The 253,817-nt window shown below is 39.6% G+C and overlaps 12 protein-coding genes and 1 long non-coding RNA gene across 16 annotated transcripts in view; 11 read left to right on the top strand and 2 right to left on the bottom strand.

Moving 5' to 3' along the window:
* Positions 1-4,773: 4,773 nt before the first annotated feature.
* Positions 4,774-197,701, bottom strand: caln1 (calneuron 1). Its single transcript, XM_044354044.1, has 6 exons — positions 197,099-197,701; positions 187,834-187,955; positions 177,941-178,084; positions 168,821-168,933; positions 13,689-13,845; positions 4,774-6,852 (listed from the first exon to the last, which is right to left on the bottom strand). Exons 2-6 carry the CDS (start codon positions 187,946-187,948, stop codon positions 6,725-6,727), a joined length of 657 nt encoding a protein of 218 aa, XP_044209979.1. The 5' UTR covers positions 187,949-187,955; positions 197,099-197,701; the 3' UTR covers positions 4,774-6,724.
* On the top strand, positions 27,090-29,852 carry LOC122983865 (serine/threonine-protein kinase pim-1-like). Its single transcript, XM_044354040.1, has 9 exons — positions 27,090-27,213; positions 27,437-27,796; positions 28,192-28,353; positions 28,444-28,538; positions 28,686-28,733; positions 28,845-29,042; positions 29,153-29,333; positions 29,446-29,616; positions 29,731-29,852. The coding sequence occupies exons 1-9, from the start codon at positions 27,162-27,164 to the stop codon at positions 29,820-29,822; spliced, it is 1,359 nt and encodes a 452-aa protein (XP_044209975.1). The 5' UTR covers positions 27,090-27,161; the 3' UTR covers positions 29,823-29,852.
* On the top strand, positions 36,453-39,648 carry LOC122983867 (serine/threonine-protein kinase pim-1-like). Its single transcript, XM_044354042.1, has 9 exons — positions 36,453-36,534; positions 36,762-37,121; positions 37,528-37,689; positions 37,779-37,873; positions 38,022-38,069; positions 38,181-38,375; positions 38,486-38,666; positions 38,776-38,946; positions 39,061-39,648. The coding sequence occupies exons 1-9, from the start codon at positions 36,483-36,485 to the stop codon at positions 39,150-39,152; spliced, it is 1,356 nt and encodes a 451-aa protein (XP_044209977.1). The 5' UTR covers positions 36,453-36,482; the 3' UTR covers positions 39,153-39,648.
* LOC122983870 lies at positions 51,358-55,442 on the top strand. Its single transcript, XR_006403779.1, has 4 exons — positions 51,358-51,455; positions 54,385-54,744; positions 55,152-55,313; positions 55,403-55,442. It is a non-coding gene; the product is annotated as an uncharacterized LOC122983870 (long non-coding RNA).
* On the top strand, positions 61,490-64,355 carry LOC122983866 (serine/threonine-protein kinase pim-1-like). Its single transcript, XM_044354041.1, has 9 exons — positions 61,490-61,729; positions 61,953-62,312; positions 62,724-62,885; positions 62,975-63,069; positions 63,218-63,265; positions 63,377-63,574; positions 63,685-63,865; positions 63,978-64,148; positions 64,263-64,355. The coding sequence occupies exons 1-9, from the start codon at positions 61,678-61,680 to the stop codon at positions 64,352-64,354; spliced, it is 1,359 nt and encodes a 452-aa protein (XP_044209976.1). The 5' UTR covers positions 61,490-61,677; the 3' UTR covers position 64,355.
* LOC122983860 (serine/threonine-protein kinase pim-1-like) lies at positions 71,036-92,627 on the top strand. 4 transcript variants are annotated; one of them, XM_044354033.1, is made up of 9 exons: positions 71,036-71,142; positions 71,366-71,725; positions 72,132-72,293; positions 72,383-72,477; positions 72,627-72,674; positions 72,786-72,983; positions 73,094-73,274; positions 73,384-73,554; positions 73,669-73,761. In XM_044354033.1, exons 1-9 carry the CDS (start codon positions 71,091-71,093, stop codon positions 73,758-73,760), a joined length of 1,359 nt encoding a protein of 452 aa, XP_044209968.1. In that variant the 5' UTR covers positions 71,036-71,090; the 3' UTR covers position 73,761. The 4 variants fall into 4 exon arrangements, with proteins under 4 accessions (XP_044209968.1, XP_044209969.1, XP_044209966.1 ...); XM_044354031.1 differs by lacking the exons at positions 71,366-71,725; positions 72,132-72,293; positions 72,383-72,477; ... (3 more) ...; positions 73,384-73,554; positions 73,669-73,761 and adding exons at positions 80,830-81,189; positions 81,596-81,775; positions 81,865-81,959; ... (3 more) ...; positions 82,853-83,023; positions 83,138-83,230 and having other exon boundaries at positions 71,074-71,142; XM_044354032.1 differs by lacking the exons at positions 71,036-71,142; positions 71,366-71,725; positions 72,132-72,293; ... (4 more) ...; positions 73,384-73,554; positions 73,669-73,761 and adding exons at positions 80,425-80,606; positions 80,830-81,189; positions 81,596-81,775; ... (4 more) ...; positions 82,853-83,023; positions 83,138-83,230.
* Positions 99,410-102,095, top strand: LOC122983863 (serine/threonine-protein kinase pim-1-like). Its single transcript, XM_044354037.1, has 9 exons — positions 99,410-99,476; positions 99,701-100,060; positions 100,467-100,628; positions 100,719-100,813; positions 100,961-101,008; positions 101,120-101,317; positions 101,428-101,608; positions 101,718-101,888; positions 102,003-102,095. The coding sequence occupies exons 1-9, from the start codon at positions 99,425-99,427 to the stop codon at positions 102,092-102,094; spliced, it is 1,359 nt and encodes a 452-aa protein (XP_044209972.1). The 5' UTR covers positions 99,410-99,424; the 3' UTR covers position 102,095.
* Positions 113,715-116,647, top strand: LOC122983859 (serine/threonine-protein kinase pim-1-like). The gene is made up of 9 exons (XM_044354030.1): positions 113,715-114,010; positions 114,235-114,594; positions 115,001-115,180; positions 115,270-115,364; positions 115,513-115,560; positions 115,672-115,869; positions 115,980-116,160; positions 116,270-116,440; positions 116,555-116,647. The coding sequence occupies exons 1-9, from the start codon at positions 113,959-113,961 to the stop codon at positions 116,644-116,646; spliced, it is 1,377 nt and encodes a 458-aa protein (XP_044209965.1). The 5' UTR covers positions 113,715-113,958; the 3' UTR covers position 116,647.
* Positions 123,284-126,014, top strand: LOC122983861 (serine/threonine-protein kinase pim-1-like). Its single transcript, XM_044354035.1, has 9 exons — positions 123,284-123,350; positions 123,574-123,933; positions 124,340-124,513; positions 124,604-124,698; positions 124,846-124,893; positions 125,005-125,199; positions 125,308-125,488; positions 125,598-125,768; positions 125,883-126,014. Exons 1-9 carry the CDS (start codon positions 123,299-123,301, stop codon positions 125,972-125,974), a joined length of 1,368 nt encoding a protein of 455 aa, XP_044209970.1. The 5' UTR covers positions 123,284-123,298; the 3' UTR covers positions 125,975-126,014.
* Positions 132,150-135,753, top strand: LOC122983864 (serine/threonine-protein kinase pim-1-like). Its single transcript, XM_044354039.1, has 9 exons — positions 132,150-132,257; positions 132,481-132,840; positions 133,248-133,409; positions 133,499-133,593; positions 133,743-133,790; positions 133,902-134,099; positions 134,210-134,390; positions 134,500-134,670; positions 134,782-135,753. Exons 1-9 carry the CDS (start codon positions 132,206-132,208, stop codon positions 134,871-134,873), a joined length of 1,359 nt encoding a protein of 452 aa, XP_044209974.1. The 5' UTR covers positions 132,150-132,205; the 3' UTR covers positions 134,874-135,753.
* On the top strand, positions 139,473-142,351 carry LOC122983868 (serine/threonine-protein kinase pim-1-like). The gene is made up of 9 exons (XM_044354043.1): positions 139,473-139,695; positions 139,918-140,277; positions 140,686-140,847; positions 140,937-141,031; positions 141,180-141,227; positions 141,339-141,533; positions 141,644-141,824; positions 141,934-142,104; positions 142,219-142,351. The coding sequence occupies exons 1-9, from the start codon at positions 139,644-139,646 to the stop codon at positions 142,308-142,310; spliced, it is 1,356 nt and encodes a 451-aa protein (XP_044209978.1). The 5' UTR covers positions 139,473-139,643; the 3' UTR covers positions 142,311-142,351.
* On the top strand, positions 147,550-150,237 carry LOC122983862 (serine/threonine-protein kinase pim-1-like). Its single transcript, XM_044354036.1, has 9 exons — positions 147,550-147,616; positions 147,840-148,199; positions 148,607-148,768; positions 148,858-148,952; positions 149,103-149,150; positions 149,262-149,459; positions 149,570-149,750; positions 149,860-150,030; positions 150,145-150,237. Exons 1-9 carry the CDS (start codon positions 147,565-147,567, stop codon positions 150,234-150,236), a joined length of 1,359 nt encoding a protein of 452 aa, XP_044209971.1. The 5' UTR covers positions 147,550-147,564; the 3' UTR covers position 150,237.
* A 21,300-nt stretch (positions 197,702-219,001) lies between the features above and the next one.
* tyw1 (tRNA-yW synthesizing protein 1 homolog (S. cerevisiae)) overlaps positions 219,002-253,817 on the bottom strand; it is a gene marked incomplete in the record, with an annotated part of 58,309 nt that continues 23,493 nt past the window's right edge. Inside the window, 5 exon segments of the mRNA XM_044354136.1 lie at positions 219,002-221,362; positions 228,604-228,771; positions 244,497-244,607; positions 250,467-250,602; positions 253,786-253,817. Coding sequence (XP_044210071.1) covers positions 221,141-221,362; positions 228,604-228,771; positions 244,497-244,607; positions 250,467-250,602; positions 253,786-253,817 — 669 coding nt within the window.

Here is a 253,817-nt window from a genome sequence, read left to right on the forward strand (position 1 = left end):
AATGAAACAGGAGGAGCCTGCTGCGAGCACAAGGGCCTGGTTTTTTTTTTTTTTCCGTAAAGCGCTGGAGAGCGTGGTGTGGCTCTGGAGGACAGAGCCTGCATGCTAACACAACACTGAATACTGATTAGAGTCTTGAACAACAGGCCCGCTCATCATCAAAAACATGAAATAGGATTAATATATGTTTGTTAAAATCCTGCTTAATGTCAGCCGGCAGTAAACAACACTAAGGAGAGGCTAAACAAGTCTGAACAATCAAAGAAATCTGAATAACTGTACTGTAATTTGCACATTTTAGAGGTGAGATTTTAATTTGGTGACATTATTGTGCCGTTGTTAGCTGGTGAAGTAATTAAAAATCACATAATAAGTCAGTTATAGTTTCCCATATTGACACTATGGTCCTAATCAGCAGTATTCTGTATGAAAGTTGGTTTAATTACAGGACAGAGAATCAGCGTTATCAAAAATAATCATGTCATCATTTGCACTATTTGACTCCATGTGTCCCTGCAGCATCATTATCACCTCTGCCTGCTCTCTAGATGAAGAGTTCAGCTATTTGTTTAAAATGGTAAAACAATTTGATATACAGTAACTCACAGGAGCTACTACAATATAAGTGAAATGAGACATTTGCTTTTTGAAAAAGGTGATTAAATGGTTAAAGACAAAATCAAACAAGTACGGTAGGAAATGTTGTCTTTAGTTTGCAAAATTATTAATTTAATTTAACCTATACTGGATCTTCTGTATGTGGAGATTATTGATGAATCTACATGTAAGTAGTGGTTTATTTATGAAGCTAATAAATGTAGTGGATGTGGATTCTTCAGAAGTACACTGCATCAGTGTTTTTATGCTACCCTCTTGTGGTCTCAGTGTGTTGATACATAGATTCATAGATCAAACTAAGGCTCCACATCTCACTGAACTAACATAATTCAGACCTCAGTGACTCACAGCGGGTCACCAGACAAGCTGTCAAGCACACGTCAGCGACTCCGCTGACGGCCGCAGCGGTAGTTTTGATTGAACTTGTGACTCGTGTCTCTGCAGCTGCATTTCTTCCCCTCATCATCTACCAGTGTTGTCATGATGATATCTGCTCTGTATCTCTTTTCTCCCTCTTTGGCTTTAGATCATCCAGACACTGCTGTTATTATTGAATTTTCAAGTTTAGAGCTTCCTCAAAGTTTTAAGAGTTACAAAGTTTAAAGTGCCAGTTTAAGAGTAAAACAGTTCTTTACTAAAGTGAGTAGCTCACTTCTACTTCAGATACTTTCATGAGAAAATATTACTCTATAAATGTACTTAGATTCTCTAATTCATGTTAAAATTATGCCTTGAATTCCTGTTTGCACTGCATACAGGAAAGCAATAAGGAAACAAATCCCTTCATTTTAAAACTTGAAAGTGGGACATTTACATGGAATAAGTAACTTGTATGTTTCTCAGTCTTTTACGCTGGAGGTATATTTGAGGAGTCTGTCCACAATGCTCACAAAGACAAAGACAAAAGTGAGCAGTAAAAAATGTGAGCCATTTAAGGCTCCATTAGTTCATAGCAGATTAAAGATCAATGGTCGATCTAATGATATAGCTACTCTGGATGGCGTTACCCTGACCTCCAGCTCCACCGTAAGGAACCTGGGAGTTATCTTTGATCAGGATATGTCCTTTAACTCCCAGATAAGTCAAATTTCAAAGACTGCCTTTTTTCACTTATGTAATATCACAAAAATCAGACACATCCTGTCCCTAAAAGATGCAGAAAAACTAGTCCACGCATTTGTTACTTCTAGGCTGGATTATTGTAACTCCTTATTATCAGGCTGCTCTAACAAGTCTCTAAAGACTCTCCAGCTGGTCCAGAATACAGCTGCACGTCTACTGACTAAAACTAGACAAAGAGATCACATTTCTCCCATTTTAGCTTCGCTACATCGGCTTCCTGTAAAATCCAGAATTTAAAATCCCTCTCCTCACTTACAAAGCCCTTAACAGTCAGGCACCATCATATCTTGAAGAGTTCATATTATCCCATTAGAACACTGCGCTCCCAGTATGCAGGCTTACTGGTGGTTCCTACAGTCTTTAAAAGTAGAATGGGAGGCAGAGCCTTCAGCTATCAGGCTCCTCTCCTGTGGAACCATCTACCAGATTCGGTCCGGGGTGCAGACACCCTCTCTATGTTTAAGAGTAGGAAAAAACTTTCCTTTTTGATAAAGCTTATAGTTAGGGGCCCACCAGGCTCGCCTAGTTATGCTGCTATAGGCCTAGACTGCTGGGGGACTTCCCATGATGCACTGAGCTCCTCTCTCCTCCTCCTCCTCCTCTCCATCTGTATGCATTCATGTAACATCAATGCATGTCACTAACTTTGCTTCTTCACCGGAGTTTTTTGTGCTTTCTCATCTCACAGGAAACCCTGGGTCGCAGGCCGAGCCTTCACGGTCCTTCACAGTCCTGTTGGCATCCTTCCATGGCTGTTGCTACTGTTATTGATATTGTTATGATTGTTGTTATTCTGCCCCTCTCTCTCAACCCAACCGGTCAAAGCAGATGGCCGCCCACCAAGAGCCGGGTTCTGCTTGAGGTTTCCACCTGTTAACGGGGAGTTTTTCATTACTGCTGTCGCCAAGTGCTGCTCTTGGGGGGAATTGTTGGGTCTCTGTAAATTAAAGAGTACAGTCTTGACCTGCTTTATGTGAAAAGTGTCCTGAGATGACTTTCATTGTGATTTGGCGCTATATAAATAAGAATTGATTGGTTGATTGATCCCTGTGACTGAGTGTCCTGGTGAACTTTAACCCACGATTCTTTAAAAAGGACTGTTTAGTTCAAATAAAGTGGCAAATATCTAAAACACACAATAAGTTATTAACTAGCATAAATCCAGTGTAAAATAAAAAAACGTAAAGCACCATTTTTTAAAAAAAACAATGTTTTATTGCATCAATGCTTCATCATTTAACTTTTGTACAGATTTCAGTATTTACAGATTCATAATTATTATACCTCTAATAAATAGTACAACTGAAAGTCTTTCTCTCTAGTCTACAAGTTTAAATGTTGCACATGCAAAGTATGTTTAGTATGTGCTTGTCTAATAGATATGCTGTCTTTATTAGCTATGTACAAAGTTACATAACAAAAACACATGGGGGTCTTAGCATAACATGCTACCGAAGAGACACTGTGCGTCTCCCCTCCAAAATAAAACTCTACTTCAAACGATTGAGACATGCGACCGTTCTGCAGGAGACAGTTCAATTACAGCGAGACTGCTGTAAAAAAAAAAAAAAAAAAAACATACAAAAATCTAATTTAAAAGACAAAGTTCTTCTCAAAGAACAAAGAAATGATACAACACTTTTCTAGCTAACCACTACATAACAGCAGTGACTAGCTGTGCAATTGGCGGAAAATTCCCACCAGTACAAGACAGATTAATTTAAAAAAAAAGAAAAGAAAAGAAAATAATAAGTGTGGCTTTTTCAGATAAAGAATAAAAACATAACCAGTGTGACCTACAAGGTTTTGTTTTCTGCACAAAGTGCTCTATTCAGTCTCCAAAATGTGATGTTGATAAATCATCTGTGTATGAAACCTTTTACAGGTTCAAAAGGTTTTTTTTTCTGCCATAGGCAAGAAATCTATTCCTATAAATATACTGTTTAAATATTATATGTTCACATACAAGTGCTGCTCTACCGGTAGTGTCGGTAGATCAAAGTCAATCTATACATTATAGATAAAAATCCTCATATTTTTAACATTAAAGATCAACATATGTCAGACATTGTGAATATAACGCTAAGAGAGTCCCAGTCTGACATCACATTCCCGTAGTGCTTACTTAGAGAGCGAGACATAAACACTGTGATGGGACGACAGCATGGATAACATGATCTCGTTTCACCTCAAGATGGCACTCTTGCACAAACCTACAGCCCTCCGTGTCATTTCATTGGAATGGATGGACTTGTACAGTGCAAAAAAAAAAAACCAAACAAACAACAGGAACAAACCAAATCCTACATGAGATTTCAGCCCAAAAAAATGCCCGTTTGATCTTGTGTTTCCGTGTGGGAACAGGGAAAAAGCATTTATATTGTGTTGTCTGGTTCACCTCTGCGGAGTTGTATGGCTTTGGCAAAGAGGGTTGAGAGGAAGCAGAAAGGAGGGGCCTTCGCCGCCGCCGCCGCCGCCGGCCTGCGTCTGGCGTGTTTGTGATGAAGCGGCCGCCTTTTCTGTCCGCTGAGCTCCTTCCCTGCACCTCTGAACCCGAGTGAGCAGAGAGCACCGATGGTCATGCACATACAGAGATACTGTACACCTTTAACAGACGATTGAGACACTTCAGACGCGGGTTACGTTATTTACAGACGACACTGACTCGACGTGATTGCATGCACTAGATAATATGGGTGTTTCTGACCCCCCCCACCGGCTGGGTTCAACATGTGGAGATGAGTGTAAGCGCAGGAGTTCAGAGCTCACCTCAGCTGGAGTCAACGTGTGAAGACGAGTCTTTAAATTATTTAGTGCTGTCAGGAAGTTTTTACAGGCCTCGAGTTTCTGCAGTTTATCAGGCTGCAGAATAATTTAAAGTGATTTCTATCACACTGATGTAATAGTTTCAAATAAAATACAATATAGGGAGTTGTGAAGAATGTATATTTCTTGCTTTATGAGGTCTTGATACTTGATTTTACCCCCTATGTTGCTCATATTCAGGTTGTAGCTACAGGTTGTTATTCTGTCAGCCAAAAGCTGCTAACAGCTGCGTCTTTATGATGGATGGACGGATTCAAATCACTGTGAGGGTCAAATACGTTTAATGATTAAGTTTTAGGATTAAATCAATAGATGTGAGGATATGAAATGTTGATAAAAAAATACTGAATAATTCAAAAGGGAACCTTAGTTTTATACACCTTTTGTTATTTAAAATGCCAAACTAATCAGAAATAATACATAAATAACTTTATGTAACGCAGGATGCACGATGCACAGACCACAACAATTTGTGCAGGAAACTTGAGGAGATCAAAACTTTTCACAGCACTAAGTTATAGTTCATCAATTTGATTATTGATGACAAAAAAAAAAATCCACCCTAAAAGACTCCAACACTGTTACAGAATCCTCTGTTAGTGGTTATATATCCTTTTACTTTTTTGAAAGCAGAGAAATATATGTATTGTAATGAAAAAAGTATTTAAAACATCAACAGTATGTTAGGTTTTTGCACACTGCCCGCAGGCCGAAACGTCATCCAAATAAAGGAGAAATACATATGAAGCCGGAGTGTGAGACACTTTTTTTTATGCTTTTGAGTCCCCTTGGTGTATGTGTTACTTTTCCACTATACGTTAGGTTTTTGTGTCAGTCCCTAACAATTAAAGAGCAAATCCTTCGTCTAATAAACAGACACGCAGGATGTCAAAACGCATCACAGCCGCAGCACACACTGCGTTTTTTGAGTAAAAGGTGCAATTCAAGTTCTCCCGACTGGAAAACCTCTCGCTATTTTGTTCCATAATTGTCCTCGCTCTTTCCACCTACACATTAACACACAGCTGAATGTGTCAAGTTCACACCTGTTCGCTGGGGGTCGTCCAAAGTCACGCTGGGAAACGTAGGAAATCATCAAAGTGAAGCAGGCGAGGCAGACGGAGAGAAAGTAGATGCATCAGAAAGTTGAAATAAATCACCTCACAATATAACTCCTGGAGTGCACTGAACACCACCAGATGACACATAACAGTGTGAGAGCATTGGAGGGTGGATTTTTTTTTTTTTCCTTTAATAATAATAATAATAAAAAAAAACTCTTTCCACTCTGAACAGTGTTCACCAAACAGGAGAAAGATCCAAAAACCAAAAGTAGAAACTTTCAGAGCTACTGTGTTCACAAGGCCAAAACTCAAGGCCTGGAGTTACCATTTAATATTTTACTCGCTTGACTGCTTGATGTGTAGGACTGATGAACCGATGCCAGCACCTCATACCAGCCCACAGACGCAGGAGTTGAAAATAGAAAGTTGGAGAACTGAAGTATCGTAGCACCACGAGATCTCCGGGAGCTGTGGCCTGACACGTACAGATCGTTCTTCTGACTTCGGTTGTCAGCGAGCTCTGCCATCATCCTTCCAGAAAGTATAATAGGAGGGCGATCGCTTCCTTTCTCTCGTTCCCTCTTGGGGGGAGGAGGAGGGGGGGGGGGGGGGGGGGGCCAAGACTGCAAGGCCCCCGGTAGCTCATCACACTCCCCGGTAGGTGACAGATCTGAAGACACACGTCACATTCTTGCCTGCTGGGAAAGCGAGCAGCTCTGAACTCCTGCACTCGACATGTTTTTTTTTTTTAACATTTTTTTTTTATTGCATCAGGGAAACAGAGACGACAGAGTATTATATGCGTAATGTCAGCCCTTGAGTGTCCCTGTCAGAGTAAAGGGGGGAGGAGTCCTGCATGACTCCTCATGCTGGCTTCACGGTTTCACTGGACGACAAGTGGAGAGGTGTCACCCGTTCAAAAAACAAACAAAAAAAAAAAACCCACTAAGAATAATTTTAAAAAACTCAATTTTGTTGATGGTTTATTCTGCGTGTCGTTCCTTTCAGTTCTTTTTCGTATCAACAGGAATATGACCTCACCCACTGGCATGCACATGCAGGCTGGCTTGTTTCCCTGCTCACAGTGGGCGCAGCTACTCCATGCCGTTCCTCAGCATCTGATTGGCTGCGATAAGCATGACGCTAATGATGAATGCCATGGCGAAGGCGCAGATGAGGCTCTTCCTCACACACGTCTGACGGTTTTTCTTTGAAGGGTGAACTAAAAAGAGAGAGAGAAATGGGGGAAAAAGACAAATAGAGAGATGAAGAATACAAATAGGAAAATTGCCAGTTTCTGCTTCTGACATGTCTTTGCATTGATCATTTTCTGGGGTAATGACACCGCACACATTAAGTGGTTTATTTAAACTGTGGAGTCTAGTGACCTGGTCTCCGCCAGGGGAGAGGGATGCTAAATACTGTTTCTCCTCTCAGAGATCTGTTTTGTGGTTTGTTAGGAGAACTTTAATTCAAACCAAGTACCAGAAAGGACGGCAGAGAAACGTGTGATATTAGGAGACGGATGTTGTATCTGATATTTGGAAAGCCTAACATCACAAAATGGACAAAATGAGAAGACACCAAAGTCTGGACTGATTAATTTGGACTTATTTTTTTCATATATTCCTATGATAGATGAATGCAAGCAGCTGCAAAACCTTTGCCAATACACAAGCTTTTCGTATGTTCAGGTGACTTTTATTCACAAATATAAACTTCTATTTTAGCCACAAAAATATACTGTGAAGGGAAATTTTCCACTTTGTTTCAGACAAAAAAAAATAACCTTGAGGTGTGATCTGACATCAGTGTTCTGCTCTGGATGAGCGGCGGGTTGCTGGGAGGTGACCAGCAGAGAGAGAGACACTGAGATGAGCATTACAATTCACCGGACCAGGCTGATTTAACAGCAGCAGACACATGATCAGCATAAAAAAAGACCCACAACAGACAGTTTACATTTAGATATCATAATCTACTGTGTTACATGTGTATTTAAAGTGACACCCCACCGATTTTACACATGGAGTTCAGTTTTACCTGTTATGAGAACTACTGCTGTGACTGTAAAGGGAGCTTTTTAATGTTGAAAAAATAACCTTGATGATGTCATCACGGTTACCTTGGCTTCGACTTTGACTCAAATTTTTAACAGAAAGCTTGTTTTAAGTTTGAAAGAAGTAGGCATTTAGGAGGCAGGGAAGATCTAATGAAAGATGCTATTGAGTTGCATTATGGGAAATGTAGGACTGAGATTGTTTGGAGCTTGACCAATTATTAAGGACTATAAATTAGAATATCACAGACTCTGCTGCTGCGATTTTGACCATTATTTTTTTTAAGTCTGTCTCTCGTTTGTCCCCCAACTTTATGGAAATGTGATCCTAAATTGGCGGATAATCATGGCTAATCATGGTCATCAGACGTTGACAAAATCCTTAAATTAAATACAGTACATAAACATGTACAGACAGTTGTCAGTTTCTTGGGTACATGTAGCTAAAACTAATCCTACCTTTACGAAGGTTTTAATGTTCATTTCTTTATTAAAGTGTTTTAGAGAGGTGTTAATTCGACGTCGTACAAGTGTAGTTTGTGCTGCTGTTAAATTGTATTGTTATACACCCATATACGTACATCATTGAGGGTAGACAAAAAAAGTTAGATATTGAATATCAAAACTTTCAGGACGGTTCAGTATGGCTTGTTCAGATGTTATAATTTCACTGAGAAAAAACAATGTTAAGGTGTGAAGAGTACCATTTTCATGCGTCTACACCTGCAAAAATTCAACACTTTTCCCCATAATATCATGAGAATGCAAATAAATTACAACCTAAGGCGTTGTTGAGCTTAAGAACATTATGCAGAAATCCAAGCTGACACACACACACATTCACACAACAGCAGCAGTCCAGGTTCTCTTCATGAGATCATTTTCTGGTTCGATCAACCTCCGGTGTCGAGGGTTAAGTCAGCTGTTCTTTCCTCCCCGCAGTGAAGCACACTGTGAGTGGCAGAGATGATTTTACCGGGCCGTGGTAATTAGGGGACCTGGGCCAATGACCCACAACAGCACGGCTCTCACTCTCTCACTCTCGCTCTATTTTTAACTCTCAGTTCAAAAAGCACTGAAGTCATCAAAAATGCTTCTCGCTGTTCCAAAGAAAATGCAAAGTGGAAAGTGGGACAGAAATTGCTACATCTTTCTTGGCTGAGACTTTGAGGCGGAGTCATTAGCTGGCAGCCTCCAGCTGAAAAATACTATTCCAGACACTCACGTACTATAAAAAGTGTTTTTTTTTATCCAAACAGATTATCTGAGAATGAGCTATTGGAGCCAGTTATGTAAATCAAACTCTGGATTAATGTTGAGTTTTAATCTTGCGTATAAAATCCAAAGCAGACTACATGTCTTTTAAAACCTTCATTTAATCTGATGTGTTGAGAACAATGCTGCTTACTCTCAAAAAGTTAATTATATTCACACCTGGAAGCTGCCAGTACGACCACAGTCTGATCTGTTGGCCACTGGCACCAGAGCAGTGGAAATGAGGACGTTTTAAGGCAACCTGTTGGGGATTTAAACCAGTGATCTTTCAGTCACAAGCTGCTTATTTAAGGTCTGGCTTTTTGTGACAAAAATCTTCACCTACTGCATAACTTACTTGGTTAATACGTCCTAAAATTGTATTTTCTTGACACAAGCCAAAAAAAACACCATCTGTGGTGGGATTATTTCACATATTGTCAGTATAAATCAAACTGTTTGAAGAATTTAATAGAATTTAGGCGAGGAAAGTTTATTTGTATAGCACATTTCAACAAGGCAATTCAAAGTGCTTTACATAGAGCATAAAAGGCATCAAGACAAAATATAAAAGCAACAAAAGGCAATATAAAAAGACATTTAAATACAATTAAAAAGTGTGTAAATTTGGAAAAAGAAGCTAAACTAGAATAAAACAAGATAAAACAGGAGAATAAAAGTTACGGTGCAGTGTAAGACATTAACCCTCAAATTTGGTTTAATTAAAGGCAGCAGCAAACAGAAAAGTCTTCACTGAGAGTTGCAGCAGACCTGCAGTTTTCTGGGAGTTTGTTCCAGATATGTGGAGCTTAAAAAATGAACGCTGCTCCTCCATGTTTAGTTTTGACTCTGGGGACAGAAAGCAGACCTGTCCCAGACCACCTGAGAGGTTGGTATTTCGGCCCTAAACCAATTAGAGCTTTATAAACCAACAGCAGTATTTTAAAACCAGTTCTTTGACAGACAGGAAGTCAGTGTAAAGATCTGAGAACTGGAGTGATGTGATCCACTTTCTTGGTCTTGGTGAGGACTCGAGATTCAGGCGTTCTGAATCAGCTGCAGCTGTCTGATCAGATTTTTTAGGGAGACCTGTGAAGACAGCGTTACAGCAGTCGAGTCCACTTAAGATAAATTTAGTGTTATTTCCTTCATGCTAATGCAGCAAAGTGCTTTAGTCCGTTTCAAGACACTGATAATCATTTCCAGAAAACCTCTGACAGACAGGGAAAACTGTCGACAAGTGAAATAATCCCTCTGATTTTTTTCTTGTTTGACGAAAATTCATCAATTTTCCCTTAAGCGCGAATTAAATTTATCAGACAGACCTGTCGTACGAGTCACGAACAGATAATCTCTGCCTTTCTTCACAAGGGGAGAAACACTTAATCTGAATGATTAAAGTATAAAACAAGCTAAATGCAAAATTAATATTCCGTTCACAAGTAGTTCAGGCAGTTAAGAGAGTTTGTTGAATGCGACCTGGTGACACTCGAATATGTAAATATCCTCGCATGAGTCGGTTTGAGTTGAACAGGGTGTCAATGGAAAGAACATGTGTTCGGCTGCTGCTTTGACTATGAAGATGGGAGAGTTGTGGTCCAGACGTTAGTTTTCGGTCCAGTCGCCTGAACTTGCTGTCAGCCTCATAAAACACCTCCTCAGTCGCCCCAAAGTAACTACAACACTGCCAAGTATCCACAATGATTTTCTTTAGTGGACCACTGCGCTCGTGAAGGTAATGAGGTGTGCGCTGGTCTCCAGGCTGCTGACCTACAGCTGTCTACATTCACACAGGCTTCAGATGCATTAATCCCCTTTTGTGGATATTCAGCCAACAATCATACTGTATCCGATTTTTTATTTTATTTTAATTTTTGCTATGAGTCATACCAAATAAAACCAAACATCCTGAGAAGGAACTCAAAGGCCAACTCAGTGCTCCAGAGGGTTTTCAGAACAGCAATAACAACTACATTTTATACAAAAAAGGTTGATAATTATAACTTCAAATGACGCAGGTGCACCTCACAAACATGTACAGTATAAACACGTTGGTAAAAAATGAGGGGCCCTTAATCTATACACCTGTATGGCAGCTGTGCTATTCATGGATAAAAGTTGATTTCCACGCTTGCGTCTGTCTGCCAGGCTGCTCCCTGGACAGCTGCTCCAGCTGTTTCTCTATGCTTTACGCTATTCATGCAATGAATCAGTGCTTTGTGAACTTCTATGGATCAGTGGTTTCATTCTTTATTCCGTTGTTTTTCAGCTCCACACCGTATTGATTCGAGAGTAAGGTGAAGCCAGAGGGAAATCAAGCGCCTCTTATACTACCTCATATATCTGTAAGCTGAAGCAATATGTACCAGAGTAGCATGATGAATTGTACTCTGTATAAATCTCACTGTGACACAATTTATTGATTTCTCCATGACCGAGCACATTTTGGTGTCCCTGTGTGGCAGGTGGTAGTCATGGACCTTTGGGAGCGAACGGATGTGATTGCTCTGTATGATCCTTGCTGTGGTCAGTCTTCATCATAAAATCAGTAGGAGCATCATGTTGTCATCACTCAACATCAGTTTTAAGACCCCGATAAACTCCTGGTGCAATCTGTGTCCATCCTCTTTGACACCAGTGTCGGCCCGGTACGTTCCCTCTGTGACAAGCTGGTGTTTGGTTAAGAGGGACATTAAAGGATAAGGCTATTTTTTTTATTGTAAACAAATCTCATGTGCAGAATCAAACCAAAGTTGTTGTGCTACATACCATAAGGTCATGATTTATTGCTGTTATTAGTCTTCGGAGCCGTTTCTCTACAAACTACCTTAACCGTAATCTTGGGGGTGAAGGAACATGTCACCCAGTGCACCAGTGTGGCTGACTGGCATGTTTTTAATAGCTTTTAGAGAACAACAGCGGTGTACGGCATAGAGGAATAAAATATATCAGGCTTTGGATGCACACACACAATACTTAGCGGGATCAGTTCATTGTTGTTTTGGCTCTGTACATGAGATTTGTTGATAATAAGAAAAAAAGTAGAAAATTGCCAGCCGTATCCTTTATAGGCTGTTTGGCCTCTGAGTGTCATTTTGGTCCACATAAGGAAATACAAGTGCACACAAGAGTGCAGATCTCCTCCAGGTGTGCACCGTTTTTGTTATCTGTGCAGGCAAAGATAACAAAAACAGGGATTTATTCATCTCCTATCGTGCCTAACTTTAGTGGATCATAACATATCGGGTGTGCAATTAATCTGCAGATGCTCCGGTTCAAGATGAGACCAAACTTTGCTATGGATGTCAGTTTTTGAGTCACGACAAAGGCCAAAATGTGGCCTGCAACAGCTGCGGACAGACACACACACACACACACACACGCACACAAACACACACACACACGATTCCCTCCAGGTTTATGGCTGGCAGAGATAACAAGATCTTGATCAGGAGGAAAAATCTCAACGAATTGCAACACTTCTGATGAGGACAGTCTCACTCCATCACAAAGTAGGCTGGGACCCTGCTCGAGAATGCTGCCTTCAGGTCATGTGGGAAATGAGAATGTTATGGCTCAGCATTTCCTAAACCCCATGTGCATGTGTGTCTCTTTCTGACTGACTCTTTCATAGCACATGTGGCAACATGTCAAGGTCAAAATGCAATTTATAATGTCACATAATACAGCTTAAAATGACTTACTTATAGATTTATCTGAATGCAGCATTAGTAAGTTCTGAAAATGCAACAACAGAGTCAGAGGTGAGTTCAAGGTCAGTGAAGTAAAGTTAGAAAATCTCAGACTGAAAAAAAGTTTTTTTTTGAGCAAATCATTTTTTAAATGTTCACATTTATATTGTTCAAGGTTTTAAATGATTAATATTTCAACTTTCAAATTCTAACTTTTCATTTATAATTTTGATTTCCACACTGACAAAACATTTGTCCCCCATTAAGAGATTTAACTTCTCCAGTGAAGGCTCACTCACACTCAGGAAAGGGTAAAAAGAAAGAGGACTAGTGGTAAACTAATTGAAGTAAAAATGTTTATTTCAGTGTATCTCTCGGCTGTAACAGCAACAAGCATCTGCTCACTAACAACCAAACAGACGCTTGTAAACTGTCCTGCACATTATGTTAGTTACTGCATACTGAGCACTGTGACACTACACTGTCTTTAAGTTTTATTCTCTATTCAACTCTTAATATTTTATGTACATTTAATTGCTTTTTCAGTCTGGTTCTCTAATCAAAATGTATTTCTTTTATGGCCCCAAAGCAGAAAGAACCGACTCACTGAATCTGCATCTAAACCAGGCGAATGAAAGCAAAAATATTTTAAAAAGGGTTTGAGATAAAAATTAGTTTGAAAGAAACAATTACATTTCCCGTTTTTATAACAGTTGAGTGGAAAAACCCCTGGAATACTTTCTGCTGTTCTGATATCGATAAATATTGGATAGCTGGTTTTGCAGAGCGAGGTCATGCATATTTCATCGCCGCCGCTTCCGAACAGGTGACCCGCTGACGCCCGTCCCTATGAATACCCCAATCAATAAATCAGCAGGTGTGCTGAGACTCTGTCGGCTGTAGATCCTGATGAGAAAGCTCAAATTCTTCCTGACAGCGTAGATTACTTTCTCTCTCACCACACACACACACACACACACACACACACACACACACACACACACACTTGTCTAAGTGCCTGTGTGTGAAGTTTGTTCAGGGACTTTCACTTACCTCCCTCAAATTCTGTCTGACAGTTCCCAGAGTTTTCTTTCAGACTCTCTTCCTCATTGATGATGATGTTCTCGATGTCCTTCATGGTCAGGTGGTCGCGGAAGGCGTAGAACAGGATGTGTTTCAGCTCCTCCAGGGTGATCCTCTGCATGTCAAACTGCAGGAGGAGACCGAACACAGGAGGAGATTTTCAGAAAGCGCAACAGTGTATAATAAACAGTGTGTTGTTCTACAATATGTCTGAACCAAACAAGTAGTAACGAACGTGTACTTGATGCAACTTTTCCACAATTTTAGGACTAATAAAGTTGTGCAGCATAATCATCTCTCATTGAGCTTTTGCAGCCAACAATAATGTGCATTGTAAGTACAGAAAAAAAACATCCGACACATAAATCAGCACGCATGTTCTAATAATTCTTTACCATGCACATCCCAGTACACGTCGCTTTAATGCATTCACTTTAATCAGTGTTGAACAAAGTCGATGCATTGATTAAATTGAATGTGCTGGAGTTATAGCCACAGAGTGATTGATTTATTGTTCAGTTTAAGCGTTTACACCGTTCAATACAAAAAGAGGTGAACACACACACTCACACACACACACACACACACACACTCATATACACAGAGACACACATGCACACACCACAACAAAGAGGTTTGAAGGTCTCTGCAAAGATTTCTTTTCAGAAGCTCAGAGGAACAGAAGACATTGCTGGCCATTGATCCACATCCTTTGCTTGAAAACAGCAATTCACTTAACACTTGAGAGCAGTAATTGAAAAAAAAAAAAAAAAGTATGTTTATTTTCTTCATATTGTTTCCCTAAAAGCTATACAATTAAGCCAAACAGGAATGAAAAGCTTAATTATAAGGACATGAGTGAATATGATACAAATGTTTGATGTCAACATACCCTCTCAAACAATTAATTTTTTCCAGGCTATTGATTAAATGCTGAAAAACACCTGATGACTTAGCTGATTATACGTATTGATTGTTAAATGCCCCTCTGTGATGGTGACACAACAGAATTAGCAAATGAGAAAATGCGTCACAGTCCCCTGGTCTAGAGATGTAGGCATGACATAACACAGTGGTAGGGAGAAAGAGGTCTGATAGGGAGAAAGATGGACTGGTAAACTGGGATGTCACCATCTATCACCTGAACTACCCATAACAAAGTATCACAAGTGGCTCAGTGCACCATCATCACTGGGTTACTGGGTTCCTGCAGTCCAAAGTGTCCGTCACAGTCCCAGTAAGCAGAGAAAGGGTCCAGCCTTTGCGGCCTTTTACCCTGAAGGAGCTGTAACCTAACTGGACAATAGATTTTTGTTCATTTAATAACAAAAATATACAGTGTCTTCCTTTTCTGTTGTGTTTATGAGCAGAGGTTAGTGAGGAGTTCTGCAATAAGTAGTCATACCAATTTGTCATCATCAATCATAAAAATAGAAAAACACCTCTTTTATAACACAATGTTACTGACAGCAATTACTTAAAGCTTGACTTTAACATCGCTGGGCAGACTCATGGTAAACAACAGCTAAATGAACGTGGAAATAGCTGATATTACAACTCTATGGTATTACAACTAATACCAATCTTAAGGACAGTCTGATGCACAATGTCACAGCCAAACAAAACATTGTTGTTGTTTTTTACTGTGATATTGCATTTCTCAGTCTGGACTGGACCACAGGAAGAAGTCTCTTCCAACCTTTAAAACAATGTTGTTGAATTTAATCTGTGATATCGAGTCAAATCTTTCAATACTGCTTAAAATGACGAGCCAAGGTGAAGTGAACTTGCAGTGGATAGAAGTACAGTAGGTGGATCTAACAGTGGATATAGAAGAATTTTATGGTTTTTATTCTATGTAATACTAATACATTAGTATTACATATGAAATAAGTTTTTTGGGAGGTGTAAAAGTCACGGACTGAAATGGATTGTCTGGCTTCGAGAGACAATTTGTGATTTACACATCCGCAAGTGTCAAGACAGGTAGAATAGATGTGAGAGACTCTCGAACGCTGCCAGTTCCTCACTGTAAAACTCCACTTTAACACATTTTGAACTCAATTTAGAAATCTCAAATCCCCGAGCGCATTTGCAGGACTCAGCGATATTGCTTTGAGTGATGCACATCCACACAGAGAGAGAAGGATAACATTCGCTGGACTCTCTGGCAAAACCCACTGGGTAGATAATTGCATAAATCACTGCATAAATCACACTCGGACATAAATCCTCCCTTTACCATCAATAGCGTTTGTTATCTCTCCACCTCAGAGCGAGCTAATGAACGCTCGTTCAATCACGCCTCAAATGTTAATCAGCCTCCATAAAGATTCATTATCAAAGCTAATTAAAAGTTGGGGTCAACGTTTCATCTTTTGTTTGCCAGGTCATTAATCTGAGGGGGAAAGTAAATGTAAATGTTGGCAAGATGAAGGTAAAATAAAAGCAACATAATAATAGAGTGATAAATCACATACTTTTTACTGAAATATAAATAATGAACAGCAGAAATGCTTATTCTGTATGTTGGCTGCACACATGTAAACATAAAATCAGGTGCAGAACACTCAGATAGGTTGAAACATGTAGGAAACATTAAAATAATAATTAAATATTAATGCAACTACTACTGCTGCTATGTTTACCGTATGCATGTATGTATTTACTGTCATTTAAATTATATAATTGTATTTTGAATTGGTCTATAAAGCAAATTGGAAAATGTATTATTAAAGGCTGCTACAACTACTAAATATATTTATCTTTTTAAAGAAGAGTAGCGAGGAAAAAAACATGCAGCACTGTACTGAGGTTATCAACAGCTGTGCTATAACATTAATTAGCTATAATATGGATAAGTCTTGCATTGCTGACTCCGCTAAAGCCCACAGGTCCTAAAAACATGTTATATAAAGTTTGGAAACTATGATGGATTTTGATTAACAGTCAAACACTGTAAAAGAACTTTGTGAAGACATCACACACACACACACACACGTCTTCCAGCAGAAGACTGTTCCAGTGAAAGCCGTCTGATGCTAACGAGCTGCAGCAGACACTTTTCAGAGAAACAATCATCAATGTGTCCCCAGACTTCAACGCAAACTCTCTCACAATCTCACAAAGTCTTTTCGTCTATAATTGCCTATAATCTATCTAATCTTCATCATCGTGCGCAACACATAAAACAGATGTTTTTCTTCTTCAGAAAACAGACGAGATGCCCCACAGACAGCGGAGCTCTGATTATTTCTCGTCTCCCCCCTGAGAAAGAACGATACGCTAATCTGTCCTAAACAGACAGATCCACCTAGAGCGATCCTGCAGCATCTGCCTCTTCCGAGTCGCAGCCAACTCACTGTGTCACTTCCTCTCCCCCTGGGGGTGACAGGTTGGCGGCCTAATTGTGTTTACCCGACATTCGCGCAACCTCGCTGCTCCTAACGACGCCATCGCTGGCGGACATCAAGAGACTGCCGGAGCTTCGTTTGCCTGGCAAGAAGAAGAAGAAGAAGAAGAAGAAGGAGACGGAGAGGATGGATTTATTCACTGAGCGCTCCTCTGGCAGATAAGAAAAAGCCATTTTATTTTCCCTTTCCACATCCCGCAGACTCGCTCAGACTATATTCACATTCAAGCGTGGAGTGACCTTTATGGGAGAATATGGTGAAAGAAAGGAGAGTAGAAAAGAATGACGCCCCTGGACTCCGACAGAAAAGATCTTTCGTAGGACACCCGGTGTTGTGTGACCTGCAGTTTTATACCGAACCCTTGTGCCTTTATCACACATTCTTCACAGAAGTTCAGTCTGAAGTACAAACACAAGCCTCAGGATGAAGGGCTTTTAACAGAGACTCTGGAAAAGTTGGAAATGTTACAAACTGTTAAGACTCGTGGTGGTTAAATTACAGAAGGAGCCTTGTAGTGAAATAAAACTGAATCCCAGACAGAATGACGTGAGTGGTGTGGTCATTACAGTCTCTCTCCTTTGACCTGCATGGAAATGTGTTACGAGATACAGAAGACTCTCTAATCTTTAACACCACAGGTTTGATTTTCAGGGAAGTGTATTTTGGCATTAAAAGCTGCAGTAGGTTAAGAACCATGCAGGTTCTGTGAAACCCTAAACAAACATTACAGAGGAGAAATATTATTACTTTAATATGAGTGTTCAGCATCATCAGCGTGGGACTAGAACAGGATATTTCATGTACTATGTCTTTAGGAATTATTGATCCTAGTTTTTTTGTTTTATTCATTTAAATGCATTTCTTCAAGTGAACAGAAAAATGTGGTAAACAAATCATTGCAAAGTGATGACATTATTGATAAAGAGGCTTGAGTCTAATGGGTAAAATACCAGAATTTTATGTTCTCTAAATCTTGGCAGGAGAGACGATCGGCCTACTTTATGCCTGAATAAACTGACTGGAAAGACAAAGTGATTGTTTCTGCTTGATTTTTAATGATAAAGTTGACAAATGGACAGTTTTGTTCACGATATGACTTCAGACTTTTGTAAAAGTATAATATTAATGCATTGGTTATAATTTAACACCTTATTACTTTACAGGAAGTGTAACAGGTCACGACAGCAACAAGATAACAAATGCTAATTGATGGCTGTTTTTTGCCATCAATATCTTATATTTTGCTTTTATACTGTATTTTTCTGTAAGTTGAGGATTATGGGAGCGAGACATGAGTCCATGAGTACACATTACAGAAGTATTATCTTGAAAAATTGCATCATCCACAAAAAAATCTCTTCACCTAGGTATTAAAAATACAATAAAAACTATAATTATCATAAGCATCATCAAGCTTAACCTACGGAGATGGATTGAGGTTTATCTTCTCACGCTGATAGGACAACTGTCCTTGGATTAAACCGTGAACTTTTTCGATCAATTCTGCTCATCGATTGCGTGCCCGTTCCTTCACACCGCAAAGTGGATTTTGGGGTTCGAGACACGGAAGGGGGGGGGGGAGTCACCGTGAAGAGAAAGCTGCGATCCTCTCTGCACTCTTAAACGAGGCGTGTTCAGCTGCTCGCACACGCTCAGGCTGTGACGAGGTGCCAAGAGCCAGCATCCATCCATCTGCTGAGTTCAGCCCTTTGCAGTAAAAGCCAAATTATACAGCTACAGATAATGCTCCGCACACACACACACACACTGTAGAATCCAATTATATGCATTTGCTAATCTACATTTCAACACAACGGGCTGGCAAGCGTTTTTGTTTTTAATGGCAGGAATATTACTGCTTTTGAAACATAGCTGGAGACAAGCTCATTGGATTTGAATGCTGGTGTAGCCACAGACACTCAATACTCTCTTTTATAAATACAATGTCTCTTTAAATCTGCCACTCACTTCATTGTTGGTGTCTGAAGCTTATTTTGGTAAATTGTGAGGTGGCAGGTATCTGATAGTACTTCTGTTTCTATCACTTTATGTGAGGCGTCCTACCAGTAACACACAACTGATTATATAATCAAAGGGTGTTGCCATGCAGCTGAATGAAAAAAAAAAACAACAATCAACCAAACAAAGGTCTGGAGTAGACGACAGAATTTTATATCAGCTCGACAACCAAGTGAGACGGAGCCACAAGTGCGTCTACAGACAGCGATCTTGTATTTTCACGAGGTAAACAAAGGATTTCAAATTAGCGACACGAACCTACAAACTTGCACAATGGAACAATGTGAACAATGAAGACAGACACCCGACAAAACCTCCGAAGCTGTTAGAAAGGTGTCAGATCCTGTGAGATCAGATGAGCCTCTTCCACAAAATCAGATCAAGTCTCAAGGCTACACGGTGTTGACAGAAACATCACGGACAAAATATTGAGATAAGATTAAGATGTGGATTACAGTACCTCAAAATACAATTATTTCTTTATGACAGCACTACACTGCCATTGTCTTTTCAATTGCAACTTGATTTGTCACCCGAGATAACTCGATCGCCTTGGAACAAATTCGCATCCTCTTGGGCTTCGGAAGTTGCAGCTGTCGATTTAACAAGAAACAATGCCACTAAAAAAAAAGATGATATTTTCGATAGACTGAACTCAATCCACTTATTGAATATGTTTACACGAACTGCAATGGGAGATTCTACCCACTGACACTGGTTTTGACAGCTATTAGCCAGTAAGCACTGACCTCAAACGCTGCTGTACGTCGTGTGAGAAGTCATACAGAAATCATTCGTCATTACATGACTCCCATCTACCGATCTCTGAGCTATCACTTGTCAGGACATCCCTCATTGGAAACCTTTCTACTGCTTATGGTCGGTAATATTTATTGCCTGGACATTTATTATTTACAAAGCATGTTACACACACTCTTGCATTATTCACAGTACGGTATCTGAATATGCTGCCATGACAACACCTCTCAGTCTCAAGACAATAAAGTAACCTTCATGTTTTACATTTCTTATATTTTGTAGCCTTAATGTTTTCCTGAACTGTCTATTGTCTGTGTGCAAATTTGTTCCTCTTCACCTGTCCTGGTGTTCTTACACCATGTTATCACAGTGAAGCTTATTATTTATCTGCATCAATATCAAAGACAAATCTCAGCATAAAGAATTCATCATTTCACAAAACCTGCATTAACCTGAGCGTGTATGAAACCCAGACATTCATTCAACAAGTATTAAAGGGTTCAGCAACCAACAACTGCAGTAAATGACTCCACATGATACATTTTAACTGTATTTCTAGGACACGCCACAGGTAACAATGCCAGACTAAGCTTAGTAGATTAATTATGTTCTCCTCTATCTGTGCTTAATGTCGAGATCTAACACGTGCACATTCTTTTTGCTGTTAAAATGAATGCTCAGCATCTTTATCGATCTCTGCTTTTAAAAACAGCCTATCCATCCGCCAGAAGGGGCTCCGGGGCCTTCAGGAGAAATGTATGTCTCCATTACCACTGTGTCACCCAGCTGTCAAAGGGCAGAAGATTAATTGAGAAAAAAAAAAGAAAACATAACGTGCGCCACGAGAGTCCCGGCAGGCGGGGAAAATAAATTGGAGCTCATATCTTGAACCAGTCACCGGAGTGCTGGAAGTGACAAAAACATTGGGCACATGGGACGTTGATGAAAATGGACTTGTACTTTGGATTTTATGGACAAAAACCTTCATGTATTCAGAACCAGAGGAAAAAAGCCAGACCCCTGTGTTGAGGTCTTTAACAGATGTGCATTCCAGTGACTGTATTAAACACTGATCAACAGCTGGTAGACAAAGAATCATGTAGTCACACAAAAGTTCATCTTAAAGGGGACATATTATTGCTTTTTTGTGGTTTTCTGTTATTCATATACTGTTATGATGTCATATATCAATTTTAAACATGATGTAAGTCCCAAAACTTGAGGTTAACATATGAAGAAATGTTCCCTGCAAGTCAAAAGTCAGGGCTCCAACCTGCTCTGAATGCTTCGAACGTCGGCTCGTGGCGTTTGCCCATTAACAGCCGTCCGTTACGTAGCCTTGATTGCTAAGGTTGTTCCACGGCTTGTTCTCATTTTTCGGATCAGATTCCGACTCGAACATGTACAGATGTGTTTGAGAAGTTGACATTTTGAGTAAAAGAACAAGTAAAAGAAGAGACTTGTGGCTGAGACACATCTTCTGGAAGCTGGCCAATCAGAGCAGAGGGGGCTCATCGGGAGAGACAGGAGCTAAAACTGCCTGTTTCAGACAGAGGCTGAACCGAGGGGCTGCATGAAAGGACCAGTATGAGATAAATAAGAAGTTTTTTTGAACTGCAAATCATGCAAAGATATTCCAGTAGAGCCCCAGAACATCAACATAAGTAGTTAATAGTTAAAGTAGTTTTTTTGGCTTCTTCAGACACAAGCAAGCGACAGAAAACTCTGATCAAAGAAGTTCAGATAAACGCTCACATCAGGTATTTAACAGTCTGCAGAAATTTATCTGAACTCCAGTAGCAGAGAGCAATACTCTCCCCTTCAGGAAGTCCCCTCATTTTACATTCACATTTGATTTGCTGTATAACACGATGTGCCAGCAGCGAATCAAAAGGACAGTAGACCTTTTAAAATGCTCCATTCAGAGGCAATCTGAGGAAAGTGAGCAAAGAAGTGGGACTACCTGAAGCAATGGAGCGAGCTATCAATAGCCAATTACTGTTAGTATGATTAATCAAGGTGAAATTACTCCCATTAACCCCTGGAGCAGAGCAGGCAAGGGAATCTGCCTTGAGGGTCACGGCCCTCATTAGTGGGATTCAGTGGATCTATACGCCCTGTCTCATGTAATTCATTGTCTTTACCGAAGAAAAACGAGGAACAAACGGAGGAATGGTTCGCGAACGGCAAGAGACACACACATGCCTGAAGATGGGGAAAAAACGGGAGAGCAAATTAATTCTAAGCACGTCACTCGGAGATTTAACATTCAATAGCACCTGAGAATATCCTGCACACGATTTCATTAAGCCCAAAGGGTAGCAGCTTTTGTCAACAGGAACCATCCAAAAAGCCTGAAACCTATGATACAATATACCACATTTCACATCTTAAAAAGTGGTTGAAACTTTTACCAATGTGACTGAAACCTAATTACAGTCCAATCCAAGCCAAGAGCAGCAGATCAGACCGGCTCGCAGAACCATATATCAACCACTAAGCTCTAAAAGTGTGCTTATTTCACTTTTGTACTTTTTTTCCACTTCTCATACTTTCAAAGAAGCAACACTGGAGTGAGAGGACGTACAGTAAAGATCTTAGACTTTGCCTACTTTGCAATTTTTTTCTTGTCTCTGTTAGCAAAAGACTTTAAAAAAAACAACATCCAACATGAGGTGCAGGGAGAAAAACAGAGTGCATCATCGTGTCGGCCCACCTGCCTACTCGTGTATCTGAAATTAAAATCCTCTCCACAGAAATGTCACATTAGCTGCTCTGTTTTAGTCACCGAGGACTCAAAGCCTGCACTTAAGAGCCAGGAAAATGTTAATTTGTGCAGCTTTTTTTTTTTTTTTAAAAGTTCAAATGGTAGAAAAACCTGAACTCCAACCATGTCAGGAAATGCTAACAAACTAAAACATTAAATGATGAATGATGAGCAAAAAGGCCTAAATCTTTTGAAGTCATATCCATATTCAACATTCAGCCTTGCTGTCTGCAGCCCTGATGGGACTTTGAAGTGTAGCTCGGAGGAAAAAGGTTAAGCTTCATCTCATGCAATGTTAGCGCGCCGAACTGTGCTGTGAAATGATGAACGACAAGAAACTAGTCTTGTCTTTTCAATTGCAGTTAACTGACAACTGATTTTCTCCATTCCAGCATGTCAGTATAATATAGTCAGGGGCATTTATTTTGATTGACAGATACATCATTAAAATTCTGGGCACACAAATGACCCTCCTCTGTGTGTGTGTGTGTGTGTGTTTTCAGTTAAGCGACTGTGCAGAAAACGCAGTAATGTGTTGCAGACACTTCTCAGAGCTGCGGTCTGCATGAGAAAGAGCTGTAATGAAGTGAATCATGGAGGTAGCCAAGCTGACTCATGTAATTAAAGCTACACGGAACATAAGGAGGAGGGGTCGCCATGAGGAGAAGGGAACAAAAATGTCACATACTGTTTCTGAAAAAAAAAAAAAAAGTCTCTTCTAAATCATGCAGAGAGACTTTATATGATACAGAGAGCAGGCAGAAGAAGAGGCAAAGTCAGATGAGCTTTCACTTCTTAGGAGGCCTGAGGGTGCTGCTGCTGCTTCTCCACAACCAGCAGAACTTCAAACAGCGCCATTCATGTCTCCTCAGCGCTGGTTAGAAGGAGGCTTATCAACCTGACTCAAGACTGATTGGTGGTACAGTTACTTTGTACTGCTCAGCACCGACTAACTACATTTACATCCACACAGTATTCTGGATAATAGCTAAAACTATTGAGGTTTTATTGTAAAATAAGCTGCTTACTGTGTTTATTCTGCTTTATTTTTGTCCACAAATTACAGAATTCCTACTACAGTAACCTCTAAGTTTCAACACCAACAGGTGACGTGTCCTGCAAGTCAGTGGCGGCTCAAAAAATTGGGGAGGACAGGAGGAAAACCAACATGGAATCTTACAACAAACTGCATCAAACTATATCATTGTCCCACCTGATGAAATCAGAGGGGTGGGGGTCAATTTTATATGCCAATAAAAATACTTGCTTGAGTGGTGAAAAGGCTGCTTCTTGAAAGACATTTAGCATATACATATTGTCTCTAAACAAAGAAGTGCTCATTTTAGCCATGGACTGGATCAAATGTGTAGGGCTGTAGTCTGCTGGTCGATTAGCTGGTCAATATGTTCTCGTCCAACTAAATTCTCATTGGCCGAATAATCTCTGTATTATTTTCATAAGGAGAAAAGTGCTACATCAACAGCTTTCCAGGATCAACCCATTATTTCCTGCAGCGGGAGGGACAGACTAACAAATAACCTGTGAAAACAACGGAGGTGTATTCAAAACACCCCCGTTGTTTTCACAACTTTGAACTCGCCCAACCTAACGGAGACTGCTGGGTCTAACGGTTCCCAACGTTTATTGAACGTTTACTGAATCTGTGTCTCTCCTGTAATATTATCAACGAACCTCCTCCAGGCCAAAACAAATTTTTAATGCCAAAAATAACGCTAAATATCGGTAGCGTAACTCCGTTTAGGAATATGACAGTGGTTAGTATGTTTGCGTAGCAAGTGGGGAAAGAGCGGCGGGAAAGTGACGGTGGATGCGAGCGGAGCAGAGGAAAAGGTTAACGGTAAGTTCTCAGTCTGGCAGTAAATGTACAGTACAGACTAAAGTGTAACAGTTAATAAATGCTAAAAAGTCACGTCTGTTGTTTCCCCAAGAGCTGCAAAAGTGAAGGGGGTTAGCTCCGAAGTTAGCAACAATAGGTTAGCCTAACCGGAAGAGGCAAAACGGAGAAATGTGAGTTCACTGTGCACTCTGTCCCGTTACACCCCCCAACCCACCTGCGACTAATCAATTAGTTGAAGATTATGTACGATTTCAGTCGACCAAGATTTTCTTTGGTTGACTACAGCCCTGCAAATGTGTCATTTTACCAACAAAGTGAGATTCAAATTTATAGTACTGTTCTATTGTGACAAAAAATGTATGTTCTCATCAAAAACAGACAACATATCACATGATTTACACGTGTTTCCAATATATTTTCTTAGTATACAGAAATATGTAACACAAAACTCATGGTTCGGATAATATCACGGATTTGAGTCACGGATCAGATCATTATTAGGATCAGCGGAAAAAAAGGGGAAGACAAATAAAACTTTGTTTTCTATTTATTTTGTAACACACTTACAGCCAGAAACAGCAAGAAACTGAAATGAAAACAACATTTAACATGTCCAATGTGTAAATAAAATAAAATATATAATATATTAAATGCTCAGTTATTGCAATATGAGGCATGAAACCTTCCTCTTTTAAACAGTGAATGAAACAGCCTCTGTCCACATCATCAAAACTTGATAACAAACATTCACCGCTAACGTCAGTTAGCAGCTAGATGCTAATTAGCTGCTCAGCTGCAGCACATTAAACAGCAGGTAAACATAACTCAAATGTCACTTCGGAACCCAATTAGATGCTGGTTTGATTGTTGCTCTTCGAAATCCCCGTTAACGTTAGCGACATGCTGTCTGCCCATGACTTGTACTTACAGCAGTTTGTTTACTTTGTCTCAAATGAGACATTAAATTTTGCAATTAATCCGCAGTTCATATGCCTGCCGAACCGTGGGGGGCGATCCGTACGGATCACGGATCAACTACAATCCGTTACACCAGTAGTTAACATTTGTTATTCTAGTTACTTTAAGCTTATTACTCAATATACGACTCAGCTTAAAACGAACTAAAGAAACTGTCAGAAGCAAGCAGCCAGACCTCCTGCACTCATTCACTAATCACACATCAACAGGTGACTGAACAACCACTCAATTAAAAACGAATGAATGAGTCCAGACAGCTCACTGTAACTTCAACTAGCAAACTAACGTTACCCACAACATATTATATGATATCTGCTGCATTCTTGTTAAGGAGATAAAAAACACAGAGACATTTAACCATCAGAGATGAAATTAGCAACCAAAGAGACAGAGAGAGAGAAGCTGTATCTGACTCACGTTATCTGACGTCTTCTTCTTTCTATCATGAAGATGAAGTATTCATGCCATAACGTCCATTTGTAGCTGTTGGTCATCTTGTTTGTTAGTTAACAGAACTTTGTGGCTGCTGCTTAACCAGTCTGATATCATTAGCAACAATGACAAACAAGCTAACTCTCCTGGTTGTTTCTCCGGTTGCTTCTCTCTCCAGCCTCCACGGCAGCGTCCTGCTGCACAGACCAGATAATTTCTCCCGTTAGCTTAACAACAGTCCTTAACAGTCCTTCCATGGATGTATAAAGAGGCCTTCAGGCTGCTACAACAAGCTAACCGTTGCGTTGGCTAACGCAAGGATCTATCTACTGCTGCTACTCTGCCTTACAGTGGAGAGAATTGAAGATGAAATCTTGAAACTATCATTGGATCAACTTGATGTCAACATTGCATTCTGGTTGTTGATTAGTAAGGGAGGAGCGTCATTTTATGTGTGATGGCCAATCACAGATTTGCATGGAAAAAAAAGAAATACATTGAGTCCAATGTAAGAGATCCCGTCCTGCGGAGGACAGCAGGCACCCGTCCTCCTCTGTCCCCCCACTCCACCTCCACCAATTGCGCCCCCCCACCACCACCACTTCACACACTGCTCTTTCTCCTCCTGCCCTGCAGGTGTCGCTGTTGAAGCATTTTAAACCGGATTTCAGCAATGGATTTTTTCCAGAGAGAAAAAATACTTGATAAATACTGAGATTTGGTAATGGTTTATTTCAACCAAATATTCTTTTTTATATTTTGATCTCCCTTTTGCCTCTCAAAAATAGAGGAGGATCAACCTTCTCTGCCTCTATGGACCAGCCTCCACTGATATCTATCTATCTATCTATATAAATGTATTTTTTTATGTGTATGTGTGTGTGTGTGTAATATGTGTATAATATGTATATAATGTTTTTAACTAAAACTTAAAGAATGTTAATCATCATTATAGTCTTATATATAAATAAATATTATGCATGATTAAATGCCTCACATACACAGTTTATCTCATTTAATATCCGGCAGCCATTTTGATCAAAGGCATTTTGTGTGATGTCACTGACGTGAGGTCACAACAGAACATGACACAACATTCTGTGTTCCGTTCATCAAAGCCTCAGAATTCAGGACAAACTGTCAGATACTGAATCGTTGGATCAACATTCGCTCGTTGTATTGAAGTTATCGTGTTAAACACTTGTTTAAACGCCGTCATGAACAAAGACTCCGCAAAACCTTGTCAATCTCCAACTGTTAGGAGAAGAAGTAAGTGAGAAAAACTAGCAATCACTTATTTATACTCATTTATATCATTTATCAGTTGGCAATAATTTCTCAGATTCCTGTTGCTGAGCACTTTTTCTCACCTTGACAATGTATCTGGGATCTGAGTCTGAACTGTGTCTTGACATTAAAAAAAAGATGATTTTATACAATTAGTGACAAAAATTCACAACTAATTAATGTTCCACTGTTTTCTCATTTGCAGAGATTAATAGCAGCCAGACACAACAAAGTCCACAGGCTGCAAAGGATGGCAGGACCAGGGCCAGGAAAAGAAAGGCCAGTCCTGACAAGGAGACCCCCAAGAAGAGGAAAAGGGTCTCTAAAGCCGAACCTTGTAACGGCTCAGAAGAAGGTGTCGGTGTGAAAAGAGGGAAGAGGAAAGTCGAGGAACATGGAGAGGGACCTTTAGAGAAGAAGAAGAAGAGCTTTCACCCTCACCTGGATGACAAGGAGTCCGCGTCCTCCTCAACGGAAACTCGAAGCTTATTGCAGATATTTTGGTCTTATTTGTCCAATTTATCTGTCACTAAGTTTTTTTTCCCTTCATCCCACAACAATGGAGGTGAGATATGAAATTCCACTTTTGGTGCTCACAGCATTAACAAATTATATTTAAAAATAGCAACATCTCTTTGCAAAAACAGCACCCTAAATGCAATGAATAATCCACAAAACACACACAAACTGTTGGCTTTTAAGTCAAAAATCTATAATATAAACAAAACTATGGATAGATGCCACTGGAGGGAAGAGAGAAATGTGTTTTTAAATGCGTCAACGTTAAAGGTGTTGGGAGGCATATTTTTTCCACTTTGGACAGAGCCAGGGTAACTCTTCCCCCTGCCTCAAATCTTTATGCTAAGCTAGGCTACCTAAATCTCAACTCCAACCCTGTACTTTTTTTTTTTAAATCATCATCAACAATCTAATATTACTCTGGGTGTTTCTCATCTGTAGAGAGCAGCAGCAGCAACCCATTAGAGGGGTGCAGTACATCTGTGGCCCCGAGAGGCGTTAAGAGGAGAGCCACTGCTGATGGAGAAGGACCAACCAGGAAGAAGAAGAGGAGCTTGGAAGAGACCAAGGAGGACTCCACCTGCTCAGTAGAGGCCCGCAGAGGTTAGTAGATAGATTATTGAAGGCTTTAAGTAACATGAAATGAATTAATGTTACAAACAACTGAACTAAATCAAAAATGTCACTGTTTAGCTGAGTTTGAGGCCAAATATGAAGAGGGGAACCAGCTTGGTGAAGGAGGATGTGGATCTGTGTTTGCCGGCTACCGCAAAGCAGATAATTTACCAGTGAGTGTTACATACACATTCTCATGTTTAACCTGCATTGTTTTGCTGCATTTTTTAATGCAGGGTTAATATTTCATGTTGGTCTGAACACAGCCCGACACAGTATGTTCAGAAAGTGTTAACCAAATACCTGTTTGTGTCTTGTAGGTAGCCATTAAACACGTCGCAAGCAACAAACTGTTCTGCAAAGAAGTGGTAAGTGAGCAACACCAACATTTCTTGGACTGAACTAAATGTATTATGGATGATTTATGAGTATTTACGGAGCTTCTTTCCCTTAACCTTCTATTTGTTTTGATGTTTCAGGATAAGAATGGGAAAAAGCTCTCTGTGGAGGTCGCCGTGATGTTAAAACTCGGTATGACTGGATCAGCTGTGTCCCTGCTGGACTGGTACGATCTGGACAAGGAGCTCATATTGGTCCTGGAGAGACCAGTCCCCTCTGTAGACCTCTTCGACTACAATGAGGCCAACGGAGGCTGCTTAAAAGAGGAGGAGGCCAAGGTAAGTAACTGGAGGATCCTGGTTAATATGTGTTTGTGTGCAAGTTAAGGCCATGTTGGCAGATCAAACACTCCCTCTCCCCTCATCTCCTCTCTCTATCTCTTCCTCAGATCATATTGAAACAGCTGCTGGACGCTACAATAGAACTCCAGGATAAAAACATCTTTCACAGAGACATCAAGACGGAAAACATCCTGATCGAGACCGGCGCTGACGTCCCACGTGTCCGTCTCATTGACTTTGGCTTGAGCTGCTTCTTTAAGAGAAGATCGTTGTGCCGCGTCTTTTACGGTATGATGTCTGGGTACTACTCCCGCTCTTCACCAATCGGTGACTTTTACATTTAAAGAAAGCCTCTCCGCCTCCTCATCCTCACAGTCTTTATTATGTCTGTGTATTTCAGGTACCTCATGTTTCGCCCCCCCGGAGTGGTACAGTCGTCATGCCTACAGTGCCAGCCCCACAACAGTTTGGCAGCTGGGAATAGTCCTGCATGAAATACTGCACAGGGAATCATTTAGGACCAGAGAGTTCAAGGACAACAAGCCAAAAATCAGCAACAAGCTGTCCAAAGGTATGAAAAACACGCTTATAGGCAAACATGACATAATTCTGTTTATTTTAGTTCATGTTTCGATGGATCGCTGAAGCTGTTGCCTTCATCTTTCTTCTCCTTCTTTCTCTCCAGAATGCCAGGATTTCTTGCAGAAATGTCTGAACAAAGTTCCCGAGCGGCGACCCACACTTGACCAACTACAGCACCACCCATGGCTCAGATAAACCGACACCACACACACACACACACACACACCTACACACATTTAAAATCATCCATCAATCCATCAATCAAGATTTATTTTCCACTTACGGCCGCTCATTACATGAATACCACTAGCACTGTTTTCTCTTCGACAGGAAGGCGGATGTGGACGAGTGCGGCTGGACCGTTTTTAATTGGAATCATCTAATTCGGCTGATTATTTTGGACATTTTACTTTAATACTTTTACTTTTTTCCCCACTTGTAGTTCCTGTAGCACCCCCAGTCATCCGAGGAGAGGGGATCTCTCTTTGAATTGCCTTTCCCGAGGTTTCTTCCCATTTTCCTCTTTCTGGCCGCAGGATTTTGGGGAGTTTTTCCTCGTCTTCTTAGAGAGCTTGGGCTGGGTCAGGAGCTGCTGCTGATGAGCAATTAGGAGCCAACGAGCCATTATGTCATAATAATGACAAACGTAATCAGAAAGACAACAATAACGATAATAATGTCCACAATAAGTCCATGAAAATAAACATTTAAAAAAAAGAAAATGAAAGAATCCTTTTTTTATGTTTAGACCACAGAGAATCATCATAATCTTTCTTATTGCTTTCTTTTAATTTTCAATAACATTTTACATTTATTTATTATAACTACATCAGGAGAAGCCATGTGAAATCTCATTGTACCTGAGTATAATGACAATAAATATCATTCATCTGTTCATTTGATGTCAGCCTGTTTTCTGCTTGTTGCAGGACTATCAAAAAGACAAGCCAGAAGTGATAAATTAGAAAAAGTTTGAATAATTAGGTGAAATAACTTCTTGTCAGACAGCTCTCTATTATCGATTAAATTCAACATTCACCGTGAATATCCACAAAAATGCTACAAGTGATTAGTTACGCTGGGGCTGCCTTAAAAGAAAATTGGTAGCACGAGTGGAAATCTTGAGAGAGTCACCAAAATTATTAGCAATCATTCTCTGGGGACCACAAGTGTCAATATTGGTAATTTGGCCAGTCAAGATATAGTATCTTGCTCTGGACTAAACTGTTGGGCCGAGTCAGCAGCCAACCCACTAACCAACTGTAGCCCAGTTAAAAATATGTTTATAAATAGTTGTCTGTGACAGATAAATAGATAAATAGGGTTTGTTAAAAGAGTATGGTTAAAATTCATATTTCTCATTGTGTTTAAAAAGGTCAAGTTCATGAGTAAACATGTTAAGGATGTTAAAAATGCATACAGGTATTTTATTTTATTTCTTTTTGATAAAAAAGCTGCTAATTAAATAGAGTGGTGTCTTTCTGGAGAGGTGAATGTGGTCAAATAGGTTTGTGTGTGTTACTTGGCTGACGTGTGTGTGTACGCAGACAGGGGGAGTAAGAAAGAGGAGAGAAACTGGAGGAGCGGAGAAGAAAGCAGCAGGCGGTGAACGAGCTAATGCGGGAGTTTTTCTGGGGGATATCCGAAGTTGTGCAGGAAAAAGTATAGATGTACCTGAGTCTTAGATTGTCAGCTCGATAATCTGTAAGAGGACAAGTTTTGGAAGTAACAGATAACTTCTATCCGAAGTCTGCTGCGCTGTAGTCAACTTGAAAGAGGCTGCTCGTTAATGAAGTGAGCGGTGAGTTAGCAATGTGAACGGACTGTAGGCTGCTGCTAGCTAACCCAGCTCGACAAAGTAGCTTCGTCTGGACTTATTCCGACCTGGAAACGAGGGACAACAACCAGATATCGCTCTGAGCCACCCGGGGATGCTCAGAGTTCCTCTGGCAACGCTGGATAACCACCAAACTCCGTGAATATGCCCGAGTGCTGCCATCCTGCTCATGGACAGAGACCTGTGGACTGTTAGCTTTCTCTGGAGGATCCCGTAACTCTTAAAAAGATACCGACCTGCTTTATTTGTTTCATACTCTAAACTTGAATGAAGCGACCACTAAGTTTTTGGTCCCTACGATCACAAGCACCGCATCAGGCCTGCAACGCTTTTATTTTATTTTGTTATATCCTTTTTGCCGGCTTAGCATAGAGTGATAATGTGTGCGTGTGTTTGGTCACTAAAATAATTCAGTGGACAAGTAAAAGCATATAATTTAAAGTTGGAAAGGTAAAAAGGGAAAACTACTGTGTGACTTGTGAAACAAAAGCAGTGAACACTCCTGGTATTTAATTTAATATTATTTTCATTTAATTTTGCTTTAGAATTAAAGGAGGAAATTATTACTTCTAATTTTAAATGGTTTCTGAGTGTGTTCACTATTTCAGAGGTTAAAAGCTATATAGCCTTCATACCCTATACCAACTTATATTAGAGTGTGGTATTGTACTGTGTTAAAGGTTTAGTACACTCAATTGTTTGTTACACTGTGGTCTCACAATAAGTTATATTCAAGAGATATAGGATTTCCAAAGTGACCCAAGCAAAGAACATTAAATAAATTGGAGATAATATAACAAAGAAAATTAGGATAAAGAACTCAGGGCCCCATCCACATAGTATAGAGGGTAGACAGGCTACACAACCAATCCAACATGACTATCCTAGACCCAGCTAGCCTTCTTCCCTTTTTAAAAACTGGACAAAAACACTCCTTACACAAGAGTATAATTCAACAGTACTAGTCAACAAACGTGTTGAGTATGTTTCCCTGACATTTCCTCTGCCATTTGAAAACTTTTGTTTTGACATTTTGAAACCTGTTTTGTTTAAATCTCTTTTACTTGCCAGCAATCTTCCTCCTTTGTTCGTGCATTACTGTGTTTCTTGGCACCTTACCACCTTGTAGATTTTGGAATAGTGTAAAACCACTGGTGGGATTCTGTATTGCCTCACCCGTATATGTGTCATTATATGCATGCACGAGGTAAATAAAGTGGGGACCCACTCATAAAAACATTGTTCCATAGCGTTACTAGTGGTCAGAAACATCAAAGGATACCTTTAAATGCGCTACTTCAGTCAGAACAGAACTACTTATGTGTCTTTGTAAATTGTTTGAGGGAGAAATATTCACACACATTTGCTGTTTTTTAATATTCTTAAGGACAATCATGTACCACATCATTTTAAAGTGATAATGAATTAGGTGGCGAGTCAGAACTCATGTTCTGTACCAATGCAGTAGTTTATCTCTTAGCCAGGGCTCGTCACCTAAATTTCAACTCACTGTATTTATTTTAGGTGCAGAATTTCTTTTTTTGTTTGTTTGTTTGTTTTTATCAGGTGAACTTTATAGTATCACTTAATTATCAAACATAAGTCAGTTTCCTGATGATGCCACACTGTTTCTGAAAAACAATACTATAATTTCAAACATTATAGGGAAACTTAACTTTTTTGAAAAGGCATCTGGACTGACAAGAAATTTAAAAGTCAGCTCCTTTCACTGATTAAGAGCGTGATATGTGGCTGAAAGCTCTGGAAAGGCTAGTAAGTGGACCTTGAGTTGCGATTATTTTGTCACACAATGTTTTAATTATTGTCTGCCTGCAGCATGGTTTGTAAAAATATACTACGTAAAATAAATAAAAATAACTTAAATAATCATTATGTATTCATTCTTGGGAGTTTAAGTGTTTGTTTAATATGAACACTTCATAAAACCAACCTGTGTGTGTATATGTTGGTCAATACGCTCTCGTCCGACTAAATTCTCATCGGTCGAATAATCTCCGTGTTATTTTCATAAGGAGAAAAGTGCTACATCAACAGCTTTCCAGGATTAACCCATTATTTCCTGTGGCGGGAGGGGCAGACTAACAAATAACCTGTGAAAACAACGGGGGTGTATTCAAAACACCCCCGTTAGTTTCACAACTTTGAACTCGCCCAACCTAACGGAGACTGCTGGGTCTAACGGTTCCCAACGTTTACTGAATCTGTGTTTCTCCTGTAATATTACCAACGAACCTCCTCCAGGCCAAAACATATTTTTTAATGCCAAAAATAACGCTAAATATCAGTAACGTAACTCAGTTTAGGAATAGGGCAGTGGTTAGTATGTTTGCGTAGCAAGTGGGGAAAGAGCGGCGGGAAAGTGACGGTGGATGCGAGCGGAGCAGAGGAAAAGGTTAGCGGTAAGTTCTCAGTCTGGCAGTAAATGTACAGTACAGACTAAAGTGTAACAGTTAATAAATGACAAAAAGTCACGTCTGTTGTTTCCCCAAGTGCTGCAAAAGTGAAGGGTGTTAGCTCTGAAGTTAGCAACAATAGGTTAGCCTAACCGGAAGAGGCAAAACGGAGAAATGTGAGTTCACTGTGCACTCTCTCCCGTTACACCCCCAACCCACCCACGACTAATCAATTAGTTGAAGGTTATGTACGATTTCAGTCGACTAAGATTTTCTTTGGTTGACTACAGCCCTGCAAATGTGTCATTTTACCAACAAAGTGAAATTCAAATTTATAGTACTGTTCTATTGTGACAACAAAATTATGTTCTCATCAAAAACAGAAAACATATCACATGATTTACACGTGTTTCCAATATATTTTCTTAGTATACAGAAATATATAACACAAAACTCACGGTTCGGATCGTATCACGGATTTGAGTCACGGATCAGATCATTATTAGGATCAGCGGAAAAAAAGGGGGAGACAAATAAAACTTTGTTTTCCATTTATTCTGTAACACACTTACAGCCAGAAACAGCAAGTAACTTTTGCCCATGGTCTTCAATGAAAACAACATTTAAGATGTCCAATATTTAAATAAATTAAAATAAAATATATAAAATATTCAATGCTCAGTTATTGCAATATGAGGCATGAAACCTTCCTCTTTTAAACAGTGAATGAAACAGCCTCTGTCCACATCATCAAAACTATGCTAACGTCAGTTAGCAGCTAGATGCTAATTAGCTGCTCAGCTGCAGCACATTAAACAGCAGGTAAACATAACTCAAATGTCACTTCGGAACCGAATTAGATGCTGGTTTGATCGTTGCTCTTCGAAATCCCTGTTAACGTTAGCGACACGCTGTCTGTCCGTGACTTGTACTTACAGCAGTTTGTTTACTTTGTCTCAAATGAGAAATTGAATTTTGCAATTAATCCGCAGTTCATATGCCTGTTACACCAGTAGTTAACACGTGTTATTCTAGTTACTTTAAGCTTATTACTCAATATACGGCTCAGCTTAAAACGAACTAAATGAACTGTCAGAAACAAGCAGCCAGACCTCCTGCACTCATTCACTAATCACACATCAACAGGTGACTGAACAACCACTCAATTAAAAACGAATGAATGAATGAGTCCAGACAGCTCACTGTAACTTCAACAAGCAAACTAACGTTACCCACAACACATTATATGATATCTGCTGCATTCTTGTTAAGGAGATAAAAAACACAAAAAAGCCACACAGAGACATTTAACCATCAGAGATGAAATTAGCGACCAAAGAGACAGAGAGAGAGAAGCTGTATCAGACTCACGTTATCTGATGTCTTCTTCTTTCTATCATGGAGATGAAGTATTCATGTCATAACGTCCATTTGTAGCTGTTGGTCATCTTGTTTGTTAGTTAACAGAACTTTGCGGCTGCTGCTTAACCAGTCTGATATCATTAGCAACAATGACAGACAAGCTAACTCTCCTGGTTGTTTTTCCGGTTGCTTCTCTCTCCAGCCTCCCCGACAGCGTACTGCTGCACAATCCAGATAATTTCTCCCGTTAGCTTAACAACAGTCCTTAACAGTCCTTCCATGGATGTATAAAGAGGCCTTCAGGCTGCTACAACAAGCTAACTGTTGTGTTAGCTAACACGAGGATCTATCTACTGCTGCTACTCTGCCTTACAGTGGAGAGAATTGAAGATGAAATCTGGAAACTATCATTGGACCAACTCGATGTCAATATTGCATTCTGTTGTTTAGTAAGGGAGGAGCGTCATTTTATGTGTCATGGCCAATCACAGATTAGCATGAAAAAAAATGAAATACATTGAGTCCAATGTAAGAGATCCCGCCCTGCGGAGGACAGCAGGCACCCGTCCTCCTCTGTCCCCCCACTCCACCTCCACCAATTGCGCCCCCCCCCCACCACCACCACTTCACACACTGCTCTTTCTCCTCCTGCCCTGCAGGTGTCGTTGTTGAAGCATTTTAAACAGAATTTCAGCAATGGATTTTTTCCAAAGAAGAGAGAAAAAAACACTTTATAAATACTGAGATTTGGTAATGGTTTATTTCAACCAAATATTCTTTTTTATATTTTGATCTCCCTTTTGCCTCTTAAAAATAGAGTATCAACCTCCTCTGCCTATATGGACCAGCCATTATATATGTACAATTTATTTATTTGTGTGTGTGTGTGTGTAATATGTGTATATATGTTAAACTGTATATAATGTTTTTGACTTTAGTATTTTTAACTAAAACTTAAAGAATGTTAATCATCATTATAGTCTTATATATAAATAAATATGATGCATGATTAAATGCCTCACATACACAGTTTATCTCATTTAATATTCGGCAGCCATTTTGATCAAAGGCATTTTGTGTGATGTCACTGACGTGAGGTCACAACAGAACATGACACAACATTCCGTGTTCCGTTCATCAAAGCCTCAGAATTCAGGACAAACTGTCAGATACTGAATAGTTGGATCGACATTCGCTCGTTGTATTGAAGTTATCGTGTTAAACACTTGTTTAAACGCCGTCATGAACAAAGACTCTGAAAAACCTTGTCAATCTCCAACTGTTAGGAGAAGAAGTAAGTGAGAAAAACTGGCAATCACTTATTTATACTCATTTATATCATTTATCAGTTGGCACTAATTTCTCAGATTCCTGTTGCTGAGCACTTTTTCTCACCTTGACAATGTATCTGGGATCTGAGTCTGAACTGTGTCTTGATATATATATAAAAAAAGATTATTTTATACAATTAGTGACAAAAAATCACAACTAATTAATGTTCCACTGTTTTCTCATTTGCAGAGATTAATAGCAGCCAGACACAACAAAGTCCACAGGCTGCAAAGGATGGCAGGACCAGGGCCAGGAAAAGAAAGGCCAGTCCTGACAAGGAGACCCCCAAGAAGAGGAAAAGGGTCTCTAAAGCCGAACCTTGTAACGGCTCAGAAGAAGGTGTCGGTGTGAAAAGAGGGAAGAGGAAAGTCGAGGAACATGGAGAGGGACCTTTAGAGAAGAAGAAGAAGAGCTTTGACCCTCACCTGGATGACAAGGAGTCCGCGTCCTCCTCAACGGACAATCAAAGCTTATTGCAGATATTTTGGTCTTATTTGTCCAATTTATCTGTCACTAAGTTTTTTTTCCCGTCATCCCACAACAATGGAGGTGAGATATGAAATTCCATTTTTGGTGCTCACAGCATTAACAAATTATATTTAAAAATTTAAGAAAAGCAACATCTCTTTGCAAAAACAGCACCCTAAATGCAACGAATAATCCACAAAACACACACAAACTGTTGGCTTTTAAGTCAAAAACCTATAATATATATATAAACAAAACTATGGATAGATGCCACTGGAGGGAAGAGAGAAATGTGTTTTTAAATGCGTCAACGTTAAAGGTGTTGGGAGGCATATTTTTTCCACTTTGGACAGAGCCAGGGTAACTCTTCCCCCTGCCTCAAATCTTTATGCTAAGCTAGGCTACCTAAATCTCAACTCCAACCCTGTACTTTTTTTTAAATCATCATCAACAATCTAATATTACTCTGGGTGTTTCTCATCTGTAGAGAGCAGCAGCAGCAACCCATTAGAGGGGTGCAGTACATCTGTGGCCCCGAGAGGCGTTAAGAGGAGAGCCACTGCTGATGGAGAAGGACCAACCAGGAAGAAGAAGAGGAGCTTGGAAGAGACCAAGGAGGACTCCACCTGCTCAGTAGAGGCCCGCAGAGGTTAGTAGATAGATTATTGAAGGCTTTAAGTAACATGAAATGAATTAATGTTCCTAACAACTGAACTAAAACAAAATGTCTCTGTTTAGCTGAGTTTGAGGCCAAATATGAAGAGGGGAACCAGCTTGGTGAAGGAGGATGTGGATCTGTGTTTGCCGGCTATCGCAAAGCAGATCATTTACCAGTGAGTGTTACATACACATTCTCATGTTTAACCTGCATTGTTTTGCTGCATTTTTTTTATGCAGGGTTAATATTTCATGTTGGTCTGAACACAGCCTGACACAGTATGTTCAGAAAGTGTTAACCAAATACCTGTTTGTGTCTTGTAGGTAGCCATTAAACACGTCGCAAACAACAAAGTGTTCTGCAAAGAAGTGGTAAGTGAGCAACACCAACATTTCCTGGACTGAACTAAATGCATTATGGATTATTTATGAGTATTTATGGAGCTTCTTTCCCTTAACCTTCTATTTGTTTTGATGTTTCAGGATAAGAATGGGAAACAGCTCTCTGTGGAGGTCGCCGTGATGTTAAAACTCGGTATGACTGAATCAGCTGTGTCCCTGCTGGACTGGTATGATCTCGACAAGGAGCTCATATTGGTCCTGGAGAGACCAGTCCCCTCTGTAGACCTCTTCGACTACAATGAGGCCAACGGATGCTTAAAAGAGGAGGAGGCCAAGGTAAGTAACTGGAGGATCCTGGTGAATATGTGTTTGTGTGCAAGTTAAGGCCATGTTGGCAGATCAAACACTCCCTCTCCCCTCATCTCCTCTCTCTATCTCTTCCTCAGATCATATTGAAACAGCTGCTGGACGCTACAATAGAACTTCAGGATAAAAACATCTTTCACAGAGACATCAAGTTGGAAAACATCCTGATTGAGACCGGCGCTGACGTCCCACGTGTCCGTCTCATTGACTTTGGCTTGAGCTGCTTCTTTAAGAGAAGATCGTTGTGCCGCGTCTTTTACGGTATGATGTCTGGGTACTACTCCCGCTCTTCACCAATCGGTGACTTTTACATTTAAAGAAAGCCTCTCCGCCTCATCCTCACAGTCTTTATTATGTCTGTGTATTTCAGGTACCTCATGTTTCGCCCCCCCGGAGTGGTACAGTCGTCATGCCTACAGTGCCGGCCCCACAACAGTTTGGCAGCTGGGAATAGTCCTGCATGAAATACTGCACAGGGAATCATTTAGGACCAGAGAGTTCAAGGACAACAAGCCAAAAATCAGCAACAAGCTGTCCAAAGGTATGAAAAACACGCTTATAGGCAAACATGACATAATTCTGTTTATTTTAGTTCAAGTTTCGATGGATCGCTGAAGCTGTTGCCTTCATCTTTCTTCTCCTTCTTTCTCTCCAGAATGCCAGGATTTCTTGCAGAAATGTCTGAACAAAGTTCCCGAGCGGCGACCCACACTTGACCAACTACAGCACCACCCATGGCTCAGATAAACCGACACCACACACACACACACCTACACACATTTAAAATCATCAGCCATCAATCAAGATTTATTTTCACTTACGGCCGCTCATTACATGAATACCACTAGCACTGTTTTCTCTTCGACAGGAAGGCGGATGTGGACGAGTGCGGCTGGACCGTTTTTAATTGGAATCATCTAATTCGGCTGATTATTTTGGACATTTTACTTTAATACTTTTACTTTTTTCCCCACTTGTAGTTCCTGTAGCACCCCCAGTCATCCGAGGAGAGGGGATCTCTCTTTGAATTGCCTTTCCCGAGGTTTCTTCCCATTTTCCTTCCGGTCTCAGGATTTTGGGGAGTTTTTCCTCGTCTTCTTAGAGAGCTTGGGCTGGGTCAGGAGCTGCTGCTGATGAGCAATTAGGAGCCAACGTGCCATTATGTCATAATAATGACAAACGTAATCAGAAAGACAACAATAACGATAATAATGTCCACAATAAGTCCATGAAAATAAACATTTAAAAAAAAGAAAATGAAAGAATCCTTTTTTTATGTTTAGACCACAGAGAATCATCATAATCTTTCTTATTGCTTTTTGAGTGATATAAATTTTCTTTTAATTTTCAATAACATTTTACATTTATTTATTATAACTACATCAGGAGAAGCCATGTGAAATCTCATTGTACCTGAGTATACTGACAATAAATATCATTCATCTGTTCATTTGATGTCAGCCTGTTTTCTGCTTGTTGCAGGATCATCAAAAAGACAAGCCAGAAGTGATAAATTAGAAAAAGTTTGAATAATTAGGTGAAATAACTTCTTGTCAGACAGCTCTCTATTATCCATTAAATTCAACATTCATCAGCTGAATGACTGCAGATAAACATAAATAATATTAGCACATTGAAATGTAAAATTAAACTCAGAGGATAAACCTGCTCATGAAATGAACGGTTGTGATTTTTACCTTGTGCAAAGTCAGAAGGGTCACCAAAACACATGGATTAATCCTCTGAGGACCATGAATATCCACAAAAATGCTACAAGTGATTAGTTACTGCTGGGGCTGCCTTAAAGGAAAATTGGTAGCACGAGTGGAAATCTTGAGGGAGTCACCAAAATTATTAGCAATCATTCTCTGGGGACCACAAGTGTCAATATTGATAATTTGGCCAGTCAAGATATAGTATCTTGCTCTGGACTAAACTGTTGGGCCGAGTCACCAGCCAAACCACTAACCAACCAATCCAACATGACTATCCTAGACCCAGCTAGCCTTCTTCCCTTTTTAAAACCTGGACAAAAACACTCCTTACACAAGAGTATAATTCAACAGTATTAGTCAACAAACGTGTTGAGTGTGTTTCCCTGACATTTCCTCTGCCATTTGAAAACTCTTTTATTTTGACATTTTGAAACCTGTATTGTTTAAATCTCTTTTACTTGCCAGCAATCAATCTTCCTCCTTTGTTCGTGCATTACTGTGTTTCTTGGCACCTTACCACCTTGTAGATTTTGGAATAGTGTAAAACCACTGGTGGGATTCTGTATTGCCTCACCCGTATATGTGTCATTATATGCATGCACGAGGTAAATAAAGTGGGGACCCACTCATAAAAACATTGTTCCATAGCGTTACTAGTGGTCAGAAACGTCAAAGGATACCTTTAAATGCTCTACTTCAGTCAGAACAGAACTACTTATATGTCTTTGTAAATTGTTTGAGGGAGAAATATTCACACACATTTGCTGTTTTTTAATATTCTTAAGGACAATCATGTACCACATAATTTTATAGTGATAATGAATTAGGTGGCAAGTCCTCCTTGAACTCATGTTCTGTACTAATATATTGCAGTAGTTTATCTCTTAACCAGGGCTCGTCACCTAAATTTCAACTCACTGTATTTATTTTAGGTGCAGAATTTCTTTTTTTCTTTGTTTTTTTTTTAATCAGGTGAACTTTATACTATCACTTAATTATCAAACATAAGTCAGTTTCCTGATGATGCCACACTGTTTCTGAAAAACAATACTATAATTTCAAACATTATAGGGAAACTTAACTTTTTTGAAAAGGCATCTGGACTGACAAGAAATTTAAAAGTCAGCTTCTTTCACTGATTAAGAGTGTGATATGTGGCTGAAAGCTCTGACAAAGCTAGTAAGTGGACCTTGAGTTGAGATTATTTGTCACACAATATTTTAATTACTGTCTGCCTGCAGCATGGTTTGTAAAAATATACTACTTAAAATAACAAATAAAAATAACTTAAATAATCATTATGTATTCATTTTTGGGAGTTTAAGTTTTTGTTTAATATGAACAGTTCATAAAACCAACCTGTGGGTGTGTGTGTGTGTGTATGTTGGTCAATACGCTCTCGTCCGACTAAATTCTCATTGGTCGAATAATCTCTGTGTTATTTTCATAAGGAGAAAAGTTCTACATCAACAGCTTTCCAGGATTAACCCATTATTTCCTGTGGCGGGAGGGACAGACTAACAAATAACCTGTGAAAACAACGGGGTGTATTCGAAACACCCCCGTTAGTTTCACAACTTTGAACTCGCCCAACCTAACGGAGACTGCTGGGTCTAACGGTTCCCAACGTTTACTGAATCTGTGTTTCTCCTTTAATATTATCAACGAACCTCCTCCAGGCCAAAACATATTTTTTAATGCCAAAAATAACGCTAAATATCAGTAACGTAACTCAGTTTAGGAATAGGGCAGTGGTTAGTATGTTTGCGTAGCAAGTGGGGAAAGAGCGGCGGGAAAGTGACGGTGGATGCGAGCGGAGCAGAGGAAAAGGTTAGCGGTAAGTTCTCAGTCTGGCAGTAAATGTACAATACAGACTAAAGTGTAACAGTTAATAAATGCTAAAAAGTCACGTCTGTTGTTTCCCCAAGTGCTGCAAAAGTGAAGGGTGTTAGCTCTGAAGTTAGCAACAATAGGTTAGCATAACCGGAAGAGGCGAAACGGAGAAATGTGAGTTCACTGTGCACTCTCTCCCGTTACACCCCCCAACCCACCCACGACTAATCAATTAGTTGAAGATTATGTACGATTTCAGTCGACTAAGATTTTCTTTGGTTGACTACAGCCCTGCAAATGTGTCATTTTACCAACAAAGTGAAATTCAAATTTATAGTACTGTTCTATTGTGACAACAATTGTGTTTCCAATATATTTTCTTAGTATACAGAAATATATAACACAAAACTCACGGTTCGGATCGTATCACGGATTTGAGTCACGGATCAGATCATTATTAGGATCAGCGGAAAAAAAGGGGGGAGACAAATAAAACTTTGTTTTCCATTTATTCTGTAACACTTACAGCCAGAAACAGCAAGAAACTTTTGCCCATGGTCTTAAATGAAGACAACATTTAAGATGTCCAATGTTTAAATAAAATAAAATAAAATAAAATATATAAAATATTAAATGCTCAGTTATTGCAATATGAGGCATGAAACCTTCCTCTTTTAAACAGTGAATGAAACAGCCTCTGTCCACATCATCAAAACTTGATGATAACAAACATTCACCGCTAACGTCAGTTAGCAGCCAGATGCTAATTAGCTGCTCAGCTGCAGCACATTAAACAGCAGGTAAACATAACTCAAATGTCACTTCGGAACCGAATTAGATGCTGGTTTGATCGTTGCTCTTCGAAATCCCTGTTAACGTTAGCGACACGCTGTCTGTCCGTGACTTGTACTTACAGCAGTTTGTTTACTTTGTCTCAAATGAGAAATTGAATTTTTCAATTAATCCGCAGTTCATATGCCTGTTACACCAGTAGTTAACACGTGTTATTCTAGTTACTTTAAGCTTATTACTCAATATACGGCTCAGCTTAAAACGAACTAAATGAACTGTCAGAAGCAAGCAGCCAGACCTCCTGCACTCATTCACTAATCACACATCAACAGGTGACTGAACAACCACTCAATTAAAAACGAATGAATGAGTGAGTCCAGACAGCTCACTGTAACTTCAACTAGCAAACTAACGTTACCCACAACACATTATATGATCTCTGCTGCATTCTTGTTAAGGAGATAAAAAACACAAAAAAGCCACACAGAGACATTTAACCATCAGAGATGAAATTAGCAACCAAAGAGACAGAGAGAGAGAAGCTGTATCTGACTCACGTTATCTGACGTCTTCTTCTTTCTATCATGGAGATGAAGTATTCATGTCATAACGTCCATTTGTAGCTGTTGGTCATCTTGTATGTTAGTTAACAGAACTTTGCGGCTGCTGCTTAACCAGTCTGATATCATTAGCAACAATGACAGACAAGCTAACTCTCCTGGTTGTTTTTCCGGTTGCTTCTCTCTCCAGCCTCCCCGACAGCGTACTGCTGCACAATCCAGATAATTTCTCCCGTTAGCTTAACAACAGTCCTTAACAGTCCTTCATGGATGTATAAAGAGTCCTTCAGGCTGCTACAACAAGCTAACTGTTGTGTTAGCTAACGCGAGGATCTATCTACTGCTGCTACTCTGCCTTACAGTGGAGAGAATTGAAGATGAAATCTGGAAACTATCATTGGACCAACTCGATGTCAATATTGCATTCTGGTTGTTGATTAGTAAGGGAAGAGCGTCATTTTATGTGTCATGGCCAATCACAGGTTAGCATGAAAAAAAAAAAGAAATACATTGAGTCCAATGTAAGAGATCCCGCCCTGCGGAGGACAGCAGGCACCTGTCCTCCTCTGTCCCCCACTCCACCTCCACCAATTGCGCCCCACCACCACCACCACTTCACACACTGCTCTTTCTCCTCCTGCCCTGCAGGTGTCGTTGTTGAAGCATTTTAAACAGAATTTCAGCAATGGATTTTTTCCAAAGAAGAGAGAAAAAACACTTTATAAATACTGAGATTTGGTAATGGTTTATTTCAACCAAATATTCTTTTTTATATTTTGATCTCCCTTTTGCCTCTCAAAAATAGAGGAGGATCAACCTCCTCTGCCTATATGGACCAGCCATTATATATGTATAATTTATTTATTTATTTATGTGTGTGTGTGTGTATATAATGTTTTTGACTTTAGTATTTTTAACTAAAACTTAAAGAATGTTAATCATCATTATAGTCTTATATATAAATAAATATTATGCATGATTAAATGCCTCGCATACACAGTTTATCTCATTTAATATTCGGCAGCCATTTTGATCAAAGGCATTTTGTGTGATGTCACTGACGTGAGGTCACAACAGAACATGACACAACATTCCGTGTTCCGTTCATTAAAGCCTCAGAATTCAGGACAAACTGTCAGATACTGAATCGTTGGATCGACATTCGCTCGTTGCATCGAAGTTATCGTGTTAAACACTGGTTTTAACGCCGTCATGAACAAAGACTCTGAAAAACCTTGTCAATCTCCAACTGTTAGGAGAAGAAGTAAGTGAGAAAAACTGGCAATCACTTATTTATACTCATTTATATCATTTATCAGTTGGCACTAATTTCTCAGATTCCTGTTGCTGAGCACTTTTTCTCACCTTGACAATGTATCTGGGATCTGAGTCTGAACTGTATCTTGATATTAAAAAAAAAAAAAGATTATTTTATACAATTAGTGACAAAAATTCACAACAAATTAATGCTCCACTGTTTTCTCATTTGCAGAGATTAATAGCAGCCAGACACAACAAAGTCCACAGACTGCAAAGGATGGCAGGACCAGGGCCAGGAAAAGAAAGGCCAGTCCTGACAAGGAGACCCCCAAGAAGAGGAAAAGGGTCTCTAAAGCCGAACCTTGTAACGGCTCAGAAGAAGGTGTCGGTGTGAAAAGAGGGAAGAGGAAAGTCGAGGAACACGGAGAGGGACCTTTAGAGAAGAAGAGGAAGAGCTTTCACCCTCACCTGGATGACAAGGAGTCCGCGTCCTCCTCAACGGAAACTCGAAGCTTATTGCAGATATTTTGGTCTTATTTGTCCAATTTATCTGTCACTAAGTTTTTTTTCCCTTCATCCCACAACAATGGAGGTGAGATATGAAATTCCATTTTTGGTGCTCACAGCATTAACAAATTATATTTAAAAATTTAAGAAAAGCAACATCTCTTTGCAAAAACAGCACCCTAAATGCAATGAATAATCCACAAAACACACACAAACTGTTGGCTTTTAAGTCAAAAATCTATAATATATATATAAACAAAACTATGGATAGATGCCACTGGAGGGAAGAGAGAAATGTGTTTTCAAATGTGTCAACGTTAAAGGGGTTGGGAGGCATATTTTTTCCACTTTGGACAGAGCCAGGGTAACTCTTCCCCCTGCCTCAAATCTTTATGCTAAGCTAGGCTACCTAAATCTCAACTCCAACCCTGTACTTTTTTTTAAATCATCATCAACAATCTAATATTACTCTGGGTGTTTCTCATCTGTAGAGAGCAGCAGCAGCAACCCATTAGAGGGGTGCAGTACATCTGTGGCCCCGAGAGGCGTTAAGAGGAGAGCCACTGCTGATGGAGAAGGACCAACCAGGAAGAAGAAGAGGAGTTTGGAAGAGACCAAGGAGGACTCCACCTCCTCAGTAGAGGCCCGCAGAGGTTAGTAGATAGATTATTGAAGGCTTTAAGTAACATGAAATGAATTAATGTTACAAACAACTGAACTAAAACAAAATGTCTCTGTTTAGCTGAGTTTGAGGCCAAATATGAAGAGGGGAACCAGCTTGGTGAAGGAGGATGTGGATCTGTGTTTGCCGGCTACCGCAAAGCAGATAATTTACCAGTGAGTGTTACATACACATTCTCATGTTTAACCTGCATTGTTTTGCTGCATTTTTTTATGCAGGGTTAATATTTCATGCTGGTCTGAACACAGCCAGACACAGTATGTTCAGAAAGTGTTAACCAAATACCTGTTTGTGTCTTGTAGGTAGCCATTAAACACGTCGCAAGCAACAAACTGTTCTGCAAAGAAGTGGTAAGTGAGCAACACCAACATTTCCTGGACTGAACTAAATGCATTATGGATGATTTATGAGTATTTATGGAGCTTCTTTCCCTTAACCTTCTATTTGTTTTGATGTTTCAGGATAAGAATGGGAAACAGCTCTCTGTGGAGGTCGCCGTGATGTTAAAACTCGGTATGACTGGATCAGCTGTGTCCCTGCTTGACTGGTATGATCTGGACAAGGAGCTCATATTGGTCCTGGAGAGACCAGTCCCCTCTGTAGACCTCTTCGACTACAATGAGGCCAACGGAGGATGCTTAAAAGAGGAGGAGGCCAAGGTAAGTAACTGGAGGATCCTGGTGAATATGTGTTTGTGTGCAAGTTAAGGCCATGTTGGCAGATCAAACACTCCCTCTCCCCTCATCTCCTCTCTCCATCTCTTCCTCAGATCATATTGAAACAGCTGCTGGACGCTACAATAGAACTTCAGGATAAAAACATCTTTCACCGAGACATCAAGACGGAAAACATCCTGATTGAGACCGGCGCTGACGTCCCACGTGTCCGTCTCATTGACTTTGGCTTGAGCTGCTTCTTTAAGAGAAGATCGTTGTGCCGCGTCTTTTACGGTATGATGTCTGGGTACTACTCCCGCTCTTCACCAATCGGTGACTTTTACATTTAAAGAAAGCCTCTCCGCCTCCTCACCAGTCTTTATTATGTCTGTGTATTTCAGGTACCTCATGTTTCGCCCCCCCGGAGTGGTACAGTCGTCATGCCTACAGTGCCGGCCCCACAACAGTTTGGCAGCTGGGAATAGTCCTGCATGAAATACTGCACAGGGAATCATTTAGGACCAGAGAGTTCAAGGACAACAAGCCAAAAATCAGCAACAAGCTGTCCAAAGGTACGAAAAACACGCTTATAGGCAAACATGACATAATTCTGTTTATTTTAGTTCAGGTTTCGATGGATCGCTGAAGCTGTTGCCTTCATCTTTCTTCTCCTTCTTTCTCTCCAGAATGCCAGGATTTCTTGCAGAAATGTCTGAACAAAGTTCCCGAGCGGCGACCCACACTTGACCAACTACAGCACCACCCATGGCTCAGATAAACCGACACCACACACACACACACACACACCTACACACATTTAAAATCATCAGCCATCAATCAAGATTTGTTTTCCACTTACGGCCGCTCATTACATGAATACCACTAGCACTGTTTTCTCTTCGACAGGAAGGCGGATGTGGACGAGTGCGGCTGGATCGTTTTTAATTGGAATCATCTAATTCGGCTGATTATTTTGGACATTTTACTTTAATACTTTTACTTTTTTCCCCACTTGTAGTTCCTGTAGCACCCCCAGTCATCCGAGGAGAGGGGATCTCTCTTTGAATTGCCTTTCCCGAGGTTTCTTCCCATTTTCCTCCTTCTGGCCGCAGGATTTTGGGGAGTTTTTCCTCGTCTTCTTAGAGAGCTTGGGCTGGGTCAGGAGCTGCTGCTGATGAGCAATTAGGAGCCAACGAGCCATTATGTCATAATAATGACAAACGTAATCATAAAGACAACAATAACGATAATAATGTCCACAATAAGTCCATGAAAATAAACATTAAAAAAGAAAATGAAAGAGTCATATTTTTTTTGTTTAGACCACAGAGAATCATCATAATCTTTCTTATTGCTTTTTGAGTGATATAAATTTTCTGGATTTTTCCCTTTAATTTTCAATAACATTTTACATTTATTTATTGTAACTACATCAGGAGAAGCCATGTGAAATCTCATTGTACCGGAGTATAATGACAATAAATATCATTCAGCCATTCATTCATCTGTTCATTTGATGTCAGCCTGTTTTCTGCTTGTTGCAGGATCATCAAAAAGACAAGCCAGAAGTGATAAATAAGAAAAAGTTTGAATAATTAGGTGAAATAACTTCTTGTCAGACAGCTCTCTATTATTGATTAAATTCAACATTCATCAGCTGAATGACTGCAGATAAACATAAATAATATTAGCACACTGAAATGTAAAATTAAACTCAGAGGATAAACCTGCTCATGAAATGAACGGTTGTGACTTTTACCTTGTGCAAAGTCAGAAGGTCACCAAAACACATGGATTAATCCTCTGAGGACCATGAATATCCACAAAAATGCTACAAGTGATTAGTTACGCTGGGGCTGCCTTAAAGGAAAATTGGTAACACGAGCGGAAATCTTGAGGGAGTCACCAAAATTATTAGCAATCATTCTCTGGGGACCACAAGTGTCAATATTGGCAATTTGGCCAGTCAAGATATAGTATCTTGCTCTGGACTAAACTGTTGGGCCGAGTCACCAGCCAACCCACTAACCAACTGTAGCCCAGTTAAAAATATGTTTATAAATAGTTGTCTGTGACAGATAAATAAATAGGGTTTGTTAAAAGAGTATGGTTAAAATTCATATTTCTCATTGTGTTTAAAAAGGTCAAGTTCATGAGTAAACATGTTAAGGATGTTAAAAATGCATACAGGTATTTTATTTTATTTCTTTTTGATAAAAAAAACCTGCTAATTAAATAGAGTGGTGTCTTTCTGGAGAGGTGAATATGGTCAAATAGGTTTGTGTGTGTTACTTGGCTGACGTGTGTGTGTACGCAGACAGGGGGAGTAAGAGAGAAAGAGGAGAGAGACTGGAGGAGCGGAGAAGAAAGCAGCAGGAGGTGAACGAGCTAATGCGGGAGTTTTTCTGGGGGATATCCGAAGTTGTGCAGGGAAAAAGTATAGATGTACCTGAGTCTTAGATTGTCAGCTCGATAATCTGTAAGAGGACATGTTTTGGAAGTAACAGATAACTTCTACCCGAAGTCTGCTGCGCTGTAGCCAACTCGAAAGAGGCTGCTCGTTAATGAAGTGAGCGGTGAGTTAGCAATGTTAACGGACTGTAGGCTGCTGCTAGCTAACCCAGCTCGACAAAGTAGCTTCGTCTGGACTTATTCCGACCTGGAAACGAGGGACAACAACCAGACATCGCTCTGAGCCACCCGGGGATGCTCAGAGTTCCTCTGGCAACGCTGGATAACCACCAAACTCCGTGAATATACCCGAGTGCTGCCATCCTGCTCATGGACAGAGACCTGTGGACTGTTAGCTTTCTCTGGAGGATGCCGTAACTCTGAAAAACGTACCGACCTGCTTTATTTGTTTCATGCTCTGAACTTGAGTGAAGCGACCACTAAGTTTTTGGTCCCTACGATCACAAGCACCGCATCAGGCCTGCAACGCTTTTATTTTATTTTGTTATATCCTTTTTGTCGGCTTAGCATAGAGTGATAATGTGTGTGTGTGTTTGGGCACTAAAATAATTCAGTGGACAAGTAAAAGCATATAATTTAAAGTTGGAAAGGTAAAAAGGCAAAACTACTGTGTGACTTGTGAAACAAAAGCAGTGAACACTCCTGGTATTTAATTTAATATTATTTTCATTTAATTTTGCTTAGAATTAAAGGAGGAAATTATTACTTCTAATTTTAAATGGTTTCTGAGTGTGTTCACTATTTCAGAGGTTAAAAGCTATATAGCCTTCATACCCTATACCAACTTATATTAGAGTGTGGTATTGCACTGTATTAAAGGGTTAGTACACTCAATTGTTTGTTACACTGTGGTCTCACAATAAGTTATATTCAAGAAGTATAGGATTTCCAAAGTGACCCAAGCAAAAGACATTAAATAAATTAGAGATAATATAACAAAGGAAATAAGGATAAAGAACTCAGGGCCCCATCCACATAATATAGAGGGTAGACGGGCTACACAACCAATCCAACATGACTATCCTAGACCCAGCTAGCCTTCTTCCCTTTTTAAAAACTGGACAAAAACACTCCTTACACAAGAGTATAATTCAACAGTACTAGTCAACAAACGTGTTGAGTACATTTCCCTGACATTTCCTCTGCCATTTGAAAACTCTTTTGTTTTGACATTTTGAAACCTGTTTTGTTTAAATCTCTTTTACTTGCCAGCAATCTTCCTCCTTTGTTGGTGCATTACTGTGTTTCTTGGCACCTTACCACCTTGTAGATTTTGGAATAGTGTAAAACCACTGGTGGGATTCTGTATTGCCTCACCCGTATATGTGTCATTATATGCATGCACAAGGTAAATAAAGTGGGGACCCACTCATAAAAACATTGTTCCATAGCGTTACTAGTGGTCAGAAACATCAAAGGATACCTTTAAATGCTCTACTTCAGTCAAAACAGAACTACTTATGTGTCTTTGTAAATTGTTTGAGGGAGAAATATTCACACATTTGCTGTTTTTTTAATATTCTTAAGGACAATCATGTACCACATAATTTTATAGTGATAATGAATTAGGTGGCGAGTCAGAACTCATGTTCTGTACCAATGCAGTAGTGTATCTCTTAACCAGGGCTCGTCACCTAAATTTCAACTCACTGTATTTATTTTAGGTGCAGAATTTCTTTTTTTGTTTGTTTGTTTGTTTTTATCAGGTGAACTTTATAGTATCACTAAATTATCAAACATAAGTCAGTTTCCTGATGATGCCACGCTGTTTCTGAAAAACAATACTATAATTTCAAACATTATAGGGAAACTTAACTTTTTTGAAAAGGCATCTGGACGAAAGAAGAAATTTAAAAGTCAGCTCCTTTCACTGATTAAGAGCGTGATATGTGGCTGAAAGCTCTGGAAAGGCTAGTAAGTGGACCTTGAGTTGCGATTATTTTGTCACACAATATTTTAATTATTGTCTGCCTGCAGCATGGTTTGTAAAAATATACTACGTAAAATAACAATTAAAAATAACTTAAATAATCATTATGTATTCATTCTTGGGAGTTTAAGTGTTTGTTTAATATGAACACTTCATAAAACCAACCTGTGTGTGTGTGTGTATATGTTGGTCAATATGCTCTCGTCCGACTAAATTCTCATCGGTCGAATAATCTCTGTGTTATTTTCATAAGGAGAAAAGTGCTACATCAACAGCTTTCCAGGATTAACCCATAATTTCCTGCGGCGGGAGGGGCAGACTAACAAATAACCTGTGAAAACAACGGGGTGTATTCAAAACACCCCCGTTGTTTTCACAACTTTGAACTCGCCCAACCTCACGGAGACTGCTGGGTCTAACGGTTCCCAACGTTTACTGAACGTTTACTGAATCTGTGTTTCTCCTGTAATATTATCAACGAACCTCCTCCAGGCCAAAACATATTTTTTAATGCCAAAAATAACGCTAAATATCAGTAACGTAACTCAGTTTAGGAATAGGGCAGTGGTTAGTATGTTTGCGTAGCAAGTGGGGAAAGAGCGGCGGGAAAGTGACGGTGGATGCGAGCGGAGCAGAGGAAAAGGTTAGCGGTAAGTTCTCAGTCTGGCAGTAAATGTACAGTACAGACTAAAGTGTAACAGTTGATAAATGCTAAAAAGTCACGTCTGTTGTTTCCCCAAGTGCTGCAAAAGTGAAGGGTGTTAGCTCTGAAGTTAGCAACAATAGGTTAGCATAACCGGAAGAGGCGAAACGGAGAAATGTGAGTTCACTGTGCACTCTCTCCCGTTACACCCCCCCAACCCACCCACGACTAATCAATTAGTTGAAGATTATGTACGATTTCACTCGACTAAGATTTTCTTTGGTTGACTACAGCCCTGCAAATGTGTCATTTTACCAACAAAGTGAAATTCAAATTTATAGTACTGTTCTATTGTGAAAACAAAATTATGTTCTCATCAAAAACAGACAACATATCACATGATTTACACGTGTTTCCAATATATTTTCTTAGTATACAGAAATATATAACACAAAACTCACGGTTCGGATCGTATCACGGATTTGAGTCACGGATCAGATCATTATTAGGATCAGCGGGGAAAAAAAGGGGGAGACAAATAAAACTTTGTTTTCCATTTATTCTGTAACACACTTACGGCCAGAAACAGCAAGAAACTTTTGCCCATGGTCTTAAATGAAAACAACATTTAAGATGTCCAATGTTTAAATAAAATAAAATAAAATATTAAATGCTCAGTTATTGCAATATGAGGCATGAAACCTTCCTCTTTCAAACAGTGAATGAAACAGCCTCTGTCCACATCATCAAAACTTGATGATAAACATTCACCGCTAACGTCAGTTAGCAGCTAGATGCTAATTAGCTGCTCAGCTGCAGCACATTAAACAGCAGGTAAACATAACTCAAATGTCACTTCGGAATCGAATTAGATGCTGGTTTGATCGTTGCTCTTCGAAATCCCTGTTAACGTTAGCGACACGCTGTCTGTCCGTGACTTGTACTTATAGCAGTTTGTTTACTTTGTCTCAAATGAGAAATTGAATTTTGCAATTAATCCGCAGTTCATATGCCTGTTACACCAGTAGTTAACACGTGTTATTCTAGTTACTTAAAGCTTATTACTCAATATACGGCTCAGCTTAAAACGAACTAAATGAACTGTCAGAAGCAAGCAGCCAGACCTCCTGCACTCATTCACTAATCACACATCAACAGGTGACTGAACAACCACTCAATTAAAAATGAATGAATGAGTCCAGACAGCTCACTGTAACTTCAACTAGCAAACTAACGTTACCCGCAACACATTATATGATCTCTGCTGCATTCTTGTTAAGGAGATAAAAAACACAAAAAAGCCACACAGAGACATTTAACCATCAGAGATGAAATTAGCAACCAAAGAGACAGAGAGAGAGAAGCTGTATCTGACTCACGTTATCTGACGTCTTCTTCTTTCTATCATGGAGATGAAGTATTCATGTCATAACGTCCATTTGTAGCTGTTGGTCATCTTGTTTGTTAGTTAACAGAACTTTGCGGCTGCTGCTTAACCAGTCTGATATCATTAGCAACAATGACAGACAAGCTAACTCTCCTGGTTGTTTTTCCAGTTGCTTCTCTCTCCAGCTTCCCCGACAGCGTCCTGCTGCACAATCCAGATAATTTCTCCCGTTAGCTTAACAACAGTCCTTAACAGTCCTTCCATGGATGTATAAAGAGTCCTTCAGGCTGCTACAACAAGCTAACTGTTGTGTTAGCTAACGCGAGGATCTATCTACTGCTGCTACTCTGCCTTACAGTGGAGAGAATTGAAGATGAAATCTGGAAACTATCATTGGACCAACTCGATGTCAATATTGCATTCTGGTTGTTGATTAGTAAGGGAAGAGCGTCATTTTATGTGTCATGGCCAATCACAGATTAGCATGAAAAAAAATGAAATACATTGAGTCCAATGTAAGAGATTCCGTCCTGCGGAGGACAGCAGGCACCCGTCCTCCTCTGTCCCCCCACTCCACCTCCACCAATTGCGCCCCCCCACCGCCACCATCACCACCACTTCACACACTGCTCTTTCTCCTCCTGCCCTGCAGATGTCGCTGTTGAAGCATTTTAAAGAGAATTTCAGCAATGGATTTTTTCCAAAGAAGAGAGAAAAAACACTTTATAAATACTGAGATTTGGTAATGGTTTATTTCAACCAAATATTCTTTTTTATATTTTGATCTCCCTTTTGCCTCTCAAAAATAGAGTATCAACCTCCTCTGCCTATATGGTCCAGCCATTATATATGTATAATTTATTTATTTATGTGTGTGTGTGTGTGTGTGTGTGTGTGTGCGTGTGTGTGTGTGTAATATGTGTATAATATGTATAAACTGTATATAATGTTTTTGACTTTTAATATTTTTAACTAAAACTTAAAGAATGTTAATCATCATTATAGTCTCATATATAAATAAATATTATGCATGATTAAATGCCTCACATACACAGTTTATCTTATTTAATATCCGGCAGCCATTTTGATCAAAGGCATTTTGTGTGATGTCACTGACGTGAGGTCACAACAGAACATGACACAACATTCCGTGTTCCGTTCATCAAAGCCTCAGAATTCAGGACAAACTGTCAGATACTGAATCGTTGGATCGACATTCGCTCGTTGTATTGAAGTTATCGTGTTAAACACTTGTTTAAACGCCGTCATGAACAAAGACTCCGCAAAACCTTGTCAATCTCCAACTGTTAGGAGAAGAAGTAAGTGAGAAAAACTGGCAATCACTTATTTATACTCATTTATATCATTTATCAGTTGGCACTAATTTCTCAGATTCCTGTTGCTGAGCACTTTTTCTCACCTTGACAATGTATCTGGGATCTGAGTCTGAACTGTGTCTTGACATTAAAAAAAAGATTATTTTATACAATTAGTGACAGAAATTCACAACAAATTAATGTTCAACTGTTTTCTCATTTGCAGAGATTAATAGCAGCCAGACACAACAAAGTCCACAGGCTGCAAAGGATGGCAGGACCAGGGCCAGGAAAAGAAAGGCCAGTCCTGACAAGGAGACCCCCAAGAAGAGGAAAAGGGTCTCTAAAGCCGAACCTTGTAACGGCTCAGAAGAAGGTGTCGGTGTGAAAAGAGGGAAGAGGAAAGTCGAGGAACATGGAGAGGGACCTTTAGAGAAGAAGAGGAAAAGCTTTGACCCTCACCTGGATGACAAGGAGTCCGCGTCCTCCTCAACGGAAACTCGAAGCTTATTGCAGATATTTTGGTCTTATTTGTCCAATTTATCTGTCACTAAGTTTTTTTTCCCGTCATCCCACAACAATGGAGGTGAGATATGAAATTCCATTTTTGTTGCTCACAGCATTAACAAATTATATTTAAAAATTTAAGAAAAGCAACATCTCTTTGCAAAAACAGCACCCTAAATGCAATGAATAATCCACAAAACACACACAAACTGTTGGCTTTTAAGTCAAAAATCTATAATATAGATATAAACAAAACTATGGATAGATGCCACTGGAGGGAAGAGAGAAATGTGTTTTTAAATGTGTCAACGTTAAAGGTGTTGGGAGGCATATTTTTTCCACTTTGGACAGAGCCAGGGTAACTCTTCCCCCTGCCTCAAATCTTTATGTTAAGCTAGGCTACCTAAATCTCAACTCCAACCCTGTACTTTTTTTTTTAATCATCATCAACAATCTAATATTACTCTGGGTGTTTCTCATCTGTAGAGAGCAGCAGCAGCAACCCATTAGAGGGGTGCAGTACATCTGTGACCCCGAGAGGTGTTAAGAGGAGAGCCACTGCTGATGGAGAAGGACCAACCAGGAAGAAGAAGAGGAGCTTGGAAGAGACCAAGGAGGACTCCACCTGCTCAGTAGAGGCCCGCAGAGGTTAGTAGATAGATTATTGAAGGCTTTAAGTAACATGAAATGAATTAATGTTCCAAACAACTGAACTAAAACAAAATGTCTCTGTTTAGCTGAGTTTGAGGCCAAATACGAAGAGGGGAACCAGCTTGGTGAAGGAGGATGTGGATCAGTGTTTGCCGGCTACCGCAAAGCAGATAATTTACCAGTGAGTGTTACATACACATTCTCATGTTTAACCTGCATTGTTTTGCTGCATTTTTTTATGCAGGGCTAATATTTCACGCTGGTCTGAACACAGCCCGACACAGTATGTTCAGAAAGTGTTAACCAAATACCTGTTTGTGTCTTGTAGGTAGCCATTAAACACGTCGCAAGCAACAAACTGTTCTGCAAAGAAGTGGTAAGTGAGCAACACCAACATTTCTTGGACTGAACTAAATGCATTATGGATGATTTATGAGTATCTACGGAGCTTCTTTCCCTTAACCTTCTATTTGTTTTGATGTTTCAGGATAAGAATGGGAAACAGCTCTCTGTGGAGGTCGCCGTGATGTTAAAACTCGGTATGACTGAATCAGCTGTGTCCCTGCTGGACTGGTATGATCTCGACAAGGAGCTCATATTGGTCCTGGAGAGACCGGTCCCCTCTGTAGACCTCTTCGACTACAATGAGGCCAACGGATGCTTAAAAGAGGAGGAGGCCAAGGTAAGTAACTGGAGGATCCTGGTGAATATGTGTTTGTGTGCAAGTTAAGGCCATGTTGGCAGATCAAACACTCCCTCTCCCCTCATCTCCTCTCTCTATCTCTTCCTCAGATCATATTGAAACAGCTGCTGGACGCTACAATAGAACTTCAGGATAAAAACATCTTTCACCGAGACATCAAGACGGAAAACATCCTGATCGAGACTGGCGCTGACGTCCCACGTGTCCGTCTCATTGACTTTGGCTTGAGCTGCTTCTTTAAGAGAAGATCGTTGTGCCGCGTCTTTTACGGTATGATGTCTGGGTACTACTCCTGCTCTTCACCAATCGGTGACTTTTACATTTAAAGAAAGCCTCTCCGCCTCCTCATCACAGTCTTTATTATGTCTGTGTATTTCAGGTACCTCATGTTTCGCCCCCCCGGAGTGGTACAGTCGTCATGCCTACAGTGCCGGCCCCACAACAGTTTGGCAGCTGGGAATAGTCCTGCATGAAATACTGCACAGGGAATCATTTAGGACCAGAGAGTTCAAGGACAACAAGCCAAAAATCAGCAACAAGCTGTCCATCGGTATGAAAAACATGCTTATAGGCAAACATGACATAATTCTGTTTATTTTAGTTCACGTTTCGATGGATCGCTGAAGCTGTTGCCTTCATCTTTCTTCTCCTTCTTTCTCTCCAGAATGCCAGGATTTCTTGCAGAAATGTCTGAACAAAGTTCCCGAGCGGCGACCCACACTTGACCAACTACAGCACCACCCATGGCTCAGATAAACCGACACTACACACACACACACACACACACACCTACACACATTTAAAATCATCAGTCATCATCAATCAAGATTTGTTTTCCAATTACGGCCGCTCATTACATGAATACCACTAGCACTGTTTTCTCTTTGACAGGAAGGCGGATGTGGACGAGTGCGGCTGGACCGTTTTTAATTGGAATCATCTAATTCGGCTGATTATTTTGGACATTTTACTTCAATACTTTTACTTTTTTCCCCACTTGTAGTTCCTGTAGCACCCCCAGTCATCCGAGGAGAGGGGATCTCTCTTTGAATTGCCTTTCCCGAGGTTTCTTCCCATTTTCCTCCTTCTGGTCTCAGGATTTTGGGGAGTTTTTCCTCGTCTTCTTAGAGAGCTTGGGCTGGGTCAGGAGCTGCTGCTGATGAGCAATTAGGAGCCAACGAGCCATTACGTCATAATAATGACAAACGTAATCAGAAAGACAACAATAGTAATAATAATGTCCACAATAAGTCCATGAAAATAAACATTAAAAAAAAGAAAATGAAAGAGTTTGTGCAATAGATTGTGTAATGAACAGAGGAAAATCAACAACTTATACTGCTGCTTTACTGCTTTTATTTATTGTAACTACATCAGGAGAAGCCATGTGAAATCTCATTGTACCGGAGTATAATGACAATAAATATCATTCATCTGTTCATTTGATGTCAGCCTGTTTTCTGCTTGTTGCAGGACTATCAAAAAGACAAGCCAGAAGTGATAAATAAGAAAAAGTTTGAATATTTAGGTGAAATAACTTCTTGTCAGACAGCTCTCTATTATCGATTAAATTCAACATTCATCAGCTGAATGACTGCAGATAAACATAAATAATATAAGCACACTGAAATGTGAAATTAAACTCAGAACAGAACTACTTATGTGTCTTTGTAAATTGTTTGAGGGAGAAATATTCACACACATTTGCTGTTTTTTAAATATTCTTAAGGACAATCATGTACCACATAATTTTATACTGATAATGAATTAGGTGGCAAGTCCTCCTTGATCTCTTCTATATATATGAAGTAGTTTATCTCTTAGCCAGGGCTCGTCACCTAAATTTCAACTCACTATTTATTTTAGGTGCAGAATTTCTTTTTTTGTTTGTTTGTTTGTTTTTATCAGGTGAACTTTATAGTATCACTTAATTATCAAACATAAGTCAGTTTCCTGATGATGCCACACTGTTTCTGAAAAACAATATTATAATTTCAAACATTATAAGGAAACTTAACTTTTTAAAAAGGCATCTGGACTGACAAGAAATTTAAAAGTCAACTCCTTTCACTGATTAAGAGCGTGATATGTGGCTGAAAGCTCTGAAAAAGCTAGTAAGTGGACCTTGAGTTGCGATTATTTTGTCACACAATATTTGAATTACTGTCTGCCTGCAGCATGGTTTGTAAAGATATACTACTTAAAATAACAAATAAAAATAACTTAAATAATCATTATGTATTCATTCTTGGGAGTTTAAGTTTTTGTTTAATATGAACAGTTCATAAAAACAACCTGTGTGTCTGTGTACAAACACACACACACACACATATATATTTTATATATTAGTGGCGGCTGGTGACTCAAAAAATTGGGGAGGACAGGAGGAAAACCAACATGGAATCTTACAACAAACCGCATCAAACTATATCATTGTCCCACCTGATGAAATCAGAGGGGTGGGAGGCAATTTTATATGCCAATAAAACAACTTGCTTGACTGGTGAAAAGGCTGCTTCTTTAAAGACATTTAGCATATACATAATGTCTCTAAACAAAGAAGTGCTCATTTTAGCCATGGAGTGGATCAAATGTGTAGGGCTGTAGTCTGCTGGTCGATTAGCTGGTCAATATGTTCTCGTCCAACTAAATTCTCATTGGTCGAATAATCTGTTATTTTCATAAGGAGAAAAGTGCTACATCAACAGCTTTCCAGGATCAACCCATTATTTCCTGTGGCGGGAGGGACAGACTAACAAATAACCTGTGAAAACAACAGGGTGTATTCAAAACACCCCCGTTGTTTTCACAACTTTGAACTCGCCCAACCTAACGGAGACTGCTGGGTCTAACGGTTCCCAACGTTTATTGAACGTTTACTGAATCTGTGTCTCTCCTGTAACATTATCAACGAACCTCCTCCAGGCCAAAACATATTTTTAATGCCAAAAATAACGCTAAATATCGGTAGCGTAACTCCGTTTAGGAATAGGGCAGTGGTTAGTATGTTTGCGTAGCAAGTGGGGAAAGAGCGGCGGGAAAGTGACGGTGGATGCGAGCAGAGAGGAAAAGGTTAACGGTAAGTTCTCAGTCTGGCAGTAAATGTACAGTACAGACTAAAGTGTAACAGTTAATAAATGCTAAAAAGTCACGTCTGTTGTTTCCCCAAGAGCTGCAAAAGTGAAGGGGGTTAGCTCCGAAGTTAGCAACAATAGGTTAGCCTAACCGGAAGAGGCAAAACGGAGAAATGTGAGTTCACTGTGCACTCTGTCCTGTTACACCCCCCAACCCACCTACGACTAATCAATTAGTTGAAGATTATGTACGATTTCAGTCGACCAAGATTTTCTTTGGTTGACTACAGCCCTGCAAATGTGTCATTTTACCAACAAAGTGAGATTCAAATTTATAGTACTGTTATATTGTGACAAAAAATGTATGTTCTCATCAAAAACAGACAACATATCACATGATTTACACGTGTTTCCAATATATTTTCTTAGTATACAGAAATATATAACAAAACTCACGGTTCGGATCGTATCACGGATTTGAGTCACGGATCAGATCATTATTAGGATCAGCGGGAAAAAAAGGGGAAGACAAATAAAACTTTGTTTTCTATTTATTCTGTAACACACTTACAGCCAGAAACAGCAAGAAGCTTTTGCCCATGGTCTTAACTGAAGACAACATTTAAGATGTTCAATGTGTAAATAAAATAAAATATATAATATATTAAATGCTCAGTTATTGCAATATGAGGCATGAAACCTTCCTCTTTTAAACAGTGAATGAAACAGTCTCTGTACACATCATCAAAACTTGATGATAACAAACATTCACCGCTAACGTCAGTTAGCAGCTAGATGCTAATTAGCTGCTCAGCTGCAGCACATTAAACAGCAGGTAAACATAACTCAAATGTCACTTCGGAACCCAATTAGATGCTGGTTTGATCTTTGCTCTTCGAAATCCCCGTTAACGTTAGCGACACGCTGTCTGTCCATGACTTGTACTTACAGCAGTTTGTTTACTTTGTCTCAAATGAGACATTAAATTTTGCAATTAATCCGCAGTTCATATGCCTGCCGAACCGTGGGGGGCGATCCGTACGGATCACGGATCAACTACAATCCGTTACACCAGTAGTTAACATTTGTTATTCTAGTTACTTTAAGCTTATTACTCAATATACGACTCAGCTTAAAACGAACTAAAGAAACTGTCAGAAGCAAGCAGCCAGACCTCCTGCACTCATTCACTAATCACACATCAACAGGTGACTGAACAACCACTCAATTAAAAACGAATGAATGAGTCCAGACAGCTCACTGTAACTTCAACTAGCAAACTAACGTTACCCACAACATATTATATGATATCTGCTGCATTCTTGTTAAGGAGATAAAAAACACAGAGACATTTAACCATCAGAGATGAAATTAGCAACCAAAGAGACAGAGAGAGAGAAGCTGTATCTGACTCACGTTATCTGACGTCTTCTTCTTTCTATCATGGAGATGAAGTATTCATGCCATAACGTCCATTTGTAGCTGTTGGTCATCTTGTTTGTTAGTTAACAGAACTTTGTGGCTGCTGCTTAACCAGTCTGATATCATTAGCAACAATGACAAACAAGCTAACTCTCCTGGTTAACAACAGTCCTTAGCAGTCCTTCCATGGATGTATAAAGAGTCCTTCAGGCTGCTACAACAAGCTAACCGTTGCGTTGGCTAACGCAAGGATCTATCTACTGCTGCTACTCTGCCTTACAGTGGAGAGAATTGAAGATGAAATCTTGAAACTATCATTGGATCAACTTGATGTCAATATTGCATTCTGGTTGTTGATTAGTAAGGGAGGAGCGTCATTTTATGTGTCATGGCCAATCACAGATTTGCATGAAAAAAAAAAGGAAATACATTGAGTCCAATGTAAGAGATCCCGTCCTGCGGAGGACAGCAGGCACCCGTCCTCCTCTGTCCCCCACTCCACCTCCACCAATTGCGCCTCCACCACCACCACCACCACTTCACACACTGCTCTTTCTCCTCCTGCCCTGCAGGTGTCTCTGTTGAAGCATTTTAAACCGGATTTCAGCAATGGATTTTTTCCAAAGAGAGAAAAAACACTTTATAAATACTGAGATTTGGTAATGGTTTATTTCAACCAAATATTCTTTTTTATATTTTGATCTCCCTTTTGCCTCTCAAAAATAGAGGATCAACCTCCTCTGCCTCTATGGACCAGCCTCCTCTGATTATATATATATATATATAATTTATATATTTATGTGTATGTGTGTGTGTGTGTAATATGTATATACTGAATATAATGTTTTTGACTTTTAATATTTTTAACTAAAACTTAAAGAATGTTAATCATCATTATAGTCTTATATATAAATAAATATTATGCATGATTAAATGCCTCACATGCACAGTTTATCTCATTTAATATCCGGCAGCCATTTTGATCAAAGGCATTTTGTGTGATGTCACTGACGTGAGGTCACAACAGAACATGACACAACATTCCGTGTTCCGTTCATCAAAGCCTCAGAATTCAGGACAAACTGTCAGATACTGAATCGTTGGATCGACATTCGCTTGTTGTATCGAAGTTATCGTGTTAAACACTTGTTTAAACGCCGTCATGAACAAAGACTCCGCAAAACCTTGTCAATCTCCAACTGTTAGGAGAAGAAGTAAGTGAGAAAAACTGGCAATTACTTATTTATACTCATTTATATCATTTATCAGTTGGCACTAATTTCTCAGATTCCTGTTGCTGAGCACTTTTTCTCACCTTGACAATGTATCTGGGATCTGAGTCTGAACTGTGTCTTGATAATGAAATAATCTTTTTTTTATACAATTAGTGACAAAAATTCACAACAAATTAATGTTCCACTGTTTTCTCATTTGCAGAGATTAATAGCAGCCAGACACAACAATGTCCACAGGCTGCAAAGGATGGCAGGACCAGGGCCAGGAAAAGAAAGGCCAGTCCTGACAAGGAGACCCCCAAGAAGAGGAAAAGGGTCTCTAAAGCCGAACCTTGTAACGGCTCAGAAGAAGGTGTCGGTGTGAAAAGAGGGAAGAGGAAAGTCGAGGAACATGGAGAGGGACCTTTAGAGAAGAAGAGGAAAAGCTTTGACCCTCACCTGGATGACAAGGAGTCCGCGTCCTCCTCAACAGACAATCGAAGCTTATTGCAGATATTTTGGTCTTATTTGTCCAATTTATCTGTCACTAAGTTTTTTTTCCCGTCATCCCACAACAATGGAGGTGAGATATGAAATTCCATTTTTGGTGCTCACAGCATTAACAAATTATATTTAAAAATTAAAAAAAAAAAAAAGCAACATCTCTTTGCAAAAACAGCACCCTAAATGCAATGAATAATCCACAAAACACACACAAACTGTTGGCTTTTAAGTCAAAAATCTATAATATATATATAAACAAAACTATGGATAGATGCCACTGGAGAGAAGAGAGAAATGTGTTTTTAAATGCGTCAACGTTAAAGGTGTTGGGAGGCATATTTTTTCCACTTTGGACAGAGCCAGGGTAACTCTTCCCCCTGCCTCAAATCTTTATGCTAAGCTAGGCTACCTAAATCTCAACTCCAACCCTGTACTTTTTTATTATCATCATCAACAATCTAATATTACTCTGGGTGTTTCTCATCTGTAGAGAGCAGCAGCAGCAACCCATTAGAGGGGTGCAGTACATCTGTGGCCCCAAGAGGCGTTAAGAGGAGAGCCACTGCTGATGGAGAAGGACCAACCAGGAAGAAGAAGAGGAGTTTGGAAGAGACCAAGGAGGACTCCACCTGCTCAGTAGAGGCCCGCAGAGGTTAGTAGATAGATTATTGAAGGCTTTAAGTAACATGAAATGAATTAATGTTCCAAACAACTGAACTAAAACAAAATGTCACTGTTTAGCTGAGTTTGAGGCCAAATATGAAGAGGGGAACCAGCTTGGTGAAGGAGGATGTGGATCTGTGTTTGCCGGCTACCGCAAAGCAGATCATTTACCAGTGAGTGTTACATACACATTCTCATGTTTAACCTGCATTGTTTTGCTGCATTTTTTTTACGCAGGGTTAATATTTCATGTTGGTCTGAACACAGCCCGACACAGTATGTTCAGAAAGTGTTAACCAAATACCTGTTTGTGTCTTGTAGGTAGCCATTAAACACGTCGCAAGCAACAAACTGTTCTGCAAAGAAGTGGTAAGTGAGCAACACCAACATTTCCTGGACTGAACTAAATGTATTATGGATGATTTATGAGTATTTATGGAACTTCTTTCCCTTAACCTTCTATTTGTTTTGATGTTTCAGGATAAGAATGGGAAACAGCTCTCTGTGGAGGTCGCCGTGATGTTAAAACTCGGTATGACTGACTCAGCTGTATCCCTGCTGGACTGGTATGATCTGGACAAGGAGCTCATATTGGTCCTGGAGAGACCAGTCCCCTGTGTAGACCTCTTCGACTACAATGAGGCCAACGGAGGCTGCTTAAAAGAGGAGGAGGCCAAGGTAAGTAACTGGAGGATCCTGGTGAATATGTGTTTGTGTGCAAGTTAAGGCCATGTTGGCAGATCAAACACTCCCTCTCCCCTCATCTCCTCTCTCCATCTCTTCCTCAGATCATATTGAAACAGCTGCTGGACGCTACAATAGAACTCCAGGATAAAAACATCTTTCACCGAGACATCAAGACGGAAAACATCCTGATCGAGACCGGCGCTGACGTCCCACGTGTCCGTCTCATTGACTTTGGCTTGAGCTGCTTCTTTAAGAGAAGATCGTTGTGCCGCGTCTTTTACGGTATGATGTCTGGGTACTACTCCCGCTCTTCACCAATCGGTGACTTTTACATTTAAAGAAAGCCTCTCCGCCTCCTCGTCCTCACAGTCTTTATTATGTCTGTGTATTTCAGGTACCTCATGTTTCGCCCCCCCGGAGTGGTACAGTCGCCATGCCTACAGTGCCGGCCCCACTACAGTTTGGCAGCTGGGAATAGTCCTGCATGAAATACTGCACAGGGAATCATTTAGGACCAGAGAGTTCAAGGACAACAAGCCAAAAATCAGCAACAATCTGTCCAAAGGTATGAAAAACATGCTTATAGGCAAACATGACATAATTCTGTTTATTTTAGTTCATGTTTCGATGGATCGCTGAAGCTGTTGCCTTCATCTTTCTTCTCCTTCTTTCTCTCCAGAATGCCAGGATTTCTTGCAGAAATGTCTGAACAAAGTTCCCGAGCGGCGACCCACACTTGACCAACTACAGCACCACCCATGGCTCAGATAAACCGACACCACACACACACACCTACACACATTTAAAATCATCAGTCATCATCAATCAAGATTTGTTTTCCACTTACGGCCGCTCATTACATGAATACCACTAGCACTGTTTTCTCTTCGACAGGAAGGCGGATGTGGACGAGTGCGGCTGGACCGTTTTTAATTGGAATCATCTAATTCGGCTGATTATTTTGGACATTTTACTTTAATACTTTTACTTTTTTCCCCACTTGTAGTTCCTGTAGCACCCCCAGTCATCCGAGGAGAGGGGATCTCTCTTTGAATTGCCTTTCCCGAGGTTTCTTCCCATTTTCCTTCCGGTCTCAGGATTTTGGGGAGTTTTTCCTCGTCTTCTTAGAGAGCTTGGGCTGGGTCAGGAGCTGCTGCTGATGAGCAATTAGGAGCCAATGAGCCATTACGTCATAATAATGACAAACGTAATCAGAAAGACAACAATAACAATAATAATGTCCACAATAAGTCCATGAAAATAAACATTAAAAAAAAGTCATATTTTTTTTGTTTAGACCACAGAGAATCATCATAATCTCTCTTATTGCTTTTTGAGTGATATAAATTTTCCCTTTAATTTTCAATAACATTTTACATTTATTTATTGTAACTACATCAGGAGATGCCATGTGAAATCTCATTGTACCGGAGTATAATGACAATAAATATCATTCATCTGTTCATTTGATGTCAGCCTGTTTTCTGCTTGTGCAAAGTCAGAAGGTCACCAAAACACATGGATTAATCCTCTGAGGACCATGAATATCCACAAAAATGCTACAAGTGATTAGTTACTGCTGGGGCTGCCTTAAAGGAAAATTGGTAGCACGAGTGGAAATCTTGAGAGAGTCACCAAAATTATTAGCAATCATTCTCTGGGGACCACAAGTGTCAATATTGGTAATTTGGCCAGTCAAGATATAGTATCTTGCTCTGGACTAAACTGTTGGGACGAGTCAGCAGCCAACCCACTAACCAACTGTAGCCCAGTTAAAAATATGTTTATAAATAGTTGTCTGTGACAGATAAATAGATAAATAGATAAATAGGGTTTGTTAAAAGAGTATGGTTAAAATTCATATTTCTCATTGTGTTTAAAAAGGTCAAGTTCATGAGTAAACATGTTAAGGATGTTAAAAATGCATACAGGTATTTTATTTTATTTCTTTTTGATAAAAAAAAGCTGCTAATAAAATAGAGTGGTGTCTTTCTGGAGAGGTGAATATGGTCAAATAGGTTTGTGTGTGTTACTTGGCTGACGTGTGTGTACGCAGACAGGGGGAGTAAGAGAGAAAGAGGAGAGAGACTGGAGGAGCGGAGAAGAAAGCAGCAGGAGGTGAACGAGCTAATGCGGGAGTTTTTCTGGGGGGATATCCGAAATTGTGCAGGAAAAAGTATAGATGTACCTGAGTCTTAGATTGTCAGCTCGATAGTCTGTAAGAGGACATGTTTTGGAAGTAACAGATAACTTCTATCCGAAGTCTGCTGCGCTGTAGCCAACTTGAAAGAGGATGCTCGTTAATGAAGTGAGCGGTGAGTTAGCAATGTTAACGGACTGTAGGCTGCTGCTAGCTAACCCAGCTCGACAAAGTAGCTTCGTCTGGACTTATTCCGACCTGGAAACGAGGGACAACAACCAGACATCGCTCTGAGCCACCCGGGGATGCTCAGAGTTCCTCTGGCAACGCTGGATAACCACCAAACTCCGTGAATATGCCCGAGTGCTGCCATCCTGCTCATGGACAGAGACCTGTGGACTGTTAGCTTTCTCTGGAGGATGCCATAACTCTGAAAAAGATACCGACCTGCTTTATTTGTTTCATGCTCTAAACTTGAGTGAAGCGACCACTAAGTTTTTGGTCCCTACGATCACAAGCACCGCATCAGGCCTGCAACGCTTTTATTTTATTTTGTTATATCCTTTTCGTCGGCTTAGCATAGAGTGATAATGTATGTGTGTGTTTGGGCACTAAAATAATTCAGTGGACTAGTAAAAGCATATAATTTAAAGTTGGAAAGGTAAAAAGGGAAAACTACTGTGTGACTTGTGAAACAAAAGCAGTGAACACTCCTGGTATTTAATTTAATATTATTTTCATTTAATTTTGCTTAGAATTAAAGGAGGAAATTATTACTTCTAATTTTAAATGGTTTCTGAGTGTGTTCATTATTTCAGAGGTTAAAAGCTATATAGCCTTCATACCCTATACCAACTTATATTAGAGTGTCGTATTGTACTGTGTTAAAGGGTTAGTACACTCAAGTGTTTGTTACACTGTGGTCTCACAATAAGTTATATTCAAGAGGTATAGGATTTCCAAAGTGACCCAAGCAAAAAACATTTAATAAATTAGAGATAATATAACAAAGGAAATTAGGATAAAGAACTCAGGGCCCCATCCACATAGTATAGAGGGTAGATGGGCTACACAACCAATCCAACATGACTATCCTAGACCCAGCTAGCCTTCTTCCCTTTTTAAAAACTGGACAAAAACACTCCTTACACAAGAGTATAATTCAACAGTATTAGTCAACAAACGTGTTGAGTATGTTTCCCTGACATTTCCTCTGCCATTTGAAACCTGTATTGTTTAAATCTCTTTTACTTGCCAGCAATCTTCCTCCTTTGTTCGTGCATTACTGTGTTGCTTGGCACCTCACCACCTTGTAGATTTTGGAATAGTGTAAAACCACTGGTGGGATTCTGTATTGCCTCACCCGTATATGTGTCATTATATGCATGCACGAGGTAAATAAAGTGGGGATCCACTCCTAAAAACATTGTTCCATAGCGTTACTAGTGGTCAGAAACGTCAAAGGATACCTTTAAATGCGCTACTTCAGTCAGAACAGAACTACTTATGTGTCTTTGAAAATTGTTTGAGGGAGAAATATTCACACATTTGCTGTTTTTTAATATTCTTAAGGACAATCATGTACCACATCATTTTATAGTGATAATGAATTAGGTGGCAAGTCCTCCTTGATCTCTTCTATATTGGTATAGAACTCATGTTCTGAACCAATATATGCAGTAGTTTATCTCTTAGCCAGGGCTCGTCACCTAAATTTCAACTCACTGTATTTATTTTAGGTGCAGAATTTCTTTTTATGTTTGTTTGTTTGTTTTTATCAGGTGAACTTTATAGTATCACTTAATTATCAAACATAAGTCAGTTTCCTGATGATGCCACGCTGTATCTGAAAAATAATACTATAATTTCAAACATTATAGGGAAACTTAACTTTTTTGAAAAGGCATCTGGACTGACAAGAAATTTAAAAGTCAGCTCCTTTCACTGATTAAGAGCGTGATATGTGGCTGAAAGCTCTGGAAAGGCTAGTAAGTGGACCTTGAGTTGTGATTATTTTGTCACACAATATTTGAATTATTGTCTGCCTGCAGCATGGTTTGTAAAAATATACTACTTAAAATAACAAATAAAAATAACTTAAATAATCATTATGTATTCATTCTTGGGAGTTTAAGTTTTTGTTTAATATGAACACTTCATAAAACCAACCTGTGTGTGTGTGTGTGTGTGTATATGTTGGTCAATACGCTCTCGTCCGACTAAATTCTCATTGGTCGAATAATCTCTGTATTATTTTCATAAGGAGAAAAGTGCTACATCAACAGCTTTCCAGGATCAACCCATTATTTCCTGCAGCGGGAGGGACAGACTAACAAATAACCTGTGAAAACAACGGGGGTGTATTCAAAACACCCCCGTTGTTTTCACAACTTTGAACTCACCCAACCTAACGGAGACTGCTGGGTCTAACGGTTCCCAACGTTTACTGAACGTTTACTGAATCTGTGTCTCTCCTGTAATATCATCAACAAACCTCCTCCAGGCTATAACATAGTTTTTAATGCCAAAAATCTGACGTCTTCTTCTTTCTAAATATCGGTAGCGTAACTCAGTTTAGGAATAGGGCAGTGGTTAGTATGTTTGCGTAGCAAGTGGGGAAAGAGCGGCGGGAAAGTGACGGTGGATGCGAGCGGAGCAGAGGAAAAGGTTAGCGGTAAGTTCTCAGTCTGGCAGTAAATGTACAGTACAGATTAAAGTGTAACAGTTAATAAATGCTAAAAAAAAAAAAAAAAAAAGTCACGTCTGTTGTTTCCCCAAGTGCTGCAAAAGTGAAGGGGGTTAGCTCCGAAGTTAGCAACAATAGGTTAGCCTAACCGGAAGAGGCAAAACGGAGAAATGTGAGTTCACTGTGCTCTCTGTCCTGTGACACCCCCCAATCCACCCGCGACTACTCAATTAGTTGAAGATTATGTACAATTTCAGTCGACTAAGATTTTCTTTGGTTGACTACAGCCCTGCAAATGTGTCATTTTACCAACAAAGTGAAATTCAAATTTATAGTACTGTTCTATTGTGACAACAAATTTATGTTTTCATCAAAAACAGACAACATATCACATGATTTACACGTGTTTCCAATATATTTTCGTAGTATACAGAAATATACAACAAAACTCACGGTTCGGATCGTATCATGGATTTGAGTCACGGATCAGATCATTATTAGGATCAGCGGGAAAAAAGGGGAAGACAAATAAAACTTTGATTTCTATTTATTCTGTAACACACTTACAGCCAGAAACAGCAAGAAGCTTTTGCCCATGGTCTTAAATGAAGACAACATTTAAGATGTCCAATGTGTAAATAAAATAAAATATATAATATATTAAATGCTCAGTTATTGCAATATGAGGCATGAAACCTTCCTCTTTTAAACGGTGAATGAAACAGCCTCTGTCTACATCATCAAAACTTGATGATAAACATTCACCGCTAACGTCAGTTAGCAGCTAGATGCTAATTAGCTGCTCAGCTGCAGCACATTAAACAGCAGCTAAACATAACTCAAATGTCACATCAGAACCGAATTAGATGCTGGTTGGATCGTTGCTCTTCGAAATCCCTGTTAACGACATACTGTCTGCCCATGACTTGTACTTAGAGCAATTTGTTTACCTTGCCTCAAATGAGAAATTGAATTTTGCAATTAATCCGCAGTTCATATGCCTGCCGAACCGTGGGGGGCGATCCGTACGGATCACGGATCAACTACAATCCGTTACACCAGTAGTTAACATTTGTTATTCTAGTTACTTTAAGTTTATCACTCAATATACGACTCAGCTTAAAACGAACTAAAGAAACTGTCAGAAGCAAGCAGCCAGACCTCCTGCACTCATTCACTAATCACACATCAACAGGTGACTGAACAACCACTCAATTAAAAACGAATGAATGAGTCCAGACAGCTCACTGTAACTTCGACTAGCAAACTAACGTTACCCACAACACATTATATGATCTCTGCTGCATTCTTGTTAAGGAGATAAAAAACACAAAAAAGCCACACAGAAACATTTAACCATCAGAGATGAAATTAGCGACCAAAGAGACAGAGAGAGAGAAGCTGTATCTGACTCACGTTATCTGACGTCTTCTTCTTTCTATCATGGAGATGAAGTATTCATGCCATAACGTCCATTTGTAGCTGTTGGTCATCTTGTTTGTTAGTTAACAGAACTTTGCGGCTGCTGGTTAACCAGTCTGATATCATTAGCAACAATGACAAACAAGCTAACTCTCCTGGTTGTTTCTCCGGTTGCTTCTCTCTCCAGCCTCCACGGCAGCGTCCTGCTGCACAATCCAGATAATTTCTCCCGTTAGCTTAACAACAGTCCTTAACAGTCCTTCCATGGATGTATAAAGAGGCCTTCAGGCTGCTACAACAAGCTAACTGTTGCGTTGGCTAACGCAAGGATCTATCTACTGCTGCTACTCTGCCTTACAGTGGAGAGAATTGAAGATGAAATCTGGAAACTATCATTGGACCAACTCGATGTCAATATTGCATTCTGGTCGTTGATTAGTAAGGGAGGAGCGTCATTTTATGTGTGATGGCCAATCACAGATTAGCATGAAAAAAAAAGAAATACATTGAGTCCAATGTAAGAGATCCCGTCCTGCGGAGGACAGCAGGCACCTGTCCTCCTCTGTCCCCCACTCCACCTCCACCAATTGCGCCCCCCCACCACCACCACCACTTCACACACTGCTCTTTCTCTCCTCCTGCCCTGCAGGTGTCGCTGTTGAAGCATTTTAAACAGAATTTCAGCAATGGATTTTTTTCCAAAGAAGAGAGAAAAAATACTTTATAAATACTGAGATTTGGTAATGGTTTATTTCAACCAAATATTCTTTTTTATATTTTGATCTCCCTTTTGCATCTTAAAAATAGAGGAGGATCAACCTCCTCTGCATCTATGGACCAGCCTCCACTGATATCTATCTATCTATATAAATGTATTTATTTATGTGTGTGTGTGTGTGTATGTGTAATATGTGTATAATATGTATATACTGTAAATAATGTTTTTGACTTTTAATATTTTTAACTAAAACTTAAAGAATGTTAATCATCATTATAGTCTTATATATAAATAAATATTATGCATGATTAAATGCCTCACATACACAGTTTATCTCATTTAATATTCGGCAGCCATTTTGATCAAAGGCATTTTGTGTGATGTCACTGACGTGAGGTCACAACAGAACATGACACAACATTCCGTGTTCCGTTCATCAAAGCCTCAGAATTCAGGACAAACTGTCAGATACTGAATCGTTGGATCGACATCCGTTCGTTGCATCGAAGTTATCGTGTTAAACACTTGTTTAAACGCCGTCATGAACAAAGACTCCGCAAAACCTTGTCAATCTCCAACTGTTAGGAGAAGAAGTAAGTGAGAAAAACTGGCAATCACTTATTTATACTCATTTATATCATTTATCAGTTGGCACTAATTTCTCAGATTCCTGTTGCTGAGCACTTTTTCTCACCTTGACAATGTATCTGGGATCTGAGTCTGAACTGTGTCTTGACATTAAAAAAAAGATTATTTTATACAATTAATGACAAAAATTCACAACAAATTAATGTTCCACTGTTTTCTCATTTGCAGAGATTAATAGCAGCCAGACACAACAAAGTCCACAGGCTGCAAAGGATGGCAGGACCAGGGCCAGGAAAAGAAAGGCCAGTCCTGACAAGGAGACCCCCAAGAAGAGGAAAAGGGTCTCTAAAGCCGAACCTTGTAACGGCTCAGAAGAAGGTGTCGGTGTAAAAAGAGGGAAGAGGAAAGTCGAGGAACATGGAGAGGGACCTTTAGAGAAGAAGAGGAAAAGCTTTGACCCTCACTTGGATGACAAGGAGTCCGCGTCCTCCTCAACGGACAATCGAAGCTTATTGCAGATATTTTGGTCTTATTTGTCCAATTTATCTGTCACTAAGTTTTTTTTCCCGTCATCCCACAACAATGGAGGTGAGATATGAAATTCCATTTTTGGTGCTCACAGCATTAACAAATTATATTTAAAAATTTAAGAAAAGCAACATCTCTTTGCAAAAACAGCACCCTAAATGCAATGAATAATCCACAAAACACACACAAACTGTTGGCTTTTAAGTCAAAAATCTATAATATAGATATAAACAAAACTATGGATAGATGCCACTGGAGGGAAGAGAGAAATGTGGTTTTAAATGCGTCAACTTTAAAGGTGTTGGGAGGCATATTTTTTCCACTTTGGACAGAGCCAGGGTAACTCTTCCCCCTGCCTCAAATCTTTATGCTAAGCTAGGCTACCTAAATCTCAACTCCAACCCTGTACTTTTTTTTAAATCATCATCAACAATCTAATATTACTCTGGGTGTTTCTCATCTGTAGAGAGCAGCAGCAGCAACCCGTTAGAGGGGTGCAGTACATCTGTGGCCCCGAGAGGCGTTAAGAGGAGAGCCACTGCTGATGGAGAAGGACCAACCAGGAAGAAGAAGAGGAGCTTGGAAGAGACCAAGGAGGACTCCACCTGCTCAGTAGAGGCCCGCAGAGGTTAGTAGATAGATTATTGAAGGCTTTAAGTAACATGAAATGAATTAATGTTCCTAACAACTGAACTAAAACAAAATGTCACTGTTTAGCTGAGTTTGAGGCCAAATACGAAGAGGGGAACCAGCTTGGTGAAGGAGGATGTGGATCTGTGTTTGCCGGCTACCGCAAAGCAGATAATTTACCAGTGAGTGTTACATACACATTCTCATGTTTAACCTACATTGTTTTGCTGCATTTTTTTTTATGCAGGGTTAATATTTCATGTTGGTCTGAACACAGCCTGACACAGTATGTTCAGAAAGTGTTAACCAAATACCTGTTTGTGTCTTGTAGGTAGCCATTAAACACGTCGCAAACAACAAACTGTTCTGCAAAGAAGTGGTAAGTGAGCAACACCAACATTTCTTGGACTGAACTAAATGCATTATGGATTATTTATGAGTATTTATGGAGCTTCTTTCCCTTAACTTTCTATTTGTTTTGATGTTTCAGGATGAGAATGGGAAAAAGCTCTCTGTGGAGGTCGCCGTGATGTTAAAACTCGGTATGACTGAATCAGCTGTATCCCTGCTGGACTGGTACGATCTGGACGAGGAGCTCATATTGGTCCTGGAGAGACCAGTCCCCTCTGTAGACCTCTTCGACTACAATGAGGCCAACGGAGGATGCTTAAAAGAGGAGGAGGCCAAGGTAAGTAACTGGAGGATCCTGGTGAATATGTGTTTGTGTGCAAGTTAAGGCCATGTTGGCAGATCAAACACTCCCTCTCCCCTCATCTCATCTCTCTATCTCTTCCTCAGATCATATTGAAACAGCTGCTGGACGCTACAATAGAACTTCAGGATAAAAACATCTTTCACCGAGACATCAAGACGGAAAACATCCTGATCGAGACCGGCGCTGCCGTCCCTCGTGTCCGTCTCATTGACTTTGGCTTGAGCTGCTTCTTTAAGAGAAGATTGTTGTGCCGCGTCTTTTACGGTATGATGTCTGGGTACTACTCCCGCTCTTCACCAATCGGTGACTTTTACATTTAAAGAAAGCCTCTCCGCCTCCTCATCACAGTCTTTATTATGTCTGTGTATTTCAGGTACCTCATGTTTCGCCCCCCCGGAGTGGTACAGTCGTCATGCCTACAGTGCCGGCCCCACAACAGTTTGGCAGCTGGGAATAGTCCTGCATGAAATACTGCACAGGGAATCATTTAGGACCAGAGAGTTCAAGGACAACAAGCCAAAAATCAGCAACAAGCTGTCCAAGGGTATGAAAAACATGCTTATAGGCAAACATGACATAATTCTGTTTATTTTAGTTCATGTTTCGATGGATCGCTGAAGCTGTTGCCTTCATCTTTCTTCTCCTTCTTTCTCTCCAGAATGCCAGGATTTCTTGCAGAAATGTCTGAACAAAGTTCCCGAGCGGCGACCCACACTTGACCAACTACAGCACCACCCATGGCTCAGATAAACCGACACTACACACACACACACACACACACACCTACACACATTTAAAATCATCAGCCATCAATCAAGATTTGTTTTCCACTTACGGCCGCTCATTACATGAATATCACTAGCACTGTTTTCTCTTCGACAGGAAGGCGGATGTGGACGAGTGCGGCTGGACCGTTTTTAATTGGAATCATCTAATTCGGCTGATTATTTTGGACATTTTACTTTAATACTTTTACTTTTTTCCCCACTTGTAGTTCCTGTAGCACCCCCAGTCATCCGAGGAGAGGGGATCTCTCTTTGAATTGCCTTTCCCGAGGTTTCTTCCCATTTTCCTCCTTCTGGTCTCAGGATTTTGGGGAGTTTTTCCTCGTCTTCTTAGAGAGCTTGGGCTGGGTCAGGAGCTGCTGCTGATGAGCAATTAGGAGCCAACGAGCCATTATGTCATAATAATGACAAACGTAATCATAAATACAACAATAACGATAATAATGTCCACAATAAGTCCATGAAAATAAACATTAAAAAAAGAAAATGAAAGAGTCATATTTTTTTTGTTTAGACCACAGAGAATCATCATAATCTCTCTTATTGTTTTTTGAGTGATATAAATTTTCTTTTAATTTTCAATAACATTTTACATTTATTTATTGTAACTACATCAGGAGATGCCATGTGAAATCTCATTGTACCGGAGTATAATGACAATAAATATCATTCAGCCATTCAGAGGCTGTTTGTGATAAATAAGAAAAAGTTTGAATAATTAGGTGAAATAACTTCTTGTCAGACAGCTCTCTATTATCGATTAAATTCAACATTCATCAGCTGAATGACTGCAGATAAACATAAATAATATTAGCACATTGAAATGTAAAATTAACCTCAGAGGATAAACCTGCTCATGAAATGAACGGTTGTGATTTTTACCTTGTGCAAAGTCAGAAGGTCACCAAAACACATGGATTAATCCTCTGAGGACCATGAATATCCACAAAAATGCTACAAGTGATTACTTACGCTGGGGCTGCCTTAAAGATAAATTGGTAGCACGAGTGGAAATCTTGAGGGAGTCACCAAAATTATTAGCAATCATTCTCTGGGGACCACAAGTGTCAATATTGGTAATTTGGCCAGTCAAGATATAGTATCTTGCTCTGGACTAAAGTGTTGGGCCGAGTCACCAGCCAACCCACTAACCAACTGTAGCCCAGTTAAAAATATGTTTATAAATAGTTGTCTGTGACAGATAAATAGATAAATAGATAAATAGGGTTTGTTAAAAGAGTATGGTTAAAATTCATATTTCTCATTGTGTTTAAAAAGGTCAAGTTCATGAGTAAACATGTTAAGGATGTTAAAAATGCATACAGGTATTTTATTTTATTTCTTTTTGATAAAAAAAACCTGCTAATTAAATAGAGTGGTGTCTTTCTGGAGAGGTGAATATGGTCAAATAGGTTTGTGTGTGTTACTTGGCTGACGTGTGTGTGTACGCAGACAGGGGGAGTAAGAGAGAAAGAGGAGAGAGACTGGAGGAGCGGAGAAGAAAGCAGCAGGAGGTGAACGAGCTAATGCGGGAGTTTTTCTGGGGGATATCCGAAGTTGTGCAGGAAAAAGTATAGATGTACCTGAGTCTTAGATTGTCAGCTCGATAATCTGTAAGAGGACATGTTTTGGAAGTAACAGATAACTTCTATCCGAAGTCTGCTGCGCTGCAGTCAACTTGAAAGAGGCTGCTCGTTAATGAAGTGAGCGGTGAGTTAGCAATGTGAACGGACTGTAGGCTGCTGCTAGCTAACCCAGCTCGACAAAAGTAGCTTCGTCTGGACTTATTCCGACCTGGAAACGAGGGACAACAACCAGATATCGCTCTGAGCCACCCGGGGATGCTCAGAGTTCCTCTGGCAACGCTGGATAACCACCAAACTCCGTGAATATGCTCGAGTGCTGCTATTTTCATTTAATTTTGCTTTAGAATTAAAGGAGGAAATTATTACTTCTAATTTTAAATGGTTTCTGAGTGTGTTCACTATTTCAGAGGTTAAAAGCTATATAGCCTTCATACCCTATACCAACTTATATTAGAGTGTGGTATTGTACTGTGTTAAAGGGTTAGTACACTCAATTGTTTGTTACACTGTGGTCTCACAATAAGTTATATTCAAGAGGTATAGGATTTCCAAAGTGACCCAAGCAAAGAACATTAAATAAATTAGAGATAATATAACAAAGAAAATTAGGATAAAGAACTCAGGGCCCCATCCACATAGTATAGAGGGTAGACGGGCTACACAACCAATCCAACATGACTATCCTAGACCCAGCTAGCCTTCTTCCCTTTTTAAAAACTGGACAAAAACACTCCTTACACAAGAGTATAATTCAACAGTACTAGTCAACAAACGTGTGGAGTATGTTTCCCTGACATTTCCTCTGCCATTTGAAAACTGTTTTGTTTTGACATTTTGAAACCTGTATTGTTTAAATCTCTTTTACTTGCCAGCAATCTTCCTCCTTTGTTCGTGCATTACTGTGTTTCTTGGCACCTTACCACCTTGTAGATTTTGGAATAGTGTAAAACCACTGGTGGGATTCTGTATTGCCTCACCCGTATATGTGTCATTATATGCATGCACGAGGTAAATAAAGTGGGGACCCACTCATAAAAACATTGTTCCATAGCGTTACTAGTGGTCAGAAACGTCAAAGGATACCTTTAAATGCTCTACTTCAGTCAGAACAGAACTACTTATGTGTCTTTGTAAATTGTTTGAGGGAGAAATATTCACACACATTTGCTGTTTTTTTAATATTCTTAAGGACAATCATGTACCACATCATTTTATAGTGATAATGAATTAGGTGGCGAGTCAGAACTCATGTTCTGTACCAATGCAGTAGTTTATCTCTTAGCCAGGGCTCGTCACCTAAATTTCAACTCACTGTATTTATTTTAGGTGCAGAATTTCTTTTTTTGTTTGTTTGTTTGTTTTTATCAGGTGAACTTTATAGTATCACTAAATTATCAAACATAAGTCAGTTTCCTGATGATGCCACACTGTTTCTGAAAAACAATATTATAATTTCAAACATTATAGGGAAACTTAACTTTTTAAAAAGGCATCTGGACTGACAAGAAATTTAAAAGTCAGCTCCTTTCACTGATTAAGAGCGTGATATGTGGCTGAAAGCTCTGAAAAAGCTAGTAAGTGGACTTTGAGTTGAGATTATTTTGTCACACAATATTTTAATTATTGTCTGCCTGCAGCATGGTTTGTAAAAATATACTACGTAAAATAACAAATAAAAATAACTTAAATAATCACTATGTATTCATTCTTGGGAATTTAAGTTTTTGTTTAATATGAACAGTTCATAAAAACAACCTGTGTGTGTACACACACACACATATATATATACATATATATATATATACACACACACACATCAGTGGTGGCTGGTGACTCAAAAAATTGGGGAGGACAGGAGGAAAACCAACATGGAATCTTACAACAAACTGCATCAAACTATATCATTGTCCCACCTGATGAAATCAGAGGGGTGGGGGGCAATTTTATATGCCAATAAAACAACTTGCTTGAGTGGTGAAAAGGCTGCTTCTTTAATGACATTTAGCATATACATAATGTCTCTAAACAAAGAAGTGCTCATTTTAGCCATGGAGTGGATCAAATGTGTAGGGCTGTAGTCTGCTGGTCGATTAGCTGGTCAATACGCTCTCGTCCGACTAAATTCTCATCGGTCGAATAATCTCTGTGTTATTTTCATAAGGAGAAAAGTGCTACATCAACAGCTTTCCAGGATCAACCCATTATTTCCTGTGGCGGGAGGGACAAACTAACAAATAACCTGTGAAAACAACGGGGGTGTATTCAAAACACCCCCGTTGTTTTCACAACTTTGAACTCGCCCAACCTAACGGAGACTGCTGGGTCTAACGGTTCCCAACGTTTACTGAATCTGTGTTTCTCCTGTAATATTATCAACAAACCTCCTCCAGGCTAAAACATAGTTTTTAATGCCAAAATTCTGACGTCTTCTTCTTTCTAAATATCGGTAGCGTAACTCCGTTTAGGAATAGGGCAGTGGTTAGTATGTTTGCGTAGCAAGTGGGGAAAGAGCGGCGGGAAAGTGACGGTGGATGCGAGCGGAGCAGAGGAAAAGGTTAGCGGTAAGTTCTCAGTCTGGCAGTAAATGTACAATACAGACTAAAGTGTAACAGTTAATAAATACTAAAAAGTCACGTCTGTTGTTTCCCCAAGTGCTGCAAAAGTGAAGGGGGTTAGCTCCGAAGTTAGCAGCAATAGGTTAGCCTAACCGGAAGAGGCAAAACGGAGAAATGTGAGTTCACTGTGCACTCTCTCCCGTTACACCCCCCAACCCACCCACGACTAATCAATTAGTTGAAGATTATGTACGATTTCAGTCGACTAAGATTTTCTTTGGTTGACTACAGCCCTGCAAATGTGTCATTTTACCAACAAAGTGAAATTCAAATTTATGGTACTGTTCTATTGTGACAAAAAAATTATGTTCTCATCAAAAACAGAAAACATATCACATGATTTACACGTGTTTCCAATATATTTTCTTAGTATACAGAAATATATAACACAAAACTCACGGTTCGGATCGTATCACGGATTTGAGTCACGGATCAGATCATTATTAGGATCAGCGGGAAAAAAAGGGGGGAGACAAATAAAACTTTGTTTTCCATTTATTCTGTAACACACTTACAGCCAGAAACAGCAAGAAACTTTTGCCCGAGGTCTTAAATGAAAACATTTAAGATGTCCAATGTTTAAATAAAATAAAATAAAATATATAAAATATTAAATGCTCAGTTATTGCAATATGAGGCATGAAACCTTCCTCTTTTAAACAGTGAATGAAACAGCCTCTGTCCACATCATCAAAACTTGATGATAAACATTCACCGCTAACGTCAGTTAGCAGCTAGATGCTAATTAGCTGCTCAGCTGCGGCACATTAAACAGCAGGTAAACATAACTCAAATGTCACATCAGAACCGAATTAGATGCTGGTTTGATCGTTGCTCTTCGAAATCCCTGTTAACGTTAGCGACATGCTGTCTGTCCATGACTTGTACTTACAGCAGTTTGTTTACTTTGTCTCAAATGAGAAATTGAATTTTGCAATTAATTCGCAGTTCATATGCCTGTTACACCAGTAGTTAACACGTGTTATTCTAGTTACTTTAAGCTTATTACTCAATATACGACTCAGCTTAAAACGAACTAAAGAAACTATCAGAAGCAAGCAGCCAGACCTCCTGCACTCATTCACTAATCACACATCAACAGGTGATTGAACAACCACTCAATTAAAAACGAATGAATGAGTCCAGACAGCTCACTGTAACTTCAACAAGCAGACTAACGTTACCCACAACACATTATATGATCTCTGCTGCATTCTTGTTAAGGAGATAAAAAACACAAAAAAGCCACACAGACATTTAACCATCAGAGATGAAATTAGCAACCAAAGAGACAGAGAGAGAGAAGCTGTATCTGACTCACGTTATCTGACGTCTTCTTCTTTCTATCATGGAGATGAAGTATTCATGTCATAACGTCCATTTGTAGCTGTTGGTCATCTTGTTTGTTAGTTAACAGAACTTTATGGCTGCTGCTTAACCAGTCTGATATCATTAGCAACAATGACAAACAAGCTAACTCTCCTGGTTGTTTCTCCGGTTGATTCTCTCTCCAGCCTCCCCGGCAGCGTCCTGCTGCACAGACCAGATAATTTCTCCCGTTAGCTTAACAACAGTCCTTAACAGTCCTTCCATGGATGTATAAAGAGTCCTTCAGGCTGCTACAACAAGCTAACTGTTGCGTTGGCTAACGCAAGGATCTATCTACTGCTGCTACTCTGCCTTACAGTGGAGAGAATTGAAGATGAAATCTGGAAACTATCATTGGACCAACTCGATGTCAACATTGCATTCTGGTTGTTGATTAGTAAGGGAGGAGCGTCATTTTATGTGTGATGGCCAATCACAGATTAGCATGAAAAAAATGAAATACATTAAGTCCAACGTAAGAGATCCGGCCCTGCGGAGGACAGCAGGCACCTGTCCTCCTCTGTCCCCCACCACCACCACCACCACCACCACTTCACACACTGCTCTTTCTCCTCCTGCCCTGCAGGTGTCGCTGTTGAAGCATTTTAAACAGCATATCAGCAATGGATTTTTTCCAAAGAAGAGAGAAAAAACACTTTATAAATACTGAGATTTGGTAATGGTTTATTTCAACCAAATATTCTTTTTTATATTTTGATCTCCCTTTTGCCTCTTAAAAATAGAGGAGGATCAACCTCCTCTGCATCTATGGACCAGCCTCCACTGATATCTATCTATCTATATAAATTTATTTATTTATGTGTGTGTGTGTGTGTGTAATATGTGTATAATATGTATAAACTGTATATAATGTTTTTGACTTTTAATATTTTTAACTAAAACTTAAAGAATGTTAATCATCATTATAGTCTTATATATAAATAAATATTATGCATGATTAAATGCCTCACATACACAGTTTACCTCATTTAATATTCGGCAGCCATTTGATCAAAGGCATTTTGTGTGATGTCACTGACGTGAGGTCACAACAGAACATGACACAACATTCCGTGTTCCGTTCATCAAAGCCTCAGAATTCAGGACAAACTGTCAGATACTGAATAGTTGGATCGACATTCGCTCGTTGTATCGAAGTTATCGTGTTAAACACTTGTTTAAACGCCGTCATGAACAAAGACTCTGAAAAACCTTGTCAATCTCCAACTGTTAGGAGAAGAAGTAAGTGAGAAAAACTGGCAATCACTTATTTATACTCATTTATATCATTTATCAGTTGGCACTAATTTCTCAGATTCCTGTTGCTGAGCACTTTTTCTCACCTTGACAATGTATCTGGGATCTGAGTCTGAACTGTGTCTTGATATTAAAAAAAAGATTATTTTATACAATTAGTGACAAAAATTCACAACAAATTAATGTTCCACTGTTTTCTCATTTGCAGAGATTAATAGCAGCCAGACACAACAATGTCCACAGGCTGCAAAGGATGGCAGGACCAGGGCCAGGAAAAGAAAGGCCAGTCCTGACAAGGAGACCCCCAAGAAGAGGAAAAGGGTCTCTAAAGCCGAACCTTGTAACGGCTCAGAAGAAGGTGTCGGTGTGAAAAGAGGGAAGAGGAAAGTCGAAGAACATGGAGAGGGACCATCACAGAAGAAGAAGAAAAGCTTCGACCCTCACCTGGATGACAAGGAGTCCGCGTCCTCCTCAACGGACTCTCGAAGCTTATTGCAGATATTTTGGTCTTATTTGTCCAATTTATCTGTCACTAAGTTTTTTTTCCCGTCATCCCACAACAATGGAGGTGAGATATGAAATTCCATTTTTGGTGCTCACAGCATTAACAAATTATATTTAAAAATTTAAGAAAAGCAACATCTCTTTGCAAAAACAGCACCCTAAATGCAACGAATAATCCACAAAACACACACAAACTGTTGGCTTTTAAGTCAAAAATCTATAATATAGATATAAACAAAACTATGGATAGATGCCACTGGAGGGAAGAGAGAAATGTGTTTTTAAATGCGTCAATGTTAAAGGTGTTGGGAGGCATATTTTTTCCACTTTGGACAGAGCCAGGGTAACTCTTCCCCCTGCCTCAAATCTTTATGCTAAGCTAGGCTACCTAAATCTCAACTCCAACCCTGTACTTTTTTTAAAATCATCATCAACAATCTAATATTACTCTGGGTGTTTCTCATCTGTAGAGAGCAGCAGCAGCAACCCATTAGAGGGGTGCAGTACATCTCTGGCCCCGAGAGGTGTTAAGAGGAGAGCCACTGCTGATGGAGAAGGACCAACCAGGAAGAAGAAGAGGAATCTTGACTTGGAAGAGATCGAAGAAGAGACCAAGGAGGACTCCACCTCCTCAGTAGAGGCCCGCAGAGGTTAGTAGATAGATTATTGAAGGCTTTAAGTAACATGAAATGAATTAATGTTCCAAACAACTGAACTAAAACAAAATGTCTCTGTTTAGCTGAGTTTGAGGCCAAATACGAAGAGGGGAACCAGCTTGGTGAAGGAGGATGTGGATCTGTGTTTGCCGGCTACCGCAAAGCAGATAATTTACCAGTGAGTGTTACATACACATTCTCATGTTTAACCTGCATTGTTTTGCTGCATTTTTTTATGCAGGGTTAATATTTCATGCTGGTCTGAACACAGCCCGACACAGTATGTTCAGAAAGTGTTAACCAAATACCTGTTTGTGTCTTGTAGGTAGCCATTAAACACGTCGCAAGCAACAAACTGTTCTGCAAAGAAGTGGTAAGTGAGCAACACCAACATTTCTTGGACTGAACTAAATGCATTATGGATGATTTATGAGTATTTACGGAGCTTCTTTCCCTTAACCTTCTATTTGTTTTGATGTTTCAGGATAAGAATGGGAAACAGCTCTCTGTGGAGGTCGCCGTGATGTTAAAACTCGGTATGACTGGATCAGCTGTGTCCCTGCTTGACTGGTATGATCTCGACAAGGAGCTCATATTGGTCCTGGAGAGACCAGTCCCCTCTGTAGACCTCTTCGACTACAATGAGGCCAACGGAGGATGCTTAAAAGAGGAGGAGGCCAAGGTAAGTAACTGGAGGATCCTGGTGAATATGTGTTTGTGTGCATGTTGGCAGATCAAACACTCCCTCTCCCCTCATCTCATCTCTCTATCTCTTCCTCAGATCATATTGAAACAGCTGCTGGACGCTACAATAGAACTCCAGGATAAAAACATCTTTCACCGAGACATCAAGACGGAAAACATCCTGATCGAGACCGGCGCTGACGTCCCACGTGTCCGTCTCATTGATTTTGGCTTGAGCTGCTTCTTTAAGAGAAGATCGTTGTGCCGCGTCTTTTACGGTATGATGTCTGGGTACTACTCCCGCTCTTCACCAATCGGTGACTTTTACATTTAAAGAAAGCCTCTCCGCCTCCTCATCATAGTCTTTATTATGTCTGTGTATTTCAGGTACCTCATGTTTCGCCCCCCCGGAGTGGTACAGTCGTCATGCCTACAGTGCCGGCCCCACAACAGTTTGGCAGCTGGGAATAGTCCTGCATGAAATACTGCACAGGGAATCATTTAGGACCAGAGAGTTCAAGGACAACAAGCCAAAAATCAGCAACAAGCTGTCCAAAGGTATGAAAAACATGCTTATAGGCAAACATGACATAATTCTGTTTATTTTAGTTCACGTTTTGATGAATCGCTGAAGCTGTTGCCTTCATCTTTCTTCTCCTTCTTTCTCTCCAGAATGCCAGGATTTCTTGCAGAAATGTCTGAACAAAGTTCCCGAGCGGCGACCCACACTTGACCAACTACAGCACCACCCATGGCTCAGATAAACCGACACCACACACACACACACACCTACACACATTTACAATCATCAGCCATCAATCAAGATTTGTTTTCCACTTACGGCCGCTCATTACATGAATACCACTAGCACTGTTTTCTCTTCGACAGGAAGGCGGATGTGGACGAGTGCGGCTGGACCGTTTTTAATTGGAATCATCTAATTCGGCTGATTATTTTGGACATTTTACTTTAATACTTTTACTTTTTTCCCCACTTGTAGTTCCTGTAGCACCCCCAGTCATCCGAGGAGAGGGGATCTCTCTTTGAATTGCCTTTCCCGAGGTTTCTTCCCATTTTCCTTCCGGTCTCAGGATTTTGGGGAGTTTTTCCTCGTCTTCTTAGAGAGCTTGGGCTGGGTCAGGAGCTGCTGCTGATGAGCAATTAGGAGCCAACGAGCCATTATGTCATAATAATGACAAACGTAATCAGAAAGACAACAATAACGATAATAATGTCCACAATAAGTCCATGAAAATAAACATTAAAAAAAGAAAATGAAAGAATCCTTTTTTTATGTTTAGACCACAGAGAATCATCATAATCTCTCTTATTGCTTTTTGAGTGATATAAATTTTCTGGATTTTTCCCTTTAATTTTCAATAACATTTTACATTTATTTATTGTAACTACATCAGGAGATGCCATGTGAAATCTCATTGTACCTGAGTATAATGACAATAAATATCATTCAGCCATTCATTCATCTGTTCATTTGATGTCAGCCTGTTTTCTGCTTGTTGCAGGATTATCAAAAAGACAAGTGTTCACTGCTTTTGTTTCACAAGTCACACAGTAGTTTTCCCTTTATACCTTTCCAACTTTAAATTATATGCTTTTACTTGTCCACTGAATTATTTTAGTGCCCAAACACACACACACATCATCACTCTATGCTAAGCCGGCAAAAAGGATATAACAAAATAAAATAAAAGCGTTGCAGGCCTGATGCGGTGCTTGTGATTGTAGGGACCAAAAACTTAGTGGTCGCTTCACTCAAGTTTAGAGCATGAAACAAATAAAGCAGGTCGGTATCTTTTTCAGAGTTACGGCATCCTCCAGAGAAAGCTAACAGTTCACAGGTCTCTGTCCATGAGCAGGATGGCAGCACTCGGGCATATTCACGGAGTTTGGTGGTTATCCAGCGTTGCCAGAGGAACTCTGAGCATCCCCGGGTGGCTCAGAGCGATGTCTGGTTGTTGTCCCTCGTTTCCATGTCGGAATAAGTTCAGACGAAGCTACTTTGTCGAGCTGGGTTAGCTAGCAGCAGCCTACAGTCCGTTCACATTGCTAACTCACCGCTCACTTCATTAACGAGCAGCCTCTTTCAAGTTAGCTACAGCGCAGCAGACTTCAGATAGAAGTTATCTGTTACTTCCAAAACATGTCCTCTTACAGATTATCGAGCTGACAATCTAAGACTCAGGTACATCTATACTTTTTCCTGCACAACTTCGGATATCCCCCAGAAAAACTCCCGCATTAGCTCGTTCACCTCCTGCTGCTTTCTTCTCCGCTCCTCCAGTCTCTCTCCTCTTTCTCTCTTACTCCCCCTGTCTGCGTACACACACACGTCAGCCAAGTAACACACACAAACCTATTTGACCATATTCACCTCTCCAGAAAGACACCACTCTATTTTATTAGCAGCTTTTTTTTATCAAAAAAATAAAATAAAATACCTGTATGCATTTTTAACATCCTTAACATGTTTACTCATGAACTTGACCTTTTTAAACACAATGAGAAATATGAATTTTAACCATACTCTTTTAACAAACCCTATTTATCTATTTATCTGTCACAGACAACTATTTATAAACATATTTTTAACTGGGCTACAGTTGGTTAGTGGGTTGGCTGGTGACTCGGCCCAACAGTTTAGTCCAGAGCAAGATACTATATCTTGACTGGCCAAATTGCCGATATTGACACTTGTGGTCCCCAGAGAATGATTGCTAATAATTTTGGTGACTCCCTCAAGATTTCCGCTCGTGCTACCAATTTTCCTTTAAGGCAGCCCCAGCGTAAGTAATCACTTGTAGCATTTTTGTGGATATTCATGGTCCTCAGAGGATTAATCCATGTTTTTTGGTGACCTTCTAACTTTGCACAAGGTAAAAGTCCCAACCGTTCATTTCATGAGCAGGTTTATCCTCTGAGTTTAATTTTACATTTCAGTGTGCTAATATTATTTATGTTTATCTGCAGTCATTCAGCTGATGAATGTTGAATTTAATCTGATAGAGAGCTGTCTGACAAGAAGTTATTTCACCTAATTATTCAAACTTTTTCTAATTTATCACTTCTGGCTTGTCTTTTTGATAGTCCTGCAACAAGCAGAAAACAGCTTGACATCAAATGAACAGATGAATGATATTTATTGTCATTATACTCCGGTACAATGAGATTTCACATGGCTTCTCCTGATGTAGTTATAATAAATAAATGTAAAATGTTATTGAAAATAAGCAAATTGTTTTATTGGCAGTGGTCAGAAACATCAAAGGATACCTTTAAATGCTCTACTTCAGTCAGAACAGAACTACTTATGTGTCTTTGTAAATTGTTTGAGGGAGAAATATTCACACATTTGCTGTTTTTTTAATATTCTTAAGGACAATCTTGTACCACATCATTTTATAGTGATAATGAATTAGGTGGCAAGTCCTCCTTGATCTCTTCTATATAGCCTACATGCAGTAGTTTATCTCTTAGCCAGGGCTCGTCACCTAAATTTCAACTCACTGTATTTATTTTAGGTGCAGAATTTCTTTTTTTGTTTGTTTGTTTGGTTTTATCAGGTGAACTTTATAGTATCACTTAATTATCAAACATAAGTCAGTTTCCTGATGATGCCACACTGTTTCTGAAAAACAATACTATAATTTCAAACATTATAAGGAAACTTAACTTTTTAAAATGGCATCTGGACTGACAAGAAATTTAAAAGTCAGCTCTTTTCACTGATTAAGAGCGTGATATGTGACTGAAAGCTCTGAAAAAGCTAGTAAGTGGACCTTGGGTTGAGATTATTTTGTCACACAATATTTGAATTACTGTCTGCCTGCAGCATGGTTTGTAAAAATATACTACTTAAAATAACAAATAAAAATAACTTAAATAATCATTATGTATTCATTCTTGGGAGTTTAAGTTTTTGTTTAATATGAACACTTCATAAAAACAACCTGTGTGTGTGTGTACACACACACACACATATATTTATATATATATATATATATATATATATATATATATATATATCAGTGGCGGCTGGTGACTCAAAAAATTGGGGAGGACAGGAGGAAAACCAACATGGAATCTTACAACAAACCGCATCAAACTATATCATTGTCCCACCTGATGAAATCAGAGGGGTGGGGGGCAATTTTATATGCCAATAAAAATACTTGCTTGAGTGGTGAAAAGGCTGCTTCTTTAAAGACATTTAGCATATACATATTGTCTCTAAACAAAGAAGTGCTCATTTTAGCCATGGACTGCATCAAATGTGTAGGGCTGTAGTCTGCTGGTCGATTAGCTGGTCAATATGTTCTCGTCCAACTAAATTCTCATTGGTCGAATAATCTCTGTGTTATTTTCATAAGGAGAAAAGTGCTACATCAACAGCTTTCCAGGATCAACCCATTATTTCCTGCGGCGGGAGGGACAGACTAACAAATAACCTGTGAAAACAACGGAGGTGTATTCAAAACACCCCCGTTGTTTTCACAACTTTGAACTCGCCCAACCTAATGGAGACTGCTGGGTCTAACGGTTCCCAACGTTTACTGAACGTTTACTGAATCTGTGTCTCTCCTGTAATATTATCAACGAACCTCCTCCAGGCCAAAACATATTTTTAATGCCAAAAATAACGCTAAATATCGGTAGCGTAACTCCGTTTAGGAATAGGGCAGTGGTTAGTATGTTTGCGTAGCAAGTGGGGAAAGAGCGGCGGGAAAGTGACGGTGGATGCGAGCGGAGCAGAGGAAAAGGTTAACGGTAAGTTCTCAGTCTGGCAGTAAATGTACAGTACAGACTAAAGTGTAACAGTTAATAAATGCTAAAAAGTCACGTCTGTTGTTTCCCCAAGAGCTGCAAAAGTGAAGGGGGCTAGCTCCGAAGTTAGCAACAATAGGTTAGCCTAACCGGAGGAGGAGAAACGGAGAAATGTGAGTCCACTGTGCACTCTGTCCTGTTACACCCCCCAACCCACCTGCGACTAATCAATTAGTTGAAGATTATGTACGATTTCAGTCGACCAAGATTTTCTTTGGTTGACTACATCCCTGCAAATGTGTCATTTTACCAACAAAGTGAAATTCAAATTTATAGTACTGTTCTATTGTGACAAAAAATGTATGTTCTCATCAAAAACAGACAACATATCACATGATTTACACGTGTTTCCAATATATTTTCTTAGTATACAGAAATATATAACACAAAACTCATGGTTCGGATCATATCACGGATTTGAGTCACGGATCAGATCATTATTAGGATCAGCGGAAAAAAAGGGGGGAGACAAATAAAACTTTGTTTTCTATTTATTTTGTAACACACTTACAGCCAGAAACAGCAAGAAACTGAAATGAAAACAACATTTAAGATGTCCAATGTGTAAATAAAATAAAATATATAATATATTAAATGCTCAGTTATTGCAATATGAGGCATGAAACCTTCCTCTTTTAAACAGTGAATGAAACAGCCTCTGTCCACATCATCAAAACTTGATAACAAACATTCACCGCTAACGTCAGTTAGCAGCTAGATGCTAATTAGCTGCTCAGCTGCAGCACATTAAACAGCAGGTAAACATAACTCAAATGTCACTTCGGAACCGAATTAGATGCTGGTTTGATCTTTGCTCTTCGAAATCCCCGTTAACGTTAGCGACACGCTGTCTGTCCATGACTTGTACTTACAGCAGTTTGTTTACTTTGTCTCAAATGAGACATTAAATTTTGCAATTAATCCGCAGTTCATATGCCTGCCGAACCGTGGGGGGCGATCCGTACGGATCACGGATCAACTACAATCCGTTACACCAGTAGTTAACATTTGTTATTCTAGTTACTTTAAGCTTATTACTCAATATACGACTCAGCTTAAAACGAACTAAAGAAACTGTCAGAAGCAAGCAGCCAGACCTCCTGCACTCATTCACTAATCACACATCAACAGGTGACTGAACAACCACTCAATTAAAAACGAATGAATGAGTCCAGACAGCTCACTGTAACTTCAACTAGCAAACTAACGTTACCCACAACATATTATATGATATCTGCTGCATTCTTGTTAAGGAGATAAAAAACACAGAGACATTTAACCATCAGAGATGAAATTAGCAACCAAAGGGACAGAGAGAGAGAAGCTGTATCTGACTCACGTTATCTGACGTCTTCTTCTTTCTATCATGGAGATGAAGTATTCATGCCATAACGTCCATTTGTAGCTGTTGGTCATCTTGTTTGTTAGTTAACAGAACTTTGTGGCTGCTGCTTAACCAGTCTGATATCATTAGCAACAATGACAAACAAGCTAACTCTCCTGGTTGTTTCTCCGGTTGCTTCTCTCTCCAGCCTCCCCGACAGCGTCCTGCTGCACAGACCAGATAATTTCTCCCGTTAGCTTAACAACAGTCCCTAACAGTCCTTCCATGGATGTATAAAGAGGCCTTCAGGCTGCTACAACAAGCTAACTGTTGCGTTGGCTAACGCAAGGATCTATCTACTGCTGCTACTCTGCCTTACAGTGGAGAGAATTGAAGATGAAATCTTGAAACTATCATTGGATCAACTCGATGTCAATATTGCATTCTGGTTGTTGATTAGTAAGGGAAGAGCGTCATTTTATGTGTCATGGCCAATCACAGATTTGCATGAAAAAAAAAGAAATACATTGAGTCCAATGTAAGAGATCCCGTTCTGCGGAGGACAGCAGGCACCCGTCCTCCTCTGTCCCCCCACTCCACCTCCACCAATTGCGCCCCCACCACCACCACGACCACTTCACACACTGCTCTTTCTCCTCCTGCCCTGCAGGTGTCGCTGTTGAAGCATTTTAAACCGGATTTCAGCAATGGATTTTTTCCAAAGAGAGAAAAAATACTTGATAAATACTGAGATTTGGTAATGGTTTATTTCAACCAAATATTCTTTTTTATATTTTGATCTCCACTTTTGCCTCTCAAAAATAGAAGATCAACCTCCTCTGCCTCTATGGACCAGCCTCCTCTGATTTTATATATATATATATATATATATATATATATATATATATATATATTTATGTGTATGTGTGTGTGTGTGTGTGTAATATGTATATACTGAATATAATGTTTTTAACTAAAACTTAAAGAATGTTAATCATCATTATAGTCTTATATATAAATAAATATTATGCATGATTAAATGCCTCACATGCACAGTTTATCTCATTTAATATCCGGCAGCCATTTTGATCAAAGGCATTTTGTGTGATGTCACTGACGTGAGGTCACAACAGAACATGACACAACATTCCGTGTTCCGTTCATCAAAGCCTCAGAATTCGGGACAAACTGTCAGATACTGAATCGTTGGATCAACATTCGCTCGTTGTATCGAAGTTATCGTGTTAAACACTTGTTTAAACGCCGTCATGAACAAAGACTCAGAAAAACCTTGTCAATCTCCAACTGTTAGGAGAAGAAGTAAGTGAGAAAAAACTAGCAATCACTTATTTATACTCATTTATATCATTTATCAGTTGGCACTAATTTCTCAGATTCCTGTTGCTGAGCACTTTTTCTCACCTTGACAAGGTTTCTGGGATCTGAGTCTGAACTGTGTCTTGATATATATATAAAAAAAGATTATTTTATACAATTAGTGACAAAAAATCACAACAAATTAATGTTCCACTGTTTTCTCATTTGCAGAGATTAATAGCAGCCAGACACAACAAAGTCCACAGGCTGCAAAGGATGGCAGGACCAGGGCCAGGAAAAGAAAGGCCAGTCCTGACAAGGAGACCCCCAAGAAGAGGAAAAGGGTCTCTAAAGCCGAACCTTGCAACGGCTCAGAAGAAGGTGTCGGTGTGAAAAGAGGGAAGAGGAAAGTCGAAGAACACGGAGAGGGACCTTTAGAGAAGAAGAGGAAAAGCTTTGACCCTCACCTGGATGACAAGGAGTCCGCGTCCACCTCAACGGAAACTCGAAGCTTATTGCAGATATTTTGGTCTTATTTGTCCAATTTATCTGTCACTAAGTTTTTTTTCCCGTCATCCCACAACAATGGAGGTGAGATATGAAATTCCATTTTTGGTGCTCACAGCATTAACAAATTATATTTAAAAATTTTTAAAAAAGCAACATCTCTTTGCAAAAACAGCACCCGAAATGCAATGAATAATCTACAAAACACACACAATCTGTTGGCTTTTAAGTCAAAAACCTATAATATATGTAAACTTGAACAAATAAAACAAAACTATGGATAGATGCCACTGGAGGGAAGAGAGAAATGTGGTTTTAAATGCGTCAATGTTAAAGGTGTTGGGAGGCATATTTTTTCCACTTTGGACAGAGCCAGGGTAACTCTTCCCCCTGCCTCAAATCTTTATGCTAAGCTAGGCTACCTAAATCTCAACTCCAACCCTGTACTTTTTATTAAATCATCATCAACAATCTAATATTACTCTGGGTGTTTCTGACCTGTAGAGAGCAGCAGCAGCAACCCATTAGAGGGGTGCAGTACATCTGTGGCCCCGAGAGGCGTTAAGAGGAGAGCCACTGCTGATGGAGAAGGACCAACCAGGAAGAAGAAGAGGAGCTTGGAAGAGACCAAGGAGGACTCCACCTGCTCAGTAGAGGCCCGCAGAGGTTAGTAGATAGATTATTGAAGGCTTTAAGTAACATGAAATGAATTAATGTTACAAACAACTGAACTAAAACAAAATGTCTCTGTTTAGCTGAGTTTGAGGCCAAATATGAAGAGGGGAACCAGCTTGGTGAAGGAGGATGTGGATCTGTGTTTGCCGGCTACCGCAAAGCAGATAATTTACCAGTGAGTGTTACATACACATTCTCATGTTTAACCTGCATTGTTTTGCTGCATTTTTTTACGCAGGGTTAATATTTCATGTTGGTCTGAACACAGCCTGACACAATATGTTCAGAAAGTGTTAACCAAATACCTGTTTGTGTCTTGTAGGTAGCCATTAAACACGTCGCAAACAACAAACTGTTCTGCAAAGAAGTGGTAAGTGAGCAACACCAACATTTCTTGGACTGAACTAAATCCATTATGGATGATTTATGAGTATTTACGGAGCTTCTTTCCCTTAACCTTCTATTTGTTTTGATGTTTCAGGATAAGAATGGGAAACAGCTCTCTGTGGAGGTCACCGTGATGTTGAAACTCGGTATGACTGGATCAGCTGTGTCCCTGCTGGACTGGTACGATCTGGACAAGGAGCTCATATTGGTCCTGGAGAGACCAGTCCCCTCTGTAGACCTCTTCGACTACAATGAGGCCAACGGAGGCTGCTTAAAAGAGGAGGAGGCCAAGGTAAGTAACTGGAGGATCCTGGTGAATATGTGTTTGTGTGCAAGTTAAGGCCATGTTGGCAGATCAAACACTCCCTCTCCCCTCATCTCATCTCTCTATCTCTTCCTCAGATCATATTGAAACAGCTGCTGGACGCTACAATAGAACTCCAGGATAAAAACATCTTTCACCGAGACATCAAGACGGAAAACATCCTGATCGAGACCGGCGCTGACGTCCCACGTGTCCGTCTCATTGACTTTGGCTTGAGCTGCTTCTTTAAGAGAAGATCGTTGTGCCGCGTCTTTTACGGTATGATGTCTGGGTACTACTCCCGCTCTTCACCAATCGGTGACTTTTACATTTAAAGAAAGCCTCTCCGCCTCCTCATCACAGTCTTTATTATGTCTGTGTATTTCAGGTACCTCATGTTTCGCCCCCCCGGAGTGGTACAGTCGTCATGCCTACAGTGCCGGCCCCACAACAGTTTGGCAGCTGGGAATAGTCCTGCATGAAATACTGCACAGGGAATCATTTAGGACCAGAGAGTTCAAGGACAACAAGCCAAAAATCAGTAACAAGCTGTCCAAGGGTATGAAAAACACGCTTATAGGCAAACATGACATAATTCTGTTTATTTTAGTTCACGTTTCGATGGATCGCTGAAGCTGTTGCCTTCATCTTTCTTCTCCTTCTTTCTCTCCAGAATGCCAGGATTTCTTGCAGAAATGTCTGAACAAAGTTCCCGAGCGGCGACCCACACTTGACCAACTACAGCACCACCCATGGCTCAGATAAACCGACACTACACACACACACACACACACCTACACACATTTAAAATCATCAGTCATCATCAATCAAGATTCATTTCCACTTACGGCCGCTCATTACATGAATACCACTAGCACTGTTTTCTCTTCGACAGGAAGGCGGATGTGGACGAGTGCAGCTGGACCGTTTTTAATTGGAATCATCTAATTCGGCTGATTATTTTGGACATTTTACTTTAATACTTTTACTTTTTTCCCCACTTGTAGTTCCTGTAGCACCCCCAGTCATCCGAGGAGAGGGGATCTCTCTTTGAATTGCCTTTCCCGAGGTTTCTTCCCATTTTCCTCCTTCTGGTCTCAGGATTTTGGGGAGTTTTTCCTCGTCTTCTTAGAGAGCTTGGGCTGGGTCAGGAGCTGCTGCTGATGAGCAATTAGGAGCCAACGAGCCATTATGTCATAATAATGACAAACGTAATCATAAAGACAACAATAATAATAATAATGTCCACAATAAGTCCATGAAAATAAACATTAAAAAAAGAAAATGAAAGAATCCTTTTTTTATGTTTAGACCACAGAGAATCATCATAATCTTTCTTATTGCTTTTTGAGTGATATAAATTTTCTTTTAATTTTCAATAACATTTTACATTTATTTATTGTAACTACATCAGGAGAAGCCATGTGAAATCTCATTGTACCTGAGTATAATGACAACAAATATCATTCATCTGTTCATTTGATGTCAGCCTGTTTTCTGCTTGTTGCAGGATCATCAAAAAGACAAGCCAGAAGTGATAAATAAGAAAAAGTTTGAATATTTAGGTGAAATAACTTCTTGTCAGACAGCTCTCTATTATCGATTAAATTCACCATTCACCATGAATATCCACAAAAATGCTACAAGTGATTAGTTACGCTGGGGCTGCCTTAAAAGAAAATTGGTAGCACGAGTGGAAATCTTGAGGGAGTCACCAAAATTATTAGCAATCATTCTCTGGGGACCACAAGTGTCAATATTGGTAATTTGGCCAGTCAAGATATAGTATCTTGCTCTGGACTAAACTGTTGGGCCGAGTCAGCAGCCAACCCACTAACCAACTGTAGCCCAGTTAAAAATATGTTTATAAATAGTTGTCTGTGACAGATAAATAGATAAATAGGGTTTGTTAAAAGAGTATGGTTAAAATTCATATTTTTCATTGTGTTTAAAAAGGTCAAGTTCATGAGTAAACATGTTAAGGATGTTAAAAATGCATACAGGTATTTTATTTTATTTCTTTTTGATGAAAAAAAGCTGCTAATAAAATAGAGTGGTGTCTTTCTGGAGAGGTGAATATGGTCAAATAGGTTTGTGTGTGTTACTTGGCTGACGTGTGTGTGTACGCAGACAGGGGGAGTAAGAGAGAAAGAGGAGAGAGACTGGAGGAGCGGAGAAGAAAGCAGCAGGAGGTGAACGAGCCAATACGGGAGTTTTTCTGGGGGATATCCGAAGTTGTGCAGGAAAAAGTATAGATGTACCTGAGTTTTAGATTGTCAGCTCGATAATCTGTAAGAGGACAAGTTTTGGAAGTAACAGATAACTTCTATCCGAAGTCTGCTGCGCTGTAGCCAACTTGAAAGAGGCTGCTCGTTAATGAAGTGAGCGGTGAGTTAGCAATGTGAACGGACTGTAGGCTGCTGCTAGCTAACCCAGCTCGACAAAGTAGCTTGGTCTGGACTTATTCCGACATGGAAACGAGGGACAACAACCAGATATCGCTCTGAGCCACCCGGGGATGCTCAGAGTTCCTCTGGCAACGCTGGATAACCACCAAACTCCGTGAATATGCCCGAGTGCTGCCATCCTGCTCATGGTCAGAGACCTGTGGACTGTTAGTTTTCTCTGGAGGATCCCGTAACTCTGAAAAAGATACCGACCTGCTTTATTTGTTTCATGCTCTGAACTTGAGTGAAGCGACCACTAAGTTTTTGGTCCCTACGATCACAAGCACCGCATCAGGCCTGCAACGCTTTTATTTTATTTTGTTATATCCTTTTTGCCGGCTTAGCATAGAGTGATAATATGTGTGTGTGTTTGGTCACTAAAATAATTCAGTGGACAAGTAAAAGCATATAATTTAAAGTTGGAAAGGTAAAAAGGGAAAACGACTGTGTGTCTTGTGAAACAAAAGCAGTGAACACTCCTGGTATTTAATTTAATATTATTTTCATTTAATTTTGCTTAGAATTAAAGGAGGAAATTATTACTTCTAATTTTAAATGGTTTCTGATTGTGTTCACTATTTCAGAGGTTAAAAGCTATATAGCCTTCATACCCTATACCAACTTATATTAGAGTGTGGTATTGTATTGTGTTAAAGGGTTAGTACACTCAATTGTTTGTTACACTGTGGTCTCACAATAAGTTATATTCAAGAGGTATAGGATTTCCAAAGTGACCCAAGCAAAAGACATTAAATAAATTAGAGATAATATAACAAAGGAAATAAGGATAAAGAACTCAGGGCCCCATCCACATAGTATAGAGGGTAGACGGGCTACACAACCAATCCAACATGACTATCCTAGACCCAGCTAGCCTTCTTCCCTTTTTAAAAACTGGACAAAAACACTCCTTACACAAGAGTATAATTCAACAGTACTAGTCAACAAACGTGTTGAGTATGTTTCCCTGACATTTCCTCTGCCATTTGAAAACTGTTTTGTTTTGACATTTTGAAACCTGTATTGTTTAAGTCTCTTTTACTTGCCAGCAATCTTCCTCCTTTGTTCGTGCATTACTGTGTTTCTTGGCACCTTACCACCTTGTAGATTTTGGAATAGTGTAAAACCACTGGTGGGATTCTGTATTGCCTCACCCGTATATGTGTCATTATATGCATGCACGAGGTAAATAAAGTGGGGATCCACTCCTAAAAACATTGTTCCATAGCGTTACTAGTGGTCAGAAACGTCAAAGGATACCTTTAAATGCGCTACTTCAGTCAGAACAGAACTACTTATGTGTCTTTGTAAATTGTTTGAGGGAGAAATATTCACACATTTGCTGTTTTTTAATATTCTTAAGGACAATCATGTACCACATCATTTTATAGTGATAATGAATTAGGTGGCAAGTCCTCCTTGATCTCTTCTATATTGGTATAGAACTCATGTTCTGAACCAATATATGCAGTAGTTTATCTCTTAGCCAGGGCTCGTCACCTAAATTTCAACTCACTGTATTTATTTTAGGTGCAGAATTTCTTTTTATGTTTGTTTGTTTGTTTTTATCAGGTGAACTTTATAGTATCACTTAATTATCAAACATAAGTCAGTTTCCTGATGATGCCACGCTGTATCTGAAAAATAATACTATAATTTCAAACATTATAGGGAAACTTAACTTTTTTGAAAAGGCATCTGGACTGACAAGAAATTTAAAAGTCAACTCCTTTCACTGATTAAGAGCGTGATATGTGGCTGAAAGCTCTGGAAAGGCTAGTAAGTGGACCTTGAGTTGCGATTATTTTGTCACACAATATTTGAATTATTGTCTGCCTGCAGCATGGTTTGTAAAAATATACTACTTAAAATAACAAATAAAAATAACTTAAATAATCATTATGTATTCATTCTTGGGAGTTTAAGTTTTTGTTTAATATGAACACTTCATAAAACCAACCTGTGTGTGTGTGTGTGTGTATATGTTGGTCAATATGCTCTCGTCCGACTAAATTCTCATTGGTCGAATAATCTCTGTATTATTTTCATAAGGAGAAAAGTGCTACATCAACAGCTTTCCAGGATCAACCCATTATTTCCTGCAGCGGGAGGGACAGACTAACAAATAACCTGTGAAAACAACGGGGGTGTATTCAAAACACCCCCGTTGTTTTCACAACTTTGAACTCACCCAACCTAACGGAGACTGCTGGGTCTAACTGTACTCAACGTTCACTGAATGTTAACTGAATCTGTGTTTCTCCTGTAATATTATCAACAAACCTCCTCCAGGCTATAACATAGTTTTTAATGCCAAAAATCTGACGTCTTCTTCTTTCTAAATATCGGTAGCGTAACTCAGTTTAGGAATAGGGCAGTGGTTAGTATGTTTGCGTAGCAAGTGGGGAAAGAGCGGCGGGAAAGTGACGGTGGATGCGAGCGGAGCAGAGGAAAAGGTTAGCGGTAAGTTCTCAGTCTGGCAGTAAATGTACAGTACAGATTAAAGTGTAACAGTTAATAAATGCTAAAAAAAAAAAAAAAAAAAGTCACGTCTGTTGTTTCCCCAAGTGCTGCAAAAGTGAAGGGGGTTAGCTCCGAAGTTAGCAACAATAGGTTAGCCTAACCGGAAGAGGCAAAACGGAGAAATGTGAGTTCACTGTGCTCTCTGTCCTGTGACACCCCCCAATCCACCCGCGACTACTCAATTAGTTGAAGATTATGTACAATTTCAGTCGACTAAGATTTTCTTTGGTTGACTACAGCCCTGCAAATGTGTCATTTTACCAACAAAGTGAAATTCAAATTTATAGTACTGTTCTATTGTGACAACAAATTTATGTTTTCATCAAAAACAGACAACATATCACATGATTTACACGTGTTTCCAATATATTTTCATAGTATACAGAAATATACAACAAAACTCACGGTTCGGATCGTATCATGGATTTGAGTCACGGATCAGATCATTATTAGGATCAGCGGGAAAAAAGGGGAAGACAAATAAAACTTTGATTTCTATTTATTCTGTAACACACTTACAGCCAGAAACAGCAAGAAGCTTTTGCCCATGGTCTTAAATGAAGACAACATTTAAGATGTCCAATGTGTAAATAAAATAAAATATATAATATATTAAATGCTCAGTTATTGCAATATGAGGCATGAAACCTTCCTCTTTTAAACGGTGAATGAAACAGCCTCTGTCTACATCATCAAAACTTGATGATAAACATTCACCGCTAACGTCAGTTAGCAGCTAGATGCTAATTAGCTGCTCAGCTGCAGCACATTAAACAGCAGCTAAACATAACTCAAATGTCACATCAGAACCGAATTAGATGCTGGTTGGATCGTTGCTCTTCGAAATCCCTGTTAACGACATGCTGTCTGCCCATGACTTGTACTTAGAGCAATTTGTTTACCTTGCCTCAAATGAGAAATTGAATTTTGCAATTAATCCGCAGTTCATATGCCTGCCGAACCGTGGGGGGCGATCCGTACGGATCACGGATCAACTACAATCCGTTACACCAGTAGTTAACATTTGTTATTCTAGTTACTTTAAGTTTATCACTCAATATACGACTCAGCTTAAAACGAACTAAAGAAACTGTCAGAAGCAAGCAGCCAGACCTCCTGCACTCATTCACTAATCACACATCAACAGGTGACTGAACAACCACTCAATTAAAAACGAATGAATGAGTCCAGACAGCTCACTTTAACTTCAACTAGCAAACTAACGTTACCCACAACACATTATATGATCTCTGCTGCATTCTTGTTAAGGAGATAAAAAACACAAAAAAGCCACACAGAAACATTTAACCATCAGAGATGAAATTAGCGACCAAAGAGACAGAGAGAGAGAAGCTGTATCTGACTCACGTTATCTGACGTCTTCTTCTTTCTATCATGGAGATGAAGTATTCATGCCATAACGTCCATTTGTAGCTGTTGGTCATCTTGTTTGTTAGTTAACAGAACTTTGCGGCTGCTGGTTAACCAGTCTGATATCATTAGCAACAATGACAAACAAGCTAACTCTCCTGGTTGTTTCTCCGGTTGCTTCTCTCTCCAGCCTCCACGGCAGCGTCCTGCTGCACAATCCAGATAATTTCTCCCGTTAGCTTAACAACAGTCCTTAACAGTCCTTCCATGGATGTATAAAGAGGCCTTCAGGCTGCTACAACAAGCTAACTGTTGCGTTGGCTAACGCAAGGATCTATCTACTGCTGCTACTCTGCCTTACAGTGGAGAGAATTGAAGATGAAATCTGGAAACTATCATTGGACCAACTCGATGTCAATATTGCATTCTGGTCGTTGATAAGTAAGGGAGGAGCGTCATTTTATGTGTGATGGCCAATCACAGATTAGCATGAAAAAAAAAGAAATACATTGAGTCCAATGTAAGAGATCCCGTCCTGCGGAGGACAGCAGGCACCTGTCCTCCTCTGTCCCCCACTCCACCTCCACCAATTGCGCCCCCCCACCACCACCACCACTTCACACACTGCTCTTTCTCTCCTCCTGCCCTGCAGGTGTCGCTGTTGAAGCATTTTAAACAGAATTTCAGCAATGGATTTTTTTCCAAAGAAGAGAGAAAAAATACTTTATAAATACTAAGATTTGGTAATGGTTTATTTCAACCAAATATTCTTTTTTATATTTTGATCTCCCTTTTGCATCTTAAAAATAGAGGAGGATCAACCTCCTCTGCATCTATGGACCAGCCTCCACTGATATCTATCTATCTATATAAATGTATTTATTTATGTGTGTGTGTGTGTGTATGTGTAATATGTGTATAATATGTATATACTGTAAATAATGTTTTTGACTTTTAATATTTTTAACTAAAACTTAAAGAATGTTAATCATCATTATAGTCTTATATATAAATAAATATTAAGCATGATTAAATGCCTCACATACACAGTTTATCTCATTTAATATTCGGCAGCCATTTTGATCAAAGGCATTTTGTGTGATGTCACTGACGTGAGGTCACAACAGAACATGACACAACATTCCGTGTTCCGTTCATCAAAGCCTCAGAATTCAGGACAAACTGTCAGATACTGAATCGTTGGATCGACATCCGTTCGTTGCATCGAAGTTATCGTGTTAAACACTTGTTTAAACGCCGTCATGAACAAAGACTCTGAAAAACCTTGTCAATCTCCAACTGTTAGGAGAAGAAGTAAGTGAGAAAAAACTAGCAATCACTTATTTATACTCATTTATATCATTTATCAGTTGGCACTAATTTCTCAGATTCCTGTTGCTGAGCACTTTTTCTCACCTTGACAATGTATCTGGGATCTGAGTCTGAACTGTGTCTTGACATTAAAAAAAAGATTATTTTATACAATTAGTGACAAAAATTCACAACAAATTAATGTTCCACTGTTTTCTCATTTGCAGAGATTAATAGCAGCCAGACACAACAAAGTCAACAGGCTGCAAAGGATGGCAGGACCAGGGCCAGGAAAAGAAAGGCCAGTCCTGACAAGGAGACCCCCAAGAAGAGGAAAAGGGTCTCTAAAGCCGAACCTTGTAACGGCTCAGAAGAAGGTGTCGGTGTGAAAAGAGGGAAGAGGAAAGTCGAGGAACATGGAGAGGGACCTTTAGAGAAGAAGAGGAAAAGCTTTGACCCTCAACTGGATGACAAGGAGTCCGCGTCCTCCTCAACGGACAATCGAAGCTTATTGCAGATATTTTGGTCTTATTTGTCCAATTTATCTGTCACTAAGTTTTTTTTCCCTTCATCCCACAACAATGGAGGTGAGATATGAAATTCCATTTTTGTTGCTCACAGCATTAACAAATTATACTTAAAAATTTAAGAAAAGCAACATCTCTTTGCAAAAACAGCACCCTAAATGCAATGAATAATCCACAAAACACACACAAACTGTTGGCTTTTAAGTCAAAAATCTATAATATAGATATAAACAAAACTATGGATAGATGCCACTGGAGGGAAGAGAGAAATGTGTTTTCAAATGTGTCAACGTTAAAGGTGTTGGGAGGCATATTTTTTCCACTTTGGACAGAGCCAGGGTAACTCTTCCCCCTGCCTCAAATCTTTATGCTAAGCTAGGCTACCCAAATCTCAACTCCAACCTGTACTTTTTTTTTTAATCATCATCAACAATCTAATATTACTCTGGGTGTTTCTCATCTGTAGAGAGCAGCAGCAGCAACCCGTTAGAGGGGTGCAGTACATCTGTGGCCCCGAGAGGTGTTAAGAGGAGAGCCACTGCTGATGGAGAAGGACCAACCAGGAAGAAGAAGAGGAGTTTGGAAGAGACCAAGGAGGACTCCACCTGCTCAGTAGAGGCCCGCAGAGGTTAGTAGATAGATTATTGAAGGCTTTAAGTAACATGAAATGAATTAATGTTACAAACAACTGAACTAAATCAAAAATGTCACTGTTTAGCTGAGTTTGAGGCCAAATATGAAGAGGGGAACCAGCTTGGTGAAGGAGGATGTGGATCTGTGTTTGCCGGCTACCGCAAAGCAGATAATTTACCAGTGAGTGTTACATACACATTCTCATGTTTAACCTGCATTGTTTTGCTGCATTTTTTTATGCAGGGTTAATATTTCATGTTGGTCTGAACACAGCCCGACACAGTATGTTCAGAAAGTGTTAACCAAATACCTGTTTGTGTCTTGTAGGTAGCCATTAAACACGTCGCAAACAACAAAGTGTTCTGCAAAGAAGTGGTAAGTGAGCAACACCAACATTTCTTGGACTGAACTAAATGCATTATGGATTATTTATGAGTATTTATGGAGCTTCTTTCCCTTAACCTTCTATTTGTTTTGATGTTTCAGGATGAGAATGGGAAAAAGCTCTCTGTGGAGGTCGCCGTGATGTTAAAACTCGGTATGACTGAATCAGCTGTATCCCTGCTGGACTGGTACGATCTGGACGAGGAGCTCATATTGGTCCTGGAGAGACCAGTCCCCTCTGTAGACCTCTTCGACTACAATGAGGCCAACGGAGGATGCTTAAAAGAGGAGGAGGCCAAGGTAAGTAACTGGAGGATCCTGGTGAATATGTGTTTGTGTGCAAGTTAAGGCCATGTTGGCAGATCAAACACTCCCTCTCCCCTCATCTCCTCTCTCTATCTCTTCCTCAGATCATATTGAAACAGCTGCTGGACGCTACAATAGAACTTCAGGATAAAAACATCTTTCACCGAGACATCAAGACAGAAAACATCCTGATCGAGACCGGCGCTGACGTCCCACGTGTCCGTCTCATTGACTTTGGCTTGAGCTGCTTCTTTAAGAGAAGATCGTTGTGCCGCGTCTTTTACGGTATGATGTCTGGGTACTACTCCCGCTCTTCACCAATCGGTGACTTTTACATTTAAAGAAAGCCTCTCCGCCTCCTCACCACAGTCTTTATTATGTCTGTGTATTTCAGGTACCTCATGTTTCGCCCCCCCGGAGTGGTACAGTCGTCATGCCTACAGTGCCGGCCCCACAACAGTTTGGCAGCTGGGAATAGTCCTGCATGAAATACTGCACAGGGAATCATTTAGGACCAGAGAGTTCAAGGACAACAAGCCAAAAATCAGCAACAAGCTGTCCAACGGTATGAAAAACACACTTATAGGCAAACATGACATAATTCTGTTTATTTTAGTTCACGTTTCGATGGATCGCTGAAACTGTTGCCTTCATCTTTCTTCTCCTTCTTTCTCTCCAGAATGCCAGGATTTCTTGCAGAAATGTCTGAACAAAGTTCCCGAGCGGCGACCCACACTTGACCAACTACAGCACCACCCATGGCTCAGATAAACCGACACCACACACACACACACCTACACACATTTAAAATCATCAGCCATCATCAATCAAGATTTGTTTTCCACTTACGGCCGCTCATTACATGAATACCACTAGCACTGTTTTCTCTTCGACAGGAAGGCGGATGTGGACGAGTGCGGCTGGACCGTTTTTAATTGGAATCATCTAATTCGGCTGATTATTTTGGACATTTTACTTTAATACTTTTACTTTTTTCCCCACTTGTAGTTCCTGTAGCACCCCCAGTCATCCGAGGAGAGGGGATCTCTCTTTGAATTGCCTTTCCCGAGGTTTCTTCCCATTTTCCTCCTTCCGGTCTCAGGATTTTGGGGAGTTTTTCCTCGTCTTCTTAGAGAGCTTGGGCTGGGTCAGGAGCTGCTGCTGATGAGCAATTAGGAGCCAACGAGCCATTGTGTCATAATAATGACAAACGTAATCAGAAAGACAACAATAACGATAATAATGTCCACAATAAGTCCATGAAAATAAACATTAAAAAAAGAAAATGAAAGAGTCATATTTTTTTTTGTTTAGACCACAGAGAATCATCATAATCTCTCTTATTGCTTTTTGAGTGATATAAATTTTCTGGATTTTTCCCTTTAATTTTCAATAACATTTTACATTTATTTATTGTAACTACATCAGGAGAAGCCATGTGAAATCTCATTGTACCTGAGTATAATGACAATAAATATCATTCATCTGTTCATTTGATGTCAGCCTGTTTTCTGCTTGTTGCAGGATCATCAAAAAGACAAGCCAGAAGTGATAAATAAGAAAAAGTTTGAATAACTAGGTGAAATAACTTCTTGTCAGACAGCTCTCTATTATCGATTAAATTCAACATTCATCAGCTGAATGACTGCAGATAAACATAAATAATATTAGCACACTGAAATGTAAAATTAAACTCAGAGGATAAACCTGCTCATGAAATGAACGGTTGTGACTTTTACCTTGTGCAGAGTCAGAAGGGTCACCAAAACACATGGATTAATCCTCTGAGGACCATGAATATCCACAAAAATGCTACAAGTGATTAGTTACTGCTGGGGCTGCCTTAAAGGAAAATTGGTAGCATGAGTGGAAATCTTGAGGGAGTCACCAAAATTATTAGCAATCATTCTCTGGGGACCACAAGTGTCAATATTGGCAATTTGGCCAGTCAAGATATAGTATCTTGCTCTGGACTAAACTGTTGGGCTGAGTCAGCAGCCAACCCACTAACCAACTGTAGCCCAGTTAAAAATATGTTTATAAATAGTTGTCTGTAATAGATAAATAGATAAATAGGGTTTGTTAAAAGAGTATGGTTAAAATTCATATTTCTCATTGTGTTTAAAAAGGTCAAGTTCATGAGTAAACATGTTAAGGATGTTAAAAATGCATACAGGTATTTTATTTTATTTCTTTTTGATAAAAAAAGCTGCTAATAAAATAGAGTGGTGTCTTTCTGGAGAGGTGAATATGGTCAAATAGGTTTGTGTGTGTTACTTGGCTGACGTGTGTGTACGCAGACAGGGGGAGTAAGAGAGAAAGAGGAGAGAGACTGGAGGAGCGGAGAAGAAAGCAGCAGGAGGTGAACGAGCTAATGCGGGAGTTTTTCTGGGGGGATATCCGAAGTTGTGCAGGAAAAAGTAAAGATGTACCTGAGTTTTAGATTGTCAGCTCGATAATCTGTAAGAGGACATGTTTTGGGAGCAACAGATAACTTCTATCCGAAGTCTGCTGCGCTGCAGCCAACTTGAAAGAGGCTGCTCGTTAATGAAGTGAGCGGTGAGTTAGCAATGTGAACGGACTGTAGGCTGCTGCTAGCTAACCCAGCTCGACAAAGTAGCTTCGTCTGAATTTATTCCGACCTGAAAACGAGGGACAACAACCAGATATCGCTCTGAGCCACCCGGGGAAGCTCAGAGTTCCTCTGGCAACGCTGGATAACCACCAAACTCCGTGAATATGCCCGAGTGCTGCCATCCTGCTCATGGTCAGAGACCTGTGGACTGTTAGCTTTCTCTGGAGGATGCCGTAACTCTGAAAAACGTACCGACCTGCTTTATTTGTTTCATGCTCTAAACTTGAGTGAAGCGACCACAAAGTTTTTGGTCCCTACGATCACAAGCACCGCATCAGGCCTGCAACGCTTTTATTTTATTTTGTTATATCCTTTTTGTCGGCTTAGCATAGAGTGATAATGTGTGTGTGTTTGGTCACTAAAATAATTCAGTGGACAAGTAAAAGCATATAATTTAAAGTTGGAAAGGTAAAAAGGGAAAACTACTGTGTGACTTGTGAAACAAAAGCAGTGAACACTCCTGGTATTTAATTTAATATTATTTTCATTTAATTTTGCTTTAGAATTAAAGGAGGAAATGATTACTTCTAATTTTAAATGGTTTCTGAGTGTGTTCATTATTTCAGAGGTTAAAAGCTATATAGCCTTCATACCCTATACCAACTTATATTAGAGTGTGGTATTGTACTGTGTTAAAGGGTTAGTACACTCAAGTGTTTGTTACACTGTGGTCTCACAATAAGTTAAATTCAAGAGGTATAGGATTTCCAAAGTGACCCAAGCAAAAAACATTTAATAAATTAGAGATAATATAACAAAGGAAATAAGGATAAAGAACTCAGGGCCCAGGGGCGGATCTAGAAAAATATTTATGGGGTGGCAAAAGGGGGGCAGGAATTTTCGAGGGGTGGCAATGAATTAAATCACAGTTTGATAAGACAATAGTAGACATAATTTACACAAACACTTCTGCTTGCAGGACTTTATACATAACTCAAAAACATGTCTCATATGTGGATATAATGGCATGGGCTACTATTTACAAACTCATACAAACTTAATCTCATGCAATCAGTGTTTCATATGAAACAGTCAACTGAATGAGAGAAAGAACTTTGATGACACTGCTGTATGTGGGTCATTATCACATGAAAAGCATTAAGGTAGGACACTGGTGATGAATGACATATGTGTGAAAGGAAGAATAAAACTGTGTCAGAGTGGTAGCATTGCAGGATGCATTTGTATAAGTAACTATCCAAAGTAAAACTTACCCATGACGATCTATGCAGTACGCTGTACCAAAATTAGTATTGCTACATCTGATTACCTCATGTCACTGATGGCCCTGGGTCAACTATGGAAATAAACAGTATTCAAACAAGGACTGGACATGACTTTTAATGGTTACTCAGAGCATACTTTTGACAAATGAGGTTTTTACCAATAAAATCATATCAAATACAGAACATTACAAAAGAGTATGTTAAATTAAAATCTCCACAAACCTGGAAAGGAGTCACATGAAAATAAACCTTGCTCCCAGTCATAAAATGTACAAAGAACTTTTGTGAGTAGACTGTTCCTGGACAGTTTTATACATACAGTGAAAAAGTTTTTGGGCCCATGCATTTTGAACATTGCATTAAGAATCATTCTTAAGTCTTTAAGTACAATTTATTTTAGTACAGTCATAGCTAAACTCTAAATAAATTTTAAAGACATTAAAAACATAAAGTAGGTTCCATAAAAGTTGAGACTGGGGACATATTTAAGGGTGTCTGAACACTTTTTTCCCACCACTGTAAAACAAAGAAAGAGACATTTAATAGTCACTATCCAATGTCATGTCTATAACAGTTGAATGCGGCGATTTCCATGCTGCTCAGCAAAACGTTTTACAAATTTATCTAGATCTAATGCTTTTGTGCGTTTTGATTCAATGCTGAGTACAGCCAAACTAGATAGTCTCTTTTCTGTCACAGTAGACCGCAAATAAGTCTTAATGAGCCTAAGAGATGAGAAACTTCGTTCACAGGATGCACTGCTCACAGGTAAAACAACTGCTATTTTACACAATCTGAACAACTCATAAAAAACATCCTGGTATGGGTCCAAAAACCGAGTGAACTCCATTAGAGTGGTAGGACTCTCATTTTCCCCCTTTTTTCTATCAAGTACTCTCCTCGTCTGATGTAACTCGTGTTTGAGATCCTCAATATTGGAGTCATAAGCTTCAGCCAATAACAGTACAGCATCCTCTCTCAGAAAAGTTGGACTTGATGGATTTAGTGCCTGAACACCCTGCATAATATCACAATTTGTGTTGGAAAATCGTCTTCCTATTTCTCCAATCATGTTATCCAGAACTGGATAGTACACAGAGACACAAAAAGTGTGTTTGCTATCTGGAACTACATGCTGTCCCAAGGTGGAGTGGATGACAGTATCTTGAAGCACCTTTGTTGTCTGTCTTGGCCTCTTTGATTTTCGCTGAGTCGTATCAATGTTACTTCGTTGACATAAATCAAGTGTTTCACTCCACATTTCATCAAAAGAGGCTTCACTACGGTACTGGACCAGTGTCTCTTTGAGTGCTTCAATAAGTTCAACAGCCTTAGCATAGTCTACTGTTTTAGACTGGAGCATGTCTGATAAAAATTTGGAGTCACTCAGGACCTTTCTGAACAGAACAAGAGAGCCAGCAAAATTCAGATCAATCTGGGCCAATATCCCTCTTGCTTCAACAGCTCTTTGTGGATGGTTCTCAGATGCAATCTCTTCAAGCACTTGTACTATTGCTGGCAACCTGTCCATAACATTGCGACATGCTATGTGTCTACAGGCCCAGCGTGTATCACTCAGCTGTTGGAGTTCTCTTGGTGGGCCATCAAACATCTCTCGTTGCACTTCCAGCCATTTGTTATGCACATAAGACCCAGACATAAACACATACATTTGCTCTAATAATGAAAAGAAGTTTCCTGCATCTGCCACACTTTTTACAGCGTCAACTATGACTAGGTTCAAGCAGTGTGCACTGCAGTGAATGTAGAAGGCATGTTTGGCCACTTCTTTTATTTTTGCCTGGACACCTGCATGTGTCCCACGCATTACTGCCGCACCATCGTAGCCCTGGCCTACAAGGTTATTCTTGTACTCTAGCCCATGCTTTTCAAGAAAGCATATAATTTTTTCACTTAAGGCAGCAGCATGCAGGTGTTCTGCCACTTCAAATTCCAGAAAGCTCTCATGAACCACACCATTGTAAAAATATCGCAGAACAAATGACATTTGCTCTTTTTTCTGAGCATCTTTAGTTTCATCAACAATAACCGAAAACTGCTTGCTCATTTTAACTTCCTGGATGATTTCTTCTTTAACCATAGAAGCCAAGCATTCCAGTATTTCGTTCTGTATTGTTTTACTGGTGTATTTTGCATTCTTAGCTTGTTGTTCAAGTCTTTTTTTAATAATGGGGTTATGGTTACCCACCAAGTCTAACATAGACAGAAAAACACCTCTTTTTTCTGAGTCAACAGACTCCCTGTGACCCCGCTGAGCTATGTTTTCAGTTGCTGTCAGAATCAAGATTTCAGCAAGTGTTTTGACATAGTACTGATTTTCAGCAACTTGCTTTTTGTTTTGCTCATCCATTAACCCAAACATTGAGCTATTTTTATCCAAATTTTTTTTGTTCTCTCTCCAAGCAAACATGGCATTTATGTGACCTTCAGATCTGGCATGAGAATGGAAACCACTGTCTTTCATGGTTGCCTTTTTCCAGTTGCAGTAGCCTTCAAATGAGGTGAAAACTGTCCTTGGAGCATCAGGTAGGGAAAAATGCCTACATGCAAAGCAGTAAGCTGAATTGTTTGATTGCGAATATTCTAGCCAGGGGTAAGTTTTGTACCAGTCACTTTGAAAGCTTCTTCTGGCTCCTCCTTGGAGGGTCTTGGGGAAGCTGCCTCGCTGTGGTTGCATAGGCACCTCACACCTGGACTTAGATATGTCTAGAAGATGGAGGGGAGAAAAGATTAAAACTGCACTACATATGAACTAGTCTTAAAATATAAGAACTAGAAAATACAAAATAAATTTGGAACTGTCATTGATTAGTTATAACTTTCAGATTGTGTAAACACACAGTAACATTTAGAGTATTTTTTGATTCATGTGTTTAATTTTGGCAATCTAAAATACATTTCAAACAAAATATTAAAATTCTGTCCCCATCTAATTACACTTTCACATTTACAAGTTCCCCAATTATTCATATTTAGACTAACAAGAATATTTATATTTATTTGAAGAAGTCTAAGCAATGTCTCTTGTAGCAAAATTTTATAAGGCATTAATTAGCATATAATAGCTAATACTTAGTTATGGAGTTTAACTTGTGGTATATTACTAATCAATACCAACATTTTCTCTTGTAAATAATGTAAATTGTGTCATGGTTATTATTTTAATACAGTATTTTCTATTACTGAGTTTTTTTTACTCTATTTACTGTCCACTTGCTGCTGTAACTTATCTTATGCATTATCTTATTTCATACCATGTGGACCAGCTCGACTGGAGATAGCTGGTGATGGTTCACTCCTTTCCCTTTCTCTTTCTGAGCCCTGTACTTCATCTTCTCTCTTATTTTCTCCGTCCTCATCTTGGTGGTGCACTCCCTCCATATAATCTCCGCTGTGTTCTGTCACCTCCTCCTGTCCCTGGTCACCTTGGCCTTGAACTCTGTCGCGTTTCTGTTGCCCTTCTCTCTCTCCTTTCAACTCGTCTCTGTCTTCTTTCTTTCCTTCCATCTCCTTTCCCTCTCTCTCCACCTCGTCCTCTCCTCTCTCTCCTTCCTCATCTTTTCTCTCTCCTTTCACCTCATGTCTTCCGTCTACCTTGCTCAATTGTTCATTTTCAATCTCTTTGGCTTTTCTCTTCGGTCCGAAAAAACTGTGTATGTTACCTTTCCTCTTCATTTCTGCTGGATTCACAGACGTTTAACGTTAATCAATGTTAGCTTAAATTAGACGATAGCCAATATTAATGTAACGGTTACATGTACAAAATAACCTTCTTCAACTAGATTTTTTCATCTTAAAAGCAACATAGCAACTGTACAAGTTACACTAACTAACTAACTTACAACTAACGTTATACTAGGACTGTACTTTCATCATTCGATAATTAATCGGTATTTACCTCTTTACTCCCGTGTCTTCTCTCCTTGCTCCTCTGCTTCGCGCCACACAGTTTAAAAATAAAATAAACAAAGAAAAGGTCCAGTAGTGCCGCTCTGACGCTCTCGTGCTGCATTCGGTGCAGTAGGACATCAGAGATTCGCGCTCGTAAAAGTCAAGTTGGCCATAACTTTTCTTTGAATTCGTTGCTGCCAAGTGGGGTGGCAGCAGGGGAGGCAAGGCATTATTTTAGGGTGGCAGCTGCCACCCCATGCCACCCCGGTAGATCCGCCACTGTCAGGGCCCCATCCACATAGTATAGAGGGTAGACGGGCTACACAACCAATCCAACATGACTATCCTAGACCCAGCTAGCCTTCTTCCCTTTTTAAAAACCGGACAAAAACACTCCTTACACAAGAGTATAATTCAACAGTACTAGTCAACAAACGTGTTGAGTACATTTCCCTGACATTTCCTCTGCCATTTGAAAAAACTCCTTTGTTTTGACATTTTGAAACCTGTATTGTTTAAATCTCTTTTACTTCCCAGCAATCAATCTTCCTCCTTTGTTCGTGCATTACTGTGTTTCTTGGCACCTTACCACCTTGTAGATTTTGGAATAGTGTAAAACCACTGGTGGGATTCTGTATTGCCTCACCCGTATATGTGTCATTATATGCATGCACGAGGTAAATAAAGTGGGGACCCACTCATAAAAACATTGTTCCATAGCGTTACTAGTGGTCAGAAACATCAAAGGATACCTTTAAATGCGCTACTTCAGTCAGAACAGAACTACTTATGTGTCTTTGTAAATTGTTTGAGGGAGAAATATTCACACATTTGCTGTTTTTTTAATATTCTTAAGGACAATCATGTACCACATCATTTTATAGTGATAATGAATTAGGTGGCGAGTCAGAACTCATGTTCTGTACCAATTCAGTAGTTTATCTCTTAACCAGGGCTCGTCACCTAAATTTCAACTCACTGTATTTATTTTAGGTGCAGAATTTCTTTTTTTGTTTGTTTGTTTGTTTTTATCAGGTGAACTTTATAGTATCACTAAATTATCAAACATAAGTCAGTTTCCTGATGATGCCACGCTGTTTCTGAAAAACAATACTATAATTTCAAACATTATAAGGAAACTTAACTTTTTAAAATGGCATCTGGACTGACAAGAAATTTAAAAGTCAGCTCTTTTCACTGATTAAGAGCATGATATGTGACTGAAAGCTCTGAAAAAGCTAGTAAGTGGACCTTGAGTTGAGATTATTTTGTCACACAATATTTTAATTACTGTCTGCCTGCAGCATGGTTTGTAAAAATATACTACTTAAAATAATAAATAAAAATAACTTAAATAATCATTATGTATTCATTCTTGGGAGTTTAAGTTTTTGTTTAATATGAACAGTTCATAAAAACAACCTGTGTGTCTGTGTACAAACACACACACACACACACACACACACATATATATTTTATATATTAGTGGCGGCTAGTGACTCAAAAAATTGGGGAGGACAGGAGGAAAACCAACATGGAATCTTACAACAAACCGCATCAAACTATATCATTGTCCCACCTGATGAAATCAGAGGGGTGGGGGGCAATTTTATATGCCAATAAAACAACTTGCTTGAGTGGTGAAAAGGCTGCTTCTTTAAAGACATTTAGCATATACATAATGTCTCTGAACAAAGAAGTGCTCATTTTAGCCATGGAGTGGATCAAATGTGTAGGGCTGTAGTCTGCTGGTCGATTAGCTGGTCAATATGCTCTCGTCTGACTAAATTCTCATTGGTCGAATAATCTCTATTATTTTCATAAGGAGAAAAGTGCTAAATCAACAGCTTTCCAGGATCAACCCATTATTTCCTGTGGCGGGAGGGACAGACTAACAAATAACCTGTGAAAACAACGGGGGTGTATTCAAAACACCCCCGTTGTTTTCACAACTTTGAACTCGCCCAACCTAATGGAGACTGCTGGGTCTAACGGTTCCCAACGTTTACTGAACGTTTACTGAATCTGTTTCTCCTGTAACATTATCAACGAACCTCCTCCAGGCCAAAACATATTTTTAATGCCAAAAATAACGCTAAATATCGGTAGCGTAACTCCGTTTAGGAATAGGGCAGTGGTTAGTATGTTTGCGTAGCAAGTGGGGAAAGAGCGGCGGGAAAGTGACGGTGGATGCGAGCGGAGCAGAGGAAAAGGTTAACGGTAAATTCTCAGTCTGGCAGTAAATGTACAGTACAGACTAAAGTGTAACAGTTAATAAATGCTATAAAGTCACATCTGTTGTTTCCCCAAGAGCTGCAAAAGTGAAGGGGGTTAGCTCCGAAGTTAGCAACAATAGGTTAGCCTAACCGGAAGAGGCAAAACGGAGAAATGTGAGTTCACTGTGCACTCTGTCCCGTTACACCCCCCAACCCACCTGCGACTAATCAATTAGTTGAAGATTATGTACGATTTCAGTCGACCAAGATTTACTTGGTTGACTACAGCCCTGCAAATGTGTCATTTTACCAACAAAGTGAGATTCAAATTTATAGTAATGTTCTATTGTGACAACAAAATTATGTTCTCATCAAAAACAGACAACATATCACATGATTTACACGTGTTTCCAATATATTTTCTTAGTATACAGAAATATATAACACAAAACTCACGGTTCGGATCGTATCACGGATTTGAGTCACGGATCAGATCGTTATTAGGATCAGCGGAAAAAAAGGGGGGAGACAAATAAAACTTTGTTTTCTATTTATTTTGTAACACACTTACAGCCAGAAACAGCAAGAAACTGAAATGAAAACAACATTTAAGATGTCCAATGTGTAAATAAAATAAAATATATAATATATTAAATGCTCAGTTATTGCAATATGAGGCATGAAACCTTCCTCTTTTAAACAGTGAATGAAACAGCCTCTGTCCACATCATCAAAACTTGATAACAAACATTCACCGCTAACGTCAGTTAGCAGCTAGATGCTAATTAGCTGCTCAGCTGCAGCACATTAAACAGCAGGTAAACATAACTCAAATGTCACATCAGAACCGAATTAGATGCTGGTTTGATCTTTGCTCTTTGAAATCCCCGTTAACGTTAGCGACATGCTGTCTGTCCATGACTTGTACTTACAGCAGTTTGTTTACTTTGTCTCAAATGAGACATTAAATTTTTCAATTAATCCGCAGTTCATATGCCTGCCGAACCGTGGGGGGATATCCGTACGGATCACGGATCAACTACAATCCGTTACACCAGTAGTTAACATTTGTTATTCTAGTTACTTTAAGCTTATTACTCAATATACGACTCAGCTTAAAACGAACTAAAGAAACTGTCAGAAGCAAGCAGCCAGACCTCCTGCACTCATTCACTAATCACACATCAACAGGTGACTGAACAACCACTCAATTAAAAACGAATGAATGAGTCCAGACAGCTCACTGTAACTTCAACTAGCAAACTAACGTTACCCATAACATATTATATGATATCTGCTGCATTCTTGTTAAGGAGATAAAAAACACAGACATTTAACCATCGGAGATGAAATTAGCAACCAAAGAGACAGAGAGAGAGAAGCTGTATCTGACTCACGTTATCTGACGTCTTCTTCTTTCTATCATGGAGATGAAGTATTCATGTCATAACGTCCATTTGTAGCTGTTGGTCATCTTGTTTGTTAGTTAACAGAACTTTATGGCTGCTGCTTAACCAGTCTGATATCATTAGCAACAATGACAAACAAGCTAACTCTCCTGGTTGTTTCTCCGGTTGCTTCTCTCTCCAGCCTCCACGGCAGCGTCCTGCTGCACAGACCAGATAATTTCTTCCGTTAGCTTAACAACAGTCCTTAACAGTCCTTCCATGGATGTATAAAGAGTCCTTCAGGCTGCTTCATCAAGCTAACTGTTGCGTTGGCTAACGCAAGGATCTATCTACTGCTGCTACTCTGCCTTACAGTGGAGAGAATTGAAGATGAAATCTGGAAACTATCATTGGACCAACTTGATGTCAATATTGCATTCTGGTTGTTGATTAGTACGGGAAGAGCGTCATTTTATGTGTCATGGCCAATCACAGGTTAGCATGAAAAAAAAAGAAATGCATTGAGTCCGATGTAAGAGATGAGGCAGCAGGCACCCGTCCTCCTCTGTCCCCCACTCCACCTCCACCAATTGCGCCCCCCCACCACCACCACCACCACCACTTCACACACTGCTCTTTCTCTCCTCCTGCCCTGCAGGTGTCGCTGTTGAAGCATTTTAAACAGCATATCAGCAATGGATTTTTTCCAAAGAAGAGAGAAAAAACACTTTATAAATACTGAGATTTGGTAATGGTTTATTTCAACCAAATATTCTTTTTTATATTTTGATCTCCCTTTTGCATCTTAAAAATAGAGGAGGATCAACCTCCTCTGCATCTATGGACCAGCCTCCACTGATATCTATCTATCTATATAAATTTATTTATTTATGTGTGTGTGTGTGTAATATGTGTATATATGTATAAACTGTATATAATGTTTTTGACTTTTAATATTTTTAACTAAAACTTAAAGAATGTTAATCATCATTATAGTCTTATATATAAATAAATATTATGCATGATTAAATGCCTCACATACACAGTTTATCTCATTTAATATTCGGCAGCCATTTTGATCAAAGGCATTTTGTGTGATGTCACTGACGTGAGGTCACAACAGAACATGACACAACATTCCGTGTTCCGTTCATCAAAGCCTCAGAATTCAGGACAAACTGTCAGATACTGAATCGTTGGATCAACATTCGCTCGTTGTATCGAAGTTATCGTGTTAAACACTTGTTTAAACGCCGTCATGAACAAAGACTCTGAAAAACCTTGTCAATCTCCAACTGTTAGGAGAAGAAGTAAGTGAGAAAAAACTGGCAATCACTTATTTATACTCATTTATATCATTTATCAGTTGGCACTAATTTCTCAGATTCCTGTTGCTGAGCACTTTTTCTCACCTTGACAATGTATCTGGGATCTGAGTCTGAACTGTGTCTTGATATTAAAAAAAAGATTATTTTATACAATTAGTGACAAAAATTCACAACAAATTAATGTTCCACTGTTTTCTCATTTGCAGAGATTAATAGCAGCCAGACACAACAATGTCCACAGGCTGCAAAGGATGGCAGGACCAGGGCCAGGAAAAGAAAGGCCAGTCCTGACAAGGAGACCCCCAAGAAGAGGAAAAGGGTCTCCAAACCCGAACCTTGCAACGGCTCAGAAGAAGGTGTCGGTGTGAAAAGAGGCAAGAGGAAAGTCGAGGAACATGGAGAGGGACCATCACAGAAGAAGAAGAAAAGCTTCGACCCTCACCTGGATGACAAGGAGTCCGCGTCCTCCTCAACGGAAACTCGAAGCTTATTGCAGATATTTTGGTCTTATTTGTCCAATTTATCTGTCACTAAGTTTTTTTTCCCGTCATCCCACAACAATGGAGGTGAGATATGAAATTCCATTTTTGGTGCTCACAGCATTAACAAATTATATTTAAAAATTTAAGAAAAGCAACCTCTCTTTGCAAAAACAGCACCCTAAATGCAACGAATAATCCACAAAACACACACAAACTGTTGGCTTTTAAGTCAAAAATCTATAATATATATATAAACAAAACTATGGATAGATGCCACTGGAGGGAAGAGAGAAATGTGTTTTTAAATGCGTCAACGTTAAAGGTGTTGGGAGGTGTATTTTTTCCACTTTGGACAGAGCCAGGGTAACTTTTCCCCCTGCCTCAAATCTTTATGCTAAGCTAGGCTACCTAAATCTCAACTCCAACCCTGTACTTTTTTTTAAATCATCATCAACAATCTAATATTACTCTGGGTGTTTCTCATCTGTAGAGAGCAGCAGCAGCAACCCATTAGAGGGGTGCAGTACATCTCTGGCCCCGAGAGGTGTTAAGAGGAGAGCCACTGCTGATGGAGAAGGACCAACCAGGAAGAAGAAGAGGAATCTTGACTTGGAAGAGATCGAAGAAGAGACCAAGGAGGACTCCACCTGCTCAGTAGAGGCCCGCAGAGGTTAGTAGATAGATTATTGAAGGCTTTAAGTAACATGAAATGAATTAATGTTCCAAACAACTGAACTAAAACAAAATGTCACTGTTTAGCTGAGTTTGAGGCCAAATACGAAGAGGGGAACCAGCTTGGTGAAGGAGGATGTGGATCTGTGTTTGCCGGCTACCGCAAAGCAGATAATTTACCAGTGAGTGTTACATACACATTCTCATGTTTAACCTGCATTGTTTTGCTGCATTTTATTTACGCAGGGTTAATATTTCATGTTGGTCTGAACACAGCCTGACACAGTATGTTCAGAAAGTGTTAACCAAATACCTGTTTGTGTCTTGTAGGTAGCCATTAAACACGTCGCAAGCAACAAACTGTTCTGCAAAGAAGTGGTAAGTGAGCAACACCAACATTTCTTGGACTGAACTAAATGTATTATGGATGATTTATGAGTATTTACGGAGCTTCTTTCCCTTAACCTTCTATTTGTTTTGATGTTTCAGGATAAGAATGGGAAAAAGCTCTCTGTGGAGGTCGCCGTGATGTTAAAACTCGGTATGACGGGATCAGCTGTGTCCCTGCTGGACTGGTATGATCTGGACAAGGAGCTCATATTGGTCCTGGAGAGACCAGTCCCCTCTGTAGACCTCTTCGACTACAATGAGGCCAACGGAGGATGCTTAAAAGAGGAGGAGGCCAAGGTAAGTAACTGGAGGATCCTGGTGAATATGTGTTTGTGTGCAAGTTAAGGCCATGTTGGCAGATCAAACACTCCCTCTCCCCTCATCTCCTCTCTCCATCTCTTCCTCAGATCATATTGAAACAGCTGCTGGACGCTACAATAGAACTTCAGGATAAAAACATCTTTCACCGAGACATCAAGACGGAAAACATCCTGATCGAGACCGGCGCTGACGTCCCACGTGTCCGTCTCATTGACTTTGGCTTGAGCTGCTTCTTTAAGAGAAGATCGTTGTGCCGCGTCTTTTACGGTATGATGTCTGGGTACTACTCCCGCTCTTCACCAATTCGTGACTTTTACATTTAAAGAAAGCCTCTCCGCCTCCTCATCACAGTCTTTATTATGTCTGTGTATTTCAGGTACCTCATGTTTCGCCCCCCCGGAGTGGTACAGTCGTCATGCCTACAGTGCCGGCCCCACAACAGTTTGGCAGCTGGGAATAGTCCTGCATGAAATACTGCACAGGGAATCATTTAGGACCAGAGAGTTCAAGGACAACAAGCCAAAAATCAGCAACAAGCTGTCCAAAGGTACGAAAAACATGCTTATAGGCAAACATGACATAATTCTGTTTATTTTAGTTCAAGTTTCGATGGATCGCTGAAGCTGTTGCCTTCATCTTTCTTCTCCTTCTTTCTCTCCAGAATGCCAGGATTTCTTGCAGAAATGTCTGAACAAAGTTCCCGAGCGGCGACCCACACTTGACCAACTACAGCACCACCCATGGCTCAGATAAACCGACACTACACACACACACACCTACACACATTTAAAATCATCAGCCATCAATCAAGATTTGTTTTCCACTTACGGCCCCTCATTACATGAATACCACTAGCACTGTTTTCTCTTCGACAGGAAGGCGGATGTGGACGAGTGTGGCTGGACCGTTTTTAATTGGAATCATCTAATTCGGCTGATTATTTTGGACATTTTACTTTAATACTTTTACTTTTTTCCCCACTTGTAGTTCCTGTAGCACCCCCAGTCATCCGAGGAGAGGGGATCTCTCTTTGAATTGCCTTTCCCGAGGTTTCTTCCCATTTTCCTCCTTCTGGCCTCCGGATTTTGGGGAGTTTTTCCTCGTCTTCTTAGAGAGCTTGGGCTGGGTCAGGAGCTGCTGCTGCTGAGCAATTAGGAGCCAACGAGCCATTACGTCATAATAATGACAAACGTAATCATAAATATGTCCACAATAAGTCCATGAAAATAAACATTTAAAAAAAAGAAAATGAAAGAATCCTTTTTTTATGTTTAGACCACAGAGAATCATCATAATCTTTCTCATTGCTTTTTGAGTGATATAAATTTTCTTTTAATTTTCAATAACATTTTACATTTATTTATTATAACTACATCAGGAGAAGCCATGTGAAATCTCATTGTACCTGAGTATAATGACAATAAATATCATTCATCTGTTCATTTGATGTCAGCCTGTTTTCTGCTTGTTGCAGGATTATCAAAAAGACAAGCCAGAAGTGATAAATTAGAAAAAGTTTGAATAATTAGGTGAAATAACTCCTTGTCAGACAGCTCTCTATTATCGATTAAATTCAACATTCATCAGCTGAATGACTGCAGATAAACATAAATAATATTAGCACACTGAAATGTAAAATTAAACTCAGAGGATAAACCTGCTCATGAAATGAACGGTTGTGACTTTTACCTTGTGCAAAGGTAGAAGGTCACCAAAACACATGGATTAATCCTCTGAGGACCATGAATATCCACAAAAATGCTACAAGTGATTAGTTACTGCTGGGGCTGCCTTAAAGGAAAATTGGTAGCACGAGCGGAAATCTTGAGGGAGTCACCAAAATTATTAGCAATCATTCTCTGGGGAGAATTGTAACTGTAGCCCAGTTAAAAATATGTTTGTAAATAGTTGTCTGTGACAGATAAATAGGGTTTGTTAAAAGAGTATGGTTAAAATTCATATTTCTCATTGTGTTTAGTTCATGAGTAAACATGTTAAGGATGTTAAAAATGCATACAGGTATTTTATTTTATTTCCTTTTGATAAAAAAAGCTGCTAATAAAATAGAGTGGTGTCTTTCTGGAGAGGTGAATATGGTCAAATAGGTTTGTGTGTGTTACGGTGAACAAGCTAATGCAGGAGTTTTTCTGGGGGATATCCGAAGTTGTGCAGGAAAAAGTATAGATGTACCTGAGTTTTAGATTGTCAGCTCGATAATCTGTAAGAGGACAAGTTTTGGAAGTAACAGATAACTTCTATCCGAAGTCTGCTGCGCTGTAGCCAACTTGAAAGAGGCTGCTCGTTAATGAAGTGAGCGGTGAGTTAGCAATGTGAACGGACTGTAGGCTGCTGCTAGCTAACCCAGCTCGACAAAAGTAGCTTCGTCTGGACTTATTCCGACCTGGAAACGAGGGACAACAATCAGACATCGCTCTGAGCCACCCGGGGCTGCTCAGAGTTCCTCTGGCAACGCTGGATAACCACCAAACTCCGTGAATATGCCCGAGTGCTGCCATCCCGCTCATGGACAGAGACCTGTGGACTGTTAGCTTTCTCTGGAGGATCCCGTAACTCTGAAAAAGATACCGACCTGCTTTATTTGTTTCATGCTCTAAACTTGAGTGAAGCGACCACTAAGTTTTTGGTCCCTACGATCACAAGCACCGCATCAGGCCTGCAACGCTTTTATTTTATTTTGTTATATCCTTTTTGTCGGCTTAGCATAGAGTGATAATGTGTGTGTGTTTGGTCACTAAAATAATTCAGTGGACAAGTAAAAGCATATAATTTAAAGTTGGAAAGGTAAAAAGGGAAAACTACTGTGTGACTTGTGAAACAAAAGCAGTGAACACTCCTGGTATTTAATTTAATATTATTTTCATTTAATTTTGCTTAGAATTAAAGGAGGAAATTATTACTTCTAATTTTAAATGGTTTCTGAGTGTGTTCACTATTTCAGAGGTTAAAAGCTATATAGCCTTCATACTCTATACCAACTTATATTAGAGTGTGGTATTGTACTGTGTTAAAGGGTTAGTACACTCAAGTGTTTGTTACACTGTGGTCTCACAATAAGTTATATTCAAGAGGTATAGGATTTCCAAAGTGACCCAAGCAAAAGACATTAAATAAATTAGAGATAATATAACAAAGGAAATAAGGATAAAGAACTCAGGGCCCCATCCACATAGTATAGAGGGTAGATGGGCTACACAACCAATCCAACATGACTATCCTAGACCCAGCTAGCCTTCTTCCCTTTTTAAAAACTGGACAAAAACACTCCTTACACAAGAGTATAATTCAACGGTATCAGTCAACAAACGTGTTGAGTATGTTTCCCTGACATTTCCTCTGCCATTTGAAAACTGTTTTGTTTTGACATTTTGAAACCTGTTTTGTTTAAATCTCTTTTACTTGCCAGCAATCTTCCTCCTTTGTTCGTGCATTACTGTGTTTCTTGGCACCTTACCACCTTGTAGATTTTGGAATAGTGTAAAACCACTGGTGGGATTCTGTATTGCCTCACCCGTATATGTGTCATTATTTGCATGCATGAGGTAAATAAAGTGGGGACCCACTCATAAAAACATTGTTCCATAGCGTTACTAGTGGTCAGAAACATCAAAGGATACCTTTAAATGCGCTACTTCAGTCAGAACAGAACTACTTATGTGTCTTTGTAAATTGTTTGAGGGAGAAATATTCACACACATTTGCTGTTTTTTAATATTCTTAAGGACAATCATGTACCACATCATTTTATAGTGATAATGAATTAGGTGGCGAGTCCTCCTTGATCTCTTCTATATATATATGTAGTAGTTTATCTCTTAGCCAGGGCTCGTCACCTAAATTTCAACTCACTGTATTTATTTTAGGTGCAGAATTTCTTTTTTTGTTTGTTTGTTTGTTTTTATCAGGTGAACTTTATAGTATCACTTAATTATCAAACATAAGTCAGTTTCCTGATGATGCCACGCTGTTTCTGAAAAACAATACTATAATTTCAAACATTATAGGGAAACTTAACTTTTTTGAAAAGGCATCTGGACTGACAAGAAATTTAAAAGTCAGCTCCTTTCACTGATTAAGAGCGTGATATGTGGCTGAAAGCTCTGGAAAGGCTAGTAAGTGGACCTTGAGTTGCGATTATTTTGTCACACAATATTTTAATTACTGTCTGCCTGCAGCATGGTTTGTAAAAATATACTACGTAAAATAACATAAAAATAACTTAAATAATCATTATGTATTCATTCTTGGGAGTTTAAGTGTTTGTTTAATATGAACACTTCATAAAACCAACCTGTGTGTGTGTGTGTATATGTTGGTCAATATGCTCTTGTCCAACTAAATTCTCATTGGTCGAATAATCTCTGTGTTATTTTCATAAGGAGAAAAGTGCTACATCAACAGCTTTCCAGGATTAACCCATTATTTCCTGCGGCGGGAGGGACAGACTAACAAATAACCTGTGAAAACAACGGGGTGTATTCAAAACACCCCCGTTGTTTTCACAACTTTGAACTCGCCCAACCTGATGGAGACTGCTGGGTCTAACGGTTCCCAACGTTTACTGAATCTGTGTTTCTCCTGTAATATTATCAACGAACCTCCTCCAGGCTAAAACATAGTTTTTAATGCCAAAAATCTGACGTCTTCTTCTTTCTAAATATCGGTAGCGTAACTCAGTTTAGGAATAGGGCAGTGGTTAGTATGTTTGCGTAGCAAGTGGGGAAAGAGCGGCGGGAAAGTGACGGTGGATGCGAGCGGAGCAGAGGAAAAGGTTAACGGTAAGTTCTCAGTCTGGCAGTAAATGTACAATACAGACTAAAGTGTAACAGTTAATAAATGCTAAAAAGTCACGTCTGTTGTTTCCCAAAGTGCTGCAAAAGTGAAGGGGGTTAGCTCCGAAGTTAGCAACAATAGGTTAGCCTAACCGGAAGAGGCGAAACGGAGAAATGTGAGTTCACTGTGCACTCTGTCCCGTTACACCCCCCAACCCACCCGCGACTAATCAATTAGTTTTAGATTATTTACGATTTCAGTCGACCAAGATTTTCTTGGTTGACTACAGCCCTGCAAATGTGTCATTTTACCAACAAAGTGAAATTCAAATTTATAGTACTGTTCTATTGTGACAAAAAAATTATGTTCTCATCAAAAACAGAAAACATATCACATGATTTACACGTGTTTCCAATATATTTTCTTAGTATACAGAAATATATAACACAAAACTCACGGTTCGGATCGTATCACGGATTTGAGTCACGGATCAGATCATTATTAGGATCAGCGGGAAAAAAGGGGGAGACAAATAAAACTGTTTTCCATTTATTCTGTAACACACTTACAGCCAGAAACAGCAAGAAACTTTTGCCCATGGTCTTAAATGAAAACAACAATGCTCCAATGTTTAAATAAAATAAAATAAAATATATAAAATATTAAATGCTCAGTTATTGCAATATGAGGCATGAAACCTTCCTCTTTTAAACAGTGAATGAAACAGCCTCTGTCCACATCATCAAAACTTGATAATAAACATTCACCGCTAACGTCAGTTAGCAGCTAGATGCTAATTAGCTGCTCAGCTGCAGCACATTAAACAGCAGCTAAACATAACTCAAATGTCACTTCGGAACCGAATTAGATGCTGGTTTGATCGTTGCTCTTCGAAATCCCTGTTAGCGACATGCTGTCTGTCCATGACTTGTACTTACAGCAGTTTGTTTACTTTGTCTTAAATGAGAAATTGAATTTTGCAATTAATCCGCAGTTCATATGCCTGTTACACCAGTAGTTAACACGTGTTATTCTAGTTACTTTAAGCTTATTACTCAATATACGGCTCAGCTTAAAACGAACTAAATGAACTGTTAGAAGCAAGCAGCCAGACCTCCTGCACTCATTTACTAATCACACATCAACAGGTGACAGAACAACCACTCAATTAAAAACGAATGAATGAGTCCAGACAGCTCACTGTAACTTCAACTAGCAAACTAACGTTACCCACAACACATTATATGATCTCTGCTGCATTCTTGTTAAGGAGATAAAAAACACAAAAAAGCCACACAGAGACATTTAACCATCAGAGATGAAATTAGCAACCAAAGAGACAGAGAGAGAGAAGCTGTATCTGACTCACGTTATCTGACGTCTTCTTCTTTCTATCATGGAGATGAAGTATTCATGTCATAACGTCCATTTGTAGCTGTTGGTCATCTTGTTTGTTAGTTAACAGAACTTTATGGCTGCTGCTTAACCAGTCTGATATCATTAGCAACAATGACAGACAAGCTAACTCTCCTGGTTGTTTCTCCGGTTGCTTCTCTCTCCAGCCTCCACGACAGCGTACTGCTGCACAGACCAGATAATTTCTTCCGTTAGCTTAACAACAGTCCTTAACAGTCCTTCCGTGGATGTATAAAGAGGCCTTCAGGCTGCTTCATCAAGCTAACTGTTGCGTTGGCTAACGCAAGGATCTATCTACTGCTGCTACTCTGCCTTACAGTGGAGAGAATTGAAGATGAAATCTGGAAACTATCATTGGACCAACTTGATGTCAATATTGCATTCTGGTTGTTGATTAGTAAGGGAGGAGCGTCATTTTATGTGTGATGGCCAATCACAGGTTAGCATGAAAAAAAAAAGAAATGCATTGAGTCCAATGTAAGAGATGAGGCAGCAGGCACCCGTCCTCCTCTGTCCCCCACTCCACCTCCACCAATTGCGCCCCCCCCCACCACCACCACTACTTCACACACTGCTCTTTCTCCTCCTGCCCTGCAGGTGTCGCAGTTGAAGCATTTTAAACAGCATATCAGCAATGGATTTTTTCCAAAGAAGAGAGAAAAAACACTTTATAAATACTGAGATTTGGTAATGGTTTATTTCAACCAAATATTCTTTTTTATATTTTGATCTCCCTTTTGCCTCTTAAAAATACAGGAGGATCAACCTCCTCTGCATCTATGGACCAGCCTCCACTGATATCTATCTATCTATATAAATTTATTTATTTATGTGTGTGTGTGTGTAGTATGTGTATAATATGTATAAACTGTATATAATGTTTTTGACTTTTAATATTTTTAACTAAAACTTAAAGAATGTTAATCATCATTATAGTCTTATATATAAATAAATATTATGCATGATTAAATGCCTCACATACACAGTTTACCTCATTTAATATTCGGCAGCCATTTTGATCAAAGGCATTTTGTGTGATGTCACTGACATGAGGTCACAACAGAACATGACACAACATTCCGTGTTCCGTTCATCAAAGCCTCAGAATTCAGGACAAACTGTCAGATACTGAATCGTTGGATCGACATTCGCTCGTTGCATCGAAGTTATCGTGTTAAACACTTGTTTAAACGCCGTCATGAACAAAGACTCCGCAAAACCTTGTCAATCTCCAACTGTTAGGAGAAGAAGTAAGTGAGAAAAACTGGCAATCACTTATTTATACTCATTTATATCATTTATCAGTTGGCACTAATTTCTCAGATTCCTGTTGCTGAGCACTTTTTCTCACCTTGACAATGTATCTGGGATCTGAGTCTGATCTGTGTCTTGATATTAAAAAAAAGATGATTTTATACAATTAGTGACAAAAATTCACAACAAATTAATGTTCCACTGTTTTCTCATTTGCAGAGATTAATAGCAGCCAGACACAACAAAGTCAACAGGCTGCAAAGGATGGCAGGACCAGGGCCAGGAAAAGAAAGGCCAGTCCTGACAAGGAGACCCCCAAGAAGAGGAAAAGGGTCTCTAAAGCCGAACCTTGTAACGGCTCAGAAGAAGGTGTCGGTGTGAAAAGAGGGAAGAGGAAAGTCGAGGAACATGGAGAGGGACCATCACAGAAGAAGAAGAAAAGCTTCGACCCTCAACTGGATGACAAGGAGTCCGCATCCACCTCAACGGACAATCGAAGCTTATTGCAGATATTTTGGTCGTATTTGTCCAATTTATCTGTCACTAAGTTTTTTTTCCCGTCATCCCACAACAATGGAGGTGAGATATGAAATTCCATTTTTGGTGCTCACAGCATTAACAAATTATATTTAAAAATTTAAGAAAAGCAACATCTCTTTGCAAAAACAGCACCCTAAATGCAATGAATAATCCACAAAACACACACAAACTGTTGGCTTTTAAGTCAAAAATCTAAAATATATATATAAACAAAACTATGGATAGATGCCACTGGAGGGAAGAGAGAAATGTGTTTTTAAATGCGTCAATGTTAAAGGTGTTGGGAGGCATATTTTTTCCACTTTGGACAGAGCCAGGGTAACTCTTCTCCCTGCCTCAAATCTTTATGCTAAGCTAGGCTACCTAAATCTCAACTCCAACCCTGTACTTTTTTTTAAATCATCATCAACAATCTAATATTACTCTGGGTGTTTCTCATCTGTAGAGAGCAGCAGCAGCAACCCGTTAGAGGGGTGCAGTACATCTGTGGCCCCGAGAGGCGTTAAGAGGAGAGCCACTGCTGATGGACAAGGACCAACCAGGAAGAAGAAGAGGAGCTTGGAAGAGATCGAAGAAGAGACCAAGGAGGACTCCACCTGCTCAGTAGAGGCCCGCAGAGGTTAGTACGTAGATTATTGAAGGCTTTAAGTAACATGAAATGAATTAATGTTCCAAACAACTGAACTAAAACAAAAATGTCACTGTTTAGCTGAGTTTGAGGCCAAATATGAAGAGGGGAACCAGCTTGGTGAAGGAGGATGTGGATCTGTGTTTGCCGGCTACCGCAAAGCAGATAATTTACCAGTGAGTGTTACATACACATTCTCATGTTTAACCTGCATTGTTTTGCTGCATTTTTTTACACAGGGTTAATATTGCATGTTGGTCTGAACACAGCCCGACACAGTATGTTCAGAAAGTGTTAACCAAATACCTGTTTGTGTCTTGTAGGTAGCCATTAAACACGTCGCAAGCAACAAACTGTTCTGCAAAGAAGTGGTAAGTGAGCAACACCAACATTTCCTGGACTGAACTAAATGCATTATGGATTATTTATGAGTATTTACGGAGCTTCTTTCCCTAAACCTTCTATTTGTTTTGATGTTTCAGGATAAGAATGGGAAACAGCTCTCTGTGGAGGTCGCCGTGATGTTAAAACTCGGTATGACTGAATCAGCTGTGTCCCTGCTGGACTGGTATGATCTGGACAAGGAGCTCATATTGGTCCTGGAGAGACCAGTCCCCTCTGTAGACCTCTTCGACTACAATGAGGCCAACGGATGCTTAAAAGAGGAGGAGGCCAAGGTAAGTAACTGGAGGATTCTGGTTAACGTGTTTGTGTGCAAGTTAAGGCCATGTTGGCAGATCAAACACTCCCTCTCCCCTCATCTCCTCTCTCTATCTCTTCCTCAGATCATATTGAAACAGCTGCTGGACGCTACAATAGAACTTCAGGATAAAAACATCTTTCACCGAGACATCAAGACGGAAAACATCCTGATCGAGACCGGCGCTGACGTCCCTCGTGTCCGTCTCATTGATTTTGGCTTGAGCTGCTTCTTTAAGAGAAGATCGTTGTGCCGCGTCTTTTACGGTATGATGTCTGGGTACTACTCCCGCTCTTCACCAATTGGTGACTTTTACATTTAAAGAAAGCCTCTCCGCCTCCTCATCACAGTCTTTATTATGTCTGTGTATTTCAGGTACCTCATGTTTCGCCCCCCCGGAGTGGTACAGTCGTCATGCCTACAGTGCCGGCCCCACAACAGTTTGGCAGCTGGGAATAGTCCTGCATGAAATACTGCACAGGGAATCATTTAGGACCAGAGAGTTCAAGGACAACAAGCCAAAAATCAGCAACAAGCTGTCCAAAGGTATGAAAAACATGCTTATAGGCAAACATGACATAATTCTGTTTACTTTAGTTCACGTTTCGATGGATCGCTGAAGCTGTTGCCTTCATCTTTCTTCTCCTTCTTTCTCTCCAGAATGCCAGGATTTCTTGCAGAAATGTCTGAACAAAGTTCCCGAGCGGCGACCCACACTTGACCAACTACAGCACCACCCATGGCTCAGATAAACCGACACTACACACACACACACACACCTACACACATTTACAATCATCAGCCATCAATCAAGATTTGTTTTCCACTTACGGCCGCTCATTACATGAATACCACTAGCACTGTTTTCTCTTCGACAGGAAGGCGGATGTGGACGAGTGCGGCTGGACCGTTTTTAATTGGAATCATCTAATTCGGCTGATTATTTTGGACATTTTACTTTAATACTTTTACTTTTTTCCCCACTTGTAGTTCCTGTAGCACCCCCAGTCATCCGAGGAGAGGGGATCTCTCTTTGAATTGCCTTTCCCGAGGTTTCTTCCCATTTTCCTCCTTCCGGTCTCAGGATTTTGGGGAGTTTTTCCTCGTCTTCTTAGAGAGCTTGGGCTGGGTCAGGAGCTGCTGCTGATGAGCAATTAGGAGCCAACGAGCCATTACGTCATAATAATGACAAACGTAATCATAAATATGTCCACAATAAGTCCATGAAAATAAACATTTAAAAAAAAGAAAATGAAAGAATCCTTTTTTTATGTTTAGACCACAGAGAATCATCATAATCTTTCTTATTGCTTTTTGAGTGATATAAATTTTCTTTTAATTTTCAATAACATTTTACATTTATTTATTATAACTACATCAGGAGAAGCCATGTGAAATCTCATTGTACCTGAGTATAATGACAATAAATATCATTCATCTGTTCATTTGATGTCAGCCTGTTTTCTGCTTGTTGCAGGATTATCAAAAAGACAAGCCAGAAGTGATAAATTCGAAAAAGTTTGAATAACTAGGTGAAATAACTTCTTGTCAGACAGCTCTCTATTATCGATTAAATTCAACATTCATCAGCTGAATGACTGCAGATAAACATAAATAATATTAGCACACTGAAATGTAAAATTAAACTCAGAGGATAAACCTGCTCATGAAATGAACGGTTGTGACTTTTACCTTGTGCAAAGTCAGAAGGTCACCAAAACACATGGATTAATCCTCTGAGGACCATGAATATCCACAAAAATGCTACAAGTGATTAGTTACTGCTGGGGCTGCCTTAAAGGAAAATTGGTAGCACGAGTGGAAATCTTGAGGGAGTCACCAAAATTATTAGCAATCATTCTCTGGGGACCACAAGTGTCAATATTGGTAATTTGGCCAGTCAAGATATAGTATCTTGCTCTGGACTAAACTGTTGGGCCGAGTCAGCAGCCAACCCACTAACCAACTGTAGCCCAGTTAAAAATATGTTTATAAATAGTTGTCTGTAATAGATAAATAGATAAATAGGGTTTGTTAAAAGAGTATGGTTAAAATTCATATTTCTCATTGTGTTTAAAAAGGTCAAGTTCATGAGTAAACATGTTAAGGATGTTAAAAATGCATACAGGTATTTTATTTTATTTCTTTTTGATAAAAAAAAGCTGCTAATAAAATAGAGTGGTGTCTTTCTGGAGAGGTGAATATGGTCAAATAGGTTTGTGTGTGTTACTTGGCTGACGTGTGTGTACGCAGACAGGGGGAGTAAGAGAGAAAGAGGAGAGAGACTGGAGGAGCGGAGAAGAAAGCAGCAGAAAGTGAACGAGCTAATGCGGGAGTTTTTCTGGGGGATATCCGAAGTTGTGCAGGAAAAAGTATAGATGTACCTGAGTCTTAGATTGTCAGCTCGATAATCTGTAAGAGGATATGTTTTGGGAGCAACAGATAACTTCTATCCGAAGTCTGCTGCGCTGTAGCCAACTTGAAAGAGGCTGCTCGTTAATGAAGTGAGCGGTGAGTTAGCAATGTGAACGGACTGTAGGCTGCTGCTAGCTAACCCAGCTCGACAAAGTAGCTTCGTCTGGACTTATTCCGACCTGGAAACGAGGGACAACAACCAGACATCGCTCTGAGCCACCCGGGGATGCTCATAGTTCCTCTGGCAACGCTGGATAACCACCAAACTCCGTGAATATGCCCGAGTGCTGCCATCCTGCTCATGGACAGAGACCTGTGGACTGTTAGCTTTCTCTGTGTCCCTACGATCACAAGCACCGCATCAGGCCTGCAACGCTTTTATTTTATTTTGTTATATCCTTTTTGTCGGCTTAGCATAGAGTGATAATGTGTGTGTGTGTTTGGTCACTAAAATAATTCAGTGGACAAGTAAAAGCATATAATTTAAGGTTGGAAAAAGGTAAAGTTGGAAAGGTAAAAAGGCAAAACTACTGTGTGACTTGTGAAACAAAAGCAGTGAACACTCCTGGTATTTAATTTAATATTATTTTCATTTAATTTTGCTTAGAATTAAAGGAGGAAATTATTACTTCTAATTTTAAATGGTTTCTGAGTGTGTTCACTATTTCAGAGGTTAAAAGCTAAATAGCCTTCATACCCTATACCAACTTATATTAGAGTGTGGTATTGTACTGTGTTAAAGGGTTAGTACACTCAATTGTTTGTTACACTGTGGTCTCACAATAAGTTATATTCAAGAGGTATAGGATTTCCAAAGTGACCCAAGCAAAAGACATTAAATAAATTAGAGATAATATAACAAAGGAAATAAGGAAAAAGAACTCAGGGCCCCATCCACATAGTATAGAGGGTAGACGGGCTGCACAACCAATCCAACATGACTATCCTAGACCCAGCTAGCCTTCTTCCCTTTTTAAAAACTGGACAAAAACACTCCTTACACAAGAGTATAATTCATTGATTTTATCAAACAAACAAATAGTATCACTTAATTATCAAACATAAGTCAGTTTCCTGATGATGCCACGCTGTTTCTGAAAAACAATACTATAATTTCAAACATTATAGAGAAACTTAACTTTTTTGAGAAGGCATCTGGACTGACAAGAAATTTAAAAGTCAGCTCCTTTCACTGATTAAGAGCGTGATATGTGGCTGAAAGCTCTGGAAAGGCTAGTAAGTGGACCTTGAGTTGCGATTATTTTGTCACACAATGTTTTAATTATTGTCTGCCTGCAGCATGGTTTGTAAAAATATACTACGTAAAATAAATAAAAATAACTTAAATAATCATTATGTATTCATTCTTGGGAGTTTAAGTGTTTGTTTAATATGAACACTTCATAAAACCAACCTGTGTGTGTATATGTTGGTCAATATGCTCTTGTCCAACTAAATTCTCATCGGTCGAATAATCTCCGTGTTATTTTCATAAGGAGAAAAGTGCTACATCAACAGCTTTCCAGGATCAACCCATTATTTCCTGCGGCGGGAGGGACAGACTAACAAATAACCTGTGAAAACAACGGGGGTGTATTCAAAACACCCCCGTTGTTTTCACAACTTTGAACTCGCCCAACCTAATGGAGACTGCTGGGTCTAACGGTACCCAACGTTCACTGAATGTTTACTGAATCTGTTTCTCCTGTAATATTATCAACGAACCTCCTCCAGGCTAAAACATAGTTTTTAATGCCAAAAATCTGACGTCTTCTTCTTTCTACATATCGGTAGCGTAACTCAGTTTAGGAATAGGGCAGTGGTTAGTATGTTTGCGTAGCAAGTGGGGAGAGGGCGGCGGGAAAGTGACGGTGGATGCGAGCGGAGCAGAGGAAAAGGTTAACGGTAAGTTCTCAGTCTGGCAGTAAATGTACAGTACAGACTAAAGTGTAACAGTTAATAAATGCTTAAAAAAAAGTCACGTCTGTTGTTTCCCCAAGTGCTGCAAAAGTGAAGGGGGTTAGCTCCGAAGTTAGCAACAATAGGTTAGCCTAACCAGAGGAGGCAAAACGGAGAAATGTGAGTTCACTGTGCTCTCTGTCCCGTTACACCCCCCAACCCACCCGCGACTAATCAATTAGTTGAAGATTATGTACGATTTCAGTCGACCAAGATTTTCTTTGGTTGACTACAGCCCTGCAAATGTGTCATTTTACCAACAAAGTGAAATTCAAATTTATAGTACTGTTCTATTGTGACAACAAATTTATGTTTTCATCAAAAACAGAAAACATATCACATGATTTACACGTATTTCCAATATATTTTCGTAGTATACAGAAATATATAACAAAACTCACGGTTCGGATCGTATCACGGATTTGAGTCACGGATCAGATCATTATTAGGATCAGCGGAAAAAAAAGGGGAAGACAAATAAAACTTTGTTTTCTATTTATTCTGTAACACACTTACAGCCAGAAACAGCAAGAAACTTTTGCCCATGGTCCTAAATGAAAACAACAATGCTCCAATGTTTAAATAAAATAAAATAAAATATATAAAATATTCAATGCTCAGTTATTGCAATATGAGGCATGAAACCTTCCTCTTTTAAACAGTGAATGAAACAGCCTCTGTCCACATCATCAAAACTTGATGATAAACTTTCACCGCTAACGTCAGTTAGCAGCTAGATGCTAATTAGCTGCTCAGCTGCAGCACATTAAACAGCAGGTAAACATAACTCAAATGTCACATCGGAACCGAATTAGATGCTGGTTTGATCGTTGCTCTTCGAAATCCCTGTTAGCGACATGCTGTCTGTCCATGACTTGTACTTAGAGCAGTTTGTTTACTTTGCCTCAAATGAGAAATTGAATTTTACAATTAATCCGCAGTTCATATGCCTGCCGAGCCGTGGGGGGCTATCCGTACGGATCACGGGTCAACTACAATCCGTTACACCAGTAGTTAACACTTGTTATTCTAGTTACTTTAAGTTTATCACTCAATATACGACTCAGCTTAAAACGAACTAAAGAAACTGTCAGAAGCAAGCAGCCAGACTTCCTGCACTCATTCACTAATCTCACATCAACAGGTGACTGAACAACCACTCAATTAAAAACGAATGAATGAGTGAGTCCAGACAGCTCACTGTAACTTCAACAAGCAAACTAACGTTACCCACAACACATTATATGATCTCTGCTGCATTCTTGTTAAGGAGATAAAAAACACAAAAAAGCCACACAGAGACATTTAACCATCAGAGATGAAATTAGCGACCAAAGAGACAGAGAGAGAGAAGCTGTATCTGACTCACGTTATCTGACGTCTTCTTCTTTCTATCATGGAGATGAAGTATTCATGTCATAACGTCCATTTGTAGCTGTTGGTCATCTTGTTTGTTAGTTAACAGAACTTTGCGGCTGCTGGTTAACCAGTCTGATATCATTAGCAACAATGACAGACAAGCTAACTCTCCTGGTTGTTTCTCCGGTTGATTCTCTCTCCAGCCTCCCCGACAGCGTCCTGCTGCACAGTCCAGATAATTTCTCCCGTTAGCTTAACAACAGTCCTTAACAGTCCTTCCGTGGATGTATAAAGAGGCCTTCAGGCTGCTACAACAAGCTAACTGTTGTGTTAGCTAACGCAAGGATCTATCTACTGCTGCTACTCTGCCTTACAGTGGAGAGAATTGCAGATGAAATCTGGAAACTATCATTGGACCAACTCGATGTCAATATTGCATTCTGGTTGTTGATTAGTAAGGGAGGAGCGTCATTTTATGTGTCATGGCCAATCACAGGTTAGCATGAAAAAAAAAAGAAATGCATTGAGTCCAATGTAAGAGATGAGGCAGCAGGCACCCGTCCTCCTCTGTCCCCCACTCCACCTCCACCAATTGCGCCACCACCACCACCACCACCACTTCACACACTGCTCTTTCTCCTCCTGCCCTGCAGGTGTCGCTGTTGAAGCATTTTAAACAGCATATCAGCAATGGATTTTTCCCAAAGAAGAGAGAAAAAATACTTTATAAATACTGAGATTTGGTAATGGTTTATTTCAACCAAATATTCTTTTTTATATTTTGATCTCTCTTTTGCCTCTCAAAAATAGAGGAGGATCAACCTCCTCTGCCTCTATGGACCAGCCTCCACTGATATCTATCTATCTATCTATATAAATGTATTTATTTATGTGTGTGTGTGTGTGTGTGTGTAATATGTGTATAATATGTATATACTGTATATAATGTTTTTAACTAAAACTTAAAGAATGTTAATCATCATTATAGTCTTATATATAAATAAATATTATGCATGATTAAATGCCTCACATACACAGTTTATCTCATTTAATATTCGGCAGCCATTTTGATCAAAGGCATTTTGTGTGATGTCACTGACGTGAGGTCACAACAGAACATGACACAACATTCCGTGTTCCGTTCATCAAAGCCTCAGAATTCAGGACAAACTGTCAGATACTGAATCGTTGGATCGACATCCGTTCGTTGCATCGAAGTTATCGTGTTAAACACTTGTTTAAACGCCGTCATGAACAAAGACTCCGCAAAACCTTGTCAATCTCCAACTGTTAGGAGAAGAAGTAAGTGAGAAAAACTGGCAATCACTTATTTATACTCATTTATATCATTTATCAGTTGGCACTAATTTCTCAGATTCCTGTTGCTGAGCACTTTTTCTCACCTTGACAATGTATCTGGGATCTGAGTCTGATCTGTGTCTTGATATTAAAAAAAAGATTATTTTATACAATTAGTGACAAAAATTCACAACAAATTAATGTTCCACTGTTTTCTCATTTGCAGAGATTAATAGCAGCCAGACACAACAATGTCCACAGGCTGTAAAGGATGGCAGGACCAGGGCCAGGAAAAGAAAGGCCAGTCCTGACAAGGAGACCCCCAAGAAGAGGAAAAGGGTCTCTAAAGCCGAACCTTTTAACGGCTCAGAAGAAGGTGTCGGTGTGAAAAGAGGGAAGAGGAAAGTCGAGGAACATGGAGAGGGACCATCACAGAAGAAGAAGAAAAGCTTCGACCCTCACCTGGATGACAAGGAGTCCGCGTCCACCTCAACGGACAATCGAAGCTTATTGCAGATATTTTGGTCTTATTTGTCCAATTTATCTGTCACTAAGTTTTTTTTCCCGTCATCCCACAACAATGGAGGTGAGATATGAAATTCCATTTTTGGTGCTCACAGCATTAACAAATTATATTTAAAAATTTAAGAAAAGCAACATCTCTTTGCAAAAACAGCACCCTAAATGCAACGAATAATCCACAAAACACACACAAACTGTTGGCTTTTAAGTCAAAAATCTATAATATATATATAAACAAAACTATGGATAGATGCCACTGGAGGGAAGAGAGAAATGTGTTTTCAAATGCGTCAACGTTAAAGGTGTTGGGAGGCATATTTTTTCCACTTTGGACAGAGCCAGGGTAACTCTTCCCCCTGCCTCAAATCTTTGTGCTAAGCTAGGCTACCTAAATCTCAACTCCAACCCTGTACTTTTTTTTTTAATCATCATCAACAATCTAATATTACTCTGGGTGTTTCTCATCTGTAGAGAGCAGCAGCAGCAACCCATTAGAGGGGTGCAGTACATCTCTGGCCCCGAGAGGTGTTAAGAGGAGAGCCACTGCTGATGGAGAAGGACCAACCAGGAAGAAGAAGAGGAGTTTGGAAGAGACCAAGGAGGACTCCACCTGCTCAGTAGAGGCCCGCAGAGGTTAGTAGATAGATTATTGAAGGCTTTAAGTAACATGAAATGAATTAATGTTCCAAACAACTGAACTAAAACAAAATGTCACTGTTTAGCTGAGTTTGAGGCCAAATACGTAGAGGGGAACCAGCTTGGTGAAGGAGGATGTGGATCTGTGTTTGCCGGCTACCGCAAAGCAGATAATTTACCAGTGAGTGTTACATACACATTCTCATGTTTAACCTGCATTGTTTTGCTGCATTTTTTTTTACGCAGGGTTAATATTTCATGTTGGTCTGAACACAGCCCGACACAGTATGTTCAGAAAGTGTTAACTAAATACCTGTTTGTGTCTTGTAGGTAGCCATTAAACACGTCGCAAACAACAAACTGTTCTGCAAAGAAGTGGTAAGTGAGCAACACCAACATTTCTTGGACTGAACTAAATGTATTATGGATTATTTATGAGTATTTACGGAGCTTCTTTCCCTTAACCTTCTATTTGTTTTGATGTTTCAGGATAAGAATGGGAAACAGCTCTCTGTGGAGGTCGCCGTGATGTTAAAACTCGGTATGACTGGATCAGCTGTGTCCCTGCTGGACTGGTACGATCTGGACAAGGAGCTCATATTGGTCCTGGAGAGACCAGTCCCCTCTGTAGACCTCTTCGACTACAATGAGGCCAACGGAGGATGCTTAAAAGAGGAGGAGGCCAAGGTAAGTAACTGGAGGATCCTGGTGAATATGTGTTTGTGTGCAAGTTAAGGCCATGTTGGCAGATCAAACACTCCCTCTCCCCTCATCTCATCTCTCTATCTCTTCCTCAGATCATATTGAAACAGCTGCTGGACGCTACAATAGAACTTCAGGATAAAAACATCTTTCACCGAGACATCAAGACGGAAAACATCCTGATCGAGACCGGCGCTGACGTCCCACGTGTCCGTCTCATTGACTTTGGCTTGAGCTGCTTCTTTAAGAGAAGATCGTTGTGCCGCGTCTTTTACGGTATGATGTCTGGGTACTACTCCCGCTCTTCACCAATCGGTGACTTTTACATTTAAAGAAAGCCTCTCCGCCTCCTCATCACAGTCTTTATTATGTCTGTGTATTTCAGGTACCTCATGTTTCGCCCCCCCGGAGTGGTACAGTCGTCATGCCTACAGTGCCAGCCCCACAACAGTTTGGCAGCTGGGAATAGTCCTGCATGAAATACTGCACAGGGAATCATTTAGGACCAGAGAGTTCAAGGACAACAAGCCAAAAATCAGCAACAAGCTGTCCAAGGGTATGAAAAACATGCTTATAGGCAAACATGACATAATTCTGTTTATTTTAGTTCACGTTTCGATGGATCGCTGAAGCTGTTGCCTTCATCTTTCTTCTTCTTTCTCTCCAGAATGCCAGGATTTCTTGCAGAAATGTCTGAACAAAGTTCCCGAGCGGCGACCCACACTTGACCAACTACAGCACCACCCATGGCTCAGATAAACCGGACACTACACACACACACACACACACTTACAAACATTTACAATCATCAGTCATCAATCAAGATTTGTTTTCCACTTACGGCCGCTCATTACATGAATACCACTAGCACTGTTTTCTCTTCGACAGGAAGGCGGATGTGGACGAGTGCGGCTGGACCGTTTTTAATTGGAATCATCTAATTCGGCTGATTATTTTGGACATTTTACTTTAATACTTTTACTTTTTTCCCCACTTGTAGTTCCTGTAGCACCCCCAGTCATCCGAGGAGAGGGGATCTCTCTTTGAATTGCCTTTCCCGAGGTTTCTTCCCATTTTCCTTCCGGTCTCAGGATTTTGGGGAGTTTTTCCTCGTCTTCTTAGAGAGCTTGGGCTGGGTCAGGAGCTGCTGCTGATGAGCAATTAGGAGCCAACGAGCCATTATGTCATAATAATGACAAACGTAATCAGAAAGACAACAATAACAATAATAATGTCCACAATAAGTCCATGAAAATAAACATTAAAAAAAAGAAAATGAAAGAATCCTTTTTTTTTGTTTAGACCACAGAGAATCATCATAATCTTTCTTGTTGCTTTTTGAGTGATATAAATTTTCTTTCTTTAATTTTCAATAACATTTTACATTTATCTTAATAGTAATTTCATCTGACACAAAAATAACATTGAAATAGTGCATAAAATAGCAAATCAGATCTTCTTAACACTATCGAACTGACCAACAGACAGTTTGTGCAATAGTTTGTGTAATGAACAGAGGAAAATCAACAACTTATACTGCTGCTTTACTGCTTTTATTTATTGTAACTACATCAGGAGAAGCCATGTGAAACCTCATTGTACCTGAGTATAATGACAATAAATATCATTCAGCCATTCATTCATCTGTTCATTTGATGTCAAGTCCTCCTTGAACTCATGTTCTGTACCAATGCAGTAGTTTATCTCTTAGCCAGGGCTCGTCACCTAAATTTCAACTCACTGTATTTATTTTAAGTGCAGAATTTCTTTTTTTGTTTGTTTGTTTTTATCAGGTGAACTTTATATTATCACTTTATTATCAAACATAAGTCAGTTTCCTGATGATGCCACACTGTTTCTGAAAAACAATACTATAATTTCAAACATTATAGGGAAACTTAACTTTTTTGAAAAGGCATCTGGACTGACAAGAAATTTAAAAGTCAGCTCCTTTCACTGATTAAGAGCGTGATATGTGGCTAAAAGCTCTGAAAAAGCTAGTAAGTGGACCTTGAGTTGCGATTATTTTGTCACAATATTTGAACTACTGTCTGCCTGCAGCATGGTTTGTAAAGATATACTACTTAAAATAACAAATAAAAACAACTTAAATAATCATTATGTATTCATTCTTGGGAGTTTAAGTTTTTGTTTAATATGAACACTTCATAAAAACAACCTGTGTGTCTGTGTACAAACACACACACACACACACACACACATATATTTTATATATTAGTGGCGGCTAGTGACTCAAAAAATTGGGGAGGACAGGAGGAAAACCAACATGGAATCTTACAACAAACCGCATCAAACTATATCATTGTCCCATCTGATGAAATCAGAGGGGTGGGGGGCAATTTTATATACCAATAAAACAACTTGCTTGAGTGGTGAAAAGGCTGCTTCTTTAAGGACATTTAGCATATACATATTGTCTCTAAACAAAGAAGTGCTCATTTTAGCCATGGAGTGGATCAAATGTGTAGGGCTGTAGTCTGCTGGTCGATTAGCTGGTCAATATGCTCTCGTCCGACTAAATTCTCATTGGTCGAATAATCTCTGTATTATTTTCATAAGGAGAAAAGTGCTACATCAACAGCTTTCCAGGATCAACCCATTATTTCCTGTGGCGGGAGGAACAGACTAACAAATAACCTGTGAAAACAACGGGGGTGTATTCAAAACACCCCCGTTGTTTTCACAACTTTGAACTCGCCCAACCTAACGGAGACTGCTGGGTCTAACGGTTCCCAACGTCTACTGAACGTTTACTGAATCTGTGTTTCTCCTGTAATATTATCAACGAACCTCATCTAGGCTAAAACATAGTTTTTAATGCCAAAAATCTGACGTCTTCTTCTTTCTAAATATCGGTAGCGTAACTCAGTTTAGGAATAGGGCAGTGGTTAGTATGTTTGCGTAGCAAGTGGGGAGAGAGCGGCGGGAAAGTGACGGTGGATGCGAGCGGAGCAGAGGAAAAGGTTAGCGGTAAGTTCTCAGTCTGGCAGTAAATGTACAGTACAGACTAAAGTGTAACAGTAAATAAATGCTAAAAAGTCACGTCTGTTGTTTCCCCAAGTGCTGCAAAAGTGAAGGGGGTTAGCTCCGAAGTTAGCAACAATAGGTTAGCCTAACCGGAAGAGGCAAAACGGAGAAATGTGAGTTCACTGTGCACTCTGTCCTGTGACACCCCCCAACCCACCTGCGACTAATCAATTAGTTTTAGATTATTTACGATTTCAGTCGACCAAGATTTTCTTTGGTTGACTACAGCCCTGCAAATGTATCATTTTACCAACAAAGTGAAATTCAAAATTATAGTACTGTTCTATTGTGAAAACAAATTTATGTTCTCATCAAAAACAGAAAACATATCACATGATATACACGTGTTTCCAATATATTTTTTTAGTATACAGAAATATATAACACAAAACTCACGGTTCGGATCGTACTTTTGCCCATGGTCTTAAATGAAAACAACATTTAAGATGTCCAATGTTTAAATAAAATAAAATAAAAATATATTAAATATTCAATGCTCAGTTATTGCAATATGAGGCATGAAACCTTCCTCTTTTAAACAGTGAATGAAACAGCCTCTGTCCACATCATCACAACTTGATGATAACAAACATTCACCGCTAACGTCAGTTAGCAGCTAGATGCTAATTAGCTGCTCAGCTGCAGCACATTAAACAGCAGCTAAACATAACTCAAATGTCACTTCGGAACCGAATTAGATGCTGGTTTGATCGTTGCTCTTCGAAATCCCTGTTAACGTTAGCGACATGCTGTCTGTCCATGACTTGTACTTACAGCAGTTTGTTTACTTTGTCTTAAATGAGACATTAAATTTTGCAATTAATCCGCAGTTCATATGCCTGCCGAACCGTGGGGTGCGATCCGTACGGATCACGGATCAACTACAATCCGTTACACCAGTAGTTAACACTTGTTATTCTAGTTACTTTAAGTTTATCACTCAATATACGACTCAGCTTAAAACGAACTAAAGAAACTGTCAGAAGCAAGCAGCCAGACCTCCTGTACTCATTCACTAATCACACATCAACAGGTGACTGAACAACCACTCAATTAAAAACGAATGAATGAATGAGTCCAGACAGCTCACTGTAACTTCAACAAGCACACTAACGTTACCCACAACATATTATATGATCTCTGCTGCATTCTTAAGGAGATAAAAAAAACAAAAAAGCCACACAGAAACATTTAACCATCAGAGATGAAATTAGCGACCAAAGAGACAGACAGAGAGAAACTGTATCTGACTCACGTTATCTGACGTCTTCTTCTTTCTATCATGGAGATGAAGTATTCATGTCATAACGTCCATTTGTAGCTGTTGGTCATCTTGTTTGTTAGTTAACAAAACTTTGTGGCTGCTGCTTAACCAGTCTGATATCATTAGCAACAATGACAAACAAGCTAACTCTCCTGGTTGTTTCTCTGGTTGCTTCTCTCTCCAGCCTCCACGGCAGCGTCCTGCTGCACAATCCAGATAATTTCTCCCGTTAGTTTAACAACAGTCCTTAACAGTCCTTCCATGGATGTATAAAGAGGCCTTCAGGCTGCTACAACAAGCTAACTGTTGCGTTGGCTAACGCAAGGCTCTATCTACTGCTGCTACTCTGCCTTACAGTGGAGAGAATTGAAGATGAAATCAGGAAACTATCATTGGACCAACTCGATGTCAATATTACATTCTGGTTGTTGATTAGTAAGAGAGGAGTGTCATTTTATGTGTCATGGCCAATCACAGATTAGCATGAAAAAAGCAACAGCAGGCACCCGTCCTCCTCTGTCCCCCACTCCACCTCCACCAATTGCGCCCCCCCCACCCCACCCACACCACACACTGCTCTTTCTCCTCCTGCCCTGCAGGTGTCGCTGTTTAAGCATTTTAAACAGAATTTCAGCAATGGATTTTTTTCCAAAGAAGAGAGAAAAAACACTTTACAAATACTGAGATTTGGTAATGGTTTATTTGAACCAAATATTCTTTTTTATATTTTGATCTCCCTTTTGCCTTTCAAAAATAGAGGATCAACCTCCTCTGCCTCTATGGACCAGCGTCCACTGATATCTATCACTGAGATATATATATATATATATATATATATATATATATATATATATATATAGATAGTTTATTTATTTATGTGTGTGTGTGTAATATGTGTATATATGTATAAACTGTATATAATCTTTTTGACTTTTAATATTTTTAACTAAAACTTAAAGAATGTTAATCATCATTATAGTCTCATATATAAATAAATATTAACAGTTTATCTCATTTAATATTCGGCAGCCATTTTGATCAAAGGCATTTTGTGTGATGTCACCGACGTGAGGTCACAACAGAACATGACACAACATTCCGTGTTCCGTTCATCAAAGCCTCAGAATTCAGGACAAACTGTCAGATACTGAATAGTTGGATCGACATTCGCTCGTTGTATCGAAGTTATCGTGTTAAACACTTGTTTAAACGCCGTCATGAACAAAGACTCTGAAAAACCTTGTCAATCTCCAACTGTTAGGAGAAGAAGTAAGTGAGAAAAGCTGGCAATCACTTATTTATACTCATTTATATCATTTATCAGTTGGCACTAATTTCTCAGATTCCTGTTGCTGAGCACTTTTTCTCACCTTGACAATGTATCTGGGATCTGAGTCTGAACTGTGTCTTGATATAAAAAAAAGATTATTTTATACAATTAGTGACAAAAATTCACAACAAATTAATGTTCCACTGTTTTCTCATTTGCAGAGATTAATAGCAGCCAGACACAACAATGTCCACAGGCTGCAAAGGATGGCAGGACCAGGGCCAGGAAAAGAAAGGCCAGTCCTGACAAGGAGACCCCCAAGAAGAGGAAAAGGGTCTCTAAAGCCGAACCTTGTAACGGCTCAGAAGAAGGTGTCGGTGTGAAAAGAGGGAAGAGGAAAGTCGAGGAACATGGAGAGGGACCTTTAGAGAAGAAGAAGAAGAGCTTTCACCCTCACCTGGATGACAAGGAGTCCGCGTCCTCCTCAACGGAAACTCGAAGCTTATTGCAGATATTTTGGTCTTATTTGTCCAATTTATCTGTCACTAAGTTTTTTTTCCCTTCATCCCACAACAATGGAGGTGAGATATGAAATTCCATTTTTGGTGCTCACAGCATTAACAAATTATATTTAAAAATTTAAGAAAAGCAACATCTCTTTGCAAAAACAGCACCCTAAATGCAATGAATAATCCACAAAACACACACAAACTGTTGGCTTTTAAGTCAAAAATCTATAATATAGATATAAACAAAACTATGGATAGATGCCACTGGAGGGAAGAAAGAAATGTGTTTTTAAATGTGTCAACGTTAAAGGTGTTGGGAGGCATATTTTTTCCACTTTGGACAGAGCCAGGGTAACTCTTCCCCCTGCCTCAAATCTTTGTGCTAAGCTAGGCTACCTAAATCTCAACTCCAACCCTGTACTTTTTTTTTTAAATCATCATCAACAATCTAATATTACTCTGGGTGTTTCTCATCTGTAGAGAGCAGCAGCAGCAACCCATTAGAGGGGTGCAGTACATCTGTGGCCCCGAGAGGTGTTAAGAGGAGAGCCACTGCTGATGGAGAAGGACCAACCAGGAAGAAGAAGAGGAGCTTGGAAGAGGCCAAGGAGGACTCCACCTCCTCAGTAGAGGCCCGCAGAGGTTAGTAGATAGATTATTGAAGGCTTTAAGTAACATGAAATGAATTAATGTTCCAAACAACTGAACTAAAACAAAATGTCACTGTTTAGCTGAGTTTGAGGCCAAATACGAAGAGGGGAACCAGCTTGGTGAAGGAGGATGTGGATCTGTGTTTGCCGGCTACCGCAAAGCAGATAATTTACCAGTGAGTGTTACGTACACATTCTCATGTTTAACCTGCATTGTTTTGCTGCATTTTTTTTATGCAGGGTTAATATTTCATGTTGGTCTGAACACAGCCCGACACAGTATGTTCAGAAAGTGTTAACCAAATACCTGTTTGTGCCTTGTAGGTAGCCATTAAACACGTCGCAAGCAACAAACTGTTCTGCAAAGAAGTGGTAAGTGAGCAACACCAACATTTCTTGGACTGAACTAAATGTATTATGGATTATTTATGAGTATTTACGGAGCTCCTTTCCCTTAACCTTCTATTTGTTTTGATGTTTCAGGATAAGAATGGGAAACAGCTCTCTGTGGAGGTCGCCGTGATGTTAAAACTCGGTATGACTGGATCAGCTGTGTCCCTGCTGGACTGGTATGATCTCGACAAGGAGCTCATATTGGTCCTGGAGAGACCAGTCCCCTCTGTAGACCTCTTCGACTACAATGAGGCCAACGGATGCTTAAAAGAGGAGGAGGCCAAGGTAAGTAACTGGAGGATCCTGGTGAATATGTGTTTGTGTGCAAGTTAAGGCCATGTTGGCAGATCAAACACTCCCTCTCCCCTCATCTCCTCTCTCTATCTCTTCCTCAGATCATATTGAAACAGCTGCTGGACGCTACAATAGAACTCCAGGATAAAAACATCTTTCACCGAGACATCAAGTTGGAAAACATCCTGATCGAGACCGGCGCTGACGTCCCACGTGTCCGTCTCATTGACTTTGGCTTGAGCTGCTTCTTTAAGAGAAGATCGTTGTGCCGCGTCTTTTACGGTATGATGTCTGGGTACTACTCCCGCTCTTCACCAATCGGTGACTTTTACATTTAAAGAAAGCCTCTCCGCCTCCTCATCACAGTCTTTATTATGTCTGTGTATTTCAGGTACCTCATGTTTCGCCCCCCCGGAGTGGTACAGTCGTCATGCCTACAGTGCCGGCCCCACAACAGTTTGGCAGCTGGGAATAGTCCTGCATGAAATACTGCACAGGGAATCATTTAGGACCAGAGAGTTCAAGGACAACAAGCCAAAAATCAGCAACAAGCTGTCCAAAGGTATGAAAAACATGCTTATAGGCAAACATGACATAATTCTGTTTATTTTAGTTCACGTTTCAATGGATCGCTGAAGCTGTTGCCTTCATCTTTCTTCTCCTTCTTTCTCTCCAGAATGCCAGGATTTCTTGCAGAAATGTCTGAACAAAGTTCCCGAGCGGCGACCCACACTTGACCAACTACAGCACCACCCATGGCTCAGATAAACCGACACCACACACACACACACACCTACACACATTTCAAATCTTCAGCCATCAATCAAGATTTGTTTTCCACTTACGGCCGCTCATTACATGAATATCACTAGCACTGTTTTCTCTTCGACAGGAAGGCGGATGTGGACGAGTGCGGCTGGACCGTTTTTAATTGGAATCATCTAATTCGGCTGATTATTTTGGACATTTTACTTTAATACTTTTACTTTTTCCCCCACTTGTAGTTCCTGTAGCACCCCCAGTCATCCGAGGAGAGGGGATCTCTCTTTGAATTGCCTTTCCCGAGGTTTCTTCCCATTTTCCTCCTTCTGGCCTCCGGATTTTGGGGAGTTTTTCCTCGTCTTCTTAGAGAGCTTGGGCTGGGTCAGGAGCTGCTGCTGATGAGCAATTAGGAGCCAACGAGCCATTATGTCATAATAATGACAAACGTAATCAGAAAGACAACAATAATAATAATAATGTCCACAATAAGTCCATGAAAATAAACATTAAAAAAAAGAAAATGAAAGAGTTTGTGCAATATATTGTGTAATGAACAGAGGAAAATCAACAACTTATACTGCTGCTTTACTGCTTTAATTTATTGTAACTACATCAGGAGAGGCCATGTGACATCTCATTATACCTGAGTATAATGACAATAAATATCAATCCAACATGACTATCCTAGACCCAGCTGGCCTTCTTCACTTTTTCAAAACTGGACAAAATCACTCCTTACACAAGAGTATAATTCAACAGTATTAGTCAACAAACGTGTTGAGTATGTTTCCCTGACATTTCCTCTGCCATTTGAAAACTGTTTTGTTTTGACATTTTGAAACCTGTTTTGTTTAAATCTCTTTTACTTGCCAGCAATCTTCCTCCTTTGTTCGTGAATTACTGTGTTTCTTGGCACCTTACCACCTTGTAGATTTTGGAATAGTGTAAAACCACTGGTGGGATTCTGTATTGCCTCACCCTTATATGTGTCATTATATGCATGCACAAGGTAAATAAAGTGGGGACCCACTCATAAAAACATTGTTCCATAGCGTTACTAGTGGTCAGAAACATCAAAGGATACCTTTAAATGCGCTACTTCAGTCAGAACAGAACTACTTATGTGTCTTTGTATATTGTTTGAGGGAGAAATATTCACACACATTTGCTGTTTTTTAATATTCTTAAGGACAATCATGTACCACATCATTTTATAGTGATAATGAATTAGGTGGCAAGTCCTCCTTGATCTCTTCTATATATATATGCAGTAGTTTATCTCTTAGCCAGGGCTCGTCACCTAAATTTCAACTCACTTTATTCATTTTAGGTGCAGGATTTCTTTTTTTGTTTGTTTGTTTGTTTTTATCAGGTGAACTTTATAGTATCACTTAATTATCAAACATAAGTCAGTTTCCTGATGATGCCACACTGTTTCTGAAAAACAATATTATAATTTCAAACATTATAGGGAAACTTAACTTTTTAAAAAGGCATCTGGACTGACAAGAAATTTAAAAGTCAGCTCCTTTCACTGATTAAGAGCGTGATATGTGGCTGAAAGCTCTGAAAAAGCTAGTAAGTGGACCTTGAGTTGAGATTATTTTGTCACACAATATTTGAATTACTGTCTGCCTGCAGCATGGTTTGTAAAGATATACTACTTAAAATAAATAAAAAGAACTTAAATTATCATTATGTATTCATTCTTGGGAGTTTAAGTTTTTGTTTAATATGAACAGTTCATAAAAACAACCTGAGGGCATTTTTAAAAAAAAGATTATTTTATTTAGTAGGAAAGTATATATGTGTATGTGTGTCTATGTATGTATATATATATATATATATATATATGTATGTATGTATGTAGACACACATCAGTGGCGGCTGGTGACTCAAAAAATCGGGGAGGACAGGAGGAAAACCAACATGGAATCTTACAACAAACTGCATCAAACTATATCATTGTCCCACCTGATGAAATCAGAGGGGTGGGGGGCAATTTTATATGCCAATAAAACAACTTGCTTGAGTGGTGAAAAGGCTGCTTATTTAAAGACATTTAGCATATACATAATGTCTCTAAACAAAGAAGTGCTCATTTTAGCCATGGAGTGGATCAAATGTGTAGGGCTGTAGTCTGCTGGTCGATTAGCTGGTCAATATGCTCTCGTCCGACTAAATTCTCATTGGTCGAATAATCTCTGTGTTATTTTCATAAGGAGAAAAGTTCTACATCAACAGCTTTCCAGGATCAACCCATTATTTCCTGTGGCGGGAGGGACAGACTAACAAATAACCTGTGAAAACAACGGGGGTGTATTCAAAACACCCCCGTTGTTTTCACAACTTTGAACTCGCCCAACCTAACGGAGACTGCTGGGTCTAACGGTTCCCAACGTTTATTGAACGTTTACTGAATCTGTGTCTCTCCTGTAATATTATCAACGAACCTCCTCCAGGCCAAAACATATTTATTAATGCCAAAAATAACGCTAAATATCGGTAGCGTAACTCCGTTTAGGAATAGGGCAGTGGTTAGTATGTTTGCGTAGCAAGTGGGGAAAGAGCGGCGGGAAAGTGACGGTGGATGCGAGCGGAGCAGAGGAAAAGGTTAGCGGTAAGTTCTCAGTCTGGCAGTAAATGTACAGTACAGACTAAAGTGTAACAGTAAATAAATGCTATAAAGTCACATCTGTTGTTTCCCCAAGTGCTGCAAAAGTGAAGAGGGTTAGCTCCTAAGTTAGCAACAATAGGTTAGCCTAACCAGAGGAGGCGAAACGGAGAAATGTGAGTTCACTGTAAACTCTGTCCTATTACACCCCCCAACCCACCCGCGACTAATCAATTAGTTGAAGATTATGTACGATTTCAGTCGACCAAGATTTTCTTTGGTTGACTACAGCCCTGCAAATGTGTCATTTTACCAACAAAGTGAAATTCAAATTCATAGTACTGTTCTATTGTGACAACAAATTTATGTTTTCATCAAAAACAGAAAACATATCACATGATTTACACGTGTTTCCAATATATTTTCTTAGTATACAGAAATATATAACACAAAACTCACGGTTCGGATCGTATCACGGATTTGAGTCACGGATCAGATCATTATTAGGATCAGCGGGAAAAAAAGGGGGAGACAAATAAAACTTTGTTTTCCATTTATTCTGTAACACACTTACAGCCAGAAACAGCAAGAAACTTTTGCCCATGGTCCTAAATGAAAACAACAATGCTCCAATGTTTAAATAAAATAAAATAAAATATATAAAATATTCAATGCTCAGTTATTGCAATATGAGGCATGAAACCTTCCTCTTTTAAACAGTGAATGAAACAGCCTCTGTCCACATCATCAAAACTTGATGATAACAAACATTCACCGCTAACGTCAGTTGGCAGCTAGATGCTAATTAGCTGCTCAGCTGCAGCACATTAAACAGCAGGTAAACATAACTCAAATGTCATTTCGGAACCGAATTAGATGCTGGTTTGATCGTTGCTCTTCGAAATCCCTGTTAACGTTAGCGACATGCTGTCTGTCCATGACTTGTACTTACAGCAGTTTGTTTACTTTGTCTCAAATGTGAAATTGAATTTTGCAATTAATCCGCAGTTCATATGCCTGTTACACCAGTAGTTAACACGTGTTATTCTAGTTACTTTAAGCTTATTACTCAATATACGACTCAACTTAAAACGAACTAAAGAAACTATCAGAAGCAAGCAGCCAGACCTCCTGCACTCATTCACTAATCACACATCAACAGGTGACTGAACAACCACTCAATTAAAAACGAATGAATGAGTGAGTCCAGACAGCTCACTGTAACTTCAACAAGCAAACTAACGTTACCCACAACACATTATATGATCTCTGCTGCATTCTTGTTACGGAGATAAAAAACACAAAAAAGCCACACAGAAACATTTAACCATCAGAGATGAAATTAGCAACCAAAGAGACAGAGAGAGAGAAGCTGTATCTGACTCACGTTATCTGACGTCTTCTTCTTTCTATCATGGAGATGAAGTATTCATGTCATAACGTCCATTTGTAGCTGTTGGTCATCTTGTTTGTTAGTTAACAGAACTTTGTGGCTGCTGGTTAACCAGTCTGATATCATTAGCAACAATGACAAACAAGCTAACTCTCCTGGTTGTTTCTCTGGTTGCTTCTCTCTCCAGCCTCCACGGCAGCGTCCTACTGCACAATCCAGATAATTTCTCCCGTTAGCTTAACAACAGTCCTTAACAGTCCTTCATGGATCTATAAAGAGTCCTTCAGGCTGCTAAAACAAGCTAACTGTTGTGTTGGCTAACGCAAGGATCTATCTACTGCTGCTACTCTGCCTTACAGTGGAGAGAATTGAAGATGAAATCTGGAAACTATCATTGGACCAACTTGATGTCAATATTGCATTCTGGTTGTTGATTAGTAAGGGAAGAGCGTCATTTTATGTGTCATGGCCAATCACAGATTTGCATGAAAAAAAAAGAAATACATTGAGTCCAATGTAAGATCCCGCCCTGTGGAGGACAGCAGGCACCCGTCCTCCTCTGTCCCCCCACTCCACCTCCACCAATTGCGCCCCCCCCCCCACCACCACCACCACCACTTCACACACTGCTCTTTCTCCTCCTGCCCTGCAGGCGTCGCTGTTGAAGCATTTTAAACAGAATTTCAGCAATGGATTTTTTTTTCCAAAGAAGAGAGAAAAAATACTTTATAAATACTGAGATTTGGTAATGGTTTATTTCAACCAAATATTCTTTTTTATATTTTGATCTCCCTTTTGCATCTTAAAAATAGAGTATCAACCTCCTCTGCCTCTATGGACCAGCCTCCACTGATATCTATCTATCTATATAAATGTATTTATTTATGTGTGTGTGTGTGTGTAATATGTGTATAATATGTATAAACTGTATATAATGTTTTTGACTTTTAATATTTTTAACTAAAACTTAAAGAATGTTAATCATCATTATAGTCTTATATATAAATAAATATTAAGCATGATTAAATGCCTCACATACACAGTTTATCTCATTTAATATTCGGCAGCCATTTTGATCAAAGGCATTTTGTGTGATGTCACTGACATGAGGTCACAACAGAACATGACAACATTCCGTGTTCCGTTCATCAAAGCCTCAGAATTCAAGACAAACTGTCAGATACTGAATCGTTGGATCAACATTCGCTCGTTGCATCGAAGTTATCGTGTTAAACACTTGTTTAAACGCCGTCATGAACAAAGACTCTGAAAAACCTTGTCAATCTCCAACTGTTAGGAGAAGAAGTAAGTGAGAAAAACTGGCAATCACTTATTTATACTCATTTATATCATTTATCAGTTGGCACTAATTTCTCAGATTCCTGTTGCTGAGCACTTTTTCTCACCTTGACAATGTATCTGGGATCTGAGTCTGATCTGTGTCTTGATATTAAAAAAAAGATTATTTTATACAATTAGTGACAAAAATTCACAACAAATTAATGTTCCACTGTTTTCTCATTTGCAGAGATTAATAGCAGCCAGACACAACAATGTCCACAGGCTGTAAAGGATGGCAGGACCAGGGCCAGGAAAAGAAAGGCCAGTCCTGACAAGGAGACCCCCAAGAAGAGGAAAAGGGTCTCTAAAGCCGAACCTTTTAACGGCTCAGAAGAAGGTGTCGGTGTGAAAAGAGGGAAGAGGAAAGTCGAGGAACATGGAGAGGGACCATCACAGAAGAAGAAGAAAAGCTTCGACCCTCACCTGGATGACAAGGAGTCCGCGTCCACCTCAACGGACAATCGAAGCTTATTGCAGATATTTTGGTCTTATTTGTCCAATTTATCTGTCACTAAGTTTTTTTTCCCGTCATCCCACAACAATGGAGGTGAGATATGAAATTCCATTTTTGGTGCTCACAGCATTAACAAATTATATTTAAAAATTTAAGAAAAGCAACATCTCTTTGCAAAAACAGCACCCTAAATGCAACGAATAATCCACAAAACACACACAAACTGTTGGCTTTTAAGTCAAAAATCTATAATATATATATAAACAAAACTATGGATAGATGCCACTGGAGGGAAGAGAGAAATGTGGTTTTAAATGCGTCAATGTTAAAGGTGTTGGGAGGCATATTTTTTCCACTTTGGACAGAGCCAGGGTAACTCTTCCCCCTGCCTCAAATCTTTGTGCTAAGCTAGGCTACCTAAATCTCAACTCCAACCCTGTACTTTTTTTTTTAATCATCATCAACAATCTAATATTACTCTGGGTGTTTCTCATCTGTAGAGAGCAGCAGCAGCAACCCATTAGAGGGGTGCAGTACATCTGTGGCCCCGAGAGGCGTTAAGAGGAGAGCCACTGCTGATGGAGAAGGACCAACCAGGAAGAAGAAGAGGAGCTTGGAAGAGACCAAGGAGGACTCCACCTCCTCAGTAGAGGCCCGCAGAGGTTAGTAGATAGATTATTGAAGGCTTTAAGTAACATGAAATGAATTAATGTTCCTAACAACTGAACTAAAACAAAATGTCACTGTTTAGCTGAGTTTGAGGCCAAATATGAAGAGGGGAACCAGCTTGGTGAAGGAGGATGTGGATCTGTGTTTGCCGGCTACCGCAAAGCAGATAATTTACCAGTGAGTGTTACATACACATTCTCATGTTTAACCTGCATTGTTTTGCTGCATTTTTTTTTTACGCAGGGTTAATATTTCATGTTGGTCTGAACACAGCCCGACACAGTATGTTCAGAAAGTGTTAACCAAATACCTGTTTGTGTCTTGTAGGTAGCCATTAAACACATCCAAAACGACAAAGTGTACTGCAAAGAAGTGGTAAGTGAGCAACACCAACATTTCCTGGACTGAACTAAATGCATTATGGATTATTTATGAGTATTTACGGAGCTTCTTTCCCTTAACCTTCTATTTGTTTTGATGTTTCAGGATAAGAATGGGAAAAAGCTCTCTGTGGAGGTCGCCGTGATGTTAAAACTCGGTATGACTGGATCAGCTGCGTCCCTGCTGGACTGGTACGATCTGGACAAGGAGCTCATATTGGTCCTGGAGAGACCAGTCCCCTCTGTAGACCTCTTCGACTACAATGAGGCCAACGGAGGATGCTTAAAAGAGGAGGAGGCCAAGGTAAGTAACTGGAGGATCCTGGTGAATATGTGTTTGTGTGCAAGTTAAGGCCATGTTGGCAGATCAAACACTCCCTCTCCCCTCATCTCCTCTCTCTATCTCTTCCTCAGATCATATTGAAACAGCTGCTGGACGCTACAATAGAACTTCAGGATAAAAACATCTTTCACCGAGACATCAAGACGGAAAATATCCTGATCGAGACCGGCGCTGACGTCCCACGTGTCCGTCTCATTGACTTTGGCTTGAGCTGCTTCTTTAAGAGAAGATCGACGTGCCGCATCTTTTACGGTATGATGTCTGGGTACTACTCCCGCTCTTCACCAATCGGTGACTTTTACATTTAAAGAAAGCCTCTCCGCCTCCTCATCACAGTCTTTATTATGTCTGTGTATTTCAGGTACCTCATGTTTCGCCCCCCCGGAGTGGTACAGTCGTCATGCCTACAGTGCCGGCCCCACTACAGTTTGGCAGCTGGGAATAGTCCTGCATGAAATACTGCACAGGGAATCATTTAGGACCAGAGAGTTCAAGGACAACAGGCCAAAAATCAGCAACAAGCTGTCCAACGGTATGAAAAACACGCTTATAGGCAAACATGACATAATTCTGTTTATTTTAGTTCACGTTTCGATGGATCGCTGAAGCTGTTGCCTTCATCTTTCTTCTCCTTCTTTCTCTCCAGAATGCCAGGATTTCTTGCAGAAATGTCTGAACAAAGTTCCCGAGCGGCGACCCACACTTGACCAACTACAGCACCACCCATGGCTCAGATAAACCGACACCACACACACACACACCTACACACATTTACAATCTTCAGCCATCAATCAAGATTCATTTCCACTTACGGCCGCTCATTACATGAATACCACTAGCACTGTTTTCTCTTCGACAGGAAGGCGGATGTGGACGAGTGCGGCTGGACCGTTTTTAATTGGAATCATCTAATTCGGCTGATTATTTTGGACATTTTACTTTAATACTTTTACTTTTTTCCCCACTTGTAGTTCCTGTAGCACCCCCAGTCATCCGAGGAGAGGGGATCTCTCTTTGAATTGCCTTTCCCGAGGTTTCTTCCCATTTTCCTTCCGTTCTCAGGATTTTGGGGAGTTTTTCCTCGTCTTCTTAGAGAGCTTGGGCTGGGTCAGGAGCTGCTGCTGATGAGCAACTAGGAGCCAACGAGCCATTATGTCATAATAATGACAAATGTAATCATAAAAACAATAAGCATGTCCACAATAAGTCCATGAAAATAAACATTAAAAAAAAAGAAAATGAAAGAATCCTTTTTTTTTGTTTAGACCACAGAGAATCATCATAATCTTTCTTATTGCTTTTTGAGTGATATAAATTTTCTTTCTTTAATTTTCAATAACATTTTACATTTATCTTAATAGTAATTTCATCTGACACAAAAATAACATTGAAATAGTGCATAAAATAGCAAATAAGATCTTCTTAACACTATCAAACTGACCAACAGACAGTTTGTGCAATAGTTTGTGTAATGAACAGAGGAAAATCAACAACTTATACTGCTGCTTTACTGCTTTTATTTATTTATTGTAACTACATCAGGAGAAGCCATGTGAAATCTCATACACACACACATACATATATATATATATTTATATATATATACACAAATTTATGTTCTCAAAAACAGACAACATATCACATGATTTACACGTGTTTCCAATATATATATAACTCACGGTTCGGATCATATCACGGATTTGAGTCACTAACTTTTGCCCATGGCCTTAAATGAAAACAACATTTAAGATGTCCAATGTTTGAATAAAATAAAATATGTAAAATATTCAATGCTCAGTTATTGCAATATGAGGCATGAAACCTTCCTCATTTAAACAGTGAATGAAACAGCCTCTGTCCACATCATCAAAACTTGATGATAACAAACATTCACCGCTAACGTCAGTTAGCAGCTAGATGCTAATTAGCTGCTCAGCTGCAGCACATTAAACAGCAGCTAAACATAACTCAAATGTCACATCAGAACCGAATTAGATGCCGGTTTGATCGTTGCTCTTCGAAATCCCTGTTAGCGACATGCTGTCTGTCCATGACTTGTACTTAAAGCAGTTTGTTTACTTTGTCTCAAATGAGAAATTGAATTTTGCAATTAATCCGCAGTTCATATGCCTGCCGAACCGTGGGGGGCGATCCGTACGGATCACGGATCAACTACAATCCGTTACACCACTAGTTAACACGTGTTATTCTAGTTACTTTAAGCTTATTACTCAATATACGACTCAGCTTAAAACGAACTAAAGAAACTGTCAGAAGCAAGCAGCCAGACCTCCTGCACTCATTCACTAATCATACAACATCAACAAGTCAAAAAACATTCACCGCTAACGTCAGTTAGCAAGTGCAAGTGTTGTTACTGTGTACAGATATTATCAATTATACTGCATATATTAGCATATACATACTGGACTGTATGTGAACTACTGTATATGTTAGAATAATGGCTGTATCCCATATATGTTTAGAAGCATCATGTGAAAAATCATGTCAAGAACGCATCGACGTCGCTAAAGTCTACTGCATACAGCCTGACCTGTACAGAACATGTATGCTGTTATTGCTGTCATGCTAGCTTGTAGGGAAGGGGGCTAAATAACACAAGTTGGGCTAAATTTTGGCGAAGGAAAAACATGGCATGGCCATTTTCAAAGAGGTCCCTTGACCTCTCACCTCAAGATATCTGAATGAAAATGGGTTCTGCGGTTACCCACGAGTTTCCCCTTTACAGACATGCCCACTTTATGCTAATCCCACACAGTTTTGGGCAAAAAACATGCCGTTTTTGGCATGCAGTATAAATGTGTTATTTTCGCCTGTTCTAGAAATGGTGTATTTGAATATTTCTGCATTCTGGGGTCCCTGACCAGTCATGGAAATGCATAAATTTGGTATGACTGGAAAGCCTCAAGGTCTTAATATCTTAAGACCTTGTCTTAATGAGGTTTTTTGGAGGGTTTTTTAACCATTTTTATCAAGTCTTGAGAGGTCATAAATGCTTAAATTTTGCACCAAATCTGTGTAACAAATGATATCAATCCAAAAATTGCTGCAACAACTTATGAGACATAACTGAGCATGTGAATGGCCATCATATACTTCCATCATAATGTGCTAAGACCTTATACACTCTAAACTTTAAAAATTTGAATAGGCGTCTAACCAAAACAACATGTTCATTACAGATTTATTACAAGAAAAACTTGACTCACAGTGCTGAACTGTATCTCAAATTAATCTTCAGGCTTCCAGCTTTCAGATGATGTAAACCACTTCTATGTGGCAAGTACTGTTGACCTGCTATCTCCCCCTAAACATCCCCTGTCCCCCCAATTAATGGTTCTATGGTAGGGGGGGTGGGAGTGGTTGTTTTTAAAGGGACAAAACCTTAATCCAAATATAAGAAAAAAAACTGCCACAGCATAAAAAAAAACCAAACCTAGAACCTGCTGACAGACATCCTTTTGACAATACAAACGAAACTGGAACAAAATAAAAAAACAAACCTACAAGTGTACTTTGAAAACTAACAAAAACATAACTGGAATTTAAATGTTCTGTCACAAAGAGTAGCAGGAGATGGATCCAAAAGCAGGAGACTCCAGGCTGAGCGAGGCATTTAAAAAAAAAAAAAAAAAAAGACTTGTGCAGGCCAAAAACAAAAACTGGCAGGTTCAAAGCAAATACTGAACAACAAAAAACTGAGCAGAACAAACTGAACAATACATGACAAAACCAAGGATCCAACAAAGACTGAACTGAAAACCAGGACTTAGATACTGACAGAGCAAATGAGGGAATATGGAACAGGTGACAGAGGACTGGCAAGGAGCTGATTGGCTGGGGGGAAAACCAAAAACCCAGAAAACACAAAGAAACATAATGGTGCTTGCAGTGATATAGTTTAGTAAGGCTGTAAGTACAGTCAGTGTCCTTAACAACAGGCATACACTTTGTCCTGTACTTATATATATACCTGCAGCTGTCAGTGCACAACTAGTTTACATCATGTAGAGACCCAACATCTTAACAAGGCGAAGGCAAAAGCACCACCAATTACACCTTGTATAGCAATAGCAATAGTATCTCAAGTGGTCCTTTCATATAATCTGCAACCTCTTATCTCACAGTCAGTCCAGTATAACAAACAGGGAAAAAGCCTGAGGGCATCTGGTGGACTGATGGAGAGACATCGAGCCAGACTGTGACAGAACCATGACACAAAAAGACATCAAAATAATAAAACCACTGTGTTTAAACCAGATCACAGTTATCACAGCTAAACTCATGCGGAGGTCATCAAGAAGACACCGTCCTGTCTCTCAGTGAGTGAAGATTCTGGCCAAGGATCAAAATTCTGCTCTTTTCTGGCATAACAGCATTGAAACGCTGGGCGCGATTGAGACAAATGGAGTCATTTTCACAATGCTAATCCTCCATAATTCACCTCCCAACCTCCGTGCCGGAATCTGAGGATGAGCACATTAGACGATACTCAAAGTGGATCAGACTGTTTGATGGAGGGTGATTAGATATATAGAGGGGAAGGGCGGACGTGTGCATGTGTGTGTGTGTGTGTGTGTGGGTGGGTGTTGATTAGCTGTCTGTAACGTCATGTCTCTGTGCCACCTTCATTGCTATTCAAGGCCATGCCTGACAAAGGGAATCTGATTTTTCTCCCTTCTCTGCCTTCCCAGCAGTTATATTGTGTTTACAGCCTTGCGGCTTTGAATCCATCAGGCACCTAGCAGCCGCTTGTCAAAGAAGTACTGGCTCTCCTCATATTACCTGCCTGCAGAAGGACTATTGACAGTCAGCAGTTTTTCAGTGGGCATCTTTATTTAAATTCCTGCAATTTCATGTTGCAGTTTGGAAAGTCTGAGTTATGCCTACTGTACACATTGTGGACATTTATCATTGAGTAAATTCTGACACATCTTTTACTGAACCGGAAAGCAAAAAAAGTTGTTATAAATTAGTGAAACACTGCTGTGATGCTAGAAATGGAAATTATGTCTGAATGGCTACAGGGCATCTGTTACACTGAGAACTGGATAATGTGGAGCTAGTTGCTAATAAAATTTAAAAAAAAAAAAAAAAAACAGATTATATACACTGGAACAGTCTTGCATAGCCAAATTATTGGCAAGATTTTTTAATAACATAATACATAATCAATATATGATGAAGTAAATAAAACTTTATAAATATGACATTTTTCTAATCCAATCCTAGATGCTCAAATACACCACAAACATTAGAATATATAATATATTCTAGCCAACACTGTGAGCACCCTTTTAGAGCCACTCTGCTTCAAAAGGCCACTTTTGTCAAGAACTGGGCTTAATGATCTATTAAGCTATTGGTTATTACATTTTTTTCCCCTTTATCTTGTAACAGCTTAATGGAGGAAAAATACATGAGGAAAACTGAATGGGAAATATAATAGAAAACAGAACATTATTTAAGATGAAAAATTGTCTTTAGCTCACAGAGACATAAAATCGTCATATGATCAATCATATCAGGAGAAATGCAGTATATAATAATAGTTTGACAGCCCTTACAAATGACTTGCCGTTTCCAGGACATTACAATTGATTTCTGGGAATGAGAGCATTAAATGATGTTGCATATATTTGTGTAGGACCCATTGAGGCCTTTTCTTTTGCAGTAGGTGAGTTGCTTCACCTCTGGACCCCGAACTGGACTTTTTAGCCACAGGGGTGTCTGTCAACGATGATACTGACCAAAAGTTAAACACTGTGACAAAATGGAGATGGAGCAGACGTCAAGAGAGACAGTTTCTGACTAATAACTAAATTACGGCCTGAATTAAAAGCATAAATTACTTTTGGGGTCATTTGAACCAGGAGAAAGGACCAATAACAACACACGTGGACAGAAAACCCTCTTCGGGTTAAAGTCATAATCTCTAACTCACAATCCTGGAGGACATTCATGGAATATCCCTGCAAATCTGAGCCAAAATCTGAATACTGAGGAGATATTAAATTTAGATTTTATTACATTTTTACTACATGTCACACTACTGCCCTCTAGTGATAAGATTTTGAATTTCCTTATGTTAAGAGTTAATGGACGTTTATGTGGTAACTATGCAACGGTTTGATCTATTAACCTCATAAACAATCATTAATTATTATGAATTAATAGTCTTGTTGAATGTTTTTATACTATGAAGTAAGAGTTTTGCTGAATTTATATGCCAAATTATGTTTCTGAAGGTTTAATCTAGTCACATAATCGTTGCTTTAACTTGATTTAATTTCACTATAATATTAAAACTTTTATTTCAGTAGATGGTTTGAGAAAGTTGAACAGATGGTTAGATGTCTCAAAATAATGAAAAGTGTTAATATGAAGGTTAATATTTAGTATGTTGATAAAAGGATTGACTTGTTAATTATGAAATGGAGTATAAAGTGACTCAGAAGTGTGAACTTTGCGTTTAAAACTCAAAAACTTAATTCTCCAGTGTAAGAAAAGTTATTTGCCATCTCGAGTCGAAGTCCCCCTGAAACAAAGGAACTGAATATGCATCAGTAATTTGGCACAAAAACATTTAAAACACACCCGAGACTCCGCCTGTCTTGCTCAAAATTATAAAAAAAACAACCTCAGAGGGATTTCCTTTGAGCTGGTCTCCAGAACTCATGAGCCAAATTAACTCTTATTAAGACGTCTCTTTTCTTTGTTTTTCAACCAAGTACATGCATATTTTAATCTTTTACTGAAACAAGTTCAGTTTGTTTATTAAGTCTCATGTTTCCATGTACAACATTTTATTTTTGAAGTTTACACCGCTAAAGATTTGAGTGTAGTCAGATTAAACTTTATTCTGCCAAAGCCTGAACTGCTGAGAGCAGAACTGCAACCAGGTAGTTAAACCATAAAGACTCTTTCCCGAGCAGCCTGAGCACGGCTTGACTCCTCTTCACCAGCGGTTCGACACCACTATATCACAAAGATTCATCTGTGAAACGACCTGAGCTGACACCATTAACTACAAATGAACCAACGCGATCCCAGACCTGCTGAGACGACATCTCTGCAGCAACAGCAACAGTACGGCATAACAAGGCTTTGTGATCAAGGGTTAACGTTGAATAACTTTAAAATTAAAAGACAATTTCTTTAGAGAAGTTGAATTAGCTCTCCCTTAGCATCCCCCCCATTGCAATACATTAACCTTGAGTCACTTCGAGCCGCTATTTCCAAACCATTTTCTTGATTATTTTATCTTCTTATCATTTAAAAGGCTTGTTATTCTTTTTATTTATTATCTTATGCTTTATCATGCGTCCTCGAGACGTTTAGCTTGCAATAAACGTCTTCATTTATCCTAAGAAGTTGTGGTTTCTTTGAGCACAGCAGACAGAGGTCACTGCCTGGACAAGAACTTACAGTTATGAGACTGATTAACTGAACAAATTGAGAATTAAATTCAAGCTTTTAATGTTTCCTGCGGACATTAAAGGTTACTTGTAGGAGGTGGTGCCCGGACAGAGTTTATATTAATAAAAATGTTAATATTCCCACATTTGATACGTATGACCTACAGTGCAGACGGCCATAGTGCAGAAACAATTACAGAGCACATGACCGGCTCTCATTTTCCAGCATAACTCTGCAGGGTCCGACACGAATAGCCTCTACTCTCACCTCTCTCTCTAAAAAAGAGAAATCCTTGAAGCCCATGTATTATTCATCACAGATAAGTTGTGTCGAAATGAGTGTGAATCCAAAATTGTGCCCTGACTCAAAGGACAGACATAAGGAATATTAATGGATCTGAATGATGATGAAATAAAGGAGGCAGAGGCTTTATATTCAAATCTAAATGTAAATGTTGGGTTAAAAAAAAACAGCAGCGAGTCTAACACCTGATTATTTCACACTGCAGGTAAACAGAAAGAGTCACTTTTTAAAAAAAATAATAATAGGCTACACAACATGCTAACTGTTTACTAGCAGTAGCGTATTGTGTTCTGAATGATAAATAATTGCTTGTGTCCCCCAGATTGATGCTGCTGGATCACACAAAGCTTCAACTGGAGCAGCCAGTTTATCACAGTATAGATGAAAAGAATGACAAACAGCAGTGTTGTAGGACTGATGAAGAACCCCTGAACTCTTACATTTCAAAAATAGCATCTCCAGACAGATTGCCTTATTTTTAATGCTGTTGTCAGGTCAAAAAGCCGTCTTTCTAAAAATGTAAATATTTCAGGCATCAAGAGAAAATATTTGATTACAGTTTTGAGGGGATAGAAAAGAGCTTGTCTACTTATCTGAAGGCATTAAAATCACATACAATGTTTTGACATCTTAACATCATTTTTACACTTTATGCTGATTTACACTTTTATGAAATGGAATAAGCCTTTTCCAACATGCAACATGCATAAACTGTTTACACTTTGAGCATTTGCACATTCAATATTTTGCACATTTCATTATCTTCAAGTTAAACTTTAAACTTATAACAGCTCTTTTCACTTAGAAATTTACAATAAAATATGTAAAATGTATTCTATGATAACTTAATTGTGTGTACATTGTGACTGTTATGCATCACAACACCAAGGCAAATTCCTTGTACGTGCAAACCTACTTGGCAATAAACCTGATTCTGATTCTGTCTATAAAAAACAAACAAACAAAGCTTTATCACTTGTTCTGTGAATATCTGCTCATTAGACTCAGGGCTGCTAACACCTTGTTTCCTCCTGATGTCTGCTCTCCAAAACCTGCCTCAGAGAAACCAACTCCAAACCCTCTGACCCCCTTTTTTTCCCCTAATTAGGAGGATTCACTGACATTTCTGCAGTAGGATTTGTTTTAATTACACTTTGTCAATACACCCTGAAACTTGGTTAAATATACTGCCAGGTTGGGCTCAGCATCTTTTACATTGAAGACAATTTAATTATGATAATGATTTAGGCTTCGCAATTCATTGGTCAATGGGTTATGAACAAAGGAACAAATACACAAATTAAAAATAGAAAATGGCCACTTTATGATTTATGTAGATGTAAAAGAAACCTAATAGAAATCTTTTCTAATACAGTGAAGATAAACTTTACATGGAGGAGAAATTAATGCAGCTTCAAATTTGCTCTGCTTTGCATTCACTATGATTTGCAAAAAATGATAATCAATAGAAACACACATCTCTACCACAATACCAGTTATAGCATTAAATTAATAGGAAGATCATTGTGTATTCTTTCTGAAATACAATTGATGAGTTATCATCAAGCAAATCACAAGTAAAAAAGTACAGAGGAGGTATTTTGTCTTTCTGAAAATGCCCGAATCAAAGGGACATCATGTTCTTCTGAAGCAAAACAAACCAAAACTGATCAAATAAATCATCAAAACAATAATTAATCTTTTTTGATATTCAACTTTTCTGTCTTCCAAAAAGCTTCAAGAGAAAAAGATGGATTGATCCGTCAGAATCTCAACAGTAACAACAACTTTGATGTTTCATCAGGAAAATATTCCTCCTCAGTACTGCAGTAACACGTCTTATTCAAGGTGGGCAAAGAGTAAAAAAAACAGATTATAGTGCGAACGGCTTTAAAATAATCCTGCTCATGCTGTTCTGTCAGAAGGTAAACGACCCTAATCAATCATTTCTGCAGGCTATTAACCAGTGAGGAACATAACTGGTAGGCAAACTCAACAACATACACGTTAGTCTTTGCTCTGTTTGCTTTGGAAAAATAATAAAACTATTAAAGGGGTAGTGTGCCAATTTTACACATCAAGTCTGTTTAGAGGTGTGGTACTACTGCATATGTGGAAAACTGTTTTATAGAGTCTCAGCAATAATAAACTGAAATTTATTAAAGTAAATAACAATAATTGCAATGGGGTGTGGAAGTCAGTATCAGTGGTGTTTGAAAGTGTGTGGATGTGTTGTATAATGTGAGGTGTGTGTTGTCAGTGCAGAACAAAACCAAAACGGCAACGCAAAAAACAATCACAGCGTGGTGAGTGGAGAAGGGATCAGAGAGAGACTGGAATCACGGCATAAATACTTTCTGGGGCACTGGCCAGGTGTTCCCAGTTAGTACTCGAATGACACATCGGCTCCACCCATCCAAGGACTCAGTCTCTTTTTTTATGTCTCCTCAGTCCTCACCTGAACTGGAAGTTGTTCCTGATGCCCCATTTTGACAGGCGTCCCAAGTCTCTTATTTTGCTCGGAGGAGCGAGGAAACATGAGAGCAGACTTCCCGGAAGTCTTTTACTAGCCGACACGCCCCCTTATTGGATATCAGTTATTGATTGGACGCTGCAGCTGATCTGACTGATCTGATACATCACTGCAGTTTCATATCGAAGTGGAGACAGATTAGATTCAATTTAAGTGCATCATTCCCAAGTTTTGTGCTTTACTTGTTTTCTGATTCATCATATAGTTAAAAATCTACTGATTGTCAGTCTGATCAACAAAAGAACCATAAACAACTTTCTTCATTTATTGGAAAGGTTTTTTTTTTCATGATGTTATTTCCTTTCTTGCTGACAGACAGACTCATCCTGACTTTAATTTTATCCATAATAACAGTTAAACACATTATTTTACGTCATTTTCATTCAGTCACATGTGAGGCTGAAAATTCCTGAGCGTCAGGTTTGATATGAGTTACATCATTTCCATTTTCCCTGAAACATTTAGCCAAATACATATTTTCCAGTGTTCAGAAGACACCCTGATCATATTCTGGATTACTGAATAATGAATTCACTATCAGGATTATCAAAAAATACAGATGCAAATAATCAATAAATAGTATAAACGCATTCTGCGAGTAGAAATGGTTCCTGTGCGTCTGAGCAGGACACAGTATAAATGCAGAATGCAGGTTTTTATTTAGGTGTTTGTTAAACAGGTAACAGGCTGCAGAGAGGAAACAGCTGCTCTAGTGGTGATAAGTGTGAACCTTTATTAGTATTAACACAGTCCACATGTGTGCAGACACACACTCCATCAGTCTCTACAGCTCTTAAAGCCCACTGACAGTTGATCCAGCTGTGATCAGCTGTCGCCGTCATCAGAAACGGACGTCGCTTCACATGACGCTTCAGAGGAGAGGACGTCTCATGTCTCTTAAAACAAATTTCCTCGTTTCCTCTCTCCTCGCTTGGTTTCCTTGCGTCTCTCCTTGCATCCACGGTGGGAGGGACTAAGACGCAAGGAAAAGACGCAAGTGAGGGAAACGTGGATGCAATTTAAGAGACTTGGGATGCATCCGCAGAGTCTTTTGTGAACAAATTAGCCACCACTATCATAACACACCCAAATCTCAGACCAAACTGTTGAGGTTGAGTTGCATTGTGGGTAATGCAGGCACCAGGTTTTGACAAGGAAGAAGAATGTGTGGAGTAAAAAAGGACAATATCTCAGGTTCTGGTGCATCGATTTTTGTACTTTTTTAAAAACCGTCCACCCTGAGTACTCTTTTAATTACCTGTCAGTCTGAGATATCAAAGTCTTACTCTGCTGCGGATCCACTGGACCAACTTTGTACTGACTGATTGTAAAGGACAATGACTGGTCTCAATGAAAAAAGCTCACAGCTACAGTAGAGGAATGTTCTGCCTTTTTCATCCTGTGGGTGATTTTCATGCATTTACTGCTCTTTATGAGCACATTATCTTTTGAAAATATGAGGAAAACCAACACATCAGACAGATTATCATAATTCTTATATATAGTGCTTATATATTCAATAATACTATTCTGTGCCTATTATGATATTTCTAGGTTTGTGATGGAACCCAAAAATTATTAAGGCTGGCCTTACTTGCACTCTGCAGCTTGTGAATATCATAATATATCTACAAGTGTGTCCAAGCCCCTTTATTCAAAAGCAAAATGTCTCGCTTCTGCATTGAAGTGCAGTCGACTGAAGCCTTCATCAGTTGAGAAACTGGCATCTCTACAGTACATCTTCTGTGATGGATTCCTCCCAGAGAGGATGTTAAACATCGGAGCGTAAAATCAAAGTTTTATGATGAAGCCTTTTGGTTTTGATGGACAGACATCGAAACGCTGTTTTATAAATAGGTGTAGATGATTTACTCTGCTGTCACGCTCCCGTCAAGTACATGAAACATCCTGACGTTGCTCTTAGGTGCATTATAAAGACAAAAATACATCATAGAGCAACATTGTTTAAGGAACATTACATCATATTTTGTTAAACATAAGAAAATAGTTTTCTAGAATAAAAAGTAGAGAAACTGCAACTTTACATCTACTGAAATGTTAATATTCTGACAATCACACAAACCACAAGCCCGTCACTGTCAGCACCCAGACCTTGTGCATCCCTGCTTTTAAAGAAATGTGCAGGCCAGAACGAAAGCCCTCTAACTTTTTAAATTACAACAAGAAGACAAGTATAGTCCTTGAGGTGTTGACAGCCCTTTTCGATCTTCCTCATGAGCGCAGACAAAGCGATTATCCAGGTCTTCTAACCAGTAGTCAATAATAAACAAGACACCGCTAAGCCAGTACCAACCACTCCAGTGAGCCTCACACACACACACACACACACACACACACTGGCACCCAAGGGTCTCCACAGAACAATGCACATTTGAATGCCCATTTATCAAACCATTATACCAGTGTGAACCAGACCTGCAAAGCCTTCAAACGAAAAATAAAAAAGCAGACATACACGCGACGGTGGAGGTATGATTCCTGTCGTCATGCTTACGCTTTTCAGAATCTAACATATACTGTAAATGTTGGGTTTGTAGCATGTTTAATATTTCATTTTGACATTTGATAAATGTTAAACTACATGTATAAGTTATGAGCAGCGATTTGTTTTTCATGCTTAGGAGGAAGAAAATATGACCCCGTTCAAGAGATTCTTTTTTTAGACCTGCTAAAAGCTAAGCTGAAATAGGCTGAGGTAGTGTTACTCAGTCACAGAAAGTTCACTGAGGTTTTGTGGTTTTGATGTCTTTTATTAGCATTACAAAAAAAAAAGAAACAGAAACTACACAGATAATATTAATGACTAAACACTGGACAAGCTGAGCCTCACAGTGAATGTGGTCATGAATAATTCAATAACATCACAAAACAAGTTTCAATTAATTTCTCTCACAAAATTTAAGAAGGAATCAAGTATACAAATTCAGGTATACAGTATGCTATTAAATGAAACGCTTCCTGACTTTTCACCTATATGCACTGGATGATAAGAACCGTGAGGAAAAAAACAACATATGGACCCAAACACAGACAAATTCTGTGATAAACGAACCCTGGAGTTTCTTTACAACATTCATGCAAAAAGAGGAAAAATGAAAAAATGAATGAAAAAAAATGAAATGTTTTGGAAGTAAATGAAGATAAATGAAAATCTATGAATGGGATGCCAAAGTAATTGAAACACAAATCTAAAGTGCACCAAAAACAGTGTTTGTCCAGATGCTTCTCTATACAAATTGGCCTCCTGCAGCCTATTATGAATACAGAACAACATTTCCTGATATTGCTCTTTTATATTTAATAGATTTTCACCATTTTAAATGATGCAGACATTGATTCTCTGCTACTGCTGCTACTTCACTGCTAAGTCATTTTATTTATTTTGTTCAATGCCCTCCACAGGCATCATTAAAATCTAATCTAATCTAATCTAATCTAGTGTTAAGAGCCATACTCCACAGCTGGTGACAAACGAAAAACAAAGCAGTAGGTCTTGGGTGGCGTCTCCAAGTGCACCTGCTACTTTGGTTAATGTATGTACAGTAGCGCAAAGTGTAAAAGTCCTGGGTGAAGAGGAATACAGATCAGAGCGTGTAGTGATCAATTAATACAGCCAATCACATCACTGGTCTCATAAACAGCCTTGTAAATCATGGCATCAGTTCAACAAATGGAAAAGTGTTTCTCCAGGAAATTATAGTTTGTTAGTCTGTTGCAAGTTGTGTGTCATGGGGCATCGCAAAGTACCGCAAATCTGCAGCCAGAATCGGATGGTGTGTGTGTGTGTGTGTGTGTTTAATAGTTTATTAGTATAATTATGACAGATGTAGTGTAACGCATTCAGGGAATAAAACGGCATTTTGTTTTGCTAAAAAAGAAGAAAAAAAAATGGAGGAATGAAATGATGCACAGGATGAATGAGCCCCAGTAATCTGATGTTACAGTACAGTATAAGCAACCAGTCTGGTGTGTGTGTGTGTGTGTGTGTTTTGTAATCACACTTTGAATGCATCCACTGGTTGGAGAGTGTATAATTAATAATACTTTTTTTTTTGCATTTTAAACATTATTCAGTTAATGCAGCTCATTTTTTTGATTGTATTTAATTTGCTGTTGTTGATAAAATCATGGACACAATTTCGACCAAAATACAAACAAATTGCTTCGCGGTGCCTCATTTGAATGAACCTCCCACCTGTTTGTGCTTCTCCTTTCACCTGCGTACCTTGCCTGCAGCGCAATTACAAGGTCAGAGAAATACCAAACCGCCTGAACAACTGTTTACACTGGTCATTGCACCTGTGATGCTCATTACCCTCCAGACATTGATACTCTTAGATCAAGGCCATGTTGGTATAGTGAACATTTCAGGATGTGTCAGACTCGTTCAGGAAAAGGACAAAAAGCTTCTCCGGGTTGATTACAAGAAAAATAAATAGCTAAATCAAATAGATGTGTTTCGCAGTATATTGCAACGCATTGAACAAGGATCCAATATTGATTTTAGAACAATGTTTTCCATGCAGCCTCTTCAAAATGCTTTTGTTTTTTGGACACAATCACTGCCATGAAATACAGGAGAGAAAACAACAACAATATAATAACATTGTATTTTAGTAACCAGAAGAGAGAATAACATGCCCCAAATCTCAGCTCATAACACAATTACGCAAACATCACCATCGACCCGGCACAGCTCAGTCTGTACTCCACATATGTAATCATGTGACTAATCTCAAGCAGACAGAGACGACACTGCACACACTGTTTTTCACAAGTTATGACTTACGACTTTTGACAAGTTATGTCTTCACAAGTTTTGTATTATGACAGCGATTATGTATGATCTGCCGCTGTCACTGAAATCGGGTCACTCGGGCATAAATCGCCATCTCAGTGATGAGTCACAATCCAGCTCAGGGATTAATTAGTACATTGTAAGGGAGGCTGACCTGTAATTAAAAGTACAGCAGTGACATGTGGGAAGTAAGTCCAATCCACAAAGAAATGACATGATAATCAAAAGCAAAGAAAAAGAAATAAGAGAAGTTTGTAAATGAAACTTTAAGAAATATACTTAAATCCATATTAGATGATTAAGGATCAAAATAACACCATATGAAACTCCAATAGTGTGTTTATTATTCATGAAACCCCCCTTTTTGTTAATCATGCTGCTGATAATTAGTAAAACAGAGAAAAATAAAATATTAGCAGTCGTTCAATTACAAGCTCATAATTATCCAGACGGGATAATTAGATACATTAACAAACTGTTGAAGAGATATGAGTGAGTAGGAAGGTGAGCGTGTGACAGCGAGAGTGAATCATTATTCCATCACTCCAGCTGGTGAGGATGTGACACTTTGCTTGACATTAGTGGAATGAGAAAATCTCTCCGCTAAGACAGGAACCGAACGGCTCTCGTTGTGGTGGTGGTGGTGGTGGTGGTGGTTCAAAAAAAGACCAAACCGCAACATAATACGAAGTTCATACGAGTGAACAGGGGTCGGCTTGTGTCGCCCTCCTGAGTGAATCCTGTTCTGCTTTGATGGAGACAAGCTCTAACAACCTCCGCGGGGGGAGATAAATACTTAATCACAAAATCCGAGAAAAAAAAAAAAAAAAAAAAAAAAAACACCAGATGGAGGAAAGCAATCTGTGAAACACTGTCAAATGCTTTGATAACTTAAGATTTTAATAAGGGTTACACAAAACCCCTCCAGCTAAATGCTTTCCTACACTGTACCGCTGTTGTACGCCTGTCATGATGTACAGTATGTTTTATGGAAAAGGTTGGGTATTCAAACCGACTCAGATCTTAGCTGTAAAGAGGGTTGATCAGTCACAAAGCTACAGAGGTTTGTGGTTTTATTAAATCACTTCTTCCAGCATTTTGTTCTAAGTCCTTGGTGTCTGCTTGGCTTTCTTTGATAAATGTCGCAGCAGTTCTAAAACTGACAAAAAAAAAAAAAAACAGTGATTACAGTTTGCTTTGAATCTTTTAATAACTCTAAAACGCGCTGCGGCCAACTGAGTGATTCTTCAAGATGAGTTTATTGGGTTCTTATTCGTCAAAGGCAGATCATTAAAATAAGAGGTGCTAAATGAATGAACTGTAGTGAAGCTCTGAGAAGATTTAAAGCGGATGTTAAGCTGGTATTGACTTTTCCTTCACAAAAAAAAAAATATCTAGACCCACAACACAGAGACTGTCCTAAATACTAAATGTTACTTAAAATAACTTAACAATCATTAAGTAAAAATGGAAATATTTTACATGATGATGACATATATCAATCCCTCAAGTCAAACTTCATGTTTATCTTCAATTCTTGTTTCTTCCATTTGTGAAGAAGTTTTAATACAAGTAGATTTTAAAGTTAGTTTTTGTGATTACTTTTTAAATCGGTGGCAGTGATTTGCTTGTATTATAGCACAATACAAAGAACCATAATCACAGATCAGCAGGCTGTGCCGGTTTCTTCTCACTGTTACAAAAACTTAAAGCTGCCTTAATTCATTTGTGGCCTTTAGGGGGCAGAAAAAATCCCAAACAAGCTAACAGACACGTCACTTGATATTTTATCAAACAGTTGCTTATATGGGTCTTTCTTTTCTGATGAAAACAGTTTTCTGAAATGGGGTTGATATGGAGATCTTCTAGACTAAAACATAGTAAATGCGCCATAAAACTAAAACAACAAGCTCAAAGATGCTAAACTGAGTGATAATTTTCTGTGGGTTTGTCTATAAGAGCATCCTCTTTGACATGACATGTAATCATTTAATTCTGTGCAGCTTCACATTTAGATTCAGGCCTTTAACATTTGGCGAAAGAAGGAAAATCCACTTCTGTTACACATGAATATTAAGGACATGTATGTTTTCTTATGTTCTGTTATCATTCAAGTCATTCCGTTTAAAAGAATACAAGAATATTGATTGGGAGTCGAGTGTAGTTTATGAATTTTGAGTTGGACATAACGAGCCTGAGTTGTTCTGGTAAATGGTTTATTTAGTGTTTATTGAACTGTTGGGTGGACTTTCAAACAGGTTGTGTTGTTTTTCTTCTTGTATACTTCCATTGCTGAGATCATTTCTAATTCTTCAGCATGTCCTGATGATGAGACGTAATATTTTAACATTTTATGCCTGTTTTGTATAATAGATCGTCCTGTCTTCTTTTTGAAACCAGCCCAACAATCATGTGGTTAAAAACTTCACTTGACGACAGATGTTCGAGCAGTGATGACTGAACACAAAATGAATATGTAGAAAGAGGCTGAGTCATACGCCACAGTCCATTAACAATCTAAACAATCCACAAAACTGTAACGCCTCGAGCGACTAATCATTTGTGAGGCATGTGGGGAAATAATCATGATAAATAAAGGTTAGCCGTGCATTTTACTTTCTCTGGATATCCTCCACACACACACACACACACACACACACATCAGATGAGTCGTTTGCTGCTTCTGGGTAATAATTTATCAGACAAGAAATGTGGGTTTTGCTGTAGAAGTAACAAACCTACAACCACCAGCCTTATACTTTGGGTCCTCCTGCATAAGCCAAGGTCATTGCAGCAGCCAAATGGGGCTGGCAGCACATTTGTCCAGCCTGCACCCTTACCTCCAAAGACTCGTGTCCTGGCAGTGTAAACCACAAGCTTCTGCCCTCAAGAAAATGCTCCGGGTCCATCCGATGATTACATCAAGAGGACGGGCCTGCCAAGTGTTACTATCGGTGCCAAATGTCCCGTTCTTTCCCTCGCACCTGCCTGATTTGTCATCATTCCCATTCATTCTCTCTCACTCTTTCTATTGTCTGCACATTTCTCATTCTCTCTGTCTCACTCAGTCTATTTCACTCTTATACTGACATTTTCTCTCTGGTTTGTCTTTTATGCCACAACCTCCCCTTTGTCACCCTTCAGATTCTCAAAGGTCTACTGGCTGTCCAAAGGCACATCTGTCAGGATCACATATTACCTTCATCAATCACAATATCACTCAGGAGACATCAGAGGCTGAACTGTAAAACCTTTGTTTTACACCAACCTTAAAAGGAAAAAAAAGATCACAGAAACAGTGCAGGTATAAACCAAGTTACACAAAATATGATTTATAGATTTATTTATGGGCAGCACACAGAGGTGGAGAAATACTTCAATCCAAACACCAGTACCTTTCTTCTTCTGGGGACAAATATTGTTTTTCAGCAACATTGAATCCTAAGACCATAGCTCATCAATGGCACTATAACGCAACTTTATTAAGAACATGGAGAATATGAGACACTTCCCTCCAATACCAAAATGTCCCCTATCCCTGTCAACATAATTTGCACCATACATAATGATGTACTACTTCATGTGAACAGCTAAACATCTGAGTTTGCTTGAAGTGAACCCCTTACCATGGTTTGTAAGTACAGTAGACAAGGACTTCTTCTTCACTACACCACACAAAGATTTAACAACAGCTGTCACAGTTAAACAAAAGGTCTAAGAGTTTACAGTCATGCTAGCAGCTCAGCGAAACTGTACACTTGGGCACACTGTTGAATGAAATGTCTGAGATTTGCTTAGCATGAAACATAAAGTGCAGATGAGGTTTATAGGATTGTCATTTTGTAGGTATTGGTTCATTAACTTAAGTATTTGCTAGATGAAAAGTTAAAGGATCATATTTCAGTCTGGACCAAAGCAGTGGACCAACCGACTGACGAACATTTCCATCCCTAGAGGCACGCAACTGGTATGGCTGCAGTATTTTAAACCTTGCGATTAAATGACCTTGGTTTCTGGGGAAAAGAAACTCAGCCCAAGTATGAAAACACCCTAAAGCTGGAGAATAAAAATTATTATTATTATCATTCTCCCGCTCTCCTTTACAGTAATAAAGTTTCAACCAAGACATATTGATTCATTCATGTCTTTTTTCATGTCCAATCCAACTAATCCCCATGACTCAGCAAAGTTCAAAGACCAGACGAGTTTAGGAGAATAAAGTTTTACCTGCCAGAAGATGGTATCTATTGTGCTCCCCAGGAAGCCTTCTCTTGTTTCGGACGACAGGAGTTTGGGTCCGAGGATCGTCATGAACTCCTCGAAATCGACCTGTCCATCACCTGACGCAATAAAAAAGAACAAGTTTAGCAGACGATGTACTGATATTTGCATTGTTAGGCTATTGCTGTGGTACCAAACCTCTCCTGATCATCCCAAACAGTGATGCCAAATAAATTATTTTTGTCTGAACTCATTCATCATTATTCATCTGATGAGCTCTGTGGAAGATTTCTTTATGCGTGGCACCATCCAGCCTGCAAAATAGACAGACTGCCATTTTTTTGGTTTCTTTTGGATCTGTTTTCGTTCTTTTTCTCTCAGGTCATCTTTCCTTTTAATCCCAATGTTACCATCTTCTAAAGTGGAAATGATTCAGACAGCATGAGCACAACCTTGCCGGTTATCCGACATTGGTTTTGGAGTGAGAGGCGAGGTACAGTGAATGACAAATGATGTTCCTGTCTTGAACGACTATGGCTGATGTGCCCCTGAGCAGAGTACTCAGTAGCTGATAGCCTGCAGCTGAATGTGTGCACAGTATGTATGAAAGTTCAGCAGGGTGTTAAGGGAAAACGAGGACACCGCGATGAACTTTTTCTGAATTAAATAACAGACATAATTAAAGAATTTGAGACTGCAAAAGGTTTGTGTCTTTGTTTTTATAACAAAAGCAAGAACCCCTCAATTCAGACAGTTTGATATATTATTTTATACTGAGACAAGACTGTAAAATAAAACAGCTCTTACTAGCTCTATAACACTGGGTGTGAAGTAGATCAAAGTTTACAGCCACTGTAACACTAGTGACATGGAGTTCCTGCTGTGCACATTGATTCAAACAGTTTTGATGTGGAAGTCTGCTGATGGTTGTCGACAACTACTGAAAAAAAACAACATCAAAACCCTTCAGACAGCGACAGTTCAAAACAAACGGATCATGGATTCATATCGATAATGTTGAACACACTTGAATCAATTTTCTCTTTTACTCTGTGGGTGGAAAGTTTTAATGAGCCCAGATTCATTATCTCCCCTGCAGAGTTTGCATTTTCTCTGTCTGGTTATATTATCTGTATGTTTAGGATGAATCAAACCTCCACTGAAAGCTCTCGCTGTACGTAATAAACTAAAGGATGAAAAATTCAGCAAAACTAACTTGTGTGCTTAGATTGACAAGTCAAATCTTTAAGATTTAAGATTAAAAGGGCAGACAGACAGAGAAGCCTGCAACCAAACACCTTTAAAATAACTGAATTTAAAAGGATGACAGATAAGATGGGCTGAATGTAAATGCGCAGCAAAGACAAAAAATCTTTATTATCATTCAATCTTTCAATATCCTGTTTGTTCACTTTCTTTCTTTTTGTTGTTTCTCATGTCCCTGTTGTAAAGCAATTTCACTTCCCTCTTCCTTCCCACCTGCTTTTCTTGTATCTGCAGATGAGACTGGGACCTTGTCAGTAGAGAGTCACCCATGCAGTATGACTCAATCTGCCCCTACCTATCTGCTCCTGTTCTGACTGTGGTGGCCACCCTGGGACACACCGGCACCAGAACATTTGATGTCACTGACTGAACTTGTATCAAAGTTGTACTTGTGTGCGCATTCAGCATTGCAAATGCGGAGCTACGGGGGACAGATAAAGCAGTGTCCTGACCTGAGGATGTCAGGATGGGAAGATATTTGGATGGATGGATGACGGTGGAGATAAAGGTGGACTGGGAGAATGAGTTCAAGGTAAGACTAAATGAAGTGCAGTTACAGTTGTTGCAAATACACAACACATGAGAGTTGTTAAAAGCTTGAACAAGTGATATTTTTATATTTCCACTAAATCAAATTAACTGTATTCTGTTCTCATCATCCTCATTTCCAGGCAGGCAGCTGTTTTCAGAAAACAACTCGTGCCAAAGCATCTGTACACAACCTGGCCGGTACGAGGCAGCAGACGGACAAAGTTAGCAACTAGCTGATGAAGTGGAACATCTTGCAGCTAAAGAGCTGGATAATATTCTAACGTGTATGTGGAGACCACACCAGAACAAAAAGGAGAGGAAATGTTAAATTTCAGGTGGCCAGAAACAGTACTAACATGCTATTATGTGTCAGAAGGGAATAGTTTAACAGTTTAAATATAATAAACATAAACATAATATGATAGTGTCTCAGAGCTGTGTTTATGTAGTAGCCAAAAAGTAAATTTGTTGCAACTTTAATCTTATTGTTTTCATGAAATTATCATGAAATCATTCCAGCAATTTTTGCTCAACAAGTCTACCATGTTAAAGACAAAAATAAATTAAAAAATGACTCTTTTCATTTCATAATTCTTCATATGTCATACTTTAACATGCACTTTCCATGTACAGCATGCTGACAGCTGCTTCTGCCCGCTGACACTCCTGAGTGGAAATAAGTGTGTAGAGAAAATAAATTATCAAAAATACCTGTCCTACCAGTTTTTTTCCATGAGTGCAGGCAGAGAACTACTTTGAAATGAACAATCTGCTCTCTAACTAACAACCACTGTACCCATTAATAATAAATTATAGTTTTAATATACGTTTAATATCAAACTCTTACCTCTATGCTATATTTGTACTGTCCACTGAGGACAATATTCATGTTGTTACCAACTGGTTATCTATTTTTCAACTTCCAATCCAAAATTTAGGGCTGCATAAAGAATTACTTCAACATGATGTTAACTTTTATAATTACGGCAATGTTACACTTCATTTGTTTATGTCATGGGTTTAAAGTCAAAGTGAAAAACGCATCTTAATTCCAAAGAAGCAAGTCTGCAAGCTACTACACTACTGACCTGCTGTGCTGATTTGGTTTAATAACACACCATAGTGATAATGAGACTGTTTTCAAGAGCAAACTGTTATTAAATTTAACTCTGATTCAACTGTAAAAACCCTCCTGATATTCAGTATTTTACACTGGAATCTCCAAACTGACACCACTTCTTACTTCCTCCTTTTTTAAAAATGAATTTTATGTTGCACTAGATGCACATAAAAAAAAAACTACAACTATAAAACACAAACATCCCTAAAACATTGTGTAATACAGTGGAATATTTTAGCCAAGTTTCACCCTAAAAGCCTCGAGTGCTTTACATCATGGCTGCATTTTGATGTATCTGCAGTTTATGACAGCTCAACATTATGCACAAAGTTACTGAGTCAATTTTTGTGTTTCAAAGCTTTGACTGGGAAAGACAGTCTCTTCCTGTATTATGTCATCAACCAAGCATCCTGTTTCAGCAGGAAAAGCACAATGAATTATTAAAAAGGAGAATGCAAAATCCTTCTTCCTTTACTTAAAGACAAACAAATTAGATCAAAGACAATAGAGAATAAAAGAGTTAACACATGTTAATACAGATCCAAACTTAAAGCCACTGGAAACCCAAATCCACAATAACCTTCTAAATATGTACTTTAGTGTCTTATGTACATAATAGTAAGCATCTAAAAAGTATTAGAAATTAGTTTCAATCCAAATTTGAAATGTTGTAATTTAAGTTTTTGTAAACTTTCCAGATATTGGGTTTGAATTGGGTGTAGTTATGCTCAGACAAGCATTACAAAAATTACATAATTAATTCTGCAAACCAATCATTTCTTGTTCCTTTCCCATCCAGCAATGTGTGAAAACTATCAAACTAGGCAGCGCTGATCAAATATGAATCAAGATTCTGTTACTGCATTGCCTATTTCTGGTATCAAATGTTTTCAGAAACATATTTTAGTGTACTGTTTAGCTGTAACGTGAGAAAGTTTGTGACCCAGCCGTCATGTCGAAAAACAGACAAAACCAAGCACCGCCCCAACTGGCGGTACCTGCCAGTAGCCAGTGAGCTGTCAATCAAAACGTGATCTGCCACGCATACAGTCTTGAGAAATGGTCCTAACAGCAAAATGAGCTGTTTTTTAAGAGTTGTGAATGTTTATTGTCACTCAGATTTTTTTTAGATGCTTAATGAGACACTTGACTTTGATATCATGTATGTATTTTTACAGTTTCAGAGGCTTTAAGAGATTAGCGCCAAAGTGAAAAAGCAGGGCATCCAGGTCATTAACATCGGAAGAAAAAAGGAGAGCGTATGTGATCTGCTGCAATGCTGTGATCTGGAACAAAAGAAGAGCAGTCACACCTCTCTCCATGAAGGGCATACAGAGCTCAATAACAATCACATGGATTTGACAGCAGTGACGAGCAGAGCAGATGACCTATCAGTATCTTCTAGAGATTGGCCGGATTTAGCCACCGGGCTCAGAATCCATGGCTGTGAACGTGGATCCAATCCTCACATCTGCCCACTTGGCACAGATACAATCACCATCATCTATTCTCATTCATCTGCTAATGCCCCTCCTCTCCTCTATGCCATGTCCCTTGATCACTGGCTCTTCATCACTGTGTCTATGCACAGGCATTTGAGAAAATAACAACAACAACAACAACAACAAAAAAACAGGCCAGATTTTTCACACTGCATATTTGTCAATTTAACTGTATATTGTGAAGAACTGTTCTTGAAAAACTCAGCGTGTGAACTGATTAAACCACACTTGATTATAGAGGGTATAAAGATGATAAATACAAAATAACAAATGAATTATATTAGGGCTGCAACTAACGATTATTTTTTATTAATGTGTTATTTTTTGATTAGATTAATTAATCATTTAAATCTATTAGTAATGTCAGAAATTAATGAAAAGCTGCAGGCAACTTATTTACCTCAGCTTATGTTTGTATCTTATTGAATAATTAACTAAAAAGCCTTTGTATTAGATTTTTTTTAATTATAGTAAACAAAAAATATTCCTTTATTCTAAAAATTTAAGGCAGAAAAAATATTCTAATGTATCATTTTTCTTTGTGGAATAATAAGAGAGAGAGGGTAAATTGGTGCAGTCTATGCTGCTTTCAGTGTCCCCACATCAGATCTGTGTGTGGGGCGGTTACGTCATATATCTGTGATATTCCCACTGGTGGGCATCAAAGTCAGACATTTATCATTTGTTCACATTAACCTCTTCCACTCCCCCAGGACGCCAGTGTCCTCGGGTGACATCACTGTCTTTCAGACACCACTGTCACCCCTCTCTGAAAGACATTACTGCCTTTCAGAGGGTGTAGAGGGTTTAGTTTTAAAGCTACAGTGAATATACTTGTATCACATGAAACTAGGTAACCAGTACAACCCATTGGTGCCTGGCTTTTGGGAAGGGGGCTAAATAATGCTTGAAAGTTAGGCTAAATTTTGGCGAGGGAAAAACTGGCAAGGCTATTTTCAAAGAGGACCCTTGACCTCTAAAATCAAGATATCTGAATGAAAATCGGTTCTATGGTTACCCACAAGCTTCCTCTTTACAGACGTGCTCACTTTATGCTAATCTCATGCAGTTCGGGGCAAAAACCATGCAGTTTTTTGCATGCAGTATGCAAGTGTTATTTTCGCCTATTCTATAAATGGTGTATTTGAATATTTCTGCATACTGGAGTCCCTAAACAGTCTTAGAATTGCATAAATTAGGTTAGACTGGAAAGCTGAGACTGTTGTCAATGAGCCCAACTTTATTCTTAGTCCTAATAATAACCATTTCATTGTAGTGAGACCATTTTTTTTAAACTTGATATAAAATTATTGTGACCTCTAGAATAATCACAGCCTCATGAAACTTTACAACCACAAACTAGAGACCTGGGGCATTAAGAGGATGTTTGGCTTTTTTATGGCTTTTACTTTTTACTGACAATAAGTTTCTGAGCAATTCCCAGAATAGAAATTCTCACCATCCCACACAATCACTGAAAATGCAATTCTTGCAGAAATCTCCAAATGTGAAAAGTTTTTGATACCAAATCCCAACATTAATTTTTTTATGGTGTTCCTCAAGGTCTTAGTGTTTTAATGTGGTATTTTGGAGGGATTTTGACCATTTTTATCAATTCTCAAATGGTCATAAATGGTTAAATTTTGCACCAAATCTGTGTAACAAATGGTATTGACCCAAAAATTGCTGCAACAACTTATGAGACATAACTGAGCATGTGAATGGCCATCATATACTTCCATTATAATATTCTGCACTTTTATACACTCTAAACTTTCAAAATTTGAATAGGCGTCTAAACAAAACATTTATTACTAAAACAACACAGTGCTGAGCTAAATCCCAAATTTGTCTTCAGGTTCCCAGCTTTCACGTGATGTATACCACTTCTATATGGCATATACTGTTGACCTGCTATCTCTCCCCTGAATATCCCCTGTTCCCCCCAAAAATGGGTCTATGGTAGGGGGGCGGGAGTGGAAGAGGTTTAGGTTTTAAGAACACTCCTGTAACCAGTCAAATTCTTTGCATCCAAGAGCCTCTCTAGATGTGAAGTTAGTGTGCTGACCGTTCTCTTCATCTGTTCGTCTAAACCTGTTGGCTCATACTTGAGTGAGCCCTTGCTAGAAAGCCATCAAGTCCTCAGGTTCAATAACACCTGAAGAAAACCTCCAGTATTTTGCCAATGACATTTGTCAATACAAACAAGTTGACCTGGCTCATTTAATGGGAAAGAGGTTTTCCAAACAGCAACCTTAACAAACTCAATGAAGATTCAATGAACAGAAACAGGAAGAACGACTAGAACATAGTGAATAATAAACAGCATTACAGTTCACAGTTAAAGGTTGAGTCAGTCATTCTGGAGAAAGATTGTTGATATTTGAACTAAACACCCAAACAAATACACCCCCCCCCCCTTCCTTCAGAAGCCCCGCTCCCCAAATTCATGGATGCGCATTGCCAAGGCAACAACCAAAAGAGAAATATGGCGAAATTCAAAGCGATGCGTCAGCTGAGTCACTTCTGTTCCTCTCACACATTATCACAAGCAGGAAAAAAAAAAATGTCGTCTCATGTGAGCATCACAGTCCATCCACGCTCTCCGCCTCTCTGCAGCCTCCCCCTACTTCTCACTCAACCTGCGTTCAGCGTCTCTGTCCACAGAAGCAGCCGTCTGTCAGCTGCAGCTCCCTCAGAGCTGAGACTGACAGCAGAAATTTACTGAACCAAAAAGAGTTTGCATGTCGGCTCTACAGGAAGAAATGGGTTGTATTTATTGATTCATTGATATAGTTAACAAGTTGAAAACACATATACAGTAGTTTATTTGTGTGATTTAAACAGCTCTCTGCTTAGATTACGCTTCACTAAATGCGACAGAAACAGACTCGGAGTGTAAAAAAAAAACGGAAGCGTGTCTGTTCTGTGAGAAAACGCTTCCTATGTGAATTGGTCATGGCCTCTCTCTCTCTCTCTCTCTCTCTCTCCAGTTCGCCAGCCCTCCCCCAATATTCAGTGGGGTGCTGGAGACGGGACACTGATGTCCTCACACAGACAGCTGCTCTGATGACTTCCTCCTGTCTTGTGCACAAGCACGGACACCCCCTGCTGATTGGCTGGCATAGTGTCGTGTGGCTCGGTCCAAGCCACTTTGTTTCCCGTTTACAGAGCTAGGGCTGTGTATGAACATTTTTTTTCAGCACACACACAGAAGAAACAGCTAGCGGACTGTAAGGAGATATTCGCTGAATTTGACAAAAAGTGTGTAAAACGATCTTTCTCCAGAATCACTGACTCTACCTTTAACCTGATGTGTCAGATGGTTTGTTACACAGAACCATCTGAGTGTTTGGAAAAGGGAAGGCACTTTCAAAAAATACTTGGCAGGTGATTGGATGAGCCATCTGTCTATCATGGCTATCACCGTCTTACCTTGCGAGGCAGCTGGATTTGCAAGATCACGTGAGAATCCTCGTAGGACGCTGATTGGTTCGGACACAACAAGCACATAACTCGAAGCCTGACATGATGGATTCCTTGCTTGATCTTGTGATGTTGTGATCTTGCGAATCCAGCTGCCTCGCAAGATAACTTCACAGTCTCCCTGAGACAAAAGCTGCCGTGACCTTCGTCATGCTCCAAAAGTAGCCTTGCATGCTTCTTCGAGTCGTAGCAAATGACGCAACAAGAACTGGCCGTGAGGCACAAAAGCAGCTACGGTCTCCTGAGATTCTCAAACGAATGAGTCAGAAGAGGAATAAAGGCAGTCAGACTTCTCAAACTTTAATATTCAGCCTTGAACATTTACAGTATTTCTCTCTCCACTGTGGAGCTGAAAAGCACTTATCCAATGCTGTGATAGCAGCATGAAGAACTTGAATATTTTCCCAGTGATCTGACATTTGCATATTGCATTTTCCCCATCCCCGCCTTTTACAATTTTAAGAGTCTAGCCTTTATAAAATGCCAATCACAGTTAATGCAGACACTTTGCCTGAAACCTGGCTCGGCACAAATGATGTTTGCAAGAACAGGGATTACTTGTGTTTGCGTGTTCTTGCTGCTGAGAGTGTCCACTCTGAGGACAAAAAGTTAAAAGATCACTGGTGAGGATGGTGCTGCAGAAATAAACTTCAGCTAACCTTGTTGACTGCAGGAACTATAAGCACTCTGGGTCTATTGATGTTGTACAATTTTGTAATGAATTTCCGGCTGCTGCATTAAGTAAGTTTATACAGTTTAGTTCTAGTTAGACAACCGATATGAAATATGATCAACCATACTCATTCCCACGTCGTACATGTGTGCATGTATTACTAAGATCTCACATATTTATTCATTTAGACTATTCTACAGTGGCATTGGTTTCACTTTGGTACTTTCATGTGTCAAGTGGAAGCGACGAGTGGTTGAGATTGAAATGATCGAGCATGCATGAATAAATGTTTTATGCATGACACAGAGGAATATGTAATCTGTGCATCTGATGAGGTAAGACTGCATAGAAAAACACTGCTGTTTATTGCAATTCTTCGCACAGTTGCCTGCAGAGGAGAGTGTGTTCCTCATTATTTTTACATTTTTATGACAATGAATAAATTGTTGTTTATGTCTGTGTAAGATGTAACATGTTAGGGGAGGAACCCAATATGGATCGCACAGTATGTTTTTACACTTGTGTATGTGCGTATGCATGTGACTCACCATCCATGTCTAGTCTCTGCATGATGATGGCCAGCTCCACCTCGCTAGGCATGTACCCCAGAGAGCGCATGGCCATACCCAGCTCCTGTTTGGAAATGAACCCGTTTCCGTCACGATCCAGCACCTTAAAAGCCTCCCGAATCTCTGCCAAGACAAACAGGAAATTGACTCAGCATCTATTGACAATGCTTTCCCCTCCTACTTCCAATTTGCACAGACATAAACACTTATTCATGTTCCTTGACAGCACTGCTCATATTGGTCTGCCAGACAATTATTTCTTCACACTGTCTTCTGTATTTGTGGGATTTCTTTCTCTGGCAGTGATACACCTCTCACGACTTTGAATTCATCTTGCATTTAACGAAGTTAGTTGGCATTTCACCCTTTCACCTTGTTCATCATCATTCGCACACCTCTCTCTACCTCCATCCCTCCCTCCCTCCCTTCCTCGCTCCCTTCCTGTCTGACCCAGCTCTGGGCTGTGCGTTATGCAATTGGTCTCGCACCACTGCCTCAAGTTAACAAGATCAATTCCCCCCATCGATTAATTTTCTTCACCTGCTGTCACAGCTGCTGTCACCTCTGCTCATTTTTTTTGCTTTCACATTCTTTAACATCACCCGTCAGTGTTTTCCTCTGTTCTCTTTGTCTTCTATTTTGTTTCCACCTTCATATGTTACAGTATATTTTTAATATTTCAATTCAAAAGGGTCTGGTTTACTTAGAGATACTCGTCTGCTCCCAGGGTTAAACCTGTGACCTTCAGGATATTTATACTTTTCCTTCAAACGCTAAAGATATTCACTGTGTAGAATATCACTTCCATTGATGCTGTTCTATAAATAACCATTTCCAGATCCTGTTGGTGCAGTACATCTGTACACAGTGTTCACTCATCACAGGAAAAACAACTGCAGGATTTATCACAACAGGTTGTGGTGGAGGTTCCTGACTAGTGTTCTGTTTCAAATCCGATTTATTGGACATCGATTGTCTTAAATTTTATTTTAGCCACGGTGCATCCATGTTGCGCTGCTGATGCTACGATTGACTCACATTCACAACAGAGACCAAAATGCCTCACTTGTGCACAGTTGAGTCAGCAGCTGGTTCACTAGCTGCTCGACGTGTGATCAAGTAGTCGGTGGAAGGAGTCAGCAGGCTCCACTGTGCTTTAAAGCCCAACTGAGATCACATTTAGTCATCTCTTTTTGCAGTCAAAAGTAATGTCAACAAGTTTTTGAAATCTTACTAGTTTTTTATTACTGAAGGAAGATGAAAAAAGGTCTGGATAAATCATGGAAATGCTCCTTTGTGTTTCAGCAGGCTGGAGAGGCGTGTCGATGTTTTGTTTGATTGATCTGGCTGAGTGGTTACATCATTGGGAACGAGAGACAAAGGAAACAAACTTGTGCTGTTGCTACATGGCATGAGCAGATTATCTATTGTAAGCAGTGGTACTGAAGAGAACAACAACATCTAAATGGATCAAAGTGATATTTTCAGGTATGTTTACATGCAGTTTTATGTGCTACAGCTGAGCAGCTAATTAATTAGTGCACTCATTCCCCAGTGAATGTTTGTTTGGTCACTTGTTTAACAAGCTAAGGTGCAGGACATGACGTGTTTTCATGTCTGTAATTTAGATGGAGATTTTAGCAGGAAAGCTAATGTGGGTTGTTGTTCAGAGTCTGTGGCTCTTGTGCTGCTGTCTGGCTGTCAGTGTGACCGTCTGCCTATGATAGAAGGGTGACATTACTTCTTTACGCAAATGTGGTTTAAATTAAAGTGCTTTGATTGGCTGTATGGAAACAAACTCTCCCTATATGTAGCTGAAGAACTAATGGTATTCTGATGAATTAATGCAAAAATAGATGGCGCCATCAGGAAACCATAAAATATAAATTTGTCCCTTTAGGTTTCTGATTCTCGAAGGAGAACATTGGTTATGTGATTTACAGAGCAGATATGTATGCTGTAGTGGACAAAAAAATCCAATTTAATTCCAATTTGACTTAAATAAATGCATATTTCATAAGTATGCCTACAGACAGGAAAGGGTGTATGGCGAGAAAAGAGAGGAAGACTGACAGGCATCTGGTGTTTTTAAATAGAGGTGGAATGTCACTCCTCCGAAGAACACTATGACGGCATGACATGCATGAACACACAGTCGAGCAGTGCATAATTTCAGACTGGAAAGGGGTATAGATGGTTTAACTCCATCCTTCCCGGGAACCACAGAGGCAGAGTTTTACTCTTTCAAGGGACGTATACTGTAGAGGATACTGACACTGCATATCTCTGCAGCGTGTAACAACAGCAAAAACTGATGCATTCAGTTATATCATATCCAAGATTCACAATTCAATATCTAAATGTCACATCAATAGCCAAGAATTTGTTGTTGAGTCCTCGTAAGTACATAAAAACAATGCAGCATGAGACAAGACAGAAGAATACCACAGAATTACAGTAAAAATCTTGTAATAACCATATTCTACAAACTGAAATTTAGACCAGATGAAAGCACTAGATGAAAAGTTAAGGTATCACCGAAATGATCACAATTCATCTTGAGGGGGACACGAATGTCAGAACCAAATTTTATGGCAATCCATCCAATAGGTGTTGAGATATCTCCTGACACCTCTGGGCACCATGGATGATATCTGTGCCAAATTTCATCATCTAGGAAAAATGATTGTCTGCATGAAGCCTTAGGCCAATCCATCATGTAGATATTTCACAGAATAAGTGGAAACTTTGACCTGCTGGTGGCGCTAGAGGAAACATCAGAAGATCACCATAGTTAATAGACTTTATCCGCTGGGCACCATGTATGTCTGCACCAAATTTCACAACAATTCATCTCATAGTTATTGAGATATTTCAGTCTGGACCAAAATGGTGGACCAACCGACTGACCAACCTTGTCAATCCTAGAGATAAAATTTCATCTAAAGTGAATGGAAATCTGTTTCTATCAAGTATTTTTTTTTCCATGTTTTTTTTTTTTTTCAGAGAATAAACAAGTTCCAACAACATTTTCAGACTGCCTGAAACAACAAATTGCCAAACTAAACCAAATACCACCATTAAGACATGAGTCCATCAATCATCCTATTATCTGCAGCATTGCCAATATTCTGAACCAGTCTGCTGGAAAATGACTTGGAACAACAAAGCATAAATGGAGCGTAAATTATGAATTGTCAATTATGAACAGTGTTTTGACTGTGTTAAGTATCTCCAGTAGATAATAAGAGGTCACAGCCTTCAACCTGCAACAGCATGTTACCGCTTCCCCAAACAGCTGGTCCTGAGCAAATAAAGCATCATCACCATTAGTAACTAAACAACAAAGCCTTGTTTCAGAGATATTTTTTTTTCCTGAGATGCACACTCGCAAATACTAAGACACACACACATCAAAGGCACACAGATTATTTTTCCTGCATTGAGATGAGTGTCTCATGAATAAATCTATCAGTGACTCAGGCCTTTGTTGAGTACTTTTCTGTATCTGGAGCGTGTTGGAACAGAATAACAACACAGACTAGGTTTATATATTCAAATGACTCAGTCTATTTAATGCATAACTGTTCCTACCCATCGAGATATTTGGCACATCGGAAATACTGTGCTGCTTTTCAACCCAAAATCCGACATTCGGTACAGCAATATTTCCACCAAAGGGACAGAGGTAACAAAAGACGTCACAGCAAACTCCAACTTTGATGGAACAGTAAAATGGTAGAGTTTGTTAATTTTGTATGCAAATGATGCCTTGTATTGTTAAATGTTAATGAGGCCATGTGTGTATTGCGAGTGTGTCCATGATGCTTGAATGACTGATGTCTGTTTACTTGCATTACGTAATCTGCTCAGTATCACATTTGCCGTGACCTTTCGGATACAGCAGCAAAAGCTTGGCGTCAACAGAGACACAGCTGGCACATGTGCTAGAACTTTAACTTCAGTACTGAGCTCGATAACACAACCGTAACACAACCGCAAGGAAAAGAAGTAACATCATGACATTGTGGCTGTTCAGCACTCTGTGGAGCATACTATAGGAGGAGATGGTACCTGAACCACAAGAGTTATGCTTACATGTTTCTTAAGTCAGTGATAGTTATCTACATATATTGTGCTTGTATATTAAATGTACCTTGCATCATGGTTAGTTACAACTATCTGCCTTATATGCATATAGGTACTAATTGTTATATCATGCAAAGGAGGATATATGACAACATTGCCACACTGAATACACTATTTGCTGCCACAAGGGAATTCTTCACTTAAAAGTTCCTCAACATCACAATTAGGTAGTGGAAATTGTATCCTCCAGCAAAAAGTATGTGAACTTTATGAGATGTAGCTAATCACATATGCACTAAGCAATCCAAAAGCCTTAAACCCAAATACATAAGGAAGCCAAGTCCTGTAATGGCCCTATTAATGTGATAAGGTAATCCAATCCATTTCATACTCTCAAAGTATTTACATACATATAAGACATATAATACAGCACCAGTATTCAAAATTAACAATAATTGTTGTGGTGTCCCAGCGGGATTGAGGAGAAGGAAAACACAATCAGCACCTTGGACAGCTCCCCAAGGTCCTGCTAAGACGTGTTGCCAGTGGAAGTTATAGAGATAAGTGGAGATAAGTGTCATTCTGTCTGTGTGCTGCAGTCAAGTCGGCACATAAGGTACACCTGGTTCAGTAGCTTCACTCTCAGTACCAGTCCTGCAGGTACAAGTCTCTCAGCTTCTTGCCAAGGTTGGCGACGGAGAATCTACACAGCTCAGGCACAAAAACTGCCAAGTGGGAATTGCTGTTTATATGCCCATGGAGTTGGAAACAAGCAGCCTAATGCTAATGCCCGTCAGCTTTCCTGCTCCCTCTCTCTCTTTCTCTCTCTCTCTCTCTCTCTCTCTTTCTCTCTCTCTCTCTCTCTCTCTCTAAAGGAAAGCTCAGTGCTGGTGGGCTGAGCGGAAACAAACCTCCCCGCAGGCTTACTACCGTCTGGTCCGGCTCAGCATGCTTAGTGAAAGAAGAGCCTGAATGACGATAAGGAAGGATTTATTTTGCTGCCCTTTAACCAAACCTATAGCCTGTTTAAGTTTTTGCTGTACAGCCTGTCTCCAGGACTTCTTTCAATGTAAAATCTGCCAGAAATTCAACCTGGGCTGATACAGATTCAGCTCAACGTGTGGTGGACTGTCTAGATGGTACTTAACTCTGTTAAACATTACGCTGAATGCTGTAGTCTGCTGTTAGAGCCGGACCGCAGCTCCAACTATTCCAGTATATAATCTTTTTAACTATCCCAGTATAGTGTACAGTGTACAGTATAGTGTCTGGATATTACACTGAAAAGAAATGTCAGCTGTATTATACTTGGAAATAGTGGGGTGCTGAGCTAAATAAATGAGTTATCTTTAAAACAAACTAACAAAGTCCACTAAAATGTCCACATGTCCTACTGTTCCCACTGCTGAGTTCATTTAAATTGTGGCCAATGCTGACCCATGCCAGTCTGAGGTCATAGAAAAGGTACAACATGACTAAGAAAGCAAACAAATACAGGAGAAAGAGTGCCTGCAGACCACCAAACTGAATAAACAAGAATTTGATATTATTCACAAACCTCTATGTCCAACATGGTCAAAAATATTATGTAAACTGCAAGTTAATCACTTTATCAAACTTTATTAACAGGTGATTTGTAGAGATTGTGTTGAATTGAGTAAAAGTCCACCTCCCCTACATGACTGTATCTCATGAAACGTGGCATTAAGACTTTGCAGTAACCACCTAGTTTGTTGTTTTATGATTCAACAGTCTAAAAAGTGATGAAGAGGGTTTAAAGGTGATTTTTGAAGCTTGTAGTTTGCTCTTTCATTCGATAATGAGAGGGCTATTCTCCAGGACTGTGCTCTTTTCCTGGACTTGCCTGCACCACAACTTGATTTGAATACATTTATCAATGAATAAAAAAACCTCTTCACTGCACAAAATCTACAAATTGCTTTCAGATGGCACAAAGGGGCTGTGTGGCATGGCATCAACCATTCATGTCCCGCATTCAGATGAATAAATGACAGCTGTGACGATAAAGATGTGGCCGTTGTTATAAATTTGGTTTATTACTTTCAGAGGGAATGGCGGACATTTATGCAGTGTTAATGAAGACAAACTAACTCTAACTAAGTGGATGTGAATGGAAAGCTCAAACTAAATCCACAAAGTCAGTCTTCAGTTGAATGACAGCCGAGTTCCTGGTTTTGGCTCTTGACTGGTTCACAGATCAGAGGCTAAGCTCTGAAGCTGAGCTTGGCAGGAATCGTGTTCCTGTTCACACACATTGAAATCTCTAAGATCAATGGAAACATCTTGTGAATTGTGTTTTAGGATTAACCACTGGTAGCGGTGGTGCTGAATCCCAATGCTTTATTCAGCAAAGCACAAATAGTGGGGTTTTTTTTATGAACATTTATTTTGTACAAATATTTTAAAAATTATTTGTTTTCGAGGAGAAAAAAAAAAGCATGTCAAATACCAGCACACAGGTCGGTTACATCGCTTTCTCAGTCTGTCTCCTCTGCTCTGCTGTCATGTCTATCAGCAAGTCTCAACGAGGGGTGTCACATCCACCTGCTACATGACGCATATTTCCCAATTTGGACATCACTCCTGGAGTTCTCGAGGGACTCTCCATAACCTGTTGTTCCACTTCTCCTTTCCACAATGTTAGGTTGTAAAAAAATAGGCAATAAATGAAAAGTGCAATTCAAGAAATGTCTTTGAAGTTCTTCTCTACACGTTACACGCTGTGCTGTCTCTGTGTCAGGGGTGTTTAAATAGCTACAGGTCTGTCTGCACATTCGCGATGAGCCACGCTTTAGCTCAACAGTCAGCGTCTATGATCTGGAAGAATCCAGTTCGAGACCCAGTGTGGGGACCTCCTTTATAAGAGGTTTATTCATAAACACTTATTTTAACACTTTACTATTTTAACACCTATTTCCACTTTTATTCAAACACAAATACAAATAATTTTGCTGCCTCAACAAATATAGATACAAATACAAATACGGGGCTCTCTGCACATCCCTACTACAGAGTATTAAGGGATATTTACAGATCTTGTATTGGTTCCTTCCTGCTGTAATGATACGGTCAAAACTTGATGCATCACCTGGAGCAAAAGCACAAGTAATTTTTTCTTTTATAAAGAATTTATCGCTTTTTTTTCTTGACTATAAATTCTACCTTCACATAAAAACCAGGGCCAAAATTTGGAGGTGAAGTTCACATAAAAAGTTGCTATTGCTGTTGCTGGTGAATCACTGCCTGCTGAGATGAATATAGAGACATCTACAGCCAGCTACCTCTGAACGACTAAATGTTGGTGTTGTCAACTACTAAGGTATTATCCATACAGTAAGAAAGTCCTGAGGGCCAGTTGCTCTCTTCATAAACCCCATCAGGCAACAGCAGCGTCTCCTGAGGGATTAGACATTAACGAAGCACACCAGCCGAATGAATCCACACCACCAGACGTGTGACAGTCCGGACCGCTGAAGCACACTTTTTAAATGACTCTAAATACAGTAAACTTTAAATATTGTGAAGCAGAAGTGTTGAATGTCCAGAACGCGGAGGCTGTAAATGCTGCACTGGGGAAAAGGAATCAGTAGGAAACATACAGGAGTTGCTAATAACTGGTATTACACATTTATGACGTTAGATTTCTATATTGTTATTTTCAGAATAAGTTCAGCTACTCAGAAACGCCATCATTTGGCTTGTAAGTGATATTATAAACTAACTTTTTATTTTAAAATATCCAATTTAAAATTGTTTGGGGTTTTTGGCTTGTATATTCAAATGTTTGCAATACATACACACACGCAAATATCTGTATTTGAATGGGTAGATGAGAATTTCAGTGTTTATTTCACCTTGACATAAATATCTTTGAAAGGTTTGGCATTACAGTTACCATCATAATATGTGGGACTTAAACATAAATGTAAAATTGCCGTTGAATCGGTGTAGTTGTGGACTGATGTGTCCTGAGTTGGTTTTTTTAGTTTAAAGTTGTTGGAAAGTTATACTACATTAGGTCTACCTACTGCTTACCCCTGTTTGTACGGTAACCATGGGTGTACAGACACAACTTACAGGACTGCTATTAAAGAATAAAATAAAATTTGATGATTAAAGTCATAAGGGGTGTCTTTTTAAGATTTATAAGTGGCCTCATGGACATTTATCCTCGACGGACATCACTGGAAGTAGTTATCTGCGCTGATCCCTGCAGTATGTGTATGACATGTGTGCATTCTGGTTTGAATGATTTATGACACTGAGTGATTTTTCATGTGTTTCATTTAAGTGTCTTGCTGACAAGTTCTTCCTCTCACTTCAGGGCATGAATGAATGATTTCCACCACTCAGATTTACCAGTCCTATAAATCCAAACTGGTGACCTTGGAGCTGCAAACTGCATAGTGATACCACAACTCAACCAATATTTGTGTGTATAGCACGTATTGATGAAGTGATTATAGTGCTGACAATGCACTGTTTGTCTATTTCACAGTGTTTAGTTGACCTCATGAAGACCTTCTAACCACAAGCCATTTCTTATTCAACAAACATTAACCCGTTGAAACAGGAATGACAAATTAAACACGCTGCAAATATCTTTATGCATATTAAAATCCGACCCTGACAGAGTATCTGGCGATTACCGTGCGCTGTGCAGCCAATTTTCTAGGCGGCGGCTTAATGTTGTGCCAATGGATTAATATTTTGGAAGTCTAGGGGGGGAGTCTAGTTTGTTTGCCGCCTGTGAGGCTGCCACTGCTGACTCCGGCAGACTGTTATTGATCAGGTTTGTGTTCTGCAGGCCCGAGTGATTACTCTCAGACAGACTACAAAACAAAGGGCTCATAAACACCCCCCTTAGCTACAGTACAGACGTGAAGTCGGAGAGAGAAGCCAACTCACGGTGAATGCTCCCAGTGAGATAAGGTATGCGGAAAATAATGCATTACTCTACTTCGTTAACTCAGATGAGGAGGATGCTGCTGGTTTTTCTAACACTGTACTGTCTTTCAACACATTAGTCAAGTGTCCCGTCCCTTAAAACAGAACCTGTCATGAGTCTATCTACTGGTAGCAGCCTTTCAGGACACCACATAATTAGTGGATCTGTCACATAACTAGAAATGTTATATGAAACAGGAAGCTCCATATGGGTTTGGGATTCCGCAGTGTACACAGGCTCGTTGCTTTGTTTTTGTACATAAACTCAATGATCTCCTAAATCATCAACATCTTTGTCGCTTTCATATTGGAGCCAATGTTGTTCTTAAACTTTTGGCAACTTTTTCCCCCCTTAGTTTCACTTTTACATCCGCCTCCAGCTGGCATGAAGCGTAACTAAAACACAAAGCCGCAGTGAGTTTACAATCATTTGTATGCGGCACCATATTCCAGGTGCAATTATTTTAGTCTTTTGTTTGTTGTCTTTTTTTTTTTTCCCCCACTGCAACGTTGTCCCGAGTGTTACCTCTTGTACATAAATTTACTGAAAATTTGCAAAAAACAGACTACAGCTGGGTTTGGCTGCTGCTGAAAACATAAAGCATGTACATATATTCCCCACAACAGACACTGTATTTAGATTATTACTTCAAGGTTTACTGATCACATTGAAACAAATTCATTAGGAATGTTTTGGTAACAACATATAGATGTTAAAATATCATCTGCTCTTCTTTAGTAGCAGCCATATCTCCTTAAATGTACATTAACCATGAGGCATGACAGCAGCCGGACGGTTTACTGAGAAGCCTCACCATCGAGCTCCTCCACAGAGATGCTGGCCAGCACGTCGCTGTCGCTGTCCGACAGCGAGCGACTCAGGTAGTTCCCCTTGTAGAGCAGACCTGCCGTCACATGGTGGAACGGCATCTTCTCCCTGAGAGACGACAGGAAGAGGAGGAAACAGTTAGACAACAGTGAAGGAAGGAAGGAGATGAAGATGAGATTTCGCTCTTGGGTTTTTTTTGGAAGATTAATTCTGAACTCGATTAAAAGCGCCACACGTTACAAATGTTTCTAAAACAATGTTCATCAGCAGGAGAACTCCATGTGATATATTTCATGGTCATTACAGAGTTATTGTATATAAAACCTGTTATCAGGTTTTTAAATTAGCCACTTATCGAAAATGCAGTTATGAGAATTGACCTTCTGTCCAAACTTTGAATTAAGTCAAGCCAAATAAAAACATAAAACGTGAACCTATAACCAGCTACAGGGGGCTGGTTTGCCCATTTGTGATATTGGTAAAGCTAAAACAAATTAACGTCCAAGTGGCACAGCATAAACGAGATCCATAAATGAAGCAGAACTCATTCACTAAATGGGAAGTCCACACAGTGAGGGAGACTCATATAACCAGAGGTAAACGCAGTGTATGTGTGTGAGCGGGCGCGTGAGAACATGCACGCGTGTACTGTATGTGCAAATGTGACCGAGGCAATTAATTATTCAATAAAGTAAAGCCCAAGGGCACAGGAGGAAAATAAGAGCACGGAGATTTGGACGACTACTTCTCTTCTCTTTAATTGGATTTCGTCTCGATGATCACTTTGAGGAGATGCTTCTGAGACAGAACGAGGAGTTTAAAATGGGCTGCAAACATCACACCGATTGCTTCTCAATGTGTTTCTCTCTTTCACCGGTTGAGCTCTACTTCATATTTATTCAGAATAAAAGTGAGCTTCACGGTGACAAGAGCTTTAATAACACAGTCTCGTCTGCTTTTTGTAAACTAGAGAACGTTAGTTGTGCATATGAATCCGTTCTTTGGGTTTTAAGCAGCATACACAGAGATAACAGAAGTTTTATGAGCGTTATTATGAATATGACATGCAGGCTGATTTTCCGGGTTACAAACCAAATGAACAGCTATTCTCTGGAGGTGAATCGGTCCAGTTCTGCAGCTTGTAATGTTTCCAGTTTCCTTCCATGCATCTCTTTTTTAAATCATTCATAAACTACACATCGCTAGGTCATCCATCACTGTGGTACTGCTTTTTAATTAGGAACCCTTAATGTAACATGGGGTTTTTAATAAGTTGGTTTCATATTTTATTAATGATATTAATGCTTTATTGATCAGTGAAAAGCCATTAAGAACAACTCTGCTGATTGAGAAAAATCCCTTCAGCTGGTTTATATCCTCTTCTAACATAACTTTTAACAAGCTCTTTAATTTATCATACAGGATGTGAACTTTTGACTGGTACTGTGATGTTTATACTGTAGCACCTTCTTATAGCAAGACTAGCAAAGTAAGACATAGATATAAACACAATAAGACACCTTGAATGGACAGTTTGCAAAGCACACGGACCAAAATGACACATTCATAACAGCCAGAGGAAAAGGTTACTATGAAGTGAACTCATGACCTTTTATTATTACAAAGCAGGAAACTCAATAATAAAAGGGAATAAAGGAATATTTATATATTAAATATACACAGTACCAGTAAGAAGTTTGGACACACCTTCTCATTCACTTGAATGAGAAAGTGTATCCAAACTTTTGAGTGGCACTGAATATTTTATGATATTTATATATTAGAGGAATATTTTGTTCAGATATAAATGTTAGTAATTCATATATAAATGGTCATTGGTTTCCTGCTTTATAGTAACCCATAAAGATGTATTAAAGAGCAAGATGGCAACTGAAATTTGTGCACATAACCATCAAATAAAATAATTAAAAGATAAAATGTATATTTTATTTCATTTTGGTCCCACTAGCCACTTTTAAAAGAGGCATATCTCCACCATGTTTCGCTGGCTGGAGTTGGCAGATATCCGTTCCCTTATGAACTGGAAACCGGTCCCTGCATCTTTCTTGTTTGTCAGTTTAATAAACATGCATGTCAAGACGTCCGCGACTACGCCTGAAGCTCTTTTACGACCGGCTTTTCTCACATGTAATGTCGGGATTTTTCATTTTCTAATTCATCAATTATTCAGTCATCTCTTAGCTGTCATTATGAATATTACAAACATCCCTCTTGTCGGCTTTTCCTATATTATCGTTACAAGCCAAACCCATATATTGTCAGCTTGTCTCACGCAGGTGCACGCTATCCTGGGTCTGCATTGCTGGGTCCAGAAAGAAATATTGATCAGAATGATTCACCATGTGGGTGCAGAATTTACATATATTTCATTATAGTACCTTTTTCAGGAGCAGCCTGAGCATTCAGTGCTAAATAAATCAATGACTTGTTTTGAAAACCTGAATGACTCTGAAGTGGTTTTAGAAGCAAAGAGTAAAGATTGAAAATTGGGGGAATAAATTAAAAATAATTTAATGCAGCTTCAACGTTTGCCCTTTCGTTTTAAAAGTGTGCAGAAGTTGACTGTGTGTTTGTTTTATGTGTATTTGATGAGCGACTGTGGCTTCTATTGGGAGTTGTTTCACGTTTCTGACACTTTTGGCCCTGCATACTTCAGTAATCTGTTTATCCAGCTAAGAGCTCACATGAACAAGCACTGAGAGGAGGACAGACATGTGCTTTAGTAACAAGGACCAGGATGTTGTTAACCATGACACTGAGACAAGCCAAGATGTAGGAAAAGAAAGTCCAGAGAGTAAGAATCAGAGTGGAGAACAGCAGTGTCTTTTAGTTCTTTAGAGCAGTGGAAGAAGTATTCAGATCCTTTACTTAAGTAAAAGTACCAACACAGGAATGTAAAAATACTGCATGAATAATTCTACTACAGTAAAAGTAACTAAGTATTATGAGCTTGATGTAGTTAAAGTATTGCAGTAAAAGTAGTGGTATTATTATATATGACATCATTAGATTATTAATAGTGAAGCATCAGTGTTAGAGCAGCATGTTACTGTTGTAGCTGCTGGAGGTGGAGCTAGTTTCAACTACTTTATATACAGTTAGCTAGTTTAGTCCAGTGGTTCCCAACCAAGGGGTCGAGGCCCCTCTTAAGGGTCACCAGATAAATCTGAGGGGTCATGAGATGATTAATGGGAGAGGAAAGAAGAAAAAACAAAGTTCTGATACACAAATCTGTTTTCAGTTTTTGGACTTTTTCTCTAATCTTTGATTTTTGGTGAAATATTGGATCATTTAAACATTTATTGAAATGAAAGCATGTGAGAAGTTTAGAGGAGAAAATCACTATTTGGTGGAGCTGTTAACAACTCATAGACATGTGAAATGTGACCCTGACTACACACTGCTTTCTGTAAGACATCAAAAGCCAAAAAGGTTGGAAACCACTGGTTTCATCTTTAACAATGTGTTGTATTTTAAAAGCTTGTTATATTATCCATTGTGTCAAATCTTCATCTGAAAAGTAACTAAAGCCGTCAAATAAATGTAGTGGAGTAGAAAGTACGATATTTCCCTCTGAAATGTAGTGAAGTAGAAGTATAAAGTAGCATCACATGGAAATACTCAAGTAAAGTACAAGTACCTCAAAATTGGACTCAAGTACAGTACTTGAGTAAATGTATTTAGTTACTTTCCACCACTGGCTCTTTATTAATACTGTTTTACATGTCAGAGAGAAATATTGAGTTTTCTCTTGTTATCTAATAGCTGTAGTTACTTTTACAAAGTCTTTTTACAAAGATAATGTGCTGAAATTGTAAAAAAAAAAAAAACAACCTGATCTTTAACCCTCTCAGGAAGACAGTGGAGAACAGAGCTGTTCACATCCTTCATCATCATTACACTTGATTAAATTGATCAAGGTCTCCGCTGAACAAGATAATTTGCCCTTCAGGAGCAGAACAACATACAGTACAGTAATCACTTCAATCTGAAAGTGATCACCGCAGCTTCAACCGAGACATCTTTCTGCTCTTTTTTTTTCCCACTCATCAAATCACTTTTCCTCGCATACTGTGATATATAAGTTCAATAGAAAAAGAGGCGAGGATTCTGGGATTTAATACTCTGATCGACCGGCTGATAAAAATAAGCCATAGAAATGATTTAGAGATATGATCACTGGATGGTACCTTGGTATTTTACTAAGCAAGCTGCTCTGATGAATCCTGCATCCCCAACTCTTTCAGGACACATAAATACTTTTTTCTCTAATAATTAGACTCCAACTGTTGATTTATCTATCAATTACCTATTTGATTGATTTATTAATTGCTTAATCTATGACCTGTCAGAAAAAGAGTTCTTGTTTTAGTGGAGTTGTATGTATATTAGACTAGAGTGTGTAAAAATCTCACGTGAATGTGACACTTAAAGCAGATGATCAAACCTGCCCTACTTTTATGGGACAGTAACTCAAATTTTACATCACGACGAGGCCATTAGCCGATGCTGTTATCCGACGTGACTTTCGGTGGGCGGGTGAGTCGGGAGTCGGTGTCTGGCTCAAGGACAAGTTGAATTGACAAGACAAGTGGCTGTTGATGGGTGCACTAGCTGTGATTGGACCAGTAGCATTCAATCACGGGGAAAACCTGTCACTCCGCTGTTTCTTGGGCTACAAATTCAGGCTCCGACATCTTTCCACACAATGATCAAACCATCACAAGAAGCCTATTCGTAGAGCTGAGCGACTTGGAAAAGATGGTTGCAGATAAAGGTCACACCTCTGTAATTCAATTTCAACAACAGCCTATCTACAGCACATCTGGAACATGGGAAATAATCATTACATGCCTTTAAAACTTTTCATTTTCCCCACATTGTGTCCTGCTAATACCATCCACCTGAGTAAAGATAGATGTGTATGTGATCACAGGTTGACAACAGAATGAAAAGGTACCACACAGTATCTATCTATCTATCTAATACAGATAAAAGTGCCAAAAATGTTACAACTAAATACTGTCTTTAAAAGTCTATTTCTATTCAACCACAATAAAAATCCTCCAAGGTAGCCTGACACACTAGACAAACTATTATTGCATCATAATAGTCCTTTCAAGACAGTGTTGTTAAGTCTGGGTCACAGCAGAACTGAACCCAATTACAGCAGAGAGATACAGTAAATAAAACCACCTCCACTAAAAGTTGTGTGCATGCCTTACAGGGAAAAAGCACCGCTTGTACTGACACTTCAAGGATAAGACAAAAATGACATGACTAATCAAAACACTTTGACCCCTGGAGGAAGAAGCGGTGAGCTGCAATTACGCCGTTGCCATTATAATGCAGCGTGTCCTCAAAGAACCGGCGGGAAAGGCGTAATGAAGCCAGCAATTAGACATTATAGATTAGTGTCCCATCTGAGCATAAAACACAGAGCTGTGGTTAAGAGATCAGGATCATTAATGGGCTGGATGAAGTAGACAGAAATGACATTGTTTATAAATTAATCTGTCATTTAGTCTCTTGACTAAAATGATACATTGTTTTGTACTAAAATGTCAAAATATAGTGAAAAATGGTCTTTAAAAGTTCCAATCAAATCGTTCTTTTGTCCGACCAACAGTTGAACACAAAAGATGTTCGATGTATGATATAAAACGCAGCACGTTCTCACATTTGAGAAGCTGGAAGCAGCAACGGCTGTTTGTAGGCTTTGCTTGATAAAAAGACTTTTGCACACTTGTGAAAATTCTTGCTAACTGATTAATTTGCTGTCGGTTAAATGATTCATTATTCATTTAACACTACAATTCAGATGTTGCACATCCCTGTGAGGTGGAATTGTGAATTATCCATAAACAGATAATATACTGTATCAGTGAGACTTGATATTTTCCAATTAGTCTGTTCCAAAATAATAATTTCTTCAAGAGAAATCTTGTCCTTTTGAAATATTGAGCAGTAATTAGATGATTTTTTTGTCCAAAGCAGATATTATGTAGCCTGACAGTAAACAGTCTATTTCTACACCCAGATCTTCTCCAGTGTATTAAAGCTGAAATATATCTACGTGGCAGGCAGGAACCTAAAGTGCCAACCTTCTCTCTCTCTCTCTCTCTCTTTCTCTCTCTCTCTATAATAAATGACTAATCAACTCATGACCACATCAGAGTGGGAAAGCAGTCCTCATTTCTGAGTCTTGACTCTTGAAGAGAGTGCAAATGCAACCTGATGAAAAGAGCGCAGCTTTATTCATAGCTTTCTGCATGACAAGGAGGCCAGATGGCAATTTCTCACATCAGACCTTGCAGCAAAAACAGCCAGTAGCAACTGAGGGGGACACAAGCAGAACATTATGTACCAGTAACAGACCCTTTGGCCACAAAATCAACTCCGTAAAGACAGCCATGACACACCGACATCTTCATGAGTACGTCTAAAAAAAACGTGTGTTAAGAAAAGACGCTAATCCTATATGAATCAGGCTATCAGCAGGTTGTAATTCTCCTTTCAAGGTACAAAGAAGATGCTATGACAAACTGGCCATCACAAAGAAAAACCACTGAACTGTAATAAAAGAGGGAAAATGAAAGGTGAGCTTCTCTTAAAGGGCTAATGCCTCAACGCCTCCTGCGTCGCTCTGTGTCCATTCATTTTTTTTTCTAACATGTCGCTCTTTTTGATTACACCCCAAATCAGAGAGATGTGACAGCAAAATAAAAACACCTACTTGTGACATCTCCTGTGACATCACAGACTGAGGTGTGGCTACAAGAGCAGAATACTTGACAGTTCACAGGCATACAAAAACAAGCAGCAGAGGCAGCAGAACATTTTTTTTCAGTGTGGCTTTACTAGTTTTCCATCACTGCTACACAACATACAAAACAGCCAACTCGTAATTAAAAAAAAAAAAAAAAAGGCCTGTTGAGGAAATGACAGCACTGTTAAAACTGAGCCATAAACTTTACATCAAGTCAGCAGTGTGGTATTCTGATCATGCCTCACTCTCGCTGATACTCTCAGTGGCTTTTGCAGGTAACGAGGCAGCTCGGTGCCGTTTGATGACTGTTCGCTCGTATGGATTTGTGTAAACACAGTCAGTTATTGACAACTCTGTACACTGCTGCAGAAAACAGACAGAAAACACAAAAACCAAGAAGCTCCATCTAGCACATAATGATTCAGATGGATTAACTACACATTGCTTTAAATCACTCAACCGTATTGATTCCCAAGGTGTGTAAAATGCCACCAAGTCAACACTGACAACAAAGCAAATGTGTGTGTCAAAATCTGTCTTAGATGAAAAATATTACCATGGATCAAGAGGACAAACCTGAACCTTTTATAGGAGCAATTCATAGTTAAATTACTTTACAGTTTTTATAGACTGTGCAGTGGAGGCACCGCTGCAAAAAAAAAAACAAAAAACCAGAGTAAAACGCTCTACAAACTGAGAAAAGAGACGGGAGTGTCCCACAGAAGTGCCAGCTCTCTGCACACGTTACCAGCTGCTTCCTCCTGCAGCAACAGACTCTTTCTCTCTTTCTCCCATGCTGATTCTTACCCATACTGGTGGCTGTGATTGTATTCGGCAGGATACTGCAGCACAACAGGCTCCCTCACCGGGCTCTCCATCACATCCACAGCTCCGTCCCTCAGGTACGGGTTGCCCGGCAAGTCTCCATTTACCTCTGAGGGTGTCCCTGGTGGCAGCAGGCCGGTGGGTTCCACCGTCTGAGGATCGGGCTCTGTGACCTCCTCCTCCATCAGACTCTTAGATGCAGCCGTGCCTCCAGCAGCAGCAGACTGCCTGTCCCCAAACCACTGAGCCCGGCTGCCTCCACAGTTTTAGGCTTGTCCCAGAACGGCAGCATCGGTTCCCAGAAACCGGTTGTTAATATTTGAGCAGTGAGAGCAGGTACGATGGCTCCCTCTCACGCTCCACTCCCTCCCACCCTCCTTGCCTCAGACTCCCTCTCTCTCCTTCTGCTCTCTCACTCACTCTCCAGTGCAAACATTCCTCCACATGGGGAGACAGAGTGGAGGGGCTCATTAGTGAGTCCCAATGACAGACTCAGCCCTGCCTGCCTGCCTGCCTGCCTGCCTGCCTGTGGCTGTGCTCACAAAATACACAGAGACCAGAAGGGGGGGGGGGGGGGGGAGACCGAGGCAAAGAGAAAGAAAGAGAGGCTGAGACTCTGAGGCAGACAGAGAAAAGGAAAGACAGACTGTAGACAGATGAAGAAGGAACGAGAGACCAACAGGAGCTGACAAGAAAGAGATGAGAAAGGGAGAAAGTCGGAACCAAGAGTGACAGATAAGGTGACAACCAGAAAGACTGCTTGTGTGTGTGTGTGTGTGCATGTGCAGGAGAAACACACACACACACCCTTCACATCCCAGTGGATTATGCTTACAGTGCGCTCTGCAGGTCAACTCGGGGATGCTGTGAAGGCACATCACACACACAGAGAGCAACACATAATCCTGGAGAGCGCGCCGTGCGTAACAGCGTGCGCCACCGTGTGGAGCAAGAGCGCGCGAAGAACGCTGCGTAATGGGAGGATGGTGGGCGGGGGGGGGGACGGCCGGCATCCCGGCAGGGGGTCCACAGCGAGGTCTCTCCTGAGCCCCCCCCCTCACATTTCAAGCACAACACATCGAACCCCCACCCCGACACACACACACACACACACATCTACACACACACACACTTCCTGTGAGCTGCCTGTCATCAGTGTGACAGAAATTACAGCCACCATCATCACTAACATGTGTCGGTACTCTAACTAAGAGACATTCTGCTCACTTCTTATGTTATGTTGTGATGTTAGTCTAAAATAAATAGAGCCTACCAGCTAATATGCGTCTTTAAAAAGCCAAATGCGGGACATCTCAACAAGATCAATCATTTATTCACTGATTTATCGCCTACATTTAAAAACTTTAAGAAACCTAATTACACAGAAAGGCAAACTATTTTTATATTATATATTTGAATATTGTTTTCCATTCAAATCAGTCTATGTTCATATATATATATATAGGCTAATATAATATTAGGCTATATCCGATCCAAACAACAGGTGCCTGTGAGGAACACTTGTGTGATTGAATGCAGACAGGGGAAAAAAAACATCAATAGGCTGTAACAATAAGCTCCAGTCTAACCATTTCCCACTGAAGGACAATTATTCTCTGATTTTCCCCCAACTTACCTTCGAGGGTGTTACGTGTCTGAAGGTTATCAATCAAATCCGTTAATCGATGCCCGCAGTAGGATCCAGTTTACAGACTTCAGGTAGACTCGTTGGTCGATCCGGGTTGTTTGTTGTGTTATTAAATATTCCTTTACTTGGGAAATGCAGCGCAGTAATTTCTTCCCATCGTAAAAAATAGGTCACATCGGTTGGTTTGTGTGTGTGTGTGTATGTGTGTTGTTTTTTTTTCTAATATGAAGTCCAGCACTGATCATTCAATCGAACCGTACTTTTCGTCAAACTCTCATCAATTTTTAATTTATGTCTCTCATTCCGCTCCGTATCCGATTATATTCACAGACGGTGGAGTCTAGTCATAAAAAAAAAAAAATAATGCTTTCAGTTCCCCAAGTCCGTTGATTCAAAGTAAAGATCCATTTACTGAAGATCCGCACTCACAGGTGCCGAGCGGCGGTAAGATTGATGAGAGCAGCGCGGTGGCCGAAGGAGACGCTCCAACCCAAATCAATACGCCATCGAGCAGGAGAGCAGCGATTGGTTGCTTCCACTTGTGTTTGCCTTAATGGGTTAATTGTGTCATTTCTCAGCCAGAGAAACTAACTACCTTCCTCCATCGTCCGGAAATGTTTAACTGTGGCAAAGAAAATTTGCCACAGTTTTATTCCACCTTTAACTGAGCTCGAAATTAAAAAAAAAAAAAAAAATCAATATATGCAGTATATTCTATGCCTGTGTTTGTGTGTGTGTGTGTGTGTGTGTGTGTGTGTGTGTGTGTGTGTGTGTGTGTGTGTGTGTGTGTGTGTGTCTAGGTCATTCACTGTCCCTCAGGTTGTGGCATGTTGATACATATTGGGCAGCAGGATGTCTGTCTCTTTCTCTTAGGAGCATTTTTCATTTTGAGAGGTCTTTGAAATCTGAAACAACAGAGTTGAACTTGTTAAAGTAAATGTTCCTTATTTCATTGAATGTTTTACAATATTATAATTATAATATTAATCATTCACAACCATGAAACAGCATTTTAGTATTATTCAAACAACAATTGTATATTTTCATATATGATCTTAAAGTCAGTTTACAGGGTTTTCTTTTATTTATTTGATTTTTATTCTCAAACAGTTGGATTTTACATTTATCCTCCAGTTTTTTAGTATTGGTCATAATTTCATCTGCTCTCGATGAAACTCACAGGCAACTTCTCAAATGGCACTAACTGATATTTTTCCAGCATCTTGCTGACTTTCAAGAACCAGTTTTCAACCTGCCATAAGTCTAAACAACAACTTAAAATCACTATTTTTTATATATTGGTGGGTGTTTGCCTAATTTTTATATAACTTTAAGGTGAAAATTAATGTATTCCAGCAGAAAATGGTCTTATTCCCATTACCCAAGATGACCCAGTTCAGGCTACTAAACACTGACTGATGGCTACCAGTGCCAGAAACAAGACCGATGAGTCAGACCAGCCTCCGGCATCGTGATGAACGACTGAATAAATCAGAGACGTTTGCTCTGACAGTCTGCAGGTAAATGATTCTCTTAGTATAAAAGGATTTGTTTTGGAAATGTTAGCATTGAATTATGTCCCAAATAGAGCTGAGTCAAGAAGGGAACTACTGCAACTCCGTCCACGGTGCTGAACAGACAACACCAACTGGAAGAAAGAAAATTGCTGCTTGAAATCAAAGTCTTAAAACTTCAAGAAGATCAATTGAAGTTGGAGACGCAGTTAATGGAAGAATAAACTGTAACTGAGGCGAGTTTTAACATGAATTTACTGAGACTGCAGTGCTATATTTCTTTTTGTCACGTTATTTAAAGAGTTTCATCTGCTAGTGCTTAACTGCTCATTATTATTGGGGTTTTAATTGAGTAATAATTCAGTAATTTATCAGAATCATTCACTGAATGAATATTATATATGTATATATGTTAACTATCTTGTGAGAAAGTTAAAATGTTTTCTTAAGTTATAAAAAATAAACTGAGACAATACTTATTTCATTTCTTTATGTAAGTGAATGGACAGAGGAGGCAACACAGTGGCTCAGTTTGTCGTACATATCGACCAGCTCCATCCTGCTCTTCTGAATCTTCTACGTCCCCTATAGTTTCATTACGATATTCATCTCTGATATCTTCTCCTTCCGGGTCAGGAAGCCAGGGATGCTTTATAGTAACATGAGTCTCAGGCCTGAGTTAGCCTCGGGGTAAGGTGTCTAATTTTTTTGGCCTTAAATGAGTCAGTCTTTATTTTTTATCTATATTTGTCTAACTTGCATTTGACTGATCTATACGCAAAACAAAGACTGGCCAAACACTACAGACCAGTCTTTGTGAAACCAGCCACTGCTCTTGCGACATGAAACGTTATTCTGGTACTTTTTAGAGGACAGTGAGAAATACAAGTCTTTAAAGCTGACAAGATGATAACTAAATTAATAATAAAACATGCACACAAAAAGTTGTTTCTCAGAGCAGCTGTGCTTTTATGCATTAAAAGGATGCAGCTGATGCATTTTTGGTGTGGTGACATTCCTACAGGTATCTACTGTAGGGTATATTTGGATGTGAGTAGACACAAGACACATTGACGAGTCATAAACATCTCCCTGTTCAGGAAGTCCGAACACCTGCTGATCCCACAGGAAGTAGAAAGCTAAAGGAAGTCGACATGGACGACACCGTCACCCCGACCTGAATAAGAAGCTAAACAAATGGATGAACAGGTAAGTCACATAATTTCCCTCACTTCATATTTGCTGGGTATGTTCCTGAACTTTGCACTTTATAGAATGATGATCTACAACTTCTATTACATAAATTTCTGTTTCGCTACTCAGTATTGCCATTTAATACCACAAAGAAGAGATTCCTGTACTAGTTAAAGGAAGTTTTTTTTACACTCGCCAATGTAAACACACATAAGTAATAAATCCCTGCCGGGAAGGATTTTCAATGTTCTTTCAATGTCCCACATTTATCTTTGTTGTTACAGTGACCATAATGCATTTATTTGGTGATTTGTAGGTCAAAAGACAAATAAAAAGACAAAACCTTAAGATGTTTACATTAAAACTGGGAGAAATTCAGTTAAAAAGTTATTTAAAAGGTATTACAAACTGTATAAAACATTTCTGTACAGACTATATTTCAATGTGTAGTTGACTTTATTGAACTGAAATGCTGACACAGCCTAGATATCTAAAAAACAATGTACTTCTCAACTAACTGTAGCCCAGTTTGAGACATCTAGACACCTTTTTACCTGCAAATCACCACATCAGTGCTGTTTGAGTATTTGAACCAATGCTGATGGGAAAACACAGAAGGACCAATTGCTTATCACAAAAGATGTGACCTAAAATGTAGAAAAACCAAACATTTTGAATATTATCACTGTGAATATAAAGCAAAGAAGAAGATTTTGCTATGAAACACCTGTTAGAAGCCTGAGGTTTATTTCCTCTGAAGGCTACGAGACTGATGTCAGAGCACTTTCTGTACACCCACTCTCTTTCTTTATTCCTATTCCTGTCAGTTTAATCAAATGAATGCCCATGTCTAACAAGGTATAACAGCGGTAATCTAGATTCAGGGTAATGTGCCCACAAGGGATGCCAGAGGACAAAAAAGGCCCTGCCAAAAAAACACCACCCACTTTTTTACTGTCATGGTTACAACAATTATTTTTCACATTTTAAGGCATTTAGAGAGTTCTCAGCCAGCGTGACTTAGCGTGAGTCAGCAGGTAGGAGTCAGACGTCTCTGTACTCTCAGGCATGAATACATATGTGGTTGTGGCCTTTTAGTTATTGTATAGTCTCAGACATGCTGGATATACCGTCCAATAAACACCAGATATTATCCAGATGTTTGGTGTTTATTGGACACAAAGCCTATTTCAGAGTAAAACAGTAGTTATTTTTACTATTTTAGCTGTATTTTACCCAAAGTACTACTTCTGTGATTGGTGTAAATACATGATTTGCACCATTTTGTCTGAGTGTTTGGTTCCTGATTGTTGGTTCCAATCACCGAGGCCTATTATTTACATCCAGATTGATTTGGTCACATGGTCAGAGAACAGCAATACTGTAAATAAACAGAAAAAAACCACCACATGAGGTGTGTGATTGAAGCATTTATCCAAAGATCTTCATGCTATTATGAGTGCATGCATACTATACTGTACATATCTTTGTCAGGAACAACCTGCAACAGATCAGTGTAGTTTTAATGCACCATGGTACAACATGGTAGCTGTAGGTACATTTTTTTCGATTCTGTATAGGAGCCCAAAGGACAGGAGTAGTACTGGTCCTGTTGTTGTTGATCAATATTTAAATAACTCTCAGTCAATCAGGATTATCTATACTTGACAAGTACAATGCTGATGACTGCTGCATAATCAAGTTTCCCCCACAAGAGTATAATGAAAATGTACATAACCACAGTTCATTAAGAAGTTTGTACTGTAGAGAAACCTTGTAATAAGTAAACAAGTGAACTTCGTAGATCATTACACAAGCAATTTAGAAAGAGGAAACTAGTCTTGCTCTTGAAAACACACTGCAGTCTTAGCAGTTTTATCAGGTTTTGGTCTATTATGTGCCTCCTGCAGGGAACACTGCAAGCTTCTTTTTTTTTTCAGACCTCCACACACATACAGTACAAACACACACACACACACATACAGTACACACCATGTATCACATATCCAATCTGTGCTCAGTTCCTACACCAGATATCAGCCTTGGAAAGCTCATCACCATGAGGTGTGTGAGTGTGACTGTGTGTGTGTGTGTGTTCTCGATGGAGTGAGTCACAGTGTCTCTCTTCCTTCTGTAGCTTTATCTAACTTTTTTCAAAAGGGAATCTTATGAGCCAATAAAATCTGGATGTTCTGGATTTGATGAAATAAAATTAAAAAGTCCTCTCTGATGCCACCTGACAGCTGCTGAGGATCACAAAGCTTTTGGAAGCTGATAATCTTTTCCAAGGGACAACTAGAAGGATTTTCTTGTAAAAACTGAACCAATACCGCTGTGATACATATGCACACAACGATAATTGTCAAAGCTGTGAGTCTGGCCGCCATATATACTGGAATATTACTCTCTGAAATAAAATGATGCCTTAAAGGCGAAGCCAAATGGTTGCTTACCATCTATTGCTTTCTTTTATTTGTTTGTTTTCACAAGGCTGTGCTTTCTGGTTATGAGTTAAAACGGCAATAAAAATGCTGCAAGTTTGCTTATTTCCCTCAGTCAGCAATGTCATGTATCTCTATGGCAGGGTTTACATATAATTATTAATTAATGACAGATGTGTCATTATGTCAGAGAAACGTTTCCCTCTGCAAACCAACTAGACCAAGCACATACAAAATCCACATGGTGACAGATGTAAAAAAAAAATGCAATTCATTTTATGCTACCACAACAAATACTTCATCTGTCTGTATATTTTCTATACAGCACCAGTTTATTCCCATTTAAGGTCATGGAGACTAAAGCCTTTCCCAACATGTACTGGGGAAAAAAGGCAGGGAACACCAAGGATAAGTCAATGGTCCATAACACACACAGACAGTCAAACATATTCACACTAATTTTCACACCCATGAGTAGCGTCCAGTGTCAGCTTCCTCCCACAGCCCAAAGACAGGCTCGGTTAACCAGTGATTCTAAATTGCCTGTTTTGTGAATGAGTTTGGACCTTTTTTCCAGTGATAAAGCAAAACAAAGAAATAAGTAAATATAAATAACTATATAAATTCTCCTCGGTCATTTTTACATGGGCAGACTGACGCTTTTTTTTAACTTTTGAGTTTAAATTAGTCGTGCCCGAGGAACACAGCGCAGCGGTTTCATATCCTGCAGCTGTTTACCTTGTTACTCACAGAAGGAGCTGGGACCAAAACAAAAAAAAAAAACAAAACAGCCAACCTCTTCTGCTGCATGGAGGCCTGACAGCTGCTGAAAACTACAAGTCTGATTGGCCAGGGAGCTAACTGAATGGAAAATGGAAAAATTTGCCCTATTTCCACAAACCAGGTGATAGACAGGGCCCGATATCGGGGCCAGCATGTGGCAGCTGCCCTGCTGGAATATAGACAGGTACATTTGAATATCATTAAACAGTTTTCTATTATTTTTATCATATTACACTAGTATTTCAAGCATTCATCTGACACCCTTACACAGAATAACATCACCAAACAATCACCAAGTCTCCAGTCAATAGTTAGGAGTCTAATGTCGTAAATATGTCAAATTAATACAGTTGTCACAGAATGATCATGAATGGGAATTATCAAAAAGAACATGTGATTATTGATGAGTCATTGGAGCATCTATTGCATTTCTTTTTTGGGATACTGTACAACTTGCATTTGCATTATTTAGTAAAATAAACAGAAAAACAAAATGCTCACATATACTTTTTTAAATCATTAGGTATTTCTATCTATACTTCAGATATTGATGTTTAGATTAGGACTGACTGCTTTCATCGGACTAGAAATGCAGCCCTCACACATTGCTGTCTAGCTACAAACCTACGGAGCCCCTAAGGCTGTACAAACCTTGTGCTGTTTCTCCGAGTAAATCCAGACACCGGTAGATAAGATCTACTCCGCACTGCTGCACCTTCAGAAAGGAAAAGGTCTCCTCAGGCAGTCAAGCATCAGTCTAGCTGCTCCTGCTGACTCGGTAGCCCACAGCAATGACATGAAAAGAAAGTTCTACTTTAACTCCAGTCCACGAATGCAGCACGAAGGCAGGTACGATTCTTTTTTCGACACTTATTTCCCTTTACTGTGTTTTTAATCAGCCAAAGACGAAGAGCAGCAGGACAAACTGTGCAGACAGAAAGGTACAGTTCTGATCAAAATTACACAAATAAGGTGCAGATATAAAGTCTCCTGGTTTGCAGCATTTCAGGACCTACTTAGGACTTGGTCTTGTTATATATAAACTAGACTTGTACAACTGATTTTATTGTATAAACTTTCTGAATTTTTCTTATTATTGCCCTCTCTCCACCTACACCTCCTGCTGCAGAACCAGCTGGTCAAAGAAAGGGCAGGATCGTGTCTGGCTTTGAATTTCCTGTCCTGAAACTTCTCTATTTTTCTCTCTTTTGTGTAGTTTTCCATGTGTTCTTAGAGATTTGGAGCTTGGTCATCAACAGTTGTTGATTTGGGTCTTTAAAGCCAAGTGAGACATTATAAAGGACAGTACCCACCATACTCTATCTTCATCCAGTTAGACTTAACTGACTGAGGACTGATTTAGAGAATAAATTACTTTGGTAGGAAAATACTATAACAATTGTGGATCTTTACAAAACAATAATATGCCTCTCAGTGATATACACACAGAAAAGTGGCTTTGGTGTATACTCAAATCCAGTCATTTCTCCGAAGGGCTGTGCTTTCTATCCTATATGATGACCTTCATCTTATCTTAATTGTACCTCAGAGAGAAGTGGTGTTTTTCTAGATTGACTGTTTAGACTTTCAACATGTTTTCTTTAGCAGAAAATGTCAACGACTACATCCGTACGCCACAAAAATCACGATCCAATCCGAAATATTGCAGAGGATATTCGGATGGTATCTCAGCTTCGCCCGCTGTCACCAACAGGGGCTTTTACTGTACTGACATTTCCTTTACTTTCATCACACCTGGCGAATTGCACCCATAATCACATAAACCTCTACTGCTACTATATTTGGTCAGCCGTATCTCTCTGCCGAGCCTGCTGCACTCAGACGTAGCACACACCAAATGCGAGGCATCTGTGCTCTGTGACTGGTCATGTGCAACGCTGCGTTCATGTGCAGTGACAAGAGATTCACAAGCGTTAGAGACTGGCTGCTATTTACAGGCTCACACAATGTGTATGCACAAAGGTTCTCAAAAGCAGTACTCTTTTTTATCTTTTTGCAACAAAATCCCTTTAACTACCCCATTTGTTTTAATATACTAATAAATGGCAGAATGACATGTTGTTGCCCCAAATAAACCACTAAATCTACCGCAGCAGCATCAGTGCCATGTATTTGGGAAGCGAACAATAGATACATACCTTATTGATCCTAAAGGAAACTACATCACAGCAGCGACAGAGAAAAGAAGGTAAAGAAGCAGGTAAGTTTGCAGCAAAAGCACGCTGAAGATTAAAGACACGTCAGACTCATTATTCTAACGCTCCGCTCCTTGATCAAAATAAATGTCCTCATGCTGCCTAATGACTGTTTGCAGATTAACTAATGTTTTCTCTCCCCAGATTTATAAATTTGCATGTGCATGGCAGTGAGAGAGTATTTACATACAACACACACATATTTATCACTGGCTGTTTACATTATGGAGTAGTGCTAACTTGTGTTTAGAAATTCTCATATAGCTATTAGCGTCTTCAGTAATGAAATGAATCTAAAACAAAAAATCTCACCTGGACCAGGCTTCAGTCTGGTCCACAAGAAGGATCCTCTGGGTCTGAATCTCCTTGTTCCACCTTTTGGTTTTCCTCTTTTTAAATTCACCTGTTAGGATCCGGGTAGGAGCTGCAACTTTTTTGACTCATGCAGTTTGAATAATACCCTATAGGTTCTTGTCAGTCTTGGCTGCGAAGCAAATGCAGAGCTCAGCAAGTTTTAAACAAGTTCAGGAAAAGGTTAGCGAGAATACAGATAATTCCCATGTGTAGCCTTCTCTCATCAGCTTTCCATCCATAGCATAATGTGCACAAGCATATATATATACTGCAGGAACGGCTGTACTTTTAACGCAATGAGGCAAATAAGCACGTTGCAACATTACACTACTAACATGATGCACATCATTAGCTATGAGGCATAAACAGTTAGGTCAAATTTCAGTAAATTTGGCGCTGATATCTCTCAACAGATGCCTAGTCAGTTGTGACAGGGAATCCATCCTTATTTTGTTATTCTATGCAACTGGTAGGCGTCAGACATCTGGAGTGTGATTCAGCTCTTTTACTCAGGAGGAGCTGGACGACGAGGCTGGGAAAGGACCTCTCATCTAGGCTAAGCAGACGAGACGTGTTTTGTCACATCATTCAGCTCCTCTTGAGTAAAAAGAGCTCGTCAGTGACGGTGTCATCACTACATGTGACCGCTTGCTTCATGTCTAATCAGATTATACGTTCTCATTGCAGACAAACCAGGTTGGAACCTGAGTCCCTTAACAATTTTAATCTAGTTGTTTCATTTTACTTCCCTGTGACTGCCCAGCAACAGGAACAGCTTTGATCACTGGTGTGTGCCTAAAAATGTACAGAACAAACAGTTCCTACTGCAGCAATCTCCTTTCAGCGGCAGCATGGGTACACAAACGCATACTAACTTTGTAACATCGTGTTATAGTTGTACTTTATACAAAAGGTTAAGTGCATAAAACATCACACACCTGTGTATTACACAACCTGTATAATACACAAGTGGCATCAACAGCTTTTCAATTTCAGGGTCAATAAAAAAAAAAAATCTCTCACTTAGAGACGACTCAGGTGTCACAGGTCTTTATTTCAGACTGTCTGCGTGATGGATAATAATCAGCTCAGCTTGATTCAGCTCACAGACCGACCTGGCTTCTCGCCTACTAACCTGCCCGTGGTTCATTCATCAATCAAACTCTCTGGGCCGAGCAGCGTTTAACAGACCACAGGACGTAAAGGTTACGGGAAAATATGCTTCACCTGATACTACAACGGTCTCTCTCATACATGCGTACATATGCATTACTCTCTGTGGGACGGTAAGATCCTCAGATTCTAGGAGTGAAGAGTGAAGAAGAGTTTCATCTGTTATCTTTATCTTTTGGTTTTCATTCACCTCTTGGGGTTTCTTGTTCACATGCACAATGTTTTTATTTTACCTTCCTCTGTCTAGACATCTTATATTTGTATGCATGTGGCAATTAACCGAATCTAATCCTGTAAAAATGTGGTAGTAGACAAAGATCATAATGTAGTGAACACAATCAAGCTCCGGTGTCACTACCTACAAATCTCATTAACACTAGAGCTACATGTACACGCAGCACTTCTCATTTAAACGTTTACTACAATTAATTATGGAAACTCAATTATAATCCAGAAAAAGAAATGTAATTAGATGTACATAATTATATTACTCATATCTGCAGGGTTATTGGAAACCAAAATCAATGTAAATGATGCAAATGAGGTTGGTCGGACGAGAATTGTGCAGACATAAAAATCATCTGGTTTTAATCCATATTGATTAACTGTGCAACGTTACCGTAGTGTTTCACTGTGGGACGACATAAAGACGGGATTTGCAGTTTATGGTTTAAATCGGTCCATTTGGTGTTTTTTTTTTTTGGAGTTTGTAAATGCTATCTTATATGCAAATGCAGTAAAAGTGAAACACACATGTCTTGTCCACACTCTTTCGGAAGATGAAAACAAAATCTTAATTGTCTCTTCCCTGTTTGCTGCCAACAGGCTTATCGTTAATACCGCAATGCGAGATTTGCTGTAAATGCAGACCAAATGCTCAATGACAAGCTTACTGTAAGCGAAATAAAACCAGGAGAAAGACCTGTCACTCATTCTTACATGTCCTGTGTGTGTGTGTGTGTGTGTGTGTGTGTGTGTGTGTGTGTGTGTGTGTAATCTGGACACAGAACACACACTCACTCATGATGCATGACTTTGGTTTTCTGCCTAAAAATGTGGCATTTTTGATGTATATGTAGTTTGTGGTGTTGTTGTACTAGATTGCAATAATGTATATTGTTATAAGGTGAAAAGAATATTGGATGATAGCATTACATGTGTTGTGTGTTTCACTAAGAATTATACAATAGTAAAATGTGTGGATGCAGAGTAGATAAGCTAATGTTTCTTTAAATCAATATTCATGGTGTCAGTTTAGCCGACTGGTAAATTTAGTATTCTGAATAAAATTGGTACTCAAAGAAAAATGCACAGAAGATAATGAAGGCCTTATCAGTTCTACTTTAAAATGACATTGTAATCGCATTTTAAGGTGGAAAACTTTTGAGTGGACTGTTTCCCTTCATCCGATGAGTGGTGCAACAGACCATATGACAGCTGAGCCTGAGGACAAAAAGAATGATCCAGGACACACAGCAGGCAATTAGCACATATCTCTCCTAATCGCTCTGCTCCCCGCGTGCATTTCAACACTCATTATTGAGACAGATTTTCTATGATTCATCGCATTGCTGTGTGATTTACCACCAGTCAGTTGTCAGGCGAGAATTCATTATGCCATTAGAATGCAAATCCTCCTTCGAAAATAAAGCATCAATGTGCAAGGCGATGCCTTTTGTTAATGGTCATTTGGTTAATTGATTCACTTTGTTAAAGATTGGATTAGCATATGAGCTAATCAAGGTCGTTTCCTGCAGCACCTGTCTCACACAGAGGCAGTGCCTGTCAGCAGAAAAACAATGCGGCAGCCTAACACTTTTTGGGACAAATGTCAGTTTTCAGCTAGTTGCATCTCTGAGTAATGTACTACAACACCACCAGATGCTAAGTGGCAGACGTGAGCGGGCGAAATTCGTTTAGTGAACTCCCACAACACAGGAGGTCAGGTGTGTTTGTCTGCTGACAGAACATTTGTGTTGCAGGCTTGTAATCACAGCTGAGCTCCACTGACGCTTCAAGTGATGTGAAAAATGAATTGTAGTCCAGGAGATAGAGGCATCGATACAGCTGGAGCAGAAAACATCAGACCACACACACACACACACACACACACATATATATACACACACACTCAGCATGTGAACTGTGTTTTCCTGCTGCGGTACCTCAGCGGTGATTTCTTTTATCACCTACTTACACATTACAGCATCAATGGAAAACACGTCAGCAGCAATATAAGCATCAATAATATAATATAATGTAATATAATGTAATGTCCACCCATGCATCCGTTCATCTATCCATCCATCCATTCATCCGTCCATTTTCTGCCATTTACCCGGGGCTGGGTCGTGGTGGCAGCGGGCTGAAGGCAGTCCAGACGTTCCTCTCTTCAGGAACATTATCAAACTCCCACTGAAGAATCCTGAGATGTTCTGATGCCAGATGAAATATATAATCTCTCCAGTATGTTCTGAGTTTAAACTGGGGTCTCCTGGAAAACCTACAAAGGGAGGCGCCCATAAGGAATCTATATCAGATGCCCGAAGCACTCTGGCCGTGTGGTGACTACTCCGAGATCTCTCCCTACATTTGAGCACCTTATCTTTATCTTTAAGGATGAGTCCAGCAACCCTATGGAGGAAACTCTTTTCGGCCACTTATATCTGTGATCTTATTCTTTTGGTCATTACCCAAAGTTCATGACCATAGGAACGTAGATCGACTGGTAAATTGTGAGCTTTGCCTTCAGGCCTAGCTCCCTCTTCACCACAACGGTCTGGTGGAACACCCACATCACTGCTGATGCCCCACCAATCTGCCTGGTGGCCTCACACTACATTGTGGCCCCTCTTGTGACCAAGACCCCAAGGTACTTCAACCCATTCACTTTGGGCATCAACTTACTCCCAGCCTGGAGGGAGCGACTTATTCCAGCTCCTTCACACTCAGCTGCAAACAGCCCCAACGTGTGCTGGAGGTCACAGTTTTGATAAAGCCAACAGAACCACATCATCTGCAAAGAGCAAAGAAGTGAATATGAGGTTCCCAAACCAGACACCCACCTGCCCCCCGGCTGTATCTTCAGATCTTATCCATGAAGGTCACAAACAGGATCAGTGCTCGCAAATGCTTCACTTCCTGCCAAGAATACAGACCCAGTTCATGCTCTGGGTTATCTAGGGGCTGATATATTGTAATGTAATGTAATGTAATATAGTATATCATTTTTCCAGATGCATGTTGAGGTTGTAAAATTCAGCTTCTAACAGTGAGGATAGAATAAAAAGCAACAACAGTGCAACATCTACTACATCCATGTTTTTTTTGACAACTTATATATGTAATTTGTAACGTGTCCAATATAATAATGATCAATAAATCTGTGTTTTTGCACTGTGACTCTACACAGGGGCATCCATTAGATCTTAATTTGTTTTGGGCTGTTGATGTCATTTCCAACAATTTCCTCTCTGGCAGAGGGCAGCTCAACATTTGGCTCCTGCTCCCCTCGAATCTGCTGCTTTGACAGAGTGCCGGCGAGCTCATCCCTGCACGTCTGAATGCTTTCATGTTCAGAAAAGCAAAGCCACACACATCGATTCAGGCACACATGCGGGTGCAGGCAGTTCATCCAGTTTGTAGGTCATCCTTTTCAGACATGTTGAACCGCAGATACAAACTCACATCGGCATCTGAACACAAGAGCGAGCGCCGACTCACACAGGTGCGGACCGAATAGAAAGGACGTGCACCCAGACACACATCGTCGACCCTGCATCCAGTTTGGCACCCGCTGTGATTTTGCATTAAGAGGACGCCTGCCTCACTTTTTTTTTTTTTTTAGATCTCATTTGAAGTCCCACTCAGCACAAACCGGTTGGCAGTGGGTGACTTAAATACATTTCTGGATTCTAAAAAGATTATTCTTTCGAAACTGAAATAAATCACAAGTGAATGTAGAATTACTACGTAATCAATCAAAGTTACATAAGAAATAATCAAATTTATCTTGTTTCCAGCCGCTACATTTATATCAGAGAGAACTGTAAACATATTTTGAAAAATAAAAGCAATAATTTATTCGTTTTTAAATAATTGGACATAATCTATTTGAAGTATTTTGTAAGATATGATCCTATATTCACAATACGATCCTATAGAAAGTCAATAAACAATACAAGTTTAGCATATAAACAGTATGAAATACAGAATTAGCACCCGGCTATTTGCTGGCAGCGATTCTGTCAAAACCTCGGCCTACCGGGTGCAGGAGCAGGTTATGGCGACAACCCTCATCATCCAGGAGGGGTGCTGGACTACAGATGGAGGCAGGCAGGATGAGCTGAGGGCTGCGGGACTGCTCGGAGGCCAGATTCTTTGGACATCTGGCCTCCAAGCAGGACACACATAAACATACACGCAGATGCACACATGAATACACAATTGTAAACAGTAGATGCTGGGGGGGGGGAAGCAGGGGCAAAGAGTAATGGTTTGAGCTGGTGGTGCTGCAGAACAGTCTGTGAACACAGTCCCCTGAGGCGACCAGACTTTTTTTTTTTTTTCTCTTCTCCCTCTTTCTCTATCTGACAAACATAAAGTCACAGATAACATCCCCCCCCAACACATTTACAGCCATCTGCAAGATCCATTATCACCCTCACATACCCTTGAGTTTGAGTCCGAGCGTTGAGCAGAAGCTGACAGGCAACGTGACACATGGACTTACACACAGAGTGTTTACATCACAGACTGCCTCTGAGCTTGTACACGCCACCAGCAGCGGCTTAAAAAATGGATGAGAAAGCCTCTGGGACAAAAGTAGGGGAAAACATCAACATCTACAGCTATTTCAACAGTCTCTGTAGTGGCCGTGAGCTCAGTAGACGCCCTGCTGTTCTTATAACAAACGGCCGAGCTGACCTCTGCTCAGCGAACGTATCAACCTGTGAGAATATTAGGTTTGTGGGCACACGTTCAAGTCTTAATGGATAACCTGTTAATAATAAAAAATATCTTTTCTCCCTTGTATTCTGTAGGCCTCCAGAGAGAGATCTTGGACTCTAAACTTCACTGGAAATATAGTAGAAAGTAAATAGATTTCATTCTTTAAATGCCAAAAAAAAATCTCCTTTGTACTGGGTCCTTACTTTCAAATGGCATCTTACACGGCAGTACAAAGCATTTTGGACAAACTGAAGCCATTTAACGCTCCATCTGTCACTGTTTTGGCACAGCCAGGTGTGTGTGTGTGTGTGTTTTATCGAGCCTCACATATGTTTTAACTAAATGCTTATTAAGCGTGTTTGGGGATTGGGACCCAGTTCTTGAGGTGTGGGATTATAAAAATTTGAAAAACTCAGCCTCCAGCAAATGGACTGTGATAAATATTTGTTCAAAAAGGAGCAACTGAAATTACCTGAGGACAATAAAATCCGACGTTATCCTTTCTGTTCCTCTCTCAGCCCTCCTGTGAAGCATGTGCTCTCTGTAAAAAAAAAAAAAAAAGCAATTACTGTAATCTTTTCTGTTCAAGTTGGTCTCAGTTATTAATAATTTCTCTCCGGTGTTGAGGGTGGACTGCTGACAATTAAAACAAATTCCTCATTCAAAAATTAATCTTACAACGTCGGGGACTGCGGTCAGCACCCAGACAAACACATTTGGGTTTTGAGGCTGTATTCTGTTACACTGTAATGTACGAGATATGTTTTACTTCAATTCTAATTGTCTGTTCAATGGCCTCATTTATAGAGAAAACGCTTGATCTCAACCAGGCTTAAACGGACAAGGTTTAAAAGACTGAATGATAATGAACGCTACTGTATAACCATAAATGATCTTGTCAGACGTTACGCTAGTGCTGCTGCAAAAAGATAACAGGCTCCACCGTAACATCAGATAAATGTTTCTAACTGCTATTAGCGTATATAGCGCTGAGGTGATCAATGCATTGAAAAGAACCACTGAACCTATTTATCATTTCTATATTTCAACCGTTTAGCTGAAGCGCTCGGTGATTTACACCGAATGCATCAGTTAAATGAGCCTAAACCGCAATAGCAGTGGAACATTACAAACAGTGCAGACATCAGTCACTGGACTACAATCATTTTGAATCATATGCACTTATATTCATTATTCTGCTGTGAACAGAACAACAAACAACACAGCAGATTGAATATTAAATGTAAGACTGATCTAAACCCAGCAGATCTAAGAAGGAGTTAAAAGTTAACTGATGTACTCCGGCCCTCCGGATCGTATAAATCCTTCTACATAATGAGTAGGATTTTAAAATGATTCTAAAATAAGCCGGTAATGAGTATAAGGAGGCTAAAACTGGGGTGTTGAGAGAAATATCCTCGGTCTCAGTTATGAGCCTGGCAGCAGAGTTCTGCACAGTCTGAATCTGAGCTGCAGCTCAAGCATTAACGGACGCTGTGTGTAGCTACATCTCTTTTCCTAGAGACAATGTTGTCATGATTTTCCATAACAACAAGCCACGGGACTTATCAGCCCTTAAGGGTATGATTTTTAAAAGGAAAAACGTTTTTAATGAGGGTTATAAGACTTATAATGTTATTAAAGTTAAGGAAACAAAGACGGAGATCAGGTCATAAATCAAAAAGGCTAAACTCAGGTACAGAGATTAAACTGGGCAGCCTGGAGCGATATGAAATCTATGACTGGGTCAGGCGATAGGAAGATTACCTTGACTGGTTTTAATTCAGATAACAGTCGGCTGATGAGTTAAACGCTCTTTACTTTAGATTTGATAATCGTGACTTCACTGATACACTGAATGCATTAAAGGACAACACTAGAGCTCCTCCAGCTTTGGCTGTTCATATCAGAAGTGTGGAAAAACACTTCAGACTCCACCGAGTCTAGTAGGAGTCCTGGGCCTGATAATATCTGCAGCCAGTTCCTTAAAACCTGGGCTAAACAGCGGCGCCGCATCTTTTATTTTTACACTATCTCTTCAGCAACAGAGGGTCCCTAAATTATGGAAACATTCCACAATTGTCCCAGTTGCTGAGACTAAAACCCCTGCGACATTAAATGACTTCAGGCCAGGAGAGCTGACATCTTTAATTATGAAGACACGAGAGAAGCTCATTAAAATGTAGAGAAATCCCTTCATCTCCTGCAATCTGTATACAGGTCTGGCAGAGGTGAGGAGGACGCTATTATCACACTACTACATTTTCTATATCGCCACCTTGAGGGGACTAAAGCTCACGCCAGGCTGTTGTTTATAGATTCTTCTCTTCGGCTTTTAACACTATCCAGCCGCATCTGTCAGCAGAAAAGCTAATTCATCTTTTTAAACTGGATTTTAATCTAGTTGGCTGGGTACTGGACTTCTTGACTGATAGGTCCCAGTGTGTGAGGGTAAATGGCTTTTTCCAATCACTCTGCACTCTTCCACTGGTTCTTTCCAAGTCTGCTGTTTCTCTATACTGCTCTATATCTTGTACACCAATGACACCACACACGATGATTCTGTAAGTCTTCTTGAAAGGGAGGAGCAACATCACGGACCAGTGATTAATGATATTGTATCTTGGTGTGATGAGTCCTTTCTCCAACTAAATGTGTCTAAAACAAAAGACATGATAATCAGCTTTGGATAGACTCCCCCTAATCAAAGATGCTGATATTGAGCTGGTGGACAGTTATTTATATCTGGGCGTTGTTCTCGACAAACTGTGTTTCGAATCTCATGTTGCTTCCACGACAAAAAAGGTCCAACAACGACTTTTCCTCTTGAGGAAAATGTTCTTTTAATGTCTCCTCTGAGATGATGACTCTCTTTTTTTATTGAATCAGTTTTAATGTTCTGAATTGTTGCTTGCTAGGCTGTAGGCAGGTGTTCAGAAAGGCTACTTCCTCCCTGTTATGTTAAGACAGGAGAAGGCTGATTTGAGTTGTTTGTCTAAAAGACTTCCTAGCATGATATTAGGGTGCCCACTATGAGGACCAAGAGATAGAAGGTTTCCTTTGTCCCTGCTGCCATTCAATTATTAAATGGTAGATAGTATTTTACTGTTGTCTGGAGATTGCTTATATGCACAGACTGCTTACTTGACTTCTTCACTCTGCCCACTACGTCCTGTTGTTTGTTGTTGTCCATCAGTGTTTTGTGTGTTTGTGTGCATTTTGTATATTCTGACTGCAAACCAATTTTCCTGTAAGGGACAATAAAGATATTTTGAACTTTGTGTATTCGTCTCTAAATCTATTTTTAACATCCCATGTTTTGTCAGTCGCTTATAAAGCACTGAGTTGTTTGAAAAGTGCTGTATAAATGAAGTTTGATTGATTGATTGATTGATATACAGAACTGGTCCAAGAGTTGATCCTTGAAGGTGTTAAACATGTTGCAGTTAAAGATGTGAATGAATCAGTTGAAACATGAATTTTTCTGTTTGACAGAAAGGATTAAGACCACTCCAGGGCTGTTCCAGTAATCCCCACCCACTTCTTTAGTTTATTGAGCAATATCCAGAATCTGCAGCCATCAATGGGTCTTTTGAAGCAGCTGTTTCAGTGTAGCTTCTGGAATCCAGATTGATTTTTTTCTTTATAGAAAAACGCACACCTCCACAAGTTATTCCAAAAGCAGATCCTGTTATTTTTGTCGGACAAGTGGACCCGAGCGCAGAGAACAGCAGGCACAGGAACTGAAGTATATCTTTTATTCCACAAGTGTGCAAACAAAGCAAAACTGGCAGCTCAGCACTAACAGGATAGAATAACACAGAACAAACTGAAAAATCGATCCAACAAAACCGAACTGAGAACCAGGACTTCAACACAAACTAATCTGACGAGGGGATGAGGTGCAGGTGGGACAGGAGAGCAGGCAGGGCTGGGGGGGGGGGAAACACAGGGAGCAGGGCAGGACTAACGAGGCTGATAAGAGGGCAGGTGTGAAGGGAAGGGCAGGCTGGGGAAGAAAAAACACTGGGAGCAGGGCAGGACTAACGAGCTCGATGCAGGGCAAGTGTGGAGGGAAAACCGGCAGGGGAGGAGTGCAGGAACAGAGAAGGGAAACACGGAGCAAACAAAAACCTCTTAATAACTAAGACTGTGAGTAAGCTGTGTGAGTACAGACTGAAATAAAACACAAAGACAGACTGACAAATAAAGGCAACTTAATATCATGCCAGAAAGTCTTTTAGACAAATAACATAACAGGGAGAAAAGGCTGAGGTCTCTGGTGGAACGGAGGAGAAATAGCAACCAAGAGACATTCTGTGACATAAAACTTAACAAGCTCAATAACCATAAAGAAGAACTGGAGTTAAACAGACACACAGACTGAACACAGGAACCCAAAAAGAACAAAAAACACAAAGAGTCCAAAAACCATGAGTCCATGACAGAAGCATTTCTGCAGTGGCTGAATACAGGCTGGTTTCATATAATCTGGGACACATTCAGGGCAAAGAGAAGAAGCATCACTTCTCTGAACAATTTAACTGGAATATCAATACGTCAGGATGAGGGTTTAATACGGGACACGATGTCAGCGAGGGTTTCCAAATCTACTGAAGTTATCTAACAAATGTGGAGATGACTAAAACATATTTTAAATCCCAAAGTCCCATATTAACATTTAAGAAAACACATGTCTATGTACATGTAAAACCAAGATGATTTCCTGAAACTGTGTCGCAACTGTATATCTTAAAAGGTAGTTTCACATTTTCAAGTGTAACTTAATACAATACTATTCAATATATCGATGGCCAAAGTGCAAAACCTCCTATCTGCAGAATTTTCTGATTGGCTGCCCTTCGTTGTGACAGAAAAGTCACCTGGTGAAAACCTCCAATCAGGAGGCACAAAACCCTAGTATACTACAATGTATAACATTTACTACACTGGCCCATCTTTTTACCCGAAAACAAACTTAATTTCATTTTTAATTTAATTTGAATTATTAACTTAATTTAGAGCATCGTTATGTAGAACCCCTTCCAACTTGCACCAAGTGTAAAAGCTCCTGTCTGCAAAATGATCCAGGTAAAGTGGGGAAAAACCTCCCATCTGCACTTTGCTAGGTACTAATATCTAGTCTGTATTATTAACACATAATATATTATCTACAGAGTATCCTTAACAAATAGCATTCTGGAAGAAAACAACAAGTTTTTTTTAGTTTTCTCAAAAAAGTTTATTTTTCAGATAGGAGGTTTCGCTCTTCGGCCATCGATATATACTTTGCTGACCACAAAATACATAGTTATTGTCAGGTGAAAGGATTAAATCTATAACTTTTCATTTTCATGCTTTAAGATTTTAGTCCTTTCTGGGAATTCTCCAAATTCTTAAGCTCATGAGTACCCTCTAAACCCATTTTGGATAATACATCCATTGTGGTTTAGCTAAAATAAACCTTTTCATGTTTAGTCTCTGAAAAGCTCACATCTTAGAGAAAGAAGGTTTTCCAATTTGTGGTCATTGTGATGCAATCCAAAACCAATATTTGGAATAAATACTCCACAAAATAAACATGTTCAAATCACCTAATTTTCTTTTTCCTTTTGGTGGCTAGACATAGTCCAGGAAAATTAGCTGAACGTGAAACGTGTCCAGGGCCTCGCTCTTCCAATCTCAGTGGTTTCTAAAAACCTGCTGCAGAGACTCCTCGATGTGCTGGAAGGAGCTCCAGATGAGAAAGTTCAGTGAACAGAAGAAACCTAAATGAAATCAATACTCGCTGTGAGCACGCTTTGCCTTTAAAACAGCAGCAGTTCCTCCTCGGTACACCTGCTCGCAGTTTTTCGAGGAACTTTCGGTTGTTCCTGAATCTTGCAGAAGTTGTCACAGTCCTTCTGTGGATTTTAAGCGTCTCAGCTGCTTCTGTCTCTTCATGTAATCCCAGACTTACTCGAAGTTGAGATCAGGACTCTTTTGGGGGACATACCATCTGTTGCAGGACTCATTTTTCCTTCTTGCCGCTCAATATAGTTCATTATGACTCCAGCTGTATGTTTGGGCTGGTTGTCATGCTGCAGAATGAATTTGGGACCAATCAGAGGCCTCCCTGATGGTACTGCATTATGGATAACAACATCTAAAGTGCCTAAACCAACAGTACTTAGTATTTGTATATATATTATATAGAAGAGTGACTATCCATTGAATTAACAACCATAGTTTTAGGTGACTACTAAAACATCATGTTTTTTAAATGTGACCTTAAAGTCTAAGGAGGCAGAAGACCTAACAAACTGTTTTTATATTCATAACTAGAAATATCGCCTCACGGTTGTATGAGTCTGTCACCAGTCAAGTTGCAGTTTACATCCATGTCTGTCCAGACTCATATAATATTTGTAATATTTGTAGTGAAGACTTTTAAGGAATTTAATAAAAGGTATTAAGTGTATTTTCCTTGTATGTGTTTGGTCAATAAAGCTGATTCTGATAGAACACAAAGTTGTATCCATGACAGTAGACGAAGCTTCAGATATGGATGTTGCTGCAAAGAAGCTACAAATACTAAAACGTGGACGCTTCACACACATCTTCAACCCGGCAGCACAGAAGATCTAAACAATCACCACAGTTTCAAGGTGGGAACTCAAGATTAGTGTCACTGATTCAATATTCGACCAAATGTGAAATATGGTCACAATCTCTCCTTCTGTTTCTGAGTTATGGTGTTGATTAATGGCCAGAAAAGGGTTTTTGCAGAACATTATGATGTCACAGTGAAGTTGAACTTTGACCTTTTGGATGTAAAATGTCATCACTTCATAATTTTATTCTATTAGACATTTGTGTGAAACTTTGTCATAATTAGCGTATGAATTCTTGAGTTATGGCTAAAAATGTCTTTTGTGAGGTCACAGTGACCTTTGACCTTTGACCACCAAATTCTAATCAGTTCATTCAGTCCAACTGGACATTTGTGCCCAATTTGAAGAAATTCCCTCAAAGGGGTTTCTGAGATATTGCGTTCAGAAGAATGGGATGGACTGACAACCTGAAAACATAACGCCTCTGGCCACGGCTGTCACCAGCACGGAGACGTAGAAATGTAATAGTATGTGCATGTGCACATCTGCACCTCCCCCCGTGACCTTTCACCATCTCCAGTAGGTTTCCTCTCCTTAGATGTGCGATCTGCTCGTGTCATTTATCTCATGACACAAGCTGGGACGTGTATAGTGAAACAAACACAGCTGGAAATGTAATGAAATAACCTTTATTTATTCAAGGACGGTTTTCATGCTAATTTTTTTTTGGCAATTTCTTGCTTCACAGTCATTGTTACACATTGTTGCTCCTGGGAGCCACACAGCACAGCTCAGCAGTCGGAGGATGAGTTTTATCCATTTTTTTCCCCCCCTCATCCTTGTTTACTCATAATACAAACAGTGCATCGCCTGATACATATTCATAGTTACACGACTTCACACACGGCAGCCTCAATCATCTGTGGGGTCGCCCAATAAAGAGCGAGTTCTCTATCATGCTTTGTGTAAGCTCACATCACTAAAATCTAAAGTATCATAATTTAAGAAAACTCAATGAGTCACAATCTGTATCTGTAGATATGCTCAGGTGTTACTGTATAATTGTATACATCTTACATTACATTAAAGGCAATGTAAGTCTTCAGTACAATGTGTCAAATAGTACTATTACTTATTTTTTTGCCGTTTCATTTTTGTTAAAATTACAACAGCAGCAACAAATTCAATCTTAGCTTCAAACTGTCGGCTGTTGTACCACTTGTGAACTTCACCTCTGGCTCCATCCTTGTTCAATTAAAGCTCTTCTTTTGGCCTCTAAGTGCAGCCCAGCAAGCTTTGACCAGACTTATTGTAGTCTGAAAATGTCAACCTCCCATTTGCCAGTATAAAGGGAGAAAAAATGAATAATAACAGTAATAACAATAGAGCGCCTGCCAGAAATACAGTTTACCACATGTGCCTTAATGCACCTGTGTGTGTGTGTGTGTGTGTGTGTGTGTGTGTGTGTGTGAGCTGTACATGTAATCCACAAATAACAAAGCAGATTATTCCAAAAACATTTATTACAGTGATAAATTCACACACCTGCTGCTCTGGACGTTCCTCCCAACAGGGAGACACTGCAACAACAAAAAAAACCTTACAAAACAAATCAAAATTGACTTAATAATTGTTTACATCTGGATTTACATACGAATAAAAAAAAACTAATTAAAATGGACTTGATTTATACATCTGGATTCAATCACACATCAGTAAAGGCTTTGTTCTGGCACGTTGGACTTGGGGAGGGGGGAGGTGTACATGAGTTAGACCCATATGGAAGCCACATCACCACCCATGATGAGTCGCACCTGGTCCTGAATGGTGGCTAAATTAAACATTTTAAAGTGCTGTACATTAACGGTTTATCTTTGTATCTAGGTATGTGTCAATTTAGCTGTAAGATTTAATGATATAATGATTGATATTGTCTAGATTATGTTAAATGCAATACAGAAATCTAGATTTTATATCTTGCATGTCATACTCATCTCTCTCTCTCCCCATGTTTCCTGTTTGCCTCTTCACTGCCCACTAAGGATTAATGCTAAAAAAATAGTCTTAAAAAAAGAAAGTAAAAGAAACCAAGACCTCACACTGCTGGGAATGTGCAGCAATTCAACCGTTACACTCAAAAAAAAAAACAAAAGGGAGCAAATAAAAAGCCTGTGCTGTAAAGCGAGTTTCACCCAGCAGAGATGCAGCCTTGATGCTCTCATCTCGCTGCTCGAGTCTCTCAGTGCAAAAGTACATACGACCGCTGTCCTAATGAGTAGGTGGAAGAGTAAAGGTGTCTGGGGAAGATGTGCGGCTCCCGCAGATGACATGAGGAGAGGTAAAAGGAGCTATTCCCATCAGCTAATCACGTCCTGTGCAGTACAGCCGCCTCTCAAAAAAAAAAAGACGTCAGAAACGAGGCCAGTGATGAAGACGCTGCCAGGTCCGACTTAAACGATGTAAACCTTCCCAAGCGCTGCCAATGATGGTTATAAAGATCAAAGCCATTAACATTTACAGTATAATAATGACTCCTTCAACAAAAGAGGGAATATCTATGTATAGAAACAAAGCAAAAGAAGCACTTACAGTCGACGTAAAGAGGAATTTCTAGGAAATAAGTGAATGAATTGATTCTGGCAGTCTGGGTTGATCTTAGAGGTCAAACCAATACATTTAAAAATTCAATGAAGAGAAAAGAGGGAGTAAGCTTACAGGAAAATTAGGGCATCCAACCCCTCTTTCCTTCTAACTAGAAAGATCAGCACGGATCAGATTGTTCTACTCGTCCTACCTCTCCCTCTCTCATTCATCAGCATCCTGAGATGTCTTTGGTTTTGTTGCGCCGTTGGTAGCGCGTGTCGGCGGGGTCGAAACCTTGCTCGTTGGCTCCGAACAGAGCCCAGCTGGGAGTCTTGGCTATGTAGTCCAAGGCTGAGAAGCTCTGCTTTCCCCCGCTGTCCTCGTGAGCCTGGACCAGCTCCTGGAAACGCTCGTAGTCGATCCATGTCCACCACTCGCCGTCCACCTTGAACTGAAAGCACACATGACAACATAGAGGGGAGAGTGAGAGAGGCAGTGTTTTCTGAAATCTATCTAAAACAGTTGTTATGATATCAATTTAACAACCTAAATAAAGAAACCAAGGAAAATTGTGTTATCAATAACTAGGGATGCACGATATTATCGGCACGTCATCGGTATCGGCTGATAAAAGCTCTAAAATGAAATATCGCCATCGGCCATTTCTGCCGATTATGAGGCGGCCTTCTCCTCCGCCGCCTGCCTGCGCTTCCCTCCACGGACTGTTCCACCTCGACGGTCCCGATGCTTCCTCTGCAGGCTCCACTTCACTCAAGCTGTCCGTCAGATCTGCTGCTTCTTCCCACTTTAACTTGAATAACAAACCGGGGCTCGGTGCTGCTCTGGTTGGATCCACATGCATAACCGGGGGCTAACGTTAGCTGGGAGGCTAGCAGAGGCTAGCTGGCTGCGGCTAACGCTCCGCTAGCCTCTCAGCTAACGTTAGCCCCGGCCCTCCATGTGGATCCAACTGGAGCACCTTGATCTTCTTCATCATACTTAGTACAATCTATGCTTGCGTGCATAATAGTCTCCTCAGCCATCTGGAAAAAATATGTGCATATATCGGTATCGGCCACAATGTGTTGGAAATATCTGCACATCGGATATCGGCAAAAAATCCAATATTGTGCATCCCTATCAATAACCATAAGTAATCCAACTGGAGGTGCCAGTAATGAAACACAAGATAGAAGATGCCATTGCTACTCCTATTCACCGGTTCACCTTACTTTCCAAAATCTGCATCAGCTGGAGGTCCGCAGGTAGAGGGCTGCAACTAACTAACAATTGTTTTCAGTGCTGATTAATCAAATGACTTGCTTTTGATACATTTTTGATCAATGAAATGTCACAAACAGTGAAACATGGCCCTAAACGTTAGCATCTGTGAAGCTAGTAGCGCTGTTATTGTCATCAAATGTCATGCAACAAGTAAAGCTGTTCTGAAATCATGAGAAAATTAGTTAAGACTGTATTTTGAAACATCATGATCATTTTAAAGCCTGATATCTGAATAATTTACATGTAAGCTGACAAATTTTTGAAGGATCTGCACATAAAATATCTACTGAAATAATCTTCAACTTGATGATTACTGCACATTTAATATAAATGGGTATAATGTGCTCGGATACAGAGAGACAGATAAATGGAGAGAGTGTTGCAAATTGTCGATTTAAACAACCCAGAATTTACAGATGTGACCAAAAAGACCATCAATGATTAAAGAGTTTCTTGCTCCCTATGAGCCACTTGCTTGTTTGTTTAGCCTTTCTTTAAATGGCTTTGGACTCAAAACCTCCACCTCCTCCCTTCTCCCCCCATCTCTCCTTTTATCAATCACTGCTTCTTACTCCCTCACCCAAGTCGCCATCCATCACACTAAAGAGAAAAAAAAAAAAAAAAAAAAAAAAAGAGGGAGATAAATGGACAGAAGGAGAGTGAGGAGCCAAAAAGTGTGTACGTGTGTGTTTATATGTGGGAGAGCAGCTTTTGTGTTTGAAAGTCCGACATCATTGCGCCTCTCTGATCCTGCTTGTTTTCCCAAACCGGCGCCGAGGGTGAGGAGCGCGTGACCTTTGCTTTCCCAGCATTCAAAAAGTGCTCTCCAGCTGATATGATACCATGTTTCCCTTGTTGTTCTGTTAAAGGTGACTGAGAGGAAACAAGCAAAGCAGGTATTACAAACAATACAATCTTTCCTCTGAAGTAGTAGCAAAGTTTGATCTTTAAAATAGTCCTAGATGACGTAAACTCACTTCTAGGTATTTTTAGAAGGTTTTTGATAAGCCATAACTACATGGTAGTAGGTTGTCACCGGGGACGACTGTTGCGCTTTTAGCCCTCAGCGTTTAAAATCTATTTCAGGTTCATGGCTGCTTTGTCCAGACACCCGTGAGCACACTGGGACTTTTTTTTTTTAAATTCCTTCCACCACTATAATTCACACAACAGGAGGGAGCTACCATTACGTCACTGACTCACTTAAAAAAGCAACTCAAAATGACATGAAATGCACTCAAGAAGAACCGACACTTATTCTCCAAGTGTGAGACCTTCCTGCTGGAGAATCACTGAAGGAGTAACGGCATTAAGTGTTTCGAGAGCTAGCCTTCAGATGCTTAGCGCCTGCCTCAGTCATTAGAGAAAAGCTACCCGCTGCATTGCTAATGAGGCCTGAGAAAGGAGGGGGTGGGGGTGTGGGGGGGGGAATGCTACGCCTATTGGGAGTTAATGTTTCTGGTAATGAGAAGAGCTGATATTTGTTCAGCCGGCATCTCGGCAAACAATTTCAGTCTCTAAGCAACAAAGCAAAGCTGTGCTATCTGGGAAGAGAACAAGACAGTCTGTTGTTTTTACTAACAGTGTCTTTGCTTGAGGATCACTGAGGATACTGAGGACAGGCTTCGGCTTCATGCCGTTGAACTGTACGGTACTTCCATACATACATTCACAGAAAACAAGCATCACATACCACCTGAAATTGTATGTTTATTCTAGTAAATTAGATGTCCAATGCTCTTTTTTAAAAGAAACAAGATGAAGAGTCTACATACGTGCTAGGGGGGAATCTGTGAGCTAAATGCTAACATTGATAAAACAATGTTGTACAATTTGTTCAACATTGTGTCTCTGAGCCGGCGAGGTTGTCAGTCAAAGGTACACCGGTCCAGCTGGATGCTAAAGGAGCATTTCAACAGTATCTGATGTTAAGACATTTTGTTCCTTACAGTAATAAATATAATATAAGGGATGACTTCTGTTTGAAAACACACAAACAGATCTAATAGCATTGATCTGTCAGCGACCGGGATGGTCTTTCTCTGAGAGGTTTGTGTCTTAAGGGTGCCATTTTCATTTACACCGTCCTCAGAGAAATGGGGCTAGAAGAGGATAGAAGAGGATGGGGTATAAGAGGGGGGGAAAAAGGAGTGTGGGGGGGGGGGAGGGAAGGAGAGATGAAAGAGGGGGAGATGAAAGAGAGAAAAGGTTGGGGGAGGCAAAGATGCAGAGAGAGAAAGAGGAATGCCTATCAATGGGAAAATCCTTGGGGTTGAAAAGGAACTAATGATGATGATGTGTCAGTGCAGGGAGGATCTATCACTACTCACTGCTAAAGAGTGATCATGTACATGTACGCACACACACACACACACACACACACACACACACGCACACACACAGAGCTCTGATGTCTTTTAAAGGACTACATCAAATAGTGGTATCGTCCAACTGGAACTGGAAGTTCTGAGGACTGTGAAGTAAGCAGGAAGACACACACACACACACACACACACACACACACACACACACACACACACACGAAATGAGCCTGATGTGCTTTCCTGTGATACGTTTTAAACTCTCTCGTTATGTAAGTTAACATTAAAACCTGGTAGACGTCACTTTCTACATCCTCTTCTTGCACACAAACACATTCAGGATACAGAAGTCGTTGTTCCCAGGAGAAACCTTAAAATGTCTCCAGGTCCCAAATGATTATTGATTATTGATGACAGCCAAAAGACAGCAGTGTACCTGCATGCATATGTTAACATTTACAATGAAAGCACAGGGAGACTCTCACGCTCAAGGTTCTAGTTTTGATTTTCATTTTATTCTCAATTAAACTTTCTACATGAGTGTGTCTGTTTTCTATTTTAGTAGCATCTGCCCCAGTTTTACCTTGACATATATATAGGCATATACATGTTAGTGATGTTTGTTCACGCTTTACAGCTGCTTTTCCCTCCCAATGTTCTCAACAATCAAGTATTTTGACTTGTAAGTCAAATCTGTAGACTTGAATTAACCATAAACTCACACACCTGTGAGTACTCAGCAGTTGTACTGAGAGACCCTGAAGACGCTACAGGCGTAACGCGTTGTTTGCTCTTAATAAAGACACAGTGAAGTCATTACAGTGTGCGGTGGTTAATTTTGATTTTAACCTCAAACTCTGTCTGCATGCTCTTCCCAGACAGGATAATAATCATTCTTGATAGAATAAAATGGCTTTTGAGTGGACAGTTGTCAATTATAATGTATATGTACATTTATAATATAAATGTCATGTTAAAAGTAATCAATATCTTGGTTGGCCAAAATAATCAGGACAAGCAACATCTAAAGATAATAATCTATGGTCAATTTTAATTATTTTCTGCATTAGTGTCATTTTTTAATAATAGGTTTTTATTCATTATAATTTTTGCTTCAGTTTCACTTTACAATAATAACCTTGATACTTTCTGCCTGCACTAAACACTAAACACACACAAATGCATTCAGCTGATAAGACAAACACCCACCAACTTGTTCGACTGCATGTGATTCACACTTGGATATGAAACAAACACTCAGTGGGGGAACGAGTATAACTGGATGTACAGTACGTGTGTTTGAAAGCTCAGCTGCTGCTCTGATTCTTCCTGAAAAAGCATCTAAAAAGACGCAGCGAGTGCAACGAGTGCTCGTTCCGGTCACACAGATCCTGCTTCAGAGCATCGAGCACTAATGCTGCAATCTGCTTGACTGATAGCGGGAAGTGGCGAGAGATGGAGAAGAGTGTGTGCGCGAGAGTATATTAAGAAATACTGACGGTTGTAGGCGAGGAGGTGCAAATTAATTAAGGTGTCTGGAGCGGTCGCGCACAAATGGCCGCCGTTATAGACCGAGGGATTAGTGTTGGTGAGACGGGAGACAGAAACAGAGGAAGTAGAGGAACAAGAGGAGAGAGAGAGAGAGAGAGAGAAGGGCGATGAAGAGAGGAAGGTGGAAATCAATTCGGTGAAATATTGATTGGGTCCTTGCTGGTGTGTTAAAATGGAGAGGAATTAAGTGAACGACTTTTTAACACCTCTTTTAGTCTCAGGCGAGCGTGTGTGTGTGTATGTGTGTGTGTAGAGTCTGTTTTTACATCCAAGTTTGCAACCTGGAGGACCTCCTCCTCATCATCATCATCATCATCATCATCATCGTCATCGTGCAGTAGGCATCAATAAAATTAATATGACTTCAACTTTCCTCTCATGTCTTAATCCAAAAAGCCTCGGTTAAGGTCACAAAGTCAAATTTTCAACATGCAACAAACATCTATTTAATAAATAATAATAACAAAATATATACTGTAGCTAAAGCAAAAAGCAAAATGAAAATTCTCATCAGATTTTTTATACACCTGCAATTTCCTACAATTTCAGAGACAAAAGAAGCAACGTGACATGTGACGGTGCATTTCTGTGAGGTCACACATGGAAATAAAACTGTTTAAAAAATGTTGAAACAATTTGAATAAACATTTTTTAGCACTCCCTCCCTGTGATACGTGCTGCAAACATCTTGTTTGAACTGGAAAAACCCAATAAATTACAGAAACAGGACACAACTGATCTGTTTCCTGAGACATTGTTGTTTCTTAGAAAGTTGCATTGTGAAGTCGAGCATCGTCCTGGTTCTGACAGACAGACACTACTGATCGCAGCCTTTGTTTCTCTGTTTCTCATATTTATGTTTCTCTCTTCCTCGAGGCATCGAGGGCCCACAAAGGGGTTTACAGACACCACAGAGCTAAATAATACTGTAGGCAGTCCCATGAAAACAAAGCTCCAGTAAATAACTGGAAATATCACCTTGCGGTTGTATTCCTCCAACAACCAGTAAAGTTGCAGTTTATATCCATCTGGACTCATATAATATCTGTAGCAAAGACTCTGAAGGAATTCAATAAAATGTATTAAGTGTATTTTCCTTGTATGTGTTCACGTTCGGCCAATAAAGCTGATTCTGATAGAACACAAAGTTGTTTCCATGACGATAGACGATGCTTCAGATATGGATGTTGCAGCAAAGAAGCATCGCACACATCTTCAAGATGGGAACCCAAGATAAGTGTCACCAGTTCAATATCTGACCAAATGTGAAATATGGTCACGATCTCCCCTTCCGTTCCTGAGTTATGGTGTTGAATAATGGCCAGAAAAGGGTTTTTTGCAGTCAGACAGTGAAGTTGACCTTTGACCTTTTGGATATAAAATGCCATCATTTTATCCTATTAGACATTTGTGAATGAATTCTTGAGTTATGGCCAAAAAAAAAAGTATTGTGTGAGGTCACAGTGACCTTTCACCGGCAAATTCTAATCAGTTCATTCTTGAGTCCGACTGGACGTTTGTGCCAAATTTGAAGAAATTCCCTCCAGGCGTTCCTGAGATATCACGTTGACGAGAGAACGGGACGGACCGGAAAACATAACGCCTCCGACCACGGCTGTCGCCAGCGCGGAGGCATAAAAACAAATGCGGATTTAGAGTTTGGGGCACATAAATAAAGTGAGATAACACATCAAGAGTGCACTGTGTTTATGTTTTATGCATATGTGTGTTTCCTGTGTGTGTGTGTGTGTGATAGGGAGGTGTGGGTGCCCGGCTGGCTGGAGTGAATTTCCGCTCTGTCAGAAAGAGCCAAGACCGCAATTAATCATCCATTAATTATTGACGGACATTTGCCTGGCGTTCTAGGGGCGGGTAAGCCTCTGCCAGAATAAACCACTCTGATGGTTGCATATTTCTAAAAGGAAGGCAGACAGGAGAGTACATTATATAAATAATAAAACAAGACAAAATCCAAAACAACAATTTAAATAACTAGGAAGCTGCTTTGAGTTGCTGTCTGGAAAAGGTACTTAAAAAGAAAACGGAGATGAAGAATCTGCGTGTTTGTGTCTGAGGAGAATTGATAAAGAATCACAATAAGTGCAGTGATGACCAGGTGCACATTCATCATCACTATGTGTGAAGGGGTGTTTATGCACTATCCGCTGTCTGCGTCTTCTGATAAGTCTATTATGCAGAACACAGCAGGAGAAGTTAAGTTGCACCTATGTGTCAGAAAACTGTATAGTGTGTATAGTTTACAATTAATTATACACTGAAACAAGTTTGACACTTAAACTCTTTGTTGATTGAGTTCTGTTGTAAGATTTCTGACACACATTAACAGGCTAAAGAGACAACTAAATTACATATGAGCCCTGAAAGTATGAAATAACTCGAAAGTCCTGAACGTAACACAATCACTGACACAAATCACTACATGTGTGTCACTTTCAAGCAAAATCGGTTCTTCGTCGGCTCGGCGTTCAACATTTTAACGCTGCTGATGTAAGATGTGCTGCAGGTGAGTTCTTACCTTGGTGTGTGCGATGAGCAGGCAGTTAGAGTGCTCGTGCTCGCAAGCGATCTCATACTGAGGCAGCATGTCAGCCAGCTGCTGGACGAAGGCGACCACTTCCTGGTGCCAAGGGACGTTGGCCATCGTCAGGCTGCTGGCAGAACTTTCCCCGCAGTACGTCACTCCCTGGAAACACATGAGTACGCGATCAGAAACAAAAGACAGGAGCACTTTACAGTGTAGGCCAGTCGCAAACTAGCTCCGGCTAGAAATGCTGTGTTATGTGGCAGTGGTTCATGCTAAATACTATTTCTACCCTGTAGAAATAAACATTAAATAAATAAACAGTGACCAATAGAGCAAGTACAAGGTGAAAATCTCTACACTAAATAAAAGTGAGGACACACTGACGTGTACTTGATTTTTGAGTGTTTTTTTTTTCCTAGCACAGAAAAATAACCACAATTTTTGACATAAAACACTTTTTCAAGAAACCTCTAGATCTGGCTGTTCAATAATTGTGACATATTTCTGCTGAAGCAGGATAATTTACACTTTTTAGCCTGATTTTGTCAATTAACTTTTAGTATCAATGGTGACAGTCAGTAATAAACAGCACTTGTTTTTTTTAATTAAAATTTAAAATAACAAAAATGCATCACTGATGTAACAGTCTTGATTCAAGAAACATAATAATCAAACATTCATGATTCAATGCAATAATTATGAACAGCAATTTCTTTGGATATCTGCCAACATATACCCGGATACCAATAAACATGTGATGTTTTTAAGTATTCAAATAAATGTACAACATCTAGAATTCAATCTAAAATATTAGATTACTATTTGATATCATCATGACTCGTACTAGTGTAGATGCACTGTGTGTCACGGGTGTATTTAATCATGGGGGTTTGTATGTTCATGCATACAGTTTTGGCAGCTGGATGCATTCGATCTTAAAAGTTTACAAGGTGCCTGAAATAAAAAAGTTCCATTGTCCTGTTGTTCCGGCTGTAAAGTGAAGAAGTGCAGCGGAAAAACTGAATCGCGTGAATCATTTCACTCGTTCCAGTGAGACTATGTGCAGGTTCACGCCAACATACGGACAAATATCTGAGTCATCGGTCATTTTGGGGACGTTTGGGGGACATTTGTGGGGTCATCTGACATCACAACGTTTAGTCTAGTGATTGACAGCAAGTCATTTTGTACTTGAATGCACTTAAAGCCTCTCAAGTGGTCAGAAATGGTGATTATTTTATTTTATATATATATATATATGTTAGTCTGGAGAGTGTGACTGACAAAAGGCTCCATACACAGCTGCTGATTATCATGGATAAACTTGGGAGCTTACATATAATTTTCCTGTCAATGGGTGAGAAAAATGGAATAACGTAAGAAAAACCATCTGGTATTATCCACAAAAATCAATCAAAACAGCAGGCTGGACACTGATTGTTTCCAGATCAATAGCGGCAGACCTGTGCTGTGGTTATAAGTGATGAAGAGGAGGGAGGGAGGGAGGGAGGGAGGGGGAATGAGAGGAGAACAACAGCTTCCTGTAGCAGAGAATCTATTGAAGAGTTGGGCTGAGGTGTTAGGGGGGGCTGAGAGGGGAGGGCGACTGAAACTGAGGGAATCTGCAGCAGCCTCATAGACTCTAATACAAGACCTGCACCAGGAATCAGATTATTGATTACTTTTTAAACAGGGACTAGATTCAATAATCATATGGGTCAATTTTTTGTGCACTTCATGATTTACTGCATATCAGCAGTTAAACCTGGACTGTCCTTTCTGTTAATGAATCGCTCTCACTGGTGGAGCCTGACGGTACAGGTATAACTGATCTAGAATCTGCAGAAGATGTATTCCTTTATTTTTCTTGTATATTACAGTGGGTGTCAACTCTCAATCAGCCTCTCAGTCCTAAGACCCGGGCGCAAAGGAGAGGACGAGAGCAGAGCAGCTCAGAGGGAGAGGAGATCAGGGGAGTAATTAAGATTTCAGGAGTGTTTAGAGTAATAATTAATCAAATGTAGGCTGCAGGCACACCTTTTTGTAATAATAGCTCTATATAATAGCTGAAAAGGGTTCCTGCAGCTGCTTCACAGCAGTATCTCTTTTCCAAGATTTTATTTATATCTTCAGACAGTTCAGTAATGAGAGAGACTGTAAAGTTGGATTGGATTCAAACTCTGAATTACACCTTTTCAAGTAAAAATGTTCCTATATGGAATGTACTCTGCACTGGCAATTTGCAACAACAAATTGTTGAATGGGCATATCACCGGTAATGTTGCTACAAAGAACTCTTAAATTCAACCAAATGTACAAGAACAAACCACAAGTAGGTAAACACGTTTGTAAGAATCAAACTGAAGTGTCCCTGTGGGTGAGAGTTTATTCATTCATGTGTAATGCTGTTTGCGTTTTGCATTATGTACTGCTTGGGAGAAATCTAGTGTTTGTTATTTAGGCTGAGCAAATGATTGATGAAGGACCTCTGTGTATTTCCAACAAAAAGGTTTAATCTTCACGCACTGTGTGGGTGGAAAGGATCACAGATGACAAGAAGCACGTACATACGCTCGTGTGATTACATACGCTCGTGTGATACTCTAAACACGAGCTATGTACATGCGTCTTGTCCTCCGTGACCCTTTCCACCTCCCATAACACACACACATACACACGCACCCATGCACGTGCACACACACACCCGGTGTGCCAGCATGCTGTAGTGGTGGAGCCGAGGCAGCAGCTGTGCTACCATAATTCTCTGATCTGTTGGCCAGGGACGCTGTCTGATCCTCACCCAGGTAACTCATGGAGGAATAACAAGAGTAACCATCTGTGTGTGTGTTTATGTGTGTATGTGTGTGTGTGTGTGTGTGTGTGTGTTTACGTGTGTCTACATTTGTGGGGACGGAAATGACAGCGAGCATGTTGCTTGTATGTAAAGCATCAAGCCATTTTCACATTCTGTCTTTCTGGTAACTGTATACTTGTTAAAAAACAGCAGTTAACAAAAAGTTTTGTACTGTAAATGTAAAGATACATGCATGAGCCAATTGTTCCCGCCATTGATTGATCATCACCCCCTGCTGTACAGCTTTAAGTCTCACATATTGTATCATATTCCTGTGATGACTAGATACTAGGGGTGTGCCAGAATACAAATACGTTATACGGCAAAGCACAAATAGTGGGTTTTTTTACGAATATTTGTTTCATAGAAATATTTTTAAAATGATTTGCTTCAAATACCAGCATGCAGGTCAGTTACATCGCACATATCTCAGTCTCTGTCTTTTACTCCACTGTTACGTCTATCAGCAGGTCTTAACGAGGGGAGTCACATCCACCTGCCGCATGACGCACATTTCCTTATTTGGACATCACTCCCGGAGATAAAGCTGAGCTACTGACATGCGAGAAGTGCTCCCAAGGGAACACTTCAGGAACAACACTTATTGTTCCAGCGTTCCAATGCAAATACAGATAATTTTGCTGCCTCAACAAATACAAATACTGGGCCCTCTGCACATCCCTACTAGATACTTTCAAAAACTTTGTGTTTGCTTAAAAAAGAATCTGTTCATGATGTTAAGAAAGTCCTTTTTACTGTTGATACATGAAACAATAAGCTTTGGTGATAACCTGTGAGACTAGTGATGGATCCCGCCTGAGGAATAAGTATCTTTAGTCACAATGATTTGTTTAAACTTGGCTCAAATATTCTGGTAATTGGACAGTATGTCTACTGCACAGAGAAACCCACTCCATCATTACTGGGAGAGGATTGTGCCAGTTGGTAAGAAGACACACTGAGCAGATTTACAGCGCAGTTTCCTGTCTTTAAATATTTGAATATGCATTACAAATTTAAAATGATTTTTCATTAACATTTAGTGGTGCTAAATTATAGAAATCTAGATCAGTTAAAACCAAAGACGTTTAAATGATGTTTTATGATTTAGTTGTCATTGCATATCTTTTATTTACCGTATTTTTTGATAGTTAAAATAGTTTCATATTATTCATGTATAAATATTCATGTAAAAGCCCACATGGCCTTCCTGTCTCTGCCTGACCATGACCTATTCTGACTTGAGCAAATAATCTCTATGATTCTGAACTCTGGGAACTTAACCAGTAATGACCAGTGAAAAAAAAATGACATTCCCAGGAAAGATGAAATACCAGATGTTTCATCATTTCATAGCAGTCAAGACATCAAAATTCCACCAATGTGATGACTGAGGCCAATCTCCTAAAACTAATAAGGAGGATTTATACCCATGAAATAAGTGCTTTGTCCAAGGAAACAGAAAACTTACTCTTCCTCTGGGGTATTTACTCGCTTACCTCTGTGGCAGACTACACAAGAAACATTCTTGAAACTGATCTCTCTCTCTCTCTCTCCGGCTGGCCCGGCTGTTTAAAGAGCGCCATTCACATCAATTTGATCCTGTCCACTCAACAGCTGTAGGGGATCTTTGACTCCGGTTGTAAACTGCAGCCATTCCCTCAGTAATTTAACCACATATGTCTTTCTTTCTAGGGGCTTCTTGAGAATTTACTCCACAAAAGAAAACTAATGCAAACAGAACTGTATTTATAGGGATTGAGTTTGGAGAGAGGGAGAAAGGGTGCGGCTGTGGGCGAAGCAGGGCTGGGACGCTGGACAGAATTGATGGGGGGGACCTTGGTGTTATCAGCCTTGCCTGGAGGGCCCGCTGAATAAAGATCAGCTACCCAGGACTCAGTATAAATCACAAGGAATGGGCCACGCCGGAGGAGAGAGCGATAGGAGGAGATGGAAAAGATGTCTGAGGTATATGGAGGGAATGAATGTACTGTATCATTGAGGAAGTTATGAGAGTGTGTGTGGAGGGGGGGAAAGAGTGAGAGCCCTTCACAAATAATTTATGTCTCTCGTCTTTAATGGAAATCATAAATGCTGATCCTCAAGGCCCCCCCCCTCACTGTCCGCAACACACAGCTGTGTGCGTTTGATCAAATTTATCTTGCTACATTTACGCCCTTTCTCTCTCTCTCTCTCTCTCTCTCTCTCTCTCTCTCTCTCTGTGTAATCCATTTCCCTCCTGGGTGAGTGAAGACCAGTGGCAGGTAAGTGGTATTGATGCAACAGTCGGACGATAAATCACACGTCGGACAACAATCGGACAACGGCGGTAAATTGCGCGGGCAGAATGTGTTGTGCCACGTAAGATGATGGACTAATAATTAATGGGTCAGTAACAAAGGTCTTGCTGCTGGCGACGGTGGACACCACATATACACACACACCAATGCAATACATCATTCTTACAGATCCACACTTAAATCTTGATCCAATGCATGTGCAACACTCATATGTCTATATACAGTAGGGTCTGAGAGTGGTCTCAGACTTTTGGACCCTATTGTATATACTGATGGGTGACAAATTAAAGGAAAAACCTGAATAAATGAGTGGAAAAACATTAGTACAGAAGCTTTCATATAGGTGGGAGACATTTTCCTGGTGTAGTTGGGGTCCTGGTTGGGAATCCTGATAGGAAAGGTCTCTTCCAGGCAGACCATGCCTGCATCCACAGGGCGAGAGTACACACTGAATGGCTTGAGTACAAATTTGAGTATGAAAATAATGTGAATCATATGCTAAATGTCTCTCTCGGTCACCAGATGTCGACCTAATTGGGAGTGTTTTGGGTCGTTAGATAGCGTCGTCCACCACATCATTAAAACACCAAATAAGAGAATTTAAATGGTGTTCAAGCCTTTCAGCAGAGCTACAGAGACGTATTGAATCTATAATAAGTAGCACTGAAGCGGCTCCGGTGGCCTAACACCTCACTAAGACACTTTATGTTGTTTGTCAGCCGTGCAAATGTAGAGTTAGTAGGAAAAAAAATACAACATGGTGAAAATAAGCTTCCCATGCCCCCAAAAAAACCCTCCTGAGGATCTTAAATCTTTTTGATATTGTTGTATTTTCAAATGTTTTAATTTTCCCAACAAATGATTATTGTAATTCCACAGTTATAAAGCTCACTTTCATCTGCAGCAGCAGGACTTTTAACTACAATAACTCCATGTCAGCGTTTCTGCAGCTTCAGCTCCCAGGAGATATTAGAAAAAAAAAAAAAATCTTACTAATTATTTTAGAAGCATCTAATTGCCCCTTCTCCTACTTAGTTTACTCAGCTTCTATGTACATAATTTCCAATGTGTCATCTTTCACAAAAACAAAAAAATCTCTCTCTTTTGTTCCCAGAGTTAGACTAAAGACTAACGGTGTCGCTGAATTTGCAGTTTTGCCTCAAATTTGAGCTTAAACTCCTACCAGATGAGATTCATATTTATAGGAGTGACTTTCCTAATTGTTAAGTGTATTGTTTATTAAAGAAAATAAGATACAACGCACTCAACTTGCAATAATACCATGAAAACTGGGGGCTACAATAAAATGTCCTCGTCTTTTTTTCATTATTAAGTGTGTTGTTTGCCTGATTATGTTAATCATTCTCTTGTGCCTTTGAAGATCTTGGTTACTTCCTGATATATAGTATACTGTAAATATAAAACATTATTACTTCTATTAAACCCTTCCACAGACCTGATGCCATCAGTCAGCAGTGAGGACTAATCTGAGAGCTGGTGATATGACAGAACAGCTCGCTCTATCATACTGTCACCAGGCTATCCCGGGAAGCACTAATTACTGGGCTCATGATGCCGAGGTCGATAGCTTGCCCGAAGCTCGGCAGCCTGAGGGGTTCATCTGTTCGGTAAATGACCGTATACTGCTGGTAGGCAGCAGGGCGGAGAGATAAGAGAGAGAGAGAGAGAGAGACAGAGGAGATGATTTAGGAACGAGAGACGAGAGAGAGAGATAAGAGTCACCTTGATGATGACCTTTTACTTGTGTCGGTGACTCTACTTAAATAATTGATTGTCAGGATAAAGGTGGAAGATTTTACTGAGATTTTCACAGGAGACAATGAATAATTAATACAGTTTATTAAGATTAGTGGTGGGAATCAGGGATGAAATCACGATAAGATGCTATAACAATATTCGTCCCATAGTAACGATGTATCCCGACAAAGGGAGAAAACATTATTTTAAAGAGCAGAAAAGTCTGATCATGTACAGTGTTTACTGACAGTACCTTAGTTTCACAGAAAAGAAATGTTGCCAAGTATAAATATCACAACACTGATAACTGTGGCTTCAGTTTGTGCTGCTGGCAACGTTAGTAAACCTGATAAGAGACGGCAGAGAGGCGACGTGGTGCCTCATAAACCATAGATTTATTCCTTTTCTGTGGCAGTAAACACAACACACGACTAACTGTGCAGAGCTTTACAAGATATTAAAAGTTGACGAGTGACGACGGTAACGTTAACATGATAAACAGTAGGGCTACGTACTGACACCGGAGAGCCTCTTGTAGTAGAGCCGCTAGCTCGGCTACGATACAGAAACTTTCATAAAGGTCATGAGTGTGCTTCTAGTGACTGTCAAAGCTCTGGTGGACTCTATGTTTCCAGCGTGGACACGGAGTCTGACAGCAGCTGCTTATTTTGCTTGCGTTTCTTCTTTGTTGTCACCTATAACTGCTGTCTATCTGACCGTCACCAGTCTGTTCAGCAGAGGGTGGTGGCGCTCAGGTAGCCCTAAACCAAAGAAGCTGAATCTATTGTTAGCGGTCCTATGTTTAAAAAAAAAACGTGTTTACGATACTATGGCAAGTGGAAATATCGCGATATGTTGCAATATCAATTTTTTGTCTTATAAAGACTGGGATATTAGTCATTACCTGGTGTAGATCTGGATATTGAACAAATAGAAAAATAGTGATTTAGTGATTTTCTTCTCTTCAAAATTGTTTTGTCTAATAAACTCCAGAGATTCACTTCACAATAATGTAAAACAAAAGAGGAGCAGCAGATCTTTACACTGGAGAGAAACTGTCTGATATTGATAAATGACTTGCAATCAGATGATTCTAAGTGTTGTTGGTTGTGTTAATCAACTGCAGAGGTGCTTATGTGACATTCATAGCAAGTTTTGTGTGTGTGTGTGTGTGTGTGTGTGTGTGTGTGTGTGTGTGTGTGTGTGTGTGTGTGTGCTTATCGCTCTTCATCTTCGTCCCCTCGAGAGTAAAAGAAAAACACTGAGAATTGATGATCGCTCTGCTTTTGTTCTTTTGCTTCTCTCATTGTGTGATAAAAGGAATCATCACATGAACAAACTGGAAATTGTGAGTCAAGCTTAATTATATTAACATCTCACTTCCTGTGTAAAGTCTGTGTCTGATCACCACATATTCGCTATTTGATGAGTATCTCTGATTGCCCGTCCAGCCCGACGCTCCCTGCTGTCTTGTTAGTGTTGTGCTCTCTTGATATAATGAAATGCCATGTAGCGGAGGATCAATACACACTCTTGCGAGAAATCTTTAACAGAAAAGCCAGCCAAGTCTAAAGGAGGAAACTTCAAGAGATTGTGTTTTTCACCCATTTACACCACATAATAAACTCCATCATAAAGCCCAGACTTGAAGCAAGTTGTTGATTTTTTAATAAGCAGTAAAACACATCATTTAAGTTTGAAAGAGCTTCATGTATATGAAAGATAAAGAGGACGTAGAAATCAGGATCCTATAATTGTTCATTTTTTTGCACAGATGGTTAAATATTGCTTTGATGTTTACAACACATGACAAACTTCAGTGGAACAGTAGATTTGAAGAGAGATGGACAGAATCAAAAGAGAGACCGAGACAAGACACAGAGAAGAAAAAGGAGGGCGCGTCTCTACACAACAGCGTCAGCAGACGGATGTAACGGTAAATTAAAGAATAAAGGACAGGTGTGTGTGTGAGTGAACTGGCGTTTAAGTGTGCATTACAACTAGGGCCTGACCGATACTGGACTTTTGGAAGCCGATGCCGATATTAGTGACTAAAACAATTCTGATATCGATATATCAGCCGATAATCTTATTTATACAGAATATATACATTAACACATTTTTTTTGTAATGATCCCTCAAATGTGGTTATCAAATATTTGTGACAAAGATATGTAATGGAGGCATGATATTTAACAGATTAACAATAAACTTTATTGTATAAAATGACATCAGTGCACAAACAACTTTACTGGGAATTTAATAATTATAAATAACTATAAATGAAAAAAAAAACAAAAAACAAACACATACAGAGAAACCATATGTACATATATATTAAACTTGCATTAAGAAAAAGGATCAAATATGCATAAAATGCTGCGTATGTAACGTTAAGAAATATATTGTTGCATATCGGACAACATATACGCTGATACCCATATATCTGTGATATGCCGATGTCAGCCGACAATATCAGCTGAGCGATATATCAGTCGGGCTTTAATTACAACACTACAGTCTTTCTATGTTATGGTAATTAATTTTAGGTTACCCCTTCGTGCTCTCAACAGGCTCTTAACCAACCTGTGTCACTCAACCAGTTCCTAAATATTAACTAACAGTTAATCAGTTTCCGTTAGCCCATCCCAACTGCAAAATCACACACACACAAAAAAAAACCAAACAAACCAAAAACACATCAGGACATGCTTTTAAATCTTATTTCAATTGCCTCTCACTTGCCAAAACTCATTGCAACATCATCCAGCAACAGACTGCATTAGGCAGTCAAACAGAATCAGGATATTTATATATATATATATATATATGTCTTGAATCATCTGTGTTTGCCAGAACCTCATCTGACAGTCGATTTTCGTCTGAGCCCCCAAATCACACCGGAAAAGAAAACTTCACCCCTCAACTGTCACATATAGCCTTCTGTTTTGTGTCTCACAGCTGATAAATGATTGGCTAAAAAGATATTTAACTGGATGGACACTGGAAGGAAAACACACTCTGTATGTACACAGCCTGTGCACCAGGAGGATGACTGATGGGAGGAGTGGGAGCTTGTTAGTTTTAATATGGGAGCAAACTGCCAGGCCGACAAGACTCCCCCCAAAACACTTCATTATGGGGGAGAAATGAAAACACCTTCTCACACAACCCAAACACACACACACACACATACACACACACATACACACGCATAATTTCGCTGCCTGTTGGCCCTTCAGAAAGGTTTCATTTGGTTTCCCCCCCCGACCACATGCTTTGACCCTCTGACTGCAGGAATTTCTCATTATAGCACTGGCTCCCTCATCTCATTATTTAGAGTGGAAAACTTGAATACTGCTGCATTTTTTCTGACAGCGCTGAAAGTTTAATAGTGTTTTGTAAGTATAACTTTAATGGATGTTAGTATGAATGTGGTTGTCAGTCTGTGTTTGACCTCTGATGTTCTGGTTGGCTGATGCGTCTGGTGGCCAAACTTTTGTATTGAAATCAGCCAAATAAAGGATGAAGGATTTTTTTTTTATTGCTTTAATAATAGAAACTATTTGGAAATTTGTAAACTGCATGTGAAGCTAGGATAAATGTGAGATTTGTTATTCAAGAAATTGCAAAGGTTTATGATGAAATTGTGAAAATGTTAAAACAGATTTATTATGCAACGTTAAGCAATCCTTAAAACATTCCTGGCTCTGCACAAAAAACCTTCCTCGGCCCATGAAAGTCTAAATTTTCATCAGATTTTTATTAAAATATGTGATTCGCAGGTTTTGTTTTTGGGTTGTTCACACAGCTAGCGTCCAAACAAAATCACATCTCTTCTCACTCTGATGAAAAGTAAACAATAATGTGTTTAAATGCATGTTTCTAATATTCATCAGTGTGAGCTGTGAGCTTTAGGTGAGTGTGCTTTATCTTTACTGCTTTGCCTTTCTGTTTCCGGCGCTGCGATGTTGGCTAAACCCTGCAGACACAGATACATCTACGGCGTCTGGTGTGAACAGCTTAAAATCAATAAGCTGCTCCAGCCTACGACATTGTTACTTCCTGTCACAGCCGGTCTTTGTATGTGCCTGCACATTTTCAACAAAATAAGGATCATAACTAAGTCTGGTGTGTGCGGTTGGTTTGCTGTTATTTCTGCACCATCAGCACCACCATGTAACACCAGAGGAACTGAACACAAAGTGCTGCTTAACAGAAAAAAAAAACTTGTCTCCTCTGATTAAATTCATATTTTCAATGAAACATGAATGAATCATTTTTTCCTCTCTCAAAGATGATGGCACTTCACACGATACAGATGTCGAGAATGCAAATGGAGACAATAATACAGACACGTTTTACTGTAAGATAAGCAACAGTCCTGCCTGAGCTCCTGCTTAATATGCAGTACGTACCTATCCATGTGGGAAGAGGGTTTAACAAGGTGTAGTCGGGTGGTTTACTAAGAAAGACTTAAAGAGTAGCACTGCTCACTACATTCAAACCATTACTGGATTTGTTAAACTTATATCTATGTTTAAGAGTTTAAAAAATCCTGATAATGATATGTTTAAGTTAAACAAACGTAAAATTTGGTTATTTAAGATTTGTGACCAGGACGTTTACTGAGAGGGACATTTTAAAAGTTGAGTGTTAGAGCGCTCTCCACCACTATCATCAAGTATCCAAATAAGAAAATATCTTTTGTAACTCTAAGTAGAGTTTTAAGAGACTTGGAGAATCAATGTTTTGCAGTCTCATAGTGATCAAACACCTAAAATCGTGTTGCTGTATCATGTAAATTGTGCTCTGCTGCATTACGATGCCCTTGATTAAAGGTATCTAACCGCTCCTATCTGCTGCTGACCGCCAGATGAGACTGTACCGGCTGGTTCCCAGGTGTGATTCTGTGTAGCTGTGAACACTCAGCTTAATAAACCAAGCGTGGATAAATGAAGGTTAAAGAAAGTAATAGCTCGGAGCGGCGGGATCCCAGCGGAGGCTGTCCAGAGGTGGAACTGTGTTCCCAGGTAGAGCAGGAATGAGAAGTGCTCTGGATTATGAATGAGAGTATAAGGGGGGGAAGGTATTCCCTGGAGGGGGGCTCGGTGTGGGAAGAGGTGCTTCGTGAATACTAACTGTGACTGTGGGAAGCCTTTCACTTGTACTTTCGCCTTTGCAACACGATGCTTAGGATGAGGGAAGCATGTAATGGGAGACACACGAGGGGATGGATGATGTGTCTGCGTGTGTCATCATGTGTGTGTGTGTGTGGGGGGGGGGGGCAGGATGAAGCCTGACAAACGAGCAGATTATTGTTCAGACCAATTAGCTCGCACCCCTGCAGCTGAATGAGAATAGAATACAACTGAATCTCAACTTTACTTGACTTCAAAGGTCACGGCTCGCTCTCATCTCTGCTATCTGAAGGGGTGACAGTTAATTGCGTTGGCCTTATTTTTTTTTACAGAGCCTCGGCACTGTTTAAAAGGAAGTGAGGATAAACTGCACCGGACAGCAAATTTGAGTCCAGTTTTTACTGTCAGGAGGCAGAATACATTATCAAAACAAAAGCTGATTATTTCCCTACAGTAGAGTAGAAAGATTTATGATCATCATAAACTCAAAGAGGGACTTTATAAGTCTGCTATATGCGATAATAAAGGACAGCATCCTAAACAAAGAGCTTTTAAAAGAATTACTGCTAATAAGCTCATTTAGACATGCTCACTATAATAGACAAAACATGTTGGACTCATCACAACTAAATTAATAATTATACCACAACATGAACACAGGACAGACAGAAACAATGAAATCAATCAACTGCTAAAATTAGATGTTTTTTTTTTGTTTTTTGGACAATCTGGTTCATGCAACATATCCAGAAACATGTGAAGTAAGTGAAGCGAGGGCAGCTACAGCGGGGTGACGGGTCTGATGCAATTCAATATAAAAATCGTATTTTAAAATCACTTTGCTGTTACAACAACCAGTTAAAAAGCTTGCAGCATGGCTATAAAAGACCTGCCGACCTTGAAGAAAGTCTTGGACTATCGTTTTATGCCAAAAAAAATAAATAAAAACTCAGCTCATGTACGTTTGAGACCAAAAACCAGACATAACACGGTATATTTTTGATAGCCGACTCATTTATTAATGTCAGAAATCTAAATTCGAACTGAGTACGTACCTGAAAACAAAAACTGAATCATTCACAGTAGATCAATATAACCTCTAGAGAGAAAAAGTTCAATGAATTAAAGTCTGACTGTAAGCATGACCTTGAGAGGAAAAAAAATAAAAAAAAGTTCTGACTGAGCATGCAGCTGAAAATAAAGTGACCCATTTCTAGTAGCTTAATATAAAGTCTGGTAGTAAAAGGTCACCTGTGTCTGTGCTACCATCAGTTGTAATACTGTTTAGGGAACGGCTCATGAGATCACAGCTGCTCTGTTCACCGTTCAGGGAAAGTCTTCTTACTGTTGGCTATTAGGGGACTTTTTTGAAATAATGGTCCAGCTACAGATAACGATGAAGTTTGTGAACAGTGTCTCTGTTTTCTTATGTTAAGTCCCTTCAACCGAAGGAGGTGGTGGGGGTATTTATTATATTTTTACTTCTTACTATCCATAACTAATATTATCATATTCCTATTGTCAAATAACATGAATTAACACATCCCTCCCTCATAACATCTTATGCCAACATGAGCACTTATCACTCTGGGGATTTACCTGAATATATAGCTGGTGCTGCCATTCTTTGTTGTAATTTTATCCCTTTTAATTCACAACACTTCTTGCCATAAACATAAACATTGCTCTGAAAATGCATATCATTCGATGTTCAATTACCACCTGCTGATCCTTGATGACTGATTTCAGTATCAGTATTACAGACTGTGCAGAATGCATGATGGGAAGTCCGGAGATGCCGAGGCATGGCCATCTCTCCTGGTAACTTTCTAGGAATTTCTGAGGCATGTGCACAGTTCGTCATGATCTGCTCCTCTCATTACGATTACAGGTTTGGCTGCAACAATTATTATGATCAATACTATGAAAAGTCACATTTAACCATCTGTGACACACAGACAATATAACTTACTTTACCAACTTAAATGGCTGGAGAACAAGAAAGCTAGCTTGCAAATACATATGTAACATTGGGCTAATGTCGATTCACTGGGCAGACCAGACACCTGTTGGTGTATTTCTGCTGCTGCCCCTTGATGTTAGACTTCAGTACAGCACAACTGGTCAAACTTACAAAGCGTCACCAGCTCTTTGCATACTTTTATGTCAAATTGCGTACCCTGCTATGCAAAATGCGTACAGATCGGCGGGTCTGCTAGAATGTCACTCTATACTACTTTGGACAGTTAAGTCAGGTCTAGTCAGCGTCAATTAAAGAGCTTTTTAAACACAAAACAGATCTGTTAGTATATGTTAAAACATACAAAAGTACATAAAAAACTACATGTTTAGACAGACATGAAAGAGACGTTTAAACTAAGAATAGACAGTGTTATTTCCAAACCTCTCGCTGTCATTAAACTAAGTAAATTTAATTTGAAAATGGCCTTAAACTGCCACTGATGTTTTCTATCCATTTTGAACTTGTTTCCCTTTTAATTCCTTGTCATGTCAGGCGTGCCGTTGGCTTGCATTACAATCAAGTAATCCCCCAAAACCTTTCATACCTCTTAAAAGAGAAAACAGCAGGTTCTGAACCCTCTGGTTCTGCTATAACTATTAAGACTGAACCAAGACAAAGTTGGGAGAGGTGCAGCCCATAAAATTATATGATTAAATTCTGGTGAAGATGGTTCCTCACGGGCAGGAAGAGAAAGGGCTGAATCTAGTTTTAATGACGTGTTTTGACTACTGCTGCGAGTGATACTTCTGCTATTATTACTTGGATCGTACCTTTATCTGATGCAATGAATTACGAACACAGATACAGGCGAGTTTGTCACTATGACAACCATAGCTCACAATGTATCCAGGTGTATCTTCCCATACTATTAATACCGTGTCCGCCAAATGACCGCAATAAGGTTGACGTGCCCACCGTTCCAGTCAATTATTCCACTTATCGAGTGACATATTTACAGACAGAGGTGTACAAAAACAAGTCATGAAGTTCTCTCAGGTGTTCACAGTCCAAACTGCTCAGTGGCAAACTCACAATGTCTCCCCAACAACGAAGGCACCCAGACACAGTCACTGACAAAAGTCAATAAATCATAAACATATATTTGATTGCACTCAAGGGACCCTGAAGTTCTTAAAATAATAAATGCTTTAAAAAGTTTATTTGGCTTTTGGCGAGAGGGATCATGATATTTTGTTTTGACTTTTATATTTTAAATATATAGTATGAATATCAGGTTGTTTGTTCAGCCTGTTCCCTTGATGTATAAGTCGGTGCGGCGCCGGCAGGATGCTGATTATTAGCCTTCATTTGAAATATTTAGGTATGTCTGGGGCCTATAAACTAATTAAATACAAATATTTTCCTTTGAATCGTTATTTAATTCTGCATGTTTCCTTTCAGTTGGGAATACAGGACACGTGTATTCCCGTTGCCGCCTTTATATAATGTCATAATTTGTTAGACCTTTAGGGAATTGCAGATGATGTGTATGTGAAAGGAGATATCATGTACCAAGTGTTCCTCTTAAATGAATTACTGCTGTATAACCAGCCCGGTGGCCGGTACTCTTGGCTCATTTGCATTAAAAAAAAAAAAATCCATTAATGAGGAGCAAATGAGACGGGCTTTGCTATTAGGAAGCTTCTCTCCAGACACACATCAAAGCTCAGTGCCGGAAAATATTGGTAAAACAGTGACTCGGATAGAAATAAAGAAAGAGAAAGCTGGTGTAACTAGAAAACAGTGATAATTAGTGATATATATGACAATAACTACAAACATATAAAGCACATACTGCTGTATCCTACCTTGACCTCAATGAAGTCCGGTTGGCCCATAGCTATGAGCTCCGAGTATGCCTGCATCTCCTCCACGTTCCAGGCCTTCACCAGCGTCAGTCTGTACACCGTCCTCTGCCTCTGGATGGACAGACAGAGGTCGAGTAATGATGCACAGTGTCAAGTAATGATGCACAGATGCACAAACAACAGAGCTGAATGTGCTATTAATTCAAATCAGGGTAGACAAGCACAAGTTCTGGCATTATATATGTATAAAACGTTGCCTCAGAGAATGTTATTGTGCTATTCTGATCGTTTATATAAAGTTCAAACTCAAATTTCTGCATTAGTTTTTTATTCAAGAGCCATGGCACGTTGTCGTCGCCGACATCTGTCCTCTAGAGGCGACACAGTGGCTCCCAGATGTCCTGTCAACCGGCTACCTTTTGTCTGAACCGTAACAGAGCTGTTAAGAGAAGGCTCGCACGTTGCCAGATGCTCTAACAACTGCTGCGTTGCGACACATGTGCATACTTAAAGGATTTCCAAAGCTGATCTGAAGGATCGAGATCAGGGCTCATCCAGGTATTTTTCAAGGAATGGTATCTGCTTTACAACAACTTTTCTAAATTTATTGTCAATATTTTGTTTACTCCAGATACATAGCTGTCAAAAATGTCCCTTTGTGCATCAGTAAAACACTGAAACTCCACAGCATTATAAGCCAGTGAGCAGAGAGGGAACAATAGAGTAAATACTGAATAAGTAGAGAGCGGCCAGCGTATTTAAGTTACACCAAAGGATTTAAATCGAGGACCGAAAGCATCTCTCTCATACTTAAATACAAGTACTGAAACAGCACTGATCAATAGTGTAGGCTATTGTTGTAGCTGTATATCAGGAGAGAGGATTATCTAGAATTTAATGGAGGAAGACAGGACAGGAAAGGAAAGACAAGCAGGGAGAGGGTGACGCCAGAGGACATGAGGAACTGATAATAAAAAATAAAAAAGCAGGATGACAATGGGAGAGGAGAGTGCGCTCTTTCCCTCATTTACTCACTCTCTCCCTCTCTCTCACTGGAAGGTTATCTATAATACTAGGTCCTTTCTGTTCAGTGGGGAAGGGGGATAATTGGCCAGTAGAAGCAGGGAGGTATTTTCGAGCTGCGTCTTTTCCAAATCCCCGACACTGAGGCACAACTCTATCAGTCCCCGAGCGCACCGGCAGGGAGGCCAGGTGGAGGAGAGGAGGAGGAGAAGCTGTCAAACGGATAACAGAGAGGGATAAGCGCTCAGGAAGGATGGAGATAGAGCCCACCGTGAAACAGAGACTTAGGGATCGGGAGTTGAGACACAGAGAGAGGAAGGGGGGGGGGGGGGCTAGGGGGGGGTGATGATGGGAAGCAGAGAAAGAAAGAGTTTATTTTAGGAAACTGGGAAGTCGCACAAAGAAAAGCCATATTGTCACAGCGAGGTGTATGCACAGACACACACGAGTACATGTGCAACCCTCTGGGGCAATCATGCTAATCTATAACGCTAAATCACCATGTATGTGAGTTTACATAACGTCTCTGGTGTTGTGTGGATCATAAAACGTAATTGATCAAAGGGTTTACTATGCATTCATTTGATCAATAGCTAAAATATGACAAGGGCCAAACCCGACTGCATGACTGCTTTTGATTTATCTCAATCATATCACACAAATCATCACCGCTGTGAATTTAAGTGTGATATTAGAAAGTAAAAATACAGAAAAGTAAAAAACGCACATTTTGTTGACTTCTGCACTAAGCTACTGCCCCACTGAAGGATTGTAACTGATTTTCAAGTTCATTTTCTTTCACTTTTACAAAAAACACATTTTTCATGCTAGTAATTTGGAAGAAAAGAAGCCACATATTGCATCCATATAGTATCTGACTGTCCTGTTATCACATCACTTTGCAAAGAATTGTGCATATTATTGTTGTTGCTAAAATTTGCACAACACTCAGTGTGAACCTGCATAGAATAGATTTGGTGTGTCTGATGCTGTTTTTCCATTACATGGTACCTGCTCGACTCGACTCTACTCGCTTTCGTTTTCCATTACAGATAATACTCCCTCAGAGGAGGGTTCGCATGGATGACCGTCACCGATTGGTCAAACACACACAGCACGGATACTTTGTGTGTCTGTGCTGCTTCATTTATAAAACAAGGAAGTACTCTCGTATCGATTTAGGGACCAGTTAAGGACAGAGGGAGGACATTTCTCTTTGTTTGTTAATGTTAAAAGTTAGGCTTGATTGTTTTAAAGAAGATGAGAGAGAAAAAGAGAGACAGTGAGTCTGCTAAGAGAGAAAGAGACAGCCTGGTGGTGATCCAGCAAGGAGAAGTAGCGACGTTAAAGAGAATAAAACCCATGAATGAGAGGAATAAAACATTATTTTCTGACTGTTTCATGGCAGTTACGTTCTAAAGCAGAAATAAATAACCATCAAACATTCAACAGATGATTTACTGTGGAAACAGACCTCTTAGTTTCAGTTTAATTTTCCTCCTCTGCATTTCTGCTTTTCATTCATTCATTACATCCAACTAACGCTGCGATAAATACAAAGAACAGGACAAATCAGTACTGTTTTTTCCTCGTGTGAATAATACATTTCATACATTTCTGTCATTTTTTAGTTGAGGAGCGAGAGAGAGAGAGAGAAGGACTGACCAATCAGTGGTCTGCAGTGTTTTCACGTCATCTTCTAGTATCAGCTCAGCCCGCTTGGATACCAAAAAGAAGTAGGTACCGGATACCAGATACTATACGCAACTTTTGCCAGATGGAAAACCAAAAAGGGTGAGAAGAGTAGAGTAGAGTAGAGTAGAGTTGAGCCGGTACTGTGTAGTGGAAAAGTGGCTTAACATGTGGTATGCTGGGCCAGAAAAAACCCTGATATCATTAGACATTTGTTGGACACTGAGTTTAAAAGGTAATTCTTTAGATTGATGGCTCCACTGACTGTCAAACTACAGAGCAGTATCCAAAATAATGAGATTCCAGCGAGTGTGCCAGCAGGCAAAAGTGTCAGTCTCTCTGTGGTCCAGCAGCACTCTGCCCTGAACTGAACCCTGGATAAAACTTTACTCACTTAAAGGGTAGAAAACCAGTGACGCTAACATCCCCATAAAGTCAATATTCTGCATATATGTAATATGTTTGATGTCTAAAGCTTGTTTGAATGTAGATTTTACAAAAAAAATGGTCATTTAGAGAACTTCTCCAAGTTAAAAGAACGCTCAGCACTACAAGATGTTTGCTTTGCATTAATTTAAATGTTAAAAAATGTCACTGCGTATCACAGACAGTAATCATAGTCCAGATTGAAGACACACAATGCTGTCATCTTAACTTCACATAAGTAGTATTTATTGCGAGGCTGTGTGATGCACTTAATTTTGATGATGTTGTTAATGATGATGTTCCTCTTTTATATGGCTCAAACCCCTGCAGTTACTGATATTTGCTTGTTGGTGTGTGTGTGTGGTGAAAATGGTGAGATGCAATTAGAGTGCAATGATCCATCACCGGTGATTTGCTTCGAGCTGCGCAGTTACCAACACCTCAAGCTGAGCGGTAATGAATTTGTCCAGTGTTTGCTAAAGCATTAAGCGAGAGGAAGCCGGGTTATCACGGAGAGAGAGAGAGGTGTAAAGACTTCACGGCCCACATCTTTTTCAAGGTCGTTTTGCCGGCTCACCTTAGCGACTCTTTTTTTTTTTTTTCTCTCTCTGACTTTGGCTTTTTTGGAAACGCACTAAAAGAATCGATTTACACAAGCGTCTAAGCGGCTAGATGCAGGTTCAGATAATGGACTTTCCTTATGCTCAGGAATGATGAAAAGGCCTGCAAGGTTATTGGATGCAGGGGTAGTTGTGGACACAGATCACATACATGGTTTCATTCTTGCGGTGGCGGCGATGACATTATCAACTGATGGAGCCAAAATGTGAAAAGGTTTGTTTCGAAGGAATCGATAAAAAGCCGCTCTTACTCACTTGATTGAAGTGTTAAAGGCTTAAAGTGCTTTCTATCAATTGTTGTTATCTTGCTGTCATCGCATAGGAATTTGGTAAATACAGAGGACATTGCAATCTGCGGTTGCCAAGAGGACTCGATCAGGGCTGCAGCAGCTTTCCTCGGCTGCTCTGATTCACTCGAAACATTAAAAAAAAAAAAAAACGGTTGTTGTGGAGATTCAGTACATTTTCAGGGCAAGGGAGAGACAGAACAATTCAAAAGTTTAACCACATCAAGAACATTACTTGTAACAAATCCCTCAAATCTAAGGATGCAGAGAAAAATGAAACAATGAAATTTGAATGTCTCACCTTAGTCTGAATATTTCATTTTTATCAGAGCTAAAAAGATATTTCCTCACAAATAAGATACTCTGGCGGTGAGCAGCATCCCTCATCTGTTTGTCAACAACCGTATCAGATGCCATCTCTCAAACAAATCCGGTGCCTAGAATAAGCTCGATCGTTTCTGTGTGAAGCGAGAGAGCGAGGAAACCCTGACGAATACAGAACATCAGTGAGAAGAAAAGATACAAAAAGATCAAGATGATGCTTTCCTGTTACGGCTGATAAGAGGAACTTATTGCCTTATAAAAAGGAGTGTACCAGAAACTGTCTTGTTTTCTCACTCTGTGCCACTGAGAGGTCACCACCATTACAACCCAAACCCTCCATCACATCATATCATTTGGGTGTCAAGATAATAATCATGACAAAAATTGCAGGCTTTTGCTCTCTACTCATGATATGGCTAGATAAATGTAGTGCAGGTGAATATGAATTAGGGTTGCAGCGTTTGCATTCCTCTCAGTTAGAAGTAAAGCAAACGACACATGAAAGAAAATGGTTTGGATTAAGAACTGGCAGTCCAGCGCCACTTTTGATTGGCTGGGAAACTTCCAGGATGCCATATGGCTAACAATTTCCAAGGGAGAATTAGTTCTACACTTAATCACCGACTCAAAAAAAATCATTGCAAGTAGGGATCTGTGATATGACGATATATCATCTATCATTTATTTCATTGTGACACAAATCACACTTTTTACGGCAATGTTTTTTCGTCTCTCCTCCGCTGCGTTGCGCGCACACACACACACACACACACGGAGGGCTCAGCCTCGTCCCTGCTGAGAGAGACAAGAGAAGCAGCGAGACAGCGACTGTAAATGACAACGAAACGCAGCGGAGACCGTCTTTATTTATGTTATTTACCAAATTTATGTGCACTTGTTTAATTTCAGCTCAGTGTGTGAGAGAGTCTCTGCTGCGTTTTTGCTGTCATTTATGGTCGCGCTACTCTCCTCTGCTGGTTCACCGCGGCGCGGCTGAGCCCTCCGTGTGCGTGCTACACACACACACACAGGAGAGACAGTGAAGCAGGTGAAGTACTCGAGCTGATGACAGTTGTTACATTACTACAAGTGCAATCAAAGCTTTGGGGGTCATATATTTATCCATTGAATCAAAATGTGCTATATCAGGATAGGTATTGTTATCAGGATATGAGATGTTGGTCATATCTCCCAGCCCTAATTGCAAGTATCATCATCTACTGTAATTTATGTACTTGTGATAATTAATAATTCAATAGACTTGATCAAGCTTGAGGTTATAACAAGTTATCGTGACCTGTAGGAGTGCTTTACGGGCACAAAAACAGTTCTTGTTTACAGTGACATTGATCCTACTTTGATTGTACCGTCTATAAAAGTGTCATAACTTTTAACATAGTTAGTTGACACAGTGTACTGCCAACAGCCAATTATGATCACAGGTGAGCTTGACATTGAAATACAGCAATTGTTTCACCTCATCTATCTATCTTACCTTACTTCACAGTAGCACGCAGGATTTAACCATCACCCTCTCGGTCACAATCTCACCTCTCTGATCTCTTGGCTGAAAAACCCGTACTTAGTGGGCAGCTTACCTTCTCTCCCAGGGCTTTAAGGCTGTCTAGGAATCGTGGCCAGAAGTCCTTAAAAAGCGGCCGGTCAATCTTCTTTAGACTATCTTTGGTGCTCGCGTCCACGCTGACGTACAACTGGGTAACTGGCACCAGACTCCTGGAAATGACAGAAAATATGGAGGAGGAGGATAAGAATGATCCAGTTTGAGAGAGAAAGAGTCTGAGAAGAAAAGCGGCACAAAACTTAAGGAACCTTTGAAAAAAAAATGAGAACAAAAAGGAAAACAAAAAGAGTAAATCCCTCTTAAATTCTCTTTCAATATCATCATCAATACTTTACACTCCTCTAAGCAAACATCAGTGTATTTCTGTCAGATCTCTGAAGCAGGAAGTCGTGTTTCTTCGATCTAAGACAAAGACAACACAGTGGAAACTGCTTATAGTGATCATGATTATTATAACCATATTTTTTTCTTTTTCTTTATTTCTCATGCAGATCACCATCTAATTGAAATTTGTATATTCATTACATGAAAATAAAGTAATGAAACGGAAAGCTTTGCTATTTACTGAATTTTATCGACTCTTTCAAAATACAGTACAGCTGTTTCAAACGCTCGGCAGTTTGTCATAAGCTTCAGGGAGAAAATTACTTTTTTCCCCATCATGATTTCAATGTGCACGCAGCAGCAGCTTCTGGTAACCAGCTGGAAGCAGACGGGTTACCACGAGGCAGTAATGGCGCCACAGCCGCTAAGTACATGTCAAACGTTTTTCACGGCAGTAAAGTATAAAAAACAGAATAAGTTTTTTTTTTTCATATGTTGTCATGTATGAAAAGACCCGAAACGCACACTGTAAGCAGATTACTAGAAGCAAACTGCATTTGTATAGGAACAGCAACAGACTCATTGCAGAGGCAGGTGAAGGAAAAAACGAGGGGGCAGTGAAGGAGGAAGCTGTGAAAAACTCGAGAGTGGTTCTCATCAATATTAAATAAGGAAAGACATTAACTTATGTGTGTAGCTGCGCTCTGGGACGATCTGTAAGAGCAGAGAGACACACACACACCGGAGAAGTAAACAGAACCAGAAATGTATAAAAGATTCACACGACTGAAACAAGAGGAGCACTACCCTTTTATGTGCCTGAGATACAAATATTTGCAAGAGAGGCGATTGTGTAAAGATGCAAAAAAAATAACCAATTAGCCGAGTTAGGAATGAGACAGAACGTCAGGGAGTTCAGCTCTTTGTACTTCTGGTGAATCATCTTTCAAAAGAAGAAAACGTTCCCCCCCCCCCCCCTTTATCAAAGCAAACTGCGACGGCTCATCTCCAACCAGGTGGCTCTGACAGACAGGAAAATAAGGGCTGATGGCTGCTGTTCTTGCCTTCAACACGCTCGATGAGTATATGATAAGTCAGCCTGTGACGGGCAAGTTAGCCGACATACCGGGTGTGTCAGTGGATGTCTTGATGACGGCTTGAAAGGCATCTGGATGGACAGACGTGGCGTGTAGGGTCTGGACATTAAAACTCAGGGTGAGATTCACTGAGGCTTTGGTGCCTGTTTTTCAGACGTAGGTGCAGTATTGATCAAACTGAATAATGCACGGGGAGTTTTGGTTCGTGTTCATCAAACTTGACTATCATTGAACTTTAAAATCACTACAAGCTACGACAAAACAATTTCTTTCTTTTTGTCAAGACATTTAAGTGAGCGTTTGGCTGCAATTATCTCAGTATTTTTTTGCCCATTTTTTTTTTTTTTCTTCTTTTTGTCATTTAATCTCCTTTTCCTTCCCCTTGAACGTGTTTAATGCCTCCTCATGTAATAATAATAAGAAATAGTCATGTGCTAAATATTTTAATATAATCTTATTAGTTATATGGAGTTGGCCAAAGCAAATATTTTGAGGTCAAGATCATACGTTGTCAGTTCTTTTCTGACCTTAGCGATCTCATAGAAACCCCACCTTTGAACTGCACCTGTGAGCTTCCCTTCACTCATAAAATTCACCTGGAAGGCAGAACGAGGCGCAGATCGGGTGCTGAATACGTGATGAGCTGCTGTCATGGTAAAGAAAATCAGATGCTAACGATGTGAGCAGATTGTGGCTCCAAACTGAATAAAAATGAAGCTATCATAGTAGATGTCTGCTTTAACATGCTGTCTGTCTAACAGCTCTTCTTGTACTTCACTATATACTGTATACGTGATGCAAGAAAGACTTTGATTTATTTTTGTACATAAAGGGATGTCAGGAGAGTATATAGCCGCAGTGACTGACTGCTAATCAGAAGCTAATAATGACATTGTGAGGTCACCTCAGTGTTTTTCAGCACCTCATTAAACGTTTTTATAGTGATGCTCACAACCTCTCCTGCATCTAAAGTGTCTTTAATTCATTTTTCAAACAGTTGCTGTAGGTGCATAAAGTACATGCCTCCAGGAACATGTACCTGTGGTGAAAACTACTGTCAAGGAAACATGGATGCAGAAAGAGGAGACCTGAACTCTTGTAGCGCTCCAGAGAAGTCATGTTTAACCCAAAGACTACGGAAAAAACACCGGTGTTGCATCTGTGGCATGACCTAAAAGTTAACTATCGATGCCCTTTTCATCACTACAGGAAATTAGTTTTCCAAATCACTTCACTACAATGAGTTTTTTTTTGAGGAGCCAGCGGCTAGTGGCCTTTTTAGAGATTGCATGTTTAGCACTGTGTGCGAAGATCCTCAGTACTCCAGGTCATGGTTATCCAAGTAGGGTTGAATCAGGGGCAACTGGACTTTCAAGTATCTATAACCAGGTCAAATTGCCCTCGATTCAACCGTCCTTGGACATGATTAGCGCTCAAGCACAGGACTCAGCATATACAGCCGTGGTGGATGCCATTTGTTTTGAAAGGTCAGTTCACCCGAATTACATGAAAACATATTTTCTCACTTGTCCTTATTGGTATCTGGTCAGACAGACGTGCTGAGGTTATGACATATCCACCTCTGAAAAAACATTTTGAGCACCATTTAACTCCGTTGTATTGGATCCTTCTTGTTAAAGGACACACAGCGCTGGTAATTGTGGAGAATAAACCTTTGATCCTTCCTGCAAGGGAACAATCTAACTGCTAGGGCACACTGATGCTCCCTACTTTCTAATAGACCTGCCCAAGGAAAGAGCTGGTGAAAAGAAAGGAAAAAAAAAACACTATAGAAATATACTAAGACCCAACAGATTGGCTGGAGTGGAGATTTAGAGAGTAAGAGAGAAATATACTGACAGACACATCCACACACACACAAAAAAAACATGTTTGTGTCCGTTTAGCCCCTACCTGATTTCTTTGGGGAACTGTGCATTGGTAAC

Source organism: Thunnus albacares, chromosome 6, assembly GCF_914725855.1.
Source record: "Thunnus albacares chromosome 6, fThuAlb1.1, whole genome shotgun sequence".
Lineage (NCBI taxonomy): Eukaryota > Metazoa > Chordata > Actinopteri > Scombriformes > Scombridae > Thunnus > Thunnus albacares.

Excerpts from the sequence above, each read along its gene's own strand:
- LOC122983863 (XM_044354037.1), top strand. The coding sequence starts at position 99,425 with ATGAACAAAGACTCTGAAAAACCTTGTCAATCTCCAACTGTTAGGAGA. Across the intron at positions 100,061-100,466 it reads TTCATCCCACAACAATGGAG|AGAGCAGCAGCAGCAACCCG; the intron begins GTGAGATATGAA and ends TCTCATCTGTAG. Across the intron at positions 101,009-101,119 it reads AAGTGTTCTGCAAAGAAGTG|GATGAGAATGGGAAAAAGCT; the intron begins GTAAGTGAGCAA and ends TTGATGTTTCAG.
- LOC122983867 (XM_044354042.1), top strand. The coding sequence starts at position 36,483 with ATGAACAAAGACTCTGAAAAACCTTGTCAATCTCCAACTGTTAGGAGA. Across the intron at positions 36,535-36,761 it reads TCCAACTGTTAGGAGAAGAA|AGATTAATAGCAGCCAGACA; the intron begins GTAAGTGAGAAA and ends TCTCATTTGCAG. Across the intron at positions 38,667-38,775 it reads GTTGTGCCGCGTCTTTTACG|GTACCTCATGTTTCGCCCCC; the intron begins GTATGATGTCTG and ends TGTGTATTTCAG.
- LOC122983860 (XM_044354031.1), top strand. The coding sequence starts at position 71,091 with ATGAACAAAGACTCCGCAAAACCTTGTCAATCTCCAACTGTTAGGAGA. Across the intron at positions 81,960-82,106 it reads GCAAAGCAGATAATTTACCA|GTAGCCATTAAACACGTCGC; the intron begins GTGAGTGTTACA and ends TGTGTCTTGTAG. Across the intron at positions 82,464-82,562 it reads TAAAAGAGGAGGAGGCCAAG|ATCATATTGAAACAGCTGCT; the intron begins GTAAGTAACTGG and ends TCTCTTCCTCAG.
- caln1 (XM_044354044.1), bottom strand. The coding sequence starts at position 187,948 with ATGCCGTTCCACCATGTGACGGCAGGTCTGCTCTACAAGGGGAACTAC. Across the intron at positions 178,085-187,833 it reads CTCTGTGGAGGAGCTCGATG|AGATTCGGGAGGCTTTTAAG; the intron begins GTGAGGCTTCTC and ends TTGTCTTGGCAG. Across the intron at positions 6,853-13,688 it reads TCAGACAGAATTTGAGGGAG|TTCACCCTTCAAAGAAAAAC; the intron begins GTAAGTGAAAGT and ends CTCTCTTTTTAG.
- LOC122983859 (XM_044354030.1), top strand. The coding sequence starts at position 113,959 with ATGAACAAAGACTCTGAAAAACCTTGTCAATCTCCAACTGTTAGGAGA. Across the intron at positions 115,365-115,512 it reads GCAAAGCAGATAATTTACCA|GTAGCCATTAAACACGTCGC; the intron begins GTGAGTGTTACA and ends TGTGTCTTGTAG. Across the intron at positions 115,870-115,979 it reads TAAAAGAGGAGGAGGCCAAG|ATCATATTGAAACAGCTGCT; the intron begins GTAAGTAACTGG and ends TCTCTTCCTCAG.
- LOC122983862 (XM_044354036.1), top strand. The coding sequence starts at position 147,565 with ATGAACAAAGACTCTGAAAAACCTTGTCAATCTCCAACTGTTAGGAGA. Across the intron at positions 149,460-149,569 it reads TAAAAGAGGAGGAGGCCAAG|ATCATATTGAAACAGCTGCT; the intron begins GTAAGTAACTGG and ends TCTCTTCCTCAG. Across the intron at positions 150,031-150,144 it reads CAGCAACAAGCTGTCCAACG|AATGCCAGGATTTCTTGCAG; the intron begins GTATGAAAAACA and ends CTTTCTCTCCAG.
- LOC122983861 (XM_044354035.1), top strand. The coding sequence starts at position 123,299 with ATGAACAAAGACTCCGCAAAACCTTGTCAATCTCCAACTGTTAGGAGA. Across the intron at positions 123,351-123,573 it reads TCCAACTGTTAGGAGAAGAA|AGATTAATAGCAGCCAGACA; the intron begins GTAAGTGAGAAA and ends TCTCATTTGCAG. Across the intron at positions 125,769-125,882 it reads CAGCAACAAGCTGTCCAAAG|AATGCCAGGATTTCTTGCAG; the intron begins GTATGAAAAACA and ends CTTTCTCTCCAG.
- LOC122983865 (XM_044354040.1), top strand. The coding sequence starts at position 27,162 with ATGAACAAAGACTCCGCAAAACCTTGTCAATCTCCAACTGTTAGGAGA. Across the intron at positions 27,214-27,436 it reads TCCAACTGTTAGGAGAAGAA|AGATTAATAGCAGCCAGACA; the intron begins GTAAGTGAGAAA and ends TCTCATTTGCAG. Across the intron at positions 28,354-28,443 it reads CTCAGTAGAGGCCCGCAGAG|CTGAGTTTGAGGCCAAATAT; the intron begins GTTAGTAGATAG and ends GTCACTGTTTAG.
- LOC122983864 (XM_044354039.1), top strand. The coding sequence starts at position 132,206 with ATGAACAAAGACTCCGCAAAACCTTGTCAATCTCCAACTGTTAGGAGA. Across the intron at positions 132,258-132,480 it reads TCCAACTGTTAGGAGAAGAA|AGATTAATAGCAGCCAGACA; the intron begins GTAAGTGAGAAA and ends TCTCATTTGCAG. Across the intron at positions 133,791-133,901 it reads AACTGTTCTGCAAAGAAGTG|GATAAGAATGGGAAACAGCT; the intron begins GTAAGTGAGCAA and ends TTGATGTTTCAG.
- LOC122983868 (XM_044354043.1), top strand. The coding sequence starts at position 139,644 with ATGAACAAAGACTCTGAAAAACCTTGTCAATCTCCAACTGTTAGGAGA. Across the intron at positions 141,228-141,338 it reads AACTGTTCTGCAAAGAAGTG|GATAAGAATGGGAAACAGCT; the intron begins GTAAGTGAGCAA and ends TTGATGTTTCAG. Across the intron at positions 142,105-142,218 it reads CAGCAACAAGCTGTCCAAAG|AATGCCAGGATTTCTTGCAG; the intron begins GTATGAAAAACA and ends CTTTCTCTCCAG.
- LOC122983866 (XM_044354041.1), top strand. The coding sequence starts at position 61,678 with ATGAACAAAGACTCCGCAAAACCTTGTCAATCTCCAACTGTTAGGAGA. Across the intron at positions 63,575-63,684 it reads TAAAAGAGGAGGAGGCCAAG|ATCATATTGAAACAGCTGCT; the intron begins GTAAGTAACTGG and ends TCTCTTCCTCAG. Across the intron at positions 64,149-64,262 it reads CAGCAACAATCTGTCCAAAG|AATGCCAGGATTTCTTGCAG; the intron begins GTATGAAAAACA and ends CTTTCTCTCCAG.